General features: G+C 40.8%; 6 protein-coding genes across 15 annotated transcripts; 2 read left to right on the top strand and 4 right to left on the bottom strand.

Moving 5' to 3' along the window:
- Positions 1–1,552: 1,552 nt before the first annotated feature.
- On the bottom strand, positions 1,553–13,171 carry LOC128912483 (retinol dehydrogenase 7-like). 2 transcript variants are annotated; one of them, XM_054208463.1, is made up of 6 exons: positions 10,585–13,171; positions 7,339–7,399; positions 6,014–6,344; positions 4,108–4,366; positions 2,691–2,854; positions 1,553–1,841 (listed from the first exon to the last, which is right to left on the bottom strand). In XM_054208463.1, exons 2-6 carry the CDS (start codon positions 7,354–7,356, stop codon positions 1,591–1,593), a joined length of 1,023 nt encoding a protein of 340 aa, XP_054064438.1. In that variant the 5' UTR covers positions 7,357–7,399; positions 10,585–13,171; the 3' UTR covers positions 1,553–1,590. The 2 variants fall into 2 exon arrangements, with proteins under 2 accessions (XP_054064438.1, XP_054064439.1); XM_054208464.1 differs by having other exon boundaries at positions 7,339–13,171.
- Positions 13,172–13,275: 104 nt separating this feature from the next.
- On the bottom strand, positions 13,276–44,485 carry DHRS9 (dehydrogenase/reductase 9). Of its 6 annotated transcripts, none has more exons than XM_054208487.1 (6): positions 44,132–44,484; positions 23,178–23,270; positions 18,787–19,134; positions 16,835–17,093; positions 15,627–15,790; positions 13,276–14,757 (listed from the first exon to the last, which is right to left on the bottom strand). In XM_054208487.1, the coding sequence occupies exons 3-6, from the start codon at positions 19,103–19,105 to the stop codon at positions 14,531–14,533; spliced, it is 969 nt and encodes a 322-aa protein (XP_054064462.1). In that variant the 5' UTR covers positions 19,106–19,134; positions 23,178–23,270; positions 44,132–44,484; the 3' UTR covers positions 13,276–14,530. The 6 variants fall into 6 exon arrangements, with proteins under 6 accessions (XP_054064462.1, XP_054064460.1, XP_054064463.1 ...); XM_054208485.1 differs by lacking the exon at positions 44,132–44,484 and adding an exon at positions 42,156–42,362; XM_054208488.1 differs by lacking the exon at positions 44,132–44,484 and adding an exon at positions 24,018–24,071.
- ABCB11 (ATP binding cassette subfamily B member 11) lies at positions 26,040–77,536 on the top strand. 2 transcript variants are annotated; one of them, XM_054208481.1, is made up of 29 exons: positions 26,040–26,194; positions 30,023–30,125; positions 35,103–35,124; positions 36,549–36,596; positions 36,692–36,740; positions 38,687–38,928; positions 40,540–40,627; positions 41,534–41,667; positions 43,532–43,703; positions 45,478–45,602; positions 46,359–46,533; positions 48,831–48,944; positions 50,966–51,076; positions 51,990–52,115; positions 52,922–53,125; positions 54,377–54,547; positions 54,924–55,125; positions 56,891–56,966; positions 57,889–58,024; positions 59,542–59,703; positions 64,833–64,937; positions 65,036–65,197; positions 67,330–67,533; positions 71,549–71,790; positions 71,904–72,060; positions 73,109–73,306; positions 74,125–74,331; positions 75,150–75,296; positions 76,061–77,536. In XM_054208481.1, exons 2-29 carry the CDS (start codon positions 30,050–30,052, stop codon positions 76,259–76,261), a joined length of 4,056 nt encoding a protein of 1,351 aa, XP_054064456.1. In that variant the 5' UTR covers positions 26,040–26,194; positions 30,023–30,049; the 3' UTR covers positions 76,262–77,536. The 2 variants fall into 2 exon arrangements, with proteins under 2 accessions (XP_054064456.1, XP_054064457.1); XM_054208482.1 differs by lacking the exons at positions 26,040–26,194; positions 35,103–35,124 and having other exon boundaries at positions 30,025–30,125.
- A 2,099-nt stretch (positions 77,537–79,635) lies between these two features.
- Positions 79,636–87,683, bottom strand: G6PC2 (glucose-6-phosphatase catalytic subunit 2). The gene is made up of 5 exons (XM_054208483.1): positions 87,466–87,683; positions 87,031–87,140; positions 84,015–84,126; positions 83,051–83,166; positions 79,636–81,856 (listed from the first exon to the last, which is right to left on the bottom strand). The coding sequence occupies exons 1-5, from the start codon at positions 87,681–87,683 to the stop codon at positions 81,345–81,347; spliced, it is 1,068 nt and encodes a 355-aa protein (XP_054064458.1). The 3' UTR covers positions 79,636–81,344.
- A 12,594-nt stretch (positions 87,684–100,277) lies between these two features.
- Positions 100,278–103,946, top strand: SPC25 (SPC25 component of NDC80 kinetochore complex). Of its 3 annotated transcripts, none has more exons than XM_054210278.1 (7): positions 100,278–100,342; positions 100,771–100,928; positions 101,017–101,082; positions 101,867–102,013; positions 102,167–102,271; positions 102,590–102,688; positions 103,692–103,946. In XM_054210278.1, exons 2-7 carry the CDS (start codon positions 100,775–100,777, stop codon positions 103,823–103,825), a joined length of 705 nt encoding a protein of 234 aa, XP_054066253.1. In that variant the 5' UTR covers positions 100,278–100,342; positions 100,771–100,774; the 3' UTR covers positions 103,826–103,946. The 3 variants fall into 3 exon arrangements, with proteins under 3 accessions (XP_054066253.1, XP_054066252.1, XP_054066254.1); XM_054210277.1 differs by lacking the exon at positions 100,278–100,342 and adding an exon at positions 100,385–100,531; XM_054210279.1 differs by lacking the exon at positions 100,278–100,342 and adding an exon at positions 100,583–100,699.
- Positions 103,947–113,696: 9,750 nt separating this feature from the next.
- On the bottom strand, positions 113,697–248,380 carry CERS6 (ceramide synthase 6). Its single transcript, XM_054209702.1, has 11 exons — positions 248,296–248,380; positions 247,736–247,990; positions 209,128–209,233; positions 206,481–206,611; positions 184,014–184,071; positions 156,355–156,405; positions 152,118–152,210; positions 145,806–145,934; positions 138,834–138,940; positions 122,132–122,288; positions 113,697–119,082 (listed from the first exon to the last, which is right to left on the bottom strand). Exons 2-11 carry the CDS (start codon positions 247,903–247,905, stop codon positions 118,921–118,923), a joined length of 1,164 nt encoding a protein of 387 aa, XP_054065677.1. The 5' UTR covers positions 247,906–247,990; positions 248,296–248,380; the 3' UTR covers positions 113,697–118,920.
- Positions 248,381–250,230: the final 1,850 nt, after the last annotated feature.

Here is a 250,230-nt window from a genome sequence, read left to right as displayed (position 1 = left end):
TTCTGCAGGTATTTATCACTAAATGAGGTAAAACAAATTTATTCTTGAAGCCCTTTGCCAGAGAATAGAACCTTAATGAAATACTTAAAGGTTACTAAACACTTTTACATTCTGCCCCTTTCTTGCACATGTACAAACACACACGCCCCCTCTCACACACACAGAGTGATGAAACTCTTTTCCTTACATTTGGAGTTCTGACCTGGACATGGTATTTTTGTAAGCTTAATTGAATTGCACATTAATGATTAATCACCAGCACAGCTCTTTAGCAAATAAAACCTTTACCCCTTCAATTTTAATATCTCTAGGAACACCAGTTTGCGAGGGTCTGGCCAGCAGCTCAACAGATAGAAATGGTGTACAAGAGGCACAGTAACCTCAACTAACATTTTGCCATTCTGAACACACTCTTTGTACAGTTAAAATAATTTGCCAAAGCATGCGCTAATGACCTGTTTCATCTAATGAGTGAAACAATCATCCTTTTAACTTGCAAAGCACACTGAGCGTGAAAGAAATGTGAATGCATATTATTTTTAATATTTTCCTCATAAACTATACTAATATTAGGAAGAAAGTTAAAATATAAGTTTGGACACTCTGTTTGCATGGTAACAGAGTACAATATAGTTTTGATTTTCCCTGTAATTGCCTATCTGTGAAATAGCTACACAGTTGAATAGTTAGGTGATGAGATGTGGTGAAATACTGCAACTGTAATTTTTGGAATATGTTGCAATAGCTGGGCTTCGTGTCTTGTGTTCAGAAGCTTGTGAAGTTTAGCAACTCCTGAATATGACCATAAGAAACCCCCCATGAAAAAGATGACTAAAACTGACTAAATACATTCTGTAAGGTACACGTATAAGATATAGAATCATAGAATCATATGGGTTGGAAGGGACCTTTAAGATCATCAAGTCCAACCATCAACCTAACAGCCAAAACCACCACTAAACCATGTTTCTAAGCACTGTGTCTACATGTCTTTTAAATACTTCCGGGGATGGCGATTCCACCACTTCCCTGGGCAGCCTGTTCCAATGTTTGATAACCATTTTGGAATTTTTCCCAATATCCAATATATCCAATCTAAACCTCCCCTGGCACAACTTGTGGCCATTTCCTCTTGTTCTATCACTTGTTACTTGGGAGAAGAGACCGACCCCCACCTCTCTACAACCTCCTTTCAGGTAGTTGTAGAGAGTGATAATCGTTTTATTTCAAGTTCACTAGCAGTCTATATGTTGATGAAGTCCACTTGAAAAACTGATTCCTTTTGTGGTTTTATTTTTCTTATTTAATTTTTATTTATTGGGTGCGTAGTATTAACCAGCTTTGTAGCTGAATATTTTATGAATGCAGATCCTATAAAGGTATCATTTCTGAGCATAAAAAATGACCTTCAAAAACATGCTGGATTTACAAGCCTAACTGCAAACTCAGAAATTCCAGGTAAGGAGGTGTGGGGGGGTGGAGGAGGTGACTTCTAAAAGGAATTTAAGCAGTTTAGTAACTGGTAAAGAAGACGACATCTGGTTTTGACAGGATTAATATTTATTTCTGCAGAGCTGATACTGCTTAATACTAAATGTCAATTAGAACTCCAGGAGCTGATCTCCCATTAGCTGCTGGAGCTGGAAACATCATACACAGCAGCATGTCAGATAAACAGCTTGGGGCATAGGAGAGAAACAACCAAAAGAACTTTGCATCCCACCCAGCTCTGTATCGTCTCCTGGGGTACTTTGCTACCAGGGCATGTTCCATGCATTTTATGACCTTAGAAATATCGGAGTCACACAGTCTTTTCACTGATGATCTTTGAGCTTTTATATCTGTAAAGAAGAAAATAAACATGAAAGCATTTATACGCAACATTCTCTGCGAGAGGATTATTTATATTAAAGGCTTGGCTACAGCTTCAGGCTTGCTTTAAACTACTGGCTTAAGTACCGAAAGCAGTATAGCTACCGCAGAGCAGAGACCCGAAAGGCTGCAGGACACCCAAGAGCCCAGTAAACCGAAATCTCCCTGGTCCATATTGTGAGCCAGATGCTCCCTACAGTAAGTGTAGCGTGACATAGCACAACCTTTCAGATATCAGTAAGCCATGAATTTAGCATATAGTCACAGCAATTCATTCCCCCTGGGCATTCTACCTTTAAGTATAGAGTGACTAAGGATGGTAGCATGACATCACATCCCACCAATCTCATATGGGAATTAATAGCACAGGCCTCATCTAACATAAGCATAGTCCAGAACAGTCAGCAATGGGTTCTAAATGAACATTAATGCAGTCCAGCAAACGTTCACAGAATCACAGATTGGTTGAGGTTGGAAATGAACTCTGGTCCAGCCTCCCCTGCTCAAGCTGGGTCACCTAGACCAGGTTGCCCAGGACCATGTCCAGACAGCTTTTGAATATCTCCAAGAATGGAGACTCCACAGCTTCCCTAGGCAACCTGAGCCAGTGCTCGGTTGCCCTCACAGTAAAAATGTGTTTTCGGCTGTTCAGCAGAAACATCCTGTGTTTCAGCATGTACCCATTGCCTTGGGTCCTATCCCTCAGCACCCACCACTGAGAAGAGCTTGGCTCTGTTGTCTTTTCAGCCTCATTTCAGGTATTTATATACATTGACAATATCACCCCGGAGCTTTCATACAGTCCTTTTTCTACTTACATTCAAGAAAGTATTTTTCCCCATATGAGTCCCTGATCTCAGGAGTCAGTCTGTTCCAAAGTCTTAAGAGGTCTCTCTCGATGACATCTGAATTAACTACTCCTGCCTTAAAGAAACCATGCTCAACAATGCTTACTTTCACTCCAAAATGCTGCATCTCTATTCTAGAAGAAAAAAAACACAATAACCATCCCTGACATCCCAATAATGGCATAACTATTAAACAAGTAAGTTCAAAGTCTGTAACATAAATTAATATTTGAGACTTTGATTCTTATCTTCAAATGTGGAATAATTTTGAGATGTTCAAATTATCTTCATAGCAGTGTACTTGCCCTGTAAAAGCGTAGCAGGCAATTAACTCTCAGGAAAGAAAAAGCAGTGTCAGGTAGATTCACGGCTTTCTGCGTGGTTTATGTTGGACCAATGCAAAGAATGCAGCAGCCAGCTGCATCTTGGCCATGTCTTATCAGACTAAAACGTTTGACTATTTCAAATGCTGTTGCATCATTTCAGTTTCCAGCACAAACAGATTATTAAAGTGCCTGGGAAAAAGTAAAAGCAAGTAAAAATTTTCAGTTGGATTAGAACTTTATTGTTCTGTACGGTTAAATGGCTATGGTTAAGTGATTAAATGTTACTGCAATAAAGGTTAGTGTGTTTCCTGGTAGCATGCTTCCCTTTCTGTGACTTTGAGTTGCAATGCAATTATTTTGGGATGAAAATGGCCTCTTTGTCTTGCTGGGCAGCTCAAGAGACACAGACAGCTTCATTCCAAAGTGTGTAAAGGAATGGACCACGAGTGCATTAGCCATTACTTTGTGCTATATTTCCTTGGGGCATATGCTTTCTTTAAATAAGCATTCATACTGGTTTGCAACCAACTTTCCTAGACCTTGTGAAGGCTTGACTCACTGGGCTTTCTCAAGTCAGTGCAACACAACTGGCTTCAGTGAAAGGTGCTCAGCTTAACAATTTTCTGAAGTTATGAGTACCTTTGGTAAGGTGGTTGCTGCCTGGAATCATCCAGCTCAGATTTTTATGGAGCATTAGAGCAAAATAAAATGGCTTGTAAGTGGACAAGTAGAATTAAGTACAACTTGCCCAGGAAACTCTTGGTGTCTGACCAGGCTATACCATTGATTTACTTTCATGTATGCAGTGGATTCATATGCCCGAAAGCTGCATGCTAGCCATTTGTCCAGGACATGAAAATTTTTCCCAGTGCAGTTGCCCAGTGGGTCTGTTCATAGTACTGGAGTATGAAATCCCAATAAAGTGACCAGCATCCTCTTATTTTCCTTTCCTCCTGGCAAGATTTCCAGAGAGAAAACTAGAGGGGCAAACGTGCAGTCACCCTTCCTCAGCACATCTAGAATTGATTCTTGGATGCGTGCATGTATTTCTAGCTACTCACCGTAAGATGTCAGAGAAAGCTTCCATGCCCCATTTGGAGAGGCTGTAGCCACCCCCTACAAAAGCCATGAGACCTTTGGCATTAATTAGATTGACTAATCTTCCCTCAGCTTTTTTCAGAAGTGGCAGAAGCTTGAGTGTGATTTCAATCAATCCCAGCAGACTAACATCCAGCACTGAGTGGAAGTCTTCAATCCTCAGCCAGTCAGTGGGGGCTACAGGTGCTGGTCCTTCAGTATTGCTCACCAAGCCAAAAAGCCCTAAGGGGATTACAAAACCATTTATTTCGGTATGTGGCAATATCTTACCCTAGAGTTTCACATGTAGCATTGGGAAGCAAGCACACAGTCTGCAAAAACTTTAGTGAGATGAATACAGTTGTCTGGGTTTTGCTTGTAAGATCTAATTTGTACACCTGGCAAAATTTGCTGAAGGCCTTAGGCAATGACTCTAAAAAAGTATGGGTTAAGTATTAAAGAAAAAGTATTTCGGTTGGAGATATGGGCCACCATACTAGGCTTTATTATCCCGATCCACTCAACTATGTAGGCTCCTAATATGCACTTACAATCTTGTGAAAACCAAATAGTCTACATAAAAGTGGAGAGACTGATTTTTTGGGTTGGGGTCTAAAGGTCTAAACCAGACGTGCAGAATTAGCCAACGCATCTCAAAATATTAGCTTAACCCCATGTATTAGTGATAATAGTGCTTTACTACCTTATAAATTACTCGAGGAACTTTAGATAAATAGTGACGCTTCCAAGAGTTTGCTGAGGACAGCTTGCGTCTGAAGGGAGAGGCTGAAAGTCCATCACTCGGCCTTCATAAAGAGTGTCCCAGACTGAGGTGACGGCATTAGCAGTGGTTACCCCAACCAAGAACGTGCACCTTTCCACAAGCTGGAAGCCAGGGCCTGCCGGAGGAGGTAAGCGCTAATAATTGTGTTGTCCTTGCCCTCAATCACTTTTTCCAAGAATGGTCTGGAACCCTCATGATGAGGCTAATGGTGTTTTACAAGCCTTGAGGAGAAAGTCCTACTGGTAGAAGATATGTGTTTTGCTGCTTTAGCTAGTTAATTAATTAACAAGCCTATTTAATATTTGGTATAATTCAGCATATAATCGGCTATTACAGCTGACAGTTGAAGTGCTGCAATCACCTTTGGCAGCCGTTCACAACGTTTAGTCTGAGCTGTCGGTACTGAGAAAGAAACATGTATTGCCTGGTTGAATATATTTACCACACAGATCTTTTTTAACACCCTTTCCAAAACAACACTTAAGTCTTTCTTTTTAATTCAACTCATAGGTATCTAAGGACAAACTTTTCCTCTTTTAGACAAGTGCTCAGAGGTGTGCAATAGCAGTAGTGAGAGCTGCCTATGAAACAGCTCTTAGAAAACGGGCTGAAACAGCAAGTGTTTAACTGTTATAATCAGTGCAATTGTTGTGCGCATTGCAAAAGTTGGACTAATTCAGACATGCAAAAGTTCCCCTCTGCTTACTAGAGGAGGGCTGAAGAAGCCCTACACCCACCGATTTTAATGGGGTGGGATGGTTTTATTGTCAAGAAAGTTTTTTTCTGGTACCAGTTAGCACCTTCCCCCCACTGGCATTCTTCAGCTGCACCAAAAAGAGTCTGAAAAACACACCTGGGAATGATATGGTTTTAATTGACTGAGAAACTAGATTTTTAGGCACCCTGTTGGTGAAATTGAGGGAAAGCCCAAAAGCATTGCTTGGAGAGAATCTCTTTCAACTGAGAAATGACAGAAAATAAGAGTGAATGTGTTTCATCAGTAAGATGAAAAATGCCTCTGGAGAGTGGAGAGGCACTAGAACCTTTAACTAAACCACTTTTGGTTATATTGAATCTTTTTTCTGGGAAATTACCTTGCCACTTACCCTTGCCAGCTGTCTCTTTGGTCACAAATGCCACAACTCTGGCAATGCTGTTGGAGTCAGCTAAGTTCAGGTTCACTGTCTTCAGCGAGAGTGAAGAGCACAACTGTAGCTCTTGGCCTCCTTTTTCTGTGGCACATGCGGCAATGACACAAAATCCTCTTTTGTCAAGCCATTTAGCCAGTGACTTTCCAAGTCTGGTGTCACAGTCTGTTATGAAGATGTGCTTTCCACTCAGGTTTCTCACTCTGTGACTGTCTCTGATGAGCCAGTAAATGATAAGAGAAAGTATGGAAGCCAAAATTGCTATGTGCAGTGAGTCTGAAAGTGAGAGCTACAAGAAAATAAGTTAATGATGAAATGAAGCGAATGTACTTACTAACCCCGCAGCTTCCTCAGACACAATTCCTATAAGGGGCTTTGGTTCTGGTTGCAGCCCGTCTATCTCACTGTAAGTCAGGGGAGAGCAGGGGTGGAAGCTTTCGCACAATGTGATCGGGATCCGTGAATAATAAGTGTCTTGGCAAAACCTTCCCTATCCTCGTTTTCAATAGATCTCCACTGTTCTCAAGCTTTGCTGACCAATCTTTCTAGTCAGCCCTGTCCTTTCGGGATGTTTCAGACTGAAAAGAATGACTGCATCACCTCTCACAGTAGCGTTTGGGTTTCTTTGTGGACGCCGGTGGTTATTTCTGCTAATACTGGAGAGAATTCCTGTGGGAAGAAGGATGATTCTCTTTGATTGCCTGTATGATGCCACCCAGGCTGCCCTTCTCATCTGTTGCACAGAAGCAGAGTGACCCCAAGAACAACCAGAAAAGCCTAAGCTATAGCGGTGGCTCTGGTGACTGACTTGTTGCGTGACTCGTGTTGTGTGATGGTGAGTGATCTGCTCTCTGACCCTTAGACAAGGTAAACTTTGGGACAGTGCCTGAGTCTTCTGTCTTGTTCTTCGTTGCCTGTTTAGCACTGACATACAGCACAGTAGAATATATTATATAGGAAGTGTGTTTGTATAAAGAAATGGGGAAATGCATGGGATGTTGCCCTCAAAAAAAAAAAAAAAAAAAAAGCCCTGAGGGAACACAAGGTTTCCTAACTCTGGTGGGGAGGATAGTGTTTGCTTATTAGGTTTTTTCTTTATAAATGTAGAATACAGTTCTTGCCATCTGTTTTTCTATTTGTATTTTTTATTTGTGCAAGAATTAAACAAAAATAATTAATTAAATTAAATATTTGTGGAAGACTTGTAAGCATTTTCCAGACGCCTTGTTAAAGAGAAACATTTTTACAGGTGCTGAGCAGTCACCTAGGCTTTAGTTACTTACGTGTAGAGGTTCAGACATCTGGCCTTTAAAATGTGATTGTTTTCAAGGAATGAAGCGATACCTTAAGAAAAAGGAATTTGTGATTATTTTTACATCCCAAAAGTACTCAGAGAGGAAGGGGTCTTTCTTCTCTAACTCACAGCTGTCTGAAGTTAAGCATTCATTTGGCTGATTTTTGTGTAACATCCTTGCTACCTTAAGACATGAATATTAAAGGAAGCCCAATGTATTAGGCCTGGCTGCTAGACCCCATCTGCTGTTCTTGGTCCTACTGAGTTCATGGGATGATTTGGATTTCTTCTAATTCTAAATTTTGCTGTCACCTCAACGAGTAGGAATGGAAGGAATGTCAGAATTTGATAGTGAATGAATGTTGGACTCTCATTAAATAATGAAATCAGTCACATAGCTGATAAATGATAACAAATGACAACATTTATTGCCACTTAATGATCCTACTTTACATAGTTGGGTGCCTCAGGAGCCGTCAACGTGGACTTTTGAGCTACTGGTTAACACTCTCTGATTATAAAATGTTAAGCAAATACATACAGATAAGAGTTTGCTTCTCCTTCCACTGCAATCTACAGGGAGGTTCCCACTGAATCTTTGGGGTGTTAGATTGGTCCCTAGGCTGCACTGGTTATTTCAGCAGCCCATCTCACTGTTGTTTTGAGGCTGATGTAATCGGCCCTCTAGTTCGGATACTTCACCTAGGTACTTGGTTTTTTTGCTGTGAATGTCCCTGTTAGGTCTGACAAGGATTGCAGTGCTCCTGAATGTGTGCACTTTGGAATCATCTTTGTAATGTTTCACTGAGTTGGTGACATTTCTTTTCCGAGAGGACTCACAGAGTGTGCTCTGACGAAGCGCCATTAAAACTCTGTGAAAGAGCTCAGGCTAATTCAGGCTTCTGTGCTGTAAAACAAAGTCTGAAAACAGAAAGTTGCGGCAGCTGATCATAGATACGCCCAGTCCATTTGCAGCAACATGCCAGTCAATGACATTCCTTTGACTGCGGATTCAGAATTTGGAGCTGAGCTAGACACAAAGAGGGAACGGAGCTGCTACCAGCAGGCTCCTGTAACCCCACGCTAATAAATCTCGGCAAAATACTCAGCAAGCCAATGCTGTGATATATCATGTTAGGACTCAATTCACCTTTTTCCCCAATACAAAATTAAATGAAATCATTAGAGATTTGGGGAAAAGATTAACCTAATATGAAACTGGAGCTGTAAATCACACCTTCCTTCCTTGGCTGTGCTGCAGGGAGGAAGCAGTGGTCAGTGAGCGTGCACTACTGCAAAGCAAGTTAAATCTGAAACTGGGCATTGTGGAGAAGTTCTGGAGTGTCTGGCCAGGATGCCTATTGGCTCCTATAAGAGAAACACCTGGGACTGCTCTGGTTAGTGTTAATCCTTGTATTTAGGTAGCAATAATTGGCACAGAAGCATTGTAAGATAAGGGGTTCCAGGGGCAGCAGCTGAGAGGGCAGCACTGTGTGTGGAGCCTCTGCTGCTCCTCTCCCCCCTAACAGCCCTGGGCAAGTGTTCCTAAACCTGTAATCCCTAACCGCCTAGTTCTCCCTGAGTACCAGTGCTCCTTCTCCGATAACATGGACATTCGCTGCTGAACACGTGGCGAGTTTTGCTCTGCTGGAGCCTTCTGCCAGTATTTACTCTGCTAGATGATGTCATTGCTGCTGGAAGGAGTCTGAGGTCAGAATGAAAGGAAACTGCCTCGGTTAAAGTTTTCTTCCAAGAAAATAGTCTAGTTGTGTGAATGTACAATGTTATGCAACATTTGATAATTGCGGAGCACTAAAAAAGCCACTTGTCTTCCAGGGGCATATTGATTTTGAAATAGCTGCCTGGAGTGGCAAAGTGTGCTTCCAGAGAAAATGTCAGCATGATATTTCAAGAGTATTGATATATCTTCATAAATATTGAACTCTGATTACTAACGTAGCCAGTAAATAGCTAAAGGTAAATTCTACTTTCCATTAAAACTTTGATATTTGCCTGGCAAATTGAGAACTCTTGGGATAAAGCTTGGCTTCTTATGCCTAGACAAGTGCCATTATAAATGCAATTGATTTTAGAGAAAAGCAGCATGCCTACACCGAGAGCCCTTTAAGATCCTTAGACAACTGCAAAATACAGCATCCCTCTGCTTCTCTGCACGAAAGGAAACTGAAGCACATGGATCATACTGAAGGGGGGGTGTTACTATTTTACTCCCACAGCAAGTTTTCTTTGGTAGACATGCCAAAGAACCTGAGGTTGGAGTGAGACTTGGGGTCTGGGTGTGCTTTGTATTCCTTCATCCGCCACTGTGCTGGCAGTGCAAACCTCCAGAAGTCAGTCTGCAATAGGTTAGAGTGACCTGCCAGGCATGCTGAGCAAGAACTGCCAGGGGGACATTTAGGGACTGGGGTCCTTCAGAAGCAGCGCTCACGTAGTACTCAGCAGAAGGTTTAGATGTATCAGACAACACTCTGACAGGTCACCCAACAGCTCTCCAGAGTCTAGGGAGTACAAACTTTAATAATTGGTCATCCTGCCAGAGCAACAAAACCCCTGGTCATCAGTTAACAAATTGAACAAATATGCAGGCACAAACACATCGCATCTCTCACTCTTAGGTGAGCTATTCCTGCATGTGCAGGGCTTTGCACTTTTGTTTCATGGGAAAGGAGTGGGGTTTTGTATGCTGTGTAGAAATGGCAGTGTGATATTTCAGTTTGGTGATCTGCAGAGAACTTAAGATCTTCATTAATCTGTCTCCTTAAAAGAAGTACGTCTCCAAAGTCTCCTGCACTGCACTTTGCAGGGAGATGAATGTAGGCTGGTACAATGGGGGCTGATTTCTCAGCGTGATTGTATCTTTCCTTGTATTGCTTGCACTTCAGAATTTTACCACAGTATCAGTAAAAGACCCAGGAAAATGAAACCCTGTAAATTCTTAGGTGACTGAACCAGTAATTAAAAATAAAGGAGCAGAGAAAGATTCCGGATGGTGTGAAGAATATTTCTGAGTTAGCATGTTATTCAGACCCAGCGGGTGCTTAGATAAGCAACAACTGTAAAAATCACTCTAGAAAGGAAGGGACTGCATGTTCTCTCGTCTGCACACTCAAAAACAAGTGTGTAATTCATTCTCTCTGTCATTCTGCAAGTGGCTGTAACAGGTACTGCTCGCTATAATGATAGACACAGCTTCTGGTTTTGTGCTGGTACTCACATTCTGGGGAGACATCTGCAGGCTCAGTCTATACCTCCAGGTGCTCACGAGTTGCCTTCGCCGGTTATTTCCAGTGTCAGAATATAGAAGTTGCCCAAGACAAACTCATAAGCTTGTGCACCAAGATCCGCATGGTGATAGTTTCCAGAAAAATCTCACTGTAAATCCTGTGTCTGGTGGTGCATTCCGATTGCTGTACATCGTTTGACAAGCACAGTCCCTCTCCCTGCTGTTGATAATGACTTGTACTGTGATGTTTCTACCTTAGGGACTTACTTGGTGTTAATCTTCTGTACATGCTTCATGCCTGCCTGTCCTACCTATGTTGTGTAAGCATCGCTGGCTATATATAGTAATCGACAGAGCCTGGGGGGCTGTCAAGACTCATTAGGAAGACCTAATCTCCTCATCTGGGAAGGACTGATCTGTGATTCCTCTTGAAACCAGCAGGAGTCTTTCATTTGATTTAGCAGGGCCTGGTTCAGACTTCCACCTTTTCTCCTGCATGTGAGCAAGTCATTATGGACATGACTTAATCTTTTAAGATACATCCTTGTATGTGAAAACTTCCAGGGATGAAATTATTTTTTCTAGTCTGGAGGCAGCTTTTTGATACTAGAAGCAAACGGATTGCCTGAGTAACTAAGCAATGTTTTTCAAATAAAGGCTACAATTCTACAAACTGTCCAAACAGAAGCTCGTAGGATGAAGCTGGAAGTGACCTGGCCCCACTCAGTTGAGCAGACGGTGGCAAGTGACCCCTGCCAGGAGCTGCAGAGTTGTTAGTTCACCCTCTGCTTGGTGGGCAGCTCTTCTTCCTTCGGTTTCTCTCCCTGCTCGTTTCAGCTTGGGCCTTGAAATTCTTGTTTCTTTTGTCGCTCTGAGCGCCACACCAGCCTGAGCTGCGGTGTTGGTTGTTACTGCGCTTTCAGCACTGGGGGCAGTCAGGAGAGGTGTGCAGTTTGATGGAGATTTGGTGATTCGGCAGGGGGCTGGCAGAAATTTCCACCTCCTGTGCCTGCCTTGTCCTATCTAGCCTGATTCAAACAACAGTCTCTACAGTGTGGTTGAAATGACCACAAAACAGCACTCCACCAGCACGCAAAGCCCGTTGCAGGGGAACTTTTCTCCAGGAGTGTCAGGTCAGGAGTCCTGGTGGTGTAGTTCGCAATCCTTTGCCACACAAATGAAGGAGACAAAAACATAAAAGGAGTTTCTTTTTCTCTACTGCTAATTTTTTTCCCAGCAAACTGCTTTGGAACTGTAGATGATAATTTCAGAAAGCTGAACAGATCCTGCTTAGCATCTTGGAAAACATCGAAATGGGGAATTTTTCCAATAAGTTCCCTTTCTCACAGAGGATCCTCCGACTTGCTCAGAGTACAGCATGCAAGGGAACATAATGTAAGAGAAATGACATAAGCAAAATGTGAGCTCCATATGTAGCTTTCCATCAGAGAGCATGGCGTGAAACAGTCTTTCATCTGCAGAAAGCGGCACTTGACTGTCTGATTTCCCACTGACTCCTTAGGTGCATTTCATAATGAGATCCCTGACTCCTAGAAACGATGTGGAAAAATTACCCTGCTCGAAACGTAACATTGGGGAAGGAAATCTAGTTCTCAAGTGAAAAGCAAGAAGCTAACGTTATTCCCGCTGGACAAGTGGAGGTTTTGAAGCGCACCTTTGTGCGCTGGCTTTAACAAGTTAACTGAAGCGAGGGCCTGTGGGTGCTGTCCCCCAAGATGTTCTGACCTAGTGGATGTCATGGATCTTCTCCTGAACAAGTCCCTTCTAGTCCCTAAAAACGTACGTCTAAATATTCACCTGCCTTATGCAGTCTTGTGAGCAGGACAGGCTTTGGTAGCCATAGCAGAGCACACTGTCGTTTGCTCATTTCCAGAAGTCACTGGCTTTTGTTGCTGGCGTCTAAGTAAACGTAGCATCTGGTTCCAGGAGAGAAAATGCCAGCAGAATCTGACCCTCCAAACAGTGAGAAGTAATAAATTGAGCAGCTGATGTTTTTCCTGCATTTCTAATTTAAAGAATATATTTACAGCTAGTGTGCCCTGTCGCAAATTCTGTTTGTGTTTTCCTTTAAATGTTAACCTTCGCATTGCTAGGGTCTCGCAGCAACTGATATTGTGGTCTGACAGAAACTTGAATTAAACGAGCCAAACTATAATTTCTAAAGATAAAGATCAAAGTAGGTGGTGTCATTCCATACTTTGTTTCCCTAATAACTTTCGGCTGAGTAATCTTGGTGAGGGGAAAAAAAAAGCAGCTTTAGCTTCTGGAAAGGCTCTATGTGAAGTGACACCAGGGCTACCTGCTAAGATCAGAGGTCACATCCCTACGGCCCAACGTCGCCTGCTCTGCAGGAGCCAAGAAGTTCACTGACTGGGGTGGACTGATGTCTTGCCTGGAGAGCTAACAGCTCAGGCAGATTGTGACAGGGAAGCTACTAGCTCACCCGACAGCCACACAACAGCCTTCAGATTAAATCCTAAATAAAGAAAACTTGTTCTTCTGTCACTTTTATTGATGCAAAGTTGGTTTTAAAATAAAATCTACCACAGCAATGCCATCAATACCTTAGGAAGAGTAAACAGTTGAGAGGCTTACTCTCAACTGCTCTAGAACTTACCTCAAACCTGCTCTAGAAGGAATAACTTTTTTAGATATCTGAGACATAAATTAAATGACCCCTCTAAAGCCTAAGCATAAGCTGCACTGAGAAAAGTAGAACTGATGTTTTGCATGTTCCAAAGAAACTAAATTGAAAACCAGCACTATGCGGATAGCCACCAGGTAACTTGCTCTTTAGCCTGACCATGTCACAGCAAATTCACCAGCATGAGGAAAGCATTTGTTTCACCGCTGAGCAGTTTCCATGGCAGTGGGAAACAGCTTCCTCAGCAATGTGTAGTTACAGACTCGACGTGGGGTCTCTGCAGTTCTCAAGCACTTTGCCATGATTAATTCCAGTGGAGCCGGGTCTTAACAGGCACTTGTGTCAGGAACTGAACAAGAGCAGCACCTCTCCACAGGAATTACTCAGCATCTCAAAAAACACAGGCCTATTATTTTTGTGCCAAGAAATAGCTCCCAGACTTGAAGCCTTGCGAGCTCAGATTTATTTTTTTTAATTAAAAAAAACCCACCTTAGCTCTTCACTACCTTAAGTGCAGGTATTGGGCCCATGTAATTGGATCCACAGCCTACATTTGTAGCTAGCTGTGGATCCTTTACAAGAGGGTGGTAGAGCTGGGCTTTAAAGATCCTCAGGATTTAGGATGCTGACCAGGAAAACGCCTCACCTAACCCTTGCAAAGTCCTGTGAGTGGAAAGGGGTGTGATTCCCAACCAGCTCAACGACTTGGGCACTTTATTTTGCCCTCTCTCCAGTTAGGACTGTACCAAGGAAAGGCAATCACAATTTCCTCGGCCTCAAAACTGAATAGGAGTGACTGCTAAAGAAAGCAGCATCAGGAAGAGGATTTTCTGTCCTCCTTCCTACACGAGTTCACTTCTCCCAGAGGAAGGCCCTGTTTTCATTCCATTCTCTGCCCAAGATGACCAAACTCTTCCTGCTGTAGAGACTTAAAGCCACATTCCCTGTTTTCCTGGGATATTTTTGTCTTATGGATCTTTGTGAAGAACTGGAACCTTCAAGTGTTCTCAAACTGAAAACCTTAAAGGTGGAAGAACTGAAAAATTAGTCATTTCTGAAAGTTTAATAGTTCCTTTGTTCTTTCTTGTTTACACTTTAAAAATGAAATAATGTAGTTTTTTTTAATAGTAGCAGATATTGGAGAAATAGATATGTTTCTTACATTTACAGGGAATGCAGGTGTATTTCATGTATGTTTTGTATTATGCTGATATAAAGGACAGATCTTACAGAATCAGCCTTGTCTGTGATAGGGGATATATTGGCAAATATTTACTTTGCATTGGAAGCTGCGAGCTCTACTTTGTTCCGCAGCAGCAGGAAGTCTTGTATAACTGCTGGCATTCTTGCGAGGGGATTCCAAAACAACTGAGCATCCTGCCCAACAACGTAATGGGCATGTGGATGGAGGCTTGTTAGGGCATGCTCCATGCACTGAATAACTGGTGAAAGGTCCTTGTTAAGGCAGATCTTGGACAGTTTTTCTTTCTTTGCTGCATCTGTAAAGTTGAAAAAAAGAAGATCATTTAGTGACAGACAGGCAAGGTGCCTCTTAATGCTTTCCCCCGTGCTAATCTGTGCAATTTCACTAAGGAATTGGTATTTCTTGGTTCTCCGTACACAAGAATTTGTAGCAGTTTCTGAAGTTGCCAACCATAACAACCCTGTGATGTAGTTGACCCCAAGAACTGTCCAGGTACTCTTAATTGTGGAACAGTCATGGCAAAACTGGGCCTGTGTGGTCTGAGGACAGGCAACCAGCATTGACAGTAGCCCAGAATAAACAGAACTATGTAAGAGGCAAAGGGAAACAGAAATGCTGTAGCTGTAAATGAGTCTCTTGTAGTAAAGAAATTGCTTTGTGGTAAATTGCGGAACACAATTGTAAACAAGAGATTTGAGGGTCAAGAAAGTCGAAGGATAAAAAGACAAGTAGCCCCTGTTCAGGCAGGCTTAGCCAGTGTCTGTCAGACAGTCCTGGAATGGCTTCATCAACGCTGTGGTTAGCAGAAGCAAAGGGAATTGATCCCTATTTGATTACTAAATAAATAAACAAACAATAAGAAGAGAAAAATACATCAACCTCACTGTTTACATCATCAGATAAAAGTTTTTCTGTTTGGCAGTTTGTTCAAAAGCTTCATGCCAACACGAATAATTAATCTTTAACTGAGATTTAAATAAAGCTTCTAGAACAAGTCTTTTGTGCCAATGATCATATTGTGATGCAGATGCATTTGAAGAACTTTTCATATCACAATCTTTCCAGAAAGTCAGAATGATTAGAAGATATAAAGCTACTTTCCAAGGCTTTCTCAGCAAGAAATGCATTGCTCATTTTGCCACAAATGTCTGGAAATTGCCTCACCTTTCTGAAAATACTCCTCTCCATACTGTTTTTTAATATCAGGGGGGAGCTTTTTCCAAATAACCTCCTTCTCTTTCAGAACCTGTGCTGGATCGGTCAATGCTGTTTTGAACAGTCCGGGTTGAATGCAACAAACCTTAACTCCAAAAGCTTTCATATCTCTCCTGCAAAGACAGCCCAATGATTTAATCACATTAGACATTATTATTAATGCTGTGGGATTTTTTTTTTCCTGTACTAACACTTTTACTTCTGTCTTTACATGGCACACCAGCACACAAATATTGTGAGGTTTGTTCATAGTTGTGAACTTTCAGCTTGCTATCCCTAAATGAAAGAGGGATAAACTATCTTACCTGCTTCACAGAGTGAGAACATGCATGGGCAGTGACAGTGCAGTAGCTGGCATAGTGTATTTCACATCCTAGTTCAACTGGCAGTAGCTCATTATCTATCTGGCTTGTCAGCTGCCTAAATGCAAGCATGTAGAGCCCTTTTATATGTCTTAGGAAATCCCTTTCAACCTCTGGCTGATGCCCCAGATTGGTACACTTCCTTCTGGCCACATCTCATATCTGTCAGCCCTGTTTAAGTGTCCCAGTATCTAAAATGGCACATTATCTATTTAGGCACACAAATTCCTCCCCGTCTGTGTTACAAGAGAAGCCATGGTGGTCCCCAGGATTAGTTTGCTATGCTCTCTAGATCTCTCTAATGATCGGTATAATTTAGAGAAGACACTTTGAAGAACAAAGCTTAGACAAGAATTACTATCATGCAGTAACTCATGGTATGTATTTTTTCTGGATGGGCAGCTGCTGGAAGTTTCTAGGTGCACTTTTAAATAGGAAAATTAGGTTTATTTTGCAAAGACATCTCCGTTCCCTTGAGTGGCGCTTCTTCTGCCTCAAGGCCTAGGTGCACACTAAAATAGGTTAGCTGTGAATCTATAAGAGTACCAATTACACTGCAATAATACTTGAGGACAGCTTGTGTGCCCAACAGACTTTAGACCTTAATCTTCAAAAGTCACATAATCTATATTGAGCAAAGGCACTTTTAAGAAGAATTAGTCCTAAGGGTGTGGTGTTTTTCAACTTTATACCAAGTGCCAGGATTATAATTCAGCTTCTGTTGTGCATGTGCCAGTTTTCAGTCTGTGAGCCTTCAGGAAAAAAAGTGGTCTTTCCTCATAATGAGTGTTATACCTTAAGCTGTCATTAAATCCTTCTACCCCAAACTTTGAAGGAACATAGCCTCCGCCACTGAATGCTAGGCGACCTCCAACACTGGATACATTTACTATCCTTCCCTTTGCTTTTTTTATCAAGGGAAGCATATTTATTGTAACATTTATGAGTCCAATTAAATTAACTTCAATTGGTTCTCTAAAGTGCTCAATATCCAACCAGTCTGTAGGAGCTGTTGGGCCCAGAATCCCAGCATTATTGACAAGTCCCCAGAGACCTGCAGGGAAAAAAGGAAGACAGTCAGGAAGCAAATTTTCATCTAATGTGTAAGATTAATTGAACTGGGTGAGACTTCACAGAAAAATCAGTGAGGGACCAAGAGGGCAATGAAGATTTGGAGGAATTGCTTGAGAATGTCCTGCATTATTCAGCTTTATTCTCAGTGTCCGGGTTTTATCACCACACGTTCCATCACCCTTTGCGTAGTCTTCTCCCTGCTGCAACATTTTGGGCAGGGGGTGGTGCTGGCTTTTTGTGGGAGAAAGGGAAGTAGAGGAAGACAAGGCATTGCAAAGAGCAACTATATCGAGTGACAGGAAATGTGTAACGAATAGATCTGGTCCTTGGTACAAGTGTCCAGAGACACAGGTAAGTGTGCCCTCGTTCTGAAAGGGATGAGGTGCCAGGACAATAAAAACCATCTCTTTTTAGTAAAAAAAAATTAAATATCCTTCTCAAAGGTTTGAAAACAAGGAACTGTGACAAAGAAGGCTTTCACTATTCTTTTTCCCTGCACTAACATTTTTGTTGTAGCAGAGAACTTATGCCTCACATTGACTGACATGCCCCGACTGGAGCTGGGAATGACTTGTTTTTAAATGATCCAGCTCCAAAAAATGAGATGGAGGCAGGGAAAAAACACTAGATTGATTTGAAAGGCATTTCTGAGTGCTCAGAAGTGGGAGGGGAAAATACAAAAATGTAAAACCAGTTCTTCTCTTGTATCAGCTGTTAGAGTTGTGTGAATGAATACTTTTGCTGGTCTGACCTTTCTCATAGTTTTTCTTGGGGAAAAAATCACTTTTGGCCTGAAACCAAGCACAGTTTCAAATAAAAGTAATTTGGCAAGTTATAAGCAATTTTATGAAGAGATGGAAGGTCAAATAGAGATTGGAATTTAGCATTAAGCATAATTGGTACCATGGCACATCATAATAGACCAGATTTAAGACTCAAAGTTAACAGAATCCATCCCATAGGATCTTGGGCTTTTGTAAACTCTACTGCAATACCACTCCTACTGAAATCAGGCAGTAATAATGCATCGTTAATGCATCGTTAATGCATCATTAATGCATCATTAATGCACGAGTAAGGGCAGCAGTATCTCGTCTTGCACAGCTTGTTGGGGCAGAGATACAGGATTTTTCTATTTTTCAGATGGTCTGCAAGCAATATTCCAAAATATTTATGTTCAGATTTATTCAATGGAGTTCATATGTATTTTTTGCTTATGATAGAACAAGTGATTACTTACAAGTCATTTATTATAAGTATTCAATTTTTAAAATAAGAACTCTTTAAGCTCGTTAAGCAGAATTTATTTAATTTGTTCCCTAGCTGCGTAGGACAGCATGGGAGGTGCTGAGCACTCGTGCCATAACCCAAATGTGCATGCAAGTACAAACAGTCCCAATAAAGGTTCCAGGAACTGGATTCCTGCTCTGACAATGATGTATTGATAAGCCTGACTTTTTTGAGCACATTCCGAAATATTTACCTACCACTAACTAGATGTATAAAACATCCCTCTAGTGAGATCTTCTTCCATGTTTCTGGAAGGTGACAGGACACCCAAACACACTTGTCAAATGTTAATTAAAATAAGCTATGAAAGTAGCATAGTATTTTTAGGAAAACTCTATTTCTTTTTTTTTTTTTTTTTAGAAGAAAGGTATCCTGGCACTCACCTTCTGACTGAACTTCAGATTCCACCCATGCGGCCACTTTCTTAACACTGTCTGAATCTCTCACATCTAGCAGCACTGTCTGAAGCTGCTTCGAGGTCACAGCTTTTAACTCTTTGGCTCCTGTTTCAGTCAGACAGCTGGCAAAAACACGGAATCCCTTTTTATCAAAAATCTTTGCTGCCATATTTCCAAATCCTGTGTCACATCCAGTGATGAATATGTATTTTCCAGTGAGATTTGTAACCTTCATCCTGTCTCTTGCCCTCCAATGCCACCACAGAGAGACGATGCCAAGAAAGAGTAATATGTAGAAAAGCATTTTTATTGAAGACTTCTGGACACTTTCTCCTGAAATGAAAAAAAGAAAAAACACAAACTGCTAGTTTTTAAGGGATTGTTAGTTGGTTGGGTTTTTTTCTTTTTTTCTTGAGTCGACTAACTGCAACTACTCAGAGAAGCAGGCGCAATTGGCCTCTTTGTGTTAAAACAAAAAAACAAACAAAAATCCTCTCAAGCAGAAATGAGAACCGGTGATATACTGCAATAAAGTTACACAGAATAATGCACATTATGTTACTGTTGCCAGGTCAATGAGCTCCCATTGAACATATCTGGGAGAAACGCTGACTAGAAAAGAGTAGCAAAAATGAAATATTTGCATGGAAATCAACAGAAATGTCTGAACTTAGTGTCAGTTCACAGAAAATTAAGGAGTAAGACTGGGGCCAGCTGGCAAGATCAGTGGGGCCCAGAATCTTTCTTGTTGCTGTGGACACTTAAGCAATGCTAGCCAGGAAAAATATTTCACTTTCTTTTACTGAAACCTTCGGTTGTCAGTGTCGGACTCTCAAGAAAGAGGGTAGGCAAGTACTGACACTTTGCCTCTCAAGAAATAAATTCCCACCAGCTAGGCTGTGGGAGGGTATGTGGGGTCCCTGAGCGTAGGAAGGAGGGTGCAGGTCAGTGCACTTTGCCTGCCAGAGGGAAGCTCAGGCCGTGTGACATCAGTACGACAAAATATGTTTGGGAAGAGCCTGCATATCTGGGATTATACTCCAATTGACTGAATAGTGAATTTATAAGTAACTATTGATGATGGATGATATTTCACTTAGAGAAAACAATTCAGCTATACTTTTCCATAAGTGCTCATGGCCCAGAAAACAGGAGATGCCTAAAGCAATCGACTGAAAAAATAATTCTAAATAGACGTAAAGGAGTACAGATCTTTTTAGAGATTGCTTACAGACAACCCATCTCTGCAGGGCAAGACACAATGAAGTTGCATTTACTATTGCCAAATTCTCCTCTGGCAAAACTTGATTTAAAAGGAAATTGCAAACACCTGACATGTTTTTAAGCATCATAATAAGAACAGGAACACTGCTTTTATTTTCTGCACGTAGAACTGCTTTCTGCTCTGACACGGGAGGTTCAGCATATCTCCATTTTTATTGCAGGGCCTGGGGCTGCTCATGGTGCTTGTGTATATAAATACGTATGCTGGCGAAATGCAGCTTCTTGTGCTGGCTGGAAGTTACCCACGGTCTTGTTAAAGTTGCAATCCAGAGATGTTAATTTTTGTTGCTTAATTTCCTCTGCAGCATCAGTAGTGAAGAAAGTATGAAGAAGTGATTAAGTAACTGTCCTCCCCATGTGGTATTTCACAGTTCCTTTGCTAAGACTAAGAAATTTTCCCCTCGGCATATGTACACATGCATAGCAGACTCAGCACAGCAGCTGGCTTTCCTTCTCCTGCAACCCTCATTAAAATTACCATTCTCTCTAACATAAATAAAACAGAGTTTTGGCCTGATCTGTAATCTGGTCAATAAATAAAAATAGAAGCCAGTTTAGACCGAAGGAAAAGGCTCACCAAGGTCTGTTTTTGCCATGGCAACTGGCACATCTACAAACATGAGACTTGGAAGGTAAGGGTTAACTTCTGGTCCCTGTGATCTTTAATCAATGGGACAGTGGGACTTTCTATCAAATTAATAAAGTGCCGAAATGACAAGGTTTTCAGATAGAGTGCTTTGCACAGGCTGTGTTTCCAACTCCAGCCTGCCAGGGAGACTGACAACTCCAGTGCCTGCCCACAGTGACCCAGCTTTGCAGTGTAAAGATCTACCTCCAATTTTTTACAGGGGCCACAAACCAAGAAAAGAAAAAAACCAAAGGGGTCATCAAGAAAAAAAATGTATTCTCTAGTTTCCAGGCAGGATAGTGATAAGAGGCAGTCAGTCAAAAGCCCCAAAGGCTTTTGAGTGGTGGCATTCGAGAGTGGTTGAGAAAGCAGAGGCACAGGGGACAGGCAGGCTCACATGGACATGCCACTATGACAGGAACAGGCGAGGTGACCAAGGAGCCAGCTGCCCAGAGGGTGGGCACTCTCAGAGATGTCTTTTTGAAATATTTTTTTTTTTATTTTAACACATTGAGTCACTTAATTTGGATATAAAATTTATAGTTTGCATTTAAAATTTACAGGGTGTCTTTTTTGTTTTTGTTTTGGGGTTTTTTTGCTATCTCTGCTATTTTTAGTCACACAAGTGTTGGAATGGAGAAAAAAAAATCCTTAACGGCTGACAAACTTAGGTAGGATCAACGGGATAAGTGAGTGCATGTCCTGCTTCTGATACTTTCCAAGAGCAGATAGTGAGAGGCTAACTATAGAAACAAGGCAAGTAACGAGAGCTAAGTCCCTTGCTGCCTACCTCCCAGCCTCCTGGCTGGACCCACTCCAGACGGGATTTTGCAGTTTCAGTATAGCATATTTTTATGACTAAGAAATAAATATGCCATGACTTAGTGTCTCTGATCATTATTTAGACCATGGGAGAAGAAATGAGTTTGTTTCTTTCTTTGTGCTAGCCTCCCACCTGGAGCCTCCCAACAATCACCGATCAGGACTTTTTACTTTCCATAACAAGAGAAAGTCACCTTCAAAGAAACATCCCCATTGTGCCCAGAGGTACTTTCCTTATTTCACTGGGCTATTGCCCATTGCAGTATGAAGAAATGTATTTTGATTGCAAAAAAAAAAAAAAGGAAATTGACTTCTTATCAACGAACAGGTTTTTGCTTGCAGCAAAAATCGTAAAACCCAAACATCAAAAGAGGAAGTCTTCTTGCTCTTAGGTGCAAAAAGGAAGTTTCCATGTAGAACACTTGCTAAAGATCTTTGGAAAGGACAGTTACTTTTTCAAAATTCATGCTGCACTGAAGGAAATAATGTACATATGCACCTCATGGGATTGACATAATTCCATTTTTAATAGCATAAATCACAAATCAGTAAGCTCAGTGTAAAATTCACTTTGCATTGTACAAAAGGAATACTAAGTCATGTTTATATAAGTGCTGTGGTGCCAAGAAAAGCATGAAGACACAGCATGCGGGTGCTTGCCAACCTGACCAACTGTGTCTGTACTGACCTTTCCTGCTGCCTCCCACTCCTCTAGCCTCTGCCCTCATCAGAGTCCCACAGAGGAGCTTGCTCTCTTCCAGCCCAGAGAATTTTTTTCTCCTGCCTAAACCTAAACAGCTCGGGCTTAAGGCAGTCCAGACTCAGCCTCTTTTGTTCCATGGGAACCATACTTCTACCTTTTGTTAAAACTTGTGGCACGCAGCAAAATTCTTCACAGAAACATGTATGTCATGAAATCTCAGACAATCATCAAATTTTTCAAGACTGATTTTTAATAAAAGAGCCCTCTTCAAGCCTCTCTCCCTGCCATATGGCAGCAGAGTGCCCCAGCTATGACTTGATCTGTGACGTCTGTTGTTATTTTTAGCAGTTGCTTCGTCGTTGCTGATTGATGCTACATCTGTCTTTCAAATCTAGTATCATTCCTTGTGTTTGGGTTTGGGATTTCCTTCCAATCTTTATCTGTAACAGGATGTCTCCTACGACTGTTGGCATAACCGTAGAGTTTGAACACATTTGGAGTATTCAGTCTGAGCTTGGACTAAGCCTTGATTGTGGTTGTCTTTGCAGAGATTGACGGATACCTGAAAACATAAAAGCAGCTGTTCCATTAGAAGACAGCGTGTGTGCTTTTTTTGGTCTGACATTAGAAACTGAACAAAGCTTCATGTATAGAAGGTGTTACGGTTATGTTCCCACCTTCTGTCTCTCTGTGTTAGCCAGATAATTCCTTTGGTTTTAACCATCCTCATCAAATCTCTGTCACTTTGCTGGGATTATTCTCCCAGACTAGATAATCTCCTATTCAACAGATTCAAAGGTCTGTTTTTGTTAGGAACCCCAAATCCATTGTTACAGCTGGTAAGAAGATAGTGTAGAAAATCATTCGCCAAATAACTTGAATGTGTTCTTAAAATCAAAGCTGGCAAATAGTATCTACTTTATTTGAAATGTCCCTTACCTTACTGTACCAAAAGAGAGCTGTGAGTTGCTTTTATTTAGAGTTCACCTTACTTTCACCTTCGTACTATTTAGGTGAAGAAATTGTGATAGCCTGTGGAGTAAAATAACAAAAAATATTTTCAAAATATGGGAGAAATAAAGAAGCGAACAAAGTGTTTTCCTTTGTTTTTCAAAAGATCAGAGGACAGGAAGATAAAGCATCATGCAGAAACAGAAGTGTACTACAATACACTTCTGCCTTACATTTCTGACACTCTGAGGTGCTGTAAGTGGCACAATTAAGATGGAGATTATACTCAAGAGAAAAATCTGGTGTCTGGCTTCCTGGCCGCGGAACTGTCTTGCTAGCTACAGAAATAAATTTGGCTATGAATGGTTAAAAAATAAATTAATGAAGCATAAGAGCTGTCTGGTCAATGCCTTCTGTCAGGCACGAGAGTCCAGACTGCTGTAATTGCATACAGACTTTAACGCAAAACACTCAAACAAGCTGCTCATCTGCAGTCTCAGCCTGCAGTGGCAGAGTGAGTCTATTCACCTGGTGGAAAACTCTGCCGGCCCACGCCTCGATAGCTGTGAGCACACACTGCAAAATTTCTGGCTATCTTTAGGAAGCTTTGGAAGCATTTTATTTGATTGCTGCTACTAGCTGTTGTCAACACTGGAATAAAGATGAATCGGTTACAGACTACAGCTTAGAGCAGAGGAGTCTTGTGCCGAAAGAGAGCATGGGCATTCATTTCTCACTGAGAAATTATCTCTCCGGGAATAACTAAGATTCATTTTCATTCACTTGCTCTTATGAACTGTTGGAAAAAATCCAGAGAAGAGAGGATACCTTCATTTGGAGTGGTAATATGCTGGAATAAACAGCTAGTCCAATTGAGGGAAGAAGCAGTTATTTTGCTGCATTTGGCTCAATGAATTGTGATCTTTTTCTTCCTGTGCAAAGGGGTATTAAAATGACGTGAGCTGTAAGCAAAATGTTTCCCTTCAACTCAGACCATGACTGAGGGGAATTATCCTGACAGTATTGCTCATCTTTCATGAACTAAATAGTATCTATAACTTACCAAAATTCAGAGATTTTGCATGTGTCCCCTACAAGAATGCAGGGATGGAAGCATCTGTCCTCAGTCTCCTTGATTTACTGAATTCCTGCTCTCTACTATTTTAATTCAGCGGCTAATTCTTCACTCACTGAAGGGCTGACTCTAGCAACAGAAACTGAGTTTTCCCTTCCCAGGACACCAGAAGGAAACAAAGTACAAGAGGGCTTGAGGAGATGGAGTGGATTTGTCTAGTTTTTCCACCAGTAGCTGAAAAAGGAGGAGGGGACTGTGGGAGGGGGACCAAAATTGTGTGCTTCATGTTCTCCACTTTGCCCTACACAGACAGATGATTTTTCAGCATAGATTCACTTTTATGGCTCATGTCATAAAGTCGGGTCAGAATTTATTAATCTTCAGGATTTTTTGTAAGGATGAGTTGAGAGAAACAGAGGTTTAGAAGGGAGGAGAGCCCTTCAAAAAGGCTTGGGTGCTCTGTGGTCTTGGATCCAACTCATCACTGCCTTAATCTACTTCATTAAGCAGGGTGAAACAGCCTTTGCACACCCTTTATGAATGCTTAGATGAGCAAAGTCCTGAAGTGAAAAGACTGAAGTAATTTGAGTAAAGCTAAAACTGTATTCTGCCTCTGGCAAGCCAAGCATTGTCTGGAGATGTTGGACTTCCTTGCATGCTAAGTGTGAGGTCTTCTCCAGTACCTTGAAAAGCAAAGGCGTTGCATGACCTTTGTCCATGTTGCTCCTGAAGAAGCTGTCAGGGGAGAGTGAGGCAAAGCGGAGTTCTGCTCCACCGTATATATTTTCCTTCCAGCCTTTCCATTCCTGTGCCCTGCACTGCAAGTAACTATTTTATTTTTTTTCTGTAGCTGTATGATGTGGTTCACAAGGTGGTTATCACTGTGACATTATCTCAGATAGCGTTATTCTCAAAGCTATGCTGTGTACACTAGTGTAGATTGTAGACTTCTTTTTATTAAGAAAATGGGAGAAGACAAACAGGTTTTTGTTTGGTTATGCTGTTACTGTGAACATGGTAATGAGGAAAATGGAGTTCTCGTTAACTACATTTAATTGTGATGCACTTTTGTGCATCAGGATTTATCATGGAAAATCTGAGACCACAGAGGATTTGAGGAGAGCTGACAGTTACTACAATTAAGGCATTGCCTTTCTACCTTGTCCTATCAGTCCGGGCTTTCTGCAGTAGGACGTGATTTCAGAGGGGAACCAAACATGTTTGCCATTTCACTCTAAACTGCGGTGACATTGGCTGAGGTCATAGTATTGTGTTCACCAATGTCCCTTATTGAAAAATCCATGGAGGGCTCATCTCCGGTGAAAGTTCACTACTACTCAGGAGCTTCCAGGTTGTAAGATCTTCATTTTAAAGAAAGAATGGTAAAATATTAGAAGCAGTGGGGAGAGGGACAAGCTATGGGTTAGAAAACAAAGCTTTTCAGCAAGTTTTTAATCTGAGTTTAGCTTAATCTCTGAACCAATTTTCATATTATTCAGCTGATGTTGCTATTTACTGCAGGGACAGTAGTGTATACTGAATTATTGCATGGCTAATAAAGTAATTCTATACTAATGCTGATAAAATAATGCTATGATAATCTCTTCCCGTACAATCATTGTGAGCTTTTTTTCCCCAGAGAACAGTCTGATCTCTTTGTGTGTAATTGCTTTCCGAGTGCCCTGACTTTATGTTGTGAGATTACATTAGTCAAATTTAAACTCTCCATTAGATGTCAATGAACTGTAACCATTGTGACTGCAAGGTTATTGACCCAGGTGCAAATAGCCAATGCCCAGTTTAAAGATTCAGTTCTGACAAATGGGTTAGAATAATGAAAACATGATGGGAAATGGTTGGGTGCTTCACTGACTAATTGAACAGGATCCTTGCAATTTGTTCTATGATACATGATTCTTCACAGCCACGGGTGAGTAACAAATCTATCATGTTTAATGTTTCAGAGTTAACTGATGAAACTTCCTGAACTGAAAGGTCCCTGTATTTTTCCTTCAGAACAATTTCAGATAAATGCTAAATTCCCTTTGCACAGTTAGTGTTTTGGGTTGGGTTGTTTTGGTTTGGTTTGTTCTGTTTTTTTGGAATAGGACTGTTTGAAGAATAAGACATTCAAGTTCTGTTTTGAAGCAAAATGTCTTTCTGCATGTATGCTATCATTAATATCTGAGGAAGTGGTAGTGCTTTCAGGGCCAATTTTCACTGGCATTTTTCCCCCCTTTATGTTAAATAAAGATCTAATCTGAATAAAGGTATGATTTGAAAAATATTTCAAAGAGCTTTGGATCAGGTCCTAATGTTACTTCATTCTATAGGATATGTTCCTTTGTTAGCATTTTTCAAGTATTACTTGTTTAAATCTGGATTTTGAGTTCATTAAAGTCTGTGTTTTCAGATCTCCAGCTCCAACCTCACAACTGAATTGACACATATAAAAAAATTGTCCTGAGAATATGATCACTGACAAAACTGCCAAAAATGAGCTCCTGAGAAACTTTCTTTTTCTTAAGAAACTGCTGGAACTTTAGGGGTATTTGAACAAACAGTTTTTGGAGATCGTCTGTTTGAGACTATTTCAATGGATCAGACACAGCAAAAGCCAGGAGGCAGGGAGCAGAATAACTCTGTGTTTTCTCTGAAGAAGTGAGTGAATTTTTTTTTCCACCTGGGGGAATTTGTTACTCTCCTCTTCAGTGAAAACGTAATCTCAGGGGACTTAAAGCTGCCAGGAATATATACTTGCTCTTTTGGGGAAGCTACATTTATTTCAATATAAACTGCAAATATAAATCAATATAAATCTGCAAATTAAGCACTTAAATCTTTTTCCATATGCTTGATGCAAATCCAGCTGAAATGAAATTTAATGATTAGTAGGTAGGTCCCATGTGAGACAGTGATACGTATATGATGCTTTCCTTTCTTCTTTCTGGTCAGAAGCAGATGTTACATGCTTTCTCTGTTGTATAAAAGAGCAGAAAGAGAACTTGGAAATGTGCACACAATAGAGACTTTAACTAAGGAAGTACCGTAGCTTGTTCAGCCCATTTGCCACCTGTCTCAGACAATGGAAAAATTATGATTAAGATTGTAAATTTTTTCACTGTATGTGGGGACGAATTAAAAGCTCCTGGGATTTTATGTTGTAGGTAACTCTTCTAGTCCCGGACAGACGTTTTGCTATTGCAGTGGTGATTTGGCTTTACACATTTACTCAAGGAGAGAATTTGAGTACCAATTTAGCGGGTCACAGAAAGTGAGGGGGTCAGAATTTACGGACCTGCAGATGAATAAATTGTCTCTGCTCATCAGAAACTTTTAGGCAAGAAAAACTACATCCATAGAGTAACGATCCATAAACCAATGTCCAAATGAATGGATGTAGTGACTGAAGTTCTGCAGAGGTCTGTCTTGCTTCTGGCATAACCCAGTAATATTGATAGTGATGTGGATTACACAATGGAGAATACCCTTATTAAATTTGATCATGACATAAAAGGAGGACAGACTGTAGATATGCTGAAGAACAGGACTAGAAGTCAAAATACCCTTAACAAACAGGTAAAAAGGTGCTATTAAATATGGACAATAGCAGGCAGGATTAATCAACTGTGAAAATATAGTTTGGAAACCAACTGTCTCTGTAGCAAATTGCAAAAAATGAGTGGCTTTGGTGGATTACAAACTGAACGTGAACCAACAATGTGTTACTTCTGTTAAAAAACCAAATGTCATACTGGGTTGCATAAACAGGAATATAATCCATGAAACATGAAATAATCCTTCTCCTTTGCTCAGCGTTGGTAAAACTTGTGCTGTAGTGCTGTTATGCACTCATCACTTCAAAAAAGATATACTAGAATCCAGAGGAGAGCAGTGGAAATTATCAGAGGTTTAGAAATACACCCTACCAAGGAAAACTGAATGAGTTGCTTTCCTCATCTGAAGGGGGAGACTTTCTTGTATTATTTAAATAAATACAACCTACTTACAAAGTGGAAAGGAATTATTATGTTCCATATCCTTGGTGGATTGCACAAGACAGGTTTTAAATTATGACAGGTAAGATTCGGTTTAGACATTAGGAAAAAAATATTTTAGCAATAAAGATAGCGAAGCACTAAATGCCTAGGGAGTTCTTCAGGCATCTTTGATAAACATCAGTTAAAATGATACAAGAATAATTGAACTTTGCCATGGATGCTTAGAATTAATCAAGAGACTTTGGTCTTTCCAGCCTGACCTACTGATGATTCAGTGATGTGCCAAGAGATGTACACATAAATTCAGGAGGAGAGGATAAAAAAGAGAAGGGTTTGGTTGGGAGTCAGCAGTTCTTGAAAGCCAATTTGGAGGGAAAAGTAACACAAGTGAAAGATTGAGACTTTATGGGAAGTTAAATTATTAAGTCACATATACCTCCTGAACCACCGGACTGGCTCCTATTATGTTGCTCCATTTGGATCTAGGAATGGGTGTATTTCATTCACCTTCCAGTAATTTCAGAACCAAGCTTCTTCTCAGCCCTTCCCACTTGTAAGGACTGCCTGGCTGTGGCTAATCACACAGCTGTTGCCAATAGGAAGAGATTGGTAGTTTTAATACCACTAGCGGAAAAGAAGTGGTTCCTTTAGAGGGCTAAATGGGTAAAAACTCACCTGGCTGGAAAGTCAGGTGGTGTAACACAAATAATCTGTGGAAATTTTACACAGATTACTTCCTGTGTTATTTGAGTAAAAGATGTTAAAGCTTTGATATCTGAATGTGTTGTAATATGCTAAAAATGATAGGTTGTGAGAGGTTTATACAGAAGTATAAACATACAAATGTTGATGTTTAATGACTGCTGTAAGGTATTGTAACTAGACTTTGGGGTACATTACATTAATCAGAGGTTTGGATGAGATGACTTTGGTTATGAAAGGGCATGTTTTTGGGAGGGTTTCTGCAGCACTATTCCCCAGGTGCTGTCTTGGATGCCAGGCCCATCTGGACAAAACTAGCACTACTGGAAGATTTTGCCTCACAAAAGTTCTTCTTTAACAAAAAATGTTAACTTTGTCTCATTTCTTCTCATGTACAACATCTGCTTAGCATGTCAATGTGACTAGTTGGGAATAAACCTGTCCAGAGGAGCAGGTCTGCTGGGCAACTTGTCCCAGCCAAGATCTGTGGGAGTGCAGCTGGTGGTGGTGACGCTGCAGACGTCGGTGTGGCCCTAGGGTGTCCCCCCTGCTCCCAGCCAACCTTCTTGTCCCCCTGGTATGGTCCTGCTGGCCGCTGCCAGCTGGGATGGGACAAGGCAGGGGCAGGTCTCCTGCCTGATGCTCCCTCATAACTGAGGCAGGATCTGTCATATTAATATCTCAGTCTAAACTATGGATGTCACCTGCACAAAGGCGGTAGTTTATTTTAATACAGCCATGAATGGTGACAGGGCTGTTTGCAGTGGGCTGCAGAGCTCTGTGGAGCAGCCGCCACTTGAGGCAGGAGGTGCTGAAGCCTTTAGAGGCCTTGCACTTAGGGGTGAGCTGGGCATGTTTCTCTGAGGTGTTTTTTTACTCTGTAGTTTCACTCTGTCTGGGACATCTATTCTGTAATAACTTGTGCTGTAATCGGTGGCGTTGCCTTGGGGTAATGAGGGCAAAACTGAGGTAAGCAGGAGTTTAACTTAATATTGTCATCTACTCACAGAGAAATGTATGCTGATACTCTTTTTTTTTTTCTCCCCTCTCTTCAGGACTTCTGATTTAAGTAACTAATCATCATGTCTGACCCTGTTGTTCTGCGTAGCATCAAGAGATTGGGAGAGGATAACTATGCTTTTGACTTGGATGGCAAAAGTAAGAAGTTTATTTTTCAGTCAGCTCCTTATTTCATAAAGCATGTAAAATAAGCGGTGGGTGGCCTATGTGGAGCAAATAGTCTACAGAATACAAAGAAAATACTCTGTGGAATAAGTATAGAGTTATGTGGTACCTGCTGCTATGGATATGCTGCCTGCAAAGCAACTTTTCCCTAAAAACTACATAGAACAATCCCTACTTATGGACAATCTTTACTTATCAGCCTACAAGTTCACAATATCGACCTAGTTTTTTATACTCAGCACTTTGGTGTGCAAGTAAAGGGCCTTTACTAGGGAAAAAATAAAAAGTTCTGTCTTCTGTAGTTTCTAGAGCTGCTTTCAACAAACACATATATCTGTAGTCATACGAGGCAGAATTCTTATGAGCTATTGCTATGAGAATAGCTGCATTCCTTCTCCTCATCAGAGCTTTTCCTTTTTTCTTCCATTTTTCCTTTGCAGTGTGCACTTTTCCATTTTGCCAATCCAAATTTGGCAAGGGTCAAGGAAGAGAAACTTCTAAATATTTTGAGTTCTGTTTATAAGACTTGAGAAAAGTGGGCAAAGAGAGAGATATTAAATATTTATACTGAATGTGAGATACAAAGGAAAGCAAAACAGTATCACATAATGGAAGATGAATTGCAATACAATGCAACAGATATGCTCCTCACATAGAGTAAAAAGGGTTCACAAAAGGATTCCTGCACTCAGATATCACCCGAGTTCCCTAAGCATACTACGTTTTGTATTTTCAAATTCCCTGATGGCTGTGACCTAATCTGCAAGCGTTTAAGCTTTCATTAAAACATTCTCCTAGGATCCAATGAAATGCTTCAGACCATGCATAAAATAGCCTCTGTTATAAACACAGGCCTTAATGGGTTTAACAAATGTGACATTCACTCTCAATTTCACCTGCTTCATCACAAAAACAGGTGCTCTCAAGTTGGATCTGAAAAAAATACAGCTTGAGAAGGAAGGATGCTTTTTTATCATGGGTTCTCTTTTTTTTTTCTTTTCCTTTTAATTCATCAGATGTATTGTTAGAACAATACGCTGGGTAGTGATAAAGACTATGCAGCTTTACTTCACTTGAAATACTTTATGACAGATTACCTCCAGAAAACTGGAGACTCATATTGAAAGACAGTCCCTCTCTCTGGAACTATTTTTCACCAACAAAAAGAAATCAAAACAAACCATACTAGACTGTCACAGTGAATTTTTTTCTCCTGCCTAAACCTAAACAGCTCGGGCTTAAGGCAGTCCAGACTCAGCCTCTTTTGTTCCATGGGAACCATACTTCTACCTTTTGTTAAAACTTGTGGCACGCAGCAAAATTCTTCACAGAACCATGTATGTCATGAAATCTCAGACAATCGTCAAATTTTTCAAGACTGATTTTTAATAAGAGAGCCCTCTTCAAGCCTCTCTCCCTGCCATATGGCAGCAGAGTGCCCCAGCTATGACTTGATCTGTGACGTCTGTTGTTATTTTTAGCAGTTGCTTTGTCGTTGCTGATTGATGCTACATCTGTCTTTCAAATCTAGTATCATTCCTTGTGTTTGGGTTTGGGATTTCCTTCCAATCTTTATCTGTAACAGGATGTCTCCTACGACTGTTGGCATAACCGTAGAGTTTGAACACATTTGGAGTATTCAGTCTGAGCTTGGACTAAGCCTTGATTGTGGTTGTCTTTGCAGAGATTGACGGATACCTGAAAACATAAAAGCAGCTGTTCCATTAGAAGACAGCGTGTGTGCTTTTTTTGGTCTGACATTAGAAACTGAACAAAGCTTCATGTGCAGAAATTGTTATGTTCCCACCTTCTGTCTCTCTGTGTTAGCCAGATAATTCCTTTGGTTTTAACCATCCTCATCAAATCTCTGTCACTTTGCTGGGATTATTCTCCCAGACTAGATAATCTCCTATTCAACAGATTCAAAGGTCTGTTTTTGTTAGGAACCCCAAATCCATTGTTACAGCTGGTAAGAAGATAGTGTAGGAAATTATTCATCAAATAACTTGAATGTGTTCTTAAAATCAAAGCCGGCATGCTAGATTCTGCAGCTGATTTTAAAGTCTGCAACACAGCAGCAGCAACCTCAGCTCCACGACTGTGAAAGAAACCAATGTGAATGTATTCTGAAAGTCCGCTCTCTCCCCAGTGTATTGCTGCCGCAGCACACTGCTCTGCATCCTGCTGGAGTGAGCAGCCATCTGCCTGCTGAAGCAATACAGATTTCCCCCCTCCCCTCCCTGCTGTGTTCTGTTCTGTTTTTAAAACTTCTCACTTAGGCTGCTAGCTGAAGGCAGTTTCAATGCATGCGGCATTGTGGGCTCTAATATTGGTGGGGAGGGGGGAGGAATGACGAGAAAAGGGAGTGAATAGGTAAAAGGGTATGTCCTTCTATTTCTGGGAGAGAAGACTGTTCGTCTCTTCCAGACATTTACTTAGAACTTCTCCCAGGTTGCCCAGATTTATCTAGCTGGTTTGAGGGGCTGTTTTTTGTCTCTTAGTTTGCCTTTATGTACTTGTCACTTTTACTTGTTAGAGGATTTTGGCAAAAGACTTTCTATTGGGAACAAAGCTCTTCCTATTTTCACAGTTGGTTTTTTTTTTTTTGTCTATCCAAGTGAGTTTGCCTCTGGTTTCTCAGTTTCCTTGGAAATGCACTGTGTTTTCTGCTTAATGTAGTGAGCAGTTTGTTGAACTGCTAGAGCACCTTTCCCAAAGCAAACACCATTGCTTTAAAACCATACTGGCACCGGCATTCTGCTGATTGATCTCATGCTCTGTAATCTCCAGTGAGGTTTGTTTCAATAACCAACTACATATTAGTAAGAATTAGCCCTCACTGGATCAACCCTTGGACACCACATCTGTAGGTATAGTTAAGAGCCAGCTTTAGCTGGGAGCCTTTTGAGTACAATTTTTCATCACTTGATTTCCTCAAGCTTAACTTTTACTGTGTTTACTAAAAACTCAAATTCTTGGCAATGTTCTTCAGCTTTTTCTTGATTCTGTGCTTTTTTCAAATTGGAAAATTTCTTAAATGTCTTAATTCCTCTTTCAAAAATTTTTAAGCATTCAAAGGTTACTATAACTTTTTCTTTAGAGTTAATAAATTCTTTCGTCTTCCCTGCCCTCTTTTCTTTTCAATAAAAATCATGTTCTGTTCTCTTTATCTACTTTTTCAATTTAGCAGTGTGATCTGTTACTTGTCTGTTTCTTTATTTAAAATTAAGCACAGACAATGTCATTCAAAATTCTCCTCCTGCTTAAAATCTGCTGGCCTGCAAGAGCTGGCCCGCAGCTCCTCGCACTCTTGAATAGCATTGATATACTCTTGTTTCCCTCTTCAAGTTCATAGATTAGGATTTCTTCACATTTGGAGAATGCTTATTTTGCTCTCTAAATTGATATGACTCAGAAAGCTATTTCACCAGACTCTCTTGTTCCTCCCATTTTCCTCCCAGTAGCCAGTTCCTTCATGTTTTGCAAAACACTTGGCATTATGAGCCTGCAGAGGAAGCTTTCTCTAAACCTTATCTTTTCCAATAAGCCCTGGAGAATCTTCTAGGAGTGATTTCAAATGATTACAGCTGTTACCAGCTGTCAAACTTCAAAAAACTGCAGAGATGTTTCCTTTTCCTTCACAACCAGCTCTTTTCTAACCCCAAATGATTCTTTGTAATAATAATTTTACAAATTAAAACCTTCCTGGGATAGACACATGTCCTTATTGAAAGAATCTTTTCTTTTTACCATCCCTGAGTAACAAAGAGAGCAAAATAAAACCAGCAGAGTCATTGTTAGCTAAAGCCAAATAAAGTTATCTTACTAACCCCCAAAAGGAGATGTAATCAGCTGTTCCCTTAGTCTCAAACTCAGACAGCTTTCATCTAACATTGTTGCCTTGAGAAATGCAAAACCATGGAGAGAATGGAAAAGCCTTCTTCCATTGGGTAGGAAAATGGTGGAAGCAAAATTTGTGGTTGCAGTGACCTCTTTGCACCTTCTGTGAATTGTGATGCAAAGTTCCTCTGTGTTTGCTGTGTGAGACAGGCCTGTGCATGCTCAGTGTTGTGTCACTAGATGTGAAGAAAGGCAGGCAGTGCTTGAAAAGCATGTGGTTCTGTAACTGATGCTGGGATGCTCAGTGCATTGTAAATGAGCAAGGTGCGTATGCCCAGTGCCCTTAGATTATCCAAACTGTCCTGTATACATAAAACTAGCTCTTTATTCATTGTCATCTCAAGTGATGTACAACAAATGTTTTCTACATCAGCCCTTATGATGACTCTTCTTCTTTAAGGCCCCTGCAAACACAAGCTGTGCTTTAGGTATGTCAACATCTCTTGAAAGGGAGTGAAATCCAGACCTGTTCTGGGGACCGTACAGCATGGTTACATCTTGCAGTATAATTCCGTTCCTTAGGGAGTATCCCAAGAAGAGACTTCAGTTCATCTTATCATCCAGGGGCACAGCTGCCCCCCTTCCCCAGCATTTGCAGTCTGTAAGTTGTTGGAAGGCAAGAGTGAAGAACTACTGCTCCTCCTTTCAGGGAACATGAATGGACTGCAAGTAGAGTAGTATTCCTTGATGACACAGTGTCCAATAGAACTAATTAAATACTAGCAAATATTCTGCAATGAACACAAATTGACTTTTGGCAATAGTCCTGAATAATGTATTTAGTGGAAACCATTTTGTCATCTGGGGGATTAAAAACCTGAGACTACTTCTTCAAGAGAAAGCAGGCATAAATTGATATAAATTTACCAAGGAATTTTTGGACCCATTGTCAGTTCATGTCCCTGGCTAGATGAATGAGAGGGAATAAGATGCTTTACAACTCAGGAATGACCAGGTGGGGTTCTAGGGTTTATGTTTCACATGTCTACAGAGGATTATGTACTTTAACAATAATCATTAACTAGACTGTGCATTTATTTTTCCTAACAGGTAACAGCTTCAAGAAATCAGAGTAAGTCATGTACACAAACAGAACAATCAGTATTTCTAGGAATATTCAAAGAAGTTAATGTCATTGGATCAAATTGACGCATTTATTGAATATATGGTATTTAATGAAAAGCCGTTCTCTAGGAGTGGAACTGCCTTATTTGATACAACTGACACAGGTAGACCAAAACAGTCCTAGAAATCCTTAAAAACACAGAGTAATGTCAGCAAAATATGGTCTTTCTTCTGAAAATGTTTTTGATACTCAAATTTGTCTTTCTTCAGTGCTTTTAGTTTGAGAAATGAGTTTTTCTGGAATTTTAATCAATCTTGATTAATTTCTCTTAAAGCTTAACCGTTAGAGGCTAAAATAAAATGAATTAGTTCGCATCATTTGAACTCAGATATTGAGATTTAAACATAGAATTCTAGATAGTTAAAAGCTAAAATGACTTAAAGACCTTGACCTTCAGCTATTATCTCAGATTTGAATGGGGTTAAGAGGCCCCCTCTTCCTAAATCTTGTGACAACTCTGTAGCAAACTGGACATCCTAATGGGGACTGTAATTTGGGCCAGCTCTTTCTGACACAGTGTACGCAGTCTGAGAACTACTCCTAGAATGAGAAAGCAAGATCATCTCTTAATTTTTGTCTTTGTCAGGTTGCCCATCTCAGAGAGCAGGAGCCCAATATTCAAGGTCTACCATGGTCTTCGCACATATTTTGAAACCCAAGTTCTGTTTGACTTTCACATGTAACACACATATGGTCCTACCTACTGTACATGTAAAACTTCCTTCAGGCTTTCTAGGATCTGGTTTCTGAAAACTGTTCATGACAAATAAAGCTTGAATTTATTTGTTTCATTAAAAACAAAATAACCCAAATTCAAATCCCTGCTTATTCATCACTGGATGTATACAGCTGATAATTACTATGATTACTTGTTATAGTATGGATCCCATCCATAATGGTGTAACTAGTCCTTTATATTTTAACTGATCGTACAGAATAGCAACACATAATCTGAGCACTGAATAAAAACCTGTATGGTAGGGTGAGAGATTATGCTGCCACTATGGACATATGAACATACAGGCAATATAAGACGGAATGGGAACAGGACCTTTCTCTGTCTAAAAGAAAAAACTAGCCAAAAATTTCTCTATCTGACCTCCAAGAACCTACAATCCACATTATGGCAATAGTGTTTTGAGAAACTGCTTATGAAACAAAGCATAAAGATTCAGATCATTGTAACCTAACTTCTGTTCTAGTCCCTGTCTAAAATTTGAAAGAATGATCAAATCACTAGTTCCAAAGAAATCTGAGGGAAACAGCTGGTCTCTTAAAATTCTGGGCAAAATGTCTCAAACAAAATGTAATTTCAGTGAAGTAACCAAGAGAATAAAAAGATTAATGTAAAATCTTATCTTTTTTGCTAGGAATTTCTCTACATATGAAGAACCTTTTATAGAGAAGAAAAATGAAAAGTGAGTTAAGTTCAATTCTGTGTACTGTTTTTGCATACAGAACAAAAGATGTGCTAAAATGCAAGTTTATAATTTTATGTTTTCTGTTCTTGAAGGTCATCAGAGAAGAAAGAAAACACTATTCGTATTGGCTTCTTTCAGCTGGTAATGAAAGCAATGGCTATAAATATTTTATGTGTATTGTGCTGCAGAATAAGTGACAATAATCTGTATGGTTGTTTTGGGGAATAGCTGTGACTAAGCCAAACTTTTAAGGATTAAACCATTTGGCATGAAATCCTGTCATTAAAGTCAATGGGAATTTAATAGAAGCATTTGTCATTTTGTCAGCTTGGTATTGATTATTGATATTTGTGTCATCGTTGTCTATTAAACCCTTTATATTGAACCTACAGGTAGATATGGGGAAAAGAGTTAAGATGCACAGCAGGAATCTAGGTGACCTTGATTCATTCTTATTTCTCCCAAAAATTTGCTGTGTGATATTTGGCAGGTAATTTAGCTTCCTTGGAATTGCTCCATGGGTATTAGAAGATTTGGTAACTACAGAAACTTAGGAATGTACAATACTGTATAGTATGTCTAGGTTTTGGTGGGTCTTAGAATCCCATAGGGTGCATCGAAATTTTAAAATTAATGTAGTAGAGAGATGTCCAACCCAGCAGCATGCAGCTAAGAGGTTTTATTATGTCTGTTTTTCATGTAGTCTAGGCAATAAGCCTGTGACGTGTCCAAACTAATATGGTCCTGACTCTATTACTGGGCTGGTGCAATTACATCCATGTGGCTTCTATTCTACCTGGCTAAGTATCTCAACTCTTAGTTGGGTGGAGAGAACAGTCTGTCCACACAGAGGCTATGCCTGTCAAGCAGAAGGGTTTTGAATTCTGCAGTATGTTTTGCACAGATGTTTAACTCCTAAAGTGCAGTTGGTAAACACAGTATGTTTGTATCAGCTGTGCTGAGAGATTAGATATCGCACATCTGTGCATTTTCTGGGTTTTTGGTTTGGGGTTTTTTTAATCAAGGGAATTCCTAGACTTCCTATGAGCAAGGTTTACTACAGTTTTCTTCTGATGTTTTTTGTAGAAAGACCATTTATTTAATTCTCTTTTGTGTTAACTGACTTATTTTTCCCTTTATCTTGTCTCTGCCCTAATGTCCCTTTTCCATGTGTGCTCCAAATTCCCACCCTTTCTTCTCTTAGACACATTATAGCACCTACAGAACCTGGGCAGGCTCTTCAGCAGGTTATGATTCCTCTTTACACTCCTATTTTTAAAATACATAGCATTTGGTATTGATAACGCTATACGGACAGTTTGATTTATATATTTACACAAGACTTTAACCTGAGAATCAGACTTCACACAATCATGACAAAGGTAACTTAAGTCGCTGTATCTTAGCTCAGTCACCAGCTGCATGTGTGCGTGCCCTTGGCCCATGGCAAGTGTGAGGTAATAGGACTTACCTCGATCCTTTTTTTACTGCATGCTATGTCATATTTCTATACGTTTCTCCCATATTAAGAGCCAATGCACAATTGCATGGCTCAGCTAACAGGTTTTAGAATATTAATTACGAGAACTTGCTCTGAGACATTTAGCTGGCTTTCTACCATGGTACCCCAGACTTTTGAGAAATTGTCTAACTCTATTCAGAGGCCCTACATAATGCCCTAAGGCTTTTTCTTCCCTTCCCTCTCCCTCTGTCCCCACAGGAAATCTGCAAAGCAGACTATATATATGAATTATAATTACTATTAGTAATCTTTTAGCTAGTTTCTGGAATAATGATAATGTGGAACGATATTGAGCTATTAATGTTATATGATAATATATTCATTCACACGGTCAGATTCTACTGTCAACTAAAAGGGAGCTCCTAATAACTTATGAGGCTGTAATCACAGGTGCAATTAGATTAGATTGGAGAGAGAGATTTGTCTTATTTCTGTATTGGAGATAATTCTGAAATTTAAAGAGAATGATTTTGTATCTGATCCACCTGATTAATGATTTGTCAGCATGCAACCAACATGAAGACTGCCTCTCAGCAGAGACCATATTTTTTTCCTGTCTCTTTAGTTTCGATTTTCTTCTTCTATGGAAATTTTAATGATGGCTGTTGGTAGTGTCTGTGCTATTGTTCATGGAGCAGCCCAGCCAGCTGTGTTGCTTGTGTTTGGTGCAATGGCAGACACATTTATTGAATATGACATTGAAATGCAAGAACTTAAAGACCCAAACAAGAAATGTGAAAATAACACCATAGTGTGGATTAATGGTACTATTCATCAGAATGAAAAGAATGCCACAATAAGATGTGGGTAAGTAGTAGATATATTTGTTTCTTTTCCTTTGTTATTATGACTTGTCAGAGAATGTATTGCTAGTGAAAGTCCACTTCAGCCTTTAAATCTGGCATTTTCTGTCCATAAGGCAGAAAAAGGGCATGGTTCTTGTTCAGAGTCCTGTTTCTGAGCTGGAGGGAGAGGTCAGCTTGGGTCTTGGTCTTTCAGCTATAGATGTCAGCAAGGATATTCTTTGATGATGATTGTTCTGATAACAGATGTATCTGCTACACATCTGAGTTCACTAATCTGTTTTCTCGGGTGACACCGTAGGTAATAATGACTTCTGGTCATTCTGGTTAGGACTTACATACCTAGAGGTGCCTGCTGACTTCTAGCAAGTTAGCTAAACTTTAGTCATTTAAGAGAAATGAGCACTTCCAGGGTGCAATTTATCTCATCTTCTGGGAGATGTCTAAGGCAGGTCAGATGAAATGCCATATCAGAGTGCCTGTTTCTTTCCATTAACTATAATAAATGGAGTCTAGAGGATTCATTCAGATACAGATATCTGTCAAAGCCAAATTTGAACCTGTAACCTTTCCTAAGGCTCCTTTTTCAGTGCATTATTCTAAGAGTTTTCTCATCTCTGAATGACATTTAATTAGAATTAGAAGTTACTTATCTAAAGGTCTCTGAAACTCAGAGCATGTGGGAAGTGATTTGCATTCCTAGATGTAGGTGACGGGCCAAATTATTTGCTCCAGGCTGTCCAAACCAGCCCTCCAAGATGGGGCTGGCAGATAGAATACAGGAATTGCTACAGACCTCTGTTCCTCTGAAGCAGCAACTATGCACCAGGCAGGATTCATTAGAGCATTAAAAATGGTACTGGATATCTGTGTCAGGCACTTGAGTTGTTTCCGTGATTGCTTTTTGCAAGACATCAGGCCAGGTGCATAGTGTTCCCTTTTGGCTTAAAATTTCAGCGTACCAAATTCGGGGTAAACAGAATAAAATTTGCTGTCTGCAGAATGTTTTAAAAATGTTGTCTAAAAGCATAACCGATAATAACCTGAAATGCCTATTTCAAAGTAATCTAAAAGCAATAGGAGCAACTCAATGCCCTTCACTAATATTAGAAGTAATTTAATACTCCTACTTGAGCTAAAAGAAATGATCGTGTCAGATTAGCAAGTTTATGGTACAAAGTAATACTTGAATTGACTTTAGCAGCCCTTATTTCTCTGTAAAACATTGTTTAAAATTGAGCGTTATTAGTTGGTGTAATAGCACACAGCAAGTGCATTCAACATCTAATGAACACTTGTTAGGCAGCTCTTCCTGGAAACACCCTCTCAGCTGTGCTGTTTCAGTCTGGTGGGGTTTCGCAGAGGCTGCAGGGCTGCTCCAGGACAGCAGAGCGTTTCCTGGTTATCTGTCAGCACCCTACCCCTGTGCAACCGGCAGAGCGAGCAAACCTGCCGTGGCTAGCAAGAGCCTTAGTATTGGGAAACAACGCCTCTGTTGTTAGCAAAACAAGCTGACTTGCCAGCTGACGTGACTCTGACTTGAAGAAACACCAGATTAGAAATCTGTGAGAAACTTAAAAAAGTATTGCTAACTTTTGGGTTTTTTTTCCCTCAGGCTGCTGGACATTGAACAAGAAATGACCAGGTTTGCAGGTTACTATGGAGGAATTGGTTGTGCTGTACTTGTGTTAGGATACCTCCAAGTCAGTATTTTGTTCCCTATTTTGATTTCAAAGTTTAAATCACTAAATAATTAAGTTTATAATAATTATGTTCCCTTTAACTGCTTAGTCAGCTGTCCATTTGAGCAGAGCAGGTGCTTTCAGTTCTCATTCTATCGGCTGAAATAGGTTAGCTCTGGCAATCTGAGACCTCCTTGGATTTGTGCATGCATGCCTTTGTACAGGGATACACTACCCAGTGAGATGAATGCATGCTGCTTCTTTCACGCCACAAGAAATACTTGTTTAAGTGTGGTTACTGTGAAATCCACATGCCCTCCCAAAATAATAGCTGAAGAGCATGCATATTCCCAGTAGGCATCTCAACTGCATCGAGCCCTGTGTTTCTATTATACAGATATTACAGACCACTATTAGTGTAAAACTAGTGTTGGAGAAGAATCATACCCTACATATTCTGTAGTAATGGTTCAATCCTCATGATCAAGATGAGCCGCGAGTGTGGATGATTCCTGCATAATCTGCTAAAGGGTCCACTGCTTTTGAAGGCTTTTATAATTGCAAAAATCACTTGTCATTCTCCTTCCTGAAAATTGTCCCTGAGGTAGGATGGCTGCCATCCCTATATTACTTACAGCTGTAGATGGAAAAATTTTTGTCTGTATGACATTCATGTAACAGCACGAGGAATTTAACTTGCATCTCCTCTCAGCCTATCAGAACTGAGACAAATGTTTCATCCAGAGGCTTTATAAAATTGTTGGATTATTTTGAGACCAAAGACATAAAACAACTATCATGTCTGTGTAGCTAGAATGTATTTTACATGAATAGTAATTTTATCAATAGCCAAATTGCTTTTTGCCATTTCTTGGGAGTAGAAAGACTTTTTACTACAATTTATAAGCCACATTATGCTCTTCCCAGATCTGCCTTTGGGTTATGGCTGCAGCTCGTCAGATACAGAAAATGAGGAAAGCTTATTTCAGGAAAGTAATGCGAATGGATATAGGCTGGTTTGACTGTACATCTGTAGGAGAACTGAACACCCGAATTTCTGAGTAAGTAATCAAGAAAAAACATATGCTACAGAGAACGTTTTGCACTTTTTTTCCAAACACAAGAGAGTACCAATAACTAGGCATTTGACGAACACCTTCCAATAGAAAATACAGCTATGCTCCTGAGAGCAGGGACACGGCTGATTGTCCCCCCCGGCCCATCTTCAAACTGAGTGCCATAACTGTTAAGCAACAATTGTTTGTGGGTGCTAAACGTGGGGAGGGTTTTGTTGGGTTTTGGAGTGGGGTGGGGTTTTTTTGGCACCTTGTCCTATCCTTCCCTTCTCCTCCTGTGCCCAGTCCTTTCGGAGTAATCTATAATGTGGCTCCCGCTGCACACTCCCCTGAGGCTGGAGATGTGGGTTTGAACCCTCTCTCACTTCTCAGAAAGGAAAATTGTATTAGGGGCACATTTTGCTTTTGTTGGCTGTTAAGAGAGAAGAGCGAGCCTTGCTTAATCTTCTGCTAAAGAAGGTACAAGCACCTACCTTTAGAGAGGGACCCAAGTAGACGGAGAAACCTTCTTATCCTGGGTAAGCATTTAGCCCTGATGGAGTTTAAGGCTTGCTCCTTTTCTTAGTGGTTCCTCTTTACAGGCTGAATGCAGCTGCGAGGTGAATATGCTGACTCTAGGTGGCTCCCTGTTCTCAGTCGTGCCTGTATAATAGTAGTCACATCTGCAGATGATTTTTCTGTAGTTGAAGGGGATTTCCTTTGCCTTTACTCACCACCCAGTGGTATCTATGACTTTCTGTGGTGTTCTTTTTATGAAGAAAAAAATGCCTCGTGTAAGTTGCTGTGAAGAATTTCTCTGGCAAAAAAATAGGAACCAAGTATGTATCTGTCTAACAAGTAACACTTAGTTCCCTGGGTTTTTGAACAACATTGTCCTGTTCATACAAAAAGATTTCTGACTGCAAAAAACATCCTCCGTAAGAAATATAAACATGTTGTTCAACTCAACATTCCTAAATTTTTCAATAGAGGGCTGTAATTTCACTTGATATATCAATGACCTAATAACTTCGGACTTTAAACCTCAGCACCACTTGCTCCTATTTGTTCCAGGAGTTCCCAGTTCTTCTGATCTCAGGGGTGATGTAGTACTAGCCAAAAGTGGAAGAAGTATATTGACTGTTTTGCTTTAAGATATTTTTTCTCTACTGGCAATGCATAAGAGAGAATAAATGAACTCTGCAGCTGCCTAGGGGTCAAATGATGTTAACCGCTGCACCACTGTCCGGCACATGATAGAGCTGTCATGTTTTCCCACTGCCTCCAGTGACAGAGTAGCCTTCCTCAGTTTTCCCACTCTCCCTCCCATTTAGAGAGCAAACTACCTGATATGGTGGAGAGAGAAACTGGGAGGTGGTGGAAGGCAGAATTCAGAGTTACAGACCTCTTCCCTTTTCCCGCCCCCTCAGCAAGACGGTATAGTACATTCTCCGTGCCCCATGATGGGAAGGATGCCATATCAGCTATGCCGTTTTTCCATTATCAGATAGCTGCATCCAGCTGGGACGTCTCTGCCCCATCCTGGGAATAAGCTGGGGCACAGTAGTGAGAACCAGCTAGTGAATGAGTCTGCTGGCAGGACGACTCTTCCTGAGAAAAGACAATATCTTCTCTGCAGTATTAATGCATAAAAGCCTTCTGCCATTGCAAAGGCACCAGGTTTTCTCACTGTAGCCCAGGATCTTTGGAAGGTGTGATGGTGGAAAGAATAGGGGTGAGGAAGGGCCCTCTCCAAGGGAAAGCAACTAACCCAAACATGGCCAAGACCTTCAACACAAACGAAAGATATGCTCACCAATCTTCTGTTGTGTTTTGTTGTGTTTTGTTGTTTGTTTTTTTTTTCCCTCAGTGATGTTAACAAAATTAATGAAGCTATTGCTGACCAAGTAGCAATCTTTATCCAGCGCTTAACCACCTTTGTATGTGGATTCCTGCTGGGCTTTGTCAGTGGCTGGAAATTGACCTTGGTTATCATTGCAGTCAGCCCTCTGCTTGGGGTTGGAGCGGCTGTCTATGGCTTGGTAAGTGAATTGTGAGAGGTTCGTGTTGAGGTATGATGAGGAAGGCCATGCCATAGAGATAGGAGGTCTGGTGGAAGAGAAGGCTATTACACTCCTTCGAAATCAAGAGAGGCAGATTATGGTCACAGCAGCACTGGGCGTGGAGGGACAGGGAGCTGGACTTTGGTCCTGCTTTGCTTATTCTGATTCCCAGAATAATATGTCCTGCTTCTAAGACAGGAGCGTAAGCATACCTTCTGTTTGGTCCTGTGGATGGATGTTACGGTTGCTGAGATCAGAACCTAGCCTACACCTTCTCTCTATTACTACACACCTGGTTTAGATGGTTACTAGACACGGGGCTTGATTTTTCTATGGAGATCAGGGGCTTTTAGAGATCATCAGGTTTCAGAGTTGTAAAATCATTGAAAACAACTGCTCACACTTACCTCAAGCTGTCCCTGCTCCTGGCAGCTGCTGCATCCTCTCCCAGTTGTTCCCGTTCTGCTTCTCCATCCGCTCCCTACAAACTCCTCGTCACTGTGCAGAGGAAGGCCAGCAAAGAAGGAAACTGCAGGATCATCTGCCCTCTTACCTCCTCTCCCACACCCAGCAGGGCTGGGCAGTTCCTGCTCCTCCTCTGCAGTCTGTCACACTCTGTTCTTTGGTTGTGTTCAGCCCTTTGGCTATCTCACTTCTTCCACACCAGGAACGATTTGCTATCATTTTGCTATCAAACCTCTAATGTAACTCTGACTAATTTCTTGTCTTCCTGCCCTCCTTTGGCATCTTGTGCTGGCTGCAAGTAGATGACATGGATAATGACTCAGTATGAACTGTGAGAGTAGAATCCTGGCAGGAAATTAAATAAACCCCCAAGTGCCTCTTTCCTTCATTTGCAATTTCTTTCTGAGCTCATTCCCCTTTATGGTTGTAATTTCCCCTCTTTCCATTCTTATTTCTCTGTCCCCGTCTTTCACTTATCCACTGTCAAGTGTTTCCTCCTTAGAAGCCTTTCCAGCCCAAGTCTTTGTTTTTTACCATAAAGAAAACAGACCCAAGCTCAATCTAGTATGTTTTCCTGTCTCCAAAAGTGGCTGATAGACGCCTGGGGCAGGGTATTGGAAGAAAGAAAGAAAATAAGCACACTACAGTTTCTAGTAATATGTAAATCCCATGCCAATGTGGTAGCTTTGTGTAGAATTGTACATGACTACATTTTCTTCCATTAATTTGAACATTTTTTTGAGCCAAAGTGAGTTTTTGGCATCCAGCGTGCTCTGGGCTGCTGTGTAGGGACCTGTTTGCTGTCAGCCTAAGAAACAAAGAAAGCACAGTGGTGGCCACATCTGTTTCTGTCCTCCCCCATCAGTACCATTACTTCTTCTTCCTGAAGCTGGGCTCTGACACAGCTGCTAAAGGCCTGCTTTTGCTGCTTAAGCTCCCCCTTCCTCACACCATGCACAAACCCTCAGTCTGCAGGCTGCTTACGCCCAGTTAGCAGCAGAGAGAGAGGGATGGAGGGAAAGCAGACGCTGTCAGCTGCTCTTTCTAGCTACCTGGAGCAGAGCTGTTGGCCAAGGGGATAACTGTTCTGCAAAACACATGCCACAGATGTAAATGGCCTAATACCAGAAGACAGAAGTCTTTGAGTGTTCAGTGTGTCTAATAAAAGTCTGCTGGGAGTGGAAGAGGTGACCTCACGCAGAGCAGACAGCACAGTGTGACAGCTAGCCCTGCTTACTTGTCTGCACCTACAGTTCAGGTGTAACCAGCACTTCTAATGTTTTTGTAGGCTGTGGCAAAACTAACAGGCCGAGAATTAAAGGCTTATGCAAAAGCTGGGGCTGTGGCTGATGAAGTGCTCTCATCCATCAGAACAGTGGCTGCATTTGGTGGGGAGAAGAAAGAAGTTGAAAGGTTTGTTTGAACAAAGTGTAAGGTCTCTGATTTCTTTTTTCCTGTAGCAATGAAACACTGTAATGCATTTCAGAGTCATGGCAATTAGTATGTAAATTCTACAACAATGACCTTCTGTTAGCTTTGAGAATTACGTGCATGTATGTTACAGAAATTCAGGTTCCAAATAACATGACATATGAAAAACCAGTTTCATAATTCAGTCAACCAGTGAAATAAAACATCAGCAATACTATCTTCAAGTAATTCCCGCTTGTAAGAACATACTGTCAAATTTTCCCCTAAACATTTTCTGATGTATCACTTTCGCACCACATCTAAAAACTTTGGGTACTTTCAAGTAAGAGAACTAGTTCCAGCAAGACATAATGATTTGATGATGTTAATCTGCAAATTTCTTTTAAATTCATTTAAAAACATAACATGGCTGTAGGACATGCTCTGAAGCATTGGCCAGATTCTCAAATCCTGTGTCACACTGCTAAAACCCCAAACCCCACGGTGAGGTGTCTGCAGTGAGTGTGGCTTTTCTTGTGCTTATTGCACTAGAACCTAGAAGGACTTCATGATCTGGGAGCACCGCTGGTTTAAGCAGTGATCTCTCACTTCAGAGTGAGAGGTATCCACCTTATGTGGACCCTCTCTTAACTGTAGGACAGCCAGTCATTGAAGATGCCTCAATTTGTTGGTCTTTGCTCATTTTGCATTTTCTGTGAAATTCATTTCACACCCTTTTATTTTTCACTCTTTCTACAGATACGATAAGAATCTGGTGTTTGCTCAGCACTGGGGAATTCGAAAAGGAATGATAATGGGATTATTCACTGGTTACATGTGGCTTATAATTTTCCTGTGTTATGCATTAGCCTTTTGGTATGGCTCTAAACTTGTCCTTGAAGAAGAAGAGTATTCACCCGGCACTCTTCTGCAGGTACGCATTTTAGCTTGATGAAGCTTTTGTGGGCTGTTTCTTAAAACGTTAATTCTGGAATACATATTTGTAGTGTTCTGATATCTGGTGGCTCAGTGGTAATAAACACTATATGTGTCTTTTAAAGATCATTACTCAGTATACATATGAAACTATATGACACAATGGGATAAGACTAAAAAAATAATCCATGTTTATTTTAAATATTTGAAATGCTGCCTACTGAGATCAGAATAATGCTGTCATTTGAGAGCCTGCTACAGAATTGGCAGAGACCTGAAACTAGCTTTCCCATTTTGTGGGACAGCATGTGGCTTCTGGGATATTGACGTCTCTGAAGAGCTTACTTGGTGATGAAAAACCTCATTGTGGTAAAGGGTAACCTCACCAAAGAAAGTTTCATCAAATCTACCCTCTCTCTCGTGAACAGTTTCTGTTCCTTTGAATCATCATTTTCTGTTGCTAATTGCCCACCTAGCTCTATAGATGACAAAGAACCTGTAAACATATATGCTGATAAAAACACATGTCGCTGTGGCTCCTGCATTGCATATAAAAACCTTACTAACCCACATGGCAGTCATGCATCCACTTCTGCTCAGCAGACGCTTTAGACACTGATGACATAAATGCAATAAAAAGAACACCTACAGAGATTTTGGTTATTTGCTTTAAGCCAGGACTGCCCAAATGGCAGACTCCACTCCAGACACAGAGTAAATTTTTCCTGAAACTTGGTAAGTCCTGGGTGTTCTGATGAGACATTTACTTCTGGCCTCTCTCTGGCTGTTACTCACCACGAGAGCTCCCAACCACCAGCAGCATGAGGTGCAAAACTTCCTGTTAAATGGAGCTTGGTAAATTACTCTGAGAACATTGTAAAATTGAGTCATTCTGTTCAAGGAGGATGTCCCTCACAGGAAATCATTTGCAACTGCTCTTGACACCAGTAGCTGATACAAGGTAGTGCTGTGAGAAACAAAGCGAGCAATTTCCTTGCCTTGCACATGGTAACTATAGTTCAGGGCTTCCAAATGACAAATGGCAAACAGTGGCGATCCACCCTGTAGCTGAAAAATCGTAGCTGTCAATGGAGAGACTCTCCCTTATGCTTCCCTCCTCTCAGTTTCCAGTCAACTTTCTTGTACGACATGTCTCCTACCATAGACTCCTAGTCTGGCAGGGGGTCGGGGAGGGGGAGGATTTGTAGATACAAAACATTTAAATATGCTTTTCCTGGTCTCTGAAAAACTGTTGTGCAGCAGCCATGCTGCATCAAGATACACTAAGCATTACCTTCTTTTCTTCCATCAAATGTACAGAACCTGCTCCCTCATGTTCATGGTGGATTCTGACATGCATATAACCTAATTGCTTTGGGACTCATTCACACAAGAAAATGTATCTGTAGCAGAGTATGAACTTAATGGCATGATCTATACCTCAGTATAGATGTTTGCAGTGCACAGTATGTGCACAGCAGATTCTTCCACTTTAGCCATGGGATTATTCTCAGTAAACATCCCTGCGGTGCAAGGGAAAACTGAGTGCTGTGTGCTTTTATTTCTTTCTCAACAGTAGTGTTTCCTTATACACCTCGCCCATTTATCCTGACTATTGTTTGTGTTGCATTCAAAAGGCTAGCTGAGTCCTTTGTTGCTTCTTAGCAGAATTCTCAGGTATCGCCAAACTACAACAAAGGATTACATACCAGTCCTCCTAATGCTCAGGGTGAATGTTCAAACTATCAGCCATAACAAAGCAAAAAATGGACCAAAAGCCTACACCAAAGACATCTAAACCTTTGTAATCTGCTCTGCCAAACCATCTCTGTAACTGAAAAACTAAGGAGGAATAGAGTGGAGTAAATTCTAGGCAAAAAATGCTCATTCTAACAGGTACACCCTGGTATGTTAGCACTGACATTACAACACAGGTCACTCCTGGTTGTAAAACCAGACAACTAATGCATTTGCACGTGTGTGGTATTTCAGTGGCACCTCAGTAAATTTACCTCAGTAAATATCTGGGTGCACACGGTTTTAGGTCAGGGCAAATATGAGATAAGTTGATTTACATCAGCCTGGAAGCAAAGTTGTGAAAAACTGTGAAAATTCTTTCTAAGATGCATTTGTTTGCTTTCTTGTGGGCTAATTATGCTTATATAGTGAATCACTGCAGCTCAGCTGATGCACAAGAAGTCACTAAGCCACTGTAGTTTGATTTGCCTGTATAAGCTCTAAACTGTAATAAAATGTGATGTCATATTTTGTTAATTTCTTTTTCCACTTCTTCAGGTTTTCTTTGGTGTTTTGGTAGGAGCTTTAAATCTTGGCCAGGCATCTCCCTGTCTAGAAGCCTTTGCCACTGGCCGTGGGGCTGCAGCAAACATTTTTGAGACAATAGATAAAGTAAGTAATGAATTTCTAAGCTGTCTCACTTTGTAGTGGAAAAATAATTAAATAAGCCTCAATCAGTAGGAGTTCTATCTACTACCGCTAGTAGTTTTCCTCAAATGAGGAAAAACGAGCGCAATTAAAGAAAAATTGACTGTGCAATAGAAAGGTCTAGTGGTACGCACACGGACTCAGAGAGGGTGTTGAACAGATTTCATAAGTGGCCTGTTTCTGAATAACGAAGTTTTACCTCAGCTGCTCCTGTTTCTTACTCCCATTTCTCCTTATGTATAATTGCTGATCAGTGCTGTCCCACGGGAAGTGTATAGGCAGGCAGTAACAGTCACCTTGCAGCCAAACTTGCAGTAAGCTTCTAGCTCCCAGTCTCCAGATGGCATCAAAAGATGTGGCTCCACTGACATTAGTGGCAAAGGTGACCCCTGTCACCCGTCCCAGAACTACTCCAAGTTAAAATGAGACCAAATGAGCACAGGCACTGGTCATACAGCAGTCATAAATGTTAATCACAAAATCATCTAGACAGATGGATGTTTGAAATAAGGTTATATGAGCAAGTCTGAGAGCCACTGGCATTAATTGATGAGAATTGCTTTCTGTATCTGTATAAATTTTAGCGGTTGGCAAAATACCGCTGACTTCTTAGCAGTACATAGTATCTCTAGTCATTGACAAGCTTTATTGTGCTAAAAACTGTGTAAACACATTAAAATGCTGCTTGTCTTTTACAGATTATATAAGGGTATATAAAGAAGGCTAGAGGGGTTGTGATAATGCCAATGGACTTCTTAGTAACCCTTCAGTGTTCTACAATAATGATAACGCATATGCCTTATAAATGCAATTCATAAGCTAAAGCTCTAAGATAAACTGAAAAACAGATGAATAAGGGAAGTGGGTTTTAGGGAAAAATTTAAAAAGCACAGAAGACTTGCAACAGTAAACATTAATCACAAAATTCAAGATAAGGCTGAGTCAGATAACCTTAGGGTAAAAAAAGCAAACTAAAGTGAGATTTCATCTGTCTAGAGAAGGAGTGACAAAATTAGATCCATCTGCTTGCTGCATTTGTAGATTTGTGATTAGACAGTAAGAACACGGTTCTGCACTGATACAGATTTTTTTCTGGCACTAAACTTATAGCCATGCTGAGCTTTGCATTTGCAGGATCAGTAAAACTTTTCTTCATAGTTTAGTATCTAAATTTAAACATGATATATTCCTAAAGAGGAATCAATCTTTTTGCTGTCCTTCACATCTTAGAACATACACATTTCTTGTATTAAAATTCTCTTCAATCTGTTAGGCTACATAAAAAATCATGCGTGTTTCAATTATCAAATATTGGTGTTGCTATAGTTTTAGCTCATGCTCTGTATTCCATGCTTCAAAAATCTATCCTTAGAAAATTTGATTTCTTTGGGTTTCTTCAAATTTATCTTAGTTCTCTGCTCATGTCTATCAGTCCACAATACCCATGGCCTGGCCAAATGGATGTGAGACCCAAAGCACTTCATGGGAAAACTTCAAATCTGATTTATAGCCTGAATCCTGACTGGGTGTGCAAGGATGGATGTTTGAAATCCAAAGTGGTGAAGCGTGCTGATTTGCAGCAATTAATTGGTTGTTCAGTGCTGTAGGAGAATGTTTATGTGAGCAAAGTAGTGCCATTTTATTCCTGAGGAGCTGGGTCAAAATGCCTCACTCAGCCAGCTATTCTGTTCCAGGAAAAACTAGCTGAGAGGTTGACTGTGGTAATTGCAGTAAGCCTAAAATGGGAAGAAGGCGCATTCATCTTGCCTGTACTACCCACCGGTGACAACCTCCCCATCACTGTGGCCTTCAATCTCATGTCCCTTGCCTGCTAGCCCTGGGGCAGAGCCTGCGGCTGGCTCACTGCAGCTAAGTGATGTTCAAAGAGAAGTGCCATGGGTTTGTGTGGTATTCGCAATATTTGTCTACTGCAGCAGTGTTGGCTGTTTAACAGCAAGTAAATAACACAATAAATTCTACCCTAGGAACCCGCCATTGACTGCATGTCAGAAGATGGCTACAAGCTGGATAAAGTACGAGGTGAAATTGAATTTCATAATGTAACATTCCATTATCCCTCCAGACCAGACGTAAAGGTAATTATTCATCATTCATCCAGTGAACACAATTACTGTAAACAATCAAAATATCCTGGTTCTGCCAGCAGTTTCTAGATTTTCAGTAGTTTGTTTTCCAGAAGCCAGACCCTCTGTTTAAAAATAGACTAAATAATTCTTCTACTAAAGGGTTTTTCTACTTACCATTCTGCTTATTTTACCATTCTGACATATTCCTTGTCATACATATTCCTTGCTGCTGAACATAAACTCGTAGTACTTTCAGACAAATTCACCTGCACACAGCTTGTCTTTCAATCAATTATGTACTTGGTATCAACATGTGCCTGGATAGGACACAAAGTAATAAGCTGAATGGTGCGAGGAGATTTTATAAAACTCTTCCATTACGCTGGGGATACACCATGTGACCCATTAAAATTCTAGGAAAAGGTACAGGAGCATTGGCTGTATACCCCATTATTTCTCTACTACTGTGTTTGAATTAACAAATTCTCCTTGGAAAAGCAAATTATTGTACAAGCAAATGTGTGTTATTGCTTCTAGAGAGAGAAGCATATGAAGTATCAGATTTTTCTACATAATTTCACTGTTACATTCTTAATATTTATGCTTTAAAAGGCATTCATAATACATGTGCAGTGTTCTTTAAAGGGGATTTATTGCCAGTTTCTCCAATGGTATTAACTTGGCTAGTTCTTAATGATGAACAACAGGAACAAACAAAGATCAAATGCTCTGCATTTAGAAACTTTTCAAAAAATGTAAAAATATTTGGCTTTCTTTTTCCTCTTTCTTCATAATATTTTTCTGAATTTTGTAAAATTGCTTTGAATCTCCATTTTAAGATACGGAATATACCCACTTGGTTATATGACTGCAAGAGAATTAGAATGGATGGATTCTCTTTCATTTTTTTTCCCCTCTCCAGATTTTGGATAACCTTAATATGGTTATTAAAGCAGGGGAGACAACAGCTTTTGTTGGAGCTAGTGGAGCTGGAAAAAGTACAACAGTACAGCTCATCCAGCGTTTCTATGACCCCACTGATGGCATGGTGAGTGTACCAATCTAGACTGTGTTTCTCTAGCCTTAGGGACTTGAAAGAATGACATGGTTTCTTCTCCAAGGTGTCCAAGGTGGGAAGGAAGTCTCCTAACTTTTTCTTTTTTCTTTTTTTATTTTTTTAATGAGTGAAATATCCTCTTGTGCATTTCAGGGGAACGCTGAACAGTCTTATCAAAAATTATTATGTGAAAGAGAAAAACTGTTAGGAGAAAATAAAAATTCCACGCTAAATCAGAGTGAAGACTATAACTATAGATACAATAATTCAGGACTGAGAAATCATTTTCCATTCTGGAAAACAAAATATCAAACATTTAATCATTATCCCATAATATTGCTTTAGTATATGAAATTACCATTTAGTAATGGATTGGCTAAGAATATGAATTACATCTATTAACAGTCTCATTCCATTTACGTGTTCCTAGTTGGCACAAATCACATACATGGTGACCTGTATTTGAATGTATAAAAGACAAAGAACCATTTTATTGTAAACATATAATCGTAATTTTGATGGTTACTTTCTACCTGGTTTTATTTCTGAGGCCAAGCAAAAAGAAGTGTTGGGAAATGAAATCAAAGAGGTCAACTCCTAGGCCCAAGAACTATCATATACTACTGCCACTGCATTGCATTTTTTACGTATGAAAGTTGGTTTTTACACTGGTCATGGAAACACAGCACCACAGGACCTTCATTTCCCTTGTGTCTGTCTTTGTCTCTGAACTGGAGGGGACAATGTCCCTGACTTTTTTCCTTCTTTTTTGTCCATGTTTTAATTGGCTTCTGTAGATTACCCTGGATGGCCACGACATTCGTTCCCTTAATATCGAGTGGCTACGCTCCCAGATTGGTATTGTTGAACAAGAGCCAGTGCTGTTTGCCACCACGATTGCAGAGAACATTCGCTATGGTCGGGATGAGGCTACCATGGAAGACATAATCGAAGCAGCCAAACAGGCCAATGCTTACAATTTCATCATGGACTTGCCACAGGTACGCTGTGCCTTGTAAAACATTTGGCAGAATTTGATGGAAAAATAGGGAATCCTTTTGTCCCTCCCCTCATGCAGCCATTTGTGCTCAGGTGGAAGGGCAGAAGATTAATATACATAGTAGGCAGCAACCTATCCTTTGACTAGAGTTAATTAGGTCTTACTACGTGTATGTCACCAAGATAAAAAAATGCACACAAAAGAATTAGTTCCTCTGGAATCATATGCACAACATTCAATATCATGCTAATAATCATATCATGATTTTAAAATATGTATTTTTCATGCTATGGACATCTGTTTCTGCTCAGGCCAAAAGCAATTTAGATCCCAGACTCTCACTAGCCACCACATGTTTTTGAGCAGTCTGTACTGATCCTCACAACCTCATCTCCTTGAACAAGCCCTGTAAGTTAGCTGGAGGTCCTCTCTTCCCCAGTTCCTTCCCTTATGATGACACAGCTTTGATCGGTCCTATGGTATCCTCCTTACTAGGCCCGTATTTGATAATACCGTGCTGTTTATTTTTCCAGAATGTTATTTTGCCAAGTAGCTTCTCAAAGGGACATGTTACAACAGTGAACCTGATTGACAGGATTCAAGTGCCATTAACTAATGTCAGTATGCATTTTTTATCCTCCATCTATGCACTTCCAGGCTTCCAGGAAACTATTCACAGAATGACTGTGTAAAGGCCCCTGTTTATTTCCTGGAAATGGAGGAATAAACAAGGTTTGGCTCTAGGTGAATATAATTATCCTGGGTCTTGAGATGCTAGGCTTTATGTTTATTTAATTCTCTATCTGAACCCGATGCCACCAGCGCATGATGTCCATGAATCACAGAGACAAGTGTTCATGAGTCATAGGCCATCAGCAGACAAGTCCAGCTCTGTGGAAAGTTTACTGGTGAGTCATCTGATGGAGAGTGGGCAAGTGTTTCGTCTTCATTTCAGCTTTTGATGATATAGTTGTTTTGAGCCAAACCAGAACATTTCACCTTTTTATCAGTACATACTTTTGTCTTGGGGTTGGAACCCCAGTTCAGCCAAAATGATGTTGCTGAAGGAAGTTATTTCATCATCTCTCCTTTGAGTCTGATGCACTAACAATGTTTGGGTTTTTTTCAAAGACAATAATTTTTTATGTCTACTCCCAGGACAAGTCTGAGAGACATTTTACCAATATTTTCACCCGAAACTTAACAGACTCTTTTGTTATCTGTTTCATTTTCATTTTTTTCCTTCACACAGCAATTTGACACTCATGTTGGAGAGGGTGGAAGCCAGATGAGTGGAGGTCAAAAACAGAGGATAGCTATTGCTCGAGCTCTTGTGCGAAACCCGAAAATCCTGCTACTGGATATGGCTACGTCAGCACTTGATAATGAAAGCGAAGCTATTGTCCAAGAAGCACTTCATAAGGTTTGCTATAGCATAGCATAAATTACACTTTAAAGGGCAGAAATTATTTTTAATGTACTCTGCAGAGGGTGCTGCTGGGTTGCAGCAAAGCACTGAGAAGCTCTCCTTAATAGGTCTTTCATATGCACAAGTAGAACTTTAGTATTATTAACAGAAAATAATTTTTTCTTACTTTGAGACATTAACAGAAATCTATAGCTCCTTTTGCTCAGAAACAGATGTTCTTCTATGGGCTATGGATGGAGTTCAAGTCAAAGTCAGCTGAAGCCACTAGAAAGAGTCCTATTGATTTGATGAAACTTTAAATTGCATAGTGCTGGCTCCAAGCATTTCTGTTTGCTGTTCTGCGAATGGAGCTGCTGTTGTCCCCTGTCAGGCTCGCCTTGGCCGCACAGCAATCTCGATAGCTCACCGCCTGTCAACCATCAAAGCTGCTGATAGCATTGTTGCATTTGAGCATGGAAGGGCTGTGGAAAGAGGAACTCACGAGGAACTCTTGAAGACGAAAGGGGTTTATTTCATGTTGGTGACCTTGCAAAGCACAGGAGATGCAGTGCTTAATAGAGAAGCAACGGAAAGTAAGTGTTTTGTTTTCTTTTAGAAAATGATGTAAAATTCCACAAAATACAGATTATTTCTTTTTAAATGAGGGCTAGTTGCTTCTTTTTTTGCTTTTTCCTTCCACCTTTATGGCTGAATTTTAGCATTCATAGAAGTATCACATTAATAGCCCTGGCCAAAGTGTTTTTACTGCCTATGCACTGAATGACCTTCCTAATATAGATCTGCCCTGAAAAATTAATTATGACCTGCAATCCCTGTCATTTCTTAGCTCCATTTAGTGCTGACAGTCCAGTCCTGCTGCATTTGAAATGCAAGCAAATTACAGAATATGCTGAAACCACCCTATTTATTTTACTGGAGGCAGATTTGAATCAAAGTTTCTGGAAATGGAGGTCTAATAGAATGATCTGTTGTATTTTTCTGAAGCACCATACCTTGGTCACATCCAGAGGGTAGTGGTCAACAGCTCAATGTCCAGATAGAGGTCAGTGACAAGTGGTGTCCCTCAGGGGTCTGTTGGTTTAATATCTGTTTTATACTTTTTAATAGTACTGTTTAATATCTTCATCAATAACATAGGCAGTGGCATCGAACGACACCAAGCTGCATTGTGCAGTTGACACGCCTGAGGGATGGGATGCCATCCAGAGGGACCTGGACAAGCTTAAGAAGTGGGCCCGTATGAACCTCATGAGGTTCAACAAGGCCAAGTGCAGGGTCCTGCACCTGGGTCAGGGCAACCCCCAGTATCAATACAGGATAGGGAATGAGGGGACTAAGAGCAGCCCTGGCGAGAAGGACTTGGGGGTACTGGTGGATGAAAACCTGGACATGAGCTGACAATGTGCGCTCACAGCCTAGAAGGCCAACCGTATCCTGGGCTGTATCAAAAGAACCGTGGACAGCAGGTCAAGGGAGGTGATTCTCCCCCTCTACTCTGGTGAGACCCCATCCAGAGTACTGCGTCCAGCTCTGGAGTCCTCAGCACAGCAAAGACATGGACCTGTTGGAGCAGGTCTAGAGGAGGGCCACAAAAATGATCAGTGGGATGGAGCCCTTCTCCTGTGAAGACAGGCTGAGAGAACTGGGCTTGTTCAGCCTGGAGAAGAGAAGGCTCCAGGGAGACCTTATTACGGCCTTTCAGTACTTAAAGAGGGCCTACAAGAAAGAAGGGTACAAACTATCTAGTAGGGCCCGTTGTCATAGGAGAGGTGTTAATGGTTTTAAACTAAAAGAGGGTGGATTTAGACTAGATATAAGGGAGAAATTTTTTACAATGAGGGTGGAAAAACACTGGAACAGGTTGCCCAGAGAGGTGGTTGATGCTCCATCCCTGGAAACATTGAAGGTCATGTTGGACAGGGCTCTGAGCAACCTGATCTAGTTGAAGATGTCCCTGCTCATTGCAGGGGCATTGGACTAGATGACCTTTAAAGGTTCCTTCTGACCCAAACTGTTCTGTGATTCTATGATTGGGTATGATTATCTTAAAAGAAGAGAGCAATTACAGTGCTAAAATAGGGAAACAGTCTTTAGCAGTTACATCCTAAGTGAGATGGTCCTTGGGTTAATATTCAGTTAACTTCATCATGTCAAATAAAAATATAAAACTTGTGGTACGTGTAGGCTGAGTAGCAAGGTTGTATTACATTCCTTGCTTTCTACAAAGTATTCCAGTTACGACTTGGAGACACTGCACTTTTTTGCAGAACCACAGTGGACTTAGGTTGTATTCAATTTTAGCACAAACTGAAGAACTCTATATACTATATTTTACAGCAGAAAATAATGTAGGTGAGCCAAATCTTGAGAAAGTCCAGTCATTCAGCAGAGGAAGCTATCGGGCCAGTTTGCGGTGAGTCTTAAAAATGATTGTAAATCTCAATATGTTTCCAGATCTCTATACTTCATTCCACTATTCGAAAATCCCAAGAGTGCTAATGAATCACTTCTCTGTATGTTGCATAAAAGAGGGTGGAGGACTGCAAGCATTTTACTAAGACAGAGTTCACTCAGATAGAAATAGCTTGGGTAATATGTTGCTGATTGAAGGCCCATGGATAAATAGCAAGACTCAATTTTACTCCCCTTTCTATCCATAGTACTTCTTCTCCAATTCTGGTCCACTGTGTTAATGTTCCATTTTTAATATTACTAACATACAGTCATATATTTGTATTACCTAACGCACTTTCAGTCCAGTCACTTGAAAAATGACTTGCAATGCAATGTACAAGGACATTTTTATTATGGCTTTTACTTGATGAAAGTTAAAACATTTTACAAGCCAGACTGTCTTGTAGTGAGACACTTGTTTCATTCAGACAAGCCCATGTCAGACATATGCAAGTGAATACATGTCTCCTACATTGCAGGGTCATGTTTTGTCAGTGATGCAGGTCGATTGTTTCAGCATCCTGTTTTGCTGAACTGAATTACTTGATAATAGTGATAGCGGTGAATTGACTTGATGTCTTAACGGCTTGTGCAAATATAGCAGGATACACCACAATTTTGCTTAACAAATACATGGTGCAAGGTACATATAAGGCAATGTCTGAGTGGTGGGGGTGGAATATGATTTTGAAAAGTGTCCCTGTTGTGGGGTATTTTATTCTCAAGAAGTTGAGAGAACATAGAAAAAGAAAGAAAAAGTCCATGTGACTCCTATGATTTGCTTCAGTGAATCGTGATTTAGTCGATATAAAAACTGCACCTGCTTTACAAGGAAGTATTGTGTTATGGAGCAAAACAGACCGTTTCTGTCCTCTTTACAGAGCTTCACTTCGGCAGCGTTCCAGATCTCAGCTCTCTAATGTGGTCCCCGACCCTCCATTATCCATTGCAAATGATCATGCAGAGTATATGAACCGTATGCCTTCTTATGGAGAAGACGATGAACAAGCAAAAAAGGTCAGGTCCAACAGTTTGTTATTAATTTTTCAAATAAACAGGTTATATTACTTGGTAATGATATTCTCTAGATATGTGCCTCTTTTATAGGAGTTGTTGGCAGATACGTCTTCTTGGATTGATCCTTTTCTCTACTTAAACAAAACCACAGCTTCAGTTCTTATCCTCTGTGTAAACCCTGGGCTGCATTTTGATGGCTCTTATGCTTATTGGTCCATATAAAATTTCTAGCAGAGGATGAGCTGCTGGTAAAGTTGAAAAAGACAGATTTATAAAAGCTGAATTAACTGACAAACAGAAAAATACTCAGTCTGTGAAATGTAATAGCCACTCAGTGATACAAATGACACTGCTTCTTGTTCAATAAAAAGTAAATTCACTTCTGTCTCAAAATCATCTGGAGATTTGACTAGAGACCCTCAATGCAACCTAATCCAAAGTCCTTTCACTGACAGTGTCCTTGTGCAATCAACTAGCATAGACAATAGACAGCATGCCTTAAAATTATGCAGAATATGTAGGAATATACACAGTGAGTTTCCAAAGTGCTTATGAAGCTCCCTGCACCAATTTGCATGGCTATGGTTGTTCAGTGCAGAGCGCAGCAGTTAGAAGTCACTGTTCTTGCTATTGCTAAGCCTATTCTGTGAATAAATAGAGGGCTTTGGTGCTGTTACCCTGGCACTAGCCCAGAAGGAAGAGAAAATACAAGATGCTTCCACCGCTTCATCTTTGCACATTTCCAGCAGATAGGTCTTCACAGTGTCTGTTTTGTCTGGGCATTTCCAGCCACATGAATTGAGGGAGATGAGCGGGGCTCAGCACACTGTGTGTTAGAAAAATTCTGCACAAATCAAACTGAAGGGTAAATTATAATTTGGTGATGAATATTCTGCTCTTACTGGGAATAATTATGGGAATTCAGCATATCGTCTGAGAATGTTTCACAGAAGGGAGGCATAATTAGCATTTATAAAGCTGATAGCTGAATCCAGCTATCACTCTGAGATCTCCCTTTTCTTAATTATATAGCATACCTGTTAATTTGATGCAGAGTCCAGTCAGTGTGCTCACCCACAATACTTTAATATTTAAAAAGATTCCATGAGTGACACAAAAAGCCTCTTTTAAGGAAGAAGTTTAAGTTTTGGCACTGGGTATTGCATCACACCTCATCTGAAGGCAGCAAAAAGGGAACAACCTGAGTTTCAGTGGCAGAAAATCTTAAACTGTTCTTAATTAACCTCTTAAGTTGGAATCAGTAGAGCTGCATAAGGTATGAATCTCTCTCTTTTTCTCCAGGGACAGTAAAGGTAGTCATTTATGTAACCCTCTTGTGACTCTTATAGCCCTACAAAAGAGCTCCAGACAGCAGCCAAGACCCATCTCTGCCCTTTCCCATACAAAACCAGAGCAGCTGTTTGGGCAGTAGATGGCCATTTAACAGATTGTGCTAACTACTTAATCTCACTGTCAAAGGGATACATTTGCTTCATAAATCCAACCTGTTTTTTTAGGAGCCTGTTGATGTGGAGGAAGATGTCAAGCCTGTACCATTTAGGAGAATTTTGAAATACAACGCCTCTGAATGGCCGTACATGGTGCTTGGATCTCTGGCAGCAGCTGTGAATGGAGCAGTCAATCCACTCTATGCTTTGTTATTCAGTCAGATTCTTGGGGTATGTTATGCTAACATTTTAAAGTGTATTTTAGCTCTGAAGCAGAGGGGAGTGAATCTGTGATGCAGAACTTGACACGTTTTGGGCAAATCTTTATATCTCATCAAGTAAATGGGGTTAGCCTTCTTGCCTATAAACAATTGTTCAGTAGAGATATTTATATCACTGTCATCATACTATCATTTGAGCTCTTTGAAGGGGTAGGCTCATTAGCATTTGTCATGTGTTCTTCATTATTTCTCTTGTTCACTTTTGAAGAACTGTTGGGAGTGGGTTTCTATACTTGCATAAGTTTATTTTAGATGAGACAAGATGTACCTCATGTGCAGGTACAGTGGAGAGAGAGACATTCAGAGGTCCTTCCCTGCAGAATTTTATTCTACAGAGTTGGCCAAGCCTTTGAGAAAGCTTTGGAACAGATCCAAAAAATACTTCACTTTTTTGTTCATAGATTTCAGGCAGCTCTTTGCTGCCTGCAGAATGCCCAGGGAGAGGTAGACAATTGTAACAGGGTTCATAGCTGCCAGCAAAAAGTAGACTTGCATCAATAAGTTTGGAAGACAAGCAGGAAATAGGAATATGCTTTAAACCTTGGCATTCACTAAAGGATGTGTCACCATCAAAATCTACAGTTTTGCTTGAAACTTTTTCAAGAGTTCAACCATGACTGTTTTTTCTTTCAAAAACTTGTCATAATAGAAAGAGAATGCTTCCCCTTTTGTAAAACAGCTTTTTGGGGAAACATTTGCCATGTTAGTGGGAAACCGGAGGGCTGCCTGAGGAAATTCAGCACTGCTCTAACTAATGCCTAGGAAAGTGTCCTGAATTTTCAAGAACTAGAAGGATAGAGAAAACCCCTCTGTTGATGCCATTTCTTATTGGGTAAAGTAACGACACATTCACTAGGAAGAAAATGGGGATGCCACGATCATTTTGCAGTTTGGGTACCCACATGAGATAGGATAAAACTTGTGTTGTGATTCCCATTTACTTCTTTAGGTCATGGTAGGTATATGTGTGTGCAAAGAATATATGACTTAAAGGGCAGACGCTTCTAGAAACTGGAGGTGCGAAACCTTTTAGGCAGGAAAGAGTGAATGAATGATTGCCCCAACATCTGAGCTACTGATTATAAAAGGGTTGAGGAAGTGCTCCTAACAGCAGTGGCAGCAATCTACCAAACAAAAGATTGACTGTTTGCTGATTGGTTTTTTGGGGGGTTGTTTTGACTTAGACTTTTCTCTCTGGGGTGTTACTCAGGACTTTGAATCACATTTACTTGCAGCTTGGAGTTTGCTAGCTAAGATCCAGGGAGGGGCAGAGCAAAAGATGTTCCAGTCCCTGTTGATCCACTTAGTGGCTTCTAGCCAATGTGCTTGGCCTTTTAGCCACAGGTGTGCTACCTCAAAACACTTTTTGAGTGCCTAGACTTCATGCAAAGGACTGTGACTTTCACTAGACAGCAGGTGAGACACTCCTATGTGCATTCTCCAATGACTCTAACCTTTGATTCCTTTTGAGAGAGGTTTTCTAGACACTGGGAGGTCTGTGGCCAATGTCATCCTGCAAGATGTTAAATACCTTCATTGCCAAAAATTAATTCCTTTTCTTGAAGGTCTCCGTCCATCAAAAGAGAGAGGCTACAAGAAAAAAACAAGCCATGATGAATATGAGCAAAGTCCAACATCTGTGTTTCATTATTCATAAATTTAAAACATTTCTGCCTGGTGCCAAGGCAGTCAGGCAGATGGAATGTGCATCTGCTTTCCAAGCTGTCTGAATATCTGCAATGATGTTGTGACAGACACGTGGGCTTGTACTCTGGGACCAATATGCTGGGGAAGTGAAGGGAAAAATCCCCACAGCTTTGAAATGAGAGGATGAATTCAGCAGTCTGCCTTGAAGGTTCTCAGAAATTAATCCCAAAAATGTGAATGAAGAACTCAATAACACCAGATATGTCTTCTGATCAGTTCAGATCAGCAGTGTACCTATGGAACAAATTTCTCAGTATTTTCTTCTTACTGTGCTTTGGTTTCCACTGTGTTACTGTCTCAGAGTATGGGAAATGGATCCTTTCCAGTGAAACTCAACTGAAAGATGTGCTCCAACTGCTATTGGGCACGTAGCCCATGGCCCCAGATAAAAGATAGGCCACGCTAAAACTGTTGAAACTTCTATAATCTGAACACGGACACCTCGGCAATAACTCTTTCCTTTTATAGACCTGATGCTATTGTCAATGCTACATGTTATTGTAATCACTGTTATTTTTTTAAATCAAGAACATAGGTCAAAAATATAGCTGAGCATGTTAGCATAGCTGCAGAATGGGATAGTTCAATTTTACAGGACAGATTTGCAAGGGGAAAAAAAAAGTCCTCTGTTTGCAATACAGAGATCTCTTCCCAACGAACGTTATCCACATTTCCTTCTGTAGGACTATAAAGTGCTATTGCTCTCAGTTTAAGGAGGAGTGTAAGCATGTAGTTCAGCCCATTGCTTTTCTTCAACTGGGTTGCTTCCTTGAATTTAGAGCCTCCGATAGGAATCCCAGACTGACCAATAACTAGTTTCACCAGAAACCCTTAAGGTGTCTTGCAGACTTTGCAGACCTCTCAGCCTTTATCTAGGAACAATGGAGAAAGACTGTGGCCACAGGAACTGGAAAGGCCTTTCACAATGTATTTCTTGCATAAGAGAAAGCAGGGGAACCACTTTGTGGGTGATACGGATAGAATATTAAAGCAAAGGCTCACAGAACTCTCCCTTTTCTTGATTAATCTTGCCTACCATCTAACCATACAGAAGCAATGAACAAAAGTTTATTTATAACAACCATAAATACTTACTGGAATTCACTGTAGGGTCCTAGGGCATGTGTTTATCTCTCTTTTCAGTGCTCACATCTGTATTTGATATTTATTTATTCAACTAGAGAGAAAAATTTCAAAGTGTGAAAAGAAGATAATGTTAACTTCAGCCCCTGTATGGGGCCATCCCGGTGTTTCTGGATGACTGTGCAGAGACACTTGTGAAATCACTTGAAATTGGATGGAAAAAGCCATCAGCATCTCTGGAGAGTAGTGCTTTTCATCCCAGTTCACAACTGTACATTATGACCCATCACACACTCTGTTTATCATATTGTTTATTAGTTTTACTCATTAGAATTCCTATTTATTTCAACAGATATTTTGCTAATGTTTTTTTCATATGAAAAAGTATCACAGCACTGTAATTAGCACGACATACATGTTAACAAATGTTTGCAATGATGAGTAGTTAGTTATTCCCCTGGTTATGTTTTAGGCTAGCTGTGCATGTGGCATGACCACTACTATGGAGTGCATTTTCCCATTCATTTCTAGATATTGCATACCATGATGATACAGGAAATACCACCATGGCAATTCAAAAATCCAGAATCCTCGTAGGACACAGTTTGTGCATCCAATGAGTTCACCTTGTATCTCATTCAGACCAGGTGTTTAACTAGAATATTTCCTACAGAAAAAGCCAACCAACCGACCAAACAAAAACCAGCAGTATCTTTTCTACTGCTTTTCTAGATAGGTAAGTTACAAAGACAGATGAAATCTGCTCACAGCCTGTTCAATTCAGGATCAAACAGGAATTATTGAATGTACAGTGGATTTCATTCAGGCAATAGGAACAGCAGGAGACCATTATAAATTTTGTTATTATTATGACAGATTAAAACATACTTGGTGACTTTTTTTTTTAAACAAAGATTAATCTGAGAAATAATATGCCTTGCTACTGATATGACAGCATGGCATTGGAACAGTTTTTAGCTTGAAACACTAAGTGCCATTCTGATATTAACCTTTTGGGTTTTGCAAGATTTATTTTGTTGCCAAGGTGCTGATGTACAAAGTTAAAACACTTGAAGTGGAATTCCCACTAGAGAACAGCTACTTCTTTTTCTCAAATTCATGCTCTAATTCTTCCCTGTTACTTTGATGCATAGCTCACTTGGAACCATAAATAACTTGGCTTGACCTTTTAAGACTAGTACTTAAGTTTATTTTTGTGGATTTTGGGTATTTTGCAGCTGTAATGAAAATTCCTTCTTCTCTTTCTACTGTTAAATACCTACTTAAAAGAATTTAAGCTGGTTTTGATATAAGTAAAAGTCGAATGCACAATTTATTTTTAATTATACCTTACAGATAACAGGTTGAGAGATTAGTCAATTTATAGTAATTTTTACCTGTGAAATCCAATTAGAATTAATTTAAGGTTAGTGGAGATGTACAAACATGAGCCGTGGCTTATACCTGCAAATAGCAGAAGTAGTTTAACAACTCCAGGTAGGTTGACTGACCTATATATCAACTGCTCTGACTGAAAGGAGTTGCTAAAGGATGGCTACTTAGATTTGGACCACTTCTTTGGCAGCAGCCAGTAATGTTGGGAGGTGTTAAAAAAAACAGATATGAAGAACCAGAGGTAAAAGGAAAATACCATGGAGACTGGAGCAGAATGGGGTGGAGGGGCTTTACTTTTAAGCACTGACGCTTTTTCTAAGTACCCATCAGTAAGTGAACAGCTCATTTCTACGATCCTTCAGTAAAAGACAACAGGTTCCTCTTGAAGCCTACCTATAGCAATTATAGCATCTGTTAGTGTTGTGCAAGGGGAGTCATGCCAGGGTATAATTATTTACACAGACCGCATTTTGTATAGCCCAATAAAGTTGCAAATGTCGTAGATCAGAGAGGAGGTAGGAGAGCTGCTGCACTGTTCCTTTGTTGCTATGCTATTTATTTCATTGCTATTCTCTGGTCATCACACTGGATCTTGTTTAGAGTAGGGGGATGATTGATTAATTATAACTAAGAATGAGTAACAAGTAATAGCAGTATGTGCAGACACCGAGTATAATAAACTTGTTGTTTAACAGGAGTAAAAAGCATTATGTTGTACGCAGGTTCTCCTTACAAAAAATAAGGAATTGGGCCTTTGCAAGGGGTGAGGGAGAGCTCTGTGTTCTGGCTTTGGTTCTAGGGTGGGCTTCTGCACTTGGCAATAGGGAGTCATGAATAAACTCACATACAGCAAAACTGACACTTCTAATATGATGCCAACCATTTTTTTTAAAGACCTTCTCCATTCTTGATGAAGACGAACGAAGAATCCAGATCAATGGCGTCTGCCTGCTCTTTGTCTTTGTTGGAATTCTTTCATTTTTCACACAGTTTCTACAGGTAATAGCAGTCTAATATGGGTAAATTTTCTTTCTGTTCCCTTACTCAGTGGGTATCTCTTTCTGTACAATATTCTTGTTTATTCTTATGCACCCCAGGGATACACATTTGCAAAGTCTGGTGAGCTGCTTACAAGAAGGTTAAGGAAAATTGGTTTCCAGGCTATGCTGGGGCAAGACATTGGTTGGTTTGATGACCGGAAGAACAGCCCTGGTGCTTTGACTACAAGACTTGCAACAGATGCCTCACAGGTCCAAGGGGTAAGAGCTGGTGACTTAAGAATTGTTTTACTATAAGCAATGACTGAAGGCCTATTTTGGCACGTTGTCATGGAAATTAGCGAGCATGCCACCAGCAAGGTCAGGGTAGATCAGTCCTTGGTCAGTCAATTAAGCTATTTCTATTTATCATAGACTGTCAAGGTGGAACTATTATTACTGTATTTACCTAAAAGCACAAATAGGGTTTCAATTTACCGCCCATTATTTCTGCTTGTATTACCAGAACAAGAACACAAAAATCAATAAAATGCCAACCATCAATGGAACCGGAAGGAGCATCCAGTGCAAGAGTTTTCATTTCTTTTTTTCTGGAGATGAATTAACTTTTTGCCACAATGCTTAAGTGTTTATTTCAAAAATATGTCAGAGTAGTATTTTAGTGACATTCATCACTACTCATGTTTTCAAGTTTCCAGCACGATATTGTGCTTATTGTGACAATTTTGATTCAAACTGGCAGTCCACTTGAAAAAACAGCTTACAGTACTGGTTGGTGCTCCAGCCGGGGAACCACGCAGTCAGTTTTAGTGTGACTGATTATTTGGGAAAGTGAACCAATAACTCCATGCGTTCTGTTCCTTAGTGGGTGAGGGTTAAATCATGCTGAGCTGTAAATGTTACCTATCTGAATTGATCCTTTAGTAGAAGTGAGTCAGATGCCATTTTACTTGGCTCCAATACAAGCAATTTTCTAGAAATGAAGAAGGAAACATACAGATTTCTTTGTTACGAAAACTGTCCCATTTCAGCTTGACTGAAGATGGTAGGCGAGTTTTTAAAAACTATTAATGGAGGTTTTAAAAATTTAAAAGACAAACAAGAGAAAAGGTTCCCAAAACCGCTGTCAGCAGCAATTTCTACAGAATCAGAGAAACCAGCTGCAATCCTCTTCAGCCCTTACAGGCACTTACAGGGCATATTTTAAATGAAATAAACAAACTTGTAAAACACTGACTGAACCATTTAATAGCCTCCTACGGGACATCTTTGTTCTAAGCACATGTAGAGCAGTGGGGAACAGCCATTCAACCCACAGCTCCAGGGGAAAAAAACAGAGCTACTTGAGCAGCGGTGTCCTCTACCTTTCACTGCCTGACACAGAGCTTAGCCAACTGCTGCTATTGCAGAGCGAGCTGAAGGTAAGAAGATGCACACAAGTGTCCAGGGCCTGAAAATGTCTACATCTGCATCGGGAGCAAGAAGTGGACTCTTGGAGTGGGAGGCAGGTGTTAGAGCTGCAACAGCCATGTAAGAGCAGCCCCGTGGCTGCTCCTTTTGGTAGCCTCTGCAGAGCTGGGAGGTGAACCTTCCACCATGGCCAGGTCTGAGGCACCTTGGCCTATTGCCGCAGGTCAGAGGAGGAATAGATGATGAGCATTTTGTGCTGCAAGTTCACATCCTGCAAATGAATTCGATTGAAAATGATCAAAGATATCAAATGTATATAATTTTTCTAATACATAGCAACCCAGTTCCAATCTAGGGCTGCTGTTTAATGCTATGAAACAAAATAACTTTTGAGTAAATAAATCAAGTTTATTACAAAGAACAGTGTTCTTGAAATACATAAGGAGAAGATGAATGCATTCAATAAAGGTGATGTCAAAGGTGTATTTAAAGTTTCTCCTTAATAAAGAGACAAGCAGAAATGCAACTTTAATTCACCCTTTCTCAGTGATGCTTCTTACTGATTTTAGCACAGCTGAGACTTTGTTGTTAATAGCTAAGTTACAAATAGGTTCTCTTTATTATTTAAATTTAGATGGATAAATGCAGGGGTTAAACAGAGTATTTAGATGAGTCATTCTCCAGGGAACCAAGGGAAGTAATTTCAATTTCTCACAATCATTAGAAACAAATTTCTGAGTTCTCATTGGAAAGTTTGACGGGTGAAAGGAATATTGGAGATTTGCAGTCCTTCTCTTGATACGATTAATTGGAAACAGTATATCCAAACTGGCTAAATTCCAATGCAGTCAGCAGCCATTGGTGCCTCATGATATTTGGATATCATTTAGAGTTTTCTAAAGTTTTATAGGAAAATTTATTTAAAGCTTATTGAAGTTACTATTGGAGTACAAGTCAATCACCTCTGTTTCTTTTCTTTGAAGGCAACTGGATCGCAGATAGGAATGATTGTCAATTCCTTTACCAACATTGGGGTGGCCATGATCATTGCTTTCTACTTCAGCTGGAAACTGAGTTTAGTTATATTGTGTTTCCTGCCCTTTTTGGCCTTATCTGGAGCTGTGCAGGCTAAAATGTTGACAGGATTTGCCTCTCAGGACAAGAAAGCGCTGGAAGCTACTGGACGGGTAATGTTATTTAAAAAATAATTTATATTTGCAGTCACGGGTAGTTGAAAAATCAGGCATTTGGGACCATCAATAATTCAAATGAAATTAAAATGGCAATGTTTTGCAAATAAGTTGTCACATTTCAGTTTGTCAAACCATTGAAACACCATTGGTAACTCCCTAACTGCAAAAGCACTTGCTGCATGGAATATGACTGACTTTTCAAAAGTTATTGGACCTAATTGGTAGACACAGGTCTCTCAGCAGTCTGTTTCACCTTTGTCTAGTTATATTTAAAGACCCATTTGTTCATGCCCTGTGATTATGTGGTCCTTAGAAAGCAATGACAGTTGTTCACTTAGAAATCCTCACATCTGAGAATTCGGCACTGAATCACAGATCAGTACGTGGATTTTAGAGAGCAGAATTGTTCCTCCAGTGGGCCCTACTAGCTTACCAGCTTCTCCATGAATGGGTGCTGATAGGTCACAGGCATAACTTTATTTTTATGTATGGATTTTAAGGGTCAAAATTCTATCAATTCTCATTTCTCAGATAATATATAAATCTTTTTTTTTATTGTTTTTTAATTCAGATAAGCATTAACCCTTTTTCTGTTACTTTGTAACAGTAGACATAGCACTTTCTAATAATACTTTAAATTTTGCTCCATGATGAAAGCACACCTGTGTGGGTATTAAACCATCATGGGACATGAGGCAGGAATTCCCTTTCCTTGTAAAGAATGCCTCCAGTGTTCAGTGACCACTGGCCAAAACCCTCCTCCTCGTAACTCTAACTCCAGTATCACGTAGCAGCATCCCGTGCTCCGTTGGCTGCAAGACCCTGTGAACTGTGTCGTGGTTTTGGCCAAATTGGCCAATGGCCGGTGACAGGTTCTCCCCCCCCGGGCCTCTTGTGCATGGAGAGGAGCAGGAGAGATAAAGAGATTTACGAGTTTAGAAGAAACTAAACTACTTTAATGAATTATTAATAAGATAAAAAGGAAAATAATTAAATAGATACAGTATATAGAAAACCGTATTAAGCTCCCAGGATGATGTCACCGGCAGGCACTGGGGAAGTCCCAGGCTGGACTCAGCGATGGGTGGGAAGTGGGTTCCAGAGTTAGAGTCAGGAACACGGATCGGGATCAAAGACAGATGAACAGGCAGGGTCCTCCTCGGACGTCAGCCATTGAAGGACGAGAGTTGACCCTTTGATCCCTCAGCTTTTATGCTGAGCGTGGGGCAGATGGGATGGAATACCCCTGTTGGTCAGTTTTGGGTCACCTGTCCTGTCCGATCCTCCCTGCAGGTGGGACCCCTCTACGCTTTTCTGCCTCCGACCCTCCAATGGGGCAAGTAACGAAATTAGCTGACCTTGGTTGTTACAGCAATAAGTATAAGCAAGAGTCTCTCTGCGTACCATTCCTTGGCACAAACTGTCTTATCACTCTGAACGAACCGTTTCAGACACAACATGCTGTTTATTTCAGAGGGTTAGAAGAGGCCTAGCTAAGTAATTACTGAACAGAAAGTTGGTTCTGTTTTACCTCAAACCAGGACAACTGCCTCACCTCTAAGGCTGAGAATAGGTCTATTGTAGTTCACACAAGGCTGAGAATAGTTTTATGACGTTTGCACTGGCTGAGAAGACTTCCAGTCCACGTACCAAACAAGGAAAAGGTAGTGACACAAGAGAAAGGAATGGCATTTTCTCACGAGTTCACTCCTATGCCCAAAGAGCAGCGGGCAGGTCTGCTGCCTTTGAAACACTCAGACTCTTTGACTTTAGTCCTGGGTCACTAAGTTCTGGCACGTGACCCAGAATCTGATACTTTTGAAATATACCTAGTTTGACTGTGCGGAAACTGAACTGCGCCAGAAATGCAGGGGATTTAGAAGACGGGCGGCATGAGGAAGACTACCTCAGGTTGCCCCGCTCAGAGTAATGCCTGAGGCTTCTCCCCTGCTTTAGGCTGCCATATTTTTAGCATCAGAAAAAGTATGCTTTGCAGGCCCTCTCAAAGCCTCATAGATTTGCCTTCTGCAGAGCTGCTTTAGCCCATCCTAAAATGAATCTTGCAGAGTTCCCACTCCTCCCAGTCCTTCTTCTTAAAGTCCTGCCCACCAAACATCTTACCCATCCCACCTTCCACCCTGCCCCATCTGAGCTCTCAACCAACCGTCTCCTCTTGACCTTAATCTGTGCAGCAAACGCATGGACTGGAGCCCTTTGCCCCGTTCAGCTCTGCATCTACTGGCTGTTTCTTTCCCACTGCCTGCTGCAGGCAGCTCAGCCTGCCACCCCCCTTTTTTGACTTCTGAAGAAGCAAATCTTCAGCTCCCAGTTCCCATTTCTAGGTGTGATTTAAAGAAGTGTGTCATGACTGTGGGCACAGAATTTCAGAAAATCATGTTGACTTTCTACACATGCAGACTTCTGGATTTTATTTTTTTTTTAAATGCGCAGAAGGGATTATGTGAATTAATATCACTTGACTTTGGTATCACTAATCAAATGAATACATTTATGGGCCACTGCTGAGTGCTGTTAGGGACAATCTCCAATTCCAGAAAACCAAGGAAGAATTAAGACTTGGCCAATTGCCTGCATTCAGAATGGTTTAATTATTTACAAAAAGTGATAAATCAAAATACTGTCTTCACAGGGAAGAAACTTCACTAATGAGTAAAAGCACCAGCTTTTACCCAACAGAATAACCCAGAGGCTGGGATGAAAAGGGCACGCAATGCTCCAGCAGTTTTTGGTGACGACTGATTATGTCTGGTGTTATTTTCTAATTTATTTGCCAGTACTGCGTCCAAATGCTAAATGCTGTGAGTTCTTCCACAGTGACTGCTCATCAGCCGTGCTAAACATGGAAAAGCACAATCTGAACAATCCAATTCACCGTACCTCCTTATCCGCTCCTTCACGTTGTATGATAATGCAAGAGATTTGACTCTCAATTTTGGACAGGAAAAAAACCCTCAAATTGGATGGAATATTTTTAATGATTTATATTCAGATCTCTTCCTACATGCTGAAAACATTCATAAGCCATATACCAGACAATTGCTTCCCAAAGGAACGCATCACACTATGAAGTTACTATTAAAGTCCAGGCAAAGTACACCATTTTAAACCAATTTATTAATAAAATTACTTCAGACAAGTAGCATGAAATTAGGATCAAACAAACTGTCAGTTTACTTCTATAGATCAAGTTGCACTGCTATTTTTTTGGGGGCAGAAACCCAAATTCTGACTGGTGACAAAGCACAATATAAAGCCTACAATTAATTAAAGATCCAGAGAAGTTTCCATGGGGATTATCTCACAATTTCCTGTGTTGCATTTTTCTATGTACACAGACAAGCATTTGCTTCCTCTTTGCCCATGTACAAGGTAAATAATTGTGTCGCTGATGTTAGAGGAACCAAGGTGCCACCCTCCATTTATATTTTCCATCTCATCAGGCTTTTTGGACACAAACAAGAGAAAGAGGGAGGGTGAGCAGGTGAGGAAACATACTAAATCCAAGTGGTTTTAATTTATGAAACAGAAGCTGGGGATAGCATCCCTTCTAACTCTTTCTCTGACTATTGCTATAAGTAAAACAAATAAAGTAATTTAAATATCTTTAGTTAATAAATGCATGCAATCAAGGAAATAACAGTGTTCCTAAAACCATTTTTGTTTTTGTGGATGTCCCATTTAGTCCCATTACGTGAAATAAGTCACACGTGAGAGCACGTGCCCAATTTCCCAAGTGTGCTTACAGTAACTTAGCTCTAGTGGAGCAGACAGAGCATTACTATTGGGGATGTTAGTAGATAATTGCTTGGAGGAAAGTTTCTCGTTAGGTTGGCTGACATTTGGGCCAGTCTGTATCATATCTGAATCAATTTATATAGGGCATTAGTGTCCTGTGGTCGTGAAAGAATCATGCATTTGTGAAAGAGCACACTCTACTTTTCCAAGTAAAAACTAGGAGCTTTTACCTATATATTTTTTTCTCCTCCAGATTGCCAGTGAAGCCCTCTCTAACATCAGGACTGTAGCTGGGATAGGGAAAGAGAAAACGTTTATCGACAATTTTGAGAAGCACCTGGATATGCCTTATAAAGCTGCAACCAAAAAAGCACATGTTTATGGAATCTGCTTTGGCTTTGCCCAGAGCATAGTGTTCATTGCCAACGCTGTCTCTTACAGATACGGGGGGTTTCTAGTTGAATTTGAAGGACTCCACTACAGCTTTGTGTTCAGGTGAGAGCCTGCCGGGAGACACAAACAGGCTCCTCTCCGGAAGCGCTGGTCTTGGTGCAGCGGTCGGTTTCCCGATTGCTTCCCAGGAATGACCGTGTCCCCCTTCCCCGCAGGGTGATCTCTGCTGTTGTCACCAGTGGAACTGCTTTGGGAAGGGCTTCTTCTTATACCCCAAACTATGCCAAAGCCAAAACATCTGCTGCACGCTTTTTTCAACTGGTTGATCGGCTTCCGAAAATCAGCGTTTACAGTGAAAAAGGGGAAAAATGGGTAAGAGCGGAGATGAGTAATTTGTGATGTCATACAGTTGTATGACTGTATGACAGTCAATCGAAGTTGCACTAACGATTTATAAGTCAATGAGGATTACTGCTTTACAGGAAGGTTATGCTGATTGTATAATTGTTACTTGTCTTTGCTCTTTTGGAAGCAGCGCGCTCTGTACTTGACAGCAAGAGTAATACAAAGTGTGGTGATTAGGAATATGTCGATGTAAAACTCCTGTAAATTGGAATAGGACCAATTTAGATGACTCACAGAATAGCATGTTTTTTTCTTTCTGCTCCACAGTTCGCGCATAGACCTGACTATCTCTGGCTTATAATGGAGGCTTTTTTTCCATTCATATCCAAATGTTGGGGGTGTTCATGAGGAGGCGAATCATCTTTGAGTCAGATAAAATGAAAATGCTCAATTTTTGGTGAAGTGGAAAGTCAGACCCAGAAAATTCAAATAGTTTATTTTTCATGTATTTTTTTTTCAGAATTAAACAAAAACTCGATATCATTGTTATGAACCAAATGTATTAAGTATTCTGCTTCAAACGATGAAAATGAAATATCTTGATTCCCTTCAAGAGTTTTGTAAGAGTTTTTTAAGAGTTCTAGGAAAATTGACCTGGATTCTTGTATTGTTTTAATGTTGCCAAGTTAGATTGATTTTATTTTTTTACCAAATCCAGATTTTTACACAAATGTATTTGGACTATCACCAAATTTACACTTGGACAGTGCCTGTATTAAAATAAAAAACTTACCCATTTGCAAGGCAATTCTATTTCCAATTGTTGCCTCTGACCAGTGCAATACGGGGAAGTATAATCAGAGCAATAGTGTTATGGCTAATGGCTCCATCTCTAGGAGAGCTATTCCAGTATGGTTTTTATCCTTCTTTCTGGGCTAATTTCACAAGCACTTTTCATATTTTAAATAAGAAGTGCAAGAGTGGAATCTGCAGAAGAGTGACTTTGTCCTTTACAACTCAGTTTCGAGCTCAAGCTCATTGTAGCATCCTTCTCTTTTTTTTTTTTTTTCACCAGGATGATTTCAAGGGAAGCGTTGAATTTCTTAACTGTAAATTCACATACCCTTCTCGGCCTGATATTCAGGTCCTGAAAGGACTCACTGTAGCTGTTAAGCCTGGACAGACTTTGGCATTTGTTGGAAGTAGTGGCTGTGGTAAGAGCACCAGTGTGCAGCTTCTGGAGCGTTTCTATGACCCTGAGGCGGGAAGTGTGGTAAGCAAAGGGAACGTGGTTTGTGTGCTGTTGTTTTCAGCAATGCTACAAGGACTCTTTTCAATGTGTCCTACTGTGCAGCCTAGCAGTGGTGGCACGTACATACACAGCTTGGGGCTTCAGCTCCTTCTCAAACAGATGCAGACTGTTCTGACAGTTCCTGAGTGTCGTCTCAGATATATTCAGGCAAGATCAGAATACTACAAGCCTCAGGCGTACCCTCGTGCATTACGCAGGCCATAGGCATTCACCTTGGTAGCTCTTGTATGAAACATACAACGTGCATTGTACATCGTGGGAGCACAAGCACAAATTATGCCCGAACGGAGCCACAAAGAGTCTGGAACATCCCTAAATATACAGTTTCAACATACAACTTCTTTGCAGGTTGAATTTGTCTAGATTTAACTTCCAGTTATTCGATTACTGGATTACTGAAGCTTTAAAAAGCTTTTGTATCTTTTGCTCATGTACTTAATCATCTAGTTTGATTTCTCTTTCTTTGGAAGAAATAAGTGTGGTGATCGCTATGCCAGGAAGGCGACAAAGCCTGTGGCTAACCTTAAGCAATTAAATAGGTCACTTGGACTTAAGATCAAGCAAACGGTCTAGCGTTTGGCTGGAGCACAGACATACCCAGAAAATACACATCATGCACAAAGGAGTCAAATATAAGCAGATTCTTCAAATTATTTTAAATCTGTGGTTTTTGCATTTTAGTAATATGGTTAAATCATTTAGTTTTGCTATAAACTGTTTGGGTTTTGCAGGCTGTTGGTTTGAAATGATGTTTCAAGTTTTCTCCTATTTCCTGGTAGTTAATAGATGGACACAACACCACGAAAATAAATGTACAGTTCCTTAGATCAAAAATTGGAATAGTGTCCCAGGAGCCTGTGCTATTTGACTGCAGCATTGCTGAAAATATTAAATATGGCAGTAACACCAAAGAGGCAACGATGGAAAAAGTCATAGAAGCAGCCCAGAAGGCTCAGCTGCATGATTTTGTCATGTCACTGCCTGATGTAAGTACCTGTGAGGCCTTGGCTGGGACTACAGATAGGCCGCTCGGTGTTCGTTGCAGCAGGAGTTGCTCCAAACCCAGTTAAAGTTGCTACACATACACACCTTTTATTTACTTTAACAGCTGTAATAGTAGGAGAAAAGAGGGTGTTGAGACCATGCCTCATATGTTCCTGAGGTTTTTACACAGTAGGCGAGTATTTCTAAAACTGAAACCAGCAGTTACAACTCTGAACTAGGAGAAAAGGGAAGATTTTTCAAAGCCATTGAAAAGAAAGAAGCAGCAGCACAGTTCAGCAGTCAAAGCATTCCACTGCACCAGGAAATACAATTCCTGTTCCCAGCTGTGACCGGCGACTAGGGCACAATACTTAGACAAAAATATTTGAAGCTTGCTGCTTACGTGCACTGAAGTATTTAAATGCACTGAAATCATATAAATATAAAGCAGAAGAACATAAAATGTATGAATACAAATTAGGCACCCAAAAAACCCACTTGTCCAGAAAGCCCTTAAATAACTTTTAACCTCATCTCCCAAATCTAGGGTGGGGGGATTTCTTTTGCCTTAGACAAATGAGCCATCATCTGGCTATCAAATTTTTCTTCCAGGCCCGTCACCATACCGCCTGGGCTCCTGGGCCATGTGCACTGCAAAGTATGGTTCGGAATCTTACAGTATTTCTGCACTGCCAGGTTTTTTAAGAAGGAGGCAGCAATGGTCAGCACTCTTGTCTCTCTCCTCCTACTCTTCCTTCAGGTTGTGTACTAGAGTGTTTGCTTACACTTGAATAAAATCTCCCTTCTGTATATTTTTCAGAAATACGAAACTAATGTTGGTGCTCAAGGATCCCAGCTGTCTCGTGGGCAAAAACAACGCATTGCTATAGCGAGGGCCATCATACGAGATCCTAAAATTTTATTACTGGATGAAGCTACATCTGCCTTAGACACAGAAAGTGAAAAGGTAAATGCGCAGTGATAGGCAATAAGCGAAAGTTAATACAATGGTTTACAATGTACAATGCCTTTTTCTCTTCTACAGAGACATCCCAACATACTCCACTACATGACCGCAACATTATTCCCTATTGTTAATTCATCACTTATATTTTTAATCATCTTTTCAAAAGATCCCGAAAGCACAGATATAAAACCAGCAGCCAGCTACAGGGTCTTTTAGACTGCCAATGAGAGGTGGCACTTTCTCAGAAATCTGCATACTAATTCCCTGCGTTTCAAAGCATTCAGTGGGAATGTTTCATAAATACAGATTCTGCACATTAAAAAAATGCAAAATGCATTAAAAAAAAAAGGAAAAATGTATTCAAGCATATGAATGATGAGCCTGAATAACTAATAAAAACAGCAGTGAGGGGTCTAAGAAGTTGGGCAATAATTTGCATGGCTTGGTTACACTCAGATATTAGAGAAATGGTGAAAATTTAAAAACATATCCACACTGAGCTGACATTCAGCATGTCAGCTGAATAAAGGCCTTCCTTAATTTCTACTGCTGTCTACATTTACCTGTCCCTTCTTTGCACTGCTAAGAAACTGAGTTCATGACCCAGCTAAGCACACCAGTAATGTAATTTTGATTTAGCCTCATAGTCGCTTTTACAAGTTGCACAATATGGTTAATTAATCTGAAACAATCAGATTCCTACAGCTCTGAGCCCCAATTTGGTTTTCCCATTTTCACTCTGACACTTTGTCTGTTGCTTTCAGACTGTGCAGGCAGCACTGGATAAGGCCAGAGAAGGGCGGACCTGCATCGTCATTGCCCACCGCTTGTCCACGATCCAGAATGCAGACATCATCGCTGTGATGTCACAAGGACTCGTCATTGAAAGGGGCACTCATGATGAACTGATGGCCATGGAAGGAGCTTATTATAAGCTTGTTACCACTGGAGCCCCAATTAGCTGAATTACTGTGATTTTAAATGTGAAAGACACTTTGTCTGTCAGCAAATACTCTGCAGTAGGTATGTGTATGTTGGTACTCCGTTGTGCTACAAAGTGCTCTACAATATTGTGAGTTCTGTGGTACCCTAAATGTATGTAGCTTTCTGCATCAAGCACACTTGTCAGGCACAGGCAGGGGACTAAGCATAAGCTGATGCATTCAGGAAGTAGTTTAGCTCACTGCAAAGGGAAAAAAAGCCTGAAAATGGAAAAGATCTTTGCTGCTGAGCTGGGGAATTGCCACCACCTGCAGTCAGACCACACAGTCCTGTCGTTCCTCAACTAGCAATCAAGGAAGACTCCGCTCTAGTGTTCTGGAAACTGCCACTTGTCTAGGTAAGCTCTACGAATAAAACACAATCCCAAGAATGAGGCTGTATATCTGAAAGGATCAAATCTCTCCTAACACTGGGTCTGCAGAGGATTACAACAGATGATACCCTTACTGTGGGTATGGAAGCCCCACGCTCCCGCCCGTCTGTACCATACCACGTCAGCTGTGCTGTTGGGAGAGGCTGGATTTCCACTGTGTGCAGCTACAGCACCAACACATTGGTGCCCTGAGCCTGACAGAGCCGTGCCCCTTCAGCAAAACCATCACGTACTTACAAAGAAGGCAGCTCCACAAAAGTAAGGAAAGCAGCCAAGAAGAGGAACAGAAGCTGGTGAGGATCATTTCCCCTACACTCACCACTCTGATCAAAGCTGTCAAACAGATTTTGAACAGGAATAAATGCTTTAGTTAAATCAATGCAAAATCCTACAGTTAATCGTCACAGTCATTTAAATCACTTCTATTGAGATAGCGATGGATAATATGTTGTCTTTTTTTCAGAAGGCAAGACGATGAGTATTTTTTATAAAACCATAAATATATGCAGTAAAGGTGGGGGGAAAATAGCCATAATTAGCTGTTTGTATTAAGCAGAGTTGATAAATCGAGCAACAATTCTTTGAGAAATTACAAAGGTCAGGAAGTATGTTCTTCTGGCAGAAGCTTTTATCTGTATTAGTTTATTTTAAGGTCTACTGCCTGTTTCTCTATTGACATGCTGATATGATATTTAATTTATATTAGTATTTAAGGCCATGGAAAAATAACTATTCTTTATTAAAAACTGCAATTACTATGTGTACTTATTCCATAATTCTTTTGCCTAAAGGACACCACTTTTGTGGCTGAAATTATAGCAATAAATTGTATTTTTTATTGGCTCTTGTGCTTTAGCACTTCATCTCTTACCCTTCAGACAAGCAAATGAGTATCTTGCAGCAGATGATAACAAGTATTTGTCTGTATTTAGAGCATGTCCGTAACAAGGGTCTGCTGTGCAGGATGGAGCTGTTGAGAAGAGCAACACAACTACACTAGCTCCTGCCTGCAAAGGAGCCTGCCACCTCCTTGCAGGAGCACAGTGACATGGACCCAGCTGGGTGGTACTGCTACTGCTCCTCTTCATAACATCATCCTGGTTTTAGAGAGCTAGTAAATATTGGGAGCTATATACTGGGAAGTATGCCTGTATAACAAAGGCACTCATGGTGTTCACAGACAGTTGCATTGGTCTTACATGTTCTTGGGTGCCATCTCCTGTCACTTTATACCTGTGTGCTATTGACAACCAGTTGGTTATAAAGCCCTTCAGTACCTGTGTGATGGAACTAAAGTGTAAGTGGAGCTACATGGTGCATTTGGGCATGAGCAACAAGCCTTGATGGACTGCTTGGTGCAGAGCTGTACTGGCCTTTCCTCTGCAGCTGCCCCACAGGTAAGATCCCCCAGCCCTGGAGCTTGGTGACAAGACCCCTGAGCAGACGCAAAGAAGTTTGCTTGTGTCTTTCTGTCTTGACAGAAGTAGCTGACAGTGCCATTTGGTGTTTCCTGCTGTATGTTTCTCCGCACAGTCCATGGCAGCTGCATTATCTGCTTTTCCAGCCACCCTATTCCTCTGGATAACTATAACCATGAGAGTGTATTGGGATGGCACCTGAGTAACTGCTCTGCAAATATAGGTCCTGCTCCAAAGAGACTACTCTGAGCAGGAACAGCCTGTCTGTAGCCAGAGTTCTTCCATCAGGACATAACAGGAATGAGGAGGATGAAAAGCTGCGTATTAGCAAAAGTGGTGTGATCTGAATGTAATGCCAGCTTGTCAGCTCATTTGTATGAGAAGCGAGGGACACGCTCACTTCATGTAATTTCTGCCTAGTGATAAACTTTCTGCAGACAGATGGAAGGACTTTTGGAATTGCATTACCCCAATTTGGGCATCTCTAAGCCAAGAATAACAGAGTAGTTTCTCCTGGAATCCCATTAGTGGGAGCAAGGGGATCAGTCAAGCACCTTCCATCCTCCTTATTACATAGGAAAATCTTAATTCAAAAGGGCGTCTTGTGGCCCAAACCAGGTTGAGTAGTTCAGCCCATCATATGAGTGTATATGCTCTGTATCTGTTCCAAAGATTAACAGTAAAAAAAGCTGCAAAGGCCTGATGAAGTTACAGTTTAAACATTTAACAATTTGCTAGCTCTCAGTTAAGGTGCCACACAATCTTATTAAATAAGGCTTGAAGTGTAATTTTCAACTGCGATAAATTTACCAAAGCCTGACTAAGGGACATGTAGCTCTATTTCACTGTATCAACTAAATGGCTCTTGATTTACAATTCTAATTCTATCAAAATATCAATATTATATCTAGACACTTGTTTATCCCACCACTCTGGAAAAGGCTAACTCTGAGGTTTTGGGAGCCCTCCTTGGAGATTCTTCAGGCAGTTGCACAACGCTCTATAGCCCAACACACTCAGCTGCTCAGAAAGTGTCTTATTCTACTGCCATTGCTTTATGAACAGGTTAATTTGTGAAGTTACTGGCAAAAATAAACTAACTTAATGTATTCCATTTTACCAAGATTCTTGGTTTTAGTAATGCTTTAATAGTTGAGGAAAAGAATAAGAGGTGGTTCAGACAGGACGCTCGTCTTTGTCCCTTTCCCTGAAGCACTGAAGTTGAAGGCTGAATTAATAGGACGCTCCAAGAAAGTGAGTGGGAGCCCATGTCTTCCTACATGTCTGTATGGTACTAGAAGAATACTGCAGAAATGCAAGTAGTCATTCTACATTAATGGTTGTGTCTATCCCAACAGAGGCACCAAAATTCTATCAGTACTGGGAAGCACAGACCCTCATGTGGTAGGAGCTTAGAAATGTGATGTCTGCCCATAACTCCCAGCTTAGAAGAGCCAACATTGCCAGTTGGCCCAAACACTGCTGCAAGAGCCACAGACGGCTGCGCACAAAGAATCCCCTGCTGTTGGCCAAGAGGAGTGAGGAACAGAAGGACAGCTAGACCAACCTAATAGCGTTTTGTGACGCCTTGTAGGTCACCTCATTGGCAGGGAATAACAAAGCACAGAGCATCTTGAACATGGGAGAAATCTTTGTCGTAGCTGCCTTTGCTCTTCATTATTTGTTTCTAGTCACATTAGCTTAAGTCATTTTGCTGAAGGAGTCACAATTATTGAAAAAGACTGGTTTCAGGCCAGCTACTGCAGGAAGAAGAGTTCAGAGAATCATTACAGAAGATACCAGAAGACGCATAAAGAAGAATGCTCCTCAGACTGTTAAAAACAGATTCATCACTTTTTTAAGTCAATGTAGCCTTAGAAGGCTCTTAAATAAGGATGTCTGTTTCAGATTTGCTTCTGTAATTTGTATCGTGTTCATTCCCAAGGGCCAAATCAAACTATTCACTGTGTTTTCCCAATTAAATATGACTCTTTCCATTTCAATTATCCTACAACTAATTGGAAGTCTAGAAACAATATAACGTTTATATCTTCTAAGCCTTATTGCTATCAGATCGTATGCACACAGCCCTCATTACCCGTATTATAGCTTTATGCTGCTTATATTCTAAGCATTATGAGACGGTATCAGCAAAATATTGCTTAAAGATTGTGCACCAAAAGGGAATATGCAATAGTGGGTGCTAAATAATGAAGAAAAATGAAAGTAACTCCCTTTGTCTATTCAGAGCATCCTGTTTATATAGAAGAACATGTATTTGACATATTAGTTACTTGTGTCCCTAAGTAAACCAAGCTGTCAAGCATATAAACTTGCAATGACTTAGTCTGCAATCACATCTTCATGACTTACACAACTACTAACAGTGATTCCGGCTTCTGACTCTTGACGTGTCAGAATTAGTCTGATTTGCTTTTGCAACACAGGAGCATGCACAATATGCTGAGCTAATTTCATTATTGACAACTTTCTTCATTTGTTGCTCAGTGTAGATGTACAGAACCCAAAGATTTGTTACACCATATTTATGTATTTTCAATATCAAAGATGTAATCTGTGTCATTCATGATTTATGTGACCACTTTCAAAAAGTAAAAATGACAAAAATCAGACAATAATGCAAAAATATATTCTACAGAGTCTAATTGAAAGAAACTTTTTTTTTTCTCTCATCTGGCTTAATCAAAAGCTGTTTTTCTCAGGAAGCTCAATAAGTTAAATCTGAAGCCTTATTTATAACTATGCTGGCCTTCTTCACAGTGCCTGGGTACAGTTGTAGGTGGTGTGATACTGTCACACCATTATCTATCAGTTTAACACACAATATCTATATATAAAAAAACCTGAATATTGAGTATCACTATATACAACTGAGGCTTGAAGCACCATCTAGTTGGAGACAGACAGCACTAAAAGACCACCAAGTAGCTAAATAGAACTAGTTGATTATATTTTAAAACTTTGTTATGACCCAGAGTATTGGGTCATATATAACCATACTACAGTGTCCCTCATTGCAGTATTTCTAGGAATAAAATCAGCAATTAATATGTCTGAGCTGCCAAAGTCATTCTTGAATGTACTGATTTTGGACGTACTGGTTACTTACCAGGAGCACATCAAAGACGCAGTGGCATCCCCCTTGGTTAAAATCAGTTAGCAAAACTGCCTTTGCAGAGGGTTCTTGAACAGTTCATATCCATCCCCACATTGCCACCCATTTGGAAACTTTATCTAATTAAGTTTCTTTTCAGTTGTCCTCATTAATGAGTGGACACAGTATGGAACCAAGGCAACTACAGTCAGAGGCATAGCTGCACTCTTACAAAACGAGAGAATGTAGAACAAATACTCAGTATGAGTAGGGATCTTAATGAAATTATACAGTTGCAGCATAGCTAAAGAAGCAGCTATACAAAATACACGGAAACTTATTTTACAGCTATTTTTACCTTTGCAGCTTGTGATGAACATTTCAGAATTAATTCCAAGACCTAAGCCAAAGAGTGCACCTAAATTCCTCACCAGTCCAGCAAATGGAGTTGTGTCAATGTTTATCCAGTCTGGGTTGGCACACCACTTCTTGGCCTTTGGAACAGACCATAGCAAGTCAATATCAAGAAGCTTGAGGACCAGATAAAAGCCAAGGGCAAAGATGAAAAGAAACAAGTTTGTCTTGATGTACATTCTCAAGCTTGCTGTCTGAATAGCAGGGGTATGCTCAAATGCTTCTGCCACAAGAATGCCTGTGGATTAGAAACTCAGTGTTACAGGGAACAACACACTCGTACTTTGAAAAAGTGCTTTTTACAGTGCCCCTGTAGAATCTGACTTCTGAAGACAGATTAATATATCTATGTATTTTATGTATGTATGTATGTATGTATATATACATGTACGCACATGAAATTTACTTCTTCTGTAGTACATTACAAAACCTCTTCTCCCACTGAATTCTGCTACTTTGGAAAAAAAATATTAAATACCAAGCACTGCATGTTTTTGATATGAGGTGTGCCTTATGCCTGAGTGCATCTCCCAGATGACAATCCATCAAATATTAGACGTAAACTAGATGTAAGCTAGAACATTCCTTTTCCACAAGAGACTCGCACTCAAAGACACAGCGATGCTGAATTCAATACCAGTTCCCACACAGGCTTTGAGTGTTGAGGGAAAAGACACAGAACGCTCTTACCTTACTTCTTACTCATTTTATGCTGGTTGTGAAAAGAGAGGGCTGGACTGCAAGCCAGTGCTGCACAGGCTGCTCTGCATCCATGAAAGAGAGAGAACGGGAGCAGGCAGCCCCTGTTCAACGCTCTGGTGACCCTCCTTGAGATCAGATAGATACTAGAGAGATTGCTCATAGTTTGAACTTCCTAAATACCAATTTGAAACACATGTAAGTAATTCTGAAAAACGTACTTTAGCTTCTTAAATCACCCTGGGGAGTGCTAATTTCCCTTTTTCTCTGTTTTGCCCCATGCTTGTCCACACTGCATATGTGCTAGTTTGTACCTGAACACCATTTGAAGTGAACCAAATAGCTTCCTCCTGAGAGGAAAGGTCAGGGCCATATAGGAGCAACTTCCTCTCTGATCCCTTCTGCAAAGGCAGCACAGATAAATACCAGGTGCAGTTAGTACAAACCAGATAGCGCTAGTCTGTGGCAGTGTGGACATAATGCAGTCAGCATCAATTGGCACATGGGCAAGGGCTCACTCCCTGTGTGAATTACAAAGACAGCAGATACTACCTTGCAAATTTTACCTTTAGACTATCATCAAATCCTTGGTCTTCCACAGCACAGAGCACCACCAGAGCTGCAAGCTGTGTAGCTGCGTGGCACTACTAAAAATCTCTTGCCTTTTCTCATATTTAATTTTTTTCATATTTTGCATATATGTTGAAAAGAAAAGAAAAAATAGCAACATTACCAGCAAATACTCCAAGAATAACTTGATGAGGGAAATGTGTTGCTATAAATACTCTTGAGATGCACACAATGATCTGGATAATCCAAAAAATACTCCAGAGGAATGACCATGTCAATCTACGGGGGAAAAAGGAGATGCTTAAAAATTAAGACATTTCACCTAGTAATTTACACCAGGCCCCCTTGTGTCAGGCTCCTATTTTTACCAAGCAGAGGTTTACAACTAGAGAAGTTTAGAACCAGATGGTTAAAAACTAGAAGTCAGTACTAAAACATTACCAAGAGTGGTTGCTCTTGCAGCCACATCTAGGGCTGCAGTAACAGACCCCAGTAGTTTCAGATCCAAACACTACCATAGTTTTAGTGATGAAAATCATCAATGGCAAGTTATATTAGCACCAGGACCTTGAACATATTTCTCATCATGAAGTCATACTTAAATGCAAAAATTCATTTAGTTTAGTGACAAAATTCATACAGTATGGGAGCAACCTTGTCAGGCTTGGAAAGGACAGCCATCAAAGCAATTGTAAGACTTGCCCACACAGCTGAGTAACATGTTCCACTGAACTTTGCCAACATTATGCACATTTGCTGTAAAATGGGGTAAGAAGGACTACCATTAAAGCAGTAAATGTATGTACTAACCAAAAGATCCAACATGTACAGACAATTAACAGAATTCAAAACTTCCAACACCGAAGATCTGACATGACCTTAAATAGAAGCTGATTCAGAAATATTGTATGCAACAACTGTTAAGTTAATAAGTACCAACCTATACAAATGGATGAATCCTCTTAATATTCTTTTTCTTAATCTGAAGTAGATAATAATAAAAGTTTGGGGTGTTTTTTTACAAACTGGACAAAACAAACTATGAATATTTCGTTAAAATAAGTCCATTAAAAACACAGCATGTATATAAAGAAATATCTGAGTTAAAATAATGGAAAGACACTGACCTGTGAAGGGTAACTGCTGATTTATCTTTCCACCTAACTGTGTAGCTAAGTGCTGCTGTGACCATTACATACCAGACACAGGAAGATCCCATGGCATGTCCAGATGGGCTTCCTAGGAAAAACAAAAAGGAAATATTCAAGCTTAAAAAATATGACTGTAACATTTGTCGTACAGAAAATGTCTACTGGCAGTTACTCAGGCACCTAATAATTTAGAAAGAACATGCTTAACAAAGGCTGAAAGAATGTCAACTGCTTCTCAACAGTTTATTTTCTCAATATGAATTTTTCATTAGACTCATCTATACAGAATCCAGAATATTTGTCTGAAAGTCAAGTGGGTAACAGCTTAACCACCTCATATTGGTGTAAGCTCGTATCTTGATTGGAAAGCATAGTATTCTTCCATTACTTAGATTTGGATTGTGATTTTTTAAGAAAGAAAAGCACCTAGGGCTCTCTTAGGGCTGTAGCATACAATGTAGAAGTCATATATGAGGATCAGATGAGGGAGTAACAGAGATTTAGCTCTTTGTAACAGTATAAGTACCAGTATAACTTTTAGATGGCCCTTCCAAATTGCCTTTTATTTCCTTCTCCAATTACCATGGCATTAGCAATTGTGATTGTGTCTCATTAGTAATGTTGCAGTCCAGGTAATTCACATTTTAGGTAGTCTTGTAATAAATTTAGACAAGTACCTGAAGTATGATGGAAGAACTGTGTCTTTGTGCCTTATTTAATTTTATAGATTTTAATTTAATTTTTCTGGGAACAATAAGAAGCCATAGAGAAGTACCTACAGCTGCAAAAATCACCAAAGTATGCTGGCACAATGCAAGGGAAATGATTCCTAAAATTACTCTGCCACTTCTTTTTCCCTGTTCACCAGGTATACATTCAAGAAATGGAAACAGAGGAGGACAGAAAATCAGATCATTGGAACCTGTCTATACCAGACTTTTACAGCTTGGCTTTCTGTGGAGAAAAAAGAAAAGTAAAAGGGACAGTGTTATTTCATTGGCAGAAGAAATCGTTTTGGCCAAAGAATGTGTTATGACCCAGCACTATATAGTAGGTTGCAAAGCAAAAGAATATTTCAGTGAAGCAGGAAATCAGGAATGTCTAGGGAGGACAAGCACAATGATTTCTGGCTCCCTACACTCATTTTCAGTATCCTGTTGGCAGTATTGTTAGTAATCACACTACCAACTCTTTCATTAATTTTTTAACAGATGTACAATTCTAAACCTCACAACAGAACAGATGCCACTGATAAGGAAACCATACTGTTGTATATCAGCGTTGGGAAAGCTTCTCTTTGTTCTAATCTAGGAAAATGTCATCTAGGAAAAATGTTTCATAGTTCATCTGCAAATTATCTACTGGAAACAGCATAAACTCCACCTTAAGGTTTATGTTTACTCATTCCAGAAGTACAAACTAAATTCAGGTCCTAGATCGCTTGCCATGTAGTTATATAAACACTTCCCTCAGCTTTCCCTTTTGTTGGGCCACAGAGTTTGGGCTTCAGGCAATCCTATCAATATTTGGATATGCCCTGCTCACATCTGCGGCTGCTTCTCTAATCTTTTCATATAAAATGCATATATAAAAAGTGTGTGAAGTACCACGTAAGCTCACACAATGACTGTGTGCACCTAACAGCTGCACTCACTGCACCTCCTCTTGGTAATGAGGAACAGGTGAGTGACAGATATTGCCAATGGTCAAGGGCAAATCTGGAGATAGGAGAAAGTGCAGTCATTGTAAGTGCAAATAAGGAATCAATATGACAGTGGTACCCACTGGACAGAAACAGGAATGATTTGTTACTTCAGGAAGAAAGTAAGAGAGGAAAATGGCCTTCTGGTTCAATGAAACAAAATGAACCACACTGACTGGTTCCTTAGTCAGGGCTTGGAATTACATGGTGCTGAATGGGCTTAATTCTGAAGGCTTTTGAAAAGATCTGAAGGACCTTAATACTTTGGGTTACGTCCCAAATGAATTCACTTGAGAAAGACTGCAGATCACATATAGACCAGGCATTTTAAACCCTGCCTGATACAAGGGTTTAAGCTTCTCATTCAAAATTACAGTGGGATAAAATGCAGGATATTGTTAACAAAATACAGCTCTGCAAACCACTTAAAAGCTTGCAGTGGCATTGACGAGGCACAAAGCACATTCATTTCCACAGTCAATATTTTCTTGTACAATGAATTAAGCTAAATTCAGTCAGTTAGCTAAGTGTAAGTTTACCTTATTTCACATATTAAGGTCACACAAGCTCATTTAACTTCAGCGGGACTGCATTTGAGTTTCACAGAGAAGACAGTGAGATATAAAAAACTGAACATACGTTGAAAAGGTACATTTTTCAGGGACCTTTTTTTCCGCATGTATTTGTACACGTACCCACACACACACATTCAGTGCCACTGTCTGGTTCTGGGAAGAAGGGTTCCATTTTCCACCGATGTATGTACATTTCCATACATTACATGATCAGTTGTTGATACTATTGTTATTTACACTGAACCACCTACTCATTTTTGTGGTTTGAATAATTCTTGCAACAGTGCACAAGCCCTCAAACTCAACAGCCCCCTGCTCTGGAATTTCTCTCCCCAAGCTGATGTCATTGGCACTGCAAGTGTTCCAAAAAAGGCACCTGACAAAGCAAGTGAATCACTCTTTCTGAACCTAGGACAGAAGTTTTGAGAAAATTCCTTTCCGATATGCTGGTTCAGTCCAGTAGGAGTTACTTTTTTAAAGCAAATCCCCCTCCGTTGCACTGTTTAAATGCAATGAAGTAAACATTCTTGTCCTACAGCAATCAAACACCTATCATATCTTATTTCTTCCTTATTCTTGTCCTGTGTTTTGGTGCTATTTTAAACATGAGTCTGAGATTTGTATATCATATAAGATCTTCGTAAGTGACATCCTCTCTCCCCCAAAAGCCACTATTTCTATTAAATGTCCCAATGTAATCTCCAACATTTCTTACCTGGTCCAGTTTCACATGTTATAGGAAACTGCTCAAGGCATGGGCTTGACTGATTGGGATAAATCATTGTTTCTTGCACCCACCAGTACGGGCGATGCCCAAACAAAATCCTGACAAAAAAAAATAACATAAAATGAAGCAGAAACACAATAAAAAGATTCTTACGTAGGAAGGCCTCAGCAAAGCATGACAAATAATCTTACAATGAATATGAGTATATTGCCAAAACTATTCTGTAATAGTTCTATAGGTTCTTCTTGTCTTATCAAAATGTCCTTTCAAACATATCTTAAATATCTTCATTGTGAATTCCTGTTTTATAATTACAGGGGAAAGTCTACTAGTACGTTATTCACAGAAAGTTTTCTAAACTTGAGGCATATATTGTAACCACCATTAAAACCACCAAATTTTAAAATAAATCCAACTTCTTACCATTTAAATATGAGGTTGAACCAATCACCAATGACTGCCACCCATATCATTTTAGTACCAACCACTTGGTTGAGCTGAAACCAAAGAGGAAAATAAATTGAGAATATATTCCGGGGGTCGCCAACATGTGACATAAAATTAAGGAAATCCTGGTAAGCCCTGTAGTCCCTCTGTAAATGCTGAATGATAAGCACGCCATTGCTATGAAGGAGATCCATTTTAGGGGATTAAACTCTACTCGAAATATAGTAAAGTTCCTTTAATCTTAAGTTTCTAGTGATGGAGAATGAGAGTCATGGAGGGGAGCTATTAAAAAGTGTGAGAAGGTGATTGACGTTGCCTTTATATTGTATCGCCGTGGTGTACCCAGCCATTCCTGGAACACGTGGCTCCAAACCTCCAGGAAAGCACATGAGTCTGTTAGCCCTGGAAAGCTTTTCTGTTTGCAAATTTTAATTGGGGGAAACTAAGTGAAGTACATGCTGAGCAGCAGCAAATTGTGGGGAAAGTTTTGTGGAAACACAATGTGTGACTTATGCAATTCTTTGTATGAACAGTTGGAACATGTTTGCTTGAATTTTTTCACAGTTCATTTCTCTGCAGGATGGACATTAGCAATGTGTATACTTCATTAAGTGTTGCCCATATAAAGGACAGAAAGAATACACAAATAATTGGTCTTTGCAGAATTGTCATTACAGCTGTACCTTTGACTTTGAAATAGAATTTGGTTACCATGCTGCATCTAATACTTTGCACAACACATTTTGTCATGAAAAATACAACTACCATCCATATATCAACAATGCTGTTGACCTCTAGATTAATTTTTAAAGCATCAATATTCTCAAAGCACTGAAAAACAATTGTTTCCCTCATGCAAGAGGCCATGTTAATCCAGGGCACAATGCAGATGAAGCTTCACCTCTGAGTCATCTCACCCAGCATCACCATTCTCGCATATTGCTTACATGATGCAAGTCCTGCACACCTCTGCCAGAAGGAGCTGAAGCCTGCCCTACTGCAGCCCCCTTGTGTTGCCCAGCCTGGCAGGAATGAGCCCTGCTTCGCAAACCAGAGCAAGGCTGGGAACAGCTGATTATGAGTGATTCCCTGAAGTATTCCCAAGAGAAGCACTTAGGTTCTCCAAGACAGACAGACAGGAGGAAACTGAGTTTCTGCCAGACAGCAGGATTTTAAGAATATACAGCAAATAATGCATTACCACATCAGATTTATCAATATTAGTACTAATAACTGTAGCATAGGAAAAGATCGTGTTCATTTGTGAGGTGGCTACATGAGAAACTTTTTTCCACAAGAGATTAAATGGATACCAAAAGTCTGATGATGCCATCATCTGATATCATCAGAGTAGCAAGAGGAAAACTGCAGTTCTTTATCACGCTCTCATGTTCATATCTTCTATTAGAGATTATCCATGTATCTAAACCAATTAAAAACAGAAAGCAAAGGCAGTTGTATATATGCACTGCACACTTCTTCTCTACTGCTTTCTCCATGGCACTTAAAGCTAAACTATACAAACTGTGGAGACAAAGACATGAACTACTTAACTGTTTTTGCTGAAAAGAGACTTAACGGCTTAACAGGGGTTTATGATATGTGGTCAGGGAAGTCACATGGAAACATTAAGGAGATTCAACAAATAAGGCATGACAATTAAAAGGACTTAGAAGACCTCTCTTCCTGACACAATCTCACATTTACTTTAGCTACTCACATTTACTTTAGCTATTAATAGTCTGGGTTTAGAAACTTTTTAGCAGACTTAAATCCTACATGTTTATTGCTACCAGTTGCATTGAGCCATGTAGAAAACCTTAAAGTTAAAAAGAAATTTTTTTCTGAATGACTACTACGTATTTTTTTTTACTACATATATTTATTTGTACATTGACTGAATTATTCACTTCAACTTGTATCACCAGATTTCAAGGAAATCCGTTACAAAACCAAAATTTCAGGATATTTCAACAATAAATATTTACTAGCTTTTTAGCTGCAAATACTTTGGGAGGTCTGTTTCTTGCTAAGCCATATAGCTTATAGCTTTTCAGGGCGTCCAGCAAGGGAACTGTCATATAAATAAACTGATGCAACTAATTTTCCCTCTCCCAGTTCTTTCCCGAGAACTTACTTGTTTAGAAATGCCTCTCTCAAATAACTTTTTGTACCTTACTACTAGAGAAAATGTCCTTTTGCCACATTTTTTCAGCTGCAAAAGTATCTCTCCTTTAAAGATAAGTAGGACTTATAGTAACAACAATAAAAATCACTCTTATACATGTCTGGGTTTAGTATGCAAAAATGTGGAGAAACTGAGGTTTTCTTCTGTTTTTTTTTTTTTTCAGTCTAGTTTATAAAGAATAATTAGCTTTAAACATGAGTGCAAATGCCAAGTCATCTGGTGGCTGAGTAGCAACCATCTTGCCTCCAGTACTTAGTTAAAACAGCAACTGTAATGACGTTAAGTCTAAATAACTGTTGTTTGATTAGGAAAAATATTTTGCAATAAGTAAGTTCCCATCAAGACACAATTTAATGTCCTCAGGAGAGCCTACCAAGTAATAAAATAGATCCCCTTTCAGTCCCACTTTAATGCCAATGTTGTTATTCAATAGTATCAGAAAAATTGTCTCCCTGATGCAAGATGTGCAGGACCACTGCAATAACTTTTTGCATGTTTGTTTTATTTATAAATATAAAAACACCCACTCATGTTACCCACTGGGATAGTGTTGCATCTGCTCAGGCCAAACTCTTCTTCAGATAGAACCACTCAGACACACTTTGGTTCCCAGAAACTTTGTTAATATAATCTTTGAAGGTATGTCTTAGCAATGTTTCAGTAAAGTAACCTCTTTTAGTATAAATGCTAAGACCTTCTCATATTAATTTTCATTTTAAAGATTTTACTGCTGGTTCATACGCTGAATGCCATATGAACGCCATACGTTCATAAATATCTTTCTGCTTAGATAGAAAGATAAGCACCTTAGACATAATGAAGACTAACAGCTAATGGCAAACATAAATAAGCTTCAATTTTCTCCTACGTTCTGACTGTTTCAAAAGCTCCTACATACACATCTTAGAAACATCAGAGGATTCATGTTTATAAAAAAGATACTTAAAAAAAAAAACAACACACCAAATCAACAGTCTACAAAACAGAAGGCAGGACGTTTTTGGAACAGGTAAGCACCTTTCTGTGAGAGATGTTCAGGTGATGTTCTCATTGTCCCTGAAAGCACTCATGATCCTGCTTGATATGAGTCATCTCTTGTCCAGCCTGTGATGTTTGCCGACCTATAGAAGTCTGAGACACTAAGATTTTCCTAGCTCTAGTAAACAGCAAAGAAAAGATGATGAAACGTCTTGAAATACTATATTTAATAACTCGTTTAAACCGACAAAGGAGAAATACTTCCTCAATAAGCCTTTTACCCCTCCTTTTCTATGCAAAACACTGCAAAATGTAATGTGCTTAGTATTTCAAAGTCACTTGAGATAATATATGAAATAAAACTATTTGCTTTATTTTAGTATGTGGAATTACGAGGAAAACTAGTGATCTGTACAAAATGGTCAGAATGTGTACGCAATTAAGTTTTTAAATCAAAGCTTTGTCTTGTTTTGATATTATAGAACCAAGGCTTGGCTTCACATGGTCAAATGAGTTCTTAGTTCAAAGCAAAAACCTTTAAAATGCTATCTGTTCACATAAAGAGTTTTTAATTTATTGATATTTTCTTGATCTATTTTATTTTCCAAGATATACAAAACCAGAGACTATCCAAAATTTTATATATTCTTGGTAATAATGTAGAAACAAGAATTATGCTGATGATCCACTGAAGGGAGGATAAAATGTTTACAGCTACTTTACACCTACATATTAGAGCAAATATTACATAACAGATATCAGATGTTGTTAAGCAAATGTTTGCAAGAGAAGGAAAAGCCATCAAAGCAAACATTTTCTAAAACACTGTTAATGGAGACCTATGTACTAGGCCTAACTTTCTGGTACATTATGCTTAGCTAATTGAACAATAACATTAATTTCCACATCAGTGTTTTCATTGGCACTGGACCAGCTACAAGGATTAACTACCAATTTAGTAAGTTCACAAGTAGACACTGTGTACAGCAACTGACAGCTATTTTCTTAGGTATGAATATTTTCCAAATGGAACACTGAAAAGATACATGTTAATTTTAGATACAGGAAGAGACGAATCTTTCAAGAAGCTCTTTCTTTCTGTCCATACTTCATTCCCTCGAGCATTCCTCACTGGACCCAGGCAGCCCTAGTTAAGGTCAGGCTTCTTTAGGCCTGGACTGACCAGTAGAGGTTTAGTGAATGCTAACACGAACCAGTTGCTTTCTCTTGGTTCTGCCACCTTATTAATCTAATCTTTCCTAGTTAGTACACTGTCATTCCTTGCTATAAAGTTAACTACGCACATACAGGAAACTAGCAAACTTCGTTATCAATAACTGCCAGACAACACATGGAATGCAATTCTGGCATGTTCATGAAAAAGTCACATCTAAGGAATTCTAGTTATTGTAATTTTAAGTATGAAGAGCTACTTTTTAGAAATTACAAGCAACCTAGGGTTTAACAGTGAATAAAAATTCTTCAAGTTCCATAAACTGCAAGCAGAAATGGACTGTGGACCCATAAGGGCAACAATCTCCACTGCATTTTTGGTTCCCTTTCCAGTAAGATCGCTGCCTTATTTCTTGCCATTCTCTAATCCCTGAAACTAGCCCCATGCCAACCATAGCCCAGTGAGGTTAGAAACCTGTCAAGAGAAGTAGCTGAGTCTGTTTATTAGGACCAGTTCTTCAATTTGGTGTTCTCTTAGCAGTTTCTACCTAAACTGCAGTAGCTCTCCAACCCTGAACTATAGCTCTCGACTACCCCTTAACCCAGCACTGGAATAGCCCAATATGGACTTTAAGCTAGGGGAAAAATAAAGCAATTTTGTTGGCAATAACCTGCCCTTCAGTTTGACTGCAGGTTAACTGTCACCCTGCTGTTGTCGTCGTACGTCTCAGAACCTTAAGTTTAACCAAGTACCCTAGGGTTACAAAGATACACATGAACAGATGGCAAATGTAGAAAATGGGTATATGGTATAATTACATTGTCTCCAGCAAAGCCCATAGTCCTAGAAATAGGGTAAATTGCTGGTGAAACATTCTTCCATCCCTGACTACCCTGTGGCTTGATATGACAGACATTTAGAAAAAAGCATTTCAGAACAAGTGTCTGGGCTAGAGTTATGGTAAAGTTAGGTGCCAGCGTTTCTGAGTATGGAGCCTCTTGAATCAGACCTAATAGAAGATTTAAGAGTCATAGAATAGAATCATAGAATCATAGAATTGCTGAGGTTGGAAGGGACCTTTAAGATCATCGAGTCCAACCTTTAACCTACCCTGACAAAAGCCACTTCTAAACCATGTCCCTAAGTGCCCCATTGTTGCGTGAAAAGGGGCAAAGCGGTTTTGGCAGAAAATAAACCCCCTTGCGTTCTAACACTCCTGGTCCCCAAGAGTCTCCTGCTTCTTCCTCACTCAACATAATTCTATCTCCTCCTTCAGAAGAAACTCGCCACACATACGCAACAGCTGATTCTTCTGGCCGCCTCGAATATTTTTCCCTTATTTTCGCTAACTCTGTTGGTGTCCACGGAACAGTACGCACAGTGTTGCGGACTTCCTCATCATCCTCATCAACTGCGGTTTCAGTTTTAATCAGAGGTCGTAAAGGAAAGACTCGAGATTTCACAGTAAAAGTCCTTCCCTCCTCATCTTCTTCCTCATCTTCACTATTAGACCAAAAATCTCCGGTCTGGGTTCCAGAATTTGGATAACACATTGATTTACGAATTTGTTGGACTTGGGTTGAGGGCTGCATTTTATCTAAGAGCCCAGTCACCCTTTCCAATAACATTTTAAGTTGGTGATTTTCACTCCCAAGTTGAGCATTCCGGTTTCCTAAACATTCATTCTCACTCACAAGCTTATCAACTTGAGTTCTTAATTTTTCTCCTGTCTCCTTTTGAAAGGCTAGTGATGACTTCAACACCTCATTCTCTGATTTCAGGGTTGCATATTCTACAGCTGAAATCAGATTAGGAGCAGGGGTTTCCCTAGCTTCTTGTTGTGCACAAGATAAACAGGCGCCTAACACCGCACGGATCACACCTTTGCCTTTCCCCGCTCTGAGCTTCTGTGAAGCCCGACACTCTTCAATACGTTCCACCACTTTCTCTTCATCCTTCCAAAATTTATGGGCCCACTCCTTCCCAGCCTGGGAAGGGGCACAATCATATTTTTGCAGCAGTTTATCCATGGCAATCCTGCGACTACGCCAAAATTCTGTTGCATGAAAAGGGGCAAAGCGGTTTTGGCAGAAAATAAACCCCCTTGCGTTCTAACACTTCTCACCAAGGTGGGAGGCTAGGTGCGGCTAGGTTTAAATTCTGAGTGATGCCCAATTCAGCACTATCAGTCCAATGGCGTTTAATATGTATTAAACTATTACGATTTGGATACACTAATAGTGGACTGCACCTTCAGTCTAGTCGTGCTCATGAACTAGCACGGCCACTCTCGAGTCTTTGGTCGTGTTCAGTGAGAAACCAAAACGACTAGCTACTTAAAAAAGTGCAGTTTATTTAAACAACAGATATATAGGTTCTTAGGATTGCCGATGATAAATACACTGTCTGCAAAGCACGTGCAAATGAAAGTATTGTTACATATACAAAACGCGTGACAAAGTTATAAACGATACAGCCTGGCTCTAAATGTAGAAAAAAGAGTCTCTAGAGAAATTTCTAAGTTTCCCGAGGAAGCACTCGGTATAATCTAAGTCTTACCCAAAGGCGTCCCTACGGGGGGGAAGAGAGGCTCAGCCCGTTGACTGATCCCAGAAGTCAGTGATGTAATTCTTTATGATGGTGTCTTCCCTGGGTATCCCCCCTCTCTCGGGCTATTTTATACTATTTGTTTTCTTCAAGGTGGAGTTTGAGTGACTTCAGTCATACATACTTTTATCATGATTGGTGTAAATTTCTCTCGCTTCACAATTAAAGGTATAGTTTACGAGAAATTCAGGGCGCAGACTCAAGAAGGAGTGGTCGCACCTTGGAGGCGGGTAGCCTTCGGGATGGAGGTGTGTTTTGGTATTATAATGACATTATAATGAGCAAAGTTCACACAAAGGACAGCATTTCATCAAAATTTGACAAAATGTTGGCTCTGAGCATCTAGCGGGCAGCTAATTGGCAGCTTATCTGTTTCATGGTATCATCCCATTCCCGTATCCGCTATACATCATAAGGTAAAGCCACGGAATAATTGCATCCCGTCCCGTACCTCATGTAGCTTATCAGGGAACCACAGATGTTGTGTCCTTCATGCCAGCTGCGGCTATTTTCTACCTCAGAAGCCTCTTGATTTTATACTTTTCCTTAATGTGTGAACAATGCTGTACTTTTGTATTTTTTAAACAATTTAGTATTTATTCCACACCCATCTACCCTTTTTTTAAACACCTCCAGGGATGGTGAATCCACCACCTCCCTGGGCAGCCTATTCCAATGTTTAATAACCCCTTCAGTGAAAAAATGTTTCCTAATATCCAATCTAAACCTCCCCTGACGTAACTTGAACCCGTTTCCTCTCGTCCTATCACTTGTCACCAGGGAGAAGAGGTCAGCCCCCATCTCTCTACAACCTCCTTTCAGGTAGTTGTAGAGGGTGATAAGGTCTCCCCTCAGCCTCCTCTTCTCCAAGCTAAACAACCCCAGCTCCCTCAGTCGTTCTTCATAAGGTTTGTCCTCCAGACCCCTCACCAGCTTTGTAGCCCTTCTCTGGACACGCTCCAACGCCTCAATGTCCCTCTTGTAGCGAGGGGCCCAAAACTGAACGCAGTACTCGAGGTGGGGCCTCACCAGTGCCGAGTACAGGGGGATGATCACTTCCCTAGTCCGGCTCACCACACTGTTCCTGATACAGGCTAGGATGCTGTTGGCCTTCTTGGCCACCTGGGCACACTGCTGGCTCATATTCAGCCGGCTGTCAACCAACACCCCCAGGTCCTTTTCTGCTGGGCTGCTTTCGAGCCACTCTGCCCCAATCCTGTAGCGCTGCATGGGGTTGTTGTGACCCAAGTGCAGGACCCGGCACTTGGCCTTGTTGAACCTCATACCATTGGTCTCAGCCCATCGGTCCAGCCTGTCCAGATCCCTCTGCAGAGCCAACCTACCCTCAAGCAGATCAACACGCCCGCCCAGCTTAGTGTCATCTGCGAACTTACTGAGGGTGCATTCGATCCCTTCATCCAGATCATTGATAAAGATATTAAAGAGAACCGGCCCCAGCACCGAGCCCTGGGGGACACCACTTGGGACCGGACACCAACTGGATTTAACTCCATTTACCACCACTCTCTGGGCACGGCCATCCAGCCAGTTTTTTACCCAGCGAAGAGTACACCTGTCCAGGCCATGAGCAGCCAGTTTCTCCAGGAGAATGCTGTGGGAAACGGTGTCAAAAGCTTTGCAAAAATCCAAGTAGATAACATCCGCAGCTTTTCCCTCATCCACTAAGTGGGTCACCTTATCACAGAAGGATATTAGGTTTGATAGGCATGACCTGCCCTTCACAAACCCATGCTGACTGGGCCTGATCACCCTGTTCTCCTGCATGTGCCGTGTAACGGCACTGAGGAGGATCTGTTCCATGACCTTCCCAGGCACCGAGGTCAGACTGACTGGCCTGTAGTTCCCCGGATCCTCCTTCCGGCCCTTCTTGTGCATGGGTGTCACATTTGCTAACCTCCAGTCAGCTGGGACCTCCCCGGTTGTCCAGGACTGCTCATAAATGATGCAAAGTGACCTGGCGAGCACTTCCGCCAGCTCTTTCAATACCCTTGGGTGGGTCCCGTCCAGCCCCATAGATTTGTTCACCTCCAGGTGCTGAAGCAGGTCCCTCACTGTTTCCCTTTGGATTACAGGGGCTTCATTCTGCTCCCCATCCCTGTCTTCTAGCTCAGGGGTCTGGGTACTCAGGGAACAACTGGTCCTACTGCTGAAGACTGAGGCAAAGACTTCATTAAGTACCTCAGCCTTTTCCTCATCCTTGGTCACTATGTTGCCGGCCCCATCTACTAGAGGACAGAGATAATCCTTAGTCCTCTTCTTACTGCTAATATATTTATAGAAACTTTCTTTGTTGTCCTTGACAACAGAAGCCAGGTTTAGTTCCAGCTGGGCTTTGGCCCTCCTGATTTTTTCCCTACATAGCTTCACTACCTCTTTGTAGTCCTCTTGAGTGGCCTGCCCTTCCTTCCAGAGGCCATAGATCCTCTTTTTTTCCCTAAGTTGCAACACTAGCTCCCTGTTTAGCCAGGCCGGCCTTTTTCCCCGACGGCTTGTCTTCTGGCACATGGGGACAGTCTGCTCCTGCGCCTTTAAGACTTCCTTCTTGAAAATCACCCAGGCTTCCTGGGCTCCTTTGCCCTGGAGGACTGCCTCCCAGGGGACTTTGTCAACCAGGCTCCTGAAAAGCCCAAAGTCCGCCCTCCGGAAGTCCAAGGTAGCAGTTCTGCTGACCCCTCTCCTTGCTTCTCGCAGAATCGAAAGCTCTATCATTTCATGGTCACTGTTCCCAAGACAGCCTCCAACCTTCACATCCCCCACAAGACCTTCCCTGTTCACAAACAACAGATCCAGCAGGGCACCTTCCCTAGTTGGCTCTCTCACTAGCTGTGTCAGGAAGTTATCCCCAGTACGTTCCAGGAACCTTCTAGACTGTTCCCTCCCTGCTATATTGTATTCGCAGCAGATGTCCGGCAAATTGAAGTCCCCCACGAGGACAAGAGCTCGCGATCTTGAGACTTCTCCCAGCCATTTATAGAATATTTCATCTGCCTCCTCATCCTGATTGGGCGGTCTATAACAGACTCCTACTACGATATCCGCCTTGTTAGCCCTGCCCCTGATTCTTACCCATAAACGTTCAGTCTCATTATCACCATCATTTAGTTCAAAGCATTCATAACACTCCTTAACATACAGGGCCACACCCCCGCCTCTCCTTGCTTGCCTATCCTTCCTGAAGAGCCTATAGGCATCCATGGCAGCACTATAGCTATGTGAGTCATCCCACCACGTTTCTGCGATGGCAACTACATCATAATTATCCTGCTGCACAATGGCTTCCAGCTCCTCCTGTTTGTTGCCCATGCTACGTGCATTAGTGTATAAGCACTTCAGCTGGGCTACAGGTCCTTTCTCCTTTTTACTGGTGGGAGCCGAAATTCTGCCACCCCCAGACTTATTCCTAAGGAGCCTGGTTACGCCCCCTATCTTTTCCAAGTCTAGTGCCAGCATGCCACCTTCAGGCTTTTTGCTAGCAAGCTTGGATCTATCCCCATCCCCCTTCGAATCTAGTTTAAAGCCCTGTCAATGAGCCCCGCCAACTCCTGCCCTAAAACCCTTTTCCCCCTCTGAGACAGGCTTTTGCCGTCTGTTGCCAGCAGGCCTGGCGTCCTGAAAAGCAGCCCATAATCAAAGAACGCAAAGTCCTGCCGATGACACCAGTCTCTGAGCCAGGCATTGAACAGCTGGCATTTCCTATTAATCTTCTCATCAATCCTCGCAACTGTTGGGATAGAAGCAAACACTACTTGTGCTCCTGATCCCCTAACCATCCGTCCCAACGCCCTGAAGTCTTTCTTCATTGCCCTCAGGCTTCTTCCTGAAATTTCATCATTGCCTGACTGAAAAATCATGAGGCCACCTTTCTGTTTGTGGTTGGTAAGAACTGTCAGTTTGAACAGAAAACTAGTACCTGCTAAAATCACCATGCTTCATTTAAATACGCAGTTGGTAAGCTGATTGTGGAGACAGTCTGTAGTGAGAAAGTAAGATTGAGGATAGGTTGTACTGTAAGTTCATGTCTCTACAAAACTCTGAGAAAAGACTCACAAATCAGTCAGAAAAAAGATCACTTAAGGTATGGACTGTGCTAGTAAATCTCACAGGCTATACTTAGTCTTTGGCTGGTGGAATTCTAAAACGAACGAATTGGACTAATGAAATGTAGAAAAACTTCACTGATGAAAAAAGACATCTAACATTTCAGAGCTAGTGCCAGCTACTGTGGGGTGAGCCTATTACCTATGCTAATAAAAGGATCCAGAAGAGACCAGACTGAAGAACCCACCAAAAGATGACAGATTAGAATTCTGGATTTGTTTAGGTTAGTTGAATTTGTATTTGCTAAACTCCAGAGGGTAGGAAAATTGTGTATTCACAAAGTTATGAGCTCAAATAACAAAGGCGAGTGATGTTAGGGGCAACATTTAAACTTTATACTGGCAGCGTTCACTTAGCTAAGTTTAAGGTCTGACTGGGAAAAAGAGAGAAATGGTCCTAGTTAAAAAAAAGCAGTAAGGCACAGGCTCCGTAATGCCAAAATTTGTATGCAGCTAGGTAATCATTCTTGAACCAGCCCAACTTCAGTACATTTAAGTCTGAATCAGGTAAGAAACAGTGGTCTAATAATAAGTTTTAGGACTAATGCTGAGGAAACTGAAATCTAGAGAACAGGTGTCAGAATCACATGAGACAGAAATGCAGCTGGGTAGCAGTGCTATGCACCAGCAGCTGCAGTTTATACAAGAATAACGCAACTAATAGTTGGTAGTCTCAACTCAGACTTTGCTTTGGGTCTGGTGTGTGTGTGGGAAGAATAATTAACAGTTTCAGACAGCAATCCTCAAAGCTTTACTAAATTTACGTTATTCTGAGATCATCTAAATAGCACTGAAGTAAACTAAAGCTAAGAAAAATTCATTAGCTATGGCAACAAAATGATTAGTAAAAAGCTTCCATGATAAACCAGAGGCTGGTACCTGGGATCACAAACTAGTGCTTATCCAGAGCCAAAAGGAAATTTACTCAACTGGAGAAAAATTAGGTGCAGTATTGTAAGGAGGACATTCACCATGACAGAGGCTTATGGCCAAGCCTTTGACTGGGTACAGGCAGGGCTGCTGTTTTGTGGTTTTGTTCATACCAAAAAGAACTGCTATTACCTCTGCGTGTGAGTCTCCTATCATAAAGATCTACCTTAAAGATTAAAGGTAAATTTTTATGATCTACCTATCATAAAGAAAGGTAAATTCTCTTTTCATGGGAGAATTCAGGCCTGGGGAATTAAAAGGCAATTCAGGAGTATCACAAAACTTACGACTAGGTTACCCCAAGTACGTTCCGTGAATAATCCAGACATTGGAAACAAGTTCTAGCATCAGAGGAGCGTAAAGGAGCTAGCCTGCTCCTCAGTTCCAGCCTGGTTTCATTCAGCACCGAACAGTAAACGGCACAAAGCGCGCCAGGCTTTCCACCGCCGCCCGCCGGCCCCGCGCCCCGGCGGCGCTACAGCCAGCCCAGCCACCGCCCCCTCAGCAGGGCCCGAGAAAACGCCTTAATCCCAACAGGCATTTTCCCGGAAAGGAAAGGGACACACAACCCCCCCACCCTTCCTCGCTACACCGGCACCACCCACCTCCGCAAGCCCCGAGAGGCCGCCACCCCGCCCGCCCCGCCCCGCCATGGTAGCTCCGCCATGGTAGCTCCGCCTCGCCTCAGGGCGACCGTTACCACGGCAACAACGCCAGCAACTCCCAGCAACCCCTGCGGCTCCAGGAAGGACGGCTGAGCCAATCAGCGGTGCGCTTGTTGCGAGGCGGGGGAGAGGCGGTGCCCAGTTAGAAAGCGGCCGTTGGGACGGCGGGAAGGTGCCGGCGGTTTGAAAGCGGGTGGGTGCGGGCGGCCTTGGTGCGTCGCCGCCGCTCGTCCTGTCCCGCAGCCCCCATCTGGTCGGGGGGAGCTGCCCGGCGGCCCTTCGTCCCGGGCTCGGTGGGAGGATGGCGAAGGGGCGGGAGCGCACCGGCGGCAGGAGTTGGCGACCCCGCTGCGGGCTGTCGGCACCCCGGAAAGGGCCGTCGGTACGGCGGCTGTCCCCACCGCAGCGCGGGGCCGCCTCCTGGCGCAGGGAGCCCGCCGCTGATGGAGCAGCAAAAGAAACGTAGCTCCCGCTGTTACTGCTTGTTGTAGTAACAATACAGTAACAAGGCGAGCGGATAAAAGCTGCCCTGAAGGTTTATCCTGTAATTGTGAGTTATACCTGCTGCGATTGTCTTGTGTGTCTTCACGCTGTGTTTATGCCCTTACGTGTTTGTTGCAGCGCTATGGCCAATATAAAGACAGAAGATGAAATCATCCTCTTTGAAAGGGAAATGAAAGAGTTTTGGACCAAATTAAAAAGCATTTATGGCACCGAGCAGATCAATCAGACTTTAGCACTGAGGGATTCATGCAAGGAGTCCATAAAAGTGCTTTCAGGTAAAAAGGCTGTATGTTCCTGTTACCTCTGCTTTTTCTGAGTTATCACCAGACTTCTTCAGATAACTGAAATAACTTTCCATTACAGAGAAATGGTCCAAGAAGCTGAAAGAAGGGGACCTGATGATTGATAAGATTCAGGAGTATAGCAATGGTATGGTGTTTTATTTATAGTGTCTAATGTTTCTAAAATTAATGTAATACAGCTGAATAATATGTTTAACTTCACACATTAAAAGGTAAATAACAGCATTAGAATGGAGACAGAATTAAAACCAAAGATATTTGGTTGGTTATTGGATGTAAATTGCAAGTTAAAGGCAATTTGTTGGAAAACACTGATAATGCAAAAAGATAAATATTGGGTAAAAGTTTTCTGTATAGTGGTTTTGGTGCTTACGTATTTAAAACAACAAAGAACCAGAACTTGCTGACTGCAACAGGAAAAGTAAATTAAATTGCTTAGTAAAGTTAATATTGTGAGGTTACTCACACCTCTTCCATATTAGTAATAGAATAGAGTCAGCTTATCAGTCTACAATTAACTTCTCTGAATTTTGTCATTAAACTTAAAATAATTGGAACTCTAATATCAGTCAGTGTTTCCATTCCTTGCTTTCTGTCAAATTATTTGGCTGTGGACAGGATCCACCATCTTCTTCCTTTGAGGATGTATATAGTTCTGGCACCAGAAAAAAACTGCATCTGATAGAGGTGTCAGAGGAGCTCCCCATTTAATAGTTTCTCTTTTGAATAACTTTCACTTTAAGCTTTTATCCAGTGCTCTTGGTATAGTTATGCTGACTTCTTTCTCCAGATGAGATAGTATACATTTCACTAGACTTTATTGAAACGAGTCATCTCAAACTAAATAGTACTAAATAGTGGGGACCTAATTGATCAACTGTATATGTGCATATTTTCTTGCCTCACTCTAGAGATTCTCCAGCAGAGCCAACGCATATCAGAAAATCAAGAGCACTTGACAGAAATAAAATCTAACCTAAATCAAGAAGAGGAGCAAAAGAAGGACTTGACTGACAGCATCCAAGAGCTTAAAGAAGAGTTGATGAAGAAAAAGGAAAGTAAGTAAGCAAAGGATAATAAGTAAATTTTCTTAATCAGAAGAGGAATTGTTTTCAACACTTGCTCTTGCTGGGCTTTTATACTGTTCGATTTTTTTCAATGTGCTTGTTTTACCTTTACATTGTTATTTATGGTGGCTTTTAAAATTCTAGTAATATCTTCTAAAAACAAAGCCGCTAAGGAGAGAATGGAACGACTATGCAAGTCTAAAGTATTGTTTGAAGAGCGGCTTGGACTGGAGATACGCAGAATTCACAGTAAGTTTCTGTAGTTTTCATAGTTTCCACATGCAGTGCTACAGTGTGTTTAATGCTGGATTGTGCAGTGAAGAACATACTGGTTTACACAACTGAAGAATTGCCCCAGCCCACGTATTACCATTGTCTCCCCAATGGCAGAATATGGTATGTTAAAATGCACTTGTCTTTCAAAGAGACCGGGTTTGCTTAGTAAGTATTCTAAGAATATGAAGTGAAACTGTAGCTTGATATTGTGATTTTTTTTTTTTTTGTCATCATTGTGACTCTCCAGCAGAGGTTAATTGTGTTAGTTAATTCTGTTTGTGTTTGCTTTAGATGAACAATTACAGTTTATATTCAGACACATTGACCACAAGGATCCTGACAAGCCATATGTGTTTACCCTTTCCATAAATGAACAGGGAGATTATGAAGGTATGTGAATTCTGAATACTTAAGCAAGAGGACAGAATCTGATGCACCTATTTAAAAAAAGGGGGAGAGGAGTAAAGTACAGTTTAGTTGTAACCTTTATCTTCCAGTTTCTGAATGATAATCTTTCAATGGTAATATTTTTTAATGAAGTTTCTCTTGTTAATTTATATGAAAATGCAACTGCTTATTTTTGCTCCCTTCCATTTGTGGAGTTGCTGTTTACTTTGCACCGAGCAAAGCAGGAGAGAGAAGACATATACAGGCATAGATAAATGCTTCGGTTTGTAGTTTGTTGTTTCTTCCCTTTATGGTAGAGTGAGTGTTTATGCTGGCAGGCATATTTCAACTTGTTTGAGAAGCCTAGAGTGCAGAAAAAAATGAGGTTCCCTGCTATGTGGGGAACGCTTACAGTTGTGTGACATAGGAGGAAGATTAAAACTTGAAATCCAGCATTCCTCTTTGCAAGGGTACAGCCTTTCAGACCTTAAAGCTGCTTTTGCAATACAAATCTTACTTCAGTTACAAAGAACAGTGGCGGTAATTTGTGTACTGTGCTGAGTAGCTTCTAAATGGATGCTGCTGTTGCTCTGCTTGCCTCTAGGTATGGACTCAATCGATTTCTAGTTTTACTAATCCAAATCTAAATTGTGCTGAAGTTAAAAGTGTATCATATGCTGGGCTACATCAGCTTTCAGTCTGCTTGCCTGCAGAGCAACAAACGAAGTTTAGGAATGTGTTTCATTTTTTGAGCAGGCTATGGATTACTGGAATTGCTGTAATTGCAGGAGCACAGCACTGAGTGGGAGGTCTGGAAAACAAAAAAATAATTGTGTGTTCTTTGAGGCTTTGTCTTTGCTGAAAAACGATTTAATGGGTTAATCAAAAATAGTACTTGATGAAGGTAAGACATAAAAGGATAGCAAACTACATTCATATTTCATAAGTATGGAAAACAACTAATACTGGATTTTTTTATAATAGTCTAATCTTTCTGTCATTTTAGTGACTTCCTGTACTCCTCCTCTGGACTGTATAGCAGAGTTGCAGCTCAAAGTGAGAGAAACTAACAATTTTTCTGCATTTGTTGCCAACATCAGAAAAGCTTTCACTGCTTTATCATATAAACAGTCTGCATAAAACAGCTTATACCTCCCTCTCTAACTGTAGAGTGCTTTTTTTTTCTTTCCTTCCTGTATTCTGAAAGTATGTATTTATTCATGACTTACTCTAATTTCTCAATAAAGAAAAGAAAATAGTATTTTAGTTCACTGTCATCTAGAGACATTTTGGATGATTCTTTGAACAGCAGCATAATAAACTACTTCATTAATTGAATGTCTTCAGACATGTAAATTTTGATCCAGTAGCAAGTAGCTTAATGATGTAATGATCTCTATTTAGCTATCCCAAGCGGATATTCAAAATAAAGTACTTTCTGTAATTCATGTCTCTCTTCCGAAAGCGTAGAAGTGTCTTTCAGGTCTATGTGGTTGGAATAGGACTGAAGCCTACCAAAATAATGCACTGGAGCTTAGCAATTACTTCAATTACCTGTGTCATGGGCCACTATCTTAATTTTTATCCTGTCGTTACTCTCCAGTGTTATCACTCACTTTAATACATGTAAATTGTTGGGGTTTTTTGGTCTGTTAAACTGTATATTTTACTGCCTGTTTCAGATGCCTGTCAGACACCTATTTCTGTTTTTAGTAACAAAACCATTTGATGTGCTTGCTATTCTTGAATAAAGCTCTTAATAGGAACAAGGGGGAACTCTGTATAGATTTGATCAAAATTCCTAGAGATGTGAAATAGAGCCCTGCTCTAGCCCAGAGGCTCCTGGCTCCTGCAACACACAGCTGGGCAGAAAAGATGGCCTGAAACTTGAACTGCAGTGGTGAATGAGTAACACTCCTAAGATCACCAGCCTTAGTGTTTTATTGGGTATGTTTTAGAACAGACTAGTCATTTTGCTTTATTACATAAAGCATGTTCCAGTAAAGGACTATTTATTGTCATTGGAAATCTTAAGACATGGCAAAACCTGGAGTATAAAGTATGAAACTAAGCAGTTACAGATAAATCATCTGTGTATCTCGTAGCTTATCAAGAAGACTGTTATTGCCACTGTACTCAGCTTTGATTAAAACTATTCTTTTCCTGTCTTATTTGTAAAGCCTTTTCCTTTTCACAAAATATTTAAATTGGCAGCTGCATCAAGAAAGAAAACTCTTCATTTGATAATACAGTGTCGTTTACTTCTAGTGAAGTAAAAGACAACTTGAATTGAAAACTAAAGCTGATCCCTCTCAAAATGCAAATATCTAGGTACATAAAAATGAAATATAATGTAGAGAGTAAAAATATCCAACACTCTGAAAACACTGTCAAAAAGTGCATTTCCTACATAATGCAAACAACCTGTTAAAATATCATTTTGAAGAATGTTCCAAATTTTTTTTAAAAAAAACAAAACTTCAGAGTATTTTCTGTGAAGTGAAAATTCTTCATTTAAAATAACATCCTCTCTCAAAGCAGTTGCAAAGAGAGGCCCTTCTTTCCTGTGAGATGCTAGTTAAAGTCTTTAAATTTATACGGCGTGTACCTACACTAGCATTAATTTTTTATCAGGAGTGGACTTTTGGCATGACTCTCCTGGTCCTCACCACTTTGGTTCACATCTCAAATGCAAACGGCATTCCTTTTGGAAGGCAACTACAGTGGGAGATGCGCACATAACGCGTTCCTGCTGTTAATGTTATGTAGTCCGTAGGGCAGACCAGAGCCTGTCCAAACCAGCGTTAGGTGCAGATGTACTGATGTAACTATAGCAGCACTTACTGTTCTTGCCCCAACCTATAATCTTATGCTAAAATAAATCTTATACCCAAAATAAACACACACCCCCCATACCTCTTTACTCCTATGCCTTCATCAGCTTCTTAATATGTAAACCTGGCCATTTAGGCATGTTTTAATCTGGTGATGCTGACAAGCTACTCTTACTACAGTTGAGAATATTGCCCAGGCTGATGTGAACCATACTTTAAACCTCTTGATTTGTCTAAACAGTACAACTTGCTGGATACAGCACAAACTATGCACCCAGTCTTCTATGAGATAGCTAAAGTGCATCTTAACAAAAACACGTAACCCATGTTTGCATATGTTGTCTTCAAAGAAGAGATAACCTTCCATTTCTTCTCTAAAGGCATAATTTGCTATTTTCTAATTAACGCATCTTTTTCCTTGGTATGCCCTATTGATTTTTTTTCTTGTCTTACAGCCAGCTATACCCAAAACATGCCGCAAGAATGGTAAAGGTGCCAACTGATTACATTACAATTTTAGAACACAATGGCGGCAGAGATTACTAGGCATTTCTCTAATGACATCTCAAATGAAATACATCCTCAATTCCTGGCCTGTCCGTAATCCCCATGTACTCTCTGAGAATTTTGTAACCAACAACGGGACAAACAGAGGCACAGGGTGGGAGACTGCCTTCAAATACTGGGCTAGTTGTTCATTAGCAGATTTTGCCTCCTTTTCAACCATGCTAACAGGAATATTTAAATAGTTGATATTTCTTTCAATTAATTGCTTCTACCAGCAAAAGAATGCTGTAGGCACTTTATGTATGTCAACATACCAGCCAGCAGTCCAAAAAAATTCAACATGCATTCAGCCAGCTCTGCACTTCCCACTTCTTTCTTCTTTCCCAGGAGCTAAGACTGCTGTCTTAACCGGCTTTGTTGGTATCTCTTCCTCTCTTCCTTCCTTGTACAAAAGCCCTCACCTTCCATGTTAGAGAGCCCACCCCTTCTGGCTTCTCACTAATGGCATCGCCCCTGAATCCAGAATGACTGTCTTCTTTTTGAAGCCCACTCCTGCCCTTCTCCACCTGTCTGTTCCAAGCAACTCTTGAGTTGCTCCGGAAAGTAAGAACTTCAGGATGCTCAACCAAATATTGTACAGCTGTTGTATGGAAGCAAAAAGAGGCAGTACACAGCCACCTCATTTCCATGTTTTCAAATGGAGCTGTTTATTCATTAAGGGTGTACATATTGTTCGGATGCACTCCGTAGCATATCTGATTTGATCATGACCTTCACAGGAGAAAAAAAATTGAAACATGCCCCTGAGTAACAAAGACAAATGCTCAGACTTACTGTCATTTTCTTTTCATGTTCATCCCAGGCACGAGTAATTGGTTTATTGCTTCCAACAAAATTACTTTGCCAAGATTGCTATGTACAGATCATAAAATGTATGACAACCACTGCACTGGAATTTACATTCCTAGGAATTATTTGCTAGAAAAGATGACGTGCTTGGTTGTAAATGTTCTGTGCATACGCCTAAAGCAAGAAGTAAAGTTTGAAATGTTTATTGTGTGTAATTTAAACCTTTACAGCTCCTTTTGGAGTTTGAATAATGAACCTCCTTATATTTGCCAAGGCAAATCAGATGCAGATCTTATTTCCTCTAAAACAGCCAGGTATTCCAAAACCAGATAAAACCTAGAAAAGTGTACACAATAGATTTGTTTCTTTGCTTATTATAAAATATGAAGAAAAACTGGCTTGTGGCGTCCCTCAAACAGCCTTTACGCTAGCTGAAGTTCTGTCTTAAAATCTTAAAACCTTTGTGCCTTTATCAAATTAGCGCTTAGTGCTTACAGCATTTCACACACCTGGATCTGTGGCAATCATCTTCTATTTGTTATGAAGCTGCACAATGCAGCAATATCCAATAACAGTAAGGACAACTAGGATGATACTATATAGTGATCCAACAAATACAATTACTGGGCCCCCAGTGTACTGGACAGTATATAATTACAGACTGAAATGCCCCGACGAGCATAAGGGAAAGCTCAAACTCAAAAGCAATACGCAGCTCAGGGGCTGTGACACACCATCGACCAGCCCCCTTTAGCTGGTGCTAGTGCTCCACCTATTAGCAGCATCAGGATCTGAAGGCAGACATAGATCTTAGTGAAAGTCAGTAAAGACTTTTCTTTTTTCATAAATCAGTTTGCCCAACCCTGAACGTTACTTTCCCTTTCAAACTGTTGCCCCGTACTTAGCTACCACGGCTCAAGCCTGAAATGTGTGGGCCTTCAACTAATGCTGACCATACAGAAAATTGCTGAGGTACTGGTGCTCAGCACCCCTCCAATTTATCTTGCAGTATAATGTAAACATCTGGAAAAAAGGTGTTGAATTTATTATATATTGGAAATACACTGTGAATTTAAGGACTGTTGAGAAGATAAAATAATATTAAATATTAATAACATATGAACCAAGTGCATTTAATCACAGTTGTTGTTTGTATGATACCCGGAAGTCAGATTTGAAAAGAAACTGAATTACTGTAAGAGTCCTGGCTAACAGAACAGTTTTATTACACACCTACTCAACCAAGAGTGGAGGTGGTTAAGCTGAGTTTGTTGACATTTTTCATAAACCCTCTTGGATGTTGCTAGACATATTTTAAAAAGCAAACAAACAAGTAATGGCTACACTTGTGAAAGTCATGACAGCCATGGAAGTTATACTGCGCTTCTGTCATATTCCAATTGTGTTATATTACTTACTGTCTCTATCAACTTTGGGAATTTATTCAGTACCTTGATATTATCTAAATTAGTCCTGTCATTATAATACTCTAAAACCACTGTGACCTCATTTGTGAGTGATTTATAACTTTTTAAAAGCCCTGCTGAACCCGATGTAAGAAACATGCACAAACATAAATCACTTAGTCCCACAGGCAGACTACAGAACATTTTTTAACTGTATGAATAACCCATACTAAATCGTTATGGTAATACTCTTACCTTTTTGAAAGCAATAGTTGCAATCCAATTACATCAGGCTTTACTGATGAATAGGATTGTATGCCTGAAAGGCTGGGGGGAACGACTCTGATTACCAGACAGTGAGACTCCATTCTTTTTGTCCTTCTTATTATCCCTAATCACTCTAAGAATTATACATGAAGAACTCTTTAGAATCTTGAGGTTATGAACAAGTTGTTCCAGCAGAAGCGCAAGTAATGAAGCCTGATTTCCTACAGATCTGTAGTTATGTCCTTAAGCGGTGCCGTTCTCTTCGCTGCAATGTCCCAGCTCCTCTTTACAGCCTCCCCAGTGGGCGAGAGCCAGCGCCGCTCCTGACGTGCGTGACTTCGGCCTGCGCTTGGCTGCTGCTAAAGCCGCCGAGCAGGGGCTGCGCTCTGCCTACCCTTCCTCCAGCGAGGAGCAGCGGTTTGTCGTTCTCTCCTTTAGCTGGTTGCCTATTTTTAGTACACCGTAAGAACAGCGATAGCTGCAACACAATTTTCTTTTCAAATCTGGACTAATTGAGAAAACGGGTTCAAAAGTTATTAGGGAGACTGACAGACTGCTAAAAGTAGTGTTTAATCATGCAAGCGCGTAGTGTTGGGTTTTTTATGACCTTATACATATTTTAAAGTGGCTATGCACTGAAATGATGAATTGAAAGAAGATACAATTAGTGCTAATTTGACTTCCTTCCTCTTCAGTTGGAGCATGTTGAACAATGCTAATTGCTATTGACTCATCTGGTTTGTGACTGTTTGATGGATAACTCTCTCCATGGAAACATGCTCTCTGACTGACTTGCCTCAATGAATTCTTTTGCACTGGCTGCTGGGTCACGGGCTCATTCCTTCACTATCCAGTATCTTCTGCACCAGAGCTTCAGCTGGAATAACTGGCTTGGCAGAGAAACAGGTCTTTTGAACCAACACCATCTATGCACCATTATTGTTAGATTCAGATGCATGCAACATTGACTTTACACTGATGGCAATTATCGTTAAGGATTCCAAGCATTTAAGAGCAGACTGTATACATTAACTTTTTGGCTAAGTGAGGAGTAGAAGTGAGAGAAGGGTGGCCTCGTGGGTGGTGTACTAGCTGTCTAAGTTAAAGCACAGTCCATTAAAGTAAACGCTTACCTTGTACGTTAGAAATAAAAACAGGCAAATAACTATATACTTAACTTTCCAAAGGAAGCTAACAAGAGATAAACTTGCTTGTTTAACTCCATGTCTGACACAGCCCCGTTAATGGAAAGACAGTGCAGCAAATCGGTAACTGTATTCTTTTAACATTAGTCATCAATATCAGCATGACTTACGGGTCTGTATTTTCCTTCTGCCTTAGTGCAAAGGCAGAAGAGCCGTCTGATAAAATTGTGTTTCTAAAGGAAAGAGGGAAAACCTCTTCTGACATGCAATCCTCAATGCTGTCATCTGCAAGTCTGCAGCAATTAGCTGTAAGGTTAGTCCATAATTCCGACAGTCTGCGTTACAGTGCGGGACCACCTTTACCAAGTGCTCTGCTAATGGCATCGCAATGAATCAAATTAGCAAATTTACAGTCAGTGTTCATGCAATTTACATGAGAAAGAGGGTTTTACTTTCCTCAGCTGCTCCTCCTGAAGTTCCCCTCAACTATCATTTCTCGACTATATTGTTTGGTGGAGAACAAACTTTACAAATTTGCATCCAATCTTGCTCTTGACTGTGCATTAATCCTATCCAGATGGCAGCTGATGTCACTGTTAGGAATCCATTTTTCCTCTTCCAAATAATATAGTTAGAATTTTATAGTAGATTACCTGTCAAATCTTACAGATGAGTTCTTATATAAGAATTCTCCCACGCCAAACAGCTCATTTTGTCCTGGATGCTTGGACTAGTTGCAAGAGTAGCACAGAATATCACAGCTTAACTACGAGCAATCTCAATATTCGCGTACTCTTTATTTGACAAAATTAATTTATTGAAAAGATTAATTAAATTAGCAGGAAATTGCTATGAAAGAGGAGCAGCTATTTAAAGAACTTCATGTGAAGTTCACAGCAGTCCTGGCTGCTTTTTACATCCACCCGGTCCAGGGGGGTACCACAACTCAGGTCATCACTTTCTCAGCGTTCCTGAAGTGCCAGACGTTGGGCCTATGTTTTAAGTAATCTGGATTACTAATGTGCAAATCTTTTTCTGAAGCTGGCATATGGATTGGGTTGTCCAGTACAGTAACAGCTATGGGCACTGATCTCACTTGGAGATTGTTCAGTGAGAAGCCATGTATAAAAACGAGATACAGTAACAACTAAACACTTTGGCTGAATCAACTTTATATTAAAATTAGATGAGGGACTATGCAAATATATCTGTAAAACAGCGAGCCTTTCTGGTAGGGGGCAACTCTTTCAAAGATAATTTAGGAGAGCAAAAGTAATTAAAATTACTATTACTGTGAGTTAAAAGGGGAGGTTAGCTTTAAAATGAGCCCAGAAACAGAACAGAAAGTTGCTAGTTAGGTTGATACAGGAGGGACCGGATGCAATTCTAATTAGGGAAGGATCACATCTCACCTCTGAATTTCAGGATTCTTTTTTCGTGTGAAAAGATTGCAAAAAGTTGCCTAAATATAGCAAGAAATGCTACTGTCATGCAGTTGTACAGGGGGAGCCTTACTCAGTTCTGTTTTGGAATAAATAAAAATAAGCTGCATATATTTTCTAGAGAGAGGACCGTACACTTGGAAGTGTTTTAAAAATATCAGAGCTACAATGGTGTTCTTCAGACGTTTAGGAGAGGGTATTAATTTGGGGATGTAAATATATGTTGTCGGCAAGTAGCTTTAGAAAGTACATTATGTTTTCATCTAATTAAGCGACCTATAGCACTAACGTTACAAGTCAGTCATACTGCTATTAAAGATAACAACTCCAATACTGAGCTATCTTGTAATACTTGATTTTATGCTGCCACTTTCCAGTGACTAAAAGCTAACTGTTCTGCGTCACCCCTAAACAGTTACATTTGAAAGTTAGAACCTTACAACCGCCTCAGTGTTGCACACCAGTCTGCGTTTAAGCAATCCCTCTACAAGAATCCTCAATGGCTTGGCAGACTCAGGGCTGAAGAAGAGAGGTATAAACCACTTTCCCCAAGTGTGTTTACTGCTATAGTCATAAAGCCACCTTCTAAGGTACGAGATGGAAGGCGTGCGCACCTCACCCTCGCTCCCTGCTCCGCTGCCCGGCGGAGAGGCCTCCAGTGGGCACTGTTGTCACCTACTGCCAGAGCTCTGGCCTGGCACAGCACGTGCCTTGGGTACGCCATTATTCTGCCTCGCTAACACATACTTATTGTTTTATTCACTTGCTTTGCACAAATAGGTTTTGGATTGTTGGAATTAACTTTTCACAGAGATGCGATCTCTGGATTTTACAGTCCGGGGGGAGGGCAGTCACTGGTGAGAAGTCTGGAAATGCAAGTTTGCCCAGCATGCATTCCAGCTTCATACCTATTACGCATACCAATGTTTATTTAGTATCTCTCATACTTTTTAATATTGAGTGTATTCACATTTTTAAATTCCCCTTAACGGGAACTCCGTGGAAAACAGCCTCTGATGACCATATGCCAGCCATCCTGGACTCCTCTGCACCTGAGCACAAATTGGCATCCTGCTCTGTGAAATCCACTTAAGAAGGTAACCCACTGACAAGCGTAGACAGTGTAAAATCTGTCAAGGGGCAGGGACTAGTATCTTGCAGAACAGGGCATGAAGAGGACTGAAAAACCAGTATAAATTAGGGAACCAGCAACCCTCCACCCACACTATTAGAGCCGGGCCTAACAGCATGGAGCAGGAGTCCCTCCACACAAGCTCCCAGCCTCTGTCCATCACAGCATGATAAGCTACCAAGTCATGCGGCAATTTGCCCATCCATCACAGTTACACATTTGGATTCCTTCCATTCACCTTCTGTACTACAGGAGACTCTGTCACCAGCTTTTAGCTCTCCTAAAGCAGCACAGACCTCCCGTCTTCCTCTTCTGAGAGCCTGTGTCTCTTGTACAGACGGACCTTTACAGACTTAAAGGCAGTACATCAAAAAAATCGTGCTTTTTCACATTATCCTGAGCCATTTTCTGTCCACCATGGCTCTCCCTTGTGCTATATAAATTGAGGGGTACACGTGGAAGAGGAAGCAAAAGATACTAGACATACAACTGGACAAATTCCCACATAATTAAATCTCTTCATAAATTTCTTCAATAAACAAGAATTTAAACGCCATATTAAATGCACTACAAGATTCTCTCTATATATTATCATGGGCACATATTAACAACGACAGTAATTAGTTCTGTAAACACAATGGAAATCCCCAGGTTTAGTTCTTTTCCAGCGGCAAAACTTCAACTGATGTGTGACAATTCCTATATAACCAGTATTTGTGTTATGAGAACCGTTGCCTCAATTTTCTGCTGAAGTTGTAAGAATGTTTTCATGCATCCTCTTTATAAATACTTCCTCATCACGTTTTAATGCTGCACCAAAGCCTGCCTGATAAGGGTATTTTGTAGGCTTTACTTTGGTGAGTGTATGAAAGCAATTCCAGCTCATTGCATTGCTACACATACACAGCTCCTTGTTTAAAAAAGGTAAAGCAAATCCCTTTACCCCTCTTCCTTGTAACAGCAGTGAAAAAACATAGGATCCTATAATAAATAAGCAAGCAGATTTGGTCTACTGTAATGGTACAGGTCTGAAAGATGCAGCCTCCTTGGCAAAATCAAGAGATGCAGCTTTTTCTCTGGAGAACCACTGTCCAAGTGACCCTCTTCTCTCACTTCCAGAAGTGGTTAGTAGGTGGTGCTTTAGCCTGACACATCTGAATGAATATCTACTTTTAAGAAATTTGACCACCTAGACTGAAAAAGACAGCTTTTCCAAAGTGGGTCCAGCTGGACACTCAGAAATTATTAACATGCAAAATTTGAAATCCCAAGACAATGTCTTCTTTTAATAAAAATATTTTAACTTGTATAGAGAGAACTTGTCCTTCTGCCACTGTTACTGTCCTGTAACCAACTGTTACAAACAGTTTCATACAAGAAATAACATAAAATACCACAGTGATGAACTCAGCAAAGACACACTTGGATCTGCTCTAAAAATGCTGGAGTCTGCAGTGTGGATAACAATCTTTAAGCTAAACCAAAGGAAAACATTTTTTGCATTTCATAGAAAAGAGAAGAAAACCAACACTATATTCCTAATACTTATGTTTATTATGAAAGTGCTTCCAAATTAAAATAGCCCACAATACTGATTGGTTCCAGAGATTTTATGAGGAATAATTATTTTCCATATTGAAAAAACCCCAAACCAACTGAGTTAAACACAAAATAATTCCCAAAGTTCTACTCAACAGCTATATATGAAAGGACTTCTAACTAGCACATCACTGTGTCTGGGACAGTGGAGTTCCTACACATCACTGCATTTCTGAAAGAGTTGCTCAAGCACAGGATTGTCATGAAAACACAGGTGAAATAGTGTCATCTGCCTCACCCTGACTTGCAACAGGTAGTCAACATGCACAGTACAGTATGAGAGTTCATGTAAAAATGTTAAACCTGGGGACTGCAAGAAGCTGAAGCTCAACAGAAGCCAGAAAATGTGTTTTGTTGCACAGATCATTTTAGGTAATGATGTAAGACAATCATTTTGGTCTTTTGTCTGACATGTGTGATCATTGATATGGCTCCAAAACATCATTTCATAGTATTTCCTCCATTTTTTTTAATTGAAAGCAATTTCAAAGACTGAGAATTCGGTACAGACACACTCAAACACTGTGTTTTCATTGCAACTACAATCAGAAAGCTTTACAATTTAAAGGCTACACATGTACGCCACTTTTCCAAACTTCCACTAGTGCTTTTTAAAAACAAAAGAAAAAAAGAATAAGGTTGTCTTACTGAAGTTCCCATTAGGTCCCTGTTCCAAATCAAAACCAGTCAAAACAAGTAATACAAACTGGTTTTGCTTTATGGTTTAAAGGCAACTGTAGTTCACAGAACACTGAAGTTAGGCCTAATAGGGTCTACATTACAGGAAGGGTAAAAAGTATTTAATAACTCCTCTCGCACAAATGTCACAAGAAGTAGACAATAAGAGACATACAAAAATGAGCTGTAGCAAAGAGATTAAAAAAATACCAACGCATCAACTGTAGAAAACCAATGGCAGCCCATATTTCTCTGAGAATACGGAAGGCTGCAGTAATGAGAAGATGAATGAAACAGGCATTAGGCTTCCTATTAGAATACCCTGCGTAAAACGCTTGCAGTGTCTAAATCAACCTGTGTTGATCATCACTGACATTTGCTGCAGGGTAACGGCTTTTACTGTCGCGTCCCATTCAGAACCAGAATGTGATTTTCACTCGAAACACATACAGATTTGAGACAAGATTCACTTCACTGTAAGCAAAGCTTTAGTGCATGTACTTGGGTCTCAGAAAAAAGATTTGTCATTGGCAATCACACCGAATGGTCACAGGCTGAAAAAGGAGCATCTGAAGCTGCAACACCTGTTCCAATTCTGCTGGAATCATTAAATAAATAACACATAGAAAAAACTACAAAATGGCAACAAGGAAACAGCTTGGGACACTTTGGTATTTTAGAACTAGCACTACTTAACGTTGATCAAGATCCAAAAGATTCCAACGTCCACCCTTGTTTGATCAGATATTTCTACCATTTTCTGCAATGTTTGTTTTTAGGTTTTTATGAAAAAAACAAACCCAAAACCCCACATATTTTTCTTCTGGTACAAAATATGCTAATATGGAAAACAGTAAACAAAAGGAGATCTGAATCTTATTTTCCTATATTCTGGGCTGGCTAGGGAGAGAAGACAAATTCTTACTATTTACTAATAAACTCTACATATCATTTCCTCATTTTTCTACTTCAACATTTCAACCACTGCGTTGTGTACCGTACTATAAAAAGGGAGCATAGAAGTTGAGGACAAATAGGTTACAGAGTACAAACCCTCATTTCTAAAATGACTAAAACAACAATTCTACAAAAGGTACGAATATACAGAACCTTTAAAGATCTCGCATTTACTATGCAAATCATTTCAATCCATTTTCTGGAATATGTGTGATTTTCCTCTAAATATTTGCTGGCCTCCAAAAGCACCTTGCAAAGCTCTTCAGCAGAGAAGCAAACAAATTCAACTGGAAAAGGAAACAGTTGCATGACATTCTCTCTGCAGAGTGGAAGATGAAGCCAGAGTTTTGAAATCCATTGGTTAAAGCAATGAATCAAAACACACTGCCAAGTATGATCACTAAAATACTTGGTCCTTCCCACTAAAGACCGAAAAAATTATGTGAATTTTTAATTTCCATAAAAAAATCATAACTTGAAAGTTTAGTGATTGTTCAGCAAAGTTTAGTCAAGTTCTCAATGCTTCCTTAGTCTTATCCCATTTCTGCAGATGTGTCATTTGACTCTCTCATCTCGCCTATTTCCCAGACATATCTATATTAAGTTTATTCTAGGCTGCTAAGAATGGACTCCAAAAAGCCAGGTTTGTATGAGATAAGTAAGTCACTGGGTGTCAGCTGAGCCATGGTAACTGCGTACATGCTTTAGCGCATCATAGATGCAACTGAATTTAAACCTCAAAGGAAGAGTTTCAGTCCAAGTGGCATTATTAAACAGTGGGGGTACACAGCCAGTGATGGTGAATCATCTCAAGGGTTGTAGCCTTGACTGTACATCCGAACCAACACCATACAGCACAGCAGGGACCAACAGGGACCAAAGGCTTCCTGCCTCTTGCACAGGGATTGTTTTTGGAAACTGCTCTCTGTCCTGATATCAACAACATTACCGTGCTATTCTATGTTGTGTATGTTGTGTACGTTGATATTTCAGAGCAACATTCTGTCCCCATGTAAGTCAAAGTATTTTGCCAGAATAACCATCTTTGCAGAAGGGAAATGGTCCAGTGGAGGCAGCAATCAACACCAGGAAAGAGGCGTGTTTAAACTGTTATGACCATCTTAGCAGGTCAGATTTCAGAAATTATAATGTTCATTGAATATATCCCAGGACGGTTTTGTATTAAAATCTTGGTACCATCTTGACAGTAATTATTAAACAACTGCCACTTCAAATACTGTGGATGGGAAACTTTCTATTGCAATCATTATACTGTCACATACATAACCTGTCCTGCAGATAACTGTATGAAATCAGAGGCACAGGAGACAGATGAGAAAAATTAGAGACAGAGAAGCTTTTGGGGGAAAAGGAGGTTTAAATAAGACGCCCCTGCTCCCTCAGATATATTCATGGACACATAAGCTAGGCAGCTGCTGAATTACAAGGTTACCTGGCTTTTTCAAAACATGCTCTGTGGGTAGTAAAACTGACAGTTCTTCTACAATTTACAATTTTTCAGTTTTCTTTCCTTTATGGCCAACTAAGTGGAGGTACTACTTTCATTCATGCTATTCTGCCCTTTCTTTTAGCACATTTGTTGCTAACACACAGGGGTCCCTATGGATAATAAAGGTTTCAGAATTTTTCAAGACTGACCAGTAGAATAGGAAAAAATCTCAGTTTCTCAAAAGAAAGAAGTGGCAACTCAACTTTCTTCAATGAAGTCTGTATAAAATAGAGCCTTTAAACACGTTTTATGGCATCAGAAACCATCTATATTTTGCTATTTGCATAGATGGAAGGAATCAGAAATATTTCCTGGCTTAGAGTTCCAGCTGAACACGGCACTCCAATCCAATCTTTGTATATAGAAGACACACATTTTTTTCTTCGTTTGTTCCTTCCTTTTTTTTTTTCCTTTTTTTTCTCCTATTCTTTTTTTTTTTTAATATATGTAAGTCTTTGGTCTAGAAGCACATTGGTTCTGTGTGCACATACACAATACTGTTGAACAGTAGGTTGCATAGAGTCTGTTACCCAAGAACCTTGCCTACTTTTGGCACTGCTGTCACATATCACAGAAAAGTGTCCTGCAAGAGTTGTATGATCCTTAGCATCCTACATCAAACTTTGATCTAGAGACTGGAAGAAGTGTGTATATAATGTTAAAAAAGATGAGTTTTGAGTGTTACTTTGTCTTCTTTGGGACACAGTTTGTAAATCTTGGATGAAAAAGGAGAGCAAAATCATTTTATAAACACCCTTAATTTTATTTCTAGAGGTGATGAAATACTGCTGAGCGTTCAAAGTTTACTATGAATTAAGTGAATTTTGCTCAAGTTTTCATGCATTTAAAATAAACTACTTCCAGTAATGTATGACATTCTGCCTTTTCTCTCTTCAGCCTACTAAGAAAGTGGCAGTAATTATAAGAACAATACCTAAGCTGAACTGTGTCTGAGGAAGCAATGAACTTGCATCTGCTGTTTTTTCCATTACACCCCTGCTCTCATCCATCTGAATGTGAAGAATAGTTTCAGGAGTGAGGTCTAGATTCACAATGGTGCACTTGAACAAACACCTTTCAACATGGAATCTCTGCAAAAAGCTAGAATCTGTAGAGGGCAAAAATTACCAAGGAAAAAAAAAAAAAAAAGAAGTGAGAATGAGTTTACCCTAACTGTTGACATCAATGCTTTTGGGTATTTGCACAACTAATCGAGTCTACTTCTAATGCAATTAACCACCAAATTGAATTTTAAATTATGCTAAAATAATATCCCACAATTACCACAGTTTTTTTTCCCCGAATTGCTAATTGACCACATTACCTACTATTTAAAATATCAATCCAGTGTTTTAAAACATTTTGTTGGAGGAACGGCCACTGTGATTTCATAGGCAATTTCAAAACCAGCACTTTAAAACACAAAGATAGCAAAAATATCTGAAGCAGATCTAGAATCTATAAAGCTATGTTCTATCTTACTGTAAGTAACAAATCAAGCAACTATTACTTATAGCAGACTCAGCAAAAGCAACAGGGATGGACAGAAGAGATCTGAGCATGATGCTCTCCACCACTGAGAATCCCAAGAGATAAAGTTTGAGAATGGATATTCCCTTTTGTCCAGAAGTTTCCAAAAGAATATAAAATAAATATTTCAAAGACAGTACAAGTGAAAATACTGCTCCCATTGTGTCAGTTACATACACATACAGCATGCCTACGATTACAGAATGGTGTGTTGTCTTCATTCACAAACAGGAAATATGGCAGTGCGCTATCAGAATGCTTTGATATTCCTAATTTTTTCTGATGCTGAGATATATGAAGAAACCGCATTCACAACTTATAATTTACTTCCAGTAGCAAACAGTTCATTCTGTTCGTGTCTCATGATTGAACTCAAGGATTAATGCTCCTCTGAGCAAGTGCCACCAGTAAGATACCCGTTTGTCCCATTGGCACCGCCGGTCCCATTAGTGGTGATAGTGCTGTGCGGGGTCTTTGAACGAGGTACTGTTTCTTCCTCATCTGAGCTTGACTCAATGTCACTTCGGTCATCCTTTGCTACCTGTAGAATTTGAAAAAGAAGCAAGCAATAGGAGATTGGAAGGAAACAACTGAGCTTTTTGTTCAAGCCAGAATCCGAGAATTCAAACATTTTTCAATTTGAGCTTTGAAAGCTCTCTCAGCTCTGGCACATGTCTCTGCTTTTGCCTGCCTGGACTCAGTTGAAACACAGATGCCTGTACACACACATACGCCACATGCAAAGGCAGGGTGAGAACTTTGCACTGATCCACTGAAGGTCAGGTAAGGTCAGGCAGAGCTCTACCCAGTCTGATCTTGAAAATCTGCAAAACTGGTAAGAGTGCATCAGATGAAGTAAAAAAAAGCATCAATGAAAAGAGGTCTGAAGTCTAAGCTGCATGCAGCTTTACAAATGCAGCTTTCCATGCCTGCTTCTACCCTTGTTTGTATAGCTGAGCTTCCTAATTTGTTCAGAATCTATCCATGCTGTGCCGATTGCCACATCGGGGAAGTACAATTGACTTTACTATAGCGAATGGACATAAAGGGGGCAAAGTACATGACGAGTCTTCTTCACAAAGAAATCAAAACAATAAAGAACAGGGCCACTGCATATAATTTTTTGCTTACAGTAATCCTCCCTACTCCAGAGAGACCTCATGATAATTCTGCTCTCCAGCTCTTGCCTCCGAAACAGCCATTTGCCTTTGGGGCTCCCAATGTTGCGACCATCCTTGCAATATCATAACACCTGAGTGACACTATTCTGCTTGGGAATAAAGAAACACACAGTTCCCTTATACCTCCCAATAGGTAACAGTTTTAATGTCAATGTCTAGCAAGTCTGCAAGTCTTGACCTTGAAGACCCATGAAACTAGACTTCAGCTAAGGTCAGAAATTTGGTTCCATACTTACACAGCTTCAATTAACAGATTACTTCAGTCTCTTTTATATAAAGGACTATACTAAAGCTGTTGGGGATACAGAAATACATTTACAATTATATTTTTATCAGACAGAAGAGAATGAGCCCAGCACAGGGTACTGAGCACCTGTGATCAATGCGAGGGCAGACCAGATGGTCAAAAAGTTTTCTGTCATCTTAAATTCTCTTTATATTAGATTCACTGCCAATTCTTTTGCTAGGGTCCTGCCCAAAGCCAAACAATCAAAAGAAGATTCTATGCTGCATTCACTTCCATTAAACATGTGATCCCTCTCTTTATTTTTAAAACGCTGACACATACCAGGGTCTTTTCACTTAAAACCTGATGCGAATGCAATATATCTTGCAGTACTTTGTTCTCTTTGTTTATCCCCAAAAGAACTCACTGGAGTAATTTCTACAGAAGGAGCCTAGAAAATATATATCTAGGCTCAAAAAACTCCTAAGCATAACAGAGACTAAGAAATAGATGATCAGGATTAGTTACAAATTTAATGATAATAAATTGCTGAGCTGTTCCAAAGGTGGATACGAGTAATACAAAAATAAAACAATAATTAAAGATGAAGATCTACTGTAAGATATTTGTAATGTGCTGTGAAAACATTGCTTATTTTACTGCAGAAATGGAAAGAACAGGGTTGCAAGTGAGAAAATAAGATCTGAAGGAAGAAGAATCCTCCATGTATATGCATCTTTAAGTTGGCCACTGTTTTACTGTGAATAAAGCTAGCTCTGCTAGCTCTGCTCTCATATAATCTAAATTTTCTTCAGTGCAATTGTTTGAATTACAAAGCGGAGGACTTACAGTCTCAAGTATGCTTCCTGAATGGTGACAGAGCAGCTGCTTATCCTGCTGATACATATGTGTAGAAAAGGCTGTAACATAATAGCACCCAGATACTACAGATAGAATTGGGTTTGAATGTTATTAGGCAAAGCAAAAATGGCCTTTAAAGATAGACTTCATTTTATATATATGAACACAAGCAATGGCTAAAAGTACCAAGCAGAACCTACAAATTAAAACAAAACAAAACAAAACCAAACCTCAACACAAACACCAGTATTGCACAGAATAAATCTTTGGCATAGTAAATTTAAAGAAACTTACATGCAAGGGGTTCCACTTCCCAGCCTTCCAGCACAGCACAAGGGAAAGGATAAACAAGCAGAGTAAGAAAGAGTATGAAGCACTCTTTGAAGTCACTGGTGTAATTCAGACAGGAGAGCTGAGGCTAATAATCGCTAAAAGCAGAGGAGACTGAAGTGTGTCTTCCAGGCAAGATACAGTTCACGCATGCACTGTTTCACACAGAGCGAATGGCAGATTCTGGGCTCCGTCCAGCGCAAGGCTGAGCTCTCCAGTACATTCACAGAAGGCATTTTTCTGCAGAACAATCCCATTCACTTTGGGGGCGGTCACATGTCTAAAACATCTACTTAGGCACTCTTAAGGGCAAAATGTGCTGTACTTTACATGATCTGTGAGCATTAGTTCTATCACCTAAATGGGAGCACCGTATCTGCACAGGCAGTGCAATGGGGCTAGCATTTCTGTGAATTATATCTTCCTGTCAAATACAACAATGGCAGCAAGACATTAAATTCTATTCTAAACGGTCTTGCTGTGGGAATCCTAGAAAGAAAGTACATAGCTCGTTGCAGAACCTCAAAAATACCAAAAGAGGCTGTGATTTGTAACTTTGACACTAGCAAAGGCAGTAGAACTTCAGTTTGTGTTATTATTACTATCACTACCAGCTGGGAAATGAACACTTTGCTAACAACTATTATAAAGAAGGAAAACAGAACTGTCAGCCCCAAGAAAGCAGTTTGCTTTGTTTTTTTTTTAATCCATTTTCCATAATGTAGTTTGGTTCAGTGTACCAGATTATGAAAAAGAAGCATGGAAGCACATATAAATACAATCACTACAGAGTATATTAACTTGTCTGACATTTGTTACAAGGAATGGAAAAAAGTTTGCATGAAAAGAAAGAAGAGTTTACGTAAAACAGTACGGGTCTTCAGTAATGTGTTATGGATTAGAAAGAAAAAGTAACGAGTACAGTCAGTGACCCTGTATTGATATTGAAAAAGTTAAAATCCTAAACATGAAATAGAACTGTGCTGTCTTACCTTGCCCTTTGAAATAGCTTTGTAGGCTGCCTTTAAGATTAGGTAAGACCAAAAACAGTGCAGAATTTGAAGAATGACAAGCAGCACGTTGAAGACCCACAAGGCAGGAAAATTGCCCAGAGCTTCATACAGTTCAAACAATGTGGTGTTTAATATCCTAGAATTGAAAGGAACAGAAAATAATAACACTTTCCTTAAGCCAACAATCTAAAAGAAACCTTTTAAAAATCAAGATGACAAGTACTTGATTAGATGGGATCCACACAGGTAAGTTGGTTCTCAGAGTAATAGTGACTCGGACTGAATCACACAGGTGTCTCCAGAGAGAAAAAACATCAAAATGTTGCTTTCAGTGTTTAACTTCATTCTGCAAACATCACATATAGAAAACAAAGATCCTCAGTGTGCGTTTCTTCTCTTCTTTTATAAAGCTGGCAGGTGTTGGTTATCTCAAATAACTCCTTCCCTGATTAATAACAAAGATTACTTTATTCCATTTTTTAAAATAAAGCTTTTTCATCTCAACTGCTTCCAGTGGGGGCTTGGTGCCCCCATGTTAGCACAGAGTAAGAGCACGCAGGAAGAATGTTACACTACAGTGCAACCCACATGCAGTGCCCTGTTCTTCAAACCACGTTCCCAGGCTGTGACAGTGAGCTGCAACCTCTCCCATGTTACATGAGACAAAACTGTACCAAGAGCTGGGCAACGCTCCCTAAGTATTCCCCCATCTGAAACCCTCTTTCCCAACCCCAATCTCAAAGCCAATGGGTTTGTTTCAGCGTAGGCAGCTACAGATGTCTTTGCCCTCTTGGTATCGGCAACACGAGTGATGTGCTGCGTGGAACTGAAAACAGTCTGAGACTGTTCAAATAAAGTGAGACTTCAGTAGCATGTGAAACAACTGTAGATGTGTGGCAGGATTCAGCCTCTTCTGGGGTTTTCAAAGAATGGGGGTTGCTTTGCCTGTGTGTCCCAACATAAACTCTTACTTATTTAGTAGAAACTTCAGCACCAACAGGAAAACAAAGTCAAAATAATCAACCAGTCAAGGGGCTTAACCCTGGGTCTTGAATATCCTGGGTGCCTGTGCTAACCACTAAGGTACTGGGTAGCCCCGGTGGCCACTTTTTGTACAGAATCCAATTTGCACACCACTTACTTATGTACAAGCAAGACTAGGGTTTAGCAGTTACATAAAGGACAGGTGGACAATGGGGATACTTTGGGGCAGCAAGGGTTGTAAGACCTTCTGGTGGCCTTTCAACACACAAAGGGGGCTTACAAGAAAGATGGGAACAAACTTTTTAGCAGGGCCTGTTGCAATAGGACAAGGGGTAATGGATTTAAACTAAAAGAGGGTAGATTTAGACTAGATATAAGGAAGAAATTTTCACGATGACGGTGGTGAAACACTGGAAACAGGTTGCCCAGAGAGGTGGTAGATGTGCCATCCCTGGAACCATTCAAGATCAGGCTGAATCTGAGCAACTTGATCTAGTTGAAGATGTCCCTGCTCATTGCAGGGCAGGTTGAACTAGATGACCTTTAAAGGTCCCTTCCAACCCAAACTATTCTATGATTCTATGAAATTCAGGCAGTTGTAGGCATTTGAAACAAGTTTTTGAGAACATTTCAGATGCAGGCAGTAACAGTCATGTTACAATATGACTTCTGAAACTTTGTAAATAAAGCACTAATTATTCTGCCCAAATACTCTGCCATAGCAGATGATTTCAGTCTGGACCTCAGCCTGAGAGCATGGAGCGGACAACAGACAGTAGAAGCAATGACCTATAAATGCCTGTTAACTAGGGGGAGAAAAAGAAGGCAATATAAAGATTTGTCACCCTCCATCCATTTTCCCTGCTGGTGTAAAAATGCATTAAAAAGTCCATTGGCTTTATGTTCTTTTTCTTTTTTTAAATTAACTATCACCCGCTACCCACTAGATGGCACATTTAATCAAGCAAACGCCCGCACAGCTCTTGGGCTGCACCAGCTTTGTCTGAAGGCAGGAGACGTAGCTGAGGTCCTGTAAGGGCTTCAGAACAGGGCAGCTCTCCTGAGTTAGAGATAGTGGGCTCAGTTTTTTAGTCACATTTGCCACAATTCTTTCCAACAACATAAAAATCAGATCAAGTAGTATTAAGAAGTATGTACAGACAGCAAACCCGGAATACAACATTTAATGCTAATGATTTATGTGTGTAAAGAGCATTGGCCAAAAATCAACCAGTGATTTCGAATACACTGGCCTTAATACTGTAGAGTGTTCCATAATAAATTTTCTACCATTTATTTTTGCCTTCTTACACTAAACTGCATGTCTGCTTCATAATTTATTAAGAACCAGATGTTTTATAACCTTAGTATACAGCTGTGTTTTTACACTGTCTTCTGTTTATGGAGTGAACATCAGAAAAAGAAACTGTTTTCCAGTTTGCAAAAACCCTGTCATATTATTGCTTCTGTCAGCTAAAACTCTTCAGTTGCAGCTTTGTGTAATTTGTTCTGCCAGTGGTAGCTCTACATGGCACACCAATACCCCACTTTATAATTCAAGGGGACGCTCTCATGCATATCAAAACACAGCTGCAGTCAGCACTGTTTTACTTCACCAGTACTTATTTTAGTTCTAACCACTATATCAAATTCAAGCTTGAAATCAACAACTCCTGTATGTAAAGCCACCATTGCCTTTTTCTACATTTAAAATTTTATATGCTCCAGAATTGTAAATGCAGTTTCTACAAGTTTCTGTTTATATTTTCATTCACTGGACCAAATTCACCTCTGGGGACTTCCATAGGAGTCAAGTCAAAAAAGCAGCATTAGAGATGCAGATGGTCCTATTTTTTCCAAAATATCAAGAGGACAGCAAGGCCAAAAAGAGTGCTTCTGGTTCCAAAAGTGGTTTCACCGTGCAAATGACTCATCAACTCTATATTAGTTATATCAACGGAAATAAGCCTTCGTTGAAAAAGCAGACCTCTTCCTAACATGCTCTTGTGGCTTGTCTGACAAACTAAGGACAGGACTGGAACTCTCCATTAAAGCTGCATAAAGGATTTCCCTAATTGCTCAGCAATGCTAAGAGGCATCAGTGACCTGACGTGTAGGCTAGGTGTGCACATGGAGCTAAGGCTACTTCTAAGCACGTAGGGCTGAGCAGATGCTGAATGAAAAGTACAGAAAACTATAGAAAAAAATGAAGAAAAGCAAATAAACTTTCTCTCTCAGAATAAATAAATTATTTCATGCCAGAAGTCTGAAATGAGGGGAAAAATCGTAAGGTTAGCGGTCAGAATATGGAGAGAAATTCTACTTGTAGAGACTGAAGAAGGGAGGGAGGGGAGAAAAGTTTGACAACTTTCCACCAGTTCCATGGAATCCAAAGGATTCAACAGAAACATTTTAACCAACTACACAAATAACAGGGACTGGAAAAAGCAGTGTGAGAATGGATTACACGAAAGTGAAAGTGCCTATGGGATGTATATGCAAATAAATCTTAGGTTCAAATACTCAAAAAGGCAGTCAGGCACTTAAACCTGCAAACATCATTGCTGGAATTTTTCAAAGCTCTCCAGTGGTTAAATCACAGCTTTTCGTAATGAATGGTGGAAACTGATTCTTGGCTATCTGACTTGAAACAGCTGGACTTGATCTCACAGAGAGAAATTACTTTAAGCTGCAAGTGATCTACCTCTCTGAAGAATTTGGTCAGCATTTCTTGGGTCTCTGCAATTTGAAACAAAATGTTAGCTTCTGCTTTTGAAAATAGGTTCTGAACTGTAGCAATTTTTCTGAGGCCCTGAAAGATTTGATAGCTGGACAAAACAACAAAATCCCATGGAAGGTATTCTTCTCTCATTAAATACATCCCAAGCAGGGCTGTGTACCCGGCTGCATGAAGCTCTCAGTTTAGCATTTTGAATTATGTAGTGTGGCTGATGAAGGTAAATGAAAACAAATTCACCACTTAAGATCCAATCTACTCTTACAGAAATCTATGGTAGAATTTCAGGAATGCTGCCACAGTATCTGAGCCACTGGGAGAGGTAATTCTGTGCTTACTATACTACTGCTCTAATTGAACACTCAGAATACAATTAACACATTTTCAACAACTACTAAACAATCAGCTGCATCACATCAAGATGTGCTTGCTATCAGCAAGAGGCCCGTGCACTGACTCAGGTGAGATTACACTCCCTCCCCTCAACTTAGCGGGCACCAGTCCAGGCTCCCGGAGAGCAGTTACTCATTCTTGTCATGTTGATCATTCGTCTTGCACCAGGGATGGAATGAGAAAAGGGAGATGAAGGAAGAGAGATAAAGAAAGAGAGGGATGGGTGGAAGAGTAAAATGCTTATTTACATCTGTCTGAGAATTGGCAAAACCATGCTGTGTTTGTTTCTGAAAGGATCCTGAGAGGAATGAAAGGAGGTGAGAAAGAAGGCCATGTGGAAAGAGTAGGCATTCTTCCAGACAGGCAGGAAACTCATGATAAGCTCTGCAGAATGAAGCATAGCGGGGTGATGGGCACTACTACCACATCCAATGGGAGCAGAAACTGTGCAGCTGAAATAAGTGCTACTGCTTGTTGCCTTAACTTCTGCAGCACTGTCCAGTGACCAACACCCTGCGCGTGCAACATGCTGAATGAAAGACATATTGTTACCCCAGTGCAATAGCCAGAAGTCTCAAAGTATAGCCAAAGATGGCAAAACATAATACCAGCTTGTTTAAATAATTCAGAATAAATGTCTTTATCTTCTTTACCAAGTGTGTATTAGACAACAGTATTCTGTATTGCACCATAACCAGCTGCACTGGGACATTCTTCAATACTGCATTCACTACAGAGCAAATAGAAAATAGGTGGGCATTAATGAAATTCAGATCCTATTTAGTGCAAGTAATACAACAATACTACTTCCAGCAATGCTTCTGCTTTTTTAAATTTTTTTCCTTTAAAAAATAAACAATTGTACTTACTTCTGCCCTGAAACATGGTAGTTTATCCTCCATTATAAATGGTAAAAAGTGACCAAGACCAGAGAACAAAGAGTCAGGACTCCTAAATTCTGTATTTAGCTGTTCTGTTCACTTATTAATTACATAGTTTACTTTTTGTTAAAGATGGGCACGAGGTATTGGTACATCTTGTCAGTCACACAAAGATGCTGGGAAGATTAATTCATTAGCTTGTTTATAAAATACTATGGATTACTTGCTTAAAAGATCCCATAAAACTGACGGGTAAAGAAAATATATCACTGAGATTAACAGATAAATGAGGAGGCGGTGGAGTGTGAAAGCACACATATGTGCACACGTTGATCAGCTATAGGATGATAAATCAGCTACATTACACCAGCAGTCAAGATTTATCTCTGGGATTTAGACCTTGATTGAAATCTAATAGGATTTCATATCTCAGGCTGTCCCAGTTACTTATGAGAATGCTAAGCTAACTTTACACAACAGGTGACCTGACACACAGATGTTTCTGATGAGAGACTTCAGGTGAGTTACCCAACTTTTTACCTGAGAAGGGTATGAAATGATATGCAAAATCCTTATTAAATTCAAGGAACCTTGGTCTATAGCATGTCCTGGAGCCCTCAAGCCGCAGCTCAGCTAAATATTTAATTATAGCAAATCCAGTACATAAAGGGCCATACTGCCAACTTCTTCCTTTTCTGAGTTTCAGCTCAGCCAGCTGCTGTGAGGACTGTGTCTATATCACTGTTCTGCTCTGAACAGATGCTTCTTGGTTCTTGCTGAGTGGAAGAACAAGCTGGTTTCCCATTTCAGATCCTGCCATCCCTTAGGTTTTCAGTGCCCAGGGCAGGATTTATGCTACTAATCAGTGCATGGCAAATATGAGGGGAGCAGCAGAGACCCACTGTGAACTAAGAAGAGTCAGATGAACCAGTCACTCACACAGCATTAATGAAACAGGGGAGGAAGGATGGGGCGAGAGAGAGAGATGATCTTTTAACAGCATCTCAGATGAATTCCTCGGATTTTTTGGTTGTTGTTGCTCATTACCCTCTTCTTTTAGACAGTAAATTCATGAAATATCTCCACAAAATGCAGCGACAGAAGGGATATAAACTCTTGAGTCAGCATTCAGAGCAACATTAAATCCACACACTTCAATTTTATCAGTCAGCTCAGCATCACGCGGGAGTTCTGCTCACCTATACCAGTCCCACACCAGAGTATTTCCTGACATGGTGCAAATACAAGCTCAGCTGCTTCTAGAGATGGGTAGCTCCTGTTCTAATACTAATCGGGAACAATACCTCTTTGCAGAAATCACAGCCCTGCCGCTGAGACTATGTTATTTTAAGCCCTGAGTAGATCAATGGGATTTCCAGTTACTTAACTAAAATGATGGAACAGGCAGGAAATTATTCATGTTTGATGTACTGTAAAAGAGATGATTCTGATCAAGCTGTCACTGCCCTAGGTTCAGCTGTGCCTTTCTCTTCACTCAATTGCTTCTCATCAACAGTTACTGCCCATTAACTGATTTTGCAGCCACTGGTATGAATAATAGTATTCCCACTCTTGTGGATAGAAAAAAACAAGAATACAAGGTCAGAGACACCTTCACGATCCAAGCTCTAATCCCAGGAGAGTCTTTCAATAGACATTAGGATATGGAGAGAATTCAAATTTCCTAGTAGAATGTAATTATACTCAGCAAAATGTTATATCTGTAATGTGTTCTGGCAAAATGCTTGTCTGAAGGCCTGTGATCATAACACAGGTACAGGGAAACTACGTTACGCTAGGAATGACACTTCCAAAACTGAAAATCTCCAGGAACACATAACTTTTATATGAGCAACAGAGACTACATATCAAGATCCATGTGCCTAGAGTTTGTTATTCTCCAAATAGGAAAGGCATTTATTGTAAACTATAGGAGGTCAGTTTCCAATCTTTGCAAAACAGGGTATCAGAGAACAAAAAAGCCTTCCCCATGCCTCTTTCCGTTGACTAAAAATAAGTGCAGTACCTCTGCTCAAGGAATGTTTCTCCCTCTTGCTTTGGGAGCACACACTGACACACTGCCTTGTGGTTAGCTATATGCCATGGCAGACATTTTGGGAGAAAAAGACTCCCCAAACTTTCTGTAAATGAAGGAACTAATCAGAACTAGTTCAAAAGCCCACAAAACAGCACAGAACAGCTGCAGCCAGCTCTCTGCCAGGTACCCAGTGTCCTTCAGGTGGCTTACATCAATAGTAGGAGTACGACACTTTGGACTCATTGGTCTAGTCCTGAGAACATGTCCCTAGAGTAATGGAATAATTTTAAAATCCATAAAAATCACACAACTTAAGGAAGTGCAGTGGCACAGTGTCTGCCAAGGACTCATCTTTCAAACAAATGACTCAAGTATTATGGTTCAGTTGTGGAAGAAATGCCAAAAGATGTGGATGGGAAGGGAAAAAAACCCCAACATCAAAAACCCAATCAACTGTACCTTTGCCCCCAAAAGCATCATAAAAATTTTCTCTATACCAAAGTCGGGGAAATCAGCCTTAAACAGTTTTCAGTTTAATCCAATTTTCTAAATAACGATCATAGCTATTGTGGGTCAAACTCTGCCATTGTGCGACATTGATGAAACCAACAGAATGTGCTCACTTACATGGATGCTGGGTTTCTCCCAAAGTGTTTAGCCACAATGATCTCCTCCTATTGAGCAGTAGGAGTAGTAATAAGACCCTAGCTGCATCACGGCTGTTGATCACGGTGTTCAAAAGCCATTTACTATTTCAAGCTGGTAAATTAACTATCGTATTCCCATGCTTTTGTACAGCTATGCCTTTTATGTCCCACATACATTAGCAGCTCACAGTGAACCAGTAGCACTGCTCCGCTTTTATATCAACTCTGTAGCACTACAAAATACACTCCCCTAATAGCAAACCCTGGTGCTACAGACACAGCCTCTAAGAGAAAAGAGGTTGAGAAGAGGGAGAACGTTTGCACACCCTTGAACTACGAACAGACACCTAGACTGTCAGCACTCGTACTCATATGGGCTGTCTGTGGTACTACCTTACCAGTACAGCTCTCCGCTCCACAGAATGCGCAACAATTAAGGATGTATTTTGGGGCAAAGTTTCCTCACATACCTCTCTCTTAGAAAAGAAAAAAAACAACAGTCAAACTTCAAATTCCCATGGTCAGCCTCTTTTTTTCTCCCCTCCATCCTGCAAGTGATGCAACTTCAGAAGAGACTCGGAGAACTTCAGCTGACTACAAAGCAGCGTATACAGGAAGCTGACTAACACGGCAGAAGCAACCCTCAGTTCAGCCTCCTCAGGTCATCCATACTCTCCGTCACCATGCCTTGTGAGCTGGTTTGAAAGTGGCTAACATGTCTGGCCACAAGAAAAACACCAATGCTGTTTCCCTTCCCCTAAGACATTTACACTCACCAGAATAATTCTGAGCAAAAGAAGTGCCACAGAAATGGTTTTAATCAGAGCACAGGTTTTAGAAAGGATATATTTCGTAATAGAAAGAGTAAAGTAAGAACACTGACTGAACAGCCTATCCTTGACAACAGAAAGCATTATTACAGCCACAGGGTACAGTCTGTAGAAACTAAAAATGAGGGTAAGAATCAGCTCTGGAAGTCTGATGAAACCTTTTTTCATATATTTTTTTCCTGTTGTGATCACATGAAAATCTTAAAAATGGAAACACTGAGCAAATGCCACTTTTTGTTATTTACACTGCAAACCCACCATGGTGAATGACACCTGTAACCTTTGCATTTCTTATAGCTTCCCTGTAAATAGCTGGATCAGTATTAAGCCGGCACTCCAAACACTTCAGCTTTGCTTCATATAGCACTCAGAGACCTGAGTTCACAAGCACTATAAACAATTTTAGGAAATAAAATAACCAGGCACTAGGAAGGACAACATCAGATAATATTTTGTCAAAAGCAAATGGGATGGCAACGTTATATACGCACTGCTGAAAAGCCAAGACAAGAGTTGTGAGTAAATTTATGGAGACTTAGTTAATTAGACCTTCTTTTTAATCCATAAATTGAAGTCTATGAGTTTTTCAAATATACTGTAGTTAGCTTGACAAAAACTTTATTAAATGCTCCTGATAAAATGATGGGTTATAAGTTGCCTGCTGAAACTACAAATGGTCTGAAATATAAGCACATTTGATATAATTTTTGTTAGTTCTCCAGCATCTACTCACTGACAGCATGAATAACATCAGGAATCAAGTACCTCAGATCAAAATCATAATTTATTCCTTCAATAACCCTCAAACAACTTAGATTGTGCTCTGATTTAGACAATATTCTGAGCAAAATGAGCTGGAAACAGTGCCAGAAAAGATTTATTTTCTTAATAAAAAAGTTATTTTATCGTAGAACAATCATAAATGTTTGTCCAGCTCTATACATAACACTAGCCAGGCTAGAAAGGTTTTCACTGACTTTAGGATCCAGTGAGAGTAACTAAAACTATCACAAACACTGTGTTCATTCAGAGTCCAGACAAGGTCTGGGCAGTTGGGATTTATCTGGCTACCTAAATTCTTACCATGCCAAGTAACTGATCAGATTTCTTGCTTTAACTAGTGCCTACGTATTGCTTTGACATAACAGGCTGCTTTTTAAGGTTAGGTTTGAGCTTTCTGTTTTACCAGTATGTTCAGAGGAACAAAGCAGGGTGACTCTGCCAGGGTCTACATGCTGCCTTCCAATAATACACATGTTCCAAGGGCCAAACAGGAGAAAATGTGACAGGAAAGAAAACCAGTATGAAAGACTCAAGTTCTCTGCATGTTAAGAGCTGCACGGAAACAGTGAATATCAGCAAGAAAAAGAACAAAGCTAGGAAAAAGAGAAGTTCAGCAAATATTTGCAGCATCTGCTACTCATGAGGGCTCTGTGCTACCCCTGCAGAGAGAAGCTGATTCCAGGATAAAGGAAAGGAGAGAGAACAGTGCAGGCTGGCAATGCTGGATAGCGAGACCCAGTGTGTGCATTAACAGCATGGCTCTATCCCACGCTATTGTTCAACCAGTGATGAGACTCAGGAAGAGCTATTCAGCCAGTCATGCAGAGATGAGAGAAAGACTGGTAATAAGTAACTAAGGTGCATTGCAGCACACCATGGCGAACAGAAGTTAATTTTAACTCAGCAAGGATCATGCCATGCTTGTCTGGTTCATGGAGACACTCATTGCCATGAAAACGCAATTAGAAATCAGCCATAAGCCAGACTGCGTGTACTCTCATCAGCTTTATAAATGAAAGATTAACAAGGAGCAAAGTTGTTCGTCTGAGGACTGGCAGACCCACGCTTATATAGGGTTTGTTGGCCTAAAAATCACATTTAGCAACAGTACATTGCAGTTGATGAGAAGACATGCACGTGAAACAGCCTTGAGTTGTAACAGTAAGTATTATTTTTGCCATCTTTTTTTTTGACAGAACCTTTCCAAACAGACTCAAAAATGGAATATCCAGTTAGGACATACCTACCAACACTAAACAAGACTATACCAACTGAAGTGGCTGACTGTCTGTCACAGTTTTTAACGTGGTACGGTAGTCCAGGCACCGACAGCGTCTGAAGATAGCCATGACAGGAAGGCATACAGACTACTTGGATTATACCAAATTTGCCTAGATGAGAATTTGGGGGACAGCACATGCAGAACACGACCTGTGTCATCCATAATCAGCTTAAATCAGGCTTTCATCTACATTTGTACAATTAATCTGCTGCTTTACATTTGTCAGTGCATCCACGTAATATGAGCATGCTGAGACCTCACAGGTCACATGAATGCCAATGCCGTTTCCCTGCTTCCTTGCCTTTTGACAGCACCACTACCCTGAAGCCCACTGTGTTCTACCTCTCATACAATATAACTGATTATAAAAATAATCAAAAGTAGTGAAAAACAAGTGCATACTACTACTAGTCAGAGCACCTGAGAGAACCTGAATTTACTCAGCTTGGTGCCTTCACCTGGTAAACATCAACCTAGCTTTCCTGGGAGCCTTCTCCTTCTTTCAAACCACAAAGTTATACCTTTACTTGCAGTTACCTCAAGCTATCTTTTAAAATGATGAACAGGTTTAGTAATGTTCTATCTCCCTCCACACCAACCATCTTTCTTCCACTGAAGCTCTTGGAAATACCCCGGTTCAGGTTCACTTCCTGAAACCAGTTTCAGATACTAAACTCTTCACCGCATTAGGAGATTTATTCAAACTGCCCTGCAAAAAAAAGTATGTATTCCACAAGAATAAGCAAAGTAAGTGAGTCGTCTTGGGTCTCCAGTACAGCCCAGACTTGAGGAGTTTCACAGTTCTTAGAACATGAAGTCGGCAGCTAGCAATGAGCAAAGAAAGACTGGAAAATGCAGTGCATCACCTTCTTCACTCACGTCTCCTGGAACGGAAGACACCTGTTTGCCATCTGCAGACCTCAAAAAGTTATTAATAAATATTACAATCCCATGGAGTTTCCCTTCCTGGACATTGAAAGAAAACCAAAATAACAGCAAAAAGCAAACCATTCCTTTATCATCTGAGAGAAGACTATGTCTATGTAACTATAGCAAAAAAACCAAGCATTTGAAGCGTAGGGAAGAGGAGTTACAAGGCTTATTGAAATAAAGAAAGGCTTGAGGTAACTGCTTTGACCAGCCTGATTAGACTAGCCAAGGGCTCACATAATTTATATCAATTCTTTGGTGTGAGATTGCTCTCGTTCTCCCTACAATCCTGTATCATCTGAGAGGGCATCATGTTCCCCCTGACTCATGGAGAGCTGTGTTTTATGTTGTAATTTGCTAGAACAGTGATTATGCGCAAGTGAGAGAATTTCACAAGCAAAATGTCTTGTCAGTGAAAATAGCAGCTTTACTCCTACATTCACTTAGCAGCAGGAGGCAGAAAGTGTCCTGGGGTTTTTGAATTATTGCTGAAATGAACTCCAGATGCCTGCAGAAAGACTGCTAAATATATACCTAATTGCCAGTTTCTTTTGTCTTAGCCCCGCTACTGAACAACCTTCAAACAACAGCATTTGATACATTCTGAATTCTTTATTAGCACCTTTATGCAAAATTAAATGGCACTTGTGCAAAGCTGGAGCACAACAGCACGCCAGCACGACATCTCTGGAAGCCTGTCTTGGGTATTCGTCTTCCTGTGGGGGAAGTTTTCTTATAAATTACAGTCTTCCTTTTACATTACACACACACCAATTTTATACCTCTCAGTTTTTATGCTAGAAAAATTTGCAAATTTATGTAATATTAATCAGGCACCAAATTTTTCTATTTTGAATATTCAGCAAAGGAGAGCAAAACTATGCTTCCTGGCCTGCTGCCGCTCCAATGACTCATCTCTGCTGACATCCAAGCTAATGGGTGTGAAGACATAGAACTGCTGCTCCATAAGAGAAAAAGGATTCGGCAGAGACAAGCTCATGCGTCCCATGCTTCATCCCTGCTAACCCTGACTCCCACACACAATGCCCACATGACAACTATGAAACTGCTTCTGGGCTCTGTGATTATAGGTGTACGTAAGGGTAACCGTTAGGAATACGCATGTCAAGGCTTTGGTCTGGAAATAAGATGGTCTTAAAAATCAAAGATCATATACACCACACTGAACAATCTGCATATACAAATAAATAAATGTGTTCTTTCATTGATTAGGGAGAGGAGAGGCAGAGTGATTGCCAGTGTAACCACTCTATCTGTGACATAGGAGCAGACAGCACACTGTCGGCTGCTGAATTCCCGCAATACACAGCCCCTCCGCCTTCATGGTCTTCAAGAGTCTATGCTGATCTTTCCATCCCAGCAGCAAACCTCACCCACGGCTGTAACCTACAGCCCTCATTAGCCCAATATTCATTACCAAGGGAGCTGACATCAACAACAGAAGCTACCGTGCAGCCCTCTTCCTCTTCTCTGTTCCCCAGACCTACTCGCTTTGATTTTTACCTGCTTTCAGCACACTGGACCAGTGCTACTCTATAGAGCAGCATTCAGACACGGTTCAATCTAAAGTGTCACGGTAGCGCCGCTCTCACCTAACACATATGGGAACAGATGGGCACATCCAGAACACCAGCACAAAATGCCACAGCTATAAAGCAGGGCTCAAGTTTCGACACTTGCTAGATACCATTTCACTGTGCTGGTGATCTCTTCCAGGACTCTGCCAGTCAGCGCTAGGTATGTATTAGGGACACTTACACAGCCTTCAGTTCGATGATGTCTGATTCCTACTAGCCATCTCAATCTTTAATTTATAATTTGTCTAGCCCTAGTGAGGGCTTCCTGCACACTGTGACACTTGGCTGCAACACTTCACAGAAATCACTTGAGACAGCATGAACCTCCATTTTCTGAGCTTCAGTTCCAGTTATAAACACGCAGTATTTTTTTAAACACTTCAGGTTGAAAGTCTGGACTTTCCAAAACTTGACTACCATACTAAGGATGTAAAGGATGGGAAAATCTTGACCTTGCTGATTTTCAGATGTCTCAAGAGAAAAAGCATATTGGGCAGCTGGTTGTAGTTAAATGTGTGAAGACTAATGACCTCCTTCAAAATTGTGCACTCTGGACAAGATTAATCTGCTCTCTGTTGACTATTCAGCAAGGCAAGCACATAGCAGTGATCTAATAAAGTTTGTGTTTGAATAAGAAAAAAATTCAAGTCAGCAGTTACTTCTTCGCCATGTCAAATAATACAGAGTGAGCTTTAAAAGCTGGAGTCACAGCTAAACACATAAGGCAGCTGACAGAATCACAGAATGGCTGAGTGTGGAAGGGACCTCTGGACGTTATTCTGTCCAACCACCCTTCTCAACCTGGGTCCCCTGTAGCAAGCTGCCCAGGACCATATCCATACAGCTATTGAGTATTTCCAAGGAAAGAGACTACATGAGGTCTCTGGGCAACCTGTGCCAGTGCTTAGTCACCCTCACAGTGTAAAAGCCTTTCCTGATGTTCAGATGGAACCTTCTGTGTTTCAGTTCATGTTCATTGCCTCTGGTCCTGGCCATGGGCACCACTGAAATGAGCCTGGCTCAATCTTCTTTATGCTCTCCCTTCATATATTTATGTATATTGATAATATGTGTCCTGAGCTTTCTCTTCTCTATGCTAAACAGGCCCACCTTTCTCAGCCTTTCCTCATGTGAAAGGTGCTCCGGTTCCTTAATCAATCTCAGTGATCCTTTGCTGGACTGTCTCCAGTAGCTTTGTATCTCTCAGGTACTGGGGAGGCCAGAACTGGAAACGGTATTCCAGGCGTGGCCTCATCAGTGCCGAGTAGAAGGGAAGGATCACCTTCCTCAACCTGCTTGCAACACCTCTCCTATTGCAGCCCCAGGATACCATTAGCCTTCTTTGTCACAAGGGCACAGTGCTGGCTCGTGTTCAACTTGGTGTCCACTAGGATCCCCAGTTCCTTTTATGCAAAGCTGCTTTCCAGCTGGTCAGCCCCCAGCATACACTGGTGCAGGATTTTACACTTCCCTTTGCTGAACTTCATAAGGTTCTTGCTGGCACATTTCTGTGACAACAGAAATGTTGACACAGCCTGTTGAGGTTCCTTCCCTGTGGATGGCAGCACAACCCTCTGCTGTATCAGGTTGAAACATGAGCAAACTTGCTGATGATGCACTCTGCTACATCATCCAGACCATTAATGAAGATGTTGAATGGGACTGGAATCAGTACTGACCCCTGGGGTACACCACCAGTTATTGTCCCCCAACTAGACTTCATAACACCAATCACCACCCTCAGGGTCTGGCTGCTCAGCCAGTTTTCAATCTACCTCACTGTTTGCTCATCTAGCCCATACATTATCAACTTCTCTCTCAGGATCTTCTGGGAGGAAGTCAAAAGCCTTACTTGAAGTCAAGGTAGACTATATCCACTGCTCTCTCCTCATCTACCAAACCAGCCATTTCATCATAGAAAGGTTACCGGGTTGGTCAAGTATGACTTCCCCGTTGTGAACCCATCCAGTCATCATCTGACTGAGCCTTCCCTGAAGCAGCGTCATGTGCTGCAGTCTCCAGTGACAGAACTGCACTGGTGAAATTGGGTCCTCCCTCCATTTCTCAATATAAACCAGAATGCAACAGGCAGACGAAATCCTACAAGCAGGAGTGCCACCATTTTTTCCTATCTGAGATCATGCAAGCAGAAAAATTAGCTTACTTCATTTACAGAAATTCAGTGAGTGGCCAAATTAGCTTTAAGGAAGGACTGAGGAAAGGGAAGCAAAACTGTTTAAGAAACAAACAATTGCTTCTTGGGGAAAAAAAAAGCATTTTTAAACACACAGCTTGTGTGTCTATCCATTTTCTGCTTTTGTCATGGTCCTTCACCAGCTCACAGCGGAGCAGGGACCAGGCATTATCACATTATCTTTGTAGTCATTAAATGCTAAATGAGACTTCTACATTGTACTGTTAAGCAGAGCTGATGACACAGCTCCCTAAGGGCACCTTGGTCTTATCCTGTTTGCACTAACAAAACCCCGAAGAGACATCATTATAGAGGATATGAAAGGAAACTGTGGCAGGGAGGTTGATATTGGCATCTGTAAATCCTCTGCATGCTTAAATAAGGAGCTTGGTGGTAATCTCTCTAAATAAACCTCTGCAAAGGGTAACATTTCTGTCAACCTTGGTGCTTCCCAAAAGCAAAACTGTCACTGTTACCTTCTGATGCAATGACAGACACCTCTTACCCTCATCGGGATACAGAGATTCGGGTTAGTTCTGTTCATACGAGAGAAAGGAAGGATACAGAACACAAAAGAGTGAGGCCAACGCCTTCTCCCAGCCCTCCTCATATACAGGGCACAGGTTAGAGAGAAACATGAATGGGTTTCTACACTGAAGTGCATCAGTGTATTTCCTAACTAGCCAGCCACCTTCTGTATGTTGAAGACCGTAGCAAAAAAATTGAACACCTATGTGTGCATGCATGTGTGTGTACCTAGAAGAGAGAGTATGTGCACATGCAAGCAGCTGCCTTAGTCTGGAAAGAGGTGAGATTACAGTAACACCTGTATAACTACCTTATAGATGTATGTATTACACAGCTCCCCCAGGACCCCTCTGGCGTTCAAAGGAGGGGTGGAAAAGGAGTAGCCTGCAGTATTGCAATCTGCATGATAATAACATCCTTGTACTGATTTCAGCGGGCCAGACTTTCCTTATCTCACTGTGTTTTTCTTTAAGCTGAACATGTTCATAAAGGGTGCGCTGAAAGCTAATTAGAAGATCCTAGCTTCAAGCTTAACCTCTGGTCAGTGTCTTCAGCGACTCATACTTTATTTATCCTCTAACTTCTTGCCAACACAGGCAACCAACTGCTAACCTGAAGCTATGTAGTCTCCAACCCACTTCTACCTTAAAACCAGCAGAAGGCCCATATGTTTCTTGTCTGGCACACAGTAAACAATGACACTCTAGCAAATCGGCTATTTCAGCACCTGGTTATGTTTGGTGCTCCTTGGTGCTTTGGGGAACAGTAATGTCTATGAATCACGTTCAGTTACAACATAGTTATTTCCAAGCTTGTTTGATGCTTAGCATTTGAGGAAAATTATATGCTTACTCACCATAAGGGATATATGCCAAGCCTACTGACAATGAAGACAATGGCAAATGTAAGGAACAGAAGGTCACTCAGTTTTTGACACTTGCAATAGTTTGCCATTTTGGCAGCCTGTAAAAGAAAGAAATATCTGTTTACTCCTGTGAGGACAACTGGGTTCTCTTGTATAGTGTATAAGCTGTAAGAAGAAGAAATCAAATTTTTATGAAATCAATAACATTTTCATTGGGCCAACTCACAGTGACCTCGTAACTTCTTTCTACCATGCAGGTGGAAAACGTCTTCTCAGAAAAAAATCCGGACTGCGTAAAACCACAGTATATCTCCTTTTTCTTCCTTCCCCATTCAATTTCCTTTTTGAAATCCTACAATTTCAGATTCACAAAACTCTTTTATTGAACTCCATTGTGTTTATGTTGTCCTTGTCCCCAACCTCTTTAACTACTTGTCTCTCACCTTTCCAGTATGGTCCAATTGCATTTTCAGCATCCATCCATCTTCTACCTGCCCTATGTGCTTGGACCTTCTAGTGTTGCTATATATGAACTTAGGCTCAATTCATCTATTGTGCCCCATAACCTATGTTCTCCTACAGCATCTCTTCCTCCTTTCTTACCTATACAGAACAGTTTCTACCTCTAAGATTATACCACTCCCCTTCAAATCTTCTTCCAAGGCTCTCTTCCCCTTCCAAGTTTTGCTTTCCAACTTGTTGCCCTATGCCTATTTTCACATGCTTCTCTCATTTGCCTTCATGCAGTCTTCCGACTCCTCCTCAGTGAAGGAGTCTACCAATTACGCTTCATTCACACAGCTCATTAAAACACTCATCTTCCCTGAATTTTCTTCACACTCCTCTCCCTGAAGAAAACAGCATATACAATCAAGCTTGTTTTAAGCTGCTTCCACAGCATTCACGGGTGTAAGCAGTTACTTATTTTAAAACATCTGATTCAAGACAGGGACAGTCTTTCTTTATGCTTTCTGTCAAATGTATCCAGAGAGTCACTGCACAATGAAGTACATGAAGAGCCTGATTTAGTGTCCACTTAAGTCACTGGGAACCCTTTAAAAGCCCCCTCTGAGGGGGCCTATATCCAGCTCCCATATTGAGAAGATGCTTACTTGTGCAGACTTTCCAGAGGGCTAAGACGGAGCAAAATTACCACAACTATACATGTAGAACACTATTCTGAGTGCAGAATTCAAACCAGAGAATTGTCTAAGATGGTGAGAGACATTCTTGCATTCTGTCTGATTTTTGTTCGTACGAACACACTGAACCTGGAAGTGCCCAATGCTCACGTCAGACAATCCGGGTGCCAAAACCAATCTGCACTTTCGGACATTACATAACAACTGCAATGTTTCCACTCAAAATCTGAATATAAAGGATATCATCACTAACAGAAAACAAGTTAGGAAGCTCACAAAATATGAAGAAAGCCACCAGTGCTGCAAACATAACCCTTCTGAATCAGCACTACATTCTAGAGTGGACACAAATGAGTTTCCTAGCAGTCTGAACTAACAGTCTGGTTTAAGGAAAAGAGAACACTTCGGTGCCAACATGCAAAGCAGAAGAGTTACTAACAGCTTGATCTTCAGGTGACAGAAAGTTTAGACAGGAATTTTGGATTTATTTCCATGGTGGCAGTCTAAAAAGCTGGTTTCATAGTGTGTGGAGTTGGTATTGCTATAGCAACTTGTAGTAGTATCACACCATTTCTCAAAAACAGTACAGCTGTTGGGTCATCAGTTCTCAAATAACAAATCTACAAATGATATTGATAAAGAAGGACTACAAAAAAAGGGAAAGAGTATGTTGTTGGACGGAATTGGGCCACCTAAGACAATACAACATGATTTTCAAAGCTTAAAAGGCATGACTACAACTGAATAACACAGCTCTTCCAGATACTCTTGCTAGTCTATTTAAATCCATTTATTTTACAGCACAGCTATTTGCCTTGGTCTGAAGCATCCATTTGTCTGAAGTGTCCTTCGGGTCTGAAGATCCCAAAATAGCTGGGATTTTAAGTGCTTCAGGAGGTTAGGTTACAGTGTTTCTAACCCACAAGCTGTACTGCAATGCAATGATAACCAAGACCCCTTAAAAAACTTAGCTGAGATTCTGAAAGTTGCCTCTCAGTAGCCTAGATTTCAGCTTAAGCTAATGTAATGGCTTCCTAGGCAAGCAAATAACTCTACATTGGGTCTGTCCTGCTGTGGCTAGGCAGCTTTAAGCATCTAAGAAAACTTTCACTCAGACCTAAAAGAACAGCTATGTATTCCTGAAAATCTTGCTAAGACTCTTCTGTACCTGCAGATGCCTTGAGACCTATGATGAACTAACCCAGGCCATGATGGGTCAGTTGTGCACCTGACCTGTTTTACATAAGATGTATTTATAAAAATGAAAAGCTATTTCCAGAGGCCACTAGACTCTTTCCACCTACCATTTCATAATGAAACATGTCCAGTGGAAAGTTGGAATGCAACATTTTTGCTATTCTCATTGCAGAACATGGTATATATTGGTAGAAATTTTTCCTTATATCCAATCTACACCTCCCCTGGCGCAATGTAAGGCCATTTCCTCTTATCCTATTGCTTGTTGCTTGGGAGAAGTGACCAACCACCACCTCACTACAACCTCCTTTCAGGTAGTTGTAGAGAGCGATAAGGTCTCCCCTCAGCTTCCTTTTCTCCAGGCTAAACAACGCCAGTTCCCCCAGATGCTCCTTATAAGACTTGTGCTCTAGACCCTTCACCAGCTTTGCTGTCCTCCTTTGGACATGCTCCAGCACCTCAATGTCTTTTTTGCAGTGAGGGGCCCAAAACTGAACACAATACTCGAGGTGAAGCCTCAGCAGTGCTGAGTAGAGCAGGACAATCACTTCCCTAGCACTGCTGGCCATACTATTTCTAGTGGACGCTACTGGCCATCCTGGACACCTGGGCACACTGCTGGCTCATATTCAGCTGTCAGTCAACCACCAACCCCAGGTCCTTTTCCACCAGACAGCTTTCAGCCATGCTTCTCCAAGCCTGCAGCGTTTCATGGGATTGTTGTGATCCAAGCGCAGGACCCACTTGTCCTTGTTGAACCTCATAAAATTGGCCTTAGCCCATTGATCCAGCCTGTCCAAATCCCTCTGTAGAGCCTTCCTACCCTCAAGCAGATTGACACTCCCACCCAACTTGGTGTTGTCTGCAAACTTACTAAGGGTGCACTCGATCCCCTCACCCAGATCATTGATAAAGATATTAAACAGAACTGGCCCCAACACTGAGCCCTGGGGAACCCCACTTGTCACCAGCCACCAACTGGATTTAACTCTATTCACCACAACTCTTTGGGCCTGGCCATCCAGCCAGTTTTTCACCCATCAAAGAGTAGGCCCATCTAAGACATGAGCAGCCAATATCTCCAGAACAATGCCGTGGGAAGCAGTGTCAAAGGCTTTACTACATCCACAGCCTTTCCTTCATCCACTAAGCAGGTCAGGGGTCACCTTGTCATAGAAAGAGATCAGGTTAGTCAAGCAGAGCCTGCCTTTCATAAACCCATGCTGACTGGGCCTGATCACCTGGTTGTCCTGTACATGCCACATGACAGCACTCAAGATGATCTGCTCCATAACCTTCCCTGGCACCGAGGTCAGACTGACAGGCCTGTAGTTCCCCAGATCCTCCTTCTGTCCCTTCTTGTAGGTGGGCACCACATTTGCCATCCTCCAGTCAACTGGGACCTCCCGGCTTAGCCAGGACTGCTGGTAAATAATGGAAAGTATCTTGGTAAGCACTTCCGCCAGCTCCCTTAGTATCCTTGGGTGGATCCCATCCAGCCCCATAGACTTGTGTGCGTCTAAGTACTCTAGCAGGTCACTAACCATTTCCCCTTGGATTATGGGGGCTTCAGTCTGCTCCTCGTCCCTGTCTTCTAGCTCAGAGGGCTGGGTACCCAGAGAACAACTGGTCTTGCTATTAAAGACTGAGGCAAAGAAGGCATTAAGTACCTCAGCCTTTTCTTCATCCTTGGTCACTATGCTTCCTTCCACATCCAGTAAAGGATGGAGATTCTCCTTAGTCCTCCTTTTGTTGTTAATGTATTTATAGAAACATTTTTTATTGTCTTTTACAGCAGTAGCCAGATTAAGTTCTAGCTGGGCTAGATTTTCTCCATGCATAACATGGAGAAATTTTCTCCACGCATAACATCACGATCTCCTTGTAGTCCTCCTGAGTTGCCTGCCCCTTCTTCCAAATGTCATAAGCTCTCCTTTTTTTCCTGAGTCCCAGCCAAAGCTCTTGGTTCAGCCAGGCTGGTCTTCTTCCCCGCCGGCTCATCTTTTGGCATATGGAGACAGCCTGTTCGTGCCCCTTTAAGATTTCCTTCTTGAAGAATGTCCAGCCCTCCTGGACTCCTTTGTCCTTCAGGAATGCCTCCCAAGGGACTCTGTCAACCAGGCTCCTAAATAGGTCAAAGTCTGCCCTCCGGAAGTCCAAGGTGGCAGTTCTGCTGACCCCCCTCCTTACTTCTCCAAGAACCGAAAACTCTTATTTTGTGGTCGCTATGCCCAGGTCAGCCTCCAACCGTCACATCACCCACAAGTCCTTCTCTGTTCACAAACAACAGGTCCAGCACGGCACCTTCCCTAGTTGGTTCACTCACCAGCCGTGTCGGGAAATTATCTTCCACATACTCCAGGAACCTCCTAGACTGTTTCCTCTCTGCTGTATTGTATTTCCAGCAGACATCTGATAAGTTGAAGTCCCCCACAAGAACAAAGGCTAGCGATTGTGAGACTTCTCCCAGCTGCTTATAGAATATTTCATCTGCCTCTTCATCCTGGTTGGGTGGCCTCCCACTAGACTCCCACCATGATTTCTGCCTTGTTGGCCTTCCCCCTGATTCTTACCCATGAACATTCAACCCTATCGTCACCATCATTAAGCTCTAGACAATCAAAACACTCCTGAACATATAGGGCTACCCCACCTATTTGCTTGCCTATCTATCTCTTCTGAAGAGTTTATAGCTATCCAACGCGGCATTCCAGTTATGTGAGTCATCTCACCATGTTTCTGTGATAGCAACTGTATAATAGTTTTCCTGCTGCACAATGGCTTCCAGCGCCTCCTGTTTGTTGCCCATGCTGCGTACGATGGTGTAGATGCACTTCAGGTGTGCTATTGATCCCGTGACCTTTTCAGGGGGAGAAGCCCTAATTTCTGCATGACCATTCTCGAGTGCTTCTGTGGTTTCTAACATATCAATAACCATTGCATGTTTGCTGCTGCATGGATCTCCATGCCCTACCTCCACTGAGGCAGCAGACGAAAGGACCTCACTAGCACACCATCCCTCAAACACTGGCATGCCGCCCCCAGGCTTATCTCTAGCGAGCCTGGTTTTATCCCTTTCTCCCTTCAAATCTAGTTTAAAGCTCTTTCAATGAGCCCTGCTAACTACTGTACAAAGATCCTTTCCCCTCTTTGAGACAGGTATACCCCAGCTTTTGCCAGCAGGCTTCATGTCATGTAAATCAACGAAAAAACGTCTGTTGAGTGAGTTGTAATGGCCCTCCTAGTAAATGCTTCTCAGGAGCTGTGATTCTCTTTCTTACACTTTAGACTGGCTTTAGTATTTTCAGTAAGGACAGACTGAAAAAATTGACTAGAAAGACGACTAAAGTATGTGTCTTATGAGGAAGTGTATTTGCTGAATGTCTGCAAGTCATGTGAAAATACCAGCAATTTTTCTTTGTCTTAGCCAGTGAATGAACAGAGGAATTGAGAAAAAAATATGTATCTCACTGTGTCCAAGGTAAGGTTTTAGCTAGCCTATTACAGCTACTCTCCAGTGGGTTTATAGTTCCACAGGCACTGGTCTGATCTGGAATGAACACTGGCAGGTACATGTGCCTGCTGGCAAGAAAAGAGGAATGAAGAAAGTTTGGGTGATACCACAGCTAGCAGAATGCATCTACACACATTGCTAAAACAGAAAAATAAACTTGTAAAGATATAATTATTTCTAACAGGAGAAATTCAGATTGTCCCTTGTTTTCTATCTCGGGCAGTTGTGTCTTCTAGATTAAAAGAACATTAAAAAATAAAAACAGATTTACAGCACTAATGAATCAGAATGGCAGGATTTTGATTCTGCAATGGGTGACTCACACAGTGAGACTATATTCTTGCATAACAGGATCCCTACAACTACTTTAGTAAAAAACAATTTCAGACAAAATAGTTCTTAATTTTGTTTCAATGCCGATGCAGAGTTCACAGACAGCCCAATCCCAGCATCACCCAGAGCTGTTTAAAACTGATGCCGATACAGGATGACAAGATCTCTAAATTTCTGCTATGGAAGTTACAGACCATCTTGACTTAAAAGAACTCCAATCATCCATTCTTCTCCAAAGCCAACTGTTTAATACCGGCATCTGTATGCAGAGGCACAGGAACCTGGAAAATCCTGGGGACCAGAGGTCAGCTCACTGCCCGTGCACAGAACCGCCATTAAGTTGTTCAGCACCCTCTGCGCAGCAGAGCACAGCAGAATCACACCATGACACCTTGATTCCTTTGGAGACAGGGTTCTCGCCCCCCACATCACTTCAGAGGGGCCAAGAACCAGGAGCTTCTGTCCCACACAGTCACCACTTTCCAGATTTTGCAACTTTGAGCTTTTAACTTTACCACATTATATTAAAAATCTGTGTGTAACCCTCCCTGGCACACAATGCATTACCAGTTTCTGCTCTGTACAAGCAACTTATCAAGGGACAAAACAGCCTAAAGTCACAAACGTGCACTGCTACAAGTGTAATATATTTCAGCAAGGAAATACACTATATTAATCACCATTAATCACCAGCAAATAGATTCTACCTAGTGACATGCTAGCTCTCAGAATAGTGAATACCATGTACAGACACTGATGATACACGTATTATCTCACCTCTAGGACAACATCAGCCGCATCGTGGAGACATAAGGTCAAGGTTCCCACTCGTGTCAAATTGGTTACATATGAGAAGGTTATCAGGGTGACTGTTACAATATGATGTGTAAACATGATGCCAAAATCCTAGAGCAGCAAGAAGCAGGGGAAAGAGAACAAAACACAATGAACCAAAAAGCAAGATTCAGTATTCTTATACAAAAACAGATGGATGTTTTTTAAACCCAGCATAATGGTTATGTTACATAAAGATCCTACTACATAAGTGCATTAAATACTCTGCTATATATTTCACTTAGACTGAATAAAATAATCACTGTATATTAACAAAATGCAAAAAAGATTACTGAAAGTTAGGCAATATCTACACTTCTCAGTTCATAGTAATTTAACCACATGAAGTAAGCATTTGTGGCTGAAGTTACTTTGAAAAGGCATATGTACATACAAATCAAATTACACTATATTTCTTATATGCCAAGCAACATATAATACGCAAAATAATGCATCATTCACAAGAGTTCAGAGCTACAAAGGAACGGGAAATACATTTCCACCGCACTGGGAGTTATCAACAGTCACCTGCCAAGCACAACTGAGAGTTTTCACAGAGCTGCAAATCCCAGTTCTGGTTTTTTATTTGTTTGGTTTTTATGAAGCTGCTTTGTCTTCACACTGTAACAGGGTCAGAAAAGTCTTCAAATGAGCTGGTGCAGCTCTTCCTACTCAGATTTAATCTGCTGCCTCCCAAACGGTGCAGGTTAGCTGGTCTCCAGATCAGTAACTGTGAGTTGTTTGGCCAGCAAGTATCTGTTACTATTGAAAAATAACAGGATCGGTGAAGCTCCTGTAACATCCCATTCCCAGGTACATGCCAAGGGGCAGGCAAAGAAGAGAGAACGACCTGTCTGCCCGCCCTGGACTCCCAGACTGCTTACTGAGAGAACAGGACCTGCAGAGATGAGACTCTTCTCTACAAGGCACCAAGTCTTGCTGGAGTTTGCTGAACTACCCGCGCAGCTTTGAGAAAGCAATATCAAATTCCTGAAGAAAAGATCACGGACATGGTTTGACTGGGGAGTTTCTCCATGCACCGGGTGCAAAGTTACTACCAGAGCTCTCAGCGGATCCAGCGTCTCTCAAGCAGGGCTGGCTGAAAGGAGACATCCAGGCAGTCAGAAGCGGCGGCTCCTCCAGGCAGCCTGCTCGCCAAGCATCTTGTGAGGTGGCATTTGGCTTTCTGGCAGCTTTTGTGAGCCAGTCCGGCTGAGCTGTGGTAGTCTTCAGCTGAGTGGCCCACAGCAGAGAAACCGACACTGAGGCCCTGCAGTCTTTAGAGAGGCAGCACCTGGTTTGCAAAGGGACTGAAGGTACGTGTGTCGGGCAGGAGGGCCCTGCAGAAAGTGATGGTGGGCTCCCACTGACACAGGGTCAACTCCAGAAAAGGCGCTGCTGACTGCTCCTTCGCTCCAATACTGGGAAGAGTAACTGCCCGGTGTCACCATACCTCTCTCTGGGAATGCAGCAGGCACGTATATCAGGCACCACTGCTTTTAAAGACCTGCAGTGCTGCTGCCTCCCAGTACCAGCACTTGGCTTCACTGCGATGTACACCTGGAGTCCATGGCAAAACCTGCAGCTTGAGCAGTCTCACTGAATAGGGGCAGGAACTCCTCCCAGCCTATCACCTAATGTTTAATGCTATGAGGTGCTACAAGGTCCTATTTCTTGTTTTCAATGGGCATTGCCAGTATCTCCAACACAAAGCTGAGGGGGGGCAGAGGGGACAGAAAAGAGAAGATTAAAAGCAGAGAACCGTATCCTTGTTCAGTATACACCCAACATTTCTCAGCCAGGTTATTTGGTCCCCAGCACAATCAAATACATTCAGCAGTCATTTCAAGCCATTGCTTTAAATCCATTTTCTTAAAGCAGACTGAACAAAAAGAGAATTAAAGGCTGTTTCACCTTCTAAGAGTCTTAAGGGGAAGCAAGAGTAAGGCATCTTAGTAATTTCCGTAACTACAAAACCACACACGGGGACCATTTCACCATACCATAATCAAAACAGAAAAGCACCTGCCTTATTCCCCGGGATTAGAAGTAAGCTACTAGCACAGCCCTATGGCCATACGGCAGCCTAGCTCTTTACTTGCTTCAGCTGCAAATGCTATGGCACTCTCCATTTTCCTTCTAAGTGCAATTATGTTAGCACATAGGCAGTGCAAACTGGGGAAGAAGCCAAGTAGAAAATTCTCATCTGTTTTTATAGCTGACACGTTAATGTTCTACAAATACAAGATTTCTAGTCCCTCTTGGGAACTCTTCAAGCCATTCCTGACAATGTGGATTATTCCTAAGCAGCCCTAATGCTCTTGGGCAGCAGTCTTCTGCACTTCTGCGTGAGTCTACTTACAGAAATGCTGTCCAGGGAACTCCTTCTCTGATAACGTTTCTTAAAAGAGAGAGTTATCTGACTCTGCCAGCTCTGAAAAGGAGATGCTGGACTGACCTACTGAAAATTTAGAAAAACGTAGTTTAGCAGTGATATAAAGAAGACTACTTCTGTTATTCTGGTCCTCTCTTCCCTGTTTATGACATTTCTTTACGTCAGTAATTAAAATTATGCTTTGAAGATGCTACCTGTTAGATTTTAATTATAGATAAGGGTAATGAATACAAAGGAACTAATGGTACAAGTGCCCATAATGTCAAGCTGTACTTGTGTTCCCAGCTTACTCAAGCACTTTCACCCATACACAGCAGAAGAGTAGCTATACAGGAATGGGCTTTTTCTTTTTTAAAATATATTTCAAACGGTATGTATGTTTGTGCAAGATGCATTTACCTACAGCAGATTTGTAGCCTCCGGCTGTAACTGCTGAAAGATACCATGTCCCTGTGTCATGAAAATATGTGACTAAGAATAGGAGAAAGAACCTGCTCCTGACACCATGAGTGGGAAGAACACAGGGCAGAAAATAGAGAAACCCCATGGGTCTCAACTTGTAGACAAGCGCTCTGGACACACTCACTGGCTAAACTGCCAAGTGTCTATGGAGCATTAGTGCCACTGAAGAGCAAAACATCATCTTTATTAGTCACTCCAGCTTCTGGAAATGGGCTACAACAAGGAAGGGGAGTATCACCAGCTAAAGGTTTCAACCATTACAATTCTAGTAAAGGCCTGCAAAATGTACACCATCTAAATTCCTTTCCTCTGAAACAAAATAAATCAGGTCTATGACTCTTTTCTTTACTGAGTTTGAAGAAAGAGATCTAGGATCCAGATTCAGTGAATTATAGCATAAATTTTCTAGAATCAAAATGGAATAGTCAAGAAAATTAGCAGCTACACATTACTTTGTTCTGGGAATCAGTGAACTGTCATTTTTTAAAAAAGTAAAACACAGAAGCTCTAAGAATTGCCAAATGCTTGGAAGTAAAAGGTGTGACTACACAGAAAGGTCTCCAAGATCATCTACACACCTGTTAAAACACTGACCAAGCAGAAATTTTATACATTCCCTAAATACACCGGTCAAATGTTTTTCTATCAAACAGTACTTCAGGTATCCAGAAAGCACATAAATGAGCCTCATTGCTTTTAAAACTCATCAGGGGCTTGTGAGAGTAATAAAGCTCCTCATCTAATTCTATTTTTACAAAAAAGCAGTATGGGAAGCTGGACAGAGATGATAAAAAACCCAAATCATACTAGGTTGCAGACTTTGAAAATGAAGACCTTTAAGGGTAGAACATCATTACAGCAACATAGTAGATATTTATGAAGCAAACAACATGCAATTATAAAACCGCAAAAGTTAATCTACTCAGTTCCCTGCCTTAATACCAATAGTAGGTATGTGCAACAGCCTAAATGGTTTGCTCACACCTCTTCAGCCAGGCAAAGATCATCTGGTGGAATTTGTAACACCTAAATAAGTATAAACAGGTATTTGAAAGTCAGCAACCAATTGGAAGTAATTTTAAAGTAATTAATTTACTATTAGAGAAGAATAAAACGGAGATGGAAAACAGCAAGTACATTTCTCTTGAGCTACAGCGAGTAAAAGACCAGCGCTGGAGTTAGGCCAGTGCCGAGTGCTGGTGCTTTCAGAGAAGACCCACCACACCTCACCTTGAGAGAAACCCTGCTACGTAAAAGCGGCTGGCTGAATCCCTGCAGCGCACGAGGCTGCCAGGGCACTTTTGATCATCCCAGACTACAACACAGCTACTGCTGAATTTAAAGTATCTAAGATGATAACCAAGATTTAGATAAAAGTATTCCTTTCACTGTAACATGAAAACATCAACAGGTTTCTCAGGCTGAGAACTGTTAATCTGCTTTGTATAAGCTGTCATGAAGTCTTACAATGGCATCTGATATTAGCTGGCAAATTTCCTGCTTCTTACAGTTAAAGCCTTATTTCATATGGGCACCGTTTCACACGTTGCATACGGGGTACATTACATTAAGAGGTTTCCACGTTTTTTAAACTAAAGCTGTTCTTTAAAAGAGAATTATTACGGTGCTGCAAGAGCTGGTGTCTCTGTCACCAATGGCAGCAAACTCTCCAAGTCATGACGGAAAAAACAATACGATTTGGTCACAAGATGTATTAAATGAGAACGGTGCTACTGCCCCTCCCAATCCCCCTTTGCAGAGGTGTACTTCAGTGCTGAACCCAGATGCTATGCAGGTAGCCTCCAATTACTTTTCATATGAGCAAAGCAACTAGTCAGGAATCAATTAAATATTCTTTAAAGTTGTATTGTACTGGAAAATTGCAGTGCTGCTGCAGTTGCAATGCTGTTATATTTTCCTCTCCCTCAAGAGATACCCAAAGAAAATGAAATATAACCCATGGCACAGTGCAGAGGGCTGAATATGAATGTAGGGTGACTGAGCAGACACAGTACATTTCTGCAGCAACAACCTGAGAAGTTCTCTTAACCTTGCTGCAGAGGTTTAGTTTTGGTTGATATATTGACAAATGGCTATTCAGTATTGCTGGCGCCTGCAGCTTACATATGTTAGTCAATGTTACTCTTGATTTAAATTCCCCTCCACTATCATCCAGCTCGGTTGAGCAGTGTTTTTCTGCATCTCTGTCTTCTGAAACAGTGAAGTTGTACTCATTTCAAGCTCATGATTAACAGAATGTTTAGCATCTACAGAGAATGTAAGCATGAGATTTACATGTATTCATCCTAAATTGGTTGTTTTGTTTACAAATTACCCTCCAATATGAATTTAAACTTTGTGGATGTTTTCTTGAGATTTCCACTTCTGGAAAAATTTGGAAATTCAAATAAAGGTGTGTTTTTCTACATACGTAGCTCTGACACAAAAATCCCAGGAGGACACTGTGGTTCCAAATAGCAGATAAATTTATTCAGGACATACCGGATCCTTCATTTATTCTTTTCAGATCTATACTCCTGCTAAAATTCTAGTAAACACGGATTTTTCCATTAGCATAGCCTAAAATCATTTAATTAAATGACAGTAGAAGAAGGCATACAAAAACATTACAAAATCCTTTCAAATATTTTAAACAAATAATTTTTAACATTAAAACACCCTGCAAGAATACCTCAATGGACTGTTATTATAGAATGACTGTCATCCTGCCTGTTCTGCTATGGACTAGCACTCTCCTTGGAGGAGAGAACTTGGATGAAGGAATATGGAACAGGTTGCTAATGATACTGGAAAAATGGTTTATCTGGACACCTTTTTATTTTCTTGATTAATAGCCCCTTAATAGCAATGCTCAGCTACTTGAAATTTCATAACTGTAAAGGTAAGATTAAATGTAACATCACTTTTTAATATTAAATGTATCCCTGTTTTCACCATCCCTTTGTAGAATAAATTGAAAGCCCTCATAGATCTTACCAAAGTAATAATGTGAATTTATGGGGTAGTCTTGCTCTGTCATTGAAAATTCATCATTTAACTCTTAGAAGAAACAGTACATCTACTAGCTCCTATGTGTTCAGTTCCATTCAAGTCACTGTATGAGCGCAGAAGGTTTTCTCAGCTGATGCCACTTCAGCTTGAGTATATCATTACCCCAGGCTCTTCTTCCCATGTGTAGAAAAAACCCACATCACAGTAACAAGGAACAGAGTAAGACAAGCGCTTCAACACCAGTTTCTCAGTGACAAATATCTGCAAGAGGTGGTGATTAGAAAGAACTGTATTTCCAGTTCACCGCACAGGTAATACAGGTATTCCTCAAGTCAAGAAAGATACATGCTTAAAGCTTTCAGTGTTTTTAGTCTCATTGTTCTTACCTTTCTTTTGATGTCAATGAATTGAGAGAACATTAAGGACCAGTAGAATGACAATTCAACTATGTAGTAATAATGAAGGTCAGGCATCAGTGGCTGAAAGATGGAGATGAGAAAAGGTTAATAGAGTCTAACTGACATTACAGGCTGCTGAGATCTATAGGAGACAGGTTTAATCACAGGGGGATTACTGAATTATACATAAGCATCCTGTGTAAGAAAAACGATGACGGCTGTCTCTTTCAAACTTTGATGGCTATGGAAAAATAACGCTCCCCAACCCGCCCTCCTCTTATGTTTTAATCTTGACAGTATTCAAATATTGTAATACCAAAAAATTATGATGTTGTCCATTCAGAACCTAGAACAAACTAAATTCTGAGTACTTCTAAGTCTGTTTTGAAAGATTACTTCAAACATCTTGCTGTACATCAGAAATGTGGGTTTAAAGCACAGCAAAAGGAAAATGCTAGAGCAGATTAGAGAAAAGTAATGCTAGCGTACAGTCTCATCTGCTCATGATGAAAATGTTGTGAGCTTTAAATGGGGCTCTTTCTAATATAAAAGCCTACTTTTAAAGAATTTTCTGGGAATGTTAACATCTGGAAAGAAGAAAATAAAATATATTTATCCAGGTATCTTGTTTGATATACAGCGTAGTTACACTGATGTTTAAAAGAAAAAAAAATAACAAGACACAGGAATTTATGCACAACCAAAACCAACCTGGGGTAACTGGCGGCACGCATAGGCTGCTTAGCTCCCAACCTAACAGTCAGTCGTAGGAGCTACTCTAATTTCCACGGGATCGTGCCTCCCTGATAGTCAGGTTTTCCATCACAGTGATAGTGAGGGGCACTGGCACAGGAGAAGCTCCTGAGGGCATCTCCTGAGGGAGCAGATGAACCATCTCTAGAGCAGTTTGCACTGGCACAACCATGCACCCAAGCGGGGCACAAGCTATTTACATCTCATTTGCCCCTTCAATTCCCACTGACTTTTGCAGACCAGTTCTTCGCAGCTGAAAAACAGTCCTTAGGTGCCCACTGAACGCTCCATGTGGGTTACTTAAATACAGACATATGCTTATGTTTTATGAAAAATGTGTACACTCAAAATCATTCTTTTAAAGCCATATCTTGGGCAATATAATCCTTTTCTGATTTAGTGAGACTGCCAATAAGCTTTTAATTAGGTGTGATTAAAAGAAGGGAAGAGAACATGAGCTAGCAGTGAACCATGACTATCACACTCATTCTTGCAAGAGAACTCACTGGGGAAAATTTCTAGTAAAACAATTAAGACTGTCAGCTGCTTTGTTAACAATAGCATTAGTATTTCTAAACCCATATATAATGATAACAAAGGGGGATTCTAAAGATATCATGGTTTCTCTCCATGAAAGGATCAATAGTGCGTGTTTAACTTAGTTTAAATGTTAAGTTTCAGTTCTCCACAGACTTAACTTCAAGGGGACTATTCTGTGCTTATGGGTAGAGTTGTCACCCAAATGATCCATTTGACTGTATCTACAGTAAGTACAGCTGGATTTCTGCAACGCTGTGTTGAGTAACTTACAAAGGATTTGTAGCAAACGAGATTAAAAATTTGATCTAGTTAAGAAAAAAAACCCCACAAACCAAATTGAAAACCCAGTACTAAATCCTGATTAGCACCCAGTAGACATTTTTCTCTCTGAGACAATGACTTTGATAATGACTTTCATTTGATGATTTGCTTTCTGTCAGACCCTCTCCACTAGCAGCATGATTTTAGATATAGTAAATTTAGTCGCCAACCTCTGAAAGTTGTAAATAACTTTCTGAATTACTTTGTTCTTCTGATAAGTCTGGTAAATACATGTTCTTTAACCAGTACAATTCATGGTCTTATGCCCTAAGGAAATCTCTTCTCGCATGCAATAACACAAAAATAGTAGAAAACAGAACTAAAAGGCACCAGTGACTGCAGCCATATCAATTCTGACAAACGATTGTTCCTAAAATCTCTGAGGGATGAAGATTCAACACTTCCCCCATTCAATTTCTTCTGCTGCTTCCTTAACGTTACTCAGTTCATCCTCCAGTCATTGGGTGGAATTTAAGTCATTATTTCTTCTGGGGCTAAATGACCAAATTCCTTCAGCCTTTCTCAGATAAAGATTTCTGGTCATTCTTGCTGAACTATCTCCACTTCACTATTTCCAACAGGTAAACAACTTTCAAGAACAGCAGCATCCAAACCTAAACACAGTTCTGTTCAGCCCATCCAGGGCTGTTCACTGTCACAGGGAATTCATGCGTCTTTCAGACAATACTCTTCATGCTTTCAGTCTGGCAATGAGGTTTGGTGGTTTTTTTTCCTCCCTGGCCTTAAGAAAAAAAAAAAAGGGGCAAAAAATAAATAAAGCAGTAAGTCCTAGTCAGGTTAGACTCCTTAAATTGCAAACTCTTTGCTGGAGCTTTTGGAATTCAGTGTCACTTATATTTGGATAGCAGCTAGCACAATGCCTCAGTGACACCTATTGAGACTCCTGGATGCTGAATTAAAAAAAAAAAAAAAAAAAGCAGCATTTTAAAGAAGCTTAGGTTTACAATTAGAATTCAAACTAATTAAAAAAGCTACCAAAAATTATCCTCAAGACTTATTAAAAAATTTTAATTTATGTAACAGTCTATTAAAATAGACTGTCTTACTAGGTCACATTTGAAACATGTGTAACCTCTGATTTGTAACAAAAGGAAAAATTATACCTCACAAGTTTAATCTCTTGTCGCCTCCTGTTATACAAAAGGTATTAAGGAAACCTTAACGGCTCTTAGCTTTCCCAAAAGGGCTTCCAAAATCCATTCCCTAGCCCATATACATGATGATACTTTTCCTTCGAAAGGGCCACCTGATTGTTATTAGTAATAATAGTAAAAGGGAGCATTTAATTAATTCATTGATCCTCACAACATCCCTGTTGAAAGTTACTTCTATCAGACAAGGAGGCAAAACGAGGCAGAGGTACGGCCAAGGCGGAGTTCAGGAGTTATCTTTTCTGAAAAATACATTGCATTCTTTAGAGCAGGCTGATTGCTCTGTTTAAATACATCCTGTACTTTAACAACTACGTCCAGTGGCATAAACTAATGGAAAGCATAGGAGAGGTTTCACAAAGCTCTTCAGGTATGCAAACTTTGGAAGTCACCGTTCAACCAGATAATGATAGATAAAATTTCTACCCATCTCCTTTCACCTGTCCTGCTCCTTCCTCTGGCAGAGAATGGTCTCCAGAGTTGTAGGGCTACAGTTAATTCTGGTGTTACTGCACCACCTGCGTGCCATTGAAGCAACTGTGCTGCTGTGAAAGATGGCCAGAACTTGGACCTAGGAATTAAATATTCTTGGAACCAGTTAAAACCTTAGCAGTGCTGTAAGGAATAAATATACTGTTACTGTTTTCTTGAAGACTGTTTTAAGGAAACCAAATCTCAAACTTGAGCAAAATTTTTATGGAGGACTGAAAGAGGGAATGAATGCAGCAGGACACAACCTGAAAGGGCATTTTTAATTTAATGGTGGCATTCTTTTTCTTAGCAAAGGAGAGAAATGACCTAAGTCTTTTCTTTGAAGTTAAGCAATATAATTTCACCTTGAAGAGAGAGAAAGGCTGATGCTTTTTGAATCCGTGAAAATACAGACATTGCTGAAAATAAAGACTTGAAACCATTCTCAGTTCTCTCATTCATTTTACCTTCTTTCACTGTAAGCTTCCATGAGGCCAGGACTGGACAGTCCCTGTTTAAGTACCTAAAGGAGAAACCTACCTTCTCTCTTTAGTCCCCTCTTTGAACACACCAACTGCCACAGATTAAGTCTCACCCTGTATGCAGTGTAACAACCATGAGGACTGTACTGGCTTTTCACAACCCACTGGATCTGAGGCTTTGCTGAAACTTTCAGTAACCTCAGAACTTTGTAAAAAATGAGCGTTCTACTGCCATTGCAAATGTCTGCTTCCACAGTTAGGTTTCCCAGATCTGTTTTCAGATCCTGTGCTTCACCTCAAAACAGGTCTGACAGCTATATTCGTCTTTCCCATCTTGAATTCAAGCAAGATGGGGAGCATCTAGCAATGTTCTGAAATGCCGAGTAACCCATCCACATTAACATATTCACACAAAGCTCCACCATAATAAACACAGAGCTCTGCAGAGGTGTCATGTTTGGTTTTAGGCAGCACTGTAACTTTTACCTGATACGGATACCCATTCCAGCACTGTCTGGTATTCCAGAGCCAGGGTGTCTGAGAGAGAAAGAAAAAAAAAAAAAAAAAAGAAAAGGTCTGTATATACAATTTTGGGCAATGTAGGTACATATGGTTAGTACAAGTGAGGGACAAAACTACAGGAACAGGTTAAAATTTGCAATTTTTGCTAGAGACTATAAAAACTGAATACAACAAGAAGATTCCTCAAAGTTTCACAGCATGAATTACAGCAACCTGCCTGTTCACATATTTTTTCAGTTGGTGCGCCATGACCTTATATGAATAGCTTTTGCAGGAGTGCAGGCTGAACAAAATCAGCTTGTGCTCAGGTGTTCAGATCTCACATTACCTTCTCAATAGCATGGGAAATCTTGGCCCTACAGTGCTCAAATATTTTAAAGAATGTCCCTTGCGTGTTCTCTTATATATAAGCATCCTTTCATACAGGAGCCATCCTTCATCCCAGCCACATATGCTCAAGACAGAAATTCATACCTTTTGCTTTCATGGCTGAAGACATGACCATCCAGAGATGATAGGAAAATTCTCTAAAATCTTAGGGCAACATGAAAGATGCCAGAGCAAATTTATGGTAGCATGCATCTACAGCCTCTTGCGCTGCAAAAAGCTGGGCAAACTAAAAGACTTGGGGACATGCAGCTCTGTTATGCTTTCTGTTTCTTTGCTGCCTGCACAAGATTTATGTGATTATTTCTCTTTCAATGTCACAAGAATGCCTTTTAAATCTTTTCTTGTAAGCAGGTTGTTTCTTTCGGAGGTTTTAGTTTTTACCTCCTTTTCTGTGCAACTAAACGGAATCAAGATAGAAAACACCATATGGGCAAGCTCTTCTACTCGACATACTCAACCATTAAGTATTTCCACATTGGGTAATAAGAACATGGTCAAATCAAGCTACCAAGCAGCCACACTTCCCTTTTTTGTGCACTTTTTCCCTTTTTGAACAACTCCTTTCAGATACACATGTCTTGCAAAGCACAGCTGCATCTCTGGTTCTGGCAGCATCTGGACTTTGAGAAGCACATGTCTACAGTACAAGTACCCACCCACTGGGTATCTCACTAGGAACATGAAAGAAAACTGTGGATTCAAGATCTTTGCGCAGCTCCTTTACATAACCTTAACTGCTCTACATCCAAGTATAAAGGGGAAGAATATTATTAGTAGGTCTCCTGGATTAAGACACCCCTACCCGTACAGCATTAAGTGCTTCCACTAGACTACATTTTTTCAAATAAATCCTCATTGGTGGAGACGGCATTTTCTTGTTTTCACCATCAGGTGGAGCAGTTCAGCTCAGGCAAAACAGTAACAAACTCATCCAAAATAAAGTGGGTAAGCGCTAAACCAAATAAAATGAACACTACGCAGAACGTTAAAGTCCCAGGTTGAGAATCAGGCTAGTAGAGTCTCTACAGGTAGGAAGGATTTGTACCATATCAAAAGACAGTATAAATGCTGGTCAGAATTATAGCCCAATTCTCAACTGATACTTCAGTTCTAATTGTGATTTGTCTTATAGAAGGTCCTTATAGCCTTTGTTGGTTAACAGTGATGTAATATGATTACTAAAGGCCCCTCCTAGTTTTTTGAATGTGTCTTTCACATGGAATAGAAGATAAACTAAAACTTCCACAGCCATACCCGCAGCACTCCTGAAATGGAAAGGAATAGTTCTTGCAATAACCTGAGCAGTGTATCAACATTTAAGGTAACAGACCTCCTAGAGTTTCTGATATACCTCTCACAAGGATGCTGTAAGAATGATGAAACTCCATCCAAACGTCACCTCCTCTCTATTAGGAATAATTATTTCATGCAAGCGATTTATTTGTTTGAACATCTCCACGGTAGTTACTGTGCTAAGTTGAGTTCTCATTTCATGCAACAAAAAAAATGTCTTTGGAAGCAGCCACAGCCCCTCTGCAAGTGTTACTAATACACAGAATCTAAAATATTTCTGTCTGACAGCTTCCTAAATCAGACCCATCGAAATATTGTAGGATAATTCATAGTTTTAGCCAGGTTTGAAAGGCTGTAACTGTCTTTCATATCAGATTCAACAAGAGGTAAGAGATGCTTCCTACCTAATTATTTTGCTACCTGAATTACAGGTGCTAGCAAAAAATGCACATTTTTCTCTCTCAAATATTATGACATCTTAGGCTTCTTCAGAGCTATGACTGCTGTAGGAGCTGCAGATACGAAGGTTTATGTGCAATTAATATGCTGAATGCTAAATAAAATAGGCCTCACTGGAGGAACCCATAACCACAAAGCCTGAAAGGACACCACAAACTGACAAACAACGTAATATATGCATTAAGTCTCAAAGACCAATACATGGCAGAACATCTGCCTCTTCTGAGCCACGTAAGTCTCAGAAAGCCACGCTGCCATTTCAAACAAAACACTTCAAGTAGCTGTTTGGAAACCTAATGGATCCTATGTACGCAACAGTGGCTAAGACAGCAGGGCACCTACAGCACCTTCTTACCCCTCTTTCCTCTCTCTCCCCTTGACTTGCCTTGGCATCTCTGAGTTGACTCTAACAGTTGCAGCAGCAGAGGACTTTGGTTATGCTTGCCCTGGAGGATTTTAGGAAAGAGGTATTAAGTATTAAGGAACAAATCTCTGCTATTTTTGTTTCCTTACAGGAATATCTGTCAAAAGCTCCGCCAAACCTCTCTCCAACTCTGTGATTAAAGGGAGTAATTTTAAAGAACTCCTTCAGAAATAAAACTTCTCTTGAGACAAGGGAATGGCTGTGAATTTGAGAAAAAAAAAAGAACAAATGATCTGAGATGTCTGCACGCTTAGCCAGAAGCCTTGTGTTGTTTTGTGTCTGTTATCCCATTCACTTATCCTTACAGAAAGCTTCTAATTGGGCCCTGGCTTTCAGAAGCCTCAAAGTAATGAAAATCTGCACGTCTTGCTCAAAGTGCTGCTGGCACCTAGTATGTCAAAGGTCAGTTTAATAGTAAATAGAGGGGAAAAAAAGGTAGTACAATAGAAAACCTTCCATTTGTGATCTGTTCCCTAGACAGCTGACTTGTCTGAAAGGTATTTTTGTGCGCATTTTATCAGGGAGGCAATAGATGCACCTGATAAATTATTATTTTAAAACAACAAGGTAAATTTTGGTTCATTATACAGTAATAAAAATAACCAAGAACATTCCCCTCTCATTCATATGTACCCAGCAGAACACACCGAGTACGGGAAACACACAAAGGCCCCAGCCTAGGTTCTCAAAGAGACGGATGAGAGCTGTACACCTCACAAGCAAGTACTTTCCCATACTGTCAGCAAGTCAGCCACCAGATGTGTGTGCATCAGGCATATCACGGGTGTAAATGAATTCGACACACATTTTATAGAACCAGCTTGTGTTTGGAAATATAAATACATGTACACCTAGGTCACATAAATTTGCAAAACAACTGCTTTTGGGCAGCTAAAGTTGCTTCCACAGTTTGACTTACTGCAAGCTGCTGTATCAACAACTGAGTCATTTTTCCTTGTACCCAGCACAACTAGAAACCCAAATATGCAAGTTGTACCCACAAGCACTGATGTTGCTTTGCCCTTGGAAGTGTGAGCCTATAGTTAAATAAGAGATCTGCAAAAAATTAATACAGCATTGCTGGCACTCATTTCTTCTTTTTGTAGTCCGTAAACTTGAAACAAGTAACATACTGAAGAAACACTTCCGGAAGGACATCACGAAGCCTCATGACAGCAAAACCCAGCTCTCCACAGAGCAGCTCCTTCCCTCGCAGTTTGGAGTATTAGATAGAGCTGTTACACATCTGATTTACTCTTGACCGCATAGGCATGTTGTAACTCCCAGAAGGGTTCTTCCTAAATTCCCAGATAAGTAAGAAAAATCTTCTTACTTTTCCAGCAGACAAAGAAATACAATTTACCTGCTGTTTTCATCAGAATACAGCATGTAAAAATCCAGGAACATAATGACAGAATCCCCACATCTCACAAAAGCCTATTTATGCTCAAAACCACACTAAACCAAAAATGAGTCATCCTCAGTCCAAAAAAAGATTTTAAGTTGCTTTTGAAATTCGAAAACTTTTGACCCTGTAAAACAAAACCAGCACAATACAGAAATCCTGAGCATTCACTGTGTATATGCTCACTACTCTGCAACCTCAAAAGGCCAAGATTTTATCTGGCTTGGTTAATGTGTTTGGATACAGCTTTACATAATTTATCTCTGACAGCTACGAGCAATATTAAGTGGAACAGAAATTAGCACTATTAATTAAAGTCAAGATAATACATATTTTTGGCAAAGTTCTACCCACCTCATTTATTTTGGGCTGATACAGGCAAAGACGTCTCAGGGCATTCATATCTCTACTTTCATCAAGCTAGAGCAGGTCCTTGCTCTTCATTGAAACAAGTGGTGCAACTGAGGCCAGAAGATTGCCTCTTGATTAGCATTTATAAGCCCCGCAAAATACCACGTGCAGTTTTCTTTTATGCCTAGACCTAACGTTTGCTGCCTGATGCACACCTATGACATATGACACAGACATACTCTTCTCCTCAACAGCAGCTGCCTTCTCCCGCCACAGGCAGAACACCATCTCCTGCTCGTATGGACCGACACCTCACCATATTCTGAGGTTTACAGCTTATCTACCTAAAAGTGCTATTGTAACAGAGCGGAGAAGGAAACTACAATCTTTCTGCTCACTGCAAGATATAGAAATATTTAACACTTTCCACCTCTTTTTTATTATCCAGGAACTGAAAATTACAGGCTTTAGTGAACAGCACCTTTTATAACATCATCAGATGGATAATTATTCATAACTAACGGTTGTTTCAGGGTATTGGGTTGTGGGGGTTTATTTTGCATTTGAACTTCTATGTGCTTAAATTAAATAATATCTCAGTGTTTGCTTTTTTCCCAATTATGGTTAGGGATTATAGAAATTTTTTCTTTTTCAGTATGCTAACTGGCCTTCCTCTTGCACATCACTGGGTTGAATAAGTACTTGCTTAGAGGGAAATTACTTTAATTCCTTGCTTTCTTTTTCTTTCTGCAACACCTGCATTCTCTTGGCATGGTATGCTGAATGGCTGCTGACATGAGAGAGAAAGTCAGATTACCAGGCAGCACTAAAATCATCCTTCTGTAGTTTCCCATGCCAGGGGGTCTATATTCTAGTGTAAAAATGACTCCACCTATTTATGGTAAAACAAGAGATTTTTTCAATACATTAATCTCTTAGATGCAAATTCCACAGTGACCCTGGCTTTCCTTCCCCGTCTTCTTACTTGGCTCAATGGTGATCGCTGTTAGTGTAGACAACAGCAGCCTTTCTCTCTTAAGGAGAGTATATATAGAATCATAGAACGTGTTGGGTTGGAAGGGAACCTTTAAAGGTCATCTAGTCCAACCCCCCTGCAGTGAGCAGGGACATCTTCAACTAGATCAGGTTGCTGAGAGCCTCATCCAGCCTGGCCTTGAATGTCTCCAGGGATGGGGCCTCCACCACCTCTCTGGGCAACCTGTGCCAGTGTCTCACCACCCTCATTGTAAAGAACTTCTTCCTAATGTCTAATCTAAACCTACCCTGCTCCAGTTTAACACCGTTGCCCCTCGTCCTATCACTACATGCCCTTGCAAACAGCCCCTCCCCAGCTTTCCTGTAGGCCCCCTTCAGGGACTGGTAGGCCACCATAAGGTCTCCCCGGAGCCTTCTCTTCTGCAGGCTGGAGATGAACATATCCATGAAAACATTTGCTTCTGCATATAAGGTACAAACTAGTGCACTTGTTTTCCTCTTAACTACAGAAAACCTCCTTAGTATTAATTGTTGTAAAACAAGTCACAGTTTTACAAGTCACAGAAAGCGACGTTTCTTTTTTTTGCAAGTATCCATGTTTTGCAGCATTTTTCTCTCCAGCAGAAAGAAAACAAAACTTTTCCTCATTTTCCTTGATTTTTAGAAGAAGGTTTATAAAGGAACAACCAGAACATTCTGAGTCAGATTTTCAAAGTTTCTATCATCTTCCACTAAGTTTGCCTGGCCTCCAAGGACTTCACATTTATGATGTCTTGGAAACTTTCTCTGATTACCCAAGAAATGTGTTTTTTCCTTGTTATCCTCCGAAAAATTACCCTGGATAAGACAGGTTCTGAACCGTGTTAACATCATCCCTTGCTGTTCTTGTATTTGTTTTGATACTACTTAAGCACTTCTCATACTAAAGACTCACTGATTTAAAAAATACTGCAGACAGTTTCCAGTCTCCACTGGCCACTTGTGACATGCATTGAGGGCACAACCATAGCAGGAAACCATGCCAACAGCACTGGCTGGTATTGTTTACGGCAGGATGAACGGTGGAATAAACTGACTCTCTGCAAGCACCAGTGTTTCGTCACCTACACACCAAAATTAAGTATAGTTCCCTCTACCCACAAAATCGCTAAGTTCTGGCAAAACACCATGCTGGGAACAAAGAGAATTCAGCAAACCTATTTTGCATCAACTTCTCCGTGTTCATCCTTCCAGTGACTGGTGATTTGGTTTGGGATACAGTTCCTTCTCATACCAGGAATAGCATTTTCATAAATTCTTCACAGGCCCAAGGAGTCATTCACATTTCTTGGCACAGCGGACAATAGAAGTGAAGACAATGTAACACATTGCCAATGAACCTCCTGAGGTTCTCTTCTCATATATTATGTCTAAGCAAGTTGTTAGAAGTTTCTGCAGAACTGTTTTTTTCTCTAGAGCTTAGTGCTTTGTGCCTGCAGAAATGAGGTGTTAGAGGGAAAACCGCTTTTGCAACAAACAGTGCTCAGCCTTTCCTCTCAGCAATCTGCACTGCTGATTTCCAAGCATAATTAAAAATTATACTTCTACTCGTCGGAAATTATAAAATATACGGAAGGATGCATAAAAGGCCAAGATTAACAACAATCACTGGAAGATGTACTTGACATTTCAAATGCAAACATATGTGTGTGTAGAAAAATATTTTTAGAAAGAAAAATTAATTCAAGTTTGGATTTATTTACATAAAATGATCTCCGGAAAGGCAGAGTTACCTCCATGCACCAGATACATCCACTTTTCCCTTAAAAAATATGATGTACAGAGATCTGGTGTTTATGCCTTGTACTGGTAAACGCATAATTTCAACTTCCAAATGATGTGGAAAATGATGGCAGCAAAAGGAACAGATAATCCTAGAGAAACTGGAAGGGTCCTAATATTGAGGCATTGCACGCATTGAATAGAAGTTAAGAACACTCCAACTGGAGAAGCTGGCAGCTGTAGCATCTCCTCCCCCTGCTCTGACCAGCCAGCCACCAGTCCCTTTACCAGGCCCAGCCATCAAAATATTTGCTCTTATCTGTGTACCTTCTTCCTCTGACACTTTCCCTGCTAGTTGCTTTGTAGTAATCAAAACTTTTGCCTTCACATGTAATGGCAACATTTTCAAGGCCTGTTTTGTCATGAACAAGCTGGGCAGCCAGTGGTGCTGTGACAGTTTAGAGCAGCTGATGGTCTATATAAATATCGTAGAAGCCAGGCTAAAGTTCCTATTCATTTGTGGGTAACAGGTTTCCCAGTGACATTACTCGACATATTTCATAGTCGCTCTACCTGCACAGTAACAAGAGTGCATAAAAAGTAGTGGGTGCATTTAGTCAAAGAGTCCAGATGCCCAATAACGCTTTTGTGAAGCAAAGCGTCTGTAAACCCCTTAACTTTACAGCTGCCTTGTATTTTTTGATCACAGAACCAGACCACATCAATTAGCCTAGAATTTGTATCTAAAAGAATATTTATAAATTTATTTTATTAAAACAGACAACACGTAACCATAGGTCTGGAACGCAGACCAATGCATGCAGCATGGGCAACAAACAGGAGGAGTCGCAAGCCACTGGGCTGCTAGAAAGCTACGACCTAGTTACCATTACTGAAATCTGATAGGACAGATCCCATGACTGGAGCACAGGTATCGATGGCTACAGGCTGTTCAGAAGGGACAGGTGAGGAATGAGGAGTGGAGGCCCCTGTACATCAAGAAATGAATAGAGAGTGAAGAGCTGTCTCTGAAGAATAGTCACGAGCAAGTTTAAGGCTTATAGGTAAGAATAAGAGACCAAGGCAACAAAGGGAACCTTGTGATTGGTGTCTACTACAGGCCACCTGATCCAGGGGAGCCTAGAGACAAAGCCTTCTTACTCCAGCTACAGGAGGCATCGCGCTTGCAGGCTCTCATCCTGCTGTAGGACTTCAACCACCCTGACATCTGCTGGAAGAGTAGCACGGCAAGCTGTAGACAATCCAAGAGACTCCTGAAGCGCATCAAAGATAACTTCTTAAGCAAGGTAACAAGACAGCCCTGTCAGAGGGGATGCAATACTGAACCTGTTGGTGACCAACACAAGTGAGCTAATTGGTGACGTCAAGATTGGAAGCAGCTCAGGCTGCAGTGATCAGGCACTGGTGTGATACGGATCAGGCAAAGAGTAAAGTCAGGACAATGAATTTTAGGAAAGCAAACTTCCAGCCCTTCAGGGAATTAGTCAATGGGACCCCCTGGGAAACTTCCCTCAGGGGCAAGGGAGCAGAACAGAGCTGGCAGGTTTTTAAGGATGCTTCCCACAGAGCACAAGAGCTCCTGATCCCCAGGTGTAAGAAATCAGGAAAGGTGGGCAGGAGACCAGCATGGCTGAGTTGAGAGCTGCTGGTCAACCTAAAGGGCAAGAAAGAGATGCACAGGCAGTGGAAGCAGGGACAGGTATCCTGGGCAGAGTGTAGGAATGCTGCCTGGTTGTGTAGAGATGGGGTTGGGAAGTCCAAAGTGCAGCTGGAGCTGAACTTGGCACGGGATGCAAAGAATAACAAGAAGGGCTTCTACAGGTATGTAAACCAGAAAAGGAAGGTTAAAGAAAGTGTAACTGCTGATGAGCAAGACTGGCAAACTGTTAACAACAGACAAAGAGAAGGCTGAGGCACTCAACAACTTTTCTGCCTCAGGCTTCACTGGCAATCTCTCTCCCCACACCTCTCGAGTGGATGGATCACAAGGCAGGGACTGGGGGAGAAAAGTCCCTCGCACTGTAAGAGAAGATCAGGTTCGTCACCACCTGAGGAACCTGAACATACAGAATTCTATGGGACCTGATGACACGCAGAGTTCTGAGCGAATTGACTGATGTAGTTGCCAAGACACTCTCCATGATATGTGAAAAGTCATGGCAGTCAGGTGAAGTCCCTGGTGACTGGAGAAAGGGAAATATTGCACCCATTTTTAAAAAGAGTAGAAAGGAGGACCCCGGGAACTACTGACCTGTCAGCCTCACCTCTGTGCCTGGGAACATCATGGAACAGATCCTCCTGGAAGCTCTACTAAGGCACATGGGAAGACAGGGAGGTGATTCGAGACAGCCAGCAGGGCTTCACCACGGCAAGTGCTGCCTGACCAACCTAGTGGCCTTCTACGATGGACTGATTACATCAGTGGACAAGGGAAGAGCTACAGATGTTGTCTATCTGGACTTCTGTAAGGCTTTTGACACAGTCCCCCATGACATCCTTCTCTCTGAACTGGAGAGAGATGGATTGGATGGGTGATCTCTTTGGTGGGTGACGAATTGGTCGGATGCTCACATCCAGAGGGTAGTGGTCAACAGCTCAATATCCAGATGGAGATCGGTGACAAGTGATGTCTCTCAGGGATCCGTACTGGGACCAGTACTGTTTAATATCTTCATCAATGACACAGACAGTGGGATTGAGTGCACCCTCAGCAAGTCTGGGGACAACACTGAGCTGAGTGGTGCAGCTGACATGCCTGAGGGATGGGATGCCATCCAGAGGGACCTGGACAAACTCAAGAAGTGGGCCGGTGTGAACCTCATGAGGTTCAACGAAGCCAAGTGCAGGGTCCTGCACCTGGGTCAGGACAACCCCCAGTATCAACACAGGCTGGGGAATGACGGAACTGAGAGCAGCCCTGGCGAGAAGGACTTGGGGGTACTGGTGGATGAAAAGCTGGACATGAGCAGACACCGTGCACTCGCAGCACAGAAGGTCAACCATATCCTGGGCTGTATCAAAAGCAGTGTGGCCAGCAGGTCAAGGGAGGTGATTCTCCCCTTCTATTCAGCTCTGGTGAGACCCCACCTGAAGTACTGCATCCAGTTCTCTAGAGCCTTCACCACAAGAAAGACATGGACCTGTTGGAGCAGGTCTAGAGGAGGGCCACAAAAATGATCAGTGTGATGGAGCCCTTCTCCTATGAGAGCAGGCTGAGAGAACTGGGCTTGTTCAGCCTGGAGAAGACAAGGCTTTGGGGAGACCTTAGTGAGGCCTTTCATTACACAAAGAGGGTTTAAAGAAAGATGGGGATATACTTTTTAGAAGGGCCTGTTGCAATAACACAAGCAGTAATGGTTTTAAACTAAAAGAGGGTAGATTCAGACTAGATATAAGGAAGAAATTTTTTTACAATGAGGGTTGTGAAACACTGGTGGTTGATGCCCCATCCCTGGAAACATTCAAGGTCATGCTGGATGGAGCTTTGAGCAACCTGATCTAGTTGAAGATGTCCCTGCTCATTGCAGGGGTGGTTGGACTATATGACTTTTAAAGGTCCCTTCCAACTCAAACTGTTCTATAATCCTATGTATTAGTTTGTAAAAGCAACAGCTGAGGTTTACACTTGGCAAACCATACCTTGGTAGGAGGGTGACCTGTATAAAATTATACCTTTAAGAGAGTAGCAAAAATCCCATGAGCAAATTATGAAAAAAACAAATAAGGCAGTTCATCCCTGGTAGATCTCTGCAGAGCTGTGTGATTTCAGATTACTCCTCATTTTCCTACAAGGTACAGCTTCAACAAAGCTCCAGGGTTTCCAGCACTCTGTGCTCTGATACTACCATTACTCAAAGGCATACAGGAAAGTGGTTAATAATTAAACTCATCATTACTTATCTACTTTCTCTAATTATAGCTCCTATCTGTGGCTGCTCTGCCGGAAGAATGCATCTGCCTAACTTTGGCCAGCCACAGACTTCCATGCCACATGCTGACGGGAAGCGTTTACCACATCCTTCATTGTACTCCTGATGCTGACTTTTGGAAATCTGGAGCTGCTTTCCTTTGCAGGATTCACCATGTGTTGTAAGGGTTTGCTTCACTGACATAGAACGTGCTCCATCACTGCATGCAGCCCACAAAGGGAGACAGAGTCAATTTTTAATAATAACAAAACAGCAACTCCCTACTAAGTGAGCATCGAGGTCCAAATTCAGGCACAAACCCACATGTTTAAGACTGTAGTACTTGTGAACCTACACTGCCTACTGGAAAAAAAATTGTATAGAGAAAAACCAAAAAAAAGCCCCCTCTACCTTCCACTCCTCCAACTGCTGTGTTTTGCTGTACCTTTGTATAGGCAAATTGCAGCAACATCTCAAAATCATCCCTGACAGTTGAAAATTAGAAAGTTATTACAACTGCAGAACTTTTAACAGGAAATATAGCATTTCTCTATAGTTCACGGGGACAAGATTTATCCCCACAGAGGCAAGAGTGTATTTGAATCACGCAGTGCCATTACGGGCAGTTGGTGAGGAAGCCTTTCAGCAGTGAACTCCTCACTCAGTGCTGCCACTAAAACCTTGACAGCGGTTTCAAAACCTCTGACTGCTTCTAAACACAGAGACACCAAGTCCCACCTGATAACTGAGGGAGCATAGCTCCTTCCAGACAGGTTGTTGGAACAGGTGGGCCAAACCCACCCCATCTCCAGCCACACCAATGTGATGGTCAATAGATAGGGACCCTTTTCTAAGCACTTCAGTGACTGGGGACAGCTAAACTGAGGCATAATCCTACGCAACAACAAGTAAGGACAGACTAAAACAGCCTATTCCCCTCCCACTCCTGCAGCCATTGCATTTTTCTGAGGTTAGTGCATATACACTGTACCAGTGCAATTCACCCGTGGGGCTGCAGGTGTCTTTACTAATGGGCTACTTCTTGGTGCCACAAGTATTAAGTACTGTCTGGAAAAAGCCCAGTGAGAAAATCTCTCTCATATTGTTTCCTTCAAGAATGAGAGTGCATGGCGGGAAATGTTAATTAATTTTAATGAAAACACAGGTTGCAAGGAATTATTTCCTGCTCAGTTCTGAGTCAGTGGCCATGATAACAGTTACTTCACTAAAGCAAAGGAAGACAGCCAAAATAATTTCCTAAACCTTTAAAAATGTCTAGGCCTACATAAAATTTTACATCCATTTCCTCTTTCTTTTTCACCTTCCCCTCCGGCTGAGGAAGTGCACAGAAACAAACCTTTTGCTGTTTCCATTTGTCATTCTCCTGGTGGATCTATCAGACATAATTTGGTGCTTTTCTGCAATTGATCTATTAAAACTACTAGCAATAAGTAACAACAACTATAATAACAACTAGCAATGGCTGACAGATGACAGCAGAGGAATTATGTTTATGTTTTATAACTGCTAAATTTGTATAAAGTTTGAGTATAAAACCATAAACAGTGAATTTTGGGCACAGCAAAAACCTAGAGTAACTGGGCGAGAGGAGAGAGTTTGCTCTCCCTCAGTTTCTTGACTCTACAAATCTTGGGGACAGGTGGGGAAAACAACAAACGAAACCAAAAAAACCCTGGTGAAACTCCTTAAGTCACATGTGAGATAATAGCAGTTAAAAAACTGAAGCAAAACTCTGAATTAGATTTGAACTTAAATCGGTATTTCCTTATGCTGGCTTCTGTCATTGTTCAATAGCCAGTAGCCACGACCATCAATAAGCAGGAGAAATGAGAAAGCTCTGAGAGGTGTAATGAGCTAACACTGGAAGGGAATATAGTATGAGGAAAAATAAAAGAAAAAACTCACCAATTATATACTTATTTAACTGGCAAGCTTCTTTTCCGTTCACGTTAAGGGTAAAGTGAAGCAGCTTTATGACTCGAAGCTTGTATAGTGTAAAAATAGGTATCGTTCTAAAGGTTATACTAGCTTAAATGAGGATACAGCTATCCTGCTGCAAGCCACTGCCTCAACAGTGAGTTCACCTGAATGACGGCAATTTACAGCACCAGTCAGATTATTAATAACCTGCTCTTATATCCAAATGTGCACTCTTTGCTCAGGTTGAATTAGCTGTGGAAATTAGGACTGCTTCATTCATCTGAATAGCGAAACATGAAAAGCTCCTGGCAATAGAAGAGAGCTGTGCTAAATACTTTGCTACAGGTATGAATTAGCCACCTCAGTTTCCAGATGAATTAAACCTATTTTTATCATAAAATTGCCCAAATAAAACACTTTGGGAAGTACTACCTCTAGATCTGCCGTTTTTATACATAAGCCACTGAAAAATTTGCACCTTTCAGAAAGCTGGGCTGCTAAGAAGATGAATACTGGGCTGAAGTCAAAATTGGCAACCAGTTCACAGGGGGACACAAGGTCTGGCAGCCCCTCTTTCACTGGCCAGAACAGTGTCATGTACGAGTAATAAAAACGCTGCGTGTGACTCAGTAGCAGCTTAACTCTCAAAATTGCTGATTACAGCACATTTATTTATTACTGAGATGTTATTAAATACCCCCAACTGGAATCCAAGCAGATAAAGTGAAATTCAATTCTAGATATATTTTTTAAATTAGTGTGTTGCTTTTTCTTCCCATGCTTATGCCAAATTTGTCCCCATTGTCTGCATTTGAATGCCCTGTTGCCATCAGCGTCCTATTACTGAATTAGGAATATCGTTGATATTCTCCCTTTTGCTTGTTTCTTTCAAAACCTGCTGTGTCCTTTCGGCCACAAATAAATTCTGCCAGCCAGCTTGGCTTTGTCCTCTTTTGCCTGATTCAGTTATTCTCTTAACTTCAATCAGCTTACACAATCAATTATTTCCTATGCTGACTGGCCTTCTCTTACGAATCCTCATTGTCCAAAATGCATTTATTTTCCTTGTTGATGTACACTGAATTGTTGGAGTAATTTAAAATTAAGTTTCTCCACTGACTTTGATCTTTCTAATAGCATGACTCATGATTTATATCTCAGACATCCAAAGCACTCTATTAATCTCTCCTAAATGCCCTCAACAATTTTTATGCCCTTTTGAAGAGATATCTGAAACAAATTCCTTTTCTATTAGATGGGATCTAACTTTGGTCTTACTGGAAAGCTTTGTCACTCATGATGCTTATTGAGAAATGTAATACGGCATTTCCCCTTTTTCACAACAGCATCCTTCAGGAGACTCTGGCACGAGTGCCCTTTCCTGCTCACACAGTGAATTAGAAATTGTTTTATTTAGCACCTAATGCTCAGTCCTACTTTCACAGAAAGGAGTATGAGTATGATTTGATTTCAACATTCAAAATTATTTTAGCTTAACAATTTTCAACACTTACAGATACTCGGCAATTTGTTTTTCAATTCAAAAAAAAAAAAAGAAAAAAGAAAGTAATCAAGAAAAACACAGAGACCAAATCAACTTTACAGCAAGTACAATCTGCCAAAGGCAGGCTTCATTTCCTCTCTGACTGGCATACATGTCACATTATCCCTCTGCTAATAGCACAGGAAAGTATCAAATATCAGCATTGTGTTAAAAGGGCTCCAGAGTGGCCTCTGACATTCTTCATTTAAATGAGAGTATTTATCCAGCATCGAGCAGATAAGCTCACTGAATAAAAGTAATTACAAGGTTTCAGTAATAGATAATATGACAACCTTTCAGATATAACATGGGAAGGAAATACCACAACAGACTAGAAAAAGTGCCTAACTGAATGCCTCCTTCAAACAATTCAAGAATGAAGGATCCAGAGGGCAGCAGCGAGGGTTCTGGAGGCAAACCTGCTTCTAGCTCTTGCCACTTTGTTTTCTAGAGTCAGTTCTGGTTTAAACCAAGGTGGTAGATATTTCACAAACTCATGCTTTGGTATCTCAGTGTTAAAACCAGAAAAATTTAGCCTAGTTTAAATGGACTCATTCTAAGAATCAGATGGCCAGATGTATTCCAACAACATGAATATTTCCAAGATGCTGTGTTTCTTGTATTATTCTGTTCTGCAAAATATCCAGAAGCATTAGCTTCATGAAAAAGTAGATGCAGCAGGTACAGCAGGAGGAGACGGAAATGATAAGTGAAATACTGACCATTCTGATGTAGCTCATTTTTTTCTGCTCCAAATGACCTAAGTAACATGCAACAAGTTCTGCAAATAGCTTTCCAATAGCTGAGAAACTTTTACAACAGAATCAAGTCTGTTCTAGTGATAGAAAGACTGAAAACTGTCTAGGGCATTGGACATTTTCAATACAGCAATTTACTTTTCAGTTTGGCAGCTGCTAGTGTTTTGCAGTACGTTTTTTAAAATACAGTTTAGATCCACCAAAATGGATTCCTATCTATGACGAATCTTTATAGCAACATTAATCTAAAACATTAAAAAAGCCACAGCTACCAACTGCTGCCTTGGGAAGTCTGCTATTACAGGTGACCTTTGGTGTAGGATAGCTTCCAGCGGGGAGAGGCACTGTCAGTACTTTAAGCATGAGTGATGTCCTCTTATGATTTCCATATAATATTGAGAAAAAATATTCTTTATTTCTAATGACAGGAGTTGTCAAGAGTCCCCATGAAGGATGTTCTCCATGCACTGCAGGAGACTTGTGTGAAGAATTTGAATCTATTAATTTCCACATTCAAACTTTTTTGTTATTTCCTCCAGAACAATATTATTTATATTCTAACTAAAACCACATTTGTTTTGAAATTATGAAACAGCAATTTCACAATCCTGAGCCAAATGAAAATCCAGAAGTAAAGTCAAGTCCAAGTAAACACACTTAACACCTCTATATCTGTTGATTTCAGAAATTGTGCATTGCTCATGAATCAGTAGCAAGGGATTGGTCCTGCTGGAGCAGAGGGAAGACCTTATTCAGGAATCCTGTGACAGTGATCTCAAAGCCCAAGGGCTTTTATTCAACAGGACGTTTCTGAGTTATCATACTTGTAAAACACCATGCTTTTTGGAAGCACAGTACCAGCACTACATACTGGTTGGCTATACTTATATATGCTATAAGAGTATATACTTATATTTATTTACCTGGAACCTAATTTGCAACAATGCACGAGCCCCAGAGCAGAAGTTTACAGCCCAGTGATTGCAGATTTCATTTCAAACAGGGTAATTTTCAAAAATGTTTCCCATTTATTTCTTCATTTCGCAAACCAACACCAACTAAAGGAGTAACATAAGCTTGTCTGAAAGCACAGTCAGGGATCTGCTCTATTAGCAGCTTCATTCCACTGCAGCTTGTGGTACCATGACTTAGTGTACGCAGTAACCACAAATACGGCACAGCTTCCCAAGTAAGTAAAGCAGTTAAAATGTCAACTTTGAAACTTGTTATCAAGCTAGAAAGAATCCTTTTCAACAATATCTATACGGAATCAGTGACATTAGGGAAAGAAAAGCATTCAGGATCATGCTCCACATGAATATCTGAACAGCTCTTTGCAGATGCAGTCACCTTTGCTACAACACAACTGCTCTCATGAAAGTGGCGGGATCACTGCATCTTAAAAAAATCACAGTTCAACAAAACATCGCAACCAGCACGAGGCTTTTGAAAAGGCTACCATGTCTATCTCCCATAGTGGGACTACAGTGAAGAGTCACTGGGCAACAGAGAAAGACCAGTTGGGTTCGAAGCAGCTGCACCCTGGCTTGCTTCCCCAGCACCTCCAGAGCCGATTGATCACGATCCTAGTTGTCCTCCGTCTTACTGAACTGTCAGGTGACAGGGCATGGTATCAGTAAGGGAGGCAGAAGCACCCTGTTCTCATGAGCACTTTGGAAATTGCAACATGCAAAGACAAAACTCCTTATTTATTCCCTTATTTATTCTCTTCATATTTTACATAACTGACAGGAACAAATAACCTTCAGAAACATTAAAAACCCCGGTGCATGCCTGCTGAACCACGATGGAGCCCAAGAACTAGATCAAGGTCATTGCTACCTGTTTCTTTGGGAAAAGATGTTGATACTGGATAAAATGATCACGGTAAAAAGTTGGCAACATGAGAGGAATGAAACAAAGCAGCCCTTCTGTAGTCCAGAGGAGCACAACAAACCTGCAAACTTACAGGATTCCCAAATCCACTCCCTCCAAAAATAAAGTCAGTTTAAGAAGTGGTGAGAAACAATGTAGTGATAAGAAAGGGGAAGGGGGAGAGAAGAGAATGAAAGGAAAAAGGAACGGAAAAAGGAAAAAGGAACGGAAAAAGGAAAAAGGAACGGAAAAAGGAAAAAGGAACGGAAAAAGGAACGGAAAGGGGAAAGGACCACAAAAAAACCAAACCCACCACCCACACTAAAATGATAAAAGTAGAAAAGGTAGCTGAGGAGTATATAGGAAAGGAAAGATTATACAGAATTATATAAAATTCAGTTTCTCCCCAGAATGGTCCTGCCACTCCCAGTGCCAACAAGCTCTGGGCTGCACAAACAGAAGAACTGACCAGGGGGAAAATGGGCTGCTACGAAAAACCAGCCTTTCCAAGAGAACCGCAAGGATAAAGCTCTACCTTTTCCTGACTACTCATCTGCAGATAATCCATGAGATTTCCATGACCAGTCTTGAGATAGAGAAGCCAGAAAACAAATGCTGTACAGCAGGTAGAAAACTACCAGTGATCTCACTCATGTTGGACTTTCCAAGGTCAGGTCATTCTTTGCAAGGCTACACAAACTAGGTCAGGAATAGACAGAAACAAACAAGTAAACAACCAAACCTGTACCCTCTATTGCTCCATGGAGATACAACTTCGCTCCTAAGAGAACAATTAAGAAAAAACAGCACCCGTGTCAAAAAAACCTCATGTACAGCCGTGACATTAGAATCTTCCTTGTTTATTAGCCAAAATAATTTATGACTGAATTAAGCTGCTTTATTGAGTCAGTGTAGGGAAGTGTTTATAATGTACGCTGAGCATCCCACAAGCCTGCTAGGACCCTATATGGCTGAGAAAGAAACAGGTGAACAGAGCACAGTGAAATACATCTTTCATAACAGAGAAAACATACACTTGCTCTTTAAAATAGTAAGAGTGACTGAATTCAACCTTAATCTTCCAACACTGGAGATAACTCTGAGATAATACCGGCGGTATGTGGTTTTCATCCATTTGTCTTTTAAGAAAAGTTTCCATGTAAAAGAAAGAAGATTAAATGGTATAAATGCAGACAAAAGTGCTGTAGTGACTTTACACTAATAGTAACTCCTCACTTTTCTGGGAGCTTCTGAGCTATTTTATTAGGTCCTGAGGCTGACTAAAATAAGCCATCACCAACTTATCAGCTTAGGGACCAGAAAGTGAGACACACATTTCCTTTAAGGATGAGGTATATGCTAGTGTTTCCAAAATTGTTGTATTTAACAGCTAAAATAAATGGATATGTATTTGATGACATCTGAACACATGATCGCATCCACCACAGACCTCAGGTTGTTCTGAAGGAAACTGAAGACAATATCAGTGATGTGTCAGTGATAGAATAGATGCAAGATACAGCACACAGTGAAGCTATTAAATAGTTTAATACCAAAATAGCTGCAAAATTGATAGAAAGATAAATAGCAGGAAAATTCTGAAACCAGAATGGCAAATGAGACACCACTCCAGGTAAACATCCCATTGTTCCTGTGTCCCAGTCTTATTTCCCACAGAGGTATGAACTCACAGTCTTCATCACAGAGATGCCTCTATGAAGTTACTGAGCACATCAACAATTATTTACTTCCTCTAAGGTTAACAATCTCAATAATGAAGAGGTACAGGTGAACCGTAATACAGAAACTATGTCAAAAACCAGTAACCACACCATGAAGTGACAAGTTCTTTTTTTTTTTTTTTTGTATTTCAAATGAAGGTTGTTTGACTTTAGGCTCTAAAATTCTTGACTATAAGCAAAACGGCATTTACAAATGCTATACTACTCTCCTAGGGCTATAACGTTTGCATGTATTGCTGTTGCTATTTTGCTCCAAAAAGAGGTAAAGAACATGCTAACTCAACTGAGCAGCACAATGAAGCACCGTCACTCACCAAAACGCATTAGGAAGCCAGCTAAGTGTACATAGAAACTGTAGGCCACTAACAGAGCATCTCCTGCTGTCACACAGTAATTACCTAGCTCAGCAGTTAGGGTGCACACGAAGATAAGCACTTCATTTTCTTCTTTTGAAACATCCTGTAGTTTCAAGAAAGAGGAACTTTCATAACAGCGGAAGTGGAGCTCTATCTGTTGGGTTTTTTTTTCCTCCATACTACACTGCTACTTTTCTAACTGCCTTCCATACACTTACATCACTTGAGTAAGTTTGTGGAGTCAAATTTACACTTCAGTATGGCTTTTCTGTTGTTTTGCAATCTATCTGCACCACTAGCGGTTGCAATGACATGGCAGACAGTTCTGTTCTGGGAGGATGGCTCCTTAGGAAGGGAGATGTAGAACTGCCACTCAGTCAGCTGCATTCATACAGAAGCTTGTTGCACCTGTCATTCTTTAAACACAGCGTCCTTGTATCATCAGCCTTACTTCAACAGTAAAATTTAAAAATAGCAAGTCAAAAGTTGCTTGTTTTTCCAGGCAGATGGTCCTTTTCCCAGTAGGATACATACATGCAGCTTCGGGATCCCAAGTCTCAATATAGATCTCACAAGATGCTCTACTGCAGGGAATTCACGCTCTTTTGAGAGTTTGTCATTCTCATGGGCAATTAAAGGCAGGAAACGGAATGTGAAAAGTCACCATATGTCACCTGGAAGCTTTGCTTCCAGATGTTTGTAAAAGTTTTTTATTCTACAGAATTATACAGATACTCCTTAGCACCAAGGACCGGCAAGAAAGTAACAAGCCAATCCTGAATTCCTCGCTCTGCTTCTTTATCACCAAATCTAATGCTAATTTTTCCATTTAATGGGAGCACAATCAGACCATTAACTCTTAATGACCCAAGCCACCATTGATTTAATTGCAAATATTACCAAAGAAAACAAAAGCGTTATCTTATTCCTATGTTAGCGATAAGCAAAGCAGTCAGTTTAACGTCCCTGGAACTTTATGTCTTGTTGGCATCAATATTGGTGTGGTGCTCTGCAAGGAAGTGTTTTATAGACATGCAAATAAATCAAATGGTAGCAACGTGCTGAAAAATCTCAGCTGCAGTCAGAAAGGGGAGGAATTTACATACACGCAATCATAGCGGAAACATAATCGGTTAGTTATCTTTTATGCTTCAAATCTCAGTGATTTATAAAGATACAGAGAATGCTGTAGTGTATTTACCACCAGGGAAAAAGGAACATGCAGGATATTATGCCAACTTTTAGGAAGACCTAGGGCCACATCCTATTTTCATAATCATACTTCACAGCGATGATGGCATATGAGGCCAAATACCTCTGTGTAAGAGTCAGTGTCATTACATCTCAGATCAACTTGGACATCGGTCTTCTAATCCACTAACTAGCACTATCTCATCATGCATTATCCATGAAGATGAAAATCTTTCCAACACTACTAAGGCTCTGGTACCACCCACACAAGAATGCTAGCTTTGTTTTAGATAATTTCTTATCATTATCTTTACTCTTAATTACTGCTAGCCTAACAAAAGAGTAAATACAGAACTTGTAAGATCTACATTTAAGATCACCTACTGTAAGCATTTATGTTCTATATCTTGCATGTATATATCTAAGTACCACATGGAACAAAATAAAATCACTTTTTTCACCACTTAATTTAAAAACAAGACCCATGGAAATGAGTTAAAAAAATAAAACTAAAAGCAAAGCTAACACTGGTTTCGTATATGTAAGTTACAAGAAAAGTGTGAAATAGGCAAATTAAATAAAATAAAAATCAAAGTGGACACTTACTCTAGGGAGAGTCTGTGTGCGTTCTAAAAGAAAGACAAAGTTATTTTAATTTGGGCTTCACTTCAAATGAAGCACTTTGGTGAAAGGACCAGCTTCCATCCATACTGCCAAGATGTAGCAAGGCTTGACCTAATGTCTCTTTCAGAAGCTTGAAAACTAAAATGGGATGGTCACATCTAGCATTTGTTATTTTGCCAAGGATGGGGGCAATGAGAAGTGGACAGGAAGGTGAATGCTTTGCCTTAAAGCATTTTGTGGGCCAGTCACTCTTTAGCCCCAAATCATTTAAATCTGCTATGGAAAGCAGTGAATAACAGAGTTGGCAGTACGCAATGAAAGAAAGCTTCACCTTCCCTTTGGAAGTTGATACCTCAGTCTGTTTCCTCACATAGGAGGATATTCATCACCAAATCTGCCCTTGAAAATGGTAATATTTGAAGTGGGAAATTAATTCTGACCTACATTTACATCGATCCTCTCTTCTCATAAAGTATCATAAATGACAGAAGCAACTTGAAATCCTAGCCACGATGACCTGTTTCATGCCCTCAGTGCATTAGCCACCATGCTGAGAAGGAGGACGAAGCATCCTGCACCACCGAGCCTGCGGGAGATAGGAGTTCAGCCTGGAGCTGAGCGTGCTCCTGAGGTGGGGCATGTCCTGAAACACACAATGCCACAGGACACTGTCGTGGACTGATAAACCCATCAATCTCCCAACATCTGCTTTATACTCATTACCTAGAAAGTTAACAGTTCGTTTTCATCAAATGGAAAGTTCTGGTTTGGAAGAATAGAGACAAACATACATTTCATTTGAACAATGAGAAACTCTTTGGGAAACAGAAAGTCTCATCCCACTATTACACCACTTGGTAATAGGAATAAGATACCTACCACTGAAAGCATTACGATAGAGAAGAAGCAGAATTTTATAAGGAATATTTAAAAAAGAAAACAATACCACGAAAACAATTTCATCTTTGAGATGCTTTGACATTGAAATGTCATTAATTACTTCACAAGCCACAGACAATGGCAACAAAACCCCTAAAAAAATTAAGCCTTGCAGCTTTGTAATATTCATTTACTTATTTTGATGCAAAGGAGAGTAAAAAAAAAAAAAAAAAAAAGGCTGAAGGCATAGGAGCTAGGGAAGGAATGAATGTCTAATATGATCATTAAATACTAATAATTCTACGGTAAAAATTTTACTGAAGTCTGTTGGTCTCTTATGCATACATATTAAGACACAGTTTGTAGGTGATGAAATGGTTTTGCTGAGTATCTGGAAGGCTGTGAGCTGTTCCTCTGTGTGCTCCATTTGTGAGTAAGAAAGCAACTGCCTTGCCTTCTCCATTCTCTTACCAAAGACTTAATTCTCTCACTTCACTGTAACTCTGGAAAGGGGTATGTATTTCCTTAATATTGCAAACGTTTATAAGATGTACCAATCACACAGCTGCACCCTGCAGCTAAATTCACCTCCTGACCGAAGAAGGCAGACACCAATGGTAGAAGCTGCACTTTTACTGTTTATTTAGGCCCAAGAAAAGGGAAACAATCAGAGCAGCTGGATATGGCATATGCCATAAACTGTACGTGTTATAAGAAAGAAGTTCATTCATTCAATGCCACTTCGTGAGAGATGTGTTACTCCAGCAAAGGCAAAGTTGACAACATATGCCCATTTGAGTTAGGAGGCACAGAGGACAAGAACAGTGCAAACTCCATAAGGGTCTCCTGCCGTGACTGTTCAGCAGCGGAGGTGGCAGGAGGTGTGGGAGCACGCTGCGAAGCGGCTGTTGCATGATCCACAGGCTGTGGAAAGCAGATGTCAGTATGGACAGAGGAAGAGAGAAGGGTGGAAGCTCAAGTTTTTGTGCATTTAACATTGCTAAAATCCATTATGTACAATATCAGAACCCGATCATGATACCATCATGGCCTACAACAGCCAAATGGAAGACACCCTACTGCCAATCCTCTGCCTTCCCAACCTAAAGGATTTTCCTGAGTTAATGGTGAACCTTATTCATCAAAACGGTCCAATCTAAGTGTCCTGCTGACACCACTAAGACAAAAGCTTATTTAAAACATATAGGTTGATAGGTTCTGTTGCTACAGAGTAAAATTTTAAGACAAAGCTTTATGTCAGGCATTTTTTCCTGTGAATTGGGATTTTTTTTTAAAGTACTGTTCAACAAAAGTAAGATGTTTTTACTTTATTTGTGACTTGACAGCATACGTTGGTCACTGGAGAAAGACAAAGCCCAAGAGAACAGCTTGATAAAGAGACACAACGTTCAGTAAGAAGAAAGTTTTTACATCTCCAGCGACACACTTTGCCATTATAGCACGGCAAAAGAATTGATACATCGTATCACATGCAGTTGTTATTACAAAGACTTACAGGTTGCTTTATTGGGTGCAGAAATTTCTTTTATCTGGATCGGCCATTAACTGCATTAATGGGCAGTAATAAAGACAAGCTTGCCATGGCATATTAGAGAGAGCGAAGATTGCTCCGGTTGACAGCTTTATGAGTTTTCATGTGCTTCTGTAGGGAAGTGAGAAGCAAAGCTGAAACACCAGGCCTCTTTCTCCTTGTGAGACGCTCTATTCAGACAAACGTAAAACTTTAATGCAGTTAGTTACTTCCATCCTAAAAATAAACTAACATCGCCATCTGTGCCATGCTGACAGTACCACTTTCAGAACTAAGTCTGCTAACTAATTCCCGCTTATCATGCTTGGGCACATCGTCCCAAAAAGCCAGATAAGCTTGTCAGCTCTACAAAGCAACCAAAGACCTAATGACATTCTTTGGAGGAAGAATGGTGGTTGGCCAGAGTATCCTGGTTAGATCTTCCTCAGGCGGTTTGGTGGGACACAAAGAAACACAGACATCCACCCTTCTGCTGATACTGCATTGGTGCAGTAATAGCGCGTTATTCAGCAAATAGGGAAGGTGATAGTAGAAGACAAAGTAGTGCTGTGGGCATTATGAGAAAGATGGTTTCAGAAAGAATCCAAAAGGTGAAATTCATCTCTAGGCAAAGGGCCAGCACAAAGCAAAGGACCTCAAAACTAGCTCAAAGTGGTGCTTAAGTAATTGATAGGCTCCATGCCAGCCTTGCAGGTGAAGATGAATTTCACCCTCAAACTAAGGAAGGAACATTTAAGAGAGCCAAATGTGAACACAAAAAAGAGCCAACATGTCAGCAACAGCAAAGCAAAGGAGTGGCAGGTTGCAAGGAGACTAGTTCAGGTTGGTAGGGAAGGACAACAATGTAGAAGTTCACTTTTCTAAAGGGAGTACCTCATGAGAGTAAAAGTCATAAGACCATTCCATCCAAGATGGCAAAACAGCTTTCTCAAATCAGGGACCTTAACTGTCCAGAAATGGACAAACCAACCAACTTTGAATGAGTCTGTTCAGTTGTAAAGCCCAAAATGCAGTTTCCCTTTTAAAAATATATTCTTACTACATTTTGATGTTTGAAAGACATACTGTATGAAAATGTCTTATCCAACTGTTGTGGTTTAACCCTAGCCAGCAACTAGAACCACGCAGCTACGCATTCACTGCTCTCAGTTGGGATGGGGGAGAGAATCAGAAAAGTAAGAAAAAACTTGTGGGTTAAGATAAAGTCAGCTTAATAGGTAAAGCAAAAGCTATGCACGCAAGCAAAGCAAAACAAGAAATTCATCCACTGCTTCCCATCGGCAGGCAGGTGTTCAGCCATCCCCAGGAAAGCAGAGCTCCATCGCATATAATGGTTACTTGGGAAGACAAATGCCGTAACTCTGAACGTCCTTCCTTCTTCTTCCCCCAGCTTTATATGCTGAGCATGATGCCTTACGGCATGGCATATTCCTTTGGTCAGTTGGGGTCAGCTGTCCCGGCTGTGTCCCCTCCCAACTTTTTGTGCACTCCCAGCCTACTTGCTGGCAGGGCAGTGAGAGGAGCAGAAAAGGCCTTGACCGCTTAGCAACAACCAAAACCATCAGTGCACTATCAACATCATTCTCATCTAAAACACCAAGCTGCTAACAATCCCCACACCAGCTGCTACCAAGAGTTAACTCCATCCCAGCTGAATCCATGACACCAACTATCCAAAGTTACATATTAACTAAGCATTAGCTTAGGTTTTAAAATTCAAAATTAGTACTTCCAATGCAGTGCTATGCTGGTGGTATATTCTGTTCTTCGAAACAGGAATGTCTGTAGTATTTACTCTTTCTCACCCTCTCCCAGCAAGGGAGCACGTGTTGCTGTGATGGAACTGCATCCCTCAGGACAGACGTTGCACCTGGGCTCGCTCACGATGCTTATCAGTCTTCCAGACTAGGTATCTTAGGCACGGCCTTAAGCGGACCTTGTTAGTTGAAAGGATGCAGATCTCTACTGTAGCATTAGCACAGCAAGACACTGCTGACTATAAAATGAGCTTTCTCTCCAGACAAAACAGCTTTTTGAAGGAAAGATCTTTCAGTCAAATTTGTAGGATAATTTATTATCCTTAACTTTTTTTCACTGGCTTCCTAAGGAAGCAATTAAGTATTTTTTCACAATTATTCCATTAAGAAAACCAAGACAAGTTAAAAAGGATTATGTACTTTGGTACAGTAGCAGAGCTCTGAAAGAAGTGTCTCCCTCCAGATTTTGGGGTCTGGATTTTACCCCTTGCAAACCCAGATTTCCCCGCTACGTGGACCCAGCAAAATCTTTGTCATTTGATGAACAGCAAAAAGCCTGTACTTCATTTTAGTTACACAATGTTACTAGGGAAATGGTGTATATATAACCACAATCACAATTTTGTCAATTTACATACATTCCCACGCAAAAGATCTGAATATACAAAGCAGAACAGTGGACTAATGACTATAGCATAAGATGATGCAAGACTCATTTACAAGACTGTGAAAATGAGTAATTAAAAATACATACACATAACTGTGTATGTGAACAAGTTCTCGTGTATGTGAACAAGTTCTCTTTGTAAAAATTAAACATGTTGGAAGTTAAAATTACAGCAAAATTACACAACTGATCCTTGTCAAGCTTGTTAAGCAAGCCATGGTATACCTTGTTCGAACAACCGTGCTGTGTGGGCCAGCCCTCCTCAAACTGCAGTCATATGCTGAACTAGGAGGAAGACATCCTGCACTTTGCATGTCAACTCAGCCTTTGGAAACAGCTCACAATGGCTTGTAATGAAGCACACATTTACTGTATTCTTCTTAGTCTTTAGAAATGCTGGTATTGAGAGTTTTTCCTAGAACAGACGCTGTCTTTGTACTGAGATTTGCTTTATTAATCATAGATATGCTTTCTTATAGTTATTTTGTGGTACTTGCTAATGGTGACTTTTGTGGCATTTGTGATAATCTGTAATAACGTAGAGAAATTCAGAGGATAATGCCTCCGTGTCCTTGCGTATTACAGAATCCTAGGAACCCACGGTCATAATCTCTACACACCTGTAGGCCAAGTAACCTTTTATAGGTTGTGAGAATTGCTTATTTCATACCACAGACATGGACGGGATCAAAGGCAGAAAACAGAGTATCAGACGATGACCATACAACATGTTAATGGACAAAGTACGCACAAAGTATAAGTGTTCAAGGAGGTAGGGAGAGGCAGCACATTAAAGGCTGCTCTGGCTGGTTTGGAGGACTGGCGCACGCACTTCCTCTGGGGCTGACTACTGATAAATAGCTGAGACATCTCTGATGCCCCCTCTCCACACAGGCACATGAACAGTCCTGCTTGCACCAAGTTCCTTGGCACCTGGGACAGCCTCAAGAATTACAGCTACAAAAATGACGAGGATTTTTTTTTTTTAAATCGCTACTTTTACATACAAAGCACCAGAAACATTTAGGATACATTCTTGCATCAAATTTTTGTCAAAAACAAAGATAAGATTACATGAACACACATTCCCCTAATTTCACCTCTCAGAATTATACTTATGGCCTGACTTGCACAAAACACAAAAGCTCTGAGAACTAGTCACATTGTAAAAATAATTTGCACCATAAATCTGTATTACTGTCTATGGCAGGGTTAATAGACCTATGCCAGGGCATTTAGAAGCTATCAATACCTTTCTCTGCTTAAATCACCAATAACACGGCATTGATGGGAAACTCCATGTAAACCTTTTTCCACAGTACATCAGACAAAGAATGCGCAAAAAATAGCATTTCATAAAACACCAATGGATTTTGTTTGTTAATAAAAAGCAACTTCTGCCAGAGGCATTTAAATAAGGATGATGCAGACACTGAGATGAATACTTTGGTAAGCCTTACTGCCAGCTTAATGCCTATAATGAAAAGTAATAAAGTGAACTAGGCATGTTGCTATATCATTTTATTCTTTCTTTTTTACCTCATTAAATATTGATAAGAACTTATATCCCTTACCAATGCCAGCAGCAATTCAGTTTATGAATGCAAACTAAATTTTAATTTTTATTCTTTGTGAACGTAAGTTTTATGCCTGTGCTTTGTATTATACCTATACGAGACTTCAAAAAATTCTGTGAGGTGTTATGAAAGCATAATAATATAAGTGCCTACCTTTTTCAGGAACCGTACTCCATAGGTAAATATATAAAGGTAAAATGTAAATCTCCACCTGCAAAAGGTACAAGAGATTAACTCTGGGGTATCACGTTCACATACTTTACAGTTCAACACATGATTTCTTACAGTACTGCCAAAGTAACAGATTTTAGTCTGGTTTTCTACAACTTTTGTTATCAAGCATTGTGCTCATCTGCCTGCTTTTCCCAGCATCCCATTAAGCCCTCTGAAAATACTGGCTAATTTCACCTAAACATGACGTGAAAAAAGAAATTTTCAAGGATAATTAAGTTTTTAAAAGTTTCATGAAAACTATCACGACAGTGGAGATCAGAAGACAATTCACACGCCTGTTGTGGGGAAGTTCACTTGTTATTAGACCAGAACAACAAGAAACTTTATTAAGCCTTCAACAGGTCATGTTAGAGTGCTGCACATCACATACGGTCTTTAGTAATAAAAAGCATCATCCACAATGAGCTGGAATTTTGCTTAGCAGATTCCAGTGCTTCAGTCTTGGTTTTAGGGGGTGCATTTGTGTCAGATAGGTATGCTGCATACAGATATATATCCACAATTTGCGTCCGCTTCCGAAGAGTTTCCTTGATAAAGATGATTCTACATTTTCCCAAGTACACTTGAAATAATTGCTGGGCTTCCGGTTTTTCTTTTCAGATACAGGCAAACTGGAAACTAGGATCAAGATGCCATGAAAAATAGGAGAGAAATCAGCAAGAGATTTAATACGAAATCATCCTCTCCTCTACATCTTTCTGCCTTTCCCAATAAAAGAAAACATATAGAGGATTTTCCAATCTTTCAGACCCGTTTCTGGCTTAGGAGAGAAGCATCAATGGAAGGAAATAAAATCAAAACCTCACACAGTGTAAATTCCTAGAGGAATTCCTGGGTTCTTTTCCAAGGGTTGATTACACAAACATGCTTGACATAAACACCAGTGAGGTACTATTCATAACACTTATAACAGGATGAGATTTAGCTTCCTTAGTGTGAGGCAATACCGCAGTGTGAATCACCTTCAATTACATATTTTACAGCACTTTGCAACTTTCTCTGCACTGGCAAAACTATTAGAGCTTTCGGTTAATTGGCATTAAAGCATGTTGAGACATTACTGGAATGGTTTCCAAACTGAAAATGCTCCTATGTAAAAGAAGGTTAATCCAAACCTTCCTCTTCAAAACTACAAGTATTTAGAAAGAAAGTTGTGTCATACATAAATAACCCTCTGACATGTTGAGTACAGGAGAGTGTAAGAACGTGGATGAGATTTAAAGTGTGATACTTCAGCTGAACAGAAACTCTCTCTCAGCCTCCACAGCACTGCAGAGATTAATTTATTCAATTGATATAATACAAATAACCAATCCCTTCAAGGATTCAGTCACACTAGCAACATGGCTCGCAGCTTTCATCCTTGCAGTTTCCTCAAGATACGGCAAAAAGAAAGCACTCAGATGCAAAATATTAGTTGTGCTGGTAGAAACCTTCAGATCACACATATTGAAGAACAGCAAGGACAGCGATATGCAGGAAGCTTTTTTTTTTTTTTTACTTACCACCTGTAGCTGTCAGCTACGTGCTATGAGAAATTTAATGGTAGATACACCAATAATCCTTTGCAGAAGGTCACACATAGATCACTGAACACACTGGGAATTGAATTAGCACTCAGTTCTCTGTCTGCTTTCCTACCTTGCTGCAGGCAGCCAGCAACCTAAAACCCCGTTGATGCTTTATTGACATATGAACAGTCCTCACTCCCCCGCAGCCACCTTTTTAACTTGGTAGCCTAGCAGTAAGAACGTCTGCCAGGCTTTGGAAAACCTAGGTTCAATTTTCTCCTCTGCCACATTTCTCACACACTCCTGATGGGTTTGTTAGACACAAAGTCATCCTGTGTAGGACCACATCTTCTTTTGAAGCTGTTTTATGTAGCAGGTAATACTCCATGACTTAGGAGGAAGGACAGGTAGGAAGGGGACAAGAACTAGGTTGTGAAGCTGCATTATTCACTCAAAAATCCATCTAAATGCATCATTCACAATCTACAGTTTATACCTCTTTACCCCTATATTTGGGTCTCATTGCAGCCCACTGATGAAGAGATGCAAGTGGAGGGCAACAGTTACGGTTAGGAATCACGTCCACTCACAGTACAGCCCAGTGTCCAAACCACCTTAGTATTTTGGGAACTTAGGCAAAATGTTCTTTCTCTCTGCATAGCACATCATAGAGGAGAAGGATATCTTTCTTAAGTGTGAGTTTATCAAGTGTCATTCCCAACCGAATCCATAATGTGTTAGTTGATTAAGAGAGGTCTTTACTTTGTCCTTGGTAATAGTCCCAACTCTCATGGTTGGGAAAAGCCCTTAGCCTGAGCACAGTCTGAAGAGTCACAGACCCCAGGGAAGGGAGTATGTCTGGCCAGTGGCATAAACCCTCTTAATACCCTTTCTAATATCCTGCTCAAGGTCCTTCTTAAGCATCAGCAGCTCATGCTGAACATCAGTTGCTGTTTGGGTGACAGCTGGTTGTCTGCAATAGGGAAAGTAACAAACTCTTCTAAAACAACAGTAGCAAAGCCCAACAGACCAGGAAAAGCAAGGCAAGATCTGTACTAAGATTTTTTGTCCCCCTTTCCCCCCAGCAATATTCACTGCCCTATTAAAGCAATAAAACAGAGGCCACTAGGTGAAGCACCCAATTGGGAGCAACCACTGTAACAATTCACATTTAACTGAAAAATGAGTACAGCTGAAGCTGCTCTGTCTTGTGAGAATTTGCTCTGGCCCTCAGACCTGAAACGCTTCTCCAGTCAGTTGTACAGAGACGCAAAATTTGAATGACCCACATGCACACAAAGCGTGCTGGTTGAAAGACTTCTTAGGTTAATTTAAATCCAGGAAACACAGATGAAACCGCTCAAGGAACAAGCGTTCTGGAAGACTTGATCTGTCTGCTTGCCATAGGGTTTATGAGGTTCACTTTAGTCCGGCACTAACATGCCTACAAGACTTACAGATTGAACCAGGCTTGTGTTTGGCCTGCTCAGGCTCAGGCTGAGGGAGATCAAACCTGTTTACAAATGGCCCTTCTGGCAAATCCTTCAGGTTGTGCTGGTGCTTCCCAAGCCAGTTGTTGTGTTTCAAATATGGATGTGACACACTGCAGCAAAGAGTCAAGCTAAAAGTGACTCTTCAGTAACAAAAAAAATATTATTTTCTAATGTAGTCTCAAAATGAATGCTATAGAGCCCCTCAAGAATGCAGCAACAGATCTGACTGCTCTTGTGCAACATGTGAGCACATTCCTGATCCAGAGTACAGACAGTTTCTTAACCTCTCAACCCTTTTAACTTTGAGCTGCTAATGAAATTTTAAAGATCCTTCAGCGTGATACAGAACATTAAGAAGCCTGAAAGGTTGGAGAGCCTCTGCCAACTAATCTGGCATACCCCATCATGCCCAGTTCAGTAAGAACTATTTAAGTACACACTTGAGCAAGCATTTAACTCATTTCATGCATATGTCTAACCATGTTCCCTTCATCACCCTGATGAATTTTGTCCTTTAAATTTCCCCCAAAATTTCTGCTCTGAAATGTGAAATCAAACTTCAGCTAATTAAAACAAATTGTTTAAGTAATGTTCAGGCAAATCACGCCCCTACCCCATCCACACACACACGCATATTTTGCAGAGCCCAACACGTGAGATTTGTGCTCTGTGTCAGAAACACAATGTCCTCCCCATGGACCTTCTCTCCAGCAGAGCGAGGTCAGCGTGGCTGCTCTCCCAGGAAAAGCGCCCCTTTTCCCAAGAATAAGGCTGAAGGGGCACAAGGCCTCTCTGCTCCTGCAGTTTTCCCTTTCTTCCGTTTTTTTGCAGGAAGACCGTTTGGCCGGGCTGTGAACACAGGCCCTCCTGCAGAGCCCCCAGCTTTGCAGCACTCCCCTGGCAGTGCACCATAAGCACCCTTACAGCTCCGATGCCAAACCAGTGCTTGCCGCCCAGCAATGGTGTGCAAGGATCCAAAGTTATCCAAGCAACTTTTGACAAGCAAACACAAAACATAACACACACACAGTATTAAAAGCAGAACAGCCATTTTGCTTCCAGAATTGTAGCTGTTATTCACAAAGATGCTTTTGACGCTTATTTGCTACAGTCAGGGCTACCATCAGCAATATAAGAATGTCACACTTCAAAACAGTTAACATTAAAATGTAAACATTAATGTAAAAACAGTTAATGTAAACATTAACTGTTAACCCTCATAGTTAGCAACTAACCCTCATAGTTAGCAACTAGCCATGGGCTCACCACATTCCCTGCAGTTGAAGAAACCAGCTTTCTGGCTCTGAAAACTATTTTCAGAGAAACTGCAGACTCCTGAAGCTTTACCCATTGAAATTCACTTGAGTAAAATTTCAGATTTGCTGTTCTCAGTCACCTGCTGCTCAAGTCCTGGCAGTGGCAGACAGACCTCTGAGCTCAGGCTTTGGGCTGAAGGCCAAACCAAGCTTAACACAAACCCCACAGGTGTAGGCCTTTGTTCTGGAGAAGATGAGAAGGCTTGAACTGACATCACACAGCGTGTTCTCCCTTTATTTTAACCCCTACTGTCTCACTGAATTGGGCGAGCATGTAGCTGGGCTATCGCAATCATCTGAGTCCGAAACCTATTTTTGCTGCAATAGTATGTTTGCTGTGACAGTGCTCAAAGGAGCATTTCTGAGGCTGAGTTTAAACAACACAGAATGTTTATTTCTTTTAAGCAGGAAGCATTGCTAAGTTCCTCATGTGCCCGCTGTGACTTAAAGTAGTCCGTGTTTTAGTGTCACATTGCATTTTTCTGCTCCCCCCAACACAGTACCAGAGCCTCAACTTTCTGATTCACTCAAGGGGACTTAATCCAATTAATGCTGCTCCTGACATCACCAGAAGTACACATTCCTTCTAGATGGTTATGTCTAAGGGGAGATATTTAGAGGATGATTCCTAAACCAACAGACTCTGAACTTTTGGATCAACTTCTTAATATTGGTGACATTGTCTACTGACCTATTATAGCTTCCATTTCAGATTATAAAAAAACCAAAAACACACACCAACAAAAAAACAGCAACCCTTCTCCCCTAAAACAACACAACCCCCCCACAAAGATAATATTTTGTTAGGCAAGAAGCCATGTAAAAATACAAGACAGAGTATAGAAAAAATAATGCTTCATCCAACCAAAGCCTAGAAGGACTACTAGCACCTTTAATGGTCTCACAAATTCCAACTTAAGACCTTTTGTATTGTACCAGAAGCATTGATCTTACAGTATTTGTTGCACGAAACTATGTTTTTACATCAGGCACATGACAATTAAGGTGTTACTGTGTTTCACTCTGAGCAGTATGTTTGGATGTTTGCCTCCCCTGGTCACACACAGCAGTGAGCAGTGCTATCCCACAGAATTGTTAGGGAATTGTGGTGGATGCCTATTAGTACTTCACAGCCTGTGTCACTATCTAGAAGAGTAAAGCAACAAATTGCCACCTTCTTTTGAGACATCAGCTTTTTAAAGAACTCAGAAAATCAGACTTCCAACTCTTTTCCAGTCAGAACTTAAAATAAGACAGGGTGAAGGTAACTTGATAACCCAGCTAGCACACTCTCAGCATTCAGCCTGGTACGCATGGACGTTATGGCTTCACTTGCAAGTTTTCAGAGAGAATTACTAAAGAATTTCTACTCTAAATTCCAATCTCACAATCTCCTTCACCTAATACAGCTCTTTTAAAATAAACTAAGAGCTTTATCAGATCCTACATCTCTACGTCCTTGGATCATGACAGACCTGTACACTGAAAACCCAAACACAGAGCTGATTAGACACACAATTAGCACACAGGACAGCCCCATGGCATGCCTTCAATTGGTTCAGAAACCAGACAGAAGTGCAGCTCCGCTTTGAACAGTCTGTACCCTCCACTAAATCTTTACTTATCTTCATTCCTGATAACTAGTTTCATACAAAGCTGCAAGTGTGACAATATGTTTGATGGCAGTAGCCCCACTGCTCCAATTTGCTGCCTCCCGATACTTCTGTAATGATAACTTGCTGCATTTCTGCAAAGCCTGGCAGATGCAAGTGGGTATAAAGAGTGTTAATTAAAATAAATGAAACAGTCTTCTTGGCTTTTTTGTCATGATACTGCTGTTGAGTTAGACTGGAAAAACCATACAAATGGTAAATAGTTCCTGCACTATGGTTAAGGAGAAGTTATTTGAAGAAGGAGATAGTTAAGCACCGCTCACTAAGATGTGCAAAATAGCAGGTATGATAAATTGAGAAATCTTTATTGCTTTCCTCTTCAATTTTCTGGCTTAAGATTTGACTGTCATCCGATTTTCCCCTTGGCTGCAGTTTGAATCAGTTATTTAATATTTAATGTTACAGTGCCACTTGAGACCAGTCCTATCCTAAATCTATGCGCTCAAAATGCAGCTTTGAAAGTCTTAAGAGCAAAATTTAGTAGTGCAGAAAAAAGGAAAGGAAACAAAGTACTAAATTTTGAAGTGATGCAGTTTTATAAATAATAAAGCATGTTTATATAATTAGACCAGAAAAGATGCATAATGTAATAGGTGTTTTGGTAATTCCTGCTAGGTTACATAGCTTATGTTTAGTGGTTATGCAACTGTTCTCTTCCAAGTGTTTCAAGGACTACATGAAATAAAGCTCTGATAAGACCTCAGAGATCTATTACCGTTGCCAAATCTTGCCCTACAAAGAGGTACTACTATCTGTAAAGCTCATGGGAAGAGCACACAGAAAAACAAGATGTTGCTGACACCCTCCCCTGTGGTCTGATCAACAGAACTCGTTTCTCATCAGTGATGTCCAATACATACAGCTGACAAGTCTTGGAGAGAAAAACTGACCCAAAGTCTTTCCAACCTGGACTTCTAGTCTCCATTCTTATTGGTGATCTCACAAGACACCTGTGTTTCCAAACACGGCCTTTCAGTTCCTCTGTGGATATCACAACAGCCACTCACTGTCCCACTCTTTTCCAGTTTCTTAGAGGAACAAAAACTTAAAATCCTCCAGATTGCATTTGCTTTTCACCTAGTAATGTTGTTCTAGCCATGATGGCCAACATATATGCATAAGACAACTTTTGTGACAAGTAATTATCTTCTTAGGCCAACTTGTATTAGCTGTTTCAATTTTTTTCTCAGGCTGAATGTTACCTTCCTGTAGCATTAAGTCATCTGCCTCAGATTTGTTTTTGGCCTGCTAAAGCAGATGCTGATCCCTTATGAGTATTGATCTTTCCAGACCTAGGCTAGGTGTTAGGGTTGTTTCTCCGTTTCCCAGAAGAAACTGCCCAGCTGTGCAGCATACTCCAATCTGCGCAGCACCCACCGAGTTTGTGCACAGCGAGCACACACCCATTATATTACGCAGTTATAGATCAGTCTTCTGGGGACGATTTGCTGTTTCTTCACATTCTGTACTTCCACCTTCTCACTGTCTTCTAAGCAGAAGTTGCAGTGCTGTCATAGTTGAGGTAAGAGGAGAAGCAGAGTTTGTAGCAGTAAATTCAAACCTCGCCTTGTCCTTGATTTTATTTTCCCTTTTGCATCCCGAAAAAATAGGTTTACTTAGTCATTTATGTTCTTCCCTTTTCCCTACTTCCCAGTCATGATCTGTTGCATTGCTGAAACTTTAGTAAAACTGCTACTAGATGCTCATTACAATAAGGGTAAGGGTTGTTTTTTGGTTTGTTCTTTGGTTTTAAAGATTTAATATATTATCCTTCAGTATTCCAATACACTACAAAAAACACAGACAGGAAATTTTTGTACTACTTTTTCATGCAAAAGTGCTGTCATCAGAGCAGCAAGAATAAAACTAAAGAAGCCAGAACCCAAAATTTACCAAGAAGCATCATCTGACCGAACTATACTCATTAATCTACAAGTATTTAAATAAGTAAACATAAGGGATAGCACCAAATATTTCAAAGCACGGTTTCTCCAGCATCTTGTACTGAATATTTCCTGTCTGATAGTCACAATTTTAGCCTGTTTCAGGCCCTGATCCTAGGAGATTTAACCTGCAAGTAACCGGGACTACAAGAGCTGATGCCTTACTTGACTCCTCTGGAGAAATCCATGACAAAATTTAACTCTCACATACTCATGTTTTTTTTTGTCTGCCAGTTTCTTGAACTTCAGGGAAGTGAAAAACAAAGCATCCCTGAATGGGCAAATGCTGGTCACCAGTCAATACAAACAGAAGGGCCCATCACACTAATGATCTCAGTGAAACAAAATGAGTAGAATTACACAGACGTACAGGAACTGCAAAATTTGTAGCATACAGATGAAGTTACCAGAAAGGTCTCCATCGCAGCCTGGGTTCTGTGTTCTGCCACAGCAGGTCTGTGTATACCCACCCCGGTGAGACACGGAAGCAGGAGAAGACAGAGGCTATGCTGAACATTGGGTTACCATATGCCTATGGCCACGCTAACAACTACCATAGCATCAACCCAAAAAGCATTAGGGGAACTAGCAAGTTTCTCGCCTTCACCAGCACTGCGTACAGGATCTTGCTGAGGCCACTGCCAACATCTATTCAGCCACAGGCCACCACTTGCCTCTTCTGAGCATAACAATACCCCAGTGACACCCACCTTGCTGCCCTGGACATATATATGACGTTATGCTCAAATATCACAAAAACTATTCTGCCAATAAAAATGTTTCCACACAGGTACAGGGGGAATGTTTCCATAAAAACATTTTGATAGCCCACCATACAAATGCAGCATTAGGCACGCACCGTCTTGACCCAGGTTAGTTTATAGCTTTCAGCTCTCAGTAAAGAAAATGGTGAAGAAAAATAAAACAAAATAAAAAAATAAGAACAGCATATGACAAGCTGCCTCACTAGCTTACAAAATATTTACACCTAAAGAAAATACTCAGTTCATCTTTCTCTAAAGAGCATGAAAGTCCATTGCTGAACAACTTACTAACACCGAAAACAATGTAGTTAAATGCCTGGAAGGTAAAAATATTAAAGAATAAGGGAGATAATTCTCCTCATAATTCTGTGTCTCCATGAACGGGTGCACACAGTCCATGTATCTATAAAATGAAAGGTAATCAAAATGTAACATAAAACTGTGTAACAACATAAATACGAGGGAGAAGAGAGGAGTAAGGACTTGCATGCCAATTCATTCATTGCCATGCATAAAATAAAACCTTATTGCCACTGCCCTCCAGTGAGTAAAGTAATTTGATATGGGTTGATTGTGACTAACAATCTGTAAGAGAACAAGTCATACTCAAGTTTCTTTCTTTTGGTAGAGACTGAAATAGGGAAAGATATAAAAAAGTTTTGGACTACTGAGTCTGTGGTTTGCAGCTTCCTGTGGGAGAAAACAACCTGCTACAAATGGAACCTCTGGGAAGCTCCTGTTGGACCAATTCTGTACAGATTCAGTGTGAATCTGGCAAACACCATTTGCTAGGGCCACACATGCAGAACAGCTAACAACTCTGAAGACAGCAGAAATGGGAGTAAGAAAGGTATCGTTCTAAATTAGCATTTTGTTCACGTTTGCCTTTCTTTCTTAAATGAAAATAAGAGTAGAACTTGGTGGATGTCTGCATTTACCGAAGACCCAAAAATTTGCATCCACGTAAGAATGGAGAATTTATTCTCAATCTGATAGTAACCCTTGATTAATAAATACTTGCTTGTAATGCATTTCCTAAAGCTATTACAGCCTAAGTGAACATTGCTCATGTCACTTTCATACTGCAAATCCATTAACAGGTTGAACAAAAACATAGTTAGGACTGGCAACAATATGAACATCTTAGAAACAGAAAAGAAAAAAAGCTTAATTTAGAAGAATCTTAGAAACAGAAAAGAAAAGCTTCATTTAAGAGAAATAAAAAAACGCCCAAATTTTGGCAGCAATAAAATATTATGAACAGGAGAACAAGAGATATCAGTACCTGAAATGTACCACTCAGGAGATATCAGTATCACAGACAAACACACTAAAAAATGGTGAAGCCACCACCCAGTGCTTCAAGTAGAACAAGAGACACAAACTGGGAGAAAGCCTTGTGCTGAATTCACAAAAGATCCTCCCCAAACCATAAACAGTCAGTTTTTAAGTCCTGAGAATCCCATCTACTAAGCATCAAAAGTAGTCTTGAAGTCTGTAGCATCCCAGACTGAGCTCATGCTTTCTTGGCTGTACGTCCCCTGTGGCTATTCTGAAAAATCCCAGCCTTGCCTCCATGTTTCTTCACTTTAAAGCCACTTGTCTGCAGTGTTTGGCAACTTCATTTAAAGCCGACGCTGACCAAAGAATCCATAACCAAGAGCTAGACAATTCAAGGCATCTGGAACATAAGAAAGCAGCAGCTACTGCAGTCTTTGTAGTTTTCCTTTAGTGTCTTTAATTGTTACATTGCAATTGTATTTTGAACTAGTGTTCACATTAATTAGAACTTAGGGAAGAATTATTTAATTTCCATAGCATAAAATAACGATGAGCACACACAAACCGCAAGAGAACAGAAACCTAGTTAATTTATTATAACCTTGCTTAATGTGCAATGATAATGTTAAGTGATGGTGTCTTCGCAGGACCAGCATATGGGTTAATCTAGATTTATTAATTGTGTTAAAAACTGTGTCACAGAAGGCAGTAAGGGCAGGGAATTCAAAGTTTTAAGTAACCCAATTTGAGGGAAGAGGGGAATTTCATAAGATTCAAAATGAAAAGTGCTTACAGCACAGTCTAAAAATACAGTGAGCGTAGTCTGAGGATGTGGCATGGACGTGGCATCTTGGCCTGCCTGCTCCAGCAGAGCAGCATAGGAAGAGGGCCGGTGATTCCTGACACTTAACCAATGTTTTAATTTCCCCCCAGTCCCATGTTTGGGCACAGAGACATCCTGAGGCCCAGTTTAAAAAGAGAAAACAGAGATCATAGATCAGATTCACACGTGAACATGGCAGATACAGTAGGAAAGGAATCACGAGAGAAACTGCCAACCTTGCCTAATTCTGGGGTCTGTTTCATACCAGTCCCAAACCAATGGGTACCTCTTGAGCAGCATACTACAGAGTTGCAAGAAGTCTACTCAGTTCACAGTTCAGCTTTCTAATGCAGTGGGACAGCAGGGCAACAACAGCAGAGCCAGACCCAGTATTTTAATATTCAAAAATGAGAAATAATGATAGGAAGAGTGAGATAAAGAATGTAAACATAGCCATAGGAGCAGCTGTTCAGCACAAAAGCATTCATTCTTTCAGCCAGTGTTAATCTAAGCACTCGTATAGAGCTGGCAGCAGGAAGAGATGCACTTAGAGCACCACGTGGCACGCCATGCCCTGCTCCACCAAACCACGTCCTCCCAGCCTGCCACATCAGAAGGGGTCAGGTGGCTGAAGCCATTTCCACCCTTCCTCCCCTCTGCCACACCAAAACCTGAGCCTTCATATTGGATGCAAGTACTGCCCATGCCTCTCCAGTTTCCCTTCTGCTACTCGGATGCATACATACTCACCACCACCACAAGCAACAGTACCCCAGCATGCTGATGTGACCACCTTGTGACCCACAACAGGAAAATCTGACTGACAAGCACCCTATGTTTTTATGCAGAGGGATCTTTAACCACAATAAGTGTAGTGTGCTGCCTTAAGAAACAGCTGTACAGCCAGCTGTCTGGTACAGAGCAGAGCAAATGGGAAGGCAAGGATGCACAGGTCAGGGAGGTGGCCTTTACTGCTTACTAGAGCTGCAGCGGTAGCCTGTGCTGCTGAACTACAGCCTAAGCCAGCCTGTGCAAGTATACACCACAGCACAAAAGCACATAATAAAATCATAAAAGGATATATAATTAAACTACTTATGTAGCCTGGCTACCGAAGAAATGTGAATAGTCCAGAGCCTAAGACAGATGCGCTGATAAGCAAAGCTGGAGGCACAAACCCACAGCAAACCACGCCGCAGCAGCTGGGCGTGATTGCCCAGGCTCTGCATTCGGCAGCATGAGTGCTGAGCCAGCTGCGCGTTGGAGAGTAGGTATGTGCAAGTGTTAGGGCAGAATTAAAACTGCTGTCAGCGGCTGCACTGTGTTCTCACAACTTCAAAATTAAAACAGCTTGCCAGCTATTAACTTATTCACGTGTCCAGACTCTCAGGCTACAAATTACTATATTATATGTAACTCAGGGCAACCGGTACTGCCATACCCTCTTTCTCTTGGAGCAGGGAAACCATCAGTAAGCCAGCTGTGAATGACATCATATGAAAAAGCATTATTTACACTAAATAAAAAGCTTCATCAATACTTTTGTGCACTGATTTCACACATGGCTCAGAGAGAAACATAAATTCAACTCAGCCTACACTGGAATCAGACAAAGGAAATGGTAATGTACAGAGCTATTGAGTGTTCCTCTCAAGGAGCAACATCTCACCCTGATGTAAAATGGAGCACGATTTCTGTCTTAGTGTTATACACCCAAACATGAATCCAGGCCTTTTAGCACAGCACTAGTTTCCCTGACATGAGCCTCAGTATAAATGCCTCATTTCTCTTTTACGTTCTATTGAGGCCTTGCATTCAAGCACATCTCTTTTCCTTTTCTGTGATGTTGTTAGATATAATACTCTTAAGAGAATAATAGGTCCTTGAACGTATCAATCCCAGAGTCTAGATGTAACTTTTACAGTACTGTGATAAAATCACAGTATTTTACATGCTTACTATAGATAGCAATTGCCAGGCCGTCTTTGCTACTCTACACCTTAGTTGCCATGTGCTAGATGACTTCAATTACAGTCTCCTTTTCGGCACCCGTGACTCATCTCAACTTCCCTACTACCTGCAGCTATAATAAACTCTTCTTGCACTCAGCGAAGGTCACATCTTCCCTGTTCTGGAACAATTTCACAGACTCCAACTCCCTCCACGACCCACTGAAATCCCTCGACAAGCTGTCTCACAATCTGACTCTGCCAACACCTGAGCCCCTACTCCCTGCTTCGCCCTTCATGCCACAAATGCCATTTGCTCACATGGCTCTTTTCCTTACGTCTGTACTCCCGTTTCAGCATGTGTGGTATTTTACAGTTAAAGGCTTAAGATTAATTTTCACAACATTTTTGTAAGCAAACTATGGATACAATCTTTTTATCAGCACAATACCAAACACTCTGGTTGCCCAAGTAAATAAAACAATCCATTTAATTACAAATTACTGCCTCAGGAGAGCAATGAATTCCACGAGAGAGACATAAAGTCCTGTTTAATTACTCAGAGTGTGAAAAACTGTTTTCACTATTCAGTTTTGAATGTGCTCTTTTTCATTTACCACCACCTGGTTCTTGCACAATGAGATAGGCAGTTGCTGTTCTCTCTCTCATTTTCTTTATACAAGTCATTGTTTCCATATGCTTTTATCTTGTACTAAGATGACTCTCTCTTTTTCACTTGTCTCTCTGATCTCTTGCACAATCCCTGTAGCGTCTACAGCCACTGTGCTGCTATATGCGTCTGCAAAGTACCATACTTTCACATTACATTTAACGGAAATTTTAATCAAAAATGACAATGGAACAGTTTGTTCTGCTCACACCAGTCTAGCAGCATAGGAAATAGTGACAGGCAACCCAGCTCTGTAAGTTTCACTAATAGCAGTTCTATTCCCTTCAAACACAGCTTTTCCCGAGCAGCGTAGGAGCTAGCCTTTGATTTCCCCCCTTGCCTTACACAAACACCATCATTAAATCTGTATCACCCGGTGTATGAATCCTTACCCAGACTCTATGAAATCATAGAGTTCAAGGTTACAAGAGATCAGCTGGTTTGGATGGGCTCGTATCCACAGTGCTCAGGACTGGAACACTGGATAGCACATGCCCAGGATCTGCTTCACGTTCATATGAAATATAGCTCCGAAATATCCAAACACCATGAGGATTTGTGGGTTTGTGCAGGCTATTTTGTCATTTATCGTCCTCCCCTCCCCCCGCCCCTTTCTTTTCTTCCATCCCTGCAAGAAGGATCTGCATTTCTGAAATACACCATGCCAGAATGTTTTTTCATAGCCTGACACCAAGCACGTGCTGCTTGCCCTACGGCACAATGTAGAGGCACTAGCCCCACTTGAATAACAAGACTATCCCAGGTGGAAGAGTCAGATTTAGCAAATTTTATATCCATGTCATCTGTCTGGAGGAAACTCTGGAGTGAATTATCTTTTCAATGAATTATCCTCTCAATAGCGCCTGCATTCCCTTTTGGAAAGAGGTAGCAGCATCGCCACAGAAGGGAGTCCAGTAACCAATAGGTATTCATGAAGCGCAGCCCGTGGGAGACGAGACTCCCTGGGGCAAAATGGAGCACGACAGTGAAGGCGCACCCTTACTTTCCAGCTTTGGTTCCATTGTAAAGGCAAAGGTGACTTTTTTGGACGTTATTTTGTTTCAAGTAAATGAGAGCTGAGATCTTCAAGCTACTGTTTTTAGAGAGACACTTAACATAATGAAAAGGATAACAGAACCTCACAAGTTTAATCATACCAAGAATCTATTTTTGTTATTAGTTGTTCTTTCTTTAGCATTTCTACCTTAGAAATCACAAAGCAGGTTTATGACTCCCTTTTTCTAGTGCTTAAAAAAAATCAAACCAAACAAGAACATTTTTCATGCTTTACAAGCAATTAATGGCTATTTAAGAGCCACCAATTTACTTTCACAGGCAGTTTTATGACACACTGCTATCAGGATTCATTGATATGAAGTTCTCATATCTTTTAATGGAAAGATACACACTACTTACATACGTGACATTCAGTAAAGAAAAAATAAATAAAGTAATCAATAAAGACCTTCAGAAACACCATTAAAGTAGTCTTTACTTCTGATGTAAGGCTGTTAGATCCAACTTTTACTGGTTTTCCAAGTGTAATTAGTAAAAACCACTAAGGACGTCACATGGAAAAAAAAATAAAAATCAAAACTGTGGATGGGGCTCTCTGTGTGTTACAATAAAAAATAAAAATAAAATTGTTGGTTCCAACAACAAAAAATCCTGCCAGCCATGAAGATTTATGCTAAGTGAGAGTAATTTCTGAGATAATTTGAAATGGGTACATTGTTTTACAAAGACAGATCATGTAGCAGTTGCTCCTCTTTCATTCTGAGATAATAAGCTTGGCACAGCTGGAGCGTACAGACAGCAGCAGCAGCGACACTGAAAAACTTCTTCAAAGTAAATTATGATGCCTCAAAATTTATTTTGCCAAGTGCTACACTTCGCTGAGTGGATTTAAAGAAAAAAAAAAAAAAATCTCTATTCACGCCGTCTAGCCTTGACTTGATGCTCCCATAGGCTAAAAGAAGTTAGCTTTGGCAACTCTTCAGCTTGACACTGGCACTCAGAGAAACTGGGTCAATCACAGCAGCTGACAGCTTCCCTGGCTTTCCCTTTACAGGTCTATTTTAACATGGTGGTGTTTTGAGTTAGCAGCTTTGGGGAAACCACCTTGCTGCCTGACCTGAGCCAAAGCAGTCTCTTGGCTATAAACCCAGCTATTGTGCTTGAGGGAATGCTCCTCTTATTATTTCTGCCCAACTCCCTTTGTTTTAAGGCCATAGCAGGGAGAAAATAAAAATATCTACATCCAGACACAGAGAGATGTACACAAATATGCACTTCCTACTCCTCAATGGTATCACACAATACTGCGTTCTTCAGACACCACTAAGAAATATAAAGTAGCTGCTCCAATATCCTAACAGTTTCTGTGAAGCACCAATGAATATTTCACTCAAGGTCACAGAAAGCTAACTAAAATACTGAAAAGTAAAGTTAAGGATCAGCAAGAAAAATATGCAAATTACTCACTTTTTCACCCGTATAAACATTTACCAGTCCTATTAACTGTTTCAGTACAAAGTATTCCGGAAGAAAGAAATCATAGTAATTACTTAGAGGCTTCCAGTACTATGCCTCATTGCAGAGTTTGCTGCTATTTCACAGTGACTTCCAGAAATTTTGGATTTTCCTTGATGCTTTTCCCTTTCAGGCAAGATTGTTGTCCTATGACCATCTGTCCACAGAAGCACCTGCCCCAGGAGCACCCAGGTGCAGCCCACAGCAGGGGACAGCCCACTGCAAGCCGTTATGAGGAGAAGGAGCAGCAGAACTAGGTATCTGCCCAGTTAAAAAAAGAAGAAAAAAATAATCCAGAATTATAATAGCAAGGAAAACCTCTAACTTTTTATCAGCATACTAGTTAAGTGCGCAGTCTCCCTTTCACCAAGCAGCTGGCTGAGCTACCAGTGCTTTAGATCTCGTGAACAGACCAGAGCAGCAGGGGAGAAGTTATGCCTCATATCTGGGAGAGAGCAAGGAGGAACAGTCCTTCCTGCCCCATTGAAAACAGCAGAGGAAAACGAGGGAGATTTGGTAATTCTATGGCCGTTGAACAGTGACTATCACGCTCGCCCCACAGCACATTGCGTGGTTTTACAGACCCATCCCCTTGTTCTCTTTTCTGGCTGTGAAACTGGTTAGTCCTCTACTGCATGTAGCACTGAGGCAGCTGAAAACCTATATTCACAAATCAGAATTAAATGGACCCATAATACCATTTACCACATATTTTTGCTTGCATCTCAAAGATCATTGTATTCAGCAGTGTTTCAGAAGCTGACTTAAGAGGGCCTGAGGCTATTAGAAATTCAGAGTTAGAGGCTTTTTGGTGCCTATTTATTTTCTAGTGCTTTACTGCTACACACAAAGCACAGACTGATGAATTCTTTCATGTGTTTTGTTAAGATTTGTATCAGCACAGTTCAGAATTTCAACAACCAAGCAGGTGTCTCAATTTCTTTCCCTCGCATAGTTATTTTTCCAGTACAATTTTGTAGGAAAGAATTACTCTGCTAGCGGAGAAAAGCAATATGGCCAAGAAGTGGCAAACTGCCCATAAAATTTTCACACAAATTTGCATGATAAGTAAAAAAAAATAAAAATTCTGCATATATCTGTCTCTATCTATACACATACATGTTCACACACACACGTATATATATACAGCTATAGGTAGATAAAATCTCCCCAAAAGCAACATGCATAAACACAGTTTTAGTTCCTTAGGAAAAGGAATATGTTCTGGCTAGGACATGAGACAGTGACTCTTCTCTACCCTAGATTAAAACTCAAAGACACCCCGCTTACAGATACTTGAGCATCCAAGCTTCTTCTACAGTCGAATGAGGGGTAAAAAAAAAAAAAAAATAAATATCTTTGGCTCTTCAGTCTGCACGTTTCCACGTTTTCACATGCAGACTGTTGCATAAACTCAAAAAACTCTTGGCCATATGTTTCTGCCAGCCACTCCTTGGAAACCATGTAGATGTCTCTAATAAACAGCTTGCTTAAGTGCACATAGCTGTAGGACAGACAAGTCATGCGCCTGATGACATTCCAAAGTCCCAGGCTAATAACTTTGGGCATCACAGGTTCTTTCCCTTCGCTCCAGACAACAAGGGAGGAGGACAGGATGCTTGCTGTTTCTATACTATTTAGTCTTTGAGAAAAACAGATATACCTACGCATACGGAAGCGTGCGTAGGGCACGATATACCTAGGCACAGGGAAGAAACTGGAAGTGGTTTGGGAATCACTACTGCATTGGCTTTCTGACATATGAGACATTAACAAAGACATTCTTGGACCCTGTATATTCAGTCTGGCAATCAGCAAAGTCACCATTCATGGTCTTCCAAGAGTTACATCCTCTCAGCCATCCCCAGCATACCTTGAAGCCCTTTCCCCACTTGCGTATTCCATGCCTGGAATTCACATTCCGCTATATTCAGATGCGACATTCTTCCTCAAGACATTTTTGGGAACTTATTTGTGGTCAGACACCTTTTTTTCTTTTTTTTTTTTCTTTTTTTTTTTTTAATACATTTTTGTGTTATAACTATGCTTCAGTAGAGTCATTAGAGCATTTGATCCAATTTGTATCACCTGCCTATAAATAGACTGATAGTCCTCTGCAAAAACAACTTTTAGCCTTGTAAAGTACTGCATATACTCTCCATGAATAACACAGAAACCACATGAACCTCGGAAAAGATTCAAGGTAATCCACTTTCTGTGTTTTCTCATATGCTGCATACTCAAGTTACAGAGCACAAGGTCCTTACCCTACCTTTGTTCATGAGAAAGTTTGTCTTCTCTTGATGTTACGCTGTGCCATGGAGACAGAAAGAAAGGAATAAAAGACAACAGAAATGCATGGCAGTAGAAAAGTCCATTTTGCACAGTCAGTTCACCACTTTTTCTTCTCCTTTACGCACCTTGGATCTTGCAAGTTGAGGAAAGGGGCAAAACTGCCTAAATTCCCACAAGAGAAAGAAAAGCTATGGACAGACACTCCCCTGCAGCTAATATAGTAGGCTCAGTGCCTTAGCATTACAGTCTGAGGTTATACTAGGTGGATGCCTTTCCTAGCAACTACAAACACGCTGCTCTTAACTCCAAATTTCATGTCTGAATCACCAAATCCTTGAGAAACAATGCACTGACTTGCTAGTAAAATAATCCTCAGCATCCCATTTGTTGCTGTCTTTCTGACTAATACTTTCACCTGGTGAAATTATCCATTTCATATTTCGTATAGCTATTTATCACCATAACATCTGAAATCTTAAGTACGTGATACCATTGAAGTCTCACCATTAGCTCCGACAATAAAATGGCACCTTCTCTTTCAGACTGACACACAAAACTATGGGGTAACTGCCGGTTAAGGTCCCTGAAAAGTAATTTATTTTCACTACAATGCTATGGCACAGTGTCCATAGACCAGAGATTTCATTACTGCCTTTTTCTTCATATAACCATCTGCTAATGCCCAGGACATCCGACGAAGGCTGTCAGCAAAGGAATTCAATTTTGAAAAGAAATAAAAATGTAGGTTTTGTAGTTTTTCTGCATTCTGTTTGGGACCAGAATTGAAGTTACTTGAAGAGAAAAAGAAGGGAAGGGGTAGAGAAAGCAAGAAATCTGGGAAGAGAACAATCTAATGATTAAGTTACTGGTTTAGTCTGTTTGGGCCTGGATCTTGGGTGTCATTCATCCCAGACCAGTATGTTTATCTTTGAGTTTCGATCTCAGCTTCGTCCTATTGAAGCTTCTCTACCTTAGATAGTACCCACACTACTTATTTTGCAAGAAATATAAGGCAGAAGCAGCCTACAGCCCTTCTGGCATAGCTGCCTTCTACTTTGCATCATGGAAAAGCCACTCTGGGCACAAGGAATGCTTTTTCTAGTAGTAAATTGAATCGTCTCCGTGTAGAAAGAGTTGGAGCTCTTTTTAAGCAGCTCCACATTTGCTGTGGGTTCTGTCACTTTTCTTCCCAAGTCATAGTCAATCAATGCAGTTGCCAGCAAAACTGAAGTCTTCTCTGGAAGGACAACAGCAGCTCAACAGTTGAAGCTGTAGGTGGGGATCACTGTCATTTTGCTTGCTCTGTGCCTGCTTATTACATAAGGGCACATTTCATTCTCTGTCAGGGCTATGAAATTCCCCGCTGGAGGCTACGAAACTCTCCACTGGTGCCCCAGTTACTGAAAACTTGGAGTACTCCCCTTCCCACGACGGTCATGGGAACACATGCTTTATGCAGCTCAGAGCTCCAAGGCAGCTGCGACACAGAGACTCTTCATCCAAAAAGCCACCCCATGCATTCAATAGCTGTGAAAAGGCTACAGACCTCATACAGAAGCATTTCTTTGCTCCACACATACTGAAGTGAAGCACCATGCTTAGTGCCCTGATGGACAGATTTAAGTAGACAACCATTTAACACCCATACTGCGGGGGGAAAAAAGGGTATCCCTGGCTTCCTCACGCTATTCTGACTACCTGCCAACAACTCCATCCAGCATGTGTGATGAGATGGCTGGTGGCACACATTGCACCATTGGAAATGCCACCAGGGCAATGCACGCGTGGTCGGCTGGGTAACAGCACATTCTCACAGCAGCATGTACATATAGAGATGGAGAGGCAACTCCCACTGCACCTTCTGCAAACACGAGCAGAGAGAACCTGAACTATACACTTACTATTATTTATGCCACCTCACTTCTTTTTGGACAAGCATTATCCTTACTATTAAGTACACGTATTGCAGTAATGCCCAGTGGCTCTCTCTAAATAAAGCTGGCACTTAATTCTGTCAGCATAAGTTAATGACATTCATTACAGCTTGACCTTACCTTCCAGTCTGCATTCATAGCTCTCATCTGCATGCTTTTTCTGTAATGTATGCCACAAAGGAGCATGTTCAGCACCCATAAATTTCTTATCTGTGCCTGTATTTCATGGTACATTTAAGTTTTTCCTATCTCTAGGTCAGCCCAGATGCGCTGGCACTAATGTGAGAGAGTGAAATCTTTGACCTGAGTTACAGAAGCAGTCAAATATACTGCCCAAATATGCTAGCTGTAACAGTAATAGTTTTCGTTTTTTCCCAAGATTCCGCAGCCTTTCCTACAAGTTAAGCAGCCAAGTGTATACATTAACAGCTACAACCCTTGTAGAAAAAAGGTTGCTCTTCACTGATCTCAAAAATCAGTAACTCCAAGACCACCAGCTGCTGGCAACGGGATGACTAGGTTTATCCAGAACCTTACCCCATCTGCCTTTATTAAATATTAAGTAGGGCGGATTTTAGCTGTACCAAGGAAATGACTTCTGACAGTTTCGTTCAGACAGTTACGTTCCTCTATTTATTAAAGGTCAATCATCTTTAGACACTTTATGTTTCTTCCTCTAAAATAAAAAAAAAGGACTATAATTCTCTGAGCTAGAGACAATATGCTTAATAGTAACTCTCCTACTCAGTCCTTAGTTGAAAATAAGTATCAGTTGTTATTCAAATAACATTTCATGTATGGTTTGGCTTTAGAAAAACTGCCTTAATACGTTATCTATTCAGGACCATATTATGAACCTTCCTGTATGTATCCACAGGAAAATAAAGTTTAAGGAAAGTACTTCGGAAACCTACAAAAGGACAAAGTATGAAATATGTTTAGGAAATCTGCATGAATGATACAACAGTATATTCCACAAGTTGTTTTTTTTACGTAGGTATCTACACACACACACCCTTCCTCTCTAGCTGGTCTGCAGTGTTTTTGTGATTTTTTTTCCTTGAAATTTTTTTTAAAATGTTATTTATGAATTGTTAGGAATAAAAAAAAAAAACCACACCAAAACTTGGAAAACAAGATTAACTAAGATTTCCTTTCTAACTTAAATAGGCTTCCTCTATTTCTGCTGACATTTCTACCTAACACTTCTCACCAGCTAACAAAAAGTGTAACTAGAGTTTTAAGCCAGCAATAACACAACTACTTGACCAACAGGGTGTAATAAAGCCAATACTCGTTTATGGCCTCAGCAATATTTGCCAAGTGTCTTGATTTGGAGCATGTAAAATTTGCCTTAAATGCATGAACTTCCACATCAAAGGAACAATTTTCAGCAGTCCTAGAGGGCTGAGTCTTGGGATTAATGAGTCTTTCAAATAAACTAGATCGGTTCATTGTATGTTGTTATGAATTCAATGTCTATCAGTCCTCCTTTAAGAAAAACATGTAAATATTTTAAGTAAATTTAATTTTCCATGCTCTTTCAATGCAGATTAAGTATTGATATGTTGAATCCAGCTGGCATGGAAATGTAACTCAGATACTAAAACCAACATAGTCTAATTAGAAAAACCACCTTTATGTAGATAACCAGTGTGAAGAGCAGCTGGGTGCTGAGAAAGATCCCTTGGAAGAAAACCCTGGCAGGTGAAAAATAACTTCCTAAAGAAAGCACAGGAGCCTTTAGCTTCTCAGAGTTCAGTGCACCCAAGGAAATGGGATAGTAAAAAGAGGATAAGCCTGGGATGAGAAAAAACAAAGAAGGGGTTTAACAAACCATTTGGCTTTTATTTTCACTCCTCCATCTCAGATGTCTGTCAGGTTGTATAGCTAAAGTTTGTGCTGTAAAGACAGCTTTCCAGTCTAACATCAGGCCATTTGTCTCAAAGGATCAGGCTGGCACCCTGACAGGATAGAATCACAAACAACTGATTTCTGAAAGCTTTTCACCATTGAAAGTACACAAAAAGTACGATCTGACTCCTTCAGGAGAAAGGAGATGTTTTTTCCCATTCAAGAATTTATATTCTACTAATTTGTATGACTTTCTACCCGTCTACAAAAATACCTGTGAAGAACAAAGGGTAAAACTGATGAGGGGACAGGCTTGACAAGACTCAAGAGGAGAACACACATCCTTACATGCTCTCACAGAACTTTGTAAGAGTGCTGGGCTTTTCCTGGTTGCGTCTTTGTCGAAACCAACGTTGAATGCTGCGTACATCCCAGTCCAGCTGCTTGGAGAGGCCCTCCAGCCTCTTCTCATCTGGATGCTACAGAACAGAGAAGGATGAAGATTATTTCTTTGCCCAACTGCAGTAACTCCACTTTAAATTTGGAACCACTGTAATCACTTCTCAGTGTCCTAGAGGCTGCCTGTCAGACACATGGATACGTAGAAATAAAATTACTTTCACAGAAATCTCTGCTGGCAGATCCACATCAAAATAAGTATACAGTGACTATTATTTATATAGAAGGACATATGCTGTAAATATTGCATGCAGGTTATTACTGATAAGAAACTTAAAGGGGACAATGGGATGAGAACTTGCGTGAAACTTGGAAAGTGGTAAGTAGGGATAAAATGTCATGCATTTCTCGACCAGCAGGGCTTACAAACATGCCCCCGCCTGCCACACGCTATGCCTGTTCCAGCCTCCTCCATCAGGATCTTTGTCCTATTGACTGTTGCAGTAGTGAAAGTTGTCTGACTGACATGGAAAGAAGATACATCCCTGTTTGTGCATGTTAATGTTAAAAAATGAGGTCATTAAACAAAGTGACAACTTCAAAAGGAAAATCACCTTGACAACAGGGAGAGACAATTTTTTTCTGTAAAATTAGCTACACACACTTATTCTCCAAAGCAGCAAGTGTGGAACTCTTATTCCATTAGAGGGGCTGCAAACCAGTGCAGAGGTAAGGTAAAAGAAAATGAGTCTGTCCTTAATTCGACTACTATATGGAGTAGAGCACATAGGCCATGTTTCCAATCATGCAGCAATTCTACATGTACGGTACTCCATAAGGACTATTTATGTATTTCCCCATATCACATTCTTTTTTTAAGGAAACAGTAAAAGCTTTTCGACAATCTGTTTTCTGGAGCTTTAGCTTTATTTCTGCAAGCCAGATGCATACACTGAATGAGATACAAGAGCTGCCATGGTAAAGACTTTTTTTAAGCATTGCAAGAGGTAAAACAGCAAAGCTTTCATCAGGCTGAAGTTTCATCTATCAGCCTCCAGGAAAAGACAGGAAGGAAAGGGAAAGGATGAGACAAGAGAAGGGTTGGAGTATTTGCCATCCATCTCAACAAAAAAATATTTTTTTTTTCGTCAACCAAAGTAGCCACTAATTTTTCAATGGAACATTAAGGAAAGCCATTTTCTGTAACTTCAGAAAAATCAAATGATTGATGCAGCTCTTGGGAGCTTGACTAGAGAGAACTGCTGCACATCACTCAAAAAAGGCCACTAGCTAAATCGGACTGTTTCTTTGACAGCAGCTACCAGAAAGCCCTACCAAACTCTTGGAGGAAAGTAGATACTTTCCTTTGGAGCTCTTCCCACTCGTTTCTGGGCACTAGATGCTGGAAGCCATGTGTGCCAGCTCCTACCATGACTCACAGGCACTAGTTAGATCACTTCACACGCTCAGGTCCTGTGTTGGACTACCAGATTCTGCAAGGAAAAAAATTAAAAAATAAAAATAAAAAATATCCCATTATTCCTCCATCTGAGTCTGGGTTAGCACACAAGTGCTGCAGCTTTTAGAAACAAGGTCTGTGTGATTCCCTCTCTGAAAACAGGACAAAAACCACACCAGTGCCATGGTGATCTCAGGATAGGGTAGGACACACAAGCAAGACAGATCCATGGCATATTTCACTGTCCCTGACACTGAATCCAATTTTGCCTTCTATGACTCTAATACTCTTTGAAGTTTAGGCTGTTGCCTTTGCTGTGGTGTGCCCACCGCCTGGAGCCGAGGTGGGACTGGCAAGTTCCTGCAGCACAGTGGCTTCATCCTTCAGGCCTCCACAGGCCTTTCCGCTACAAAGTGGCTGACCACTGAGGTCTTCAGAAGACACTGAAGGACATCTGATCACTGTCCCGGGAAAACTCAGGACGCTTCAAAAGCACGGACAGGATGACATAGAGGTTTAGTTGAGATGTCATACAGTGAGAGCTGTAGAGACAGAGACATAAGTGGTGGGAGAAAAACTTGTTTCCTACCGAAATAAAAAAAAATCTGCAAGCTCTAAAACATTATTCACTCAGCTCACTGACTCTTCTAGCTTCTTCCTCCTCCCTCCAATTTCAAAGGACATTCATCACAACATAAACAGCTGGGACACCAGCAAGCCACCAGCACCCTCTGCTCAGGCAGTTCCCCTAAGAGGAGCAGCTTTGAAGTTTCATGGGAAACACAGTAAGGCCGATCTTAGCAGCTCACAATTCACTCTTTTTTCAAAAAAAAAAAAAACCCTGACAATTTTGAGGAAATGTCTAAAAGATAAGAAGCGAAAAAAGTAGGTGGCCATATGGCACCTACAAAGTGTTTCTGTAACAACTTTTTTTGATTAAAAGCTTACAGGAGACATCACGAAGGGATGCACAACTGCTCGAGCTGGCATGCCAATGACAGCCTTGGCATTTGCATGTTCTGATTTTAGCTATAAAAATGCACCACTGCATTTAGCAGCTAGCTTTGTTTTGTTCAGACATAGTTTATAGTGCCATATCCCACTTTATAAGGCAAATATTTTAGTTAAATACTCTACCTTTGTAATAGCTGTGAAAACTTTTTCCAGGATAGCATTAGGTTGAGCTTTCTGTGGTCCGTTGGCTTGGACTTTAAGGCCTAAGGCACATGGTTTAGCAATGAACCTGTGAGAAACAGAAGAGTGAAAAAAGAAAGCAAGTGAAATCCTTCAGTTATTTACCTCATTACTGTTATCAATCAATGACATGTGATAAGTGAGTAAACATTATAACCCTGCCAACAAAAACAATACTTAGCCTTATAGCTCAAAAGCAAGCTCATACAGGCGATTACATTGCAAAATAAGTAACTTCACTTTGAAGGATGAAAGGAACTCCACGGAGCACATGAAACAGAGGGTTTTCTTTCATGTTGTGAAAAAAAGGGGATAGAACAAAAGCATGAGAGGAATGCCTCCTAGAGAAGCACCAACTAATGAAAAGCGCAGGGCAGCTTAGAGAGATAAAGAGCACATAGTATTCTCCTCCAAACAGAGCCTTCTTCGTAAATCAGTTTCCAGTGTAGCTACTGACACAGGACTCCTTTTGCACAGTGGAAATTCAAACAAGATCCTTAAAGGCAGCAAGCACTGAAGCTGCCCAGTCAATACAATTTTCTAAACCATTAAGTTTAAATGGTATTGAGCCATGCCTCAAAGACTTTGCTCTTCCTCTAAACTCCTCTGCTAAAATACGAAGCTGTCACAGATCCAAACTGCAATCCAGAAGTCCATCCAGTTTATAAACTGTGCGTCTCCGATATATTTTAGAGATGAATTACATAACTTATATTACATACACTCAAAGAAGACCATTAAGTAAATTATTTCTAACTGTGAGTCCAACTCTGGAATCCCCATGAAAGGTACAAAATCTGTATAGGAATCACATTCATGTATGAACGCTATGAACTTCTGCCATCTTTGAATATGTAACTCTTGATTTCACTTAAAAGACTTCAGTTTCCTAAGACTTCATCTGCCAGCAGGGACCAAACCAGCACACTCAGTAGTTAAGTAGTTGTTGTTCCACATTTATCCAGCTGAATGACCACAACCTCTTAAAAATCACAGAATTCTTATCCACATGCAAGCCCCATTTTAAGCACTGCTTTGAGCTACAAGTGCTGTTTCTCCTGTGTTTAAGACAAAACAGCTGATTAAAGAGAATTTAGTCCTAAGCAATGCTACCGTGCTAATAACAATAGCATTTGGTAAAGAAAGATATGTGATGCCACTTGATGAAAGATGTTTTCCAAGGAAAAATTCTTGATACATTGATACTGTTCCCATATGAAAGCCAATCCTATAGCCTGAAATCATTTTGGTGGCTATTTGCAGGAGGGGATGGGAAGTCATACATCCAAAGATATGTGCCGTGTATCACTGAACTCACTCTTTGATCCTTCTGTGTTATAAGAGAAAAAAAATCCTAACTTACTACACTCTGTAAAAGCTTGGTTACAAGCCGGATCGGATTGCAACCATAGTGCTATCTCCCTAGCATCAACCAAATCAACGGTACTGCATCAGGTGTAAATTCCCTGCTTTTGGGTTAAGAGCTTTGACAATACCACCTTCACTGCTGAGCTCGAGCAGAAAGCAGTCCAGTTTTCTGCTGATGAAACAGAAGCATATAAGCTCGGTACATGTTATATGTAAATACACTGTAATTTAGCTACACTGGAAACTTTCGTATTACTTAAGGTGACAAGCAGCAAGAATTGTATTCTCTAGTTCAACATAGACTTGTAAAGTCAGTCTCCTCTGAAGTAGGACTTGATTTGGTGGGGCTTTTTGTTTGTTTGGGAGGTGTATGGTTTTTTGGTTGGTTGGTTGGTGTTTTGGTTTGGGGGGGGTGTGTGTGTTGTTTTTTGTTGGTTTGGTTTTGTTTGTTTGTTTTCCACACACATATATCCTTTAACTTTTGTTTTGCTTTTCTCCTTCTGCTGAGTGAAGGAATGAGATAGCCATGATATAAGTCCAACAGAAAGGCAATTCCCTAAACATGCTAATTTAAAAGGAAAAAAAAAAAAAACCACACAAAAGCATTTAATTTGGTAAAGTCAAAAGCAGATTAAAAAGTCCCAGCTAGAAAAATTTCACAAGGAGCAATTCCAACACGCTTCATGCTGAGCTGATCTTCATTTAAATGTAAGCAAACCAGCCGGGTTTGCTTAAATGCCATTCTTAAAATGACATGTCTTGCTAATGAACAACCTGGATAAATCCAGAACAAAGCACAGATACAGCGTTTGTCTAGATTTTAAAAAGAGAATTGTAGTATTGATGTTATACCCATTACCTAAATTTTCTGCTTCAATCTGGTATTTTCTAAACAGGAATATAATTTTTTTTTCCTTTGCTGCTTATGATTTGCATGTGCACTGAAGGAATGGGCACGTGACCCAAACAAGAGCTCGTCCAAAAGGACAGCAAAGCACAGTAAGGACACGTACAGGGCACACAGCTGCAAGACACAGGATGACCTTGGCCAGCTATGTCAGGGAGGAAGGAACAGGGAAAGTTTAAAAAACAAAGAAAACAAAACAACAAAAAACCACAACACACGCTCCTGATATGCTGTTGTTTGTATGTGTTGACTTTCTCCACTTTTGAAAAAAAGCTTTAAAAAAATCCCCTCAAGGGACTGTTAATTCCTACTAGGACACTTACGGGAAATAAAGCAATTTTAAGAGAAACATTTTATATGCCTGCAGTACTGAGCAGGTCTGACCACCAATTCAAGTGTGCATGAGCCATGTCCATGTGATTGCCTTTGGCGGAATTGATAAAATTTGAGAGATTTTTTTAACTTTTCATAAAAACCTTAGCAAGTTCAAGCTATACTTTGCAGTATAAAAATCGTTTTTCAAGGTTAAAATAGAATTTTAAAGTAGAACTTAATCAATACGATCCCAAATGTCACACCAGGTGCCATAAAAAGCATCATTAACAATTTTCACCAATAGTTTTCTGTAATAACGTAAATAGATTCATAAGTGAACAAAGTGGAATTAATGTTTGATACACGTACAAACTATGACCGTTTCACCAAATGTTGCACTTCTTAACAGCACTATTCATTTTTTCCATTTCTGGTAATGCTGTGGTATTCAATTCCCTAAGCAGTCTTACTGAAACCCATGGGACTATTGCATAAGGTACTGCAATTAAGAGGGAAAAACTATTGTGCAAGAGTAAGGACAGCAGAATTGAGTATATTGCCATCTTTTCTCTTTAAACATGTAAATCTGAACAAACACCACACTAATATCTCTTTTTCAATGGATTCCAGTACAGCTGAATTGAAAGCTGGCATTCAATTACACAAAAATTAAAGGACAAGCATTTTTTTGCCAAATGCAGCCCCATCTATTCTGGATCTAGAAATGAAAGACCAACGTAAACAAGGGAATTAAACTCAGAACTCAAGAAGGTTTTTAGAGGCAGCTTCCTCATTCACAATCTAAAGGCACATTTAAAAACAAAACCAAACTAAAAGCCCACAGCCAGCCAGTTCAAATAACGTGGGTTACTGCAGAGCATCCGAGTGGAAAGCATCCAAAGAAGACAAGCATTTCTGAGTGTCCCATACCCTCCAAAGGCAGGCATTGGTTTGCATCTTGGATCCTGTCTGGTTTTCTCAAATCGATTACTTATAATAGTGACAGCAAGGTCTCATACTCCACCCCAAACTCAGAGATTAGATTTTCTCTACAAAGTGGTCGAGAAACCCTTTGCAAAACGATCCCCCACCTCCCCTAGAGCATAAAAAGAAGGCCCACTTCACCAGAATTATGTAATTTTCATCAAGAACAAGTACCATTTTGGGTTTCCCACCTGCCCTTTAACAAATGCCAACTAGACAAAGACAGCCAGTATTAAAACAGATGAATAAGCAGAAAAAGGAGAAGTAAAAAAAACAAAAAACACAAAACAATAAAAAACCCACAAACAAAACAAAACAAAAACCCAACAACAAACACCCCCCCCGCAACCAAACCTAAAAATTAACTTTGCCCTGATGGAGGAAGGTAAAAGGCCGGTTGGGCACCACTTGCTCTTTGCAGCAATGACAGCTTGCGCGGTGCTGCGTAGAGACAGGCGAGTATCCCATCCGGCCACCAAACACTGGGAAAACAAAACCCCAAACCTGCAGGCTCTTCAGAAGCCATTCCCACCACTGCACACTAGATGTCTAATTCCTCACATTCATAAAGCTACAGTTTAAAAATATGCTGGTTCCACTTTCTGGGCACTCCACACCCTGTAAAAGTTTCTCTTTTGAAATACAAACAGGCCAGACCCACAATGAGCACAAACCATCCTGAGCCCATCAACTTGAAACATAACTGCAGTATCACTGATAAAATAATCTCTAATAAAAAAGTAAGGAAAACGCCCCCAGTGACTCACAGAGCTCTTACTGTTCTCCTTTACTGGCTATTTGAGCCTTACTAATTAATTACCATGTAACCCTTTTAGTTTACCGCTTTTCATCTTGACAAATTACATCATTTTAATCCCAGAATTAACTAGAAATGTTAACGTTGACCCTCATAATCCTTGGAGGCTGATGTTCATTAGCACTAGGCAAAGCCTGCATTAAATAAATATTTTTTTTTTAAAGTATCACATGAAGGAGGAAGAGAAAAGGATTTTTTAATTATTTTTTTTTTTTTTTAACAATTCTCTGGATTTCTACAAATGAAACAGTCCTACTCATGACATGTAATCTTTGCCCTGAGTCTGGCCAGAAAATAATACATAGCAACTCTTTAGTCATCTGAGGCACTAGAAATACGCCTATAGCATGTGAATATAGCGTTTCGATACCAGCAGGTCATCTGCCATTTCTGAGCTGACCAGAGCGGCTGCCCTTTAGCAAATCCATTAGCGGCTTTGAAGATGCTCAAACCACCACAGAGCCCACAACAGGTAAATAGGGATTACAGTTGGGTTTTTTTAAACAGCCTAAAAGGTCTGCAAGGATTAAGGCTTTCCAAACAGGGCCAAAAAAACCGAAATAATACATTAAGCTAGCAGGGCTAATTAATATTTGATTCCTGTAATTAAATATGCTTTAAAAGAAAATACTCAATGGCTTGTACTAACCTTTTAATTTAAGAAATATCAGTTTTAACATAATTGACAATGTTAGCTGGCAAGTGATAGACGTTAACCAGTTCAAAGCGGGTTTGGATTCCTTTCCATGCCCTTTGAAGTGATAAAATTGTACTACTTTGCAATGCTTATCTATCAAGTGTCTCTATTCTATTTAGAAATTCACTTCATCTCACCAAAATTCTCTCTACAACAGGACAGCAAGAATCCAGAAATTGAAAACCATAAACCTTCCTCCATTTTTACTGAGGCAAATAAGCAAAGAAAAAACCAAATAAAACGAACACCCAACAACAACAAAATAAATAAAAAACCAAACCCCCACAGCTCTCTCCCCTCTCAAACTCAAACCCCATGAGCTGATAAGAAAGGGGACCAGGAATGGGAAAACAATAGATTGAATGAACAAAAGTCTGCTATAGATTTTCCTATACTGTCCTAATATAATCTGCAATAAAAGCTACTGAACTCATATCCAATTATTTTTACAAAAGGATAAGGACAAGATTATTCATTCAAGAGAACCTAAATCAAGACAAGGTTCCTTGATGTAGACAAAAAAAGGGTGTTTTACACTTCTGTATTTACAACTGGCATACCTAAAATAAGTCACTATCGCGACAGACAGAGCTGGAAGAAGTCTTACTAAGCCCCAAACCCAGGAATAGCTGCCAACAAAATAAGCTTAGAATTTAATTTTTTTTTTTATGTTTATGGACTTCCCCTATCAGATTTAATAAGTATTCCTGCCATTCACATGCAATATGTTTTAAATGTTGTTGTATGTCAAGAAGGTTTCTGAAATCTGTTAATTTTTTAATTAAAAACTTTCAAACTACGTGCACTGAGACAAGTGGCCTGTCGGCTCCTTGACCTCGAAATCTCTTCTGAGGATTGCAAGCAAAGACTGAATTCGTTTCAGCTTCTGACCTATTACTGTCATTTCCTATTTTTGCATCAACTTTCTTGTTCCTCCTAAGTCTTCTTAAAGCAATGGCTTTTTCCACCTAGATATAACACATTTTAATGGCTAAGAGGCTCTTTTTTCCACAAATTAAAAACCTTTTAGGTTTTTAAGGAAAAACCTTTTTTCCTTGACATGTTTCAAGCACAGAAAGCTTCTTCCCCCACTTAAATAACTTTGTGTCCAACTTCACTATGTAAGCCTACTCGCAAATTTTCATCGGTGCAAGAGAGAAAAGCTAAGCTAGTGCTTTTTTTCTTTTAAAATGTTTGTTGATCACAGTTTGAACCATTCCCTTTGTTTCATTTTTATTAAAAGTCAGTCATATTATGGACCAACAGAGAGAACTAATGGCCTCTTATTACAGCCAAAAACTTAAGAAGCCCATCCATGCCCTGACCAACAGTCTATTTTCTGGAAAGGTACCGCAGCCTGGCACAAAGCATCTGCACAAGATCACCCTGGAGACAGCTCCTACATGATCCATGCTAACAGATCAAAAATTTCATTAACCCATCAGGCAGAATCCTGGCTACAAAGTCCCCATAAACACTGAGAACATGCATTTGTGCTTTAGCCTTTCACATCCACAAAGATATTTGAGTTATTTGCTTGCTGGTGCACAATGGGAGTTTGAATTTCCCCTTCCTGTTCTGAGGATGCATCTAAGTGGAGAAATTAGAGAAAAATCCATTGAATGTGAAGTGTGCAGAGCACCTCTAGGTCATCTCCAACTACAATGAACTCTAGTTTAAACTAAGTGGTATAGTCTGATTACATACATGCAAGATCTCTGTGAACCTGGTAAGAACTCTCACTCGGATACAGGCATAGTTCAAGTGCTGCTTGCATAAAAGGCTGCTTATATTGCTAACATCAGCCAACTGCAAGTACCATAACAAAACAAAACGCTATTCATGTAAATTAGGCACATCTGTATCCTATCAGTATATTTGCAAATACAAGGGAAGGCAGTTAGAACCAGCAAAAATTCTTCTCTGTGCTAAAGAGGTGCCCGGTTTGGTTTTAAAGACTCTGTCTCCCTTTTTGAAAAACCGTTGCAGAACAGTTTTCCCAGCTCTTCATGCTCTCTAAACACAGATTGTTCCAGGGATTTATGATTACAATTGTCTAACTTGTTGAGCATTGCTTGCTGGTTTTAAACAGAAACAATATAAATTTGCTCTAACTACAAGGATGAGTGAAAGCAGAAGAGGCTTGTTTCTGAGCAGATGCTCAACAGATTTACTGTCATGACACAAAAAACAATTGCTGAATCTGTTTTGTTATTTTTGTATAGCTGACCTACTTAATTCAGAAGTTAATCCTACAACTAATTAAAAAAGAGGAAAAATCTTAGCAGTCCTAGGACAAATTCAGCAGATAACTAAGGGTAATCAATTCATTATACCTCTCGCAGCACTGATTTTGGCTTTGTGTTTCCTAACGCCTTCTGCTACAGAAAAACCACCAGGATAAAACGTCTGAAGCACAGGCAGGGGTCTAATCCAGTTAACCCCATCCAGTAACTATACAGGAAAGTTAACTTCACTGAAATTTGTTGGCTGTGCTGGGAAATTGGTCACAACTCGCCCAATGAAACCATACAAAGGTAAGAACCTGCCTGCCCAAGTAAGAAGCCCAGCACACGACTCTGTACGTCAGCAAGAGCCTTCTGCTGCTGAATATCATGAGTGCTTCCTCAGAGGGCCACGCACAGGAGAGCTCAGAGCCAACCCTTTCAGAGGGGACCTACTCCCAACCCTCCTGAAATGACTTCAGAAAAGCACACGTATGCATCTGCCTTTCATCTGAGAGGTCTGATGCTTTTCCTTCTCTTCTTGTGAAGAGATGCATTAGCTGTTATTTCCACACCAGCATCATTATCCCATCTCTGTCACCAAATTATACAAACTAAGCACTATACTGTGGAACTGACATGTGTTTCTAAAAAATAAAAGCTAAGCATCTTGCGTGAGAATTCAGCTTACTGAATTAGTGAGGTTTTGTCTTTCTTTGGCTCTAATTATTATACAGCATTTACACTCACTAGAAGGGGAAAAAAATTGCCGGAAAATCAGTACTTTGGGGCATGGAGTCTTTTTTTCAAGGTTTTGAAAGCTTCTTGTTAATCTTTTGACCTGAGAAGCCTTTCCAACAAACATACACATTTTTGACCTCCACTTCTACAAAGTATTCTAAGTTTCATTAAAAGCCTTAAAAAAAACCCCTGCAAAACCAACCAACAAAAAAAACCAACCACAATAAAATCAAAGAAAAACCAACCCACACATCAATCACCAATGTCCTGCTACCTCTTAGACACAGCACTGGGAAGCTATCTGAAATCCTTTCTAACAAAGGGCATTGCTCATCCCTCATAACAAAAATCAAAGTACACCCCAAACTGGCAGCAGAAACTGCATCTATTACAATACTTGGACCTCAGGCAGCACGGCTGGCAGCAGCCTGCAGTGCCTCTGAGAGCCAGTGGAACAAGATGAGCCAGTGGCTCATCTAAAATAAGGAAGCACAATCCAATACTATATGAAGCGCAGGTATTTGCTAGGATCTAGCATGGGCAGAGCCATAGAAGCCAGTGGTGGCAGAAGCTGATGCATTGCTACATGTGGGCTCTACTGGGATTGCTCCATTGGCCAGATAGTCCTCTGGAATACCAGTTGCTAGGACTCAAGTACTGCCACAGCCCCTGTAACACTACAGTGCCACTCCCATGCAATTTCCTGCCTTTTGACAGAAAATATTCTTTCTTTTAATATACCGAAGATACATATAAAAGGCAGGATAAAGAATAGCACTTCACCTGTAACACCTAATGCAATAGGAGTACTGACATAGAAACATAGAATCATTTAGGTTGGAAAAGACCCTTGGGATCATCGAGTCCAACCATCAACCCCACTCTACAAAGTTCTCCCTTACACCATATCCCTTGACACCACATCTAAACAACAAACACATTCAGGGATGGTGACTCCACCACCTCCCTGGGCAGCCTATTCCAGTGTCTGACCACTCTGCCTGTGAAGAATTTTTTCCTAATGTCCAGCCTAAACCTACCCTGCTGCAGCTTGAAGCCATTCCCTCTTGTACTATCACTAATTACCTGTGAGAAGAGACCAGCACCAATGTCTCTACAATGGCCTTTCAAGTAGTTGTAGAGAGTGATGAGGTCTCCCCTCAGCCTCTTCCTCAGACTAAACAGTCCCAGCTCCTTCAATCGCTCCTCATAAGATTTATTCTCCAGGCCCTTCACCAGCTTCGTTGCCCTCCTCTGCACTTGCTCCAGCACCTCGATATCTGTCTCATATTGAGCCCATCTACACATATTGGCTGTATAAAACTGTTCCATCTCTGCTTGCAAGAGCAATTGCAAAAAGGTTTTAGTAATTTTTCAGCTGGGAAGGAAAATGCCCTATAAATTCAGCATATTGTCCTTGCAAAACAGCATTCAGCATCAAGTGTTTTTCATAAGTGGGATGCTATGTAAGTGAAAAATGGTTTTACACAGATCAGTTTTAGAGGAGAAAAATTTGGTCACAGTAATCTGCTTAGGGGCAACATGGGACTCAAGGGCTTCCATCCAAGAGTATTTTCATATAATAGAAAGTTTCACTTTACTTAACAGTCTGTGAAAGGTAGCTGTGTTAAAAAACGGATTTAGTAGCTGTATTTAGGCTTGCAGGCTTACCTGTTAGTGCAGTGCTAATGCACACCAATTTAAATAAATAAAACAAATTATCCTCATCACTCAACAGCAGTATTATGAAATCCTTTGTCCTACAGAGTTACTCTTAAGTAACACAACTCATATGACTGACCCAAACCATTCAATAACTGTAAAACTGTTTCTTTTTTTTGCAGCTGGAGCTCTCATATTTATATTGTTCTGCCCCTATTATTATTTTTTTTGACTGAACATACATGTCTAAGTCACATTTCCTCATTGTGCAAAGTCAAAAATAAGACCTTTTTCCTGAGATTTTGCTCCAATCACAAAAAACATGACCAGTAACATGTATTCGCCTTGAGCTACCTTTGCACGCCTGCTAGCTCCCATCATAAGCTGCAGCCAGACCCCAGTGATCAGGGCCCCAATTCCAGCCCCTGTTCACACATACTGCTAAAACCTTTCGCCTCACTGAGCCAGCAAACCTATTTAATCCTTTCTCTCACAAGTGGAAAGGTTAGGGAGGAGCCTGTCTCAAGCTGTAGGTTAGTTCATAACAGAACTGACGGGAACAGAGGGTGTTGAGTCACTGATATGGGAATACCCCAGTCCAGCCTCTACCAGCAGCACTCTGGTTGCTTGTCCAATTAATAAGTTACTATGAAAATGGGACACAAACAAGGCCAGCAGCTAACAAACAGAAGTAGCCATGTTTTCCAAACATGGAAGCAATTTATTTCTTTTTAATTTTTTTTTATCTATATCCATGCATAACTTTCTAAGCATTTCAGTTTCTCCTGAAATTCTCTAAGACCGAAGAGCTGAAACTGGGAGGAACTGCATGCTCTCTCCAGAATAGCAACAAGAACTGCACAAATGTAGAGAAAGGTCACAAATAAATATTTTTGCAGCCAGCCATCTAATGTTTTCTTTCTTTGTAATGTCTAAAAATAAAGAGTTTAGTCACTCTGTAACTTTCCGAGTGCAGATGAGGCAGAGGGAGAAGGGAACGGAAGGGGAGATGCTCTCCAGTCCCCCCCACCTCACACACAGTGCCTCCTCTCAGCTGCCCTCCAGCAGTATCACCAAGGCTGTAGAAGGTATGGATGATACAGTGCTGAAGGTTATCACTCTCACCCTTTTTGCACACAGTGAAATCAGGATACATGAGACAGGGTCAGTGGTAAAATTCAGGTCTCCAAAATTCTAGCCCACTGCTAAAGGTCAGTAGAGATAAAAATATTCTCCCAACTTTTAAAAAGCTGCAGCTTAGGGACTTTCTAGACCAAAAAAGGCATCTTTGCATGCAGCAGTCCCCAAAGAGCTGCCTCTCCCTCCCCAGGCTGCATTAGTAGCTCACTGAGCCCGTGTAAACCTTCGACACCCTGTGGCAGAGCTCCCCAGCGTAAATTCAGACTGTGTGAAGACAACCAACTCCCTTCATTTGGAACTTGTTACCCACCAGTTTCATTTCTGGTCCTTTACTTCCTGCACTGGGTAAAAATGAACAGTCAATGCCAATGCATCCTTTCCCTGCCAGTCCTGACCCTATAGATTTGTCTCCTACTCCATGCTGCCATCTCCTAAAATACAGAGTTGATGTGTACTGCTATTTCAGCACATCTGGGACAACCAAAGCGAAGAGCCAGCCGCAAAACATCTACATATGAAAAGACACATGGCCCAAATGGGATTAAATGCTGGACAGAGAAAAGGGCAGGAAGAAAGCACAGACAGAAAGGGAAGATCGACAATTTAATTTTTAAATCGCAGTAGGTCACCCTAATACAATGAGTCTGTTCTAACCCATCAGACCCTGCAGCATTATTTTATCTTTTACTTCAGTCATATTTTCAATATGTGGGCAAGGGGAAAAAATAAAAAATAAAAAATCGTGAGCAGTACCTGTGTCTACATTAAAACTGCAGCCAAAGCATACCATTCACTGGCCTCTTGGCACCTATACGCTCTCTTAATGCAGCTCTCCTTCATCCACCAAGGCAGCTTCCAAGATGCCAAAAGAAGCTGCAGTTACCTGCCACTTGGACAAGACCCAAAAGTTGCTAAGTGGCTCAGAGCAACTGTCTAAAGATGTAAAAGCCTCAGCAATCATTTTGATAAATAACATAACTCTGCCCACTAGAAAGCCAATGCTACTCCTCCAGGTTCCTCTGTGGTAGTTCTTAGCCTAGTCATTAAGCGATAGCTCATGTCATTAATGTCCTCTTTTATTCCAATTTATTTTCCTTACTCTCATCTATTTACTACTAGGAGGCAAAAATAATGAAGGATGTAGTTAAAAATCCCTAGTGATTGCTCTAACAACAATCAGTACATCTGATACTGTTACAAAAGTATTATTACACAGAACGTTAACTGGACAGTTCAGCAATGGCTTCCTAGAAAGTATTAAGGTGTCTGAAGTGTTGAGAAACTATATTGCTCACACAGAACAAGAACTCATTGAGTTACACTGGATTAGCATACATTTTTTGAAAGCAGAGAAGACAGAACATGCTTTATAGTCAATGGAACATTAAAAAATATTTAAGTCCTCAAAACGTTTCACTGCTTGTCTGGCTCAAGGACCCCTCCCTGCTGCCGTCCTCTGCAGGTTCTGCAACCCATCCCTAGGCAAGTGCAGGTGCTGCATGACCGGCAGTGCCCGAACCTCCACCCGTCTGCCACAAGTGTGCGTTTGCGTTTCAGCAAATGACCCGGCCTGCCTGCATGATTTGTAGGCGTGCTCTATTCCTGAGCATTGTCATCACGCTACCTGGGAGAGGCACAAACTTCAGGTCTTGAAAGAAGAGCACACACCACAAAATATTTAAATATTTGTAAGCTTCCTCTTTGCGTCCTCTTGGGAGTTTGGCTCCTCCACTGTGGGTGGGCTGTCATGGCACACGACAAGAGAGGATTTAACTACGTGCCTCGCTCTTACTGAGAAACCAGTACCTCTGGTGCAAACCCTATTTCTGCCCACATCAGGTGGCTGGACAAGTTTCAGGAACTTTCCTGCTCTGAGATGAAAGCTCATACTAAGTCTTTCCTCTGGTTTAGACTGTTTCCTTTGAAGAAGGAATAGGTCATGGATACCTCTCAGTAGGATGGCTGTATTTCTGTAAGTACTTGAAATAGGGATGGTTGGTTTGACTTGGAGGTAAAGCTTTCATTGCAAGAGCAAGGTCACAAAATCATCAAACCTTCTGAGGGAACTTTAAGATGAACCCATTTTCATCCTGGCTGGCAGGTACTAGTTACACAAGATGATCACAATGGTGTTCGTTCACTATATTTTTTTAACAGGTGTATGAGTGCATGTATATATGTACACAGAAACACGCACACATATATAAAGCATATGTAAAGGCATATATATTTACATATTTGTGTATATGTATGTGTTACATATGTGTGTGTATACACAATCAAACTTCAGCATATTGTCTGGCTACTCAACAACAAGAATTAGAGCCTTATTTCTTTCCAGACCCTTTACACGAACTCAGAACAAAACCCTGTTCCTAACTGGTAACAAAAATGTATTTACTCAATTTATTTGTAATTAGCTTCCGAGACAAAAAGATAACAAATACACATAGATATTCAGGAAACCTATTTCTGAAGACGCATGCAGCCAAATTACACAGTAATTTATTTTGCCTATTTTATCCTTAAATTGAGATTACTTAAGAAGATAAGGATTGTTCAAAATTCACTGCTGGAATTTCCAGCTGGATACAGACAAGCTGGGAAAGGGCAGGTTCCCCTGAGCTGTCCCAACCTGCCTGGGCACAGCACCCTGAGCAGAGGCAGCCACCCTAAGTGTTCTTCCCCCACCCTCGTCCCACCTTGCCACCTTTACTGCAGCCACAGAAGCAGCAGATTAGGGTTTTGAGAAACAGAAGACTATCGCTGCCCACCTCCCCAGAAAAGTATTGAGTTTTCAGCTAGATCAGTGACCTGATCCAATTCACTCCATCAGCACAGCATCGCTAAACTGAGACATAAGCAAACCTGAGTGTGAACTTTCTAGAAGCTCAAGTTAAGCCATCACAGGATCACATTTGGATTCTGCTTTGGAAATCTGACTTTAATATTTCTTAAAAAGTATTGTCTTCTGAGAAAGGGGATTAAAAATGCATATTATGCTACTTAGAATTCAAAAGAATTATTATGAAGTAGTGTTTCTGGAAGAATTGTTTCAGCAAAAGATTTTTAAAAATACCTATATGAATGCTCACACCCAAAACCTTAAAAACCAGCTCAGATGGACCCCTTTTGAGAAGTAGTATCCACCTGCATTGTATGATCATGAAATACCACCCAGACTGATCAAAACATTCAAAGAAAAAAGCAACTAATTCTCAACAGCTCCCAAGCTTTCCTGTACATTTTTCACCTTCATCTTTCTATTCTATTTCAATTTTTTTCTAAATTTTCTTAATGCTTTCCTCTTTGATTGCCACCTCGGCAGGGTACTCTTTCGGAAAGGCAGAGAGGCGATATGGAAAGCAGCTGTGGCTCTGCACCGACAAGCGCCGAGCACGCAGCTCTCCAGGTGAGCTTACTGACCCCCTGTGCACCTCACCATCTACTGGGGAGCCAGGGAAACCAGCGCCTGCCGGAACGCAGGGTATGCTGTGGTGTTTGAAATGCAGTGCCTTTGTTTTCTGCCTTCCACACTGAGGCTTTCCCAAGGCAAAACCCACCATTGCAGGCAAACAATTAGTCTTGCACACAAAATGCTCGTAACACAGCTGACAGGCATCTTATTGTACTCCTAATGCGCGATAAACAATTAGTGATCGGACAAAGCAGTGCAAGAACAAATCCTATTAACAAATAATAGGATTTTCTAGCAGATCACCCAAACACCACGTTGGAAACGACACCCTGGGTTGCTGCAGCCAGAAACGGCAGACAGGGAAGGGAGCCTTGCGGCACAACACATTGGTGAGCTGCATGCACGGCTGCCGGCCAGCCACAGGAGCTCACCACGTGAAAGCGATGCTGGTGCACCAGTTTTGACAGCAATTGAAAATGCTGCAGCATGTGTCAAACAAAAGAAAAGACATAATCTCATATCTGGGGTATCTGTGAATCCTTTACACCTTGGATCCATAAGCAAGTGTATTTTGTACATCAACACACACAAGAACCTGTTATAATTCTATTTTCTTTTAGCTCATTGCAAGATTTTTGTAAGCAACTTGCACACTCCAACTTCAAATGATCACACAAAGGACACCTGACTGAAACATGATTCCCTCCTAGTATTGGTATATAACTGCCCACATCTGTCAGCAGAGAGTTTAAAAAAATAAATTGAAATAAATTTGAGCAGGTGGGTATTTGAGGGACACTGTAACATTGTTCCCCAGTGGTTGCTATTAGATGCCGTAAGAAAGTGATGCTGAAATGGTAACACAAGAGGTGGCTCTTTTTCTACTGGAGTTTGAAAAAAAGGAGACGACAAATTCCCAGTGCTGAAAACCAGGCAGAGCACTTACAAGTATTTTGGGACCTGCCAGGGCAGGTAAGATAATAGTTACTTAAAACTTTTAAAGTGGCAAGTATTTGTTACTCCTTGTATTTCTGTTCCCCTAAACAGAACTATGCTTCCCCTATGCTATGTGCCTTCTCATCTCCTTAGCATAGTTAGAATTGTCTTATTTGTTTTCAACACACCACAGCGCATGCTGCTTGGGATAAAAGCAGCTTCTTCCGCACACCACAGCCACCACCACGTTAGAGAGGAACTGGAGGCTGCTCTGAATTGGTTTAGTACCTTCCATTAGAATATAAAACCAGGAACTAGAAACCAAAATTGGGAACACATATGAGTTATAATCAGGTCATTACAGCAGACTTTTACACAATTGTAGACCATGAGTTTTGTTTTTTAAGTGGGAAGAAACATGATTCCTAAGATTGGTCATCAAGTAATTCTCACTTTGGAGTATAACCAAACAGTCAAAAGGAAAAACATTCTGCCTTTAAAATAAACTGTAACCAGGCAATGTGAGAGTACAGCCTGAGCAAAGAAGCAACGTGGATACTCCTGAAGGCACACGTTAATCCAGCCCAATCACCAAAACCCACCCAGCAGAACTTAGACACAAACATGCTGCTCCATTGGGGATCACCTCTTCCATAGATCTTTCAGCTTGTCCCATTGCTCCAGGAACTGCAGTAAACTGAGCATTCTAGTGCGCATGGAGAATTACAAGACAGTTCAGCGGAAAAAGCACAAAAGCTACTTAGTATGGTAGTATCTAGTATGTTGGTCTGCAAACTCAAATGGAAGCAACAGCCAGTCTCTCACCCAGCTGGGTTAGAGATCAGCCATGTGTAATATTGCTGCACTTGAACTGTGGAGTGCTGTATGCTTGGCAAGAGGAGGAAGAAAGGAGGAGATGGAACAGGGTGGGGAAACACTCAGGTAGGAATCGCCGCAGGACTCATTTTGAAGACTTACCCACACAGCCTGTTTGCCCAGGCAAATACAAGCGTTTATAGCCCACCATATGCACTCTGCCAGTGTGCTGCTAAGACCCTCGCACTTCCCTGTCGCATACACTCCAAAACATTCAGCACGCACATCAGCTAACTATCTGCGCAGTGCTTGAACTGCGGCAAGGCTTTGCAAGCATTGAGAGCACTTGATAATTACCAACTTTATACAGAATTATAGATCAAACTCTGCCTTCCCCTGACAACAAATTAGACATGACATCTATATCCAGGATACATGAGGAAGTATCACAGCCCAAGACCATCGCTCACTTAGAGCGGGACTGGAAATGTCAAGCCAGCAAATATAATGCCTCAGAAGGATACTCGGAGCAGCTCCCATGAGCGGGCACCTCCTTTCAGTTCCTGGGCTGACAGTCACTTTCTTGACATGCATGTCAGTCATCGTCCTCTAGAGAAATGTTACTGACACAGCCTGGCTCCCAAAGAGCATGACCACTGCCTCCACGCCTATAGCCAGTAACACAAAGAAAAGCAAAAGTCTTCAGAATACCCAGAACTACGGTGTAATCACACATTTTACTTTAGAAGAGGAAATGGTGATGAAATGTCCTGCCATCTGTTTTAGTAGCAAATACTACCTACAGCTCAAACTACATACATTTACTCCACTGCAAGATCAGCTTCTACCTACAGGGATATCTTTTCAGCTTCAGAGAAAACCACTTGCAAAATGAAGGAGATATGGAAGAAGGAGGACTGAGGAATGCTGTTACACCAAGGTCACAGCAGCATGCAGAAACTATTCTTTTCCAGGCCTAAAGCAGGTGAATATTGTTGACTCACACATACAGGCCAGCTAAAGAGAGAGACAACCTCTGACTAGTTCCCAGGAAGGCTACAGAACCTCCCCTGGTCTGAACACCATCTTTGCTTTGCTCATTCTCCATCACTGTGGCCTGCTCCTTGCCAACTGAGAGCTGGAAACTCTTGCCCTCTTCAAGAGCCTCTCCAGCTGGTGAGAACCAACACTGGAGCCACAGCCAGTGCCGTAAGGGAGCCAAGTTCATGAGCAAACAGTGAGAAACTGCAAAGCTACATGAAGCTGTGCTCCAGTGCCACTGCCTGCAGCACAATCAAAGAGAGCTTCAGGTCAGGGAGGGTAGGAGGCCAGGGTGGAACCAGCAAGGAGGGGTTTAAGCTGTCTGCTGATGCAGTTCCAGATACCTCTCAGAGCAGATTCAGAAACAGAAGTCAGTTCCCTGGCTTTCAGTTGGGTATGGTTTTCCTGTAGCAGATGCAAGTGATTCAAGAACAAAACCAGTTATTAAAGAACAGAACAGGTAAAACCCTCATCGGTCAATGACAGAGCCCTGTGCTTCAGTTAACAAATGGCTCTAGAAGGAAACCTCCCTGTGATCAAGTTTCAGAAGACAAACTTTATACACATACATACTCAGTGACTGAATATCCCCCTTCAGATGTCTGCTGTAATGCTTAGCCAGAGCATCTGGAGGGTCAAAGCACTGGTTGTCAGCCTGTCATGAATCCTCAAGCTGTTACAGTATTTGGTACTAATCCCTGGTCCTTCACTGCTAAGTAAGGGAAGAAAAATAAATAAACAAGCAAACCAAGCAAAGGCCAGGATTACTTGATATAAATAGAAATAAGAAGGCAAAACGATTAGCTTAGAGATGTTACCAAAACTTTAAAAAAAAAAAGTCTTTCAACCTTGTTTAGTTTGTGTGCAAAGCAGCATCACAACAACTTCTGCACAAGATGAAGAGTGATTGTATTTCACACACTTTGTAATACTGCAGGCAGTGCAGGCAGGATGAAAAAACAAGCATGTTATGTCACACAAATACACAGAAAGGAGAATGATGGAGGGTCAGGGCAGAAAGCAGAAAACCCCACAGCAATTCCCTTACCTCCCTTACTTCCTCACCATACATGCACGTTTCCATGACACTATACAACAGTGACAAAACTTTACATTCTAACCCACCAAATTTGAACATTCAAAACAAATGCAGCTGTTCATGCAGGGAACAAAAATAAATAAATAAAAGCTCTTCCAAAGAGGCAGATTTATAACCGAATCTGTCTGCAAAGCCATGCAGATTGAAAAAACTAGGTCAAATCTTTTGCTAGTCAACCTCACTGCTATTCCTCCCCAGCCCTCCTCCCCTTTAGCTTTCAGTAGGTATTGAAGAAATCGGTTAATGAGAATGCAACAGACTTGTCACAGAGGTCTCAAATTACTTTGCCTGGTACATAACAGGGGGGTCATCTATGCAACTGCAGATGGAAGGGGGGAAAAATTAAATTGTTATAGTCTTTCCAATTCACAAATCCTAATCCTAGAGCGTATGTACCCAATGCTACTAGGGTCCATCAGCAGCCAAACAACAGACATTGAAAAATAAACCAGGAGAGTGTGGGGCAAGAGGCAGACAAAGATATGCTAGGAAGAGGCAAAACCTGAGGAATTGCTGTGCTTTCACTTTTGCTGTGCTTGCAGCAAAAACACTATAGCATCTGCTGCTTTTAATGACATCTTGCTAGTGTATTTTCTACAGCTTCGTGAGTGAACAGTTTTAGAAACCTCATAAATATCTCCATTTTGACACTAAATTTCCAAACAGTAACTGTAATACTAGTTTTTATATCTACTAGTCACCCTGTTTATGTTTTAAATCATTATCTTTTAGGAGAAAAAGGGCTCACATACTGCAATTCATATATTCAATATCACAAAGGCATTAAATGTTTTTTTAATTCTTCTGAAAATGTTGGGACCGAGTCAGTCCAATTTCAGCTTACTCATTTTTATTCATTTCTCTCCTTCTGTTGCACAGACAGAAGGCGCTCTGTTTCACCATTTAAAAAAAAAAAAAAAAAAAAAAAAAGAGAGATACGCAATTCTGTATCAGCCAAGCACTAAAACAAATGACTCTCAAATTCCATTTCCACCACACACAATATGCTGCCTGACAAGTTACTGCAAGAAGGCAAAGAAATCAACTTCCTGACTTACTGCAGTGATGGCCAACCTAACTGGTTTGACAAGCCGCATACCACAACCTTCAGATGGTTGAGTGCCACAAGATGTTACACTGACAGCTGAAGGCTGGGGTAATGCTAGTGTGCCCCTCAGGCTGGGTGGGGGAACAAGTCCTGATTCTTAATGGCAAGCGCCTCCTCTGACGATGAGGTGACAGTGGCCTGCTTGTGTTGCTGCCTCCCCTGCGAGGAGGACTGGGATACCTGCTTACAAGCAGCCAAGGGACTTCAGTGGTGGGAAAGGAGTGCTGGGGGCATGGGGGGTGCGTGCTGCGGTTAGGCAGGCCTGTCTCATTCATTTGCTTTGATGGAAAATAAAAGCCATTGTGGAATGTGACCCTTGCAGATCTGGCTGGCAAAATACACAACGAGTCTCAAGCCATTTTAGCCCAAAAATTGTAATAATTTCTCTTTCCGTATTGGTGCTCAGCGGAGCTTCTATATGCTAGTAAAGCCTTTTTTGCTCACCAGTAAACCCAGGACTATCACAGACCACCCATAAAAGCCATTTGGAGCACAGTATATAGCTTAGCAGCAGACTACACAGAATGCATCCTAAATTCAAGAATGTGCATGGGGAGCCTTTGTCTTTGATGTTTCTTTACCTTCACCCTTCCTGCCTTTGGCTAAATTCCTTTGAAGCCAAGGCTATGCTACACATAACTCATCTAAATCAGCCCCATCTGGCTTTTTTTTCTGAGCTGGATCTTATCTATAGCAGTCACTGTTGAACTTTCAGAGTCTCAGATAATTTTTCACCCTTAACTCAGCAAGCCATAAACAATTATTGGCTCAGTAACCTAGATAAACAGCTATGGAAATCCTGAGGAAGAGGTTTGGGGGTTTCTTATTGGTTGGTTTGTTGGTTTTTATTTGTTTCATTTGGGTTTTTTGACACTGACACATTAAGAGGGGGGAGGCACCTTGGACCTGAACCCAGGAGGACACTTGGAATCCGGACCAAATGAGACAATCTAACAAACTCTGCCTAATGCCTACTGGATTAGAAGGCAAGTAAAGAAATGGCAGTACTGGGATTATTGAGGTAGATATGAGAAGCTGGACAAAGCAAGGGCGGAAAAACAAGCATTTGTGAGAAAATTGCCAAACTAAAAACATTCTGGAACCACTACACTGTTGGGTAGCAGCATCCCATCATACTTTGACTCACTGCAAGCAAAGCCAATACTCAGTTTTGACATCTGTACCTTAATATTTCCTCAATATATCTTCTTCTCCTGGTCTAAGACATGAGCACAATGGTCTAAGACATGAGCATGATAGTCTAAGACAAATCTTTTGCATCTACAAAAATTCGAAGCTTCGTTTTATATTAATTCTTTTAACACAGGTCAAATAGAATGCCTGTATTTACCTAAATGATACTTCCTTTATTCATCTTGCATTTTGTAATTACTGCCCCAGGACGAAAAACACAGTCTGAGATTCAAAAAGGGTTTTCCCCCCCATCCTGTTCAATAGATAAATTGTACAATAGTTTTATCAGTTTCGGTCGCTGAAGTATAACTTCTTATTCCACAATTCAATCCGAAACTGGAACTGTCCTTTAAAGATGTCTAGCAGAACAGCATTGTCAACTAGGTTTGCTTTCTATATGAAACAAAGTTTATTTTTACTTTTAAACTACCAGCTGGAAATTACTTTTTCCTTAATTTATTTAAAAAGCTACTCAAACCAATGTTTTATACAATTCAACAGCAGCTCTCAAGAACACTCAAACTGTATTGAGTAAAGAAAGCAAAATTTTTCAATTGTTTAAATTCCTTCTGTTAGACAATTAAAGCATCTTGTGACTGATACTCTAATTAGAAACTTAACAGAAGATCTCCCTTATGAAATAGGTGTTTCTCAATAAGGAAATAAAAGTTTGTGGATTTCTTCCCTAAGCCTCAGTTATTGGAAAAACATACTACCAGTCCTTCCAAGAACACCGCTCGTCCTTTATTGGGTTCTTGCCATAATGAACATCTGCGAAGTCTATAAATTAATTGCTGAAAACATCTTGTGCTTCTAGATGATCCAGGCAATCATAGCTGTTCTGGGTTACTAGAGAACATTACCATTTTTCTCTCTTACCCAGGCACACATCCACAAACACATCCCCCCTTACAGTATAGCATAAAGCAAAAACAATTGTTTGGCATGATTTTTAATGTAATAAAATAAACCTTTAGTGATAATCAAGTCATCAGAGCAGCACACTTTAAGTTTCCTACATGATCTAAGCAGTACTTTTTGTACTGTGATACCCTAAGGACATGAAGGATGCCTTGCCTAGCTGATTGAAAATGCTCTCTAACTTGAAATCAACAACTCTTCTATCAGTCTTCTTGGTTTGTCAACAGCTGAGTTTGGCAGACTGTTGCAATGGGCTCTTTCCAGTTCAAAGAAATGGCTAGAGTCAACTTTAGAGGACTCTCTGCATGTAACAGTATTTCTCTTATTTCCTCACAAAAGGCCCATCAGACTCAAGCTTCATCTTCAAGATCTCCCATTCTTCTCGGGTATATTGACATACTACAGTATGTCACCTCATCTCATGCACAGCTGCGATTCCTCTGTCCTTGGAGCTCTCAGTTCAGCAATCAGAAATTGGCTTCTTTTAATACGATTGGTAACTTCTAAAGATCACCTACCCTATGAGAGTTTTATAGAAATATCCTGTGTTTCCTTTCGATGTTCCTAGTCTCACTGACCATCCAGGGCTCTAGTGAATGATGAGGATCTAATTTCTCAACAAGAACTGCCAGAAGTAACAGTACCTACATTCTCCAACCAAACCTGGAAGGTTATTATTGACTTAATTTGAAAAGAGTAACAAGGGTGCTGTCTCTCCCAAACGGCAGATTTCTGGATGCCATCAGCAGAGATAAATAGATATCAGTCCGTAATCATTTTTTGTCACATTAGCCAAGTGGCATCTCTTTTCTTTCTTATTTGTAATCTGTGTTCATTAAAGATGCTGCAAGAAGGTGGGGGTGGTGCCTGGGCATGCTACACCCTTCCATGTGGGAAGGGATTGCAATGATACAAACACTATAGCTTTCTACTGCCTACTTTAAAAAAAAAAAAAAAAAGGTAAAATTTTAATTCATCTTAAGAATTTTCAGATCTGTCCCATGCACAACTTGAGGCAGACAAATCACACGTATATCAAGTCTCTTCTTTTCCTAGGATACAAGTGTTCGCATATACCTTTGAATTTTGGAGTGTATTTGAAGGGAGCAGTTGCAAATGCACATTGTTTCTGGTGAGAACAAACAAATGGGCATGCCTGGTTACACCACATTCCTCCCAGATGCATGCACCTACGTCATGGTAATGTTTCCCCCCACACACTTTATCTCTCCCTCCCCTCTCCCATGCTCTAGAAAACACCTGTGTGCTCCTTCCAATTCTACTTCTCTGTCCCATTCCCACCTCTGGTCCTCAACCTCTCCATTAACGATTCTTACCTAGCGAGTATAGGAGGAATTTGGGGAGTAATTAATTCCCTAAACTAAGTTCCAACTAAGCAACAAAAGTGCCAAGATACTGAAGAGCAGCAGATTTTCACACCACAAGCCATGTGGTTGCTGCGCTGTATCTCAACAAAAATTTTTTGCATTACTCACACACGAGGGGGTTGACTTGTCATGATCTGTCATTTGAGATGCAAATATTTATTGATGGCACAGAAGTATTCTAACTTTTGTTTTTATTACTCATTATTTTAACACCGTTAGTTAAGAGGCTTTGGAACACCAAAATAACTCAGGCTGTTCTGCAGTGGGACCAAAAGAATTTACATTTTATCACTATTTCATTTACACCATACATAATCCAGCTGCATGATCAAGATCTAAACCTAAAACTATGAGCTGAGAACTGAAGTACACTGCAGTAGTGTACTATTGTCATAAATAAAGCCTAAGAGTAAACCAAGTTCTTCATTAAAATTACAACAATTACAGGACAATAACTTTGTAAATACTAACTTTTTATACACTGTCCTAAATAGCATTCAGGTGTCCAAAAGCGCCACAGCCATCATGACATTACTCAGACCTTTCTCAACTGTTCATATGCATTAAGTCCCCTTTACAGACCTGCATCTCAAAACACCCTCTTGGAACAGGCAAACATTGTAATATCATCATCACTATTACTATTATGTTTTCAATACAATTTTAGAGGTAAGGAATAAGGAAGGAAAAAAACCCAACCCTGTCCATGACTCTTCCAGGCACACTGTAAATGGATGGAAAAGCAAGGAAATACCTTGCAGCAAGTTCTGAAAACTTTTTGCTATTTGCGACAGTTCTCATTAAACAATGTGAAAGCATTTTAGAAGCAAGAAGCAGTTACTGTTCTTACACTCATTATTATAAAAAAGGATTCCAGGCCCTAAGACCACATAATGGATCACTCAAAATCATCAGCAGAGAACACAAGCACGCTAGTTTTCAGTCCTCTGCTTTACTGTAACACTGAAAGTTAGACCTCCTGAGCCAGGAGTCTTGCTCTTCCACTCTCAACAGCAAGACCAGACCAGTATACTCCAATCACTGTCCCACAGGCGGAGTTGTGGAGGCTCTGGAGAACGCAGAGTCCACTCCTGCAATTAAGGTTTCTGATTGATAACTGCTTTTCTGTAGGCAAAGCTGAGGGGGGACATTTGTCAAGCCTTCACTTGCAAAGAGTTTGGTTAAAGGGGAACTGTAAGAAAATACAGGGTAGATCCAGTGTGCTCCATTTTCCTATTCATTATGCAATTGTACTCATTTAGAGGCCTCTTTATGTCATTCAGTATAAATAAATACCTGCAGCACTACCGGGCAAGGCACAGAGAGCACCCTGCTGTGAAGTAGAGTAGGAGACATTCTTGGAGGTCAACGTTATAACCTATTTAATATCTACATGTACACACACGCCCCCCCAGTTGTACTCTCTAAATCACAAAATCACCACATGTGGAACAAACATCATTATCATTAAGGATGACACTTTTTCTGTTTGTGTGTACTCAAAGCTCTTAATAGATGCTTATATTGTAACTCTGGCAATGACTATAGTTTACATAGAACATCTGTGTTCACATTAAGCTACTTGCCACAGACCAACAGCAACGCAGTTGCAGCAGAGTACCTGTTAGGGCAACACCAGGATACTCCTTCCAGGCCACCCTACACATGTTGCCAGGAGCTACAACCACTGCACAGTTGTATCAGACCGTCTTCACCACCACAAAGTAGCTCTGTGCAAGAGCAGAACCAGGGCAGGACACAAGAAAGCTGTCCACAAGGTGCCTACCAATAGCCTGTTGTTGAGTTGCAGACCTGATGCCTTTGGTCAGTAGTAGAGATGCTTTTGTTCAACAGGGACTGAGGGAAGGAGTAGCAAGGCTATCATACATCATACCTTTGACTGACCCTATATCATGCAGGAGAACAGGCCCACATCTTACTTTGTCAAAAAAGTGCAAGTCTTTCTAGTTAATATCAAATGTTAACTAACCTTTTAAGTGTGAGATTTTCAGACAGAACAGTACCAGGCTTGAAAAAAATGGGGGAGGGGGGGAAATGCAGCACTTTATCAAGGAAAGAAAAATGGATTTATTATTTTTTTTAAATGATTATATATATAGCTTTGATTTCTACCTAGGTGTACAGATTAAATGGCTTCTGCTTCTAAAACAGTAATCAGATGGTTACACATGACCAGACATAATGACATACAATTTCTGGTCTTTCACACAAGTTTATGCTGCTGTAACACCAGAACTCAGCAGAAGCTAATTTCTAATTTATATTGGCAGAAGATCAGATTCAGGACCTTTGCGAGTAAATAAATCTTATTCAAGAGTAATATAGATTCTCAACTGGTATAAATCAGCCTGACCACCCTGAAACGAACTGTGATTTACACCACCAGCAGACCTTACCAGTATGTAAATAATCAACTAAGACTGTGTGACAAAGCTCTCTTTATGTATGTAATAAAGTTTCACAAAGTTAATGCACTCTTTACATTAAAATTCATATAGGAAAACAAATGCTAATACTCCAAGAGAGACAGCTAATCTGATGTATGGACTCTAGGATGTTTCATAGGGAACTGTAGGAAGTAATTGGGCAGGGAGCATGAAAAACCCTGACCAATGTAATCTTATTTTTTCATGTATGATTTAGGATTTACTGTCCCATGTGCAGCAGGCAGGCCTAAAGCTTTGGAAGATATTTGCAGAAGCACCACGTGAAGTTAATACAAGTCTGAAAGAGAAGACCAGGTGCAAGTGGTAACACCTGGATTCCAAAGACCATTTTTATATATGAAAATGAACTAATCTACCTTTTTATTTAGAATCTCTACACAGAACCATATAAACAAGAAGAAAAATCAAGATGCTGGAAGCTACTGCCTTGGTTTTTCATTCCAACAAGTCTTCCCCAAGACAGAGGGCCACCACCATAAACAAACAAAAATAAAATCAAACAACAATCCATAATACCTTCCTATTCTGGTCAAGGTCTAAAGTCAGCCACAGTTATTCAAGGGAAGCAGAAGTCCTTTGGAGATTGCATACAAAGCACTGGATATGGAGGACTGAAATCAAGGTTACCACCTTCTTGCTCTGTGAATCACTTTATAGACCAAACAGCTGGCAACACCCTTGCTTTGATAGCTACCTCCTTCTCTGTGTATGGTTTCTCATCGTGCTGCACTCTAGTCTAAGAGCTGGGAGAGGATGGCAATTCATTTAGCAGATAATGTCATTTTCTTAGTCAACACACTTGGAATATTTCCAAACCATTTTTCAGGGAATATTTTCTGGTATGGATACAGGAGTTTGTAGAAACAAAATATGAAAGAAGCTATGATTTTTGCTAATAAACACTTTGAGGATTTTGCAATTAAGATGACCAATGTATTCTTTTTCCACCAAACTGAGAAAGATACTTGATAAAATTAGGATCAGCTTGAAACCCTTCCCCAACCCAAACTTCCTACACACCACTGCACTCAGCAGGCCTTCCTCTGGCTGCTTTTACAATTAAATGCCATTTTAAAAGCTAAGTTAGGAGTCTGTAATGCTGTTACCACTGCTCTTCAATAAAAGAGCAATGGAAGAGCAGCTCATCTGAATGATAGTTACACACTGTAACAGCACTGAAGGGGGGCAAAAGACTTTGCTTCCTCTCTATTTCAGTTGCTGCCTCTTCCATACACAAGAGCTGGGCAACAACGGACAAACCTTAAGACAGAAACTTCAGCTCTGCCTTTGCCATCAGCAGCTCTGCAGAACATCATGCATGGGGGGTGGTGCGGGAGGGAACCAACACGAGGGCAAATGAAAAGAAAAAATAAGGTGGGAGCAGGTGCAGGACAAGAACACATTTATGGGGTACAGAGAAGACGAGATGAAGATCAGAAAGATGCATAGCAAAAAAATACTGGAATAAACCTTAATTTTAATTTAAATGAGACATGTAAGGTAAATTTATTTTGAGATGGGGGCAGCTGCAAGATGAGAAGTGAAAGAGAGCGCGTTAAACTGTCAGGAATCATATGCTTTGCCCCAGAACAATGCATTATTTTTGAATCATTAATAGGGAGCTTCTGTAGCAGATGTGAAACAATCAGAATCCTAAATTCTAGCTGTGTATCTATACATCCCTGGTGCTTCAAAGATGTGATGGCTGTTGTGTTTAGTTATAAATGAACGCATGGTCATAAAATACAACAAACAAACAAAAGAACCCACAAAAAAAACATACCACCACTAAATCCACCCTCCAGAATAGGGCAAACGATTTAACTACAATGCACTTAAGTTTAAATGCAGATGCTTCAAGATAACTTCACAGTTTTCTATTCTTAGAGGCACCTTACTTGAGTAAGAGATTTGTTATTAGTATTTAAAGCTCTAAGGCACCCTGGTGTTATGCCTGAGTTATTCCAATCAGGAAATAAGGTAAAACACAAGTAATTCTATGGTGATGGATACAAAGTGCTACTTTCTCTTCAAACCTTGAAGTCAGCTGTCAATGGAAGAGTAAGCAAGATGAAGTAGAGTTCTTCCATTTACGCTAGCGCACTTTTCATCTTGACAACAGAAGGTAGATGCCAGGCTAGAGGTTTGAGCTCTTGCCACAATTCTAGCAGCCTATTTTCAAGAAGATCAACCTGTTCACAGATAATTTTTTTTCTTAAATAAAATAAAATACAAACCAAAAAAAACCAAAACACAACAAAACTTTCTGTGCACCATGCATACAGACACAAACTGAGTAACTCTAAAATTAAGAGCTGATCAAGAACGAACGTTTCTGGAGGTAGGAAATGCTGTAGAGATCTCATTTTTAGCTCTACATCGTTGTCTCATAACCAGACCCACTTATCAGTGCTGGCTGAAAGTCAGGACATCTGCTCCTGACGAAATTTTGACATTTCTAAATTTCCATTTAATTCCCAACTGGAAGAAAACTGAGTGTTTTTCACATTTCTTATAAATGCTCTAGAAAATAACAGTTCCAGGTCAGCAGACATGACAGTTCCTCTAATTAGGATATAGGTGTGTTTCTTCTGTCAAATATCAAAGTGTTTCATTATCACCCCAACAACTGACACTTTGAATTATCTCATTGTCTAAACCAGTCAATATTTTATAGCTGCTCTTAAAATATTTTTTTAGTTTAACAGGGAAAAAAAGTATTCTGTAGAGTGATATGATGCCACTGTGTCACACATATGTACATATATAGTTCCTATATAAACAATTAGTGAATGTGGAACTAAAGACTGGCTTCTCTTTTTTTTTTTTTTTTAAGACTGATATACTCTTATTATCTTGAAAACAAAGGCAATAAAAGCTTTTCCAGTAAAGCATGTGATCTTCTAAGCACCTCTTTCTGTGAATTATTTTCAAAACCAGAATTATCTTGAAGATATTGGAGTGTGGAGAAGAATCAACTTAAGGAGAAAAACACTAAAATTATCCTCAAAATTGCCTGTTATAATCAAATTTAATGCTGTAGGAGAACTCAAATATTGATCCTAGAAGGGAATAGTATGCGTTTATACCACAGCAACTCAGACTTCATTTTGGGTAGTACCCACAAGGTTAATTCCTGGCTTAGGTAGAGGAGGTCTACATTTACTTCTTGATTTACATCCCGTCTGCTCACGGGCCAGGCTACAATAAAATCAAAAGACCCATTCTACAGCAAATGGAAAATGCAGATGTCCATTCAATCAAGTATTATGTGCTATGCCCTAATTAAGTTTCTCCTACAGGTTTACAGTGAACTTCAACCTAATCCTCACCTATTCAGGTTTCCAATACAGTTTACACACTTTATACAGACACAGGATCCTAGGAGCCCCTTGGAGCCCTGCATTGTGAAAGTATGCCATTTAGTGAGGTTTACCATTTTATGGAATCACTGAGGTTGGAAGAGACCTCTGGAGATCACCAAGTCCAGCCCCGTACTCACAGCATGGTCAACTAGAGCAGGACTGTACCTAGTTGGTTTTTGAGTATCTCCACAGATGGAGACCCCACAACCTCTCTGGGTAACCTGTCCCAGTTTTTCACCACCATCCCAGGAAAAAGTTTGTTCTCATGTTTAAACAGAATTTCCTGCATATGAATTGCTGGTTGCCTCTTGTCTTTTCACTGGACACCACTAAGAAGAGTCTGGTTCTGCCTTCTTTACTCCTTGTATCAGTTATTTGTACACAAGGATAGGACCCTCCTGAAGCCTTCTCCTTCTCCACACTGAACCAGCTCTCTCAGCCTCTCCTTGTATGTCAGATGCTCAAAACCTTTCATCATCTTAGTGGCCCTCCTCTGCCCTCACTCCAGTATGTTCATGTCTTGTAGAGGGGAGACCAAAACTGGACTCATCATTCCAGACATGGCCTCACCAGTGCTGAGTACAGGGAAATAATCCCTTCCCTCAACCTGCTGGCAACACTTTCCCCAACGCTGCTGGTGCATTTCTGGCTCATGTTCAACCTGTTGTCCACCAGCACTCCCAGGACTCCATTTGCAGCTCAATTTGTCGTAATCACGTCAATGCAATCACTGCAAAGTTAATTTAGTACCATGGGTGTTGTAATCCTGGGGAGCGTTTGGCTGCGGAACTGTTCATATAGAGAACTGTTTCAGGCTACTCTCTTATCATATCAGTTCTCTCCCTTCTCTCATACCAGGTGTGTGGGAAAAGTTGACAGATAAGTATCAACCACCCAATTACCACCCAATTATTGCTTCAATATATACAAAACACGCTCATGCTTGTGGTCTAACCACTTGCTTTTCTTTTTCTCAATAGCTTCTTTCCAACATGATGCCTGTAAGAAGAATAAATGCACCCAACTGGGCCTGATCATCTCGTCCAGCAGCATGCTTTGGACAACTGCAAGGAGTAAAGAGCAGGAAGTTCAAGAAAATCTAATGGACAACTGCAGAAAAGTTTGTCAACAGGCACATTCCAACTCATGACCTACTCATTACCTAAAACTTTGTTTTCAACAGAAGGAACTGGTCTCACCAGTTGCAAGGGGGATTCTGGTCTCGATGACTCACTGGTCTCATCTGCTACGGCAGTGCCCGGGAAAGCCACTGCCCTGACAGTCAGCTAGAGCCCTCCAGCTCCCCAACAGAGCAAGTCTCCTGGTTGAGAAACGCATCAGAGGAGCTCACCACCACCTGAGTTCACCCACTGTCCCCAAAATTTCTCAGCTCACTTTCATTTCACATACATTTAATTTTGTCTGCTTTGTCATGCTGTAATGTCCACAATTTTAGACTAGCATTCCATGTTTATGCTGCCCAAAGTTTCAGCAGTTGCCATACCAAGGCTAATTTCTGTACTTCTTAAGGAACATACCTTGTTCAGACTGTCCCCTTCATGACAGCACACCAGACAGTTTATCTCCAGCTATATAGACCACTGCACTTCTTTCAGCAAGAGATACATCACACAGTCACAACAGACACAAGCACAAGCAAGCACAAGCAAGCACGAGGGATATCATAATGTACCATTCTGATCTTCTTTTCACATTACTCACTTTTGTGATCTGCAGCTGCTTTTGAGTAAGTCCTTTTTACTTTGCACCGTACAGCTCGGACTTATTTTCAAATATGCAATTCCCTGCCACCGCATGAAAGCAACTCACAGTAGCCTAGGCAGTTATGCTCCTTTGTACCATTTGTCCAGGTAGACGGTATTGGTGCAAAAGCAGCCGTCATAGTTTAAAGTTCTGAGTAACTGCAGGATGTCAAATGTCATAGCAAAGTAGAAACTGAGCGTGGCCTCCGCTTTCACTCTCTTCTCAGTGCAAGCATGAGAGCCCCAGGGATACAGTAACTGACAGTCCCAGCGAAAGTCCAGGTGTCGACAGAATGTCATAACTGAATTCAGTCAGCAACAGAGGCAAAAAGGGAGTGAAGAGATCCCAATTCCAAATTCAGGATTTCACCATAATTTCTATCAAGACTTTTTTCTGCTTCTGCTTGCAGAACTAAAACATTAAGTTTATCTCAGAGGATGGCGAATGGGCAATGAGTAGACGTGATGACACTACATGTAATAAATGAAAGAGCCACTTTTTCCTCTGGGTCATCCCATTACTGTTAAAAATAGAGGAACCAGCTAGTTACAAAGGATAGACAAATACTACTGCATGCACAAATACTAAAACAGCCTCAGGAATCTAAGATTTTATGCCCATGGACACCCTCTGGGCTCTAACCTCTGTTTTTTGCACCAGTGTAACTATGTCAGCTAGATTTATTTTTCTTAATATAGTACTATAGGTTATTGCCCCCGATGCCCACAGGAAAAAACAAGACAGGGAAGATGCTATTAAAAGGAAGCTTTTACTGCACTCACACTGAGGAAAAAATGCAAGTGATTTACATATATTGCTTTAACCATCCTAGTGTGACCTGTGAGTGCAAAGAATGCTTTTCATCATTTCAGATCAAGCTTTAAAGTGCATCATTTATAATATTAAAATGAGGTTTAGGTTAGTGAACCTGACAGATAATTCATTAACACCAGGTAGTCTGGAGAATCTCAGCATTCTGTTCCTCCCTGTGGAAAAGGTAACTTGGATTATTAGTCGATGTACAAATACATGTGTATCTTTCGTATTATAAAATACACAACACGGCTAAGTGGATGTTATGCTTCTTTATAGCTCTTAGACATTCTTGGTAATTGTACAGCCAATTACCTTGAGAGATAAAATTTGATTATGCTACATCAGTAGTTACATCAGTTACATGAGGCTTCGCAATTGCTTAGCAGTATGAAAGCGTACCAACAGCAAAATTTGCTATTATGCGAGGTATTAACTACATAGAAAAAAAATATTACAGTTTACACTCTGCTTTTGCTACACAAGTCACAGTTTTGTGTTACAGGTCCAGCAACATTATGAAAACTATCTCTAAGATTATAACTGGCTATGTTAAATACTTTACCTCTCACCTCCACCAAGGTGGTGGAGATTTTGACTACTTCAGAATAACCAGAAAGGTATCATCCTCATGAGAAATTGATGGATGCCGGATGGTGGAGAGTTAGTCTTCTATAAGGATCATGTGCTAAAAAGAATTCCTAGCAGAAGACAGATCTCAGCCCATCTGATTGTCAGAAATTTTGCTCACATTAAAGCAAGACATTAGGGATTACTCCTCTTTCAAGTTATCAGAGACCCACGTTTCCGTCTCTTTCTCTTGATCTGGATGCCCATTCCTGCTGCACCCCCAAAATCTGTAAGTGCCCAATGAGTGAAGAGTGTCACTACTGTGGGAAACCACAAAGCAATCAAGGTGTTAGATGAGCACCTCCAAGGAGCTGTTGATATACATCCTAAGTATCTGACTGTCCATAAGAAAGCAACTACAGTCTTAAGCATACTACTGAATATTATATAAGGTTGCATCACTTATGAAAGCTACATACTTTTATGCTGTAATTTTAACTTTCTTGTCAAAACTCCAAGACCACGTTGAGACAGGCACAGAAACCCCAAATGCTATTAACTATCAAACTACTGTAGGCATGGGATATTTAACAACTGTTGGGAAAAAACACAAATATGGTCAAATAAGCACTGTTCAGAGCAGGCACCCCCTTCCTCTCTACCGTATTGACAGATAACAAAGATAGAGTCAAGGGAACAGATTTCCCCAAATTTACTAAATACTTTGTATGGACTAAGACGACATTGGTCTGCAGATGTGTAGAAAGGCAGCATACCAGAAGCTCTTCTTTTTCCAAGAACAAACTCTTAGCAAACATCTGTTAATCTGCAACAGAGGCAGAAGTGGAGCAACCAAAAGAGCCACAGGCAATTTAGAAACAACTGTGCAGTTACAGGAATCCAGGCAGAAACCAAATGGGAGTTTCTAACGGTAACTGGAACCTGAGCCCAACAAAAGTCCACTAACAGCAGCTCTGCCCCAGTAATACACTCCTAGTACCCACCAGTGACTTGTCACTGAAACCTTTCCCTCAGCCGAGCTGTGGATTGGCTGTCATACTTATGGATATTTTAGAAATCAGTTTTAATGGCATTCTCTACTGGAGTGCAACACATATTTCCCATTTAACTCCCAATTTTGAGATTGGCACTTATATGCATCTATAAATGGTCCTTTACGAAGGATATTTAACTAGTATGCATTTTGTCTACTCCGCCTTCTTTTAAAGGAACACTCTCAGCTTACATCTGAACACACAACTATGTTACACAACAGAGACGCGTACCAGCCGACACGGACACAATCAAGGTGGGTGAGCATACACCACACTGGTCAGAGCTGGTAAGACAGAGCTCCATCCATGCCAAGACAGACAACAGCTCCCCAGGTAAAAACAATCATTTTGTTGTGAGCTATCTACTTGTGTTAGAGGCTGAAGCTCAAACACTGCAACCCTAGGAAACAAAGCCAGAAAATTAATAACTACTGAAAAGAAACACAGAGAATTGGACAGTAAAATCAGACATAAATTTGTTTTAAAGCTATTTACTGTTAATGCTCTATTGTTACTATTTTAAGAAGAAATTGGTTTAAAACTTAAAAGAAATAGCTTTTTTGGTTATTCTTTACATCACCTTTGTCTTTTCATAGGAAGTTATTAATTCAATGTCCTATTCCATTTCAACTGAATTAAGCATTTATTAAATAGTAATCAAGCAAAAAAAAAAAAAAGACCTTACAGGTCATCTTATGAAAAAAAGAAATTATAAAAAAATATAAAGAAAAAAACCCTGAGAAGGTTATTGTCAGTGAACATGTGCATCCACTTACACACAAGTGAATTATACTTGAACAGTCAGATTTCACCTAACACACAGGGAAGTAAGCAAGAAATCTGCAAATATCACAGCCTGCAAGCAGGTTTTGATAGAAACAATGATCACTGCCCCACCCAGCCCCTCTCCAGATGAGGTTTTGGGCTGCAGGAAATGCAGCAAGTTTGTACACCCTCTTTCAAATTCTGTATTCTGTCTAGCCTACTTCTTGTTGGAAGAAAGCAAGAATACTTGATGTCTTGGGGATTACAAAAAATCAACTTTGTATGTATACACCACATATCAGAAACACTTGCAAAGCTTAATATATCGTCACCTGAATAAATTTTTACAGTTAGCAAAAAATATTTATTATATACATGCACACACACACTGATTATATTATGTCACCCTGATCCACTAGGAATTCTACTGTGTCATACTAAATGACAGTCAGGTGAGGTTCTACTGTGTCATACTAAATGACAATCAGATGAGGTTCCCTTTGAGGCTGAATTATCATTATAAAAGCAAAATGTCATACAAAAGCCATGAATTTCCATACACTCAGTGTCTAGAATATCTTGATTTGACTGATAGTAAATTATGAGGCTGGCTTAGTTTAAATCAGTGCAGCTGGGAGGCTGTTCCTATATATAATCAAAGTATCCCTGACCATACGAGCCATTCCATCAACCGAGGAATATCAGCTTCACCTTTGAGAACTGCCCCCATGTCAAGGTCAGAGAACAAAAAAATGGCATTATAGGCCTAGTTTGCTGGTTTATGGGGCGATCTCTTTAAATCTGTGCCCAAACTGCTGCTTAGAAGATGAGGGAAATAAAATATACTGCAACTACAAGGCAAAGATGAGACACGAGAAACTTGAGTAGATGAGCCAAGTGTAAAGAAAGCAGAAGATTGCTGGACCACATCAGAAATCTGTTTAGTTAGCACTTCTTTTGGAGGATTGAGAGAAGTCTCTAAAGCAGAGGTGCGTTACCCTCTTGCTCTGGGTCCAAGAAGCACAGATTGCTGAGTGAACATTGTTTTCATATAACCTCACTGAGGACATGCTTGGGAAGACAGGAAAGGATGCTGCTTCTGAGCAGTGAGGTCTAGCGCAGAGGAAGGAGAGCTGTGTGACCCCACAAAAAGAAGAAAAAAAATGTATTTGCCCAGAATAACAGATGTTTCTTTATCTTTTTAGGCCAATGAAAACTACGACACCCTGCTATTAGTAAGACCAGTTTCAATTCAGCTTTAACCTGTCTTGCCTGCACTAGAACTGGAAAGGATCCAGGGAGACAGACACAGGTATTATTGAGCATTTATGTTATCTCCTTATAGCTGAAGGCAATGTATAGTACAGGAGGGGATCCTTAATTGCTTACATGCCTTTAAAAAAATAGCAAGACACACAAAATGGATGGATACTATGAAGAAATACGTCCCCACATTACCACTGCATTGCTAAACTCCTGCCATCTTCCAAATTTACTAGGTAACACTATCTTTGTGCTTAGTTATTATAGTTTTCTAAAACGTACTTTGTATTTAAAGAAAGAGATGAATGAGAAGGAAGGGAAAAGAGAAAAGGCTGTTAAGGTATTTTAGCACCTCATCCATAACTATGATGGCCTCAGCAGATAGGTCTACTAAATCTCATGGTTATGAGATTATACCTCAGAGCAAAGCTTATTTCAAGAGCACTCATCATCATCAGATCCAATTGCTGAAGCGATTCAGCATACACTTAGTGTTCTAATCTACTTTTTCCTTTCATTCAAGGGTGCTGGCGATGGATGGCAGGAAAAGGAAATTATGAAAAAAAAGGAGGTTATTTGAAAGGAAAAATAAAATAAAAATATAATTTAGTGTCTGGATTCTTGACTTGGTTAGTTGATTCACCACACTAGGAACAAAAAAAAACCCAGTTTACTCTGTTAATAATAGGTGAATATGTATATAACAAAATTTCCAAGTTCTTTCATTTCAGTTGCACCTGTAAATATGTACATACAAATATATATATGTATATAGAATATAATTATATATACTTTACAACTTTTAGCCCTTAACAATACAAGTTTTTGTCCCCCAGATATATCAAGAACTTTGTAAGTAGACACATGAAGTCCAAATCACAGCTCCCCCTGAATCATATTTCTTACTACTTTGAAGATCCATGAAGTTAGTCACCCTTCATAGCAAGGGAAGTAAAACCATACTGCTCCAGCAGCCTAGCAGTCAGCTGTTGTGAAAGAGTCTGAAAATAATGGATATAAAATACGTAATGAGATTTGCAACACCCTGTGGCTGCCTATCTACCAGTATAAAGAACTACAAGAGCAGCTGTATTGGGTATCTTACAAAACAAAATAGAGAATATGTTGATATTACAAATATTGCTGTATAACCATGGATTTAAGCCATAGTGTTGTTTCGTTTGGTTTTTGTGTTATTTTTTTTCATGTATTACAGCATCTATTTTTATATTTTCTTTAGTTGTTACCATTGCAAAAACAGGGATCCGTTACATATCTGCAAAAGCTTGTTCCAGGATGCAGCATGTACATCAGTCATCCACAACTTGAGTTTTGAAAGGAAAAAATGTAGCTGTTTTAATACACAGAAGAATGCAAAATTATCAGTTCAACAGATATTCCTCTCTCTTTCTCTTCCAGATCTTGTATAGCTTTATCAAGTGAAATAATTGCAAGCCTTTAACAATGTGCATGAGCCATTTCTGTGGCTCCCAACAAACAAAGTACAGAGAGGTCTGACAAAATAAATTACAGATGAGCAATAATAAGGCTTGCTCTTTCCCCCATCCAAGTCAAAGACAATCCCCCTGCTTCGATCAGTGGAATCGGGTCCAGTCCCTTTTGCTCAGCGTGCTTTAATATAGTGCTCTACAGGAAAAATCACAATCATACCATGCCGTGTGGATTAATCCCACACAAAATGACCTGATCTTACTCTCACAGTGGGGTTTTGCAATTGCTATGAAATTAGAAAGGAAAAAACACATACTTAAGAAACTATTAATAAAACTGCTTTGGAGGTCTCTCACCTAGTACCAGGCTAGTAGAACACATTTCTAGATCTCAATTTCAAAATCATCCTAATGAATATAAGAGAATTAGGAAAATATAATGATTTTCTCACCTGTATAACTGACACTTAAAAATATAACGTACTGCCAAATTAAAAAGTACTTTAATTGAATGAAGAAAAATAACCAGAGGGAGTGGATACAGACTACTAAATAATCAGAGTAGCTTCTATAACATTAACTGCTGCATCAGAACTAGAAGAAACAATGTGATTCTAAGTTTAGGCTGAAATTGTCTCCCTGACTAACTGTTCCTTCATCTAAACACAGTCCTGCTGTGATACATTTTGCAGTTCAGATGGCAAGAGATGCAACATCACGCACCCACTTTCAGCACTTGGAAGTACACAGTGTACAGACTGCAAAGGAAAAAAGAAAAAACCACTAATGATTTGACATTATCTAAATAATACTTGGCACTCAAATTGTAACTATATTGCAGTATTTAACTCCGGATGTTTAAAACAACTTTTGATAACCTCAGATTTTCAGGCAGACCTCAAGTTCTGCTGTCTTTTTCAGTAAACCTGTAAAGCAACAGAGAAGTTAACAACAACCCAGGACAGCTTCCCGCCCCCCCCCCCCCCCCCCCCCAACCAAAGATGGTCCTCTCAACTTAGTCATAAAAACAGCCAAGTTTTTCACAAACCAGCATCTCAGCTGCCATATTCCAACCAGGGCAAGGGAATGATTAGTAGATGTAGAGTGCTACCTGGCAGATCAGCTATTTTATAATTTTTAAAGCATCTTTATAGCCTTTCTCTGGCACATGGTAACTACTGGTCCTTCTTCTCCCTTGACTACCCTAATAGCATGGCCTGGGAAGATGGCACTGAAGACACATGGCTGTTGGGAATTTCTTTTTTGCTCTCTGCAGATGGAGGGAACACCACCTTTGTCAGGCACCAGCGAAGCGTGCGCAAGTGAGCAACCAACCCACTTCACTTCGGCTGCCGCCCTGTGACAGGCGGCCTAGGGAAACACTCATAGAAAATAGCCATTGCTGACCAACCACTAGTTTGACGTCTTGTGTTTAAATATACATATATATGTATTTGTATGTTTGTGAAATGTGCATTTTTACTTCAGGCACCTCAAAGAAAGGCTAGTTTGTTTCAGCGACGAACGGTGCTGGGAGCATTTCTCCAGGTAGACCCTACACCCCAACACCACTCGGAGAATTCCCCATCCGTGGCACGGACGCACCGCACCGCATCGCACCGCACCGCCATCACAGCACTGGCCAAGCAAAACTCTGCCCGGCCGCGCAGCGGCGCCTTTCCCTCAGGCCGGTACTCGCCATCGACCGCCCCGTTCCCGCCTGGGCGAGTCCTGCCCCGCGGCCGCGCAGAGGGACGGAGCGACCCCGCGGCGGAGGCCGGGCAGAACTCTCCTCCGGGACGGCTTTACCCGCCCCGGCCCCACGGCGCTTCTTGCGGGGCTTCCCGGGGGAGGGGAGAGGGGGCAGGCCCCGGCTCGCACAGGTGCGGCGGGGCCCTTGTCCCCCCGCCGCCAGCGCCGGGCCGGGGCGCCGCGGCCGCCGCAGGTGGAGGGAGGGCTGGGCCCATTCCCGGGGAGACCTCGCCTCCTAGCGCCCGCGCCGCGCTGCGGGCAGCAGGAGAGGACCGCCGGCTGCCTGCCGAACCCTTCCACCTTCCTCATCGGGCCCGCTACGTGACCGACCGAGGGGGTGGGGGAAACGTAAGGGCCCGGCAAGGCCGGGAGAGAAGCAGCGGCGGCGGCGGGAGGAGGACGCCGGGCAGCCAAGGGTCCCCGGCTGCCCCTCGGCCACGGCCGCCGCCAGCCGCGCGGCCCGCCCAGCCCCGCCGAGCCCGGGGCGGCGCGGACGGCTCGGCGTTACCTTTCGAAGAGCAGCCGGATCATGAAGATGCAGAAGGCCAGGGGGAAGGCGAGGTAGAGGTCCTCCGCCTGCGGGAAGGCGGCTTCCTCCGTGCTCTGCAGGTCCGCCCAGGTGACGTTGTGCGGCAGCCAGAACCGCTCGTTCCAGAACCAGGCGAGGATCCCTGCCATCTTTGCTTTGTCTGCCGCGGCGCCCCCCGCTCCGCTCCGCTCCGCCCGCCGGCCTCCCTCGCCGCGGCGAGGCGTGTGCGAGCGCCTGCCGGGGGAAGAGGAGGATGGAGGCGTGTGTCAGCCCTGCAGCCGCGGATGATGCTGCCGGGCGGCGCGGCGCGCTGTGCCGGCTCCCCGCCCGGCAGGGGCAGCGGCCGCCCCGCCTGTCACACGGCCGCGCCGGCCCCCATTGGCTCCCGCCCGCGCCCCGGCTGCCTCGGGGCCCGCCGCGCTCCTGAGGCGGCCCCGGGGCCGGGCAGAGGCAGCCTCCCCCCTTCCCCTTCCAAAAAACCTCGAACCAGAAATTACGCGACCCGAGCGAGCGGGGTCCCCCGTCCTGGGGACGCTCACCGTGGCCGAGGCTGCCGGCAGGGACGCAGCCTCCCCTGGCGGCTCCACGCCTGATCAACCCGCCGCGGCCCTTCTGCCTCGCCGCCGTGCGGTATCGCCGGGCTCCCGGCGAGGCTGCGGCCGGATTTAAATAGGCAGATGGCAGCAACGAAAAGCCCTCCTCTTCCGAGCTCCGCACCGCCGCGGGGACCGGGACCGGCTGCCCCGGCCCGCTCCTGCCCAGGCGATTAAATGGGAGCGGGACGTCCCGGGTGAAAGGACCCTCTGAAACATTTGATGAGTGGAGCCTGTGGGCGCGTAGGGCAGAGAGGCGTAAACGAGGCACGGCAAAGCGTCTGAGCGCACACCGCGCATCGGCAACAAAAGCGGGGTTAGGGCTGTGGCGTTGCACTCCCAGCTAAAGAAAACCTGCTTGGCTTTATGTCGGTTTTTACTTTCCGTTCCTTATCTCACTGCCCAGTCCCGCTAGGGACAAGCTGCAAGAGGAAAACTGGAGTTGTCTGCACTAGACTTTACAGCAAAGGTGACTAGCAGCTGGCTTTAGTGTGGTTGTAGCCGCTGGACTATACACACAGCGGTCTAGGCACGCACAAAATTATTTCAAGTGGTAAGTGTACCACTCCTGTAACACCACTATTTTGTCTGCCCTGCCTCACTTTATTTTAGATAGCTTGTTTTCTCCCCTGTTATCATCACACGTGCACATGGCATACTCCAGAGTTTTACCATCCTGCCTTTAGGTTTTCTGCTGGCTTGCTCTTTTCCCCCCACTGACTCTACTTGCCCTTCCCAAAAAATGAATTGCACAGCTCCTCATGTCGGTGCTGACATTCCTGTGCTGAAGAAAATCCTAAGTTAAACACATGACCCTGATGCTGTGAAAAATGCTATACTGATTTCAACAAAAGAAAGCACTTCTGTATATGGAGAGAATTTCCACCTAGGACATTTAGGGCAAGTTTCAGGGAATGCTGTGACAGGATGGCTGAGGAGCCGTGCGGATGAACCTGCCACCGGATGTTTCTGTTCTATTGCTGAGCCAACATCCTCAGTGTATGTAAATATTCTGCTTCAGTTCTTGTGGTTGCTTCTTGGGGAGAGACAAAAGAGCTGGTAGCTGGAAGCTGCTCCATGGATACCTAGTCCTTCAAATCATACGGAAAAAAGCATGGCCTCTAGCACCACTGCCAGATCTGACTGCTCCCATCTCTTCCTTCACTGCGGTTAGCATGGCACTCACTGCCTGTGCCCATCTGAGCCCTCAGCTCCCCACTGGTTCCAGCTCTGCGCGTAATCGTCTCAGGATCCTACTGTGAGTCTCTGACATAACCCAGGGCTTTGCTGTGATTTCAGTTCAGATGGAAAACTGGCCATGGGAGTTGCACACCTCTAATGCATCGTTCTTCACTTACAAATAATGATTTTTCTGAGCAGAAGAAAACATTTCTTTGTTCAAATCAGCAAGACCTCTTTTAGGCAGTACCCAAAAACTTACCTGGCTAATATATTCCTTCTTCCTTCCTACCTCTCCGCCTGGTTCTCATGTCCAGATTTCACCCCTCTCCCAGCTGACCTAGAACGCCCCTAGAACCTCCCCTGGGAGCTCATCTTCCAGGGCTGTCTCACAAACGCCTGAGCTTGCTCCTACACACATACATATGCATCTCTTCAGTTACAATACCCAAATCATCCAGATCACTCTGTGTTCTGAATGGACTTGCATAAGCCAGTCTTAAATGGAAATACGAGTGCATGTCCTCAGAATGACCTCAGAAGCATAAACTTTGAAATCTATTGATGAAGAGCTCTTTAGATATCATTTTAATAGCTGACAATACACAGATAACCATTTGCTTCATTAATGACAGTTGTGTTTAAGGCAAAGTTAATTTCAATCAGAAAATTGGTATCATTATTCTTGCACCTGATGGTGAC

The sequence above is a fragment of the Rissa tridactyla genome, chromosome 7 (genome assembly GCF_028500815.1).
Source record: "Rissa tridactyla isolate bRisTri1 chromosome 7, bRisTri1.patW.cur.20221130, whole genome shotgun sequence".
In the NCBI taxonomy this organism is placed as follows: Eukaryota; Metazoa; Chordata; class Aves; order Charadriiformes; family Laridae; genus Rissa; species Rissa tridactyla.
Note: the sequence above shows the minus strand (reverse complement) of the source record. Positions and strands in the feature narration are given on the sequence as shown.

Excerpts from the sequence above, each read along its gene's own strand:
- LOC128912483 (XM_054208464.1), bottom strand. Across the intron at positions 2,855-4,107 it reads GCTTTCTCTGACATCTTACG|AATAGAGATGCAGCATTTTG; the intron begins GTGAGTAGCTAG and ends TTTTTCTTCTAG. Across the intron at positions 1,842-2,690 it reads GGAAAAATACTTTCTTGAAT|ATATAAAAGCTCAAAGATCA; the intron begins GTAAGTAGAAAA and ends TCTTCTTTACAG.
- DHRS9 (XM_054208486.1), bottom strand. The coding sequence starts at position 19,105 with ATGCTTTTCTACATATTACTCTTTCTTGGCATCGTCTCTCTGTGGTGG. Across the intron at positions 17,094-18,786 it reads ATCTGAAGTTCAGTCAGAAG|GTCTCTGGGGACTTGTCAAT; the intron begins GTGAGTGCCAGG and ends TTTTCCCTGCAG. Across the intron at positions 15,791-16,834 it reads GGATTTAATGACAGCTTAAG|GAGAGATATGAAAGCTTTTG; the intron begins GTATAACACTCA and ends CTGTCTTTGCAG.
- ABCB11 (XM_054208481.1), top strand. The coding sequence starts at position 30,050 with ATGTCTGACCCTGTTGTTCTGCGTAGCATCAAGAGATTGGGAGAGGAT. Across the intron at positions 51,077-51,989 it reads CCTCCAGACCAGACGTAAAG|ATTTTGGATAACCTTAATAT; the intron begins GTAATTATTCAT and ends TCCCCTCTCCAG. Across the intron at positions 53,126-54,376 it reads TCATCATGGACTTGCCACAG|CAATTTGACACTCATGTTGG; the intron begins GTACGCTGTGCC and ends TCCTTCACACAG.
- G6PC2 (XM_054208483.1), bottom strand. The coding sequence starts at position 87,683 with ATGGATCTCCTTCATAGCAATGGCGTGCTTATCATTCAGCATTTACAG. Across the intron at positions 83,167-84,014 it reads TCAGCAGTTACCCTTCACAG|ATTGACATGGTCATTCCTCT; the intron begins GTCAGTGTCTTT and ends TTTCCCCCGTAG. Across the intron at positions 81,857-83,050 it reads TATTCTTGGAGTATTTGCTG|GCATTCTTGTGGCAGAAGCA; the intron begins GTAATGTTGCTA and ends TCTAATCCACAG.
- SPC25 (XM_054210278.1), top strand. The coding sequence starts at position 100,775 with ATGGCCAATATAAAGACAGAAGATGAAATCATCCTCTTTGAAAGGGAA. Across the intron at positions 102,272-102,589 it reads GGAGATACGCAGAATTCACA|ATGAACAATTACAGTTTATA; the intron begins GTAAGTTTCTGT and ends TGTTTGCTTTAG. Across the intron at positions 102,689-103,691 it reads TGAACAGGGAGATTATGAAG|TGACTTCCTGTACTCCTCCT; the intron begins GTATGTGAATTC and ends CTGTCATTTTAG.
- CERS6 (XM_054209702.1), bottom strand. The coding sequence starts at position 247,905 with ATGGCAGGGATCCTCGCCTGGTTCTGGAACGAGCGGTTCTGGCTGCCG. Across the intron at positions 184,072-206,480 it reads ACAAAGTTCTGTGAGAGCAT|GTGGAGATTTACATTTTACC; the intron begins GTAAGGATGTGT and ends TACCTTTTGCAG. Across the intron at positions 156,406-184,013 it reads GAGTACGGTTCCTGAAAAAG|ACACCCTGGCTCTGGAATAC; the intron begins GTAGGCACTTAT and ends TTTCTCTCTCAG.